The sequence below is a fragment of the Xyrauchen texanus genome, chromosome 7, assembly GCF_025860055.1.
Source record: "Xyrauchen texanus isolate HMW12.3.18 chromosome 7, RBS_HiC_50CHRs, whole genome shotgun sequence".
Taxonomy (NCBI): domain Eukaryota; kingdom Metazoa; phylum Chordata; class Actinopteri; order Cypriniformes; family Catostomidae; genus Xyrauchen; species Xyrauchen texanus.
In genome coordinates, this window is record NC_068282.1 from 37,893,104 (window position 1) to 38,181,461 (window position 288,358).

Below are 288,358 nucleotides of genomic sequence, written 5' to 3' on the forward strand. Positions count from 1 at the left end.
GTACACTTTGAGCAAAGTAGTAAGAGGGACATTATGGAGTCACTTGTGTTGGAGCAGTTCCTGCGAGTGTTATACCCTGAGGTGAGGACTTGGGTAAAGGAAAGAGATCCTGACACCGCTGCAGAAGCTGCAACATTGGTTGAGGCCTACATTGCTGCACGAAAGGGACCTGGAACCACTGGATATGCTGGCATCCTCCACTCTTCGAAGGGTAAGTCTGATGGGTTTGGGGTGGGTTCAAACTCTCAAAGTGGCCCTAAAATCTTTAAGCTCATTCATTCTAAACCCCCATTAGCCACAATGCCCCAGACAACAGTTAAGGGAGAGATTGTTGTATGTTATAACTGTGGTGAGCCAGGTCATACTAGGCCCTTTTGCCCACTCAAAAAGCCTAAGACAACTGGTCTTTGTTATATGCCGCGGCCAGAACAGTTAAGAACACAGACCGATCGGGAGCCAGTCATCACTGTACTGTTAAATGGTAAACCCCTTCCAGCATTGGTGGACACAGGTTGTTCCCATACTCTGGTACAGGCCCAATATATACCCAGAGATTCCTGGAGTGAAGGAGATACGGTAACAGTTTGTTGTTTGCATGGGGATAGCACTGAGTTACCTACTGCTGAGGTTTCTATTGAGGTCTGTAATCAGTCATATCTGATGAATGTGGGTGTTGCTACCAAGCTGCCCTATCCTGTACTGTTAGGTACTGACTTCCCTGTACTAGCGGAATTGGTGCAAGAGACTGTATGGTGTGGTGTTGTCACGAGAGCCCAAGCAAAGCAGCTTACTCAGGTTCCACAGCCCCAAGAAATAACATCAAACACACTGCGAGAAATGCCCTTCAGCTCGGAGACTAGTTTAGGTGAGTCACGGCCTACAGAGTAGGAAAGGCTGCAGAAACGCAGGGAGTGGGTTGAGGGGTTGTTGGAAACTTCAGAGGAAGCTGAAGAAGGGGCAGAAGAACCCGAACTCACTGAAGCAGACTTAGTTGTCCCAGGTAATCTAGCCCAACTTCAGCGTGAGGACTCAACCTTGACTGAATGTTTAAACCAGGCTGAGGAGACTGAGGGTGTTGTGTCTTTGCTCGGTGAGACTTTTGTGGTACAAAATAGTATTTTGTACCGACAGAGTAAGGATGATGGACTGCAGCTGGTAGTACCTAAGGCATACAGGAAGGAGGTATTAGAACTTGGGCAGTCTATTCCCTGGTCAGGTCACTTGGCTTTTATGAAGACATTAATGCAAATTGCAAAAAGATTTTACTGGCCAAAGATGTACAGTGAGGTTAAGGAGTTCTGTAAATCTTGTCCAGAATGCCAGCTCACTACTGGCCATACTCCTGCCTACGCACCCCTTATACCACTTCCTGTAGTTGACACTCCTTTTAAGCGAATAGGAGTTGACGTAGTTGGGCCTGTGGAAAAGAGTCAGAGAGGGAACAGATTTATCTTGGTTATTTGAGATTACGCTACCAGGTACCCTGAGGCATATCCATTACGAGAGGTCACAGCTAAGCAAATAGCCACTGTACTCCTACGATTTTTCTCTCAGGTTGGCATACCTCAGGAAGTGCTTACAGATCAGGGTTCAAACTTCATGAGCCACACCCTACAAAAAGTATATCAATTGCTGGGCAAAAAGAGAGTACGAACCACCCCTTACCATCCTCAGACTGATGGTCTTGTTGAACGTTTCAACCAGACCTTGAAAACCATGCTGAAGAAATATGTTTCTGACACTGGCAAGGACTGGGACAAGTGGCTTCCATTCCTCCTGTTTGCATATAGGGAGGTGCCTCATGCATCTACAGGGTTCTCGCTATTTGAACTGCTGTATGCTCACCATGTCAGAGGGCCTCTGGATGTATTGAGGGAGAGTTGGGAGGCCACTGATAAACCAGATAAGAAAAACATTCTCTCTTACATACTGAAGATGAGGGAGCATCTGCAGAAGACAACAGCCCTTGCACGAGAAAATCTCCTGCAGTCTCAAAAACGACAAAAAGGGTGGTACGACCGAACAGCCAGATCCCGTACATTTGAGCCAGGTGAGAAGGTCTTGTTGTTGTTACCAACGAGTGAGCATAAACTGCTGGCTAAGTGGCAGGGCCCCTACCAAATAAAGCGAAAAGTGGGTCCTGTGACATATGAGATAGAGATCCTATCCAGGACCCAGCCCTTGCAAATCTTCCATGTTAACATGTTGAAGAAGTGGTATGCTCGTTCAACACAACCAGAATCTACGTCTGAGGAAGTACCGGGAACCACAAATGCTTTGTTCGTGAGATCCGTGGAGGGAGAGGAGGAAATAGAGGAACAATACCTGCCTGGTCGTCAGGGGAACAGTCAGCTGAACTTTGAGCACCTGGAAGATGGTCAAAAGCTGGAACTTTTACAATGCATCCCAGCCCAACTCTTTATGGAGACACCTGGCAGAACAAACGTTATCCACCATCACATTACTCTCAAAGATTCCAAACCCATTCGTCAGCCAATATACCGGGTCCCAGAAAGACTTCTACCAGTTATGAAGGAGGAGTTGGAGACCATGCAGAGCCTTGGTGTTATTGAACCTTCAACCAGTGAATGGAGCAATCCCATTGTCCTAGTGCCTAAGAAGGATGGCAGTCTTAGATTCTGTCTGGATTTCCGTAAGCTCAATAGTGTGAGCAAATTTGACCCGTATCCCATGCCAAGAGTGGATGAGGTAGTGGAGAGTCTTGGAAGAGCGAAGTATCTCACCACACTTGACCTCTGCAAGGGATATTGGCAGGTTCCATTAAGTTCAGAGAGCAAGGAGGTGACCGCATTTAAAACACCCTTTGGACATTTTCAGTTCCGTGTCCTTCCATTTGGGCTTCACGGAGCTCCGGCTACTTTCCAAAGGATGATGGACCAGATCCTCCGGGGAACTGAGAAGTTTGCTGCTGCATACTTAGATGACATAATCATCTATAGCCAAACTTGGCAGGAGCATATGGGTCATCTGAAGGACGTGCTACTGAGAATTAAGAATGCTGGTCTAACCATCCGCGCAGACAAATGTACCCTAGCCAGGACTGAGACACAATACCTAGGGTATGTGCTGGGTCATGGAGTAATACGTCCACAGGTGGGGAAAGTGGAGGCCATCAAGAATGCAGAACGGCCAGTGACCAAGAAACAGGTCCGTTCTTTCCTTGGACTTGTGGTACAGGCGTTTTATCCCAAACTTCTCTGAACGAGCTGTTACCCTAACTGATTTAACTAAAAAAGACAAGCCAAATAAAGTTAACTGGACTCAGGACTGTGAGAGGGCTTTCCAGGACCTAAAGGATTCCTTATGCACAGAGCCTGTTTTACAGACTCCCGACTTTGAAAAGACTTTCACTGTGCAGACCGATGCTTCTGAGCATGGTATTTGGGCTGTACTGCTTCAAGAAGGTCAAGGTCAGCTCCAACCAATTGCCTACATCAGCAGGAAGCTCCTTCCCCGTGAATCCAGGTATTCCACAGTAGAGAAGGAGTGTCTGGCAATTAAATGGGCATTGGACGCTTTACGATACTACCTGGTGGGACGCAAATTCACACTTGAGACTGATCACAGAGCATTGGCCTGGTTGGGCCGTATGAGAGACACCAATGCTCGTATCACGAGATGGTTTTTAGCCATCCAGCCATTTGACTTTGAAATTTTGTACAAAGCTGGATCACAAAATTGTACAGCAGATTATCTCTCTAGGACACCTCAGGTGTCTGAGGAAGGGGGGAGAAGTGTCACCGGTTAATCTGGTGACTCTATAAACTTGGACTTACAAACATACACCCATTTCACGGATACTGTGCATTGCCGGCAATATTTACATCTGTGTACACATCAGTGGCGGCTGCTGGTCTTTCAAAGAGGGGAAGCTCATTTTCGGCCTACATTATAAACTTATTTACCCTATTTTTTGCACTAAATCAATCTTAGGTGTTGATCTGCCCTGCTGTTTAATTCAAATTTTTTCCTCGTAAGGAAGACTTTCAAATGGCTTCGCCAAAATCAGGTCGACAATATTAGCACCGTCTGCCATCATGCGCAGTTTCACCCGTATGACGCTAGCCTAGCCTACTGTATGAATGAATGAATGAACGAACGAATGAACGAACGCTCTAAAACAAAATATATTAAACTTGGTAAAACTGAAACAAGGAATGTGGTGTATAATTGTGTGAAATGTATTATGCAAATTGACTAGCAATTTCACCAAACAAATATAAAGAAATAGGTTGCAGCAGTTTGTCTTTCGACTACACTTGAGAAATCCGCGATGGGACTGAGCGCGAAATAGCTTCAGTGACTTCTTATAGTACAGATTCGCTGTCAATCAAAAGGAGATGCAGTCTTTCGACAGATCCACCAATCATCACGCGGAAGCCTGGAGTCCGGGCCAGCCCACTCCTCATTCACCCCAGAGACGCTGAGTGTCCGTGGGCGGGACATAATCGCAGCATTTATCCAATGACCGTCTATTTTCGGAGCACTGAAAAAAACTGTTCAGAGCAGCCCCATTGAAGTCAATGGACGCTCGGCTTCAACAGGGAAATGCACTGACGCTACGGGAATGTATGAGAAGTAAATCGAGTCAGCCGACCTGCTATATGTAATGCAGCTGTTTCTGAACGAACTCGTCTTCGAGATGAACGTGTTCTAACGCGTTTTTAGTCAATAAATTGTTTACACAATAGTACATATTTGACCATTATTTTTTTGACATTATAGGGGAAGCTAAGCTTCCCTTGCAGTCTTAAAGAAATCCCCACTGGTACACATCAGGAACGTGTTATGGATCTTTTGCTTTGTTCAGTCCAAAGTTTGTCACTGCTGTGTTTTGTTAAAGTTTGCAACTTTTTATAGTTTTTCTTAAAGTTTGTCATTATTTTCCTGTTTGTCATATAATTTGTTGTTAAACTCTTTTTCTGTTAATGGTTGTTGTTTTAGCTGTTTGGAAGGTTTAAGTGTTGTGTTGGGTGTTTATATTATTTAAATTGATTGTTACAAACGTTTTAGTTTTGTACCGCGGGTTGGTATGCCCTATAGGCGGGGCTTCAGCCTATAAATAAGCTTGCTGGCTTAAAGGATAGCAGTTTTTGATTGTGAACTTGTATAGTAAGCAGTGTTGCGAACGTTGGGCCATTTGGTTTAGCCAAAATTAGCACATTGTTGCTGTTTTCTTTTCGTTTTGTACAGTTTTTATTTATTTTTGTTTCTCCTGCACTGTAAATATTTTAGCACTCTCCAATAAAACACCATTTTGGATTTTGCAAAAATATATATATATGGGAGTGGTGGTGGTGTAGTGGCTAAAGCACAGGGCTGTTAATCAGAAGGTCACAGGTTCTAACCCCACGGCCACCACCATTGTGTCCTTGTCCAAGGCACTTAACTCCAGGTTGTTCCGGGGGGATTGTCCCTGTAATGATTGCACTGTAAGTCGCTTTGGATAAAAGCGTCTGCCAAATGCATAAATGTAAATGTAAATGTACAGCACGTCATTTCCTTTTTTTCCACTCCAACTGGTTGGCCTTCCTACAGTTACAATAGTGTTTTTAAAATTTATTTATTTTTTTTACCAAAATTGATTTGGAAACCTGCATGTTCTTTAGTGTGTGTGTGTGTGTGTGTGTGTGTGTGTGTGTATATAATGTTTGTATTTTTCTGTTATTTATATTTCAGTGATCTGACATCTTGTTTCGATGACAGTTACTGTACTTTGAAATGTGGAATTAAAACGCCAAATGGAAATTTGTCTGGTTTGATCAATCATTATTCTTGATAAACTGCATGCTATATATATATATATATATATATATATATATATATATATATATATATATATATATATATAATATATATATATATATAATATATATATATATATATATATATATAAATAAATATATATATATATATATATATATATATATATATATATATATATATATATATATATATATATATATATATATATATATATATATACAAGCGGCGGCAGATCGCTCGAAAAAAGCGTTTGCCTCCGACAGTCCGCCTTCGATATAACGGCGGCGGAGCCGCTTTTAAAAACGGCGGTGCGCCGTCAAACGTGTTTGCGATATCGCCATTCTGCCACTTCTACTGCCACCGGCGCACCGCCAGCGGCCCGCCGACTTATTGCTATCTGGGAGAGTTGCTTGACTGTAGTTTAACAACTTAAAATTATGAGTAGCGTGTAGCTTGTCAAATTACAATTTCAAAGTAGCTTCCTCAACACTGCCAGATACTCAGGTGATATTTCACCCCACGCTTCCTGTAGCACTTGCCATAGATGTGACTGTCTTGTCACACATTTCTCACGCACCAACTAATCCCACAAAAAGCTCTTTTCCAAGTTATCTGTTGTCCAATGTCTGTGCTTCTTTTTTTCTGTTTTCTGTTTTTTTCTTTGCATTTTGTCCCATAAGGCCTGCACCCCTGAGTCTTCTCTTTACTGTTGTACATGAAACTGGTGTTGAGCGGGTAGAATTCAATGAAGCTTTCAGCTGAGGACATATGAGGCATATATTTCTCAAACTAGAGACTCTGATGTACTTATCCTCTTGATTAGTTGTACATCTGGCCTTCCACATCTCTTTCTGCCCTTGTTAGAGCCAGTTATCCTTTGACTTTGAAGACTGTAGTGTACACCTTTGTATGAAATCTTCAGTTTTTTGGCAATTTCAAGCATTGTATAGCCTTAATTCCTCACAATAATGATTTATTTTATGCCATTGCCATTCTATTGCATACTGTGAGAACTCAAAAACAAACAAAGACAATGTTAAGCTTCATTTAACGAACCAAATAGCTTTCAACTGTGTTTGATATAATGGCAAGTGATTTCTAGTACTAAATTAGCAATTTAGCATGATTACTCAATGTAGTATGGGTAGCATGGTCATGTGTCTGTCTGCGGGAGAGGGAGAGCAGTAAGGCTCCTCATCTGGGTTGTGATTACTCTTAACTCCCATCTCTCTTACATCATTGCTCTCATGCTTTCTGCCCCCCCCCCGCACCCCTGAGTCTTCTCTTTACTGTTGTACATGAAACTGGTGTTGAGCTGGTAGAATTCAATGAAGCTTTCAGCTGAGGACATATGAGGCATATATTTCTCAAACTAGAGACTCTGATGTACTTATCCTCTTCATTAGTTGTACATCTGGCCATCCACATCTCTTTCTGCCCTTGTTAGAGCCAGTTATCCTTTGACTTTGAAGACTGTAGTGTACACCTTTGTATGAAATCTTTGTATGAAATCTTAGCATGGTCATGTGTCTGTCTGCGGGAGAGGGAGAGCGGTAAGGCTCCTCATCTGGGTTGTGATTACTCTACTCTTAACTATAAGAGTAATATATATATAATATATATATATTTAAGCAATATCACACGAGCAAGGGTGCGATATGGCCCTACATCAGCACTGAGTGCCGTAGGAAATCACAGCAGTGCTGATTTACGGACATATAGCACGATTGGGAGTGTGATATTGGTTATATACAACAATTCAATGGACATGTTAATTTTTAAAAATGGGGAAAAACCGAGTACGTCATGAAAACGGATTTGTGCATGGAACTACTTTATTAAGCGGTTTATCAGGTTGTGCCATTGCTGGTTCAAAAAAGCCTCCGTTAGTAATTTAAAAATGTCAATTCAGAAATAGTATCATGGCTTGTGCTGTTTCTATCAAGTTATTGGATAAACAAGGATGGATGTGCATGTGTGTGTGTGTGTGTGTGTGTGTGTGTGTGTGTGTGTGTGTGTGTGTGTGTGTGAGAGAGAGATAGAGAAAGAGAGAGACATGGAGTGTGTGTGATCACCTGTTGCCACACCCAAGCTGAGATGATGTCAGCTTTCTGGAGATCAGCTTTCTCAGTAGAAAAATAGCCATCCAAGCGGGGGATATTCCTCTCCATTCCGCGGTAGCCAGTGTGCAAAAGTCTTTCACTAAAAAGAAAAACTGAAATATCACATGGTCCTAAGTATTCAGACCCTTTGTTCAGTATTTAGTAGAAGCACCCTTTTGATCTAATACAGCCATGAGTCTTTTTGGGAAAGATGCAACAAGTTTTTCACATCTGGATTTGGGTATCCTCTGCCATTCCTCCTTGCAGATCCTCTCCAGTTCTGTCAGGTTGGATGGTAAACGTTGGTGGACAGCCATTTTCAGGTCTCTCCAGAGATGCTCAATTGGGTTTAAGTCAGGGCTCTGGCTGGGCCATTCAAGAACAGTCACGGAGTTGTTGTGAAGCCACTCCTTCCTTATTTTAGCGGTGTGCTTAGGGTCATTGGCTTGTTGGAAGGTGAACCTTAGGCCCAGTCTGAGGTCCAGAGCACTCTGGAGAAGGTTTTCGTCCAGGATATCCCTGTACTTGGCCGCATTCATCTTTCCCTCGATTGCAACCAGTCGTCCTGTCCCTGCAGTTGAAAAACACCCCCACAGCATGATGCTGCCACCACCATGCTTCACTGTTGAGACTGTATTGGACAGGTGATGAGCAGTGCCTGGTTTTCTCCACACATACCGCTTAGAATTAAGGCCAAAAAGTTCTATCTTGGTCTCATCAGACCAGAGAATCTTATTTATCACCATCTTGGAGTCCTTCAGGTGTTATTTAGCAAACTCCATGTGGGCTTTCATGTGTCTTGCACTGAGGAGAGGCTTCCGTCGGGCCACTCTGCCATAAAGCCCTGACTGGTGGATGGCTGCAGTGATGGTTGACTTACTACAACTTTCTCCCATCTCCCGACTGCATCTCTGGAGCTCAGCCACAGTGATCTTTGGGTTCTTCTTTACCTCTCTCACCAAGGCTCTTCTCCCCCGATAGCTCAGTTTGGACGGACGGCCAGCTCTAGGAAGGGTTCTGGTCGTCCCAAACGTCTTCCATTTAAGGATTATGGAGGCCACTCTGCTCTTATGAACCTTAAGGGCAGCAGAATTTTTTTTGTAACCTTGGCCAGATCTGTGCCTTGCCACAATTCTGTCTCAGAGCTCTTCAGGCAGTTCCATTGACCTCATGATTCTCATTTGCTCTGACATGCACTGTGAGCTGTAAGGTCTTATATAGACAGGTGTGTGGCTTTCCTAATCAAGTCCAATCAGTATAATCAAACACAGCTGGACTCAATTGAAGGTGTAGAACCATCTCAAGGATGATCAGAAGAAATGGACAGCACCTGAGTTAAATATATGAGTGTCACAGCAAAGGGTCTGAATACTTAGGACCATGTGATATTTCAGTTTTTCTTTTTTAATAAATGTGCAAAAGTGTCAACAATTCTGTGTTTTTCTGTCAATATGGGGTGCTGTGTGTACAATAATGAGGAAAAAAAAATGAACTTAAATGATTTTAGTAAATGGCTGCAATATAACAAAGAGTGAAAAATGTAAGGGGGTCTGAATACTTTCTGTACCCACTGTATATATAAACAGAATTTTTTGGAACTGAATATTGTCAGGTGAATATTTATTCTTGAATTTTATTGATTAAATATTGTGTGAAATGTTTTTAATTGAAATAATAACATCTTAAATGTACAACCATATGAAACTGCATCCCCCAAAAATACAAGCACTGTTATTGCAATGCAGTGCTAAAAATGTCGGTGCGTGTAGAAGCAGAGGTTACTCTGGGTCCACACTATGTATGCTGTGTATATGTTACGTGATATGTAAACAATGTCTTGTATGTAGTGTTTCTCTATATTAAATCAAATGTAATGTATAATGTTAGTTTAGCACTAGGACCTGTAAGAGAGATGAAATTACAATAAAGTTGACTTAAAGATAATGCTTTTATTTTTCAGTTAGTGCAATTCAGTGCTTAGCTGCCTCAAGCAACCCCGTAGATAGTTTATTAATAATATAATAATAATAATAATAATAACATTTATATAAATGTAACTTGGTATATATATAGTATATAGTAGGTACTATATAGTATATCATACTAAAGTGCCATATTAATTCTGTCTTAATTAAAAAAAAAAAAAAAAGAATAAAAAAGAGCAAGGACAAGGAGCAAGATTTAAAATGGCATGAGATATGAATGAAAACACTACAAAAGACTGCCCTAGGGGAACATGAATATTCAATTTTTCTATTTTGTTTTTTTTAAGTACATAAAACTTTGAAATGTTTTCACAAAATCACAAATAATAAATTAATAGAGGGATTATAATTGTTTCCACTTACGTGGGTTAATGTTATATTTAACCAACAGAAGTTCCATGTTTACAATGGCAGAAATGTGGGGGTTCAAACTGTTTTTGTAAAAAAGCATATCTTGTAAGATAATTGGAGGAATATTATCGATTTTTACCAACAGTCAGTTATGCACATCCACCCAAAATGTACTATGAAAAAAGGTGTTTACATTGGGAAAAAAAAGTATTTCAGAAAAGATAGAGCCATATGGATCCATCTTAAACTGATATCTTTTTTTGTAAATGCTAAATGGGAAGGTGAAGGATAAATTCTTTGCTGAAACTAACATCTCCAAGGCAATAATACTCAAGAAACCCAACAATGATACACATAAACTCATTTAATTAAGTTTGTAATTGCAATTATTATCTATTAGGACCACATGACAAATATTCAAATGTAGCAGAAAAGAAACAGATCTGGATAAAGAAACCAGTGGGCTCAGCCCTTTTCACAACCTTTAAGTGTAGTTCTTACACTACTACATTTATTATTAAATCATTGTAAGATAAAAAATGCCCATCATCATCATCATCCAATAACTCTTAAACAAAAACATATTCTCTTGACATACCAATCACTTTTTAAAAATAGGCTTTCTATTAATAACTATATTATTCCAAAGAGAGGAAACCAACTAATTTCTAGCTCTGAAATAGTAATATCATCTTCCAAATGCACTTTAAATCACTATCTATATATTTTAAGAAGGAGAAGAAAAATATCTCAGGATACCTTGATTTATATAGATTACCATGGAAGAAGCAGAGCCAACATGATTTAACAAAAACCTCTAATATACATTCAGGATACCAAATGAGAATTATCATAAATGTAACCTCATAATTCAGATTGCTGCAAAATTACATAATTTCTCCTTTGAATCTCACAATAATAATCTATATTTAATCTACTTTATTGTGACAAAGCATACATTTAGGCATTTTATGTTTGTGAGTAAATAAGTGGGAATAAGTGTAAGATGTAAGTTTAACTGCCCACTGTTTGGCATGTATTTGGCAATTATGTATAATGCATTTATAAATGAACAGTTAGTCATTAAATATCCCCTTTATAAATGCTTAGGAAACCTTAACGTATAGTGTTACTTTGCATCAGCAAATGTATTACTTAAATAATAAGAGAAAAGGCCTCTTTTGTGTTTCATCAACATTCTGAATATCTATTGATGTTTTGCAGAGCTCATGGGCTTGTACACCTTATATAGTGCTGAGTGAAGAGAAGAGGGTAGGATAAGATATATTATGACTATCTAAGATGAGAGTGGGAGAGTAGAAGAAGAGATGGGGAGTTTATATCATCTGTCACCTGAGGTTTCTCTGAAGGCTTCCAGAGAAGCTTTTGTGATGATGGAATTCCATTGCTCTTACACTGGCTATAAATAGGTTTAAAAGGAAACATCAACAGCCACCAGAGACAAAGCATTTAACAATTTATATGCCTTGTGTAATCACTCAGATTACAAAAGTTTAAATTATATAATGTTAATGATAGTGATTTAAACCTTTGCAATGATTTGAAGTTCTCTTAACACTGCATTGTTCCCTGTGTAACTTTTTTAACTGTATTCATCCACTTACTCACAGTGTTGAAATTATATCTAATAGCTGTGCTCTATCAACAGTGGCATATTTTCAACATTGAAAATGGCATCATCAATAATGACGCCATGCATTTACCAATGCAAGAGCAGAGGATCATGTTTCCTTCTGTTTCCAGAGATGGTACACAGTCAAACATCTCCTCCTCGCCTTCTCATGCCTTTCCTTTTAAAGTCACAAACCTTCCCCTCAATCTGTGCTAATCTGCTCATCAGCTTTAAGTGCTGCTCCTAACAATATTAGAACATGACATTTTTCTCAAGCTTTTATCAGTGCATTTACAAATTGCAGAGTAATGCAATGATATCAGTCCTGCAATTTATGGAATCACAGTGTAAATGTTCTTTCAAGTTCCCCTTTATATTGTATTCATACTGATCTCGTACTGTAGGTCAAAGGTTCTTTAGCTAAAACCAGTCTGTGCTTATCGAAATTCCAACTACTGCCCCGAGTGGCCGAAGCAGGATGTGTTTTTGAATGAATGGGCACCTCTGGCCTTCAGTTTCATGTGCTTGCAGGTCTTCACCAAAGGACTGTAAGGGGGGAAAGTTGTTTCAGAGTTCTCATCCATTTGTCTCGCTCTCAATTTCTTTTTTCACATTCCTTTTTGGCTTTTTATTGTAAAGGATAGTGAGAGACAAAAATGAAAATTAGGGAGAGAGAGAGGAGGGTATGGGATGGGAACATGGCTTAAGTTTAGTTCGAACCTGCATCCTATTTCTCTCATTTTCAAATCAATCAGCTCTGTTTTCTTGTGCCAAGCATTGAGACAGCTGGGCAGTGAGTAAAAGAGAGAGAATGGGACACATAATTTGGTGGTGGGATGTAGAAGGTGTCAAATGTGTTATAGTGAGAGTGGGGCTGAAGTAGAGTTTGGGGTAGCTGGAGAGGGAGGGGCAGAAGGGAACAAGCTACAAATAGCCACAGATGAGCATGCCCTGTGCTCACTTCTGTTTGTGTACTGTTTGTGTGCATTTGTTTGGTTTGGTCTGTCTTTCTTGTGTTCCACCATGAGCCACTCTCTCGCCTCATCCTCAGCCTCTTCATACCGCCGAACATTCGGTGGTCCCGGCTACATGACGGCACCCATGTCCCGTGCCATGTTTGGCCGAGCCTCCACCGGGGGGTCTGGCAGCTCTCGGATCAGCTCCAGAGTCTATGAGGTCACCAAATCTGCTGCTTCCTCTCCAGGAGTTTCAAGTTACAGAGCATCCTCCTCCAGTATGCCGAACTTATGTGCAGGCTTTACCCGCTCATACGGCGGGATGGGTGAGACGCTGGACTTCAGCCTGGCTGACGCACTCAACCAGGAGTTTTTGCATACACGTACCAATGAGAAAGTGGAGCTGCAGCACCTGAATGATCGCTTTGCCAACTACATTGAGAAGGTTCGCATGCTGGAGCAGCAGAACCAGACACTGGTGGTCGAGGTGGAGCGGTTAAGGGGGCGGGAGCCCACACGCATCGCTGACCTGTATGAGGACGAGATGAGGGAGCTGAGGAGAGAGATTGAAGTGGTGACCAACCAGAGATCACGTGCAGAGGTGGATCGGGACAACCTGGCTGATGACCTGCAGAAACTGAAACTCAGGTAAGATCGGGATAGTAAAAAATAAGAGATTAATGGAAGGATAAGAGACGTGGCTAAATGAAAATTTTGCCTTTTTTACTTTGTTGTTAAAGCTGACAACCCTCTCTTAATATGTGTGGTTTTGAAACACACAGTACTTTAAATATCAATCCAGAGTCTTTCAGAGCCAACAGGGTAACACATATGATCTCTCCCTGTCATAATTATCTCACAAACACTCAGCAGAGATAACACAATCTGAAAATAACACAAAAATTCAGTTTACCCATAACACCACGTGGACTATGTAAAGAATATTTTCAATTTGCCATAGTTTAAGAAGCATGTGTGTGTTCATGCATGTTTCATGGATTTAGAATGTCAGTGTATTTACATCTTCAAGTTATTTCCTCAGTTGATGAAAGTTTAAAAGATTCAAGAGTTCAAGCAATATTCTGTGTCCAATACAAATTAAGGTCAATTGATGGCATTTGTGGCATACTGCATTTTTTATTTATTTTATTTTTAAATAGACTCAACCCTTGTTTATTAAAAAAAAAAAAAAAAAAAAAAAAAGCACAAATCATGGTTACAATAAGGCACTTACAATGAAAGAATACAGACTGTTTCAAAAGTATAGCCACAAAATGTACAGTATGTGTTAACATGATTATAGTGTAACAAAATTGCTTACTAACCTATCTGTGTACTGTACTAACTGTATATGGTTGAACGACAATAAAAATCACTTGACTTGACTTGACTGTGTTAAGTTATATCCAATATTACAACTTCGTTGTCATTATGGCATAACACGGTAAACACTGTATAAATCTCTGATTTTATCACACTAAAAAACATGTTAACATTGTTAATATTTACGTCTTGTGGCTATACTTTTGAAATAGTGTGTATTTTAACATTTATTGACTAGTAAATTATTTTGCTCCCAAATAGAATATCATGTGTAATCATGCAAAACAATGTTTATCAAGTAAAAATGATATGCACATTTAGAAAAACAGATTTAAAGGATGAGAATATGAATGTAATTGCCCTGATCTCTATTTGATGTGGGTGTTTACATCTGGAAGATGTATTTTGAACCTTGCTTGCTCATCTGCAATAGGTCTATAAGACTTTTCTCGGGTGTCAATAAGACATTCAACAGATGTCTTTGAGACCTTCATTATTTTGAATGTTTGTAAATCTGATTTTTAAAAGATGTTTAGCAGATTGTGATGCTTTCCAGATAAAAAGATCAAAAACAGAATCTTGAAGATGCATGTGTGCTCAGTGTTGGTGTAACATGCTACTGTAATATGATTACATTTCCGGGAACACAGTAAAGTATCACGTTACTTAAAAAAATTAAGTCATCTGATTACAGTTACAGACGTGAATAGAATTACGTTAGTTGTATTACACATTTATTGCTAAGAACAATAATATTAATTAAGTAGAATGTATTTTAAAATGCATTACGTTCCTATGTTAGTACATATGTGTGTTGCTGTGTCAGCTAATAAGCAAGCACTCTAACAAACCACCAAAACCAAAAAATGTAAAAATTCTAAATCAGACATTGAGTGGTTATTAAAGGATTAAAAAGTGGTCAGTCTCTTTTATAGTGGATGCTTTTGTATTCCAAAACACATTGTTTACAATAGCCTAGCCTTACTTCTTAATCAGGAGTTAGTCAGTCTAAAAGCTTTGGCCGCCCTCCACTGTCCGATGAGAAAAGTGTGTGTGTGTGTGAGCATCTGAGTTTGTTGCACACCCTCTGTCTATAAAAGGAGAGGAAAGAGGTTGGATTTAATAAACATGACTTGCATATCAAGTGTCTTTTCTTTCTCATTTTCACACTCTCCAGACTTCAGGAGGAGATTGCACAGAGGGAGGAGGCAGATAACAGTCTGGCCTCATTCAGAGCTGTGAGTCCCCTACATCTAAACCTTTAAGAACATACAAACCAGAGCAACCCATTTTTTTAGGCCTCTCTTGACTTGTTTGATTTGTTTAGAAGCAATTAAAACATGGCATAGTTTCAATTGGTATCACATCCACTCACAGGATGTAGATGCTGCGACTTTGGCCCGTCTGGATCTGGAAAGACGTATTGAGACACTACAGGAGGAGATCGCCTTCCTCAAGAAGATCCACGAGGAGGTCAGCCCATCCTCCCATAATAATATTCCTTTATTTTATCTTTGGATTTTCTATGTGTTAAGTGGCAACACACACAAACCATACAGAAGCTGACATTAGCTTGTTTCTTGCATTTGCTGTGCTAAGAGAGTGAATCTCAGGGCTCAATTATAGAGCTGCATATGTTTCTGGAGATTACACAGCTACTCTAAAATACAGCATGACAGGCTTATGTTACAAGGCCAGTTGTGTGTGTGTGTGTGGATGTTTGAGATTAGTCCTGCCTGTAGTATTATCAGCCATACTTTTTTGTTAAAACAAGCACAAATACATACACAAAAGCGTTTCCTTTCTCTGTGCATAGGAAATCCGTGAGTTACAGACACAGATGCAAGAGACCCAAGTCCAGGTCCAGATGGACATGTCTAAACCAGACCTGACTGCTGCCCTGAGAGACATCCGTGCCCAGTATGAGGGTATTGCTGCAAAGAATATTGCAGAGGCCGAGGAGTGGTACAAGTCAAAGGTGAGAGAGAGGTGTGTCCAATGTTCAAAATGAACACTTGGTAACCTTATAAGGAAGTGCAAAATATTACATGGTTTAATCGAATTTTAAGAGCAATACTCTGACACACGCTGATGTAAGTGACATGCACAATTCAAACCAAACAGTTCACTAATAAAACATCTATCTTGACTTTCGCGGCTCCAACTTTTACTTTAAAATTAACATTGTAGGTTAATCAAGTGTAAAATTCCATGTAGAGAAATAAGATGTTATTGTTACCCAATGCATCAATATTAACTAAAGTGATTTGAAGACATTTTGAGAGATACCAAAAATGTTTGTCAATGTGGCAGCATGAGGAATATTCCTTGCATTAATCTGTCCTTATGAAAATATGAGGAACAAAGTCAAAATGGGTCTCAATTCTTTTGTTAGAGCTACTAGACTTGATTGAAGCATGCTTGCTCATCTAGATGTTTTGTATGTTGGTTTCAAACACTAAGTTCAAAACCCCTTTAATTAGTATAATTTTTGTGTATTCCACCCTCCAAAATAAAATTTCCCAATAGTCATATTTATTTTAGCTCTTGGTTTAAAACACAAACATACGTAGAAAACCACATTTCTATACATTCAGGCAAGGGTCAACTATATTATGAAGGTAGATTTTTTCTGAAAGGTTTAAATATGTAAGCCTTTTAAATATGTTTTCACAAGTGTTTTAAAGGTAAGAAATATAATTGTATACATTTCTTACCTTTAAAGGGGATCTATTATGCAAAATTCACTTTTACATGGTGTTTGTACATAAATGTGAGTTGGCAGTGTGTACACAACCACCCTACAATTATAAAAGTCCACCCACTCCTCTTTCTTATATTTCTATTAATCAAAAACAGTGTGTCAAAATGAACAGTTTTCGTTTCTGCTCTAAAGTGACGTCACTTTAGTGCAGGCCTCGCCAATGACTGGTGACGGACTCCACCCAATTATCATAGATCCTCCAGAGTGAGCTACACACAGTCCGCCATTTGTTTTCTGTGCTGGAGCAGATACAGTGAGAAGAATAATGTCTCAGTTTCGTAAGCATCATAAGTGTTCTGTTGTTGGCTGTAAAAGTTAACATAAGAGTCTTCATGAACTCCCGGCATCAGAGCCACTGAAGACACAGTGGACAAGTTTTGATTTTGAAGGAAATATGCCCCAAAACATACAAAAATGTGTTTGTTTGTGCAAATCATTTTACACCGGACTGCTTTGTGAATGAGTGTCAATATAAAGCAGGATTTTCAAAAAAATTGATTCTCAAGCATGGATCAGTAGTTTATAGTTTATTTGCACATATAACATTTAAAATACTACTTTACAAATCCATTAACGGAAAACAACAGAAAGAAAAAACATACTGTGCGGGAGAGAGTGAGAAGACCATGAGGTCTTATAAAACCACCTCCCCAAAATCTCATTAAATGGACATAAAATTACATGATCAAGCAAGACAATACAATCAATACATCAATCATTTTAATATAACAAATTAACAAGATAAACTTAATTATATGTTAACATTTTTTTCAGCTCTCTTTTAAAAGAGTTTAGAGTGATTTTAGTCTTTAAAACGGGGTCTAAATGATTCCAGAGGGAAGGCCCTCTGTATTTCAGTGTAGATTGATTAGCTGTAGTTCTACAAAAAGGAAGATAAAAATCTTTACAACGCCTTGTGGAATAGGCATGAACATCAGAAGAATAAATGAAAAAATTATTAAAAGCTCTGGGCATAACATTTGTCATATTCACATACTTATACATAAAAATATTTATGCAATAGATGTTAACATTAAATATTGTCAAGATGTTATATTTTATGAATAGCAGAACAGATGATGACAATCTATTTGAATTACTCATAATTCTCAAGAATTTCTTTTGTATTAATAAAATCTTATTTAAATATGTTTTGCATGTTGCGCCCCAAATAATATTACAGTACAGAATGTGGGGATAGATTAAACTGTAATATAATGTTTTCATACATGAAATATCAATTAAAGAGCGAACTCTACTCAATATACCAACAGATTTCATTATTTTTCTGCAAACATGTTGAATATGATATTTCCAGGTTAGTTTTTGGTTGACAATGACACCTAAAAAATTTGTTTGGTTCACTTGGCTAATTTTTAAACCATCAATTGATACCTCTATGTCCTGGCAATCTCCATTGTTTTTTTCACTAAAAATCATAAAATTAGTTTTTTGTATATAGTACCAACTGTGCATGTTCCAGCTTTATATACTGAAGATGTAAGTATCGCTCTTTATATTTTGTGAATGTTTGCAAATCGCCATTACGAATGTGCTTGTTAGCTGATTCCATGGCTAATACAGCTAAAGTTACCATTGTCTCTGACTGTATTCACGGAGACCAGAGCTATGTCGTTATTTTTTAGCTTACTGTCTGTATAATTCATAACCGCAACTTTATTATGCACAATACAGTGAGGTGATTGTATTATTGAAAACTATGTACATTTTCTGTGAACATAATCAGATCAGAATCAGCTTTATTGCCAAGTATGCTTACACATACAAGGAATTTGTCTAGGTGACAGGAGCTTCCTGTCTACAACAATACAAACAATACCAAAAACAGCAGCAAGACATAGGTAATTAAAAACAGAAAAGAACACAAAATAAATAATTATACATATACGTACATACACTCACCTTCATACATACCCACATACACACACGTAGTACAAATCTAATACAATCTGTTATATAAAGAACAAAAAACTGTATATTATGTACAGAGCAATGTAAGTAATGGCAGAAGTGGATATGTTGGATAATATAAATTAAAATAAAAATTAAGAGAGTTGTACTAAAAGTATAATGTTTACTTGTAAAGGCCAGCACATCTGCACAACATATCAGTACCACGAATGACGTTTGTTGCCAGACTGTCTCACCACAGCTGTATAGTGTCAATTAACCATTCAGAAACGTCCTGGTTCATTCTCACACTTGTGACTTCTGCAGGAGTCTCTCCTTCATCATTGTCCGACTCTGGTTCATACATATATGGCAGAACTCCGGAATTTACGCTGTCAGTCATATGGTTCTGATTTGTTGTTGCTATAGTAAATGTAGTATGCTGTAGTGACCGTCATCGGCGAGCCTCTTCTTTTTATATAAACTTTTTTTTGGCAGTTTCTGTGAAACCTGCTAAACAAACATTAGCTACATATATATGTACATTTGTAACTAAATAGCAATAACTTTTGTATTTTGTCACTTGTGAAAAATCCACCTTAAGTAATCTGAGGCAGAGAACAGACCTTTTTTTTTTTTTTCAGCGCAGTTCACAAGCTGTAAAGACACAGCCCTCTTCCTGAAAGGGGGTGGGGAGCAGCAACTCATTTGCATTTAAAGAGACACACAAGAAAACCGTGTGTTTTTATTCCCCCCAAAAAGGGACATTAAGAACACAGTATAATATGATCCGTGGGGTATTTTGAGCTGAAACTTCACATACACATTCTGGGGACACCTGGTACTTATATTACATCTTGTAAATAGGGGCATAATAGGTTTCCTTTAAAACACAAGTGACAACATGCCCTGACTTCAATGAAAAATACATTTGTCCTAAATACATATTTAAACCTTTCGGCAAAATCGACCTAATATATATATATATATCGTGAAGGAGTGAACAAAATGGCTGAATAAAAACACATTTATTCACACACGATGCATTTTCCCGGACAATTAATTACGCGTTTGAAAAAGTCATCTTTCAAAAGTTTTTCCCCCCCTGTTTCATTAGTTAAAATAAATTAAAAATAACTTTCGAAGTTTGAAATCAAGGTTTCTTGCTTCATTGTTTAGGCTTAACCCTAACCCTGCTTAACGAAAATTACCTTTTAGTACCACCTAGCGTCCAACCATCGGTAATACCGGTGTTCGTCTGTTTTCATACCGCTCAAAATGAAGAGAACCTGCTGATCTTTGGCATCTGTACTTTCATTACCAGGTGTCAGACCTGAACCAATCAGTGAGCAAGAATAATGATGCCCTGAAGCAAGCGAAGCTGGAGACCATGGAGTACAGACACCAGATCCAGTCCTACACCTGTGAGATCGACTCCCTCAAGGGCACTGTGCGTTTATCCTTTGTAGCTCTCTGGTGTGCATACAGCTGTTTTCCCTTCTGTTTGTTTTCATCTTTTTTCTCTCTCTCCCTCTGAAGAACGAGTCTCTCATGAGGCAGATGAGAGATATGGAGGATCGTAACGGTCGAGAGGCTGGTGCTTTCCAGGATACTATCACTAGACTGGAGGCTGAGATCGCAAACATGAAGGATGAGATGGCACGTCACCTGAGAGAATATCAGGACCTTCTCAATGTTAAGATGGCCCTGGATGTGGAGATCGCCACCTACAGGAAGCTGCTAGAAGGAGAGGAAAGCAGGTACAAGTTTGACAGATCTGCTTTTACTGTTTTTACATTTCCAGTCATTTCAAGAGTATGTGATTAAAACTTTCCTGTGTTTTTACGGATGGATTATTGTTATTTCATGTCTTTCTTCCTCTCTCATCTTAAAGGATTGTGATGCCCATGCAAGCCTACTCCACTATAAGCTTTAGAGGTAAAACCTGAATCACTTGAAGTGGTGTGGATGTGTGTATTAGGAGTGGCCACAGGGAGGCGTTTTGCAAAGTTTAGCAGTAATCTGATTAGTTTTAGCTGAAAATTTGTTCAATTTTGTAACTTTTCTATGAGTGACATAAACAGTGAATTTACTGTATGTTAAGTATTGTGTATGTCTTATTCTTTCCAACAGAGACGAGTCCAGAGCACCACCAGAGAGCCTCTGAAATGCACTCAAAGAAAACCGTCCTGATCAAGACCATTGAGACATGTGATGGAGAGGTGTGACTGAGACACACACACACACACACACACATTCTTATGAAGACTCTCCATAGACATAATGATTTTTATGGTGTACGAACAATAGATTCTATCCCCTGAACCTCACAAAAAACGTTCTGTATTTCTACATTTTCCAAAAAAATAAATTATCGTTTTGTATGGTTATGTGATTTGAATTATGAGGACCCCTCCCTACGTATGTTCCTCATTTATTCCCCTTCATACAAATTATCAACCCCCTCTTTAGGATGATTTAGAATAACTTTGCATTCGTCATCATAATGTTTAAAGGAAAAATTCTGTCAATTTACTCACACTTAACCGTCCTTCTATTGTGGAAGCTGGATCCCAACACAAAAAAATAAATAAAAGAGGTATCTCCCAATTGTGACTTTATAACTCTCAATTGCAAGATATAGTTTGAATTACCCTTTATTATTTTTTTTATTCCATTGCAAGATCAATGCACCATAATCTATAATAATCTCAGTCCATCTTTACAAAAGAATATCAGTTGATTGTGACTCAATTTAAAGCCCAAAAAAGGACCAAAAAGTAGAAAATTATTTGAGAACGTGGATTGGCCCAAGTTGGAAAACCAGCTAATCAGAAAACTTCTCTGAATTTGCATGATAAGGTTTTGCTGACATATCTTTGGTGCTCAGGTTTAGGTGAGAGGGCGTGTTCTAATTCTGTGGCTAAATCTGGTGAAAGTTTCAATTTACGAATAAAATAAGGTCTGTGGTAAACATTACTTGGACATTTTGTTCAACAACATAAATTACACACTTTCATACCTCAAACTTGAATTTTGAAAACATATTGAATTGCATCCGTTTTTTAAAGAACACAAGGTGGCTTCAAAATTCAGGGTTGATGTATGAAAGTGTGTATTTTATGTTCTAGAACAAAACATCCACATATCGTCAAGTAATGTTTACCACAGACCTTATTTTACTCATAAGTTGAAAACACCCCATTATAAAAACACATCAATTCTGAGGGAACCCATGGTGAATTAGTCTTCCGGATTCGCCAACAAATTGACATCACAGCTGAACAGCTCTATTGCATGAATGATGTATCAGTCTCAACCGTTTTTAAATCACATTACTACTCCCTACAGGTGGTGAGCGAATCTACACAGCACCAGCAGGACATCATGTAAACCTCAGACAAGGAGCAGCAAACTAAAGAAACAAACCAGGACAAAAATAAAAGATTTAAGACAGTTCATCATATTCTGTACTTTTCCATTTTCACAGATCTTAATGGTAATACGAGCACATCTGCATGAGTGAGAGGAGAAAGGTGCCACTTTTTTTTCAAATCTGTATTTTTAGTAAGCGCATTTGTTTACATCATTGCATACATGCAAGGTAGTTTATCCTTTCTTAAAATTTTAGATTAGCAAAAGAAGATGGATGGAAGGAAAGATGAGGTTTGGAAGGGAAGAAAGACCAGAGTCAAAAAGCTAAATAGGCAAAAATGAAATGATTAACTGTGTCAAGCATAATAAAGAATAAACTCAAGACACCTAAACTGACGCCTTCTATTAATGTATGTTGTGTGTCTGCTCACCTGAACATGACTATGAAAATGCAAAGACAAAAATAGAAAGATGACTCATAGATCACAAGAGACGCAGTGAATTAACATAGTTTACCATAATAACCAGGCCCATTCTAACACATGCTGTTGTAATGTGTCAAAAGAAAAAGAAAAACTGTTAATGTCAGATTGTCAAAGGTTTCATTGCTTGAGGACTTTTGTCTTTAAGACCACACTTTTATCAGACAGGAAACTAAAAAGAAAACATGACTCTGCATTTAAAACAAACAAACAAACAAACAAACAAACAAACTAATAAATACAACCAACCATTCAACTGCCAGGGTTCAGAATCCCTTGAAAAACAATCGATTAGAAACAAAGCAACGTCAAATAAATATAAGAGGCCATGTTGGAATGTATATACTAAATGTGCCTTTTATGAACATAACATGGATGTTTCTGCTTTGCAGAAATGTACTACTAGAATAAAGTGGAATAAAGAAGAAAAAAAGCAAGACAGAATGGCAGACACGGTTCTTTTCTTTTGTTTGTTTGAAGACAGATGTGAGTATGCAATGTGGAAAAGAAACAGGACCGTTATGTCATGCAGTTTTCTGCAAAAAATTACGGGGGTCTTTGTAAAAGGAAGTTAGCTCCTTTGAGAAACTGGCTCATCAGTCGTGTCCTCCAGTGCACAAATGTTCACTTGCATGGCACTGCAAACTATTATAATACACAGCAGTAACTGAACAGTCGTGGTGAAGTCCCTGTAGGTGAGCTTGCCACAAAAGTGGACAAATCTCTGGTTTTACACCATCATTCGGTGTCATTTTATTTAATATGTTTACCCTCCAAAACATTTGTGTTCTCCCTGAGTATCATCTTCGCTCCTTTTCAACAGCTCCGTTTCATAACCAGACGTTCAGCTCCGCATCCCAGAGTTGACCAGTTGGCTCTGATCAGCAGTAATATGGCTCTTTACTCTACAGCCTTTCTGAAACAAGGCTAAGGAGTTTTATTCTCCTGAGAGAATTTCTTACTGGTGTCTCAAACAAGGCACCTCTGCTCACTGGTATTTGGTACAGTCCTGGACTAGAATGTGGGATCTCAAAGTACACAGAGTGGTAGAATCCACAGATTTTACAATGGGAGTTGGGGACGGCTGACTTTAAAATGACAGTCAACCATACAGAACAAGATTCAGACAAGATTCAGCACCAACTGATGTATTCAGTGAGCAATATTGCGAAACACTGATGAAAGGTTAACACTATTTCACCATACAGACATTAGAAAATAATTTAAAATATTGGAGCCCAGATTAACTTTTCACAAATGACCCCATAATATTTTCAATATGATGTGAACACAATGCCACAGCTCAGGCACATGTTCAGGTTTGATTGTGTTTGAAATATTGTGGATGTGTGAGAATGATGTGGAGAGAAAGCAGCTCTTTAATACAACCATAGTCCTGGAGTGATGCACCCAGTTTTTAGTTGCATCCATTCTCTGTGAAGAGCTTAAAAAATTTTTTTTCAGTTCTGTTTTGTTTTTGTGAGGAGCTGCTCAAAGTCAGAGACCCAAACCTCTATATGCATCGGACTGAGTGAATCCAGGTCAGGACAGCACCAGAGTAGCAAGATGTGTGTGTGTGTGTGATGTTTATATATCTGTTTGTGTGCGAGTATGCATGTGTGGTCAGACCCGAACATGCGGTCCGGCCCCAGATGTGAGGGGCACAGTAGACCCACAGTCATAGTCCATATCCACACTTGTGTGACCCATCATTAACCCGCCCACTGGATAAGCATGCCCATCCACATGCCTTTCCCGAAAACTCTGGATGTAGCTCTGGAAGAGAGAGAAAGAGAGATAAATACACTTCAGAAACAAACAGACCAGGCTAGCATGAATAGGATTGTGTGTGTTGTTGTTTTTTCTTCACATTTGTGGGACACCAAAGCCCCAAAGAGCATCATAAAGAGAATTAATAAATATTGTTTTATTTCACATGTAAAACATTTACATTGTTAAAGGTTAAAGTTATTAAATAGTACAATTGGGTTATTTTAACAAAACCTGTAAAATAAAAATAATAATAATAATAATAAAAATAATAATTTGCATAAAGAAAATGAAGCCTACATTTAGAACCATTAAGATTCTTTGCATTGTGACATTATTTTCAGGACAATGTATCCCCTGATTCTCCAATTACTGTAACACGTCCAGATATTGAACTTTTACTATTCCCATTGTTTTCAATGATGGTTTTCATTACCATAACACAGTACTTTTTTAACAGTATTATTGTTAAACAGTGACACCCCCCCCCCCCAATTAAAATCAGCAAAAATGAAAAGGTAGTGCCAAGAGTTAATTTAAATTCATGACCTTTTTTTTTCATGCATATATTGTACGTAACTGTCATGAAAAGAATGTGACATAAAAAAAAGGATCCATTTGTTAACATTAATGCATTAGCTATTAAAAATAATTAACAATATTTTTAAACAGCATTGATTAATTGTGGTTCATGTTAATTGATTAAAAACTAGAGCTGTTAAAATTAACACATTAACGCGTGCAATAAATTAAAGTTCAACATAAATTTTTCTTAATCGTGATTAACGCATTTACCTTTAATAAAGCATAACTAAAAAGCAGAAACATTGGCTGGAAGGCGGAACCTTTGCAATGTGTCACTACACTGACAGACACACCACCAACACATGCACAACCGTGATTCAGTGTCAGTGATCAACTGGTGGGGAAAGGAGCTCTTAACACAATTTGTTGTATAAAATGTGATAGAAAGCTGGAATTTTTTTCAGTCTAAGTATAGTGCCATTTAATTAGCACAGACGCACTTCAAGTCTAAACTAAATCACAATAATGCAGAAAGATAATTTTTTTTCTAAAAGCGCTTTTCATGTGGAGTTCAAAACAGCACTTGACACTGGTTTTGATAACCCGAGGCGAAACGTGAACACGGTTTCACAATTGTAGCAAAGCAGATAGCCACAGTCTGTCGGCTGATTTATATTGTGGAGGATGATAGTTTAAGAGATTTAATGCCCATTGCAATGAATCCTCTACCTTTAGGGAGAGTTTAATGTTACTTTAATTAGTAGTATTTTAGTGAATTTCTATCTTTATAATGTGGAAGGCTTTGTTTGGAAAATGTTAATAAAGCATTGTATTGTTGCATATTATTTAGTTTTCTTTCCTAAAAAGAAAAAAAAAAAATGTTGACAGGAAAAGAAGTATAAATAGAGTCAAATTTCCGCACTTTCAAAATCTACAATTAAATGTGATTAACTAGGAAAAATTATGCGATTAAAACTTTTAATCGACTGACAGGACTGATAAAAACACAATTGTTCATGTTAGTTCAATTTGCATTAATTAATGTTAACTTGAACAGCTTAAATGTTAAAAAATATATTAGTAAATGTAGAAATTAACCTTAATCAAGATTAACAAATTCTGTAAAAGTATTGTTAATTGCTATTCATGTTAACAAATAATTTAACTAATGTAAATAAATGAAACCTTATTGTAAAGCGTTACCAAAAAATTGTAATGTCCCTAAAAATAGGCTTTATATTCTATATGCAAAATATAATTTCTGATTTGTTTCTTTTGATTTTGGAGTAAAATCAGACCAAGACATTTTCGTGGGAGGTTTCACGAGAACCAACCAATTAGCTTAATTTAAATGTGCTTTAAGCGATTTAAGCTGTTCTTCTTCCACTAAACCTTTGAATTAGCCACACCCCTCTTTCCAAAACCCACAGATACCAAATGAGCTTTATTGAGACGACATTATGCAGAAACAGTTGTAAAAAACAACAGCAGTAAAATAGCGCCCTCAACTGACAACTGTAATTAGCAACATGGCATAAAAATGGTATATAAGCCTCACTATGAGAAGTCGAAAATCTGCTGCCCGTGGACACATTTCTGTTTGCTGTTTACAGAGTCTAGAGCCGTCACAGAGACCGATGAGATATCTCAGCACACTTATTTAATTAATATCTTTAATTTTTTGCATACCTTTTCATAAAACAAATTGCTTACAGCACCTTTAAGAACAACCAAATTCCATGCTGCCCTAAAAAGGCAAATTGCAATCATCCACTGAAACTAACATAAAACGCTTTAAAGGTTACTCGGTTTTATAGCGTACTTTTTAGTTACTACCATTTTCACACTTTGTTTTTTCTGAATCGGAGTATACAGTGCATCCGGAATGTATTCACAGCGCTTCACTTTTTCCACATTTTGTTATGTTACAGCCTTATTCCAAAATTGATTAAATTCATTATTTTCCTCAAAATTCTACAAACAATACACCATAATGTCAACATGAAAGAAGTTTGTTTGAAATCTTTGCAAATGTATTAAAAAAAAAATAAATAAAAAAATCACATGTACATAAGTATTCACAGCCTTTGCCATGACACTCAAAATTGAGCTCAAACCAAGCCATGAAGTCCAAGGAATTGTCTGTAGACCTCCAAGACAGGATTGTATCAAGGCACAGATCTGGGGAAGGGTACAGAAACATTTCTGCAGCATTGAAGGTCCCAATAAGCACATTGGCCTCCATCATCCGTAAATGGAAGAAGTTTTGAACCACCAGGACTCTTCCTAGAGCTTGCCTCCTGGCCAAACTGAGCGATCGGGGGAGAAGTGCTGACCAAGAACCCGATGGTCACTCTGACAGAGCTCCAGCATTTCTCTGTGGAGAGAGGAGAACCTTCCAGAAGAACAACCATCTCTTCAGCACTCCACCAATCAGGCCTGTATGGTACAGTGGCCAGACAGAAGCCACTTCTGAGTAAAAGGCACATGACAGCCCACCTGGAGTTTGCTAAAAGGCACCTGAAGGACTCTCAGACCATGAGAAACAAAATTCTCTGGTCTGATGAAACAAAGATTGAAATCTTTGGCCTGAATGGCAAGCGTCATGTCTGGAGGAAACAGGCACCGCTCATCACCTGGCCAATACCATCCCTACAGTGAAGCATGGTGGTGGCAGCATCATGCTGTGGGGATGTTTTTCAGTGGCAGGAACTGGGAAACTAGTCAGGATCGAGGGAAAGATGAATGCAGCAATGTCCAGAGACATCCTTGATGAAAACCTGCTCCAGAGCGCTCTGAACCTCAGACTGGGGTGAAGGTTCATCTTCCAACAGGACAACAACCCTAACCACACAGCCAAGATAACAAAGGAGTGGCTATAGGAAAACTCTGTGAATGTCCTTGAGTGGCCCATCCAGAGCCCAGACTTGAACCCGATTGAACATCTCTGCAGAGATCTGAAAATGGCTGTGCACTGATGCTCCCCATCCAACCTGATGGAGCTTGAGAGGTCCTGCACAGAAGAATGGGAGAAACTGCCCAAAAATAGGTGTGCCAAGCTTGTATCATCATACACAAAAAGACTTGAGGCTGTAATTGGTGCCAAAGGTGCTTCAACAAAGTATTGAGCAAAGGCTGTGAATACTTATGTAGATGTACATAAGTATTCACTTTTCAAATTTTTTTTGTTTTTAATTTTTAATACATTTTACAAGATTCCAAGCCACCTACTTTCACGTTGTCATTATGGGGTATTGTTTGTAGAATTTTTAGGAAAATAATGAATTTAATCCATTTTGGCATAAGGTTGCAACATAACAAAATGTGGAAAAAGTGAAGTGCTGTGAATTCTTTCCGGATGCACTGTAGTTGAGCCAAACCCATCTTTCACTGAACAGATCATAATCTAAACATCATAACTCGAATGTGTAGTTACTGTGTTTTACATTTGCACAGCAGAGTGGTCCTCTCAAGCAAGTGTGTACAAGTTTGTACAAGTATGCGTGTGTGGGATGGTTTTTAATAAGACTCACAGGAGAAAGGACATCTCCATCAAAGCGGCGTATAGGGTTTGGTTTCCTGCGGTAGGCGGGCTCTGGATGCAGGGGTTTGGCAGCGTGTGTGTGTGAGTGCTGTGGCTGCTTTCGCTTTTTCTTCCTGCTGCTCTCTCTCCTCTCCTCCTTCTGATGAATGCGTATGAGCTGCACTCGTCGCTGCTGACGACTTATCATCACTGAAAGGAAGAGTGTACTGTAGCAACCATACTGTATGTTCCTTAAAACTACATAACAGAATATAAACAGAAAAAAAACATCACATTCTTTTCTCCCCAATTTGGAATTCCCACTACTTAGTAGGTCCTCGTGGTTATTCGCCTCAATCCGGGTGGCGGAGGACAAGTCTCAGTTGTCTCCGCTTCTGACAGTCAATCTGTGCATCTTATCACATGGCTCATTGTGCATGACACCGTGGAGACTCCGCATGTGGAGGCTCATGCTACTCTCTGCGATCCACGCACAACTTACCACATGCCCCATTGAGAGAGAGAACAACTAATCGTGACCACAAGAAGGTTACCCCATGAGACTATACCCTCCCTAGTAACCAGGCCAATTTGGATGCTTAGGAGACCTGGCTGGAATCATTCAGCACATCCTGGATTCGAACACGCGACTCCAGGGGTGGTAGTCAGCGTCAATACTCTCCGAGCTACCCAGGCCCCCTGAACATCACAATAAATTACACACCCTCATGTCACTTCAAACCTGTCCTTGTCTCCCATGGAACACAAAAGAAGCTTAGCAGAATGTCCTGTGTGATCTTTTCCATACAATAAAAGTGAATGGGGACAGATGCTGTCAAGCACCGCAAATGACAAAAAAGCAATACCAAAGTTGTCCATATTATTAGTGCTTAATATTTTAAATCTTCTAAAGCCATTCAATAGCTTTGTGTGATGAAAACACTGACAATTTAAGTTACTATTCACAGGAAATCTTGCCTTCATCTCTTAAATTTAATTTGCACTTCTGCATACTTCTTCCTGCCGTGTCTGGGTTACAGTGAAAAGCGAGAACCGAGCATAACGCATCTTGATACACCATATTTGAATATATTCATGAACACAATGAGATCTGACAGATGTGGCAAAGGACAACATTTGTCAGTTAATAGCGACTTAAATTTCACCGTTCCTCATAAAATGCTATTGTATGACTTAGGGCTGGGCGATAGGGGCAAAAATATTATCAAAATATTATTTTTCATATCATTTGATATCAATATTTATTACAATATACATTCACATTTGCAATTTTTTTTGTAAAATTTCCAAGTTGGCAGAAAAAAATTAATTGTCTATACAAAACTCCATTAGGGTCCCAGAGACAGCCAAAGCAGTGGTGTCTTAGGGATATTGTACCAAAATATAAAAATATTTGATAGTTTATCAATCAAGTACAGTTGGATACAAATGTTAAAAGATCTTCTGTTTCTTTTGAAGCATAATGACAGAATATAATTTTTCCATTCAAATTATTTTTGTATTTGTTACATTCACATAGCAAGTATGGGAGCATAGAAGCCCATGTGACTGAGGAATGATACTGTATAAGGGGTTCAGGGGTATCCCCTGAGAGAAAATACAGAAAATGTAAAAGGTCTGAATGGACCATTTTTATAATTTCATTAAAGTGAGAAAGACTAGGCATCAAACTAGTAATGTTATTTCCTTGTCTTTCCTTTCTGTTTAATCAGATCAATTTCACAAAATTAGAACAGCAATCTATTTGTTTAATATTAAAGGCTCATAACATACTTATTACTAAAGATACATTTAGAAGGAAAAACGTTATGGTCTAAAGGCGCTCTGGAATCACATAAACTTATGCGGCACCTCAAGTCTACTCACATGTGCTCAATAGAGATGATGAGAAGGCACAACCGTCGCCATGATGCCTTTCGGTGACTATAGCCTAATAGTTTTAGTGACACGCCTCTGATTGTCTAGATGTAAAATTATATATTTTTGCGATAAATATCAAGATTGTTTTATCGCCAAGCCCTAGTATGACTTCAGAAGACTTGGAATTTAGCCCACAAGTCATAAGAACAATGGTGCTTTTGGGTCATTTTTGGAGCTTGACAGTTTACATTGTTACATTATATGGAAAAGATTGCTTTGGAAAATCTGCTGAACTTCACCTTTTGTGCTTCACAAAAGAAAAAGTAATTGGGGTTTGAGATGAGATTTAGGGTAAGTAAATTATAACCGAATAACATTTTTGGGGGGTGAACTATTCCTTTACACTAAGTCAAGTTTTCCTCATTAAAAACGATTTACTCCTAAAGAAATGAATATTCATTTTAAAACATCTGTATAAAATCATAACCTCTCACATGAGATGAAGTATCTAGTCATATCAGTAACCTTCTAAATGTTTTTTTTCTTTCTTTTTTAAATATATGGAGATAAGCCCTTCATGGGTGCAGCCATATTAGGATCACATGACCAGCCGAATACTACTTGCTTAATCTCAGCATCAGTCCTGTTATTGGACACATTCATTCTGGCATTAAATTGATCATGGCTGTCTGTGAATAGTGAATTTGTCCAATTGCATCTAAAAACTGAAAATTCTTGATTTTGAATGATGCTGCATCAACAACGGTAAGTGTCAGTGTTAATTCAAGATGACACAAATATTTTGGTTTTCACTTTTAAGCAGTTCAGCACTGTGTAAACTACTTAATGAACACAAACACATTATGGTATTAGAGATTAAAACAAGAGACTGACTTGAAAAGACATACAGAACATGAGAGACACAGTGTTCCGATGCTCTGCATGACTGTTTCTATGACCATTAATCACAAAGGCCTGAAAGCATGCCGACAGACAGGAATCATTTGCCATGCTGCACACACATACGTAGAACCTATTCTCCCTCTCTTTTACACAAAATCCACAAGAACATTTAGTCTTTTTTCCCATCCAATACACTCTGTCCCTGACTCACCCTTCGTGTGGGAGTATCCCTCTGCTGTTACTCTCCACTGCACCAGCACACCCAGCAGGGCAAGAGCAGGCCAGGCTCCCAGGACCACCCACGTAGTCCAGCACACAGGCTCCCGGGGGGCCGTTTTAACCCGCTCGTAAATGTACCTCATCAGCGCGAAGAGCTCCACGAAATAATCGGTGGCCACGACAATCACGGCAGCTCCAAACACGGCTGTGGACAGCGTGGAGAAGCATCTCTGCCACTGCAAGGTGAGGACGGCAAACAGCATGCCCAGCCCCAGAAGCACGCCCAGGGGCAGCCACACCGAACGCGGGGGGTTGGACGACAGCTCCTCCATGCCTATCAGGGTCCCAATGCCCATCAGCAGGCCCAGAAGCAGCCCCACCATGAAGAGGCCCACGCTGCGTACCAACATAGTCACCAAGCCACAGAGGGTCCCGATGCCCAGGCCGATGCCCACACTGGCCTCTACGCTCAGCTGCGTGTCTAATACACGCTCCTTGTAACAGAGCAGGAAGATGATAACGGAACCAAACATCAGACCCGTGAGGAAGAGTACAGCCTTAAAACAACGGTAACCTGCCAAAGAGAGAAAGACATAGGTGCAGGTGAGAACAAAATGATGAAGGAATGAGAAGAGGGAGAAGAGAAAGAAGTGAAAAATTGTGTGGATGTATTTCCAATGTCTGTAACTCGGAGTGTATTTTCACAGCTCAAGAATAGCGCAGAAGGGTGATACCTCAATTCTGCACATTTCACCAGCAATTAAACACTTTCCATATATGTCAGCAATAAACATGTATTGTGACTCTGTGAAAACAGGATTACACCTTTATACCATTATACATCCATTCAACATCTTAAGGCTTTCTTAACTGGGTGATGAGAAGACTTTAAATGGGATGATTAAATGGGAGATATCATGAAAAACAGTATGTTCCTATGTACTCATTTCACATGCAAAGAGGTCAGCCAATAATTATAGAGATCATTAACATACAGAAGTCTTAAAGGTACAAAGACAGCTTGTTTAATTCAGAAAGAGGGTCATGTAAATCTATATTCTGACTGTTTGGTGCCAGAAAACTTGACTAACATTAAGTGGAATTGAGGGGAAAAAAGAAAATGCTACAAAAGATTCTCCTTTAACTCTGAGCCCAGTCTCAAGCGGGTACAGTTATACAAGCTATGACCTTATTTAGAACCTCATCAATATTGAGAAGTGAGCAAGAAAAAAAGTCAGACTAAGAACATGAGTGCATTAAAGCGAGAGAGAGAGAGAGAGAGAAATCTCAACAACCATCATAACCCTTTGACAAATAATCCTATTATGCATTTCTTTATCCTTTACAGACTTTTACATTTAAGTTGTTACAACAAAACATTGACATTGTATATTGGTAAAATACAAGTAACTAAACATGGAGACAAGACTCACCAAAGAAGCAATAGATGATTCCAAAGAGACAACACATAGAACAGACCACTGAAGGGACCACCTCATAACGACGCTCCCCACCATCATTACAGGAGTCAAATTGCTCTGGTCTAGCCTCTCTGGAAGGTAGGGCCAGCTTAAAGGCTAGGGTCTGCAGGGTGGACGTCATGGCAAGTATGCTGATGGAGCGAAAAGGTTACAGGGAGAAAGTGGTTGAGGGAAGTGGGAGGGGCTGGGAAATTAGGGCACGCATCCTGTCCACATGAATCTACCTGCAAGACAGAGCAGATTAAATTGTGTTATATGAGATGTAACTATTAAACACTGGTCAGAAAAGCTGCTGTAATTTCTTAGCCACTAAAAACACCAAACGGAATTGCAAAAAATATTTTTCCAAACGAGTTTCCCAAACACGGGCCGCTAAAACAGAGCAATGCTTTGAAAACACCACAGAGCGGATGTTAGGCCAGAAACATACATACTTTACGCAAGAAAGTATTTTACTTTTTTTATAATTTATTTTCTCTAGTTTGGAAAATGGATTGCAGTTTTGTTATGGTTGGTATGTGCTTTGCAATAAAAAAAAATACAACACGGTGCTGTTTGGAAATATTTGATTGAATATTTTAATGTTCATTTAAATTCAGATGATCACTGATGTCTTGTTGCTCGGTTTCCCTAACGGAAATAATTAGTGATGCAACAAAATTCTTAATTCTTGGCCGAAACAGAAAATTCTGGACACACAGGGCTAAAAACCTAAACCAACATTTTTTTATTTGGAATAGTTTTTCTATTATTTTTTCTTCTAAATTCGAAATGTTATTTGTGGTACACACAAACCACTTTTCTGTAACTACACATTTCATTATAAATAGAGTAGACAGAGAAGAATTACCTAAAAAAATGTGTAGCCTTTTAAGAAAACCTTTATTGTTAATTAATTCAGCATCAAAATTAACAGTGATTCCAGTGAAAATCTTAAGTGAATATGCAACATAAGCAATGATTTTTCTCCATGTGAGAGTAACAGTTTTCTGCCAAGATTTTCGGCCTTCTTTTCTCTTTTGCCCGAAAACAGCAATTTATAACATTTTTGGCAGAAAGGTTTTGGCAGCCTAAATTTTCATGCATCCCTAGAAATAATGAAAACAAATGTGTAATTTTAAAATAAGAATTTTAATGTTTTAGTTTCAATTTAATTACTTTGATTTTTTTTTTTTTTCATTTACATTTTATATATTTCTAATTATATTTTAGAATTTGAGATTATAATTTTTTTTATTATAAATTATAAATGAGAAAATAGTTTTTTAATTAGAATATAGAATTCTAATTTTGGTAATATTAAAGTGGAAATTTAGTTTCTGAGCCATGTTGGCAGCCCTAGAGGACTAGGTGTTCCAAAACATGTTCAGAGTATAGCAAAGTCCCTTTAAGACTGACTTTAACATACTTGCTCATAGGTCTGTGGTGATTATGAAATTATCATCTGATTATTGTGCACTTCAAATTCCAACAACATTTTAATGCCCAAATAAAATAATTTTAAGTGAATATATAATGCCATGAATGGAGCATTTGTGTGTCTCATTTTCCGATGTTATTGCTTTATCCAAGCAGTTCAGAGCATCGCATTGACACACAGTGTGGACTGCACTGAGGCCAGCTCCTGAAGTGTGTGAGAAGATTAACTGCTTCTGAAGCACTTAATAGTTAATGCACAGTTCACTAGTTTCACTTTAATTTAATGTTCGTGTAATGGAAAATATTCTTGGTCATTACATGTTCATATATGCAGTGCTTATGACACACAATGACAAAGAGGAGGCACTCGCTCTATTTCTGTGGAGATGATAAAATGAAGAAACATATTTTCAAATACACACAGAATATGAGAAATATGGACTCATGGGTTTAATCGGAGAGCCTTAAAATAACCTAAGAATGTGAAGAATTTAAGACAGAAATATAATATAATAATATTAGGTTGGCTGGGTTTCAAAATCAAAGTATATGTAGAATGGCCTAAAATTGAGCAAAAGCCACATTTTAAGTATATGGCAACATTTATATTTAAAATAAAAATATTCATGTCTTTAATAAAATGTTAAAACCTTAAAAGGAAATCATATATTTTATTATATGATTCCATGTTAAATATTAATAACTTACTTCCTAAAGGGATAGTTCTCCCATAAATGAAAATTCTATTATCATTTACTTACCCTCATTCCATTCCAGATGTGTATGACTTTTTCTTCTGCAGAAGATATCTCAAAGATATCTCTCAAATATTTCAGCTCTTTGAAGCTCCAAAAAGGAGATTAAGTAATCCATTAGTTGAATCAATGTCTTCTGATGTGATCCAGTTAGTTGTGTGAGAACAAACCAAAATGTAACTTTTTTTATTGTGCTGTTGCAGTCTCTAGGCACGATCATGATTTCAAGTTTGATTGTTTGATTCAAACTGTTGCTCTGCACTGAACAGTAAACATTAATGTTTGCTATAACGTCCCTAGTGGTAATGTGGAGAATGCAATTCGTACGTACTTTTAAGTCATGAAATGCAGTTTAAAACATTTCGGAATTAAATTATAAATGAAATTCAGCATATAGCAAGAAGCATCTGCATTCACATACTCGCATAGCATATGTTCATAGCACAGGATTTGGCTATACTCGTTGTGGACAGTTTTTCACTCTTCAGGGAAATGTAACTATAAATGGATTACTTTTAGTTATCTCTGCACATTATAGGCTGGGATAAATGAAAGCATTTTAAAATAAAATAAAATTGCACACATTGTAAAAAAAGTCTTTACTTTTAACGGTAAAAGACTGTAAAAATGCTACAGTAATAGTGGTTAATAAGTAGCTACTGTAAAATATAGGTAAATATAGTTTTTTTTAAATAAAGTATAGTATGCATATAGTAATGTGTTGTCTCCTTGAGCATCAATGTTTGCACCTTGTGTAATAGTTTTGTACAAGTACTTCAAAAGCTTGATATAGATACACACACACACACACACACACACACACACACACACACACACACACACACACACACACACACACACACACACACACACACACAGCCGTATGCAAAAGTTTAGGCATCCCTGACAATTTCCATGATTTTCATTTATAAATAATTGGGTGTTTGGATCAGCAATTTAATTTTGATCCATCAAATAACTGAAGGACACCGTAATATTTCAGTAGTGAAATGAGGTTTATTGGATGAACAGAAAATGTTCAATATGCATCAAAACGCCTAAACTTTTGCATAAGAATGTATATATTTTTTATATATAATTGTTTTAAAATATTGCCTTATTCTTTCTTTACTTTACCATTCTTTACTGCTTCAGACACAGACTACAAGAGTGCAAATTGAAAAAAGGGGCACAAAATACGGGACTTTTAAATAAAAAGCCTGAAATACACATGGGACTCTTATTTTGAAATATCTGCACTCCCAGTTGTGAGCTTACTGACAGCTGATTCGCTGATAAATTGAATCTGATTCAAACTGCTAACCTGAGCACCTGAGTTCAAACCCTCAGTTCTTTTTGGGTGATTCATGAAAAAGATCCGGTTCAAAAGAGTAATTTGTTCACAGCTCACTTGCACTGGGTTTGCTGTTGCGTGCGGTGCAGCGAGCTTGTCAGAAACAGAATGGGTGAAACATGGTGCGAGATACACTGGTTGTGTGCATTCTAAAAATATATTCAATAACTCACAAGATGATATCTGACGAAACCGCATATGAACATACACAACCCGACTGTTGCCAGTGGCGAATAGATTTTGAATGACAGTCACAATCAATTATTTTTGGTCGCTTTCGTGACCATTTTAGTCACAGTCTGGAGCCCTGGAGAACATAAATTATACCTTGCGAACGGGTATAAAAACAAATTAAATAACAAATAAACAGTATACAAACTGAGTATACGTGATGTAAAGTGAGTCGTGAAAACCAGACGTTGTGATGGAGCGATAAAGACTGAGCGATCATGAGCACTTTCAACTTCACTCCCTTCAATATGCTCACTTACGGAGTCAATCAATCAAACATACATGCTCTCAATATCTCATCAGTCATCTCAGCACTATTCTGTGAGGATCCCAATTTAAATCATATTAAGGTTGGTCACATTACCACTAATCACAGCAATTACATTTTAACCATAACGGCACTGCATCGTCACGCATTTGCGTAATAATTTGTAATTTGTGTTACAGCAAATTGCCAAAGACAGCAATCAAATCATTGATATTAATGATTGCTCACTGGAGCAGTTTTAGAGCTGGTAATGGACATATTATTCTTATTTATTTGAACATATCTCTTCGGTGTGTGACGCTCTCGTGGTTTTTACTTCTTACCAATATTTCACAATGACCTTTTGATATTGACAACAGAACTATTCATAATTGTTTCAAAACAAATAAATGTTAGTAATTTCACAATAAATTAATTTTAATGTAATTTTGGTAACTTTTGTTGGGCCTCATGTACTCAGATAAGAGACAAAGTCAGGCCTACACACAGTCATAAAGCCTGACTGCAGCCTGTAGGAACACTCAAAGCCTGATATCACAAAATGGCACCAAAATCAAACAAAGGGAGTCCAAAACAGACTACAGATCCTATCAAGACTTACTCACTTTACACATATGTGTGAAATTCTGAAGGATCGAACTTTCAACATACATTCTACCCGCATCCTCACGTGACTCAAGTAAGAAGTTTACATCTGGGGCAGAGATAGATTATTATTGTGTTCTATTCATTACATTTATGCATTTGGCAGACGCTTTTATCCAAAGTGACTTACTGTGCCCTTATTACAGGGACAATCCCCCGGATCAACCTGGAGTTAAGTGTCTTGCTCAAGGACACAATGGTGATTGCTGTGGGGATCGAACCGGCAACCTTCTGCTTACCAGTTCTGTGCTATCGCCCACTAAGTCACCTGCCTATTGCTGGTACAGTTTGCGGACTGCAGAGTCCGTTCATTGCTGCTAATAATACTCAAGGTATTAATGTAACTTACGGTTACCACGAATGAGATTTGCTGTGTTGTCGTCCAACCATGTTGGGCTGTTTGTGCATTTCTGCCATCGTGGGCGAGACCGGCATACTTTATCCATTAAAGAACCAACAACCGCGGCGGACGAATTATGAACCGTTCACCACATTTCTGAGTGATAATATTTTTTTTATTTGCCTTCTCACCCACGATCACTAAAACCGGCTATGGTGCTGTCACTCTGTTCTCTCTCTTGTACTAACTGCACACACACACACACACACACGACCCCTCACAAACATACCCACACACACATTTGGCAAGCAGATAACTTGGCGAAAGAGCCCAGCTTTGTCCCTATTATACCAGCATGCAACGTACTCTCCACGAGAGCCACTTCCACCCGTTTGTGCCCTCCTCCTCTCCTCTCACACACACACACACACCCCTCTCATGTATTATAGGCTAATTTGTTACCGTATCTAATCATGTTACTGTTTAGTTTGTAGTTGGAGATCAGAAGTTTATCTACTATTATTGATTATTACTGCATCATTAAACTTTTTATACTTTAAAGAGAAGTGTTTTGGTATTGTTCTGTGTCAAGGGCTGGCAAAGGATGTCAGTGCTCAGATTCAAGCCTTCATTGTTTACCTTTTGAATGTCGATGTTCTTTGGTTTGTCGACTTTCCTAAGAGAACAATCCTATATTGAGACTGCTATACTGTCTGGTTATTAGTCCCTGATTCCAGGGTGGTGCCCTGAGAATTTTAATCCTCATTAATATTCTATTGATTTTGATCATTGATGGTTATCTTTGATGATTGTTGATTTAAAGGATAATTAAGCTAATGTTGATTCTAATCAATATTCTACCGATTTAATAATTATATTTGATTGTTGATTTGAAGGATTAATAAGATAATGTTGATTCTAATCAATGTTCTATTGATTTGAATAATTAATAATTATTAATTATTGCTATAACCAAACCCGCTCCTGATCAAAGCGCCAAACACTTTATAAAAAGTGTTAACCATTCGTTAACATTAATAAATGCATTAGGTATCATGAACAAACAATGAACAATATATTTTAACAGCCTTTATTAATTGTAATGTTAGTTAATAAAATTACAATTGTTCATTGTTAGTTCAAAGTGCATTAACTAAAGTTAACCAATACAACTTTTGATTTTAAAAACGTAATAGTATGTTGTAACTAACATTAAAGCTAATTATTTTATGTTAACTACAGTAATTATGTTAAATAATGCTAACAATTTCCCTACTCAAAACAATTAATTATTTTGAGCATTAGGGTTACAGAAGAACCTTTATCTAAAACCCTCTCTTGTAGATGCCTATATCCAGCTCAGGAATAGAGTTTAACAGGTTCAGTATTACACTGACACAAATAAGACTCCACCCTTAATCCATTACAGAGCAGAGGTGAGATACTCCTTTTGGCCTCGGTCAAATTTTGAGGGAATTAAAAAAAAAAAAAAAGCTTTATTTTAAATAAACAAATTACAAACAAAAACTCTCACAAGGGAGAGGTACAACAAAGAAGGGCAAAAATCAAACTTAAAGATAAACAAAGACTAGACAAACCACCTGGCATCCCAAAAGGGGTACATCAAAGCACAAGACAGATCAACACAACAGACACAAACACAGAGAGGGGCAAAACAGGAATTAGGGAGTGGAGAGAAGAAAACAAGGGTGGAACCGGAGGCAGAGACCAAGGCAGGACAGACCAGACCATAGCAGAGCCGGCAGGACAGACCAAGGGAGGGAGGGTGGGGGAAACCAGGGGTAAGGCTTAAGGGGGCATAGTTCTGCAGCATAGGAGGATCCAGGACAGGGTTTGGGCTAGGTGCCCGAAGAGATGGGATGAGGCCAGGTTGATGGCCAAGAGCAGTACGTGCTGAGGATCTGAAGACCAGGGCAAGGGCAGAGCGGCAAAGGATAGGTCAGACCAGGCAGGGGTCCCAGAGGGCTAGACCGACTGGGCATTGGTGGATGCAGGGAGTTGGGAGAATTGGTCATTGGTGACCACAGGGAATTGTACGTGCTGAGCGGTGGCCGCTGGGGTCTGGACAGGCAGACCAGGGGAGGGATCAGGCTGGGCGACGGCCACTGAACGTGGGTGAAGCAGGTGAGTTGCAATCACAAAGCCTTGACCTCAATCTGAAAATTTGTGGGTTGAACTGAAAAAGCATATTTAAGCAAGGAGGCCTACAAACCTGACTCAAGTTACACAAGTTCTGTCTGGAGGAATGGGCCAAAATTCCAGCAACGTATTGTGGGAAGCTTGTGGAAGGCTACCCAAAACGTTTGACCCAATTAAACTAATTAAAGGCAATGCTACCAAGTGTATGTAAACTCTGACCCACTGGGAATGTGATGAAATAAAAGCTGAAATAAATAATTCTCACTACTATTATTCTGACATTTCACATTCTTAAAATAAAGCAGTGATCCTAACTGACCTAAGACAGGGAAAGTTTTCTACAATTAAATGTCAAGTATTTTGAAAAATCGAGTTTAAATGTATTTGGCTAAGGTGTATGTAAACTTCTGACTCCAACTGTAACAATAATGCTTTATTTCAGATTAACATTTTTATTGGCTGCTCCTCAAGCATGACACATAAAGCAAAACATTAATGTACAGAGTCCACCATTATCCCCCTTAAACCCCATTATTTCCCTTCCCCCCTTCCAATCACCAACCCCACACCCCAACAAACATCCCTGTGGCCAAAGCCAGAGTACACACGCAGATAAAAAAATAAAAATAAAATAAACATATATAAATATTATATTATTTTTTTATTTTATATATGTATATATTTACATTTACATTTATGCATTTGGTAGACGCTTTTATCCAAAGCGACTTACAGTGCACTTATTACAGGGACAATCCCCCCGGAGCAACCTGGAGTAAGTGCCTTGCTCAAGGGCCCAACAGTGGCATCTTGGTGGTGCTGGGGCTTGAACCCCCGACCATCTGGTCAGTAACCCTGAGCCTCAACCACTGAGCCACCACTGCCCCAGTTATATATATATATATATATAAAATAATATAAATAAACCCACACATTTAAAACTATAATCCCTCTCCACTGCCCCTCCCTGAGAGCCCTCTAAAAATGTAAATTAGCTGCACCAATTTTATCAAACAACCATCAGTTGCCTAGCCTTCTATACGACACCTCCAAAAATGCCGCCACCATGCCCATTTCTGTGCACCACTGCTGAAATAAGGGCGCTATAGCCGACTTCCATCCCCTAAGGATGACCTGTCTGCCGATCATAACACTGGCTAGGACCCAATTTTTTATGTACAGATCCCCTATATTAATGACCGCCCACTCGTCTAAAATACAGAGTCTGGGGCAAAATGACATTTCAGTGCCCAAAATGTCACATAAATCACTGAACCCTCAACCAAAAATCTTGGATCTTAATACACCACCAAAAAACATGGGTAGTGTCCCCATCTTCTGACTGGCATCGCCAGCAGGTGGGTAACTTTAACCCTCTGGGGTCGACGGACGCGCTGGCGCGTCCTGCTGGATATTTTCATCATTACAGCAGAAACAACTTAAAATACTCAGTCATTTTTGGGTATACAGATAAGTGCAAGACATCATTAGAGACTATAAAGGGTCTACTTTTGTGTACACTCACAATAACAACAAAATCTTGTGCTTTTGTAAAATAAAGAAAATAAAAAGGGTGAGCTTTCAGCAGTCTCTGTGTTCACGAGCATATTTCAGAAACACATCACAAAAATGAACTGAAACTCCGCAAATACTTATCACACAAACATGAAATATATGTCTAACGAAAGGTTAAGATTTCTACTTTTAAATAAAACAAACAATTCAAATGTAAAACAAATATTCTCCTTGAATGCAATCTGTTTGAAACAAAGCGATGTACAGTTTTTACTTGGATATCTAATTATCTGTAATGTGATCCCCCCCATCAGCAGAGCGCGCCATTCATACCCTAATGTGCTGAAACGATCAATGCAAATGGTACACACCCCCGACAGTGTTCAGAGGTTTGTTGTAAACACATTTCATTCATTTTTCTGCTCGTTTACAATGATACACAGGCGAGAAAGCTCCAGGATAGTATGGAAGAGTTAACATTTTCTGGGGGGGGACTACAATGAACGTTTGTATTTTGAAGAGAGACTTGATCCAGCCGAGGATACAATTTCGGACGAGTAAGTCATTTAGTTTTCATTAGCTGACATGCTATTTTATATAAACATGTACATATTTTACTAGTGGGACTGTTTCCAGACTTGCCAGCCAGGATTCAGAGTATTGACATATGAAATATGACTCCTAATAAGCAAGTTTTAGTTACATTTAAAGGCTGTTTCGGCTAAAGCATGTATTTAAATTGTATGCTGTATAATATAAATATGATATAAAATAATATGAATGTTTAGATTATATTTTATCTAGTGTTTATAATGCCTCATTATCCTCAACAAAGCTTGTGCTTGCAAATATGAGTTAGGGTTAAATTAGTAAAAGGCACTTTAAATATGCCCATATTAGAAAATCAGCATATTATAATGAAGGATCATGTGACACTGAAGACTGCTGTAATGATGCTGAAAATTCAGCTTTGATCACAAATTGCATTTTACAATATATTTAAATAGAAAACTGTTCTTTTAAATTGTAAAAAGAGTTAAGAATATCAATGTTGTTTCTGTATTTTGGATCAAATAAATCCAGTCACAGAGCATATTAATCTCCCTCACAATCCACTCTGTCCAGCAGAAAGGGGATGTATTAATACATAACTTTGGGTTCAGCCATATACTCGAAGCAACATTTAAATAAAATGTCTGAATTAAACACTCAACACTTTTGTCCATACCACGTGCAAATGCGAGATAACGGGGTGCAACTTCTCTGGTTAGTTTGATAGGAAGGCTTTGCAATAGAGAAATAGGGGCAAGAATTTCCTGTATAATACAAAACAAGGGAGGGCCTCTCTCAGGTGGAAGCGATCAATGAGCCAAATTTATGAGACAGAATGCATAATAATATAACAAAATCTTGGGTAGGCCTAGCCCACCATTGTCAATCGGCCTATGCAACTTACTGAAATGTAATCTGGGACATTTACCATTCCAAATGAAGGACTTTGCTATTCCATCAAATTGCTTAAAATAAGAGAGGGGGACATATTTTGGGAGAGATTGTAGCAGATAGTTTTGGAATACAATTCATTGTAATAACATTAACCTTCCCAATCATAGATAAATGTAACCTGCCCACATCGCTCGAAAAACGTTTTATTAAAAGGGTCAAAATTAACCCAAAGTAAATCATACAAATTTGCTTGGAATAAAACACCCAAATATTTAACGCCATGTTTGGGCCACTGGAAGGCACCCGGCTGAAAAGCTCTATGAGTTGCGCAAATGTCCCGATCTAAGGGGGAGAGATTGAAACAGCACCCAGCACGAACTTGAGACTCCAGGGGTGGTAGACAGCGTCTTTACTCGCTGAGCTACCCAGGCCCCCACAATAATGCTTTATTAACCTTTTGCAAAGCATTCCACACAAATGGTGCAGAAATGTTACACATTCTAAAAATATCACACTTTATTTTTATAATCCTAAATAATAATTATACAATAAAAAAATTTGCCATTTTCAAAAGCTTTTATGCACCCTTGAAGGGCAATGTGGGAAGGTAACGCCACTCGAAGGGTTGCTCGAAACAAAAGAAAATACTTTTTTTTTTTTCATGAAGGGCAGTTCCACAACAATGCTAGTGAAGGGTACCTTTATACAGTAATGCCATGCTCCCATCAGAGTGCCCACATCAAGTGCTTTGTCCTTCAGAGTGAGAAAGGCATAAGGATGATCACTTGCCCAATGTTGAGTTTACATTAATTTGTATAAACAGAGCTAAATGGTACTGTCTCTATATAGGAGTTCAACAAGCGTTATGAGAGAGGAGTTTCTCAGTGCTGTGTGTAATTAAAATGAATGTTTCTTTTTACTTTTTGATTAACAACTGAATATAAAGAACAGAGAGGATATTAAGACACATTATTCAGTGGAAATAGAGTGTCTTTTCTTTAAATGGACACACATTACACGGAAGAACTGTTCCATCTAGTTCTAAACTTAAGCACTTTTCAACAAAACAAAGTGATTTTCCAGGTATTGCAGTACATGCATTTCTAAAAGCTTAATCAAAGCACCTTAAGCATTTCAAGGACCTTGTGCAAACCCTGTAAACAGTGTAGAAGTGGGTCATACCATTTATGATCACACGGACAGAAAACACATTCATTTGACAAGTCAAATGCATCACTGTGTCTTTTTCATAAATGTTTTGTTTAATAAAAAGACATGTATTTTAGATATATGATAATCACATGTCCCACACAGTGATCACATTGTCAAAGTGTTGGGAATATTCACACATCATTTTCATAAAAACATGATATCAGTTACAAAAATAAAACATAGAAGATAACAAAACATCACGGTTGTTTAAGCCAATGAGCATTAAGCTGCGTCATCGGAAAGTTGTTTCCCGTCATGCTTGTAGTTTGCGCGGCTGGGAGAAAGCAACTGCACCACTTGTCTCCAAAGACTGTGGCTGCCTCACTCTCATTACAGTATTTTTGACATACACAGCAGCCAGTCGGACAGATTTCTATGCATCTTGCTCAGGCCTGTGATCACCTGTGATGGGTTCTGTGTAGAACTTTCTCATCTTAAATGAGCAAATGTTGCCTAATGTTGCAAATTCAAATTATAGAGTTTTTCGTCAATGTGGTTTAGTTTACGATGTTTCTAAATTATACATACATGTATTGTCCCATCCCTAACAACAACAACAACAACTCACTCAGAAGAGCCTGTTTTTTGCAGGTAACAAGCTAGAAAATGAACATTGCTGATAGAAATCACACACACACACACACACACACTTAAAAATATAAGAAACTCATTATTAAAAACAATGACATTTTATTAAGTAAACAAACAACACTGAACAACATCTGTATTCTTCCGTCGAACTGTGGTTGACAGTGAATGAGATTTAATCCGCTGTGATTTGTCATCTTATTAGGAAATAGACCACACCCTCTCTCTACCAGTCATGTTAATATGTCCTGACCTCTGGAGTGTCATGCCTCGCCTGTTCTTCACCATGAAGCGGATGCTTCTAAACACAGAAACCTAAACTGACACAGCAGTTAGGGTTCTCTGGCTTCAATTTATTCCATTGTTTCTGTTAGGCTTTTTCTCTTATGCTCTTCCTCCCTTCCTGCTCTTCTGTAAATCTCTCTCTCTCTCTCTGCAGCCTTTTACCTTAATATGCACTTCTTTCTATTTAAAGAAGCTTAACTTTACCTCTTCAGTCTCTGGAGGAATTTTAATGGATATGTCAATTTAAAATGCTTCACAGCATAGATCTTACTCCTGTACATCTGTTTCTCACCTAAATGCACTGCAAACTGCCACCACATCATACACTGTTGTGTTTATTTGTCCTCTAAAGCAACAACATAATCAGATTACTCACAAACAATATATATGATTCATCGGTTGCTGGTCCAACATTAACCCTCCCCATGCACATAAGAAACAGGTATGAACATGCACAATGTCACATGTTGTTCAAACACCCATCCAATTTACCTTAAAACACACACACGCACAACCCTTCACTAACATATGGAGAAACATATATTAATATGGGTGAAAGCTCAGCACTCAATGAGATTAAATAGGTTGGCATAAGGTTTTGCTTTGTATCAACAATCCCCACCCCTCAGAACCAATCAATCAATCATCAATGTACTACTATGTCCTATAAGTGTCATCTTTCATCTCTTGCCCTTTTGCTCTCCCCTTTGGCTTTTTATTTTGTATGTTATGATGGTAAATTTACTTTGAAATATTATATTATATTTACATTCATCAATAAAGGTGAAATGTGTATTTTTTGTTAAAACACTCCTTTTCCAACTTAATGTTCTAGACATCTATAAGTAAGCCATTTGTAATTAGAATATCCCTAAATGTGTAAAAGCCAAAACATACAGTTAAGTGAACGCAGATGTGAGCTCTTGGCCACTGCATTGCAAACACGCAGTCCAGCTGAATATACTTAAGGTATGTTCTTGCGTTACCATGGCTAAAACGAACCTCAGTGCTCAAGGGTGTGATAGTTACCTTTGATGTAACGTCTGTGCTATTAAATATTATTCAGTTAAATTGCTACAAATATATTGTATTTGACCTAACTTGCTCAGCAATATTCTCTTCAAACTGTTGCTCTGCCATCAGATTTTTTGTTAAAAATGAACAAAATTTAATAAAGCAAGTACACCAACAATCCATCTTCCAAATCATATTTTTGCATATGTTTATGTCATGTCCGTAAAGAAAAGATCTGGATACTACAGTGCATGTATGCCTATATTTGCCATTTTCCACCGAAATTGCAATTGTTCTCTTACCCAGCCTGTGCTCCACTGGTTCATGGACAGAGCAACATGGAGCCTGTCGTTTACTGGCCATGCTTTTCCACTGACCAGAGTGCCTATGGCTTACAGTGTAATGGGTTACAGTCTACATGTTAGTGTCTCGTGACAAACATGGCGCATCACAGTACAGTTTTTAATATTTTTTTGAGGACATATTAATGCAATCCATCGTTATTACATTGCTCAACAAGATTGTCAGAGACATGTACACTAAAGACAACAGGTCTTACATTATAATACATTATATTGCATGAACTATGGCTTAACTTGCCAAGTTCTGTAAACTGTTACATTGGAATCATTATTAACATTGGAGTAGCAGATGGTTGTATTTGGATTTTTGCCATAGCACATAATGTTATTGACTGAGAATCCTACCATTTTATTTAACAGATAGCCACGATCTTTCAAACTTGGTGAGTAGCTGGTCAAAAATTACCATACATATAAAAATAAAACAATGCACAAAATAAGATGACAACAGTGTAAGAAAATATAACAAATCTGGCAAATATAACACTTATAGTAAACACGATTTACTGTTTATCATGAGCATTACTGGCTGAATTCAATGCCCCGTTTAGTTAGCAGACTGGTCAGTGTCGGAGTCCAAAACATTGTTGTGCCATCCACTGTCGCTTTTGCTTATGTCCTTCTTATGGTCCCTGTACTTAAGTATTTTTCTATTTGTTTACGATTTGGTCAATTGTTCGATTGAAGGAGGCATACATCATTTTGTGCTGTATCTTCATTCTTATAGAGAATGTTTTCCTTTGTGATCTCTCTAGTTTATCTCGGATCTTCATAAACACAATAGAGTATTTTCTCTTCCTTTCATTATTTATTTATTTTTGAGGGGATGGGTGAGTTTTGTTGTCATTTGTGACATTCACTCTAATAAGATGATCACCTGGATAACCATGGTTACTCTTCAATCCATCAGAATCATCCGTAGAGTGGAGGAGAAGCCCAACTCGCGTCATTTTCAAAACAATGTTCCTCCGCAAGTAACCAAACCAAGAGTTTTATTCTTCAATAGCTAGAGGGCCAAAAGTTACATAATGTAGCTTTAAAAGAGAAAACTCACTGTAGAGGCGGACAGTACACACTGATCTTGTTATAGCACCCCTTGTGGCAACATTGAGAATGCAACGTATCCTTGTTGTCTGACCGACTAACATTTTGGAACGCAACTACGCACAAAGTCAAGCTTGTGTAGCTAGAAGTGCCTGCGTTCATGTACTTTTTTGGTCTTAACACTTCAGTGGTACTGTCAACAGGGCTGAGAAATAAAATAAAATTTTTCACTGAAATATCAAAACAATTAAAATTATAGGCACAGTCAAGACACAATTGCCAAAGACCACCACCTAAGTGGCCATTCACTCCGAACACATAAAATTTTTCTATGCAAGAATGCATGACAGACAGGTTTTTTTTAAATGCTTTACTTATCCGAAGGATATTGTAAACATAATAATGTACATGACAATACAATAATGTCCTTTTCTTTTTTTAACAATTGTGGCAGGGCGGAGGGCGGTGCTGGGTCGTGATTCTACATACCCGATCCCTTATCAGGCTAATCCAGCCTCCGAGAGGGATAAAGGCAGAAGATGGTGCGGGAGAGAGAGATCGTTTACGGGCATGTCCGTCATTTGTGTGTTTGTGTCTTTTGTTTCAGTTTATCATTAAAACTATTATTTATATTGCCAAGCTGGTTCTCGCTGCCTCCTTTCCATTGAACCGCGTTACACTGGTGCCGAAACCCGGGAAGGAGGAGGGATGCCCGCCGCAGATTCCTCGACACTTCCGTCCACCCGGGGATCGCCGCTGCCATCAGCCGGGGGATGGAATAGACCGACAGCCCGGACGCGGTGAAGGCCGCTGTCCGAGAGGTGAGTGGGGAATGGACTGCCCGACCGCCCGGAGCGATGGAGCCACTGCCAGGGGTGGAGAAGAGCCCTGCCATCCCCCAGAAACACGGAGGGGTCGATAGAAGACTGCCGTCCACAAGGAGAGGAGGGAAGTGACTCCCCGACTGCTGAGGAGTGTCCCCCACGAGTCGCCGGGAACACGGAAGGGCGTTCTATCCGCTGGGGGTCATGGGTCTCCGGTCTCTCTTCTCCAGATCATGTACTTTATCTTTGAGGTTGGATACGTCTTTTTCCAAACTGGTGATTACCGAGCGGGCTTCCCTCAGATCATCCTCAGTGGCGCTAACCCACCTCTTGACCTCCACCATTTGCTCGGAGATTGTTGACATAGATACGGGATCATTTAGACTGAATGCCATTGGTCATCTTGTCAAATTGCTTGCTAATCTCATTTTTACTGGCTTTAATCTCATTCCAAAGAGTTTGCAAAGTCATTTCATCATCAGGGTTATCAGCCATATTAGCTGATGAGCTCACCATGCTAGCTTTGGGAAGGGTACTGGTTGATCGGGTTTTTCTGTCCTTTTTGATGCAAATTATAATCAGCCATAAATTGTAACTTTTTTAAAGAGTGTTTCTTGGCTGAAAGTGTTATGGTTAGCAAAGGTTGATGTAGGATTACAGGCAAGTGTTATAATTTGCAAGAGGAGCACAATAACGCATGTCTAACCTCTCCACTTGCATCACATGACTCCGCTACAAACGTCTTTGACAGTGGTGCCACATCTTGCTTTTTCAGCATCTTGTGCGGGAGTGATGAATTTTTCAGATGCCGTGTCAATTTAAAAGGAAATTCAGCCTTTAAAACCTACACCGTTTAATTTGTTTCACTGTGTCCGTTTTTACCACAAGAATCCGATCGGTTTGAACAGCCCATAAGTAACAGTCAGTGCTTGGCACACATCCAAAATGTGTGTGTTTTTTAAATTATCTTAAATTAGCTGAATTTCGATCAACCAATTGTGTTAGTTTAGGGTAGGTGCTATCTGTTTATCCAACCAGTTTATTTTTAGGAAACTGTCTGAAAACGGTAAATATTTTCCCCAGTTCCATTTGGTGACACTGATGGTGCATAACTTACAAAAAAATACAAAAAAAGTGTATATTCTGAATAAATAACCAGTTGAAGAGCACACAACTTTTTCATATGCTGTTTAAAAAGGCTGTGCTGCATATGTGTGGCTCTCTTATTTCACCAAGTACATTGGGGTGTGCGATATTGACAAAAAATGATATCGATATTTTCTGGGATTTTGCCGATAACGATAAACGGACGATATTTTGCATCCTTCAAAAAAAAAATTGTAGAAGGTTTATATTGTACTAGTTTCCTCTTACAACATATTAATAGCATAACATGATAATATTGATTGTTGATATTATTAATTGAAACAACATATTGAAGGAAACGAGATCTTTATTATTTTAAACTGAATCATTCAAGTAAGAACAATACAAAACACTGCTCTGCTGAAAGGTTAACTGTGCAGCATAACAGCAAGAAGCAAAAATATGACATTGTAATAAAAGTCACCAAATGCAAACTTCTTTCAAACACAGCACAAAAAAAAAAAAAAAAAAAAAGTTATTGCATTGTAAACAAATTACACCTTTCTGTAAATTTTTGCAAGTCAAAGATGAAAAAAGAAAAAAAAAAGCCCAGGCAGTGTGTATGTCTTCAAAAGTTGTTTAAAACCATCTCTCTCAACCACTTGAATTCGTACCATGTCTTTTGCGATGTAATTTAATTGGTGACAGTGTTTGTTATATCTTGCCATCTGTCACTTTTTTTTGTCGTAAGGAACTTTTTTGTTAAACTATTTGGCCAAAGTTTGTTGAGTGTGTGTTTTTGTTTTTACCCTGTCAGTTGACTTGTGAAGCTTTTCATATTCCTCATATTCAGTGCGGTGGGTAGTTTGAAGATGGTGAAACAGGTTGGTCGTCATGCTGCTTTTGACTAACCGATTTTTGGCACAGTTTGCAGATTGCCGTCTTTTGATTAGCATCTAAACTTTCAAAACCAAACCAACTCCATGCTATTGATGACGGATAACATCTAGCAATTTAACAAGCGTGGGTTGCAAGATTGTTGATGTTTGATGATCTTCTCCTCTTGCCGTTTCTTCGCTCATTATTAACTTCTGTCATACACACTTGTCCGTTAATAATGATCCTATGTGCAACATCACAATCTGAATGTGCACGTGCAGTAGTATATACTATTTTGCTGCAGCACGCAGTAAATTCGTGGACATTTAATACGGCTTTTTTAATGGTTTTTGAAAATGACTGATACTCGATAATGTGATTTCGTATTTCATTAAAACCACAATTGCGATATTATCGTAGACGATATATATTGCATACCCCTACAAGTACATCAAGGTCTTTTTCATTCTAGTCATCTCTCTCCACAGATTCACAAATGAATTCCCCCATCCTTCACTTTTCCTTGCATCACTATAATCGTTCTGATTCTGACTGAAACATAGTCCAGGCTTTACTGTTCAGACAGGGCACCTCAGAGGCAGCCTACAAGGTTAGCCTAAAAAAAGCACAACGCCAAGCAGGGAGACCAGAGGCTGTTCTGTTTGAATGGAGGAGATGCCTTAAGGCCTGTTCACACCAAATCCATGATGAATCTGCCTGACTAACTGCCGTTATAGGATCTATTCACACAAAGACCAAAACCAATACAATGAAAATCACCCATGTACAGTAGGAGGCTCTGTTCTACAAACATATTTATTCTGGTTACGGCACAGACCTTTCATCATGTCAATGCATGACATTATAAATTCCTTAACAGCATTAAATATTTTATTTACCTAATTTGGCACCACTGTTTCAATGTGCTATTTCAATGTTTTGAGACATTGAGGAATATAGAATCTATGTTTTCTGAACAAGTGCAACAAGCATACATTACATTACAGCGGAAACAACATAAAATTCTCCCTGTCATTTTGGGGCATACAGATAAGTCTAAGACATCATTAGAGACTATAAAGGGTCTTCTTTTATGTGTGTACACTCACAATAACAACAAAACCTTGTGCTTTTGTAAAATAAAGAAAATAAAAAGGGTGTGCTTACAGCAGTGTTCGCGAACATGCGTATATCTGAAACACGTCACAAAAATGAACTGAAACTCAGCAAATACTTATCACACAAACATGAAACATATGTCTAAAGAAAGCTTAAAATGTCTACTTTTAAATAAAACAATTCAAATCTAAAACAAATATTCTCCTGCAATGTAATCTGTATGAAACAAAGCACTGTAGTTTCTCCTGCCTCAGCTAATTATCCCTAATGTGATCACACCCATGGGCAGAGGGCGCTAAAATCTATGCAGATGGTTTATTTTTTTTTCCCATGTTCCTCAGTGCCGGCACTGGAGGATTCCACAGTTAGAACAGCTTTGTTCTACAGTATATCATCAGCCTATAAAAGGTGAAATAAAAACAATAAGGATTTGCTTTATCTAAATCTTTCATCATTGACAATATTCAACCATATTTTTATCCTAACTTCAATGTATATTTTGTTATTTTAATTAGTGAAGTGTTCATAAAGGGCAAGCAAAGAAATAAGGCCCCATCAGCACTACATTGTGTCTCCAACTCCATATCTTGTGAATAATAATAATAAACCTTATTTCTCATTAAACCTCACCTGGTGAATATATATGCTATAAAAGGCATAATTTGGTAAATACTTAAATATACAACATTGTAACGGGCATTGTAAGTGTAATTTCAAAATAAAAGTCTATGTCCCTGCTTTGGACATGTTTATAGTTAAAAGTCCAGCATTTTGCACCAAATTCTACTCCATCTGGGATTTTATTCATTTGGGACTCTTGCAGCCTCTATGTCTGTACCTGTCATATTAAGAAAAGACCATTTCTTTTTTTTAAACTATCGGCCGATTAATCAGCAAAATACACTATTTATTGACCTCAACTTTAATACTAAGACAGAGAGAGGGTGAAAAATCATCTTGTAAAACTAAATTATGACCATTTATATTTTGGTACAAGAAACCTTGACTAACATTCAAAGTGGACTCTCATAAGTGGGAAAAACAAAATGCTACAAAAATGTTGAATACGGCTCCTTTAAAAGATCAAAAGTTCTGATTTCCACCAAATTCCAGACATTCATGGATGAATAACTAGAGGAGCAGTCATTTGTTTGTACGTGTTTGATGATGTACTGAATGAGTGGCACTATGTGAATGGTATTTGATTGCAGAAACAAATCCAGCACCACCTGCTACACTGCCCACAATCTGTCCCATCTTACCCAGCACCAGGGCCCTTTCTGTGGGCTATGATCTCTCACGACTCTCTTAGTCACCCACACCCAACACTTCATAACATCAATGAAGTAACCCACCTACAGTATCGCCAGTGTGTGTTGGCTAGAGACTATATTGTGCATATGTGTGTGTGATTCAGGCAGTCGTGTTTGGAAAGCAGTCAGTTCCTGAATCATTTGATTGATGGGTTGAACAACATTATAAAATCGGTTTTATTTGTTTCCCAAATTCTGTGTTTTCCCAATTAATTTTTTTATGAATTTCTTGTTTGAAGTTAAATTAAATTGTATCACCAAATGAAAAATCTAATGAAAAACAAAATAATTGCAAATACCTTTACATTATTACTAATCAAATGAAGTACTTTATTTGATAGAAATCCTCATACAGATCCTCACAGCTAAGCCCAAAACGCAATATTAGTTTTTTTTTTGTCAAATACAGTGCTGCAGAGCAGAGTATCACCGTCTTAATGAAAGCATTGATGAAAACTTTTATTCAGTATGATAGCATTCTTACTTGTGAGATTTTGCTTAAATATAATGTAATTATTTAATTATTAATATGAATTACTACACTGAATATGACATTTTACTTCACATTGTATATTTGTATATGTATATTTCTTGTCCTGTGCCAAATAGCACCCCAAGCCCTTTCAACCCTCCGCCGAGTCTGGACTTTTGCTTCATTTGTCATGATTTCTTCTCCAGCATGGAAACTCCAATGTGCTATGATTGTTCAGGAGTATCAGTAGAAGGGACTGTTGGGTAGTATACTGCTAGGAGTTAGCATCGATGCAGGCTCAGCCAAAGTGCGTACGGAGGCTGCATAGAAGGCGCTCGCGAGCACAATTCTGAGTGCTAAAATGTCAAATGGGACACCTTACAGTCTTGTGGACTTCGTGAGGCAGTGCAAATGTAGGCCATGAGTCCTTAAGTCCACATCAAATTTGGAACAGGTCTTTGGTCACAATTTCTTCAATTTCACGCACGTAGTTATACGGAGGTTTTATTTTGGCGGAGAGCCGAATTAATTAATTTGAATTTGTATATTTGTGATGGACAGCTTCACACCTCCAGATAAGCAGTTAGCTATATGGCTTAAATATGCTTATTAAACCACAAAAGGCTGCAGTTGAATTATAGAAATATTTAGTCTGCATGTGCTGTGCACTTCCAAGCTTAATCTATTATATACAGAGTGCATGTGATGCGTATACTTATGAGACGTTATTATCGGTGTATAGGAAGCCGGCTTCATACATTTCCTGTGAAGTGTGCAGCACATTCAGACTGTGCATTTATTTAATTACATCTCAGCCTTTTATGGTTTAATCACCACACTAGGACATATCATGATTTTAATTTGATTAATTGAGCATTAATGCATTCAATTGATTCCAAATATCTAAAATTCCATGGCATTCTGCATTTAATAGTTAATTCCATTTTTAGGACTGGATTCCGCAATTCCGTCTCAAGTTTTCCGCATCATGCAAATCAACATGTACATCATCTGATCTCAAGTTTCCAGCCTGATGCTTCACCGCTCAACAAGATCAGTGTGCATAATTCTGTTCCTGTCACTGGTCCAGATTTCAGCCTTTGTAGCAATGTTTTCCATTTATCTTATCCAACTCCCACAGTTGTTTCTCTTCTTTGCCAATTCTTTTTTTTCCAGTTCTGTCCATGAAATGTATACTTCCCTGACTAATGTTCTCTCCCCTGTTTTGTCCCAGTACATGCTGTTTTAGTGTGTTGTGAGATGTTGGAAAGCATGTACAAACTTCAATCACATCATTAAACAAATGCCAAAAATACACCACACCCCACTTTATCTCTCTCCACACAAACTAACACACATTATCTATGTCTCAATTCATTCAAAACACACATGCTGTACAAACTCTCTTTAGCACTGATCATGCAAATATTATCACAATGATAATTCTCCACAAGCAGAATTTTATGAATCGGAAGGTGCATAGGCCAAAATAGCCTGCAATCTTGGCTAAATCATGCCTGGGTTGTTTTTCCCTCATCCCATTGCAGTTTGGACTATGCCAAACACCCGGTGTGGTGTTATAGAATTCCACTCCGGAAAAGATCAGTGTGAATGTGAACATGTGCGTGTGTGTGTGTGAACGTGAAACACAGCCAGCGGAAGAAAGCTGGGCAGAGAATTGAGAGGGAGGAATACCGTACTTACAGAGAGAAAAAAAATGAGTGATGAAATGCAATGAGCAAAACAAGAGAGAGATTGATTGGATTGATATGAGGGAGGGTGAACAGAGTGAGTGTGTGTGTGTGGGACAGAAATGGGACCTTTTCTTGCATAACTTCTTTGTAATGGGTCAGTCACGCTCCTCTCATTCTGTTCATGCATCCTGTGCAGTAACTGCTGACGTAAGGTGAAAGGAACCTACAGGCTGGTAGTGCAGAGAATTAGAAATGAACCACTTTTCATAATACTTAAAGTTAAACAAAATGTACTAAAATGCAAAACCTGGACCACAAAATCGTATTTCCTCTAAATAAAAAATAAAAAAATAAACCTCTTCTATTCTAACTCTGGGCCTCCCAAGGTGACAAGTCACCAGTGAGGTCATACTGTTGACATCACATGGGTGAGTGTACAGGAAACACACTGCATAAAACAACAAAAATAACATTAAAGAAAAAGCTGGAAAAAGTTGCCAGAATCTCTCACAGCAACAAGCCACTGTGACTTCACATAACAAATAAGTATTTCTCCTACATGAACTCTGAAAACAAAAAAACTGTTTTAAGTGTGCAGTAACAATTCGATAACACTTTAAAATAAATTTTACATTTGATAACATGAACCAACAATGAAAATTACTTTTACAGCATTAATTAATCTTGGTTAATGTTAAAGGTGCACTCATTTTGGTGTTTGTGTCATCTTGGACTTACATTGCCACCTAATGGCATGGATGCAGCATCATTAAAACACAACAGCTTTTAGTTACTGATGCCATTGTAGAAATTCACTATCCACTGTCATCCATGATTACGTTAATCCATGAGTGCAGTTACTGAGATTAAGAGAGTACTATTTGGCCAGTCATGTGATAATAACATAGCTGCCCCCATGAGGGGACCTTCTATAAGGCTGAAATGACTTGAGTCTTCATCACATGTGAATGCTCATGATTTTTATACACCAGTTTCAAAATAAAAATATATTTTTTTCATAGTAAATCTTTTTTAATAATGAAATTTTTTATTATTATTAGTGCACCTTTAATTTCAACATATACCAACGTTTTAAAATTCAAATGTTGTAAGTGTTAACATCAGTTAATGCTCTATGAACGAACACGAACTAACAATAAATAATTGTATTTTTAATAACTAGCATTAACAAAAGATGAATACTGTAAAAAATATATTGTTCAATGTTAAAAAATGTTTTACCTTATAATAAAGTGCTACCGATGATTCCGTTTCGACTCTGCAGACGACTTATAGAAAGAAACTAGTCTACCTACCTAGAGGCTGGAGACCTATCACTCCAAATTGCCATCAAACTGTCATCAGTAGAGTAAAAAGGAAATGTGTTTCTATTGAAATTTGGTTTGATTCAGGCTCATTTTGTGTCAAGTTTTTTTATGCACATTTTGGGATATCATATAAAAACTGCAGATGGAAACACCAAGATGCGAATAAAATCTCCAAAATGTGTATACAAAATGTATATATTCCCTTGATAAGAAGAAATGCAAATAAACAATGATGAAAATACATGTACCGAATAAACTCGTATTGAATTTATAGGAATAAAAAGATATGCATCAAAAAGTTAATGTGACTGAAAACTAATTCATAACTGGACTAACCAGCAGGACATTAATCATCACATCTGAAATATTGCTCTGGATATCCTGTTTGCAGATTTTGTAGACCAAATAAGTTGAAAACAAACTTGAACTGTAAGGTAGAGCAGGTTTATTGACACTTGAGAAAAATCTTTTAGATCCGCACAGTCATAAATTAAATACACAACTTGGATGGAAATATAGCTGGTGAGATCAGGTCAATATAAAACAACAAAGACTTGCAGCAAACATTAGTTTTTTTCTGGGATTGCCAGGTATGATGATAATGGTATTAAGCAAATGGCACAATGAACATATCTGTGTTTTTACAGCTGATGTGTGGTCGCCCATAAAGAGTTTGACATGCTTCAGACATTCAGTTTGGTAGGTAATAGGGGTGGGCGATATACCGGTAGAAATTTTGGATTATCGCCTATATCATGTTAACACAAAATTGCCACAAGAGAAATGTGTACAGCACATAACGCATATGCATTACACACACTGTTGGATAAATGGAGGAAGGCGGAGTGACTGCTCATTCCTCAAATTAATTGGAATCAGAAGATGAGAGAAGATTATGAAGGAGTCTTCTGTGGAAATGATTTGGCTATAGAAAATGTGATACCAAGCAGAAAACAGCGATTTGCAAGGTTTGTACATTGTGCAAGTTGATATACAATATGTACAGTCAGGTCCATAAATATTGGGACATCGACACAATTCTAATCTTTTTGGCTCTATACACCACCACAATGGATTTGAAATTAAACGAACAAGATGCGCTTTAACTGCAGACTTTCAGCTTTAATTTGAGGGTATTTACATCCAAATCAGGTGAACGGTGTAGGAATTACAACAGTTTGTATATGTGCCTCCCACTTTTTAAGGGACCAAATGTAATGGGACAGATTAACAATCATAAATCAAACTTTCACTTTTTAATACTTGGTTGCATATCCTTTGCAGTCAATTACAGCCTGAAGTCTGGAACGCATAGACATCACCATACGCTGGGTTTCATCCCTGGTGATGCTCTGCCAGGCCTCTACTGCAACGGTCTTCAGTTCCTGCTTGTTCTTGGGGCATTTTCCCTTCAGTTTTGTCTTCAGCAAGTGAAATGCATGCTCAATCGGATTCAGGTCAGGTGATTGACTTGGCCATTGCATAACATGCCACTTCTTTCCCTTAAAAAACGCTTTGGTTGCTTTCGCAGTATGCTTCGGGTCATTGTCCATCTGTACTGTGAAGCGCCGTCCAATGAGTTCTGAAGCATTTGGCTGAATATGAGCAGATAATATTGCCCGAAACACTTCAGAATTCATCCTGCTGCTTTTGTCAGCAGTCACATCATCAATAAATACAAGAGAACCAGTTCCATTGGCAGCCATACATGCCCACACCATGACACTACACCATGACACGTGACATGCTTCACTGATGAGGTGGTATGCTTTGGATCATGAGCGGTTCCTTTCCTTCTCCATACGCTTTTCTTCCCATCACTCTACTACAAGTTGATCTTTGTCTCATCTGTCCATATGATGTTGTTCCAGAACTGTGAAGGCTTTTTTAGATGTTGTTTGGCAAACTCTAATCTGGCCTTCCTGTTTTTAGGCTCACCAATGGTTTACATCTTGTGGTGAACCCTCTGTATTCACTCTGGTGAAGTCTTCTCTTGATTGTTGACTTTGACACACATACACCTACCTCCTGGAGAGTGTTCTTGAGCTGGCCAACTGTTGTGAAGGGTGTTTTCTTCACTAGGGAAAGAATTCTTCGGTCATCCACCACAGTTGTTTTCCGTGGTCTTCCGGGTCTTTTGGTGTTGCTGAGCTCACCGGTGCGTTCTTTCTTTTTAAGAATGTTCCAAACAGTTGATTTGGCCACACCTAATGTTTTTGCTATCTCTCTGATGGGTTTGTTTAGATTTTTCAGCCTAATGATGTGCCTGATAGTGACAGCTCTTTGGATCTCATATTGAGAGTTGACAGCAACAGATTCCAAATGCAAATAGCACACTTGAAATTAACTCTGGACCTTTTATCTGCTCCTTGTAAATGGGATAATGAGGGAATAACACACACCTGGCCATGGAACAGCTGAGCAGCCAATTGTCCCATTACTTTTGGTCCCTTAAAAAGTGGGAGGCACATATGCAAACTGTTGTAATTCCTACACCGTTCACCTGATTTGGATGTAAATACCCTCAAATTAAAGCTGAAAGTCTGCAGATAAAACGCATCTTGTTCATTTCATTTCAAATCCATTGTGGTGGTGTATAGAGCCAAAAAGATTAGAATTGTGTCGGTGTCCCAATATTTATGGACCTGACTGTAAATAGCCATGTGTGTGTGTCTATCAGTGGTCTGGGCTTCATGTGAGACTGAGAGAAATTACAAAACACATGGTCTTTCACTGACAAATACACATGTCATTAGATGAAAATCATGTCTAGTACGCAAGAAAATGTCACTGAATCCGCTTCTGAGACCCGAAGTTTCGCTTGAGCGACCATAAAGGCAAATTTAATGAGATTTTTCCTGCGCTCCAAACATGCTTAGCTGTGTTTTGTCCGTGTGTTGCATGGACACGCAATCTGAAACACGCAAGTGAGCTTGAGAATTGAAGGCATCCCAGTCCTGTCATTTGTGCTCCAGTGACAGAAAAAGTGCAGATCACGCTACTCATTCTGGTTTCTCTCAATGTCATATGGGTTTTTACAATACATATCAAAACCGTTTCTAAAATTCAGTTAGAATTATGTTTGATATCAGGACACAAACCATCCATACCATATTTTCCTTCAGATATTTTATATTTTCATATATATTACTAAAAATACTGAGAACCTAATTAAGTGTTTATTTATGGATAATTGTATGTTATTTTCTTTGTTGCATTGCTTTGAGAAGATGTTAAGTTTCTTGAGGAAATTTAATAATAATGAGATTAGAGCACATCCTCAGATTGATATGTGGCATTTTTTTTTTTTTTTTTTTTACTTTGTCAACTTGCAAATAAAGTGAAAATGATATAAGATTAAGTAGTTTTCATTTATAAAGTATTTAATTCACTGACTGAAATATTTAAAATTACACAACATAATATCTAATTAGGGCTTATATAGAAAACAATTTAGATTTTTCTGGAAAGAATGTGAACTATATTGTGATGTATATCATTAACGTGATATAAAATGAATCATATCATGATATAAGAAATTGGTCATATCACCCACCCCTAGAAGGTACTTCATTTTTAAAAGAAACAGAAAACTATGATGACTCATATTAATTTTATATCTGCCCCTGAAATTGTCAAGAGACAATCCTAAAAGAATCCAGATCATTCCAGGCCAACAGTAAGGGTGAAGTTACAGATGGGACACCGAAGAAATCTACCTGAAACAAGATAAAAAACAAAAAGCAAAGAGGCTTTCCTCAGATTACCACACCAGATTTCACTACCATGCTTGGCTCAGAACAAGAGCTAAACAAAAGCTTTTGTACTACTGTTGAACACAAAAGGAGGTTTGGCATTTCTCAGACCACTGAATATCACAGCCAGATTGGGAAGGTTTTTAAAATAAACAGACTTGATCAGGGTTGACAGGCCTTAGATGGGGAGGCTACCAGTATCACAGTAATAATAATAAAAAAAAAAAAAACGTGACGCAGCGCAATTAATATAAAGAAATGCAGATGTCTCCAGAAGCACTTTTTGTTATTAACAATTTTTATTGATTCTAATGATAGGTTAAATAAACATGACAGGATATACAGAACCAAACTAAATTAACTTAAACCCTTCCCTCTGAACAATCCCACCCCCTCCACCCAACACAAACACACATCTTAGTGGTCTGATAGTAAATTAATAAATTACACATAAATAAACAATAAGTCAGCAGAACATAATTAGAAACAAAAAAATACAAACAAACAAAAAACAATAAGAATTTGTTAGGTGTGTAAATATTAGCCAAAATCAACCTTTGCCCCTGCTAAAACTATAAAGATAAATAGTGGATACTATTATATCTGTTATATAAAATACTGAAGCAATTAGACTGATCGGGTATCAGTCCAACGAGCCCATTTGTTACGGTCAAGCGCCAAAAATGGCTTAAAAGAACCATAAAACACCATTAAAGCAGTTCATATGACTGATGCATTTTATTCAAAGCCACTTGAAGATGTTTAATAAGTAAATATATAGTATGCATCGCAGTGAATGGTGCTGCTCTGTTGACACAAACTCATGCACAGGCTGATGATGCACTAGTGGTTATTTTTAGCCTTCACAAAGGACTACTCAAGAACAGCATCTCAGATGTAGATGCTCAATAGTTCGGTTCACATATAATATGCATTTAGAATGGCAACGGAGGAGCATTTTACCAGAATTTTAATAAGAAGCCAATTAAACTACAGTGAATTTGCCTACAAACAAACACACACGCAATAATGTACAGATATTCTAAACGGATTATGCAAAAAAAAAAAACACTGTCTAACAAAATCCTTATTATCTATTCTCAATTTGGCCAGGAAAATCAGTGCAAAAGCAACCTTCCATTGATGTAAGAGCTTCTTGAATTCCTTTAATCGATCACGTTTCTCTACTGTCGAATTTGCAAAGTCCGGGAAAAAGAAAATATTGTGGTTATTCAAAGAAAGCTTTCCTTTACGCCACGCCACGCCACGCCACGCCACGCCTCGCCTCGCCTCGCCTCGCCTCGCGTAACACAAGATCTTAATAGTGTGATCTCAGAAATTTGGGGCCTGTCTCTCTTAGTGGATCTCTGAGCTAAGCCTTGTATTCTCTTCAAAATGAAATATGGTGTCTACTCTGACTATGGTTCATAAAGTTATTTCTGAGTAAATGTTTAGAATGAACATACTATGGACATTAGTTCCAGAGATGCCTCATCCAATAAAGGTAATTGTTTTAGAAACAAATGTTAGAAACAGTGACACAACATGTCCGATACCAGTTCAACAAGTGTTTGTGTGCATTTAACATGTGGCTTGTGTTGAGTGAATGAGCAGGATTATGACATCATTCCCCTCCACCCTTATTATATGCCTTTTGTCTTTTCTATTTCAGAGACTCAACACCTCTCAGTTTTTCCTGATCTCTCTTCTATTGTGCCCATTGCTTTGTGCCTCCACCTAACTACCTGTTACTGCACTACAACACACACACACACACACACACACACACACACACACACACACACACACACACACACACACACACACACATTATATCTGTTCTGCAATTCAATACAACTGTTACTAACTTGAAGGGTTGTTGAATTCATCATTATTTGTGACTTCTCCAAACAAAAGGCCATTCTGCTGTTTGAGTGCATGAACGTCTATGAAAGTCTGTGTTCATGTCTGAGCAGATCCAAAGAATATAGTACACATAAGTTGTTTGTCAGTTTTTCTGCTGAACTTAGATTGCTATCTGACTTCCTAAATAACTCATATTTATCCTGAAATCAGCGGTTTAAATCATAAGTCTACAAGGTATACTATTTGTCAAAGTTGATACTTCAAAAGGAAATCTAGTAATTCTGCCTTGAGGTGATTTGAGATGAAACAAAAGGATTCCCTGTACAGAAGTGAGGAAAAGAGAATTAGACCTAATGGACTAGAGGTCAGCAGGACAGTGGATTGTCATCCTAAAATGCATCTGGGGAAAATAAATAGCTTTTTTCTGTGTCCATGGATGTTGAGCCAGTGTAAACCCAACATCCGTATCTGTAGTTTAGGCCAACAACATGCATTAACATTATGATGGTACAAACCACTGGAACTGTATACTGACAACATGTTTCATCAAATGCATCTGATTTTAAATAATAACAGTTGGTTTGCAAGATAAAAACACCATTCCACAGGTTGAAATGGCACATGTAATGATACTACCTCACTTAAGTGCGACAACTAATTCAATGGTCATACTGACAAAAAGTATCAATAAGAATTAACCATTTGTCAAGATTATTTACAGTTTAAGTCAGAAGTTTACATACACAAACTTAACTGTGCCTTTAAGCAGCTTGGAAAATTCCAGAAAATGATGTCAAGCCTGCAGACAATTTGCCAAATAGATTCTGATAGGAGGTGTACTGAATTGGATGTGTACCGGTGGATATATTTTAAGGCCTACCTCCAAGTGCCTCTTTGCTTGACATCATGGGAAAATCAAAAGAAATCAGCTAAGACCTCAAAAAAAAAAAAAAGAAAAATATTATAATAATTGTGGACTTTCACAAGTCTGGTTCATCCTTGGGAGCAATTTCCAAATGCCTGAAAGTACCATGTTCATCTGCAAATACAATAGTATGCAAGTATAAACACCATGGGACCACACAATAATCGTACCGCTCAGGAAGGAGACGCATTCGGTCTATAGAGATGAACTTAGTTTGGTGCAAAAAGTGTACATCAATCCCAGAACAACAGCAAAAGGATCTTATGAAGATGTATCTACACTCACCTAAAGGATTATTAGGAACACCATACTAATACTGTGTTTGACCCCCTTTCGCCTTCAGAACTGCCTTAGTTCTATGTGGCATTGGTTCAACAAGGTGCTGAAAGCATTCTTTAGAAATGTTGGCCCATATTGATAGGATAGCATCTTGCAGTTGATGGAGATTTGTGGGATGCACATCCAGGGCACGAAGCTCCCGTTCCACCACATCCCAAAGATGCTCTATTGGCTTGAGATCTGGTGACTGTGGGGGCCATTTTAGTACAGTGAACTCATTCTCATGTTCAAGAAAACAATTTGAAATGATTCGAGCTTTGTGACATGGTGCATTATCCTGCTGGAAGTAGCCATCAGAGGATGGGAACATGGTGGCCATAAAGGGATGGACATGGTCAGAAACAATGCTCAGGTAGGCCGTGGCATTTTAACGATGCCCAATTGGCACTAAGGGGCCTCAAGTGTGCCAAGAAAACATCCCCCACACCATTACACCACCACCACCAGCCTGCACAGTGGTAACAAGGCATGATGGATCCATGTTCTCATTCTGTTTACGCCAAATTCTGACTCTACCATCTGAATGTCTCAACAGAAATCGAGACTCATCAGACCAGGCAACATTTTTCCAGTCTTCAACTGTCCAATTTTGGTGAGCTCTTGCAAATTGTAGCCTCTTTTTCCTATTTGTAGTGGAGATGAGTGGTACCCGGTGGGGTCTTCTGCTGTTGTAGCCCATCCTCCTCAAGGTTGTGCGTGTTGTGGCTTCACAAATGCTTTGCTGCATACCTCGGTTGCAACGAGTGGTTATTTCAGGCAAAGTTGCTCTTCTATCAGCTTGAATCAGTTGGCCCATTCTCCTCTGATCTCTAGCATAAACAAGGCATTTTCGCCCACAGGACTGCCGCATACTGGATGTTTTTCCCTTTTCACACCATTGTTTGTAAACCCTAGAAATGGTTGTGCGTGAAAATCCCAGTAACTGAGCAGATTGTGAAATACTCAGACCGGCCCGTCTGGCACCAACAACCATGCCACGCTCAAAATTGCTTAAATCACCTTTCTTTCTCATTCTGACATTCAGTTTGGAGTTCAGGAGATTGTCTTGACCAGGACCACACCCCTAAATGCATTGAAGCAACTGCCATGTGATTGGTTGATTAGATAATTGCATTAATGAGAAATTGAACAGGTGTTCCTAATAATCCTTTAGGTGAGTGTATATCCACAGTAAAACAAGTCCTATATCGATATAACCTGAAAGGCTGCTCAGCAAGAAAGAAGACACTGCTCCAAAACTGCAATAAATGTGTACATGGGGACAAAGATCTTACTTTTTGGAGAAATGTCCTCTGGTCTATTGAAATATAAATCGAACGGTTTGGCCATATTGACCATCATTATGTTTGAAGGAAAAAGGATGAGGCTTGCAAGCCGAAGAACACCATTCCAACCGTTAAGCATGGGGTGGCAGCATCATGTTGTGGGGGTGCTTTGCTGCAGGAGGGACTGGTGCACTTCACAAAATAGATGGCATCATGAGGAAGGAAAATTATGTAGATATATTGAGCAACTTCTCAAGACATCAGCCAGGAAGTTAAAGCTTGGTCGCAAATGGGTCTTCCAAATGGACAATGACTCCATGCATACCTCCAAAGTTGTGGCAAAATAGCTTAATGACAACAAAGTCAAGGTATTGGAGTGGCCATCACAAAGCCCTGACCTAAATCTGAATTATGGGTAGAATTGAAATAAAGTGTGCAAGCAAGGACCCCTACAAACCTAACTCGTTACACCAGTTCTGTCTGGAGGAATGAGCCAAAATTCCAGCAACTTATTGTGAGAAGCTTGTGAAAGGCTACCCAAAACGTTTGCTAAAGTTAAACAATTTAAAGGCAATGCTACCAAATACTAGCAGTGTATGTAAAATTCCGACCCACTGGGAATGTGATGAAAGAAATAAAATAAATCATTGTCTCTACAATTATTCTGACATTTCACATTCTTAAAATAAAGTAGTGATCCTAATTGACCTAAAACATAGAATGTTTTCTATGATTAAATATCAGGAATTGCGAAAAAGTTCAAATGTAAAATAAAAAAAATAAAGTTTAAAAGTATTTGGCTAAGATGTATGTAAACTTCTGACTTCAAATGTATGTGAACGCCTGACAGCAATTCATAGCATAATCAATAAATAATATACTGTACCAGATAGGGGCTCAATCATAGGCTCCTATTCATCATTAAATACTCAAATGCTCACAGCTCTGACTGGTCTGTTTCCAGAAATCCAAGAGCTCATGATTGCTCTGCTAAATGCTATGTAATCTCAACAGGTTTCCAGCTATGATGATTGAACTCTAATTTGATGTGTGTGCTGACATCCAGGACAAATGATGGGAATTGGCCTTGGGGCTGTGCCATTGCTGTTCTACTGTACCATTACAATTGATGGGTGACGTGTGCCAATACCAAGTGTTCTTAGGGACTGACCATGCAGGACACAAGTAGTGCACTACTGGTCACCAGCTCCTTTAAGCAACAGCCTAAACATAAAAACAAAGCCACGCCAATGCAAAGAGTACAGAGTTTATCAACACTCTTTGGCTGAACTTTATTCAATCGTTATCACTGGTTCCACGTGTTTGAAATTAGTTATTAAAACGATGTGTAGAAAAAAACCTAGTTGAATTGGGTAAACCCAACAACATTAGACGCATAAATGTAACTCAAATAAATCTCTTTTATTTCTTTATGCACTAGTGAATGTTAGCAGGCTAAATACACACTGGTTTGAAGCACTACAGAGTGTAATTTAGTAACCTTGCTATGGTTAGCACAGCAATTGCTCAACAATGCGAGCAATCAATTTGATGTGTGACATACCACTCCTCGTTGTTAGCTCAAGTCTTCACCATAATGGTAACCCCCAAAACTCTAACATAACAGAAATCTTGTAAATCTTAATAAAAAAAAAAAAAAAAAAAAAAACACACACTAACAAGTTTCCTGCTTTATATTAATCTTGCACAAAAACACTTAATTTTAACATTTACTCTTCCTGAGTCCCATACAAAGCACGCTGGAAATGGAAATCCCTGCCCAAATTCATCAATGCTAAATAACACTTAAAAAATATGAATGTAGTCCCAACTCAAATGGATTATGTAAACTTCCATTATACAAATTGAAACGGATAGCACGCAGAGAAATCAAGTTGTGGCAAAGTGCTCTAGAAATTGGATTTTTAATTGAATAAATTGAACAAACAGCAAGAATATTTGTATTGGATCACAATATCATCACCACATCGAGTGAGAGCGAGAAACAAAAGGTACAAAAAAATAAAAAAAATCTGGTGTGTATTATTGTCAATGGAAGACTTCCTGACATTTGTTTTAGCATATTTTTATTGCATATGCTCACTCGAGTAAGTGTGCACAATGATGGGATAAGGTCATACAAAGAGACTCTGGAGAGGACATAGTGGGAAGTTTATGAAGACAATCTTAGAGTGCTACAGTGAGGAAAATAAGTATTTGAACACCCTGCTATTTTGCAAGTTCTCCCACTTGGAAATCATGGAGGGGTCTGAAATTGTCATCGTAGGTGCATGTCCACTGTGAGAGACATAATCTAAAAAAAATAATCCAGAAATCACAATGTATGATTTTTTAACTATTTATTTGTATGATACAGCTGCAAATAAGTATTTGAACACCTGTCTATCAGCTAGAATTCTGACCCTCAAAGACCTGTTAGTCTGCCTTTAAAATGTCCACCTCCACTCCATTTATTATCCTAAATTAGATGCACCTGTTTGAGGTCGTTAGCTGCATAAAGACACCTGTCCACCCCATACAATCAGTAAGAATCCAACTACTAACATGGCCAAGACCAAAGAGCTGTCCAAAGACACTAGAGACAAAATTGTACACCTCCACAAGGCTGGAAAGGGCTACGGGAAATTGCCAAGCAGCTTGGTGAAAAAAGGTCCACTGTTGGAGCAATCATTAGAAAATGGAAGAAGCTAAACATGACTGTCAATCTCCCTCGGACTGGGGCTCCATGCAAGATCTCACCTCGTGGGGTCTCAATGATCCTAAGAAAGGTGAGAAATCAGCCCAGAACTACACGGGAGGAGCTGGTCAATGACCTGAAAAGAGCTGGGACCACCGTTTCCAAGGTTACTGTTGGTAATACACTAAGACGTCATGGTTTGAAATCATGCATGGCACGGAAGGTTCCCCTGCTTAAACCAGCACATGTCAAGGCCCGTCTTAAGTTTGCCAATGACCATTTGGATGATCCAGAGGAGTCATGGGAGAAAGTCATGTGGTCAGATGAGACCAAAATAGAACTTTTTGGTCATAATTCCACTAACCGTGTTTGGAGGAAGAAGAATGATGAGTACCATCCCAAGAACACCATCCCTACTGTGAAGCATGGGGGTGGTAGCATCATGCTTTGGGGGTGTTTTTCTGCACATGGGACAGGGCTGACTGCACTGTATTAAGGAGAGGATGACCGGGGCCATGTATTGCGAGATTTTGGGGAACAACCTCCTTCCCTCAGTTAGAGCATTGAAGATGGGTCGAGGCTGGGTCTTCCAACATGACAATGACCCGAAGCACACAGCCAGGATAACCAAGGAGTGGCTCTGTAAGAAGCATATCAAGGTTCTGGCGTGGCCTAGCCAGTCTCCAGACCTAAACCCAATAGAGAATCTTTGGAGGGAGCTCAAACTCCGTGTTTCTCAGCGACAGCCCAGAAACCTGACTGATCTAGAGAAGATCTGTGTGGAGGAGTGGGCCAAAATCCCTCCTGCAGTCTGTGCAAACCTGGTGAAAAACTACAGGAAACGTTTGACCTCTGTAATTGCAAACAAAGGCTACTGTACCAAATATTAACATTGATTTTCTCAGGTGTTCAAATACTTATTTGCAGCTGTATCATACAAATAAATAGTTAAAAAATCATACATTGTGATTTCTGGATTTTTTTTTTAAGATTATGTCTCTCACAGTGGACATGCACCTACGATGACAATTTCAGACCCCTCCATGATTTCTAAGTGGGAGAACTTGCAAAATAGCAGGGTGTTCAAATACTTATTTTCCTCACTGTATGTATCAAGTCACTGATAATTATGTCTGATTCATCTTTTGTTAGCAAAAGGAGGTTATGGTCAACTGAAGCCCTGATTTATATCTGAATCAGACTGTGGGTCTTTGAGAACATGACGTAAATCTCCCACTCCCTTACCAAGCACTCTACACATTCTTTGGAGCAAAAAATATATATAGATGGTAAAAAGTACTTGTTATTGTCACATGTTAATATAACCTCATGAATTCGATCTCATAATACAAATATAACTCTCGCATACAATACAAACAAACACACAAAGCGTGTACATGAGCCTGTAGCAAACAAGTTTGTTTGTGCGTGTCGGTTTGTGTATATGTGGCAAGTCATGTCTTGCATGTCCAAGTCCTACTGTTGCATGTAAACAGAATGGTCATGATCACTTTCACCAGCAGGAGGTTTAAACACACAGCTCTGGTCGAAAAAACAAACAAACAAAAAAAAAACGTATCATCAGTTTCTCTGGATTTACTATACAGGTATGTGTTTGAGTAACATTTATAGAATACAATTAAAATATAAAGTACTGACAAAATCTCTCCCAAATAAAAATATTGCAATGTAAAGCTTTTATTTGCAGAAAATGACAACTGGTAAAAATAACAAAATGGATGCAGTGTTTTCAGACCTCGAATAATGCAAAGAAAACAAGTTCATATTCATTTTTATACAACACAATACTAATGTTTTAACTTAGGAAGAGTTCGGAAATCAATATTTTATGGAATAACCCTGATTTTCAAATCACAGCTTTCAAGCGTCTTGGCATGCTCTCTACCAGTCTTTCACATCACTTTTGGGTGACTTGATGCCCCTCCTGGTGCATCCTGGTCTTGATCCAGTGGTCCTCCATCCACACCTCGATTGACCTGGCTGTGCGGCATGGAGCATTGTCCTGCTGGAAAACCCAATCCTCAGAGTTGGGGAACATTGTCAGAGCAGAAGGAAGGACGTTTTCTTCCAGGATAACCTTGTACCTGGCTTGCTGCATGTGTCCTTCACAAAGATGAATCTGCCGGATTCCAGCCTTGCTGAATCACACCCAGATCATCACCGATACTCCGGTGGAGAATTGGAGATTATCTGGCGGTGCTTTAGCAAGGCTTGAATTGGGCAGATTTGTCTTTGTGACACTATTTTTATTTGGAATTTGGGAGAAATTATGTCATTACTTCATAGAATAAAACTAAAATGTTAATTTTACTCAAACACATACCTATAAATAGTAAATACAGAGAAACTGATAATCTTGCAGTAGTCTCTTTATATTTTCCAGAGCTGTATCTCGTAGGTTGTCGCTTGTGAATGAAACAATTAACATAAATACATAGACAGACCAGTTACAGAGAAACATACGAGTGCCATCGCATATAATCTTGTAAATGCTCCATAAAATCTCATCATTTGAGTGCAGACGAGAGACATCGTGAGCAAAATAGGCCACGATATCGAGATGTATATGTTCGCATTCATAACACACACAGACACAAATTCCCCCGTATGCTACTGGTACAGATAGTATGTTCGTATATTTTGAATACACTGCAGTGCCAGTATAGTTAAATCAGCCCCTCAGGATGGCATCATTATAATCAACAAAGAGTCCAGACGTGGCCGTATGTGCTCACCCTGATCGCGTTTCAGCATCCTGCAACTCTCCCAGATCCCAGTTCTGCGAGTCGGCTTCGCTCATCCGGTTGTCTTTTCTCTGGCTAGTCACATTCCAGTCCTGTCGCTCCAATCTAGCACACTTACATGAGCTCTATTCGGATTAAAGCACTTGCTTGTCCTGAAAACAAGCTCACGACTCCCGGTCGGCTTTTCGTTGATAGTTGTTGCTGCCAATGCAAAGTCCACGCGACGCTTATTGCATTGCGCTATTAAACAAGTCCTGACGCGCCACTGTTAAAACACAAAAATGACATTAGTCATGTTATTTGACAGCGAATGCAGTTAGGGTGCAAGTCGCTGACCAAAAGTATCCCGAAACACTCATATAAGTACGATTGTTAGCAACTCACTGGGTCTGGGGCGGACCGTATTGGCCCGAGCAGGCGGGGTCATGTAGAGATGTAGGGCAAGCGACTGCTACTAGTGGAGATTCGTGTATTTGAATGGACACTAGGCAGAAATGCAAATCCGTGTAATTTATTTCGATTAATGGAAGTCACTAAATCTAAATGATTTAGGCAAAATCTCGCCAAGCAGATAAAAAAATAAATAAAAAAAACCATCCATTTAATATTTGCATAATCCGTTATAGCGTTCCAATTGTTGACCTCATTGAACAAACAACTGTTCGCTTCTGTGTAGTGGACTGCGTTGATCCACGAGAAGAAATTCGAGTGCAAAACAACAGCGACGACATAAAAGTGCCCCCAAAATCTAAGTAGTCTGCTTGGTTGTTTTATTAAGAATTTTCTAAACAAATTTCATGTAATACTATTATATGTGAGACCACTGACAGTCGTTAATCTAAACCATTAATTATCTAAACATTTCAGCACATTCCAAAAGACGGAGGAAAATAGTGAAGTGACGTGAGCAACCTGAATTAGGCCTACATTTTTAAAAAGAGAGGTATGTGTTATTTAATTGTTTATGTTATTAGGAAAAATGTATATTCATCATAGTAAGTGGAGTGATTTAACCCCCAACTTTATTAATTTCTAAACAGCCCTTGAAAGTTATTTTGAATCTATAAAATAAAAAAGCCCGAAAAACAGTTTTTGTTAAATTAATTGAATAAATGTTAGTCACCCTTTAGTTTAGTTTATATATATATATATATATATATATTTTTTTTTTGTGTGTGTGTGTGTGTGTGTGTGTGTGTGTGTGTGTGTGTGTGTGTGTGTTTTAATTTGTATTTGTACTGTTTGTGTCAAATGTCTGAAAACATGTTGAATTGATTTTTATTTTTTAAATCCATTTATAATAATATGAATATATGTACAATTGCCACCTAGTGGATGCAAAGATAATTGCACTTAAGAGATGCAGAGGGAAGGGGAACAAACTTTGGCAAATGGCTTTGCATGCATGATTTTTTTTTTTTTTGGAAGTAAACATTTGATATATGATTGTGACAAATGTTCAGTGGTTTAGCAGTAAATAAAACCCAATACATTTTAGGTGTCAACTTGGTCGACTCTACTGTAAATCATGCAAATATACAAAAAGCCAAATGGTAAAGAAAGTTTGATTAGTTAAATTAATTACTAAATTCAGCTAGCAATGCAACTAAAGTGACTTACAGGATTCTCATTGGGGCAGTGGTTTGCTTAAGGTCTAAATGACAAAGTATTTTTTTTTTTCTAGGGCATAAAATAAAAATGTCTAAATCAAACATTGAGACAAAAAAGAATGTAATTAAAAGATGTAATTCTTTTTTTTATTCTTATTTCTTTTTTATTTTGCAATTGTAGTTTGGATAAAATTTTCGTTTTTCTTTAAAAACAAAAAGCAGTGAAACAATTTTGGTTGTAAATCTTATTATATTTTAAAAACCTTCGTCCACCAAATCAAAGTCAGCTGGTGTAACCCATATATATATACTGAACCAACATGCAAGTAGTCATTCTGTTGTCATGTGACAAAAATCCCATAAAACGGAGAAGACCCCATTGGACCCACACAACTGTGTAAAGTTTTTAACAAAATATAAGATATTTTGACATTTTCATGAAAAGGCACATTTTGTTAAAGTCTAATCAAGTAACCAAACTTGATAGTCGTGACTCAAAATATTCATGATCTTTGTAGAAATACTTTTTAATTCTTAATATACTTAATACTTGTTAATACCTTTTATGTGCTATAATAATATTAGCATTTTTTATAAAAGGTATTGATATTTTTTAAGTCACAGCTATGTTTTTGTAGAAAATACAACAACAAAAAATAAATACAAAAAATTTTACGTAACCAACATTCTTTCAGATCTGTCTATGGTGTATTAAAGGGGTAGTTCACCCCAAAATTAAAATATTGTTTAATAATTTACTCACTCTCATGCCATCCCAGATGTGTATGACTTTCTTTCTTCTGCTGAACAAAAAAAAAAAAAAAAAGATTTTTAGAAGAATATTTCAGCTCTGTAGGTCCTCACAATGCAAGTGAATGGGTACCGAATTTTTAAAGCTCCAAAAAGGACATAAAGGCAGCATAAAAATCCATATATTCAGAAGCGATATGATAGGTGTGGGTGAAAAAAAAGATCAACATTTAAGTCTTTTCTTGCTATAATTTCTCCTCCCTGCCCAGTAGGTCCGATATGAGAGTGTGAATCACCCAAAACAAAAGTAGAAGAATGTGAAAGTGGAGATATATAGAAAAGAAAAATACTTAATATTGATATATTTCACATTTATCATATTGCCTCTGAAGGTATGGATTTAACCACTGGAGTCATGTGGATTACTTTAATGCTGCCTTTATATGCTGTTCGTTCTGGCCACCATTCATTTGGATTGTATTGAACAACAGAGCTTCAATTTTTCAAAATATTTGTTTGTGTTCAGCTGAAGAAACAAAGTCATTCACATCTGGGATGGCATGAGGATGAGTAAATGATGAGATCATTTTACTTTTTGGGTGAAATATTGCTTTAAGTAAATTTGTTTCGTCACTGACACACAAATCCAAGTCATTTCCATCATTCTCCACATGGTGGCACCATAGTCCTGCAACAACACCGATCAGAAATTGATCCAAGAGTGAAAACACATTGAGTTTTAAAATTTACATATCACATGCATGCATATATCACTGAGACAACATTACAATATTTAACATGAGGAACATTTTTATTTTTGTGATTTAGTGATGTAGCTTATATATGTAATAGACTGTAACTATAGGCTATTGGTGTATTAACCTAACAGATCACTGATTACATAAAGCTTTTTATCTACAGATAGCAACACAAAGTTGAGATAAATTCGCCGACCATCTTTTCTTTTCGGCGTTGATCTGAATCAGGAAAGAACAGACATTTGCAAGTGACATGTAAATTTTGTGCAAATTAAACCCGCCCTGAGAGAAACAGCAAAACCCCCTTCCTTGTAATCTCGTTTATAATGCCTGGTAGATTCCAAAACGATTACCACTTACGGTCGTGGATGATTCTTTTAAAATAAGTATTTATAAGATCTCAGAAGTAAATATAAATGTCCATCTAAAGCTTTGGAGGCCCAAACAACATCATGACAAACCATCATACCACGCCCCGGTCAATATTAGACGACAGGTGCGTGGAGAGAGACCAGCACCTTTACAGCAGCAAGAAAATGAGAGGGGGCATGCTTTTTGTCGACTATAAAAGCCCGACTCCCGCCGGACTGATTCACAGGACCTCCAGGTACGGAAAGGCGCACGTTTGGGGACCCTCCATCGTGGCTTTGGGACTGCAACGGTGAGCCAGACAGGTAACTAACCAAAGAGCCTTAAGGGGTTTTCTTAGACTCTACAGCAATGCATTAAGGGGGGAGTGTAATTTTACTTTTGTTAAACGAGTGCTATTGACATTGTGCAGAATAAAGAATGTAAATAATAAAAATTTATTTTAAAACTTTCTTACTCGCAGGCTTGGGTGTGAAGGGACAGGGAACTGAAACATGAGGGGAATGAAAGTCTATCGGATTTAAGTTTTACTACAGCATTTTTTGGAGATTACCACCGTGCACACGGCTGAACTTGGATGGATAAAACTGCACTTGCTCAACGTTGAGCCACACGCACAATACATGTGGATTCAGTTTTGTTCGTTCGGCTCGCGTTAAGCAAGAGCAGAACTTCTTCAGGCGCCGAAGTTCTGGAGCATCTTTGGAATTTGAAGCATCCTGAGCACAGCTGGAATTGTTTTATGAATAGAAAATAAAAGCGTCAACCCATACTTTATAACACTTGGAAGAGAAAGCATGTAGTGTATATTGTTTTTGAAAGAAATCATTAAAAATGTGTGTTGATCATTGTGATAAAACACTGTGAGAACTTGGGGTTTTGAATGAGAAATAAGAGCCGAAACCACATGGAGCTCATAAATTTGCAGACCAATGCAAATGTTAGCAACTGCTCAGCCTTCTGAAATAATCACGATGATTTACAACGTCACCTGTTGTCCCACACAATGTTTATGAGATAAAAGTGATCCACTTCCTCTATTCTGAGCTGGTTTTAAATTACTTCAGCACTTCTTGTTGTCTGTTGCAATAATTTACAATAATGATTTAAATTAATGTAATATCAAAGCAAAATAAAATTCTTAATAACTTCTCATTGTTTGAGTTATCACATTCACAGCAACTGGCATATGTTTGCTATGGGAATTTAGGAGTCAATGGAGTGTTTGGTGCAGAGGGGGTAATGGGTAATCTCTAATAGGTAACAGGTAAAACATTAACTAGATGAGCCTGACTCTACCTTCCCTCTCCATCAGCATGACCATCTGCTCCTGGCTGTTTCACATCAATCCACAATGAGTCACCCTAAACTCCATATCTCTCTCAAGTGAAATGCATTCAAATAAATCCTCTTCTGGATAATACAAACACATAAAGTTATTCAAAGTCTGTAGCTTTTCTCAGGTCAGCAGCACACCTTTGTAGCACAACTCCTGATGTATTTGCAGGTGTCAGGTTTATGTAATAAATCTAAAGTCTCTCATCATCCAGATGTAGCCTATTAACTGTTATGGTGTAAGACACCATAAATGCTTTAAACCTGGGTGACTGACCGCAATGAATACCTTTTTCTTTTTTTTTTCACAAGTGTTGCTTGTAGGCCCATTACAAAGCTGACAGACTATACCGAGACTATCACAAATACTACAAAAGCAGTTAAACTGAAAGGGAAACGTAATCGTTTGCAGCAGATGTTAAATCAGAGGGCTGTTATTAGATCAGAATTGTATGTTCTGCTCTGATGATGGTGAAGGTTATTGCTACTAAAGAGGCTCCAGAGGCCATGTGTTTCAGCCAAAGATCTTTAAAATTTCACTAATGAAATATGCAAGTGCCTTGAGGCTGTCTCACAGCCTGTGATTGGTCATAGATGTATCTTCAACATCACCAATTAGTCTCTTAGCAATATTGAAGTCAACTATCAATATGCCTTAAGCAATTAAGAGGACTCTTTTGTTTGGAATATGTATCAACTCAAAGCGACAAACAATACACACCTACACAACACATTAATGCACACACAAACTAAAAAGTGTCAAAGTAAAAATTTTCATAATTTTAAATAATATTTTTGACTTGAAATTCATTTTATATTTACAGTGGCCACTTATACAGCATTTAAACACTTGAGTCAAGCAAAAAATTTATTAATGGGTTATTTTTTATAATAATAATAATTATTATTATTATTTATTCAGGCAATTTAATGTCTCAGGGACTTTTTTTACTGATTTTAACTTTTTTTTATTATTTTGTTTTATGAAAATCACATAAAAAATTTGCCATGCCTTCATTTAGTTTTTGGTTCTTTTAAAATGCCTTTATAGATTTTATAGTTTGAAACTTGTCTCACTTTGAAAGTGCATCATAAAAATATAAAAATATTAAGATTTAAACTATGATTTAGAGTTTAATCAACACAAACCATTTCAATAATTATTGTGTGAAAATGACCTCACATCATTACAGCTGTCCCACAACTGTGGCGTCATTTCCACCACACCACAATTTGCCCCTAATAAAGTGTTTTCAAAAGTTAGTGTATTTGTTTATAAAGGAGACAATAGTGTCAATAAAGAGCATGTTTGAGATGAAATATGATATGTGATATTTGAAGAAAACAATGAAATTCAAGGCAGGGGCGGACTTGGAAGAGAAATCGGTTCTGAATATTGCTGCCCTCTTCGGCATTTCGCGGTGCTGTTTTGTGACCTGTTGTGCATAATCGGCCCATTCTGCCCCGTTTCGCGGCTGGCCCTTCGGGAAAAGTCCCGGTTCTCCTGATGGCCAGTCCGCCCCCGCTTCAATGTAAATATCTCTTGTGAGCAGAGTATTTTTATTGCGTGTCATTTCCAATTTGCCATATTATGCAAAAAGTGTAAAAATATTATTTAATTGTGTCTATAAAATGCTAGCAATTAAATTAGCCTTAGCAAGATGATTTTTAGCTAGCATTTTATTGCAAGACATTAAAAATATGATTTCCATCACCGTCATTTGCACTTTAGAATTCTATTAAGCACAATACATAATTTGAGATGTGGTGGTAATGACACTGTGCTGGGAATTTTCATGACTTTTTTTTTTTTTTTTTTAACTTTTTTTAAACATAAATCTCATATGATGCATGTACATACCCTGTTAGACATTGTTAGCAGACAAATTAAATAAACTATTGATTTAAAAAAACTGAGAGCCTTAAATGCAAAATTTACACCTTATATACACACATGACAGAAACGCACACGCAGTAAAAAAAAAAAAAAAAAAAAAAAAAAAACACAAAATGCAAACAACACACACATAGTTCCAGAGGAGTCACACCATATTTATTGGTGATGCAGATGTCTGAGTTTGAGCTGTCAGGACCACATACAGTGTAGGATTAGTTTCCATGGTGGCAGTGAACTTGTGGCAGGTGGTTTTAGCCCTCAGCTTTGCACTACAACCAGAAAAAGGCAGCAGTTTTGTCACTGTCAATGAGAAAATCCCAAAGACACTGAGTAAAACACTGAATAAAAATACTATTACAACTTTAAAAGAAAGCATCTACTAATGCATAAAAGACATGCATAAACCCTATAAAAATTATATTGATAAACCCTATAAAAATAGCTAGTTTTTTTTGGGTGTGATTTTCTTGTATAGACTAGGTTTTTCTCTATTCCATTTATCCAATAAACAAATCTACACTGCAAACTCTTTGTCCTTTGCATTTACATAAGAGATGGAATCTTTAAAATAAATGCAAATTAGAAATTTGGCAGTGAAATTGGTGTAACTGTTGTGCTGTGTATCTGTATGGTAGATATTATTTTCAAGGTGTGTGTAGACTTCACCACCCTTGGCCACAGAGACGAATATAGAGCTAAGGACAGGTGACTGGTTAACAGCCCTGGAGATATGCGTCATTCAGAAAGGTCTTGTTTTTCAGAGCCTACCTGACAACATGAGGATGCTAATGCCATCTCACAGAGACACAGAAAGAAAAGGGGACAGAGAGTGTTACCATGGAACAGATGGATGAACAGTGTGTTTGACACACACACACACACACATGCACACGCACACACACACACACTTGCATACTAACTGACCCCGTCATTCGCACACATGGAATGACACACACACACACACACACACACAAACACTAATAAACATTCATCACACACAGGTATAGGGTGTAGCACATAGGCAGCAGAAGTGGGGGCAGATGTGTAAACAGTACCTGTTTGTTCTGTGTAATGCCTGAATGACCAGGGGAAGTGAGAAGCAGGTGATGGTCTTGTTGGAACACTAAGCTCCATATAGTATATTCAGGTTGTGTCAGACCTAGATTCTCTCCAGGAGTGGGTGGAGTGAATGAGTCTCATGGTAGAACCACCTATGGGTTAATGTTGAAAAAGTCTACTGAATATTGTACCAGAGTAGAAACACTCTTGTCTTAACCTGGTTCACAAGGCCATGACTGACTCACTGAACTACTTTGAATGGTTATCTGTGTGTGCAAGATAGTAGGCCGGCCTGTGATGTAAATTTACTAATTTTACTGTGAAATGAAGGCTGTAGTGATGCAGAGAGAGAGATGTGAACAGCCTGCAGCCTTCACTCTTCTGTCGCACAGCTTTAAAGGAGACAGACACCCATTAGAGCATTGAAAAACCCTTATTTCTTTTTTTTTTATTTTTAAATAAACACTTAATCACAACATATTATAATTGAAGTTCTGATGTTTCACCATTTTCAAATAATTAAGTACATTTCTCTTTGTTTTACTAAACCAAAGTCAATAGATATATAAATTACATATCATTATAAACATGCCTTACAAAATGCCTATAAAAACTAAACACAACATGTAAAAATACTAATGTATGAAAATAGCTAGGTGTATAAAAAATAGATGAAAACAAATGCCATTATAATATACAGTAATGCAATCAGTTCATCAACACATAAGAGAAACTGATAACATTACATACATTATTAAACTTTTGTATTATTTTCTTACTTTAGGTTGAATGTATCAACATCAATTATATTTTAAAGTACTTTATTAGCATAATTATTTTACATACAATGTCATCAAAGCATCAACACCCACACATAAAATAGTAACAATACAGAAAATAAAAATAAAAAGGCCTGTAACAGTGCCAGTTTTACACTTGAACATTTGCCCTAGAGGAAAATAGAGGTCACTAAGTGAATTTAAGACTCTTAGTTAGAAGATCTGTGATATCCTTGTCTAGTCATGAGATATCCTGTTTCCCTCATATTTATGTGTCTTGTTCTCATTGGTGGATTGCCTTGTTTACTCCTATCAGACTAGTCTTTTGATTGGATAATTTATTTTGTTTGTTGTTGTTAAAATGTTTTATTTCTCCATCACAAGACAAATAAACATAACATAAATTATGAACCCCTCCCCCCGAACATTCCACCCACTCCCCGCCCAACCCAAACAGACACTTCAGTGGTCACTTACAATTATAAAATAATTTTCTTTATATTATAAATATACTTTCAAAAAACTAAAATACACATTCAAATCAAGCTAAAAAATGAAAAATCCCTCTCCTCTGCCCCTCCCCAAAAACCTTCCAAAAAAAGCCAAATAGCCACCCCACTTCCTATTAAACAAATCCCATTTACCCAGCATTCTAAAAATCGTCTCCTCAAATGCTGCCACCCCGCCCATCTCTCTGCACCACTCCCGAAACGAGGGTGCCCCAGCCGTCTTCCAACCCCTAAGAATAATTCTTCTGCCAACCATAAATCTGGCTAGGACCCAACTTTTTAAGTGGCTATTCACAAATGTAATCACTTAAGATGCAGAATCTGGGGCAAAATGAAAATTGTGTGTTCAATCCATCACACAAAATCTCTGAACCCTCAACCAAAATTCTTGTATCTTAGCACATCCCCAAAATTTGACAGGGAGTAATACACTGATGCCTCATTAACTTTTCCAAAAGCAGTAATCACCACTTCTAGATTATTTGCCCCTTTAAGGGGTGTATGCTACTCCCCAAAATAGTACAGAGCAGGTGGTGTGGCTGTAAATACCTAAAGAACTGAGATCTGGGAATCCTGAAATGTTGGACCATATTTTCTAACGATCTCAAAACTCCACTCTCATATAGGTCACTGAGTGTAATAACGTCCCTCACAATCCACTCTCACAAGCAGAAAAGGGATTTATTAATATGTAATTTTGGGATTAGCCATATGCTTGAGGCAAAATTTCAATAAATGTAAGAATTAAACACTCTGGACGCTTTTGTCCATACCAAATGCAAATGCGAGATGACGGGTGTGATTTCACTTCTCTGGTTAGTTTAATAGAAAGGCTTTGCAATGGCAAAATATTTGCAAGAACTTCCTGTTCAATACCAAACCAGGGAGGGGCTCTCTCAGGTGGAAGTGACCAATGACTGAATGCATAATAATAAAACAAAATCTTGGGTAGGCCTTGCCCACCTTTGTCAACAGGTGATTTATTGAAATGTAATCTGGCATGCTTACTATTCCAAATGAAGGACTTTGCTATGCCATCAAATTGCTTAAAATTAGACAGGGGGACATCTACAAGGAGAGATTGTAGCAGGTAGTTGAATTTTGGAATATAATTAATTTTAATAACATTAAACTTATCAATCATAGATACATTTAATGAAGCCCACCTGCCCACATCACTCGAAATTCTTATTAAGGGGTCAAAATGCACTCTAACCATATCACACAAATTTACTTGGGAATAAATGCCCAAATATTTAATGCCCCTTTTGAAGCCAAAGCTTCGGATTTAGACCAATTGACTCTGTATCTGTATTAATGAATTAATAATTCTGTGGAGGCAAGGCTTAGATCTGGTGGTGTCAAAGACGAATAATAAAATATCATCTGCATAAAGCAAAAGCTTATGTGCTATATCTCCCACCATCATCCCTGGAAAATAATTTTCCCTTATCGCGGCTTCTAATGGTTCCAGGGCATGACAGAACAATAATGGGGAAAGATGGCAAGCCTGCCGGGTGCCCTGTCCAGAATAAAATAATCTGAAATTAATCCACTTTGTACCACCACTACCGGGTATCTATAAAGTAACTCTATAAAGACTTTCTAAAAAAAAGTCTTCCCGAACCTGTATATTTCCAAAATCTTAAAAAGATAATCCCATTCTACCATATCAAATGCCTTTTCAGCATCAAGTGAGATGGCAGGGACCGGAGTTTGCTCATTCTCCACTGACCACATTATATTGATTAGATGCCTGATGTTATCAGAAGAGCTGCGGCCCCGAATAAACCCCACCTGATCTATATGTATAACAGATGTCATAACTTTACTTAATCAGTTAGCCAATATTTTTGACCAAATTTTATCGTCTAGCTGGATCAGGGAAATTGGACATTAATTTTCATGGATGGCGGAAGCTTTCCAAAAACTTCTAACAAAAGAGGAGACAGTTCTGTACCATAAGATGACATCTTTGCTATCAGATTGCTCAAATCCAGTGTACAAAAACACAAAGAACATGTAGATTAATTCACAAAACTATCTCGAAGGGGTGTTCCTCCACAAAACAAGCAGCTAGCGGAACCTGCACAAAAAACTAATTCTGTTAAATTTCCTCAGGCAGTCAAACTAATGCTCAGTGAGATGGCTGTTCATGAGTTCAGCAGATGACCAAATCCTTCCAATGTCCTACAAAAAATACTACACAAAACAATCTCCAGCCAACAGCAGGCACAAGTACATAGAACGGGTAGACTGATCCACAACTGTCCCAAAGGAGTGTTTCTCCACAAAACAAACTCCAGCTGCTAGGCGGAACCAGCACAAAAAGAAACAAAACAGATGCCCAGTTTCCTCGGACAATCAAGTGTATGTTCAGTGAGACAAGCTACTTGGGGGACACACAAGAAACACACCATTACTTCCTCTGAACATTGATTTTATGAAAAACATTGCTTGTTGTGGGCATGTAAAGTTTTTTCCTTAGTATTTATTCTCAATTTGACCAGAAACATCAGTTATTGTTACGAATGCAGACAGTGAAGGCAGACGAGGAGAGCGGATCGAAGTGCAAGCTTTACTTTATTGAAACACAAAAACACAAAGGAAAACCCTCAATGGGGAAATAAACATAACACAGAAAATACAGGCAAGGAACACACACCGGGCTAACAACATTCAACGAAAGACAAGGACTGAACCAAAAACCAGGATATAAATACACAAGGACAGGATGATTACAAATGATAAACAGGTGTGAACAATGACACAAAATGGCAGTGATGATGACATCAGTGTAGTTCTTTAAACAATAGACTAGTGAGACAGTGGAGCTAAACACTGCATCCATAGGGTGTGGTGAACCTATGGAAAACAAAAGGGACAAAAATGGAAACCAAAAGGGCAACGGTAAAACAAGACAAGGTAACCTTATCAGTTATAAAGTGTTCTTCCAGTCGATGCAAGAGTTTCTTGAAGGAGTGCTATTAAAAAAAAATCCAGGCAGAACCAACACAAAAAGAAACAAAATGGCCAGCTTCCTCAGACAGTAGATTATATGCTCAGTGAGACGAGCTCACTCGGGGACACATGAGAAACATCGCTAGCTTACTCCATTGACTTTATGAAGGACAGTGCTTGCAGTGGGCATGCAAATTCTCTACAGCCATCCTTAGTATCTATTCTCAGTTTGGCCAGAAACATCAGAGCAAAAGCGATCTTCCATTGATGTAAGAGTTTCTTGCATTCCTTGAATCGATCATGTTTCTCTCTTGTCAAATTCGCAAAGTCTGGGATAAAGAGAATGCTGTGATTCTTCCAAGAAAGCTTTCCTTTACTCCTCGCCTCTTGCAACACGAGATATTTATTGGATGATCTCAGAAATTTGGCCAGAATTGATCGGGGCCTCTCTCCCTCAGCCGATCTGCAAGCCAGGACTCTGTGAGCTCACTCGATTTCCAGCTTATGGCCTGTTATGTCGAGCAGAATCGGGAAGAGCTCATCAAGGAATTTCAACATATCTCTGCCTTCTTCATGCTAAGGAATTCCAACAATTCGGACATTGTTTCACCGATTACAATTCTACAAATCCTCCAGTTATTCCAAAATGCTTTCCAAATCTACTTTGTTTGCTAGCGGATTAGCAGCTTATTCCCTCTCCGATGACTTCAGATAATCGATCTGTCTCTCGATGTTCCCAATTCTCGTAACCAACTCAGAGAATTTAATTTCCATTGCAATAATTGATCGATGTATTACAGCAATATCCTCTAATTCAGAACAACTTTAGTCAGCATCACAGACATGCTCACCAGTTGCCATTGAATTTCCCCCACTACACCATCCAAACCGAGTCCCTGAACTGTGAGCCTATTTGAGGTGTCAGCTTGAGCACGTCTTTTAATATCTCCAGAGCCTGAAGATTTTGAATTCTTTGCCATGTTGACTTCAAAGAACAGATATGTAGCAGGTTCTCACTGGTTTTAAAAATAATTAAAAACTAGCAAAGTGCACAGAGCTCGCAGTTCACACGTCCGCTCCTCGCATGGCGTCACACGACTCCCCTCATTGATTCACATTTTAGCAGTCTTGTTATTAGTTTAGTCTTGTCATTGGTTGTCTTTGTCATGTGTTTACCTTGTTAGTGTCTTTAAGCCCTCTTGTTTGCTATAGTCCCTTGTTGAGTATGGTTGGTCGTTTCCATCTCTAGTCTAGTCAAGTCGTTTGTTTTGTTTTGGATTAACATTTGGAAATGTTAGGGGTATAACAGTTATGTCCCGGACCAGATATGGAGAAAGAAAACCAGGAGTCGAGAAATTCAATTAAAGAATCAAAATTTACTGAAGAATAGTTTGCAGTGAAATTGGTAGAGCCAGCGGCAAAGTCTCACGAGGAGATCGAAAACCAACTCGAAAACGTACCTTACACAAAATCTTACATCAATTATACCATTTGCAAGGACGTACATTCAATTATTTTACTCCTGATTGGCTAAAAGAACATAAAGTCACAACATATAGATAGTTAAATGGCCTATCAACATTAATCAGCGCACTTGTCGTCCGCGCCCGAGATTTACGCCTGAAGTGACCTCGCAGATGGTCGCGGGCGTCTTCGAGTCGGCCTGGTGTGCATCCCTGGTTCAAAACCTAGGTAGAAGGTCAAACGCACACACAAAACACTGACTGAACGACAGTTCTTCTCTGGGCACAAGAGAGCCAGAGCACACATTATCAGGCCATTTGAACCAAAACAGAGAGATAAAATATTCACTCCTCGGGCAGAGGAGAGGGTTGAAATAACATACATTTCTTCCCTAAAGAAATAATAAGAGAAAATCACACTTCTACTATTCAGGTATTATTACATAGGACTTTAAACCATATAATTAGTCATGGAAAGGTAACAATCAAACACAGAATACATCTGGAACACATGTTTAACGCATTCCCCTGACCCCCTCCCTGAGAGGCTGGAGAGCGTCACAAATAAGCTTATCCCCCAAAAGACCTTCAGCCGACGTGCAGGACAGAGAGACTCTGGAATGTTCCTAAAAGAGACTAATTAACATTCAACACACATATGATTCAAAGTATATTTCAATTATGCATAAGAAAATAGAATTGATTATGTGATCATGCATATAGTTAATTCATCACTTTATTAACCCTCTGGGGTCTGAGAGTGTTTTGGGCCCTGGAGAAGTTTTGACATGCCTTGACATTTGTGCTTTTTTCAGTTGCTTAAAAACATATTAATGGCTAAAGTCTGATAACAATGTATTCAGCACAAACTGGGCTACAATAATATGTGAGCAACATGTATGTACAGGTTTGTATTTTTGAGAAAATAATGTTTATGCATGGTTTTTGAAAAAACGAAAATTTTAAGTCACTGAAATAAGGCCATATAACACATACTAAACATTTGACTTTTGAGAACTGGATCTTGTAGCCTAGAGTTTTGCTACAAAATGATGTGAAAATCATCCTGATCACTCATTCATACAAAACAATATAGTCATTTAACTTTTGTGTGACAATTTTAGAGCTGAATGGTAATATGCGAGGAGGCGTGAACGATCACGAATATTGATGAGATTCACACCTGAGGACACTCCTCTGGGCCCATCAATGAGGATTGTGACAAAGAGAATTAATGTGAGGAGACTTAATGATCAAAATCAGGTTTTAAGTTAAAAGAAGTAATCTGACTATATATTTTCTTTACATAAAGACTTTACTTAATTTTAGACCTACACTACCATTAAAAGAAGTCTCTTCTGCTCACCAAGACTGCATTTATTTGATCCAAAATACATATGATAATATGCTGATTTTCTAATATGGGCATATTTAAAGTGCATTTTAACCTGAACAGATATTTGCAAGCACAAGCTTTGTTGATGATAACAAGTCAGCATAAACACATTAAAATATAATCTAACGTTCATATTATTTTTATATCATATTACATATCATATTTATATCATACAGCATACAATGTAAATAACAACATTTACATGTAACTAAAACTTGCCTATTAGGACATGTCAAATGTCAAACTTTGAATCCTGTCTGGAAACAGTCCCACTAGTAAAATATGTACATGTTTATATAAAATAGCATGTCAGCTAATGAAAACTAAACGACTTACTCGTTTGAAATTGTATCCTCTGCTGGAACAAATCTCTCTTCAAAATACAAATGTCCACCTCTTCGTCTGAGAAAAATGTTAACTCTTCCTTAATAGCCAAGAGTTTGATCGCCTGTGTATAGTTACAAGCACGCAGAAAAGTTTAGTTGTGTTTGTTTACAACCTCGCAGTCCGGGGCGTGTACTTTTCCCTTGATCGTCTCAGCACATTAGCGTATGAATGGCGTGCTCTGCTGGTGGGTGGGATCACATTACAGATAATGAGATGGACCGGTAAAAACTGTACATCGCTTTGTTTCAAACAGATTGCATTGCAGGAGAATATTTGTTTTAAATTTGAATTGTTTTATTTAAAAGTAGACATTTTAAGCTTTCTTTAGACATATGTTTCATGTTTGTGTGAGAAGAATTTGCGGAGTTTAAGTTAATTTTAGTGACGTGTTTCTGAAATATGATCATGAACACAGAGACTGCTGAAAGCTTACCCTTTTTATTTTATTTATTTAAAAAAACAACACAAGGTTTTGATGTTAATATGAGTGTACACAAAAAAAGAAGACCCTCTATAGTTTATAATCATGTATTGATTGTATTTATATGACCATAAATGATGGAGTATTTTAAGTCTATGTTACTGCTATGTGAAAAAAACAGCAAAACGCGCCGTGGCGTTTGCTCGACCCTAGAGGGTTAAAGAAGTTAAGCAACAGAATACAAATAGATATTGATATAAAAGGATATATATATATATATATATATATATATATATATATATATATATATATATATATATATATATATATATATATATACTGTATATATATATATAGATATATATATATATATATATATATATATATATATATATGTATTGATATATCTGAAGAGCCAAGGGATTTTGACCCTCACCCTTCAGTCCCCGTTTTAGACCAATGTGGGGTCCAGTACGCCACGTCTGGTCTACCAAGTGAGGTCACTACGGAAGGTGGAGTGGTAACGCATGCTTCCCTGACGGGTCACACTTGTCTCTTCAGCCTCATTCGTGGACATGTTGGATACTAAAAATTCCCAGTCCCCACGCGAAGGCTCTCCCACCTTCCACTCACAACAGGGCATGGATGTTATCCTTCTTAAGTTTCTCTTCCAAGCGTGTCGTCAGTTTCCTCAGTCGGTTCTCCTCCTCGGAAGGGTTCAAGTTACTGCAAGCAGACCTGCATACATAAGAAAAACAGAAACGAACACACATCCACACACACAGACAGAGGACACCCACTCCCAAAAGAGCTCCAAAAGCATATAACTCATATTTAACAGCTCCCATGACCAAATCCTCTGACGCAGCCACAAACTCCTCCCAAGCCTCCTCCACATATTCCTCCACTGTTTCCGTCATGTCAGTAAATATTGCTCCTACCGAAAAAGCCAAAACCAATGCTACTGCTATAGCAGACGGAGGTTCGAATCAGTATACCATGGAGTGCCCTTAGATTTAAGCCATACAGAATTCAAATACTCATAACCTGCAAATGGATCATTAGTTTTTATCTGTTCCAGAAATGCAGTGATAAATTTCTGCCGAGCTGTTTGCCCCTTCAACCGAGGAAAGTATTCAGTCTCCTGCTTCAACTCTGCAACACAAAGAGACAGCTCTGCTTCGTTAGCTTTCTTACTCTTATCAACTGGACGCCATGCAGGACCCATGGGGTGTGTCAACCTGTGTTTAGCACAGTCCTTTGATGGAGTCTTAGACTCTAGATCTCTGATTTCCTGTACTGAAGGAATTGGACTCAGAAATTGTCTAAATTGTTTTGCCCTGTCAAACCACTCATCTCCAATAGCTACATCGGACAACTGAGGCCACATCCTCACCTGAAATGATTTATAATTGTCCCACAACAGCTCCTCATACTTTAAAGGTACCAGACTAGTCTTTGCTCGAGTGTACATCGTTTCAATATTCAGTTTAAACACTTGCAAATGCATCCAGGCTGTCACATTATAAGCCATCGATGTAGGACTATAACATTTATCTTCAAGGTAATCATGCAAGTGATCCATGTTGAAAACAGTTTTGTTAGCAAGGTTCCTAGCAAACTCATACTGGTGTAACACATTAGAAAAACTAGCCCAAGTGTAACCTGACTTAACAAAAGAAGCATTACACACCTCCCAGGGTATCTCCATCATCTTCACACCGGCGAGCTTCTCAGAAATTTCTCTACATTTATCAACATCTCCAGGAGGAAACATCTTAACAAACCACTGTTGAATTTCTTTACCTAAACAACGCTCAACATGTGCAGTCTCCTTCCAAGGGTCATCGAATCTAGTGTACCTGGGCCAAGAGAGGGACAAAGCATTAATAGCAGGCAAACCATTTTTACTGCCATTCAGATCGAACTTGTCCGTGTCAGTTTTATCTATCCGTCCTAACCTATCACAGACTGCACCGTAAGCCCTATTAGTGTCCCATCGGATCATGTGGCATTTAGTTGGGACTAACACTCCCCATCTCATCAAATCCTTATCATTTATTGCTGTTTGATACTCATCAGACCCGGTTCTTCTCTAATCACAATATTGCTGTATATATAACTTTGGGCTATATCTTTAACGACTTTGTTGTAACCAAGTTCATTCTTAGCTTTGGGAAAATAGTATGACATGATGTGGCGAGGATCAGGAGCACTTGGGTATAACGGAAGTTTCACTGCTTTTCCACCTAAAATCATGTGGGAGTCATTCACATCTGCTACCTGACGCCTCCTTCGTTCTGCTCTACTCTCACCTTTTCTAGATTTTAACAAATATCGATTAACCATATCCATTCGTATAGAGCATGCACTCATGTTTTCATGAGCTATGTGGTCAGGGATCCAGCTCATTGAACTGAAATCTCCTTCAAACAGGTCAACGCCTCCACTCCTCATCCACCGACCTTTTTGCATAATGAGGGTAGTATTGGGATAATTTGGGGAGTGACCAAGCCAATAGGTCACTGTCTCATTTCCGTCCAGACGATAACAATGATCGTTTACCTATTGGTACATGGTCGGAATTAAATTTAGACCCTCAGTTGAATTTAGACATGGGTATTGTACCCATGATGGACGGTTATCGATCTCCTCGCAATCCCAATGAGTTGAAAACTCATGGAATCTCCCTGTCCAAATTGAAATTTGAATCCACATCAAAAATGATAAAGCGATCAGAATTAAAAATACCAACGAGAGCGGAAGTACCAATCGGATGAAAGCTTGTTTCACTTTCAGTCGTCTCTCACTACGCACTTCTTCTTGAAGAATTAGCAGCTTCAGTATGTCGTCGGATTCAGCCATCTGTAATGATAAAACATTTGTTCTAGAATTCTAGAATTTTAACATACACGACAGACATTTAATGATCCCGAGGTAGTAAGTTGTTACACTTTTCAAGTGGTTTTACCTGTGACCAATGTCTCCATACTGTACCCAAAACCCCCCCTGTCCAGTAGAACAGAGGTGTTAGTGGTCAATACCACCTGATAAGGCCCATCAAATTTCGGACCTAAGGGGAAACTATCTCCGCTGTAACATCACATTGTCACCTATTTCAGGCAAAGCAGGCATGTCTTTTTGCTCAACATTATCTCGATCTGCTTGTCGGTGTGCTAACACTAACCCGTGTGTCTCGCAGACTGTCATCCAAAGCTTTCAGATAATTTTGTAAAGCGTCTTTCAAAGGCCGGATGGTTCCTCATGTTGCAAGGGGCATCCCAGGGCAGCCGCATGTAGCGACCTGTCATTACCTCAAAAGGGCTGAGCTGTGTAGTTTTGTTAGGGCTGGCTCTCATGCTTAAAAAAATCGCTGGGACAGCTGCATGCCACCCTTTCCCCCACTCCAACAATCTCTTTGTCAATGAAGTTTTAAGTGTACGATTAGTGCGTTCAATAGATCCGCTAGATTGGGGCCTAAATGGAATGTGAAAGTGTTGCCTCACCCCCATCAATTTCATGACATTTTTCATCACCTTCCCAGTAAAATTTGTACCCTGATCTGAATCAATTTGTAAGGGCAAACCCCATCTTGGGAAAACTTCATTCAACATAATCTTGGCGGTTGTATCTGCGGTGCAGTTTCTCAGTGGAAATGCCTCAACCCATCTGGAAAACAGATCAACAATCATTAGAATGTATGTAAAACCTCCACTAGGGGCAGTGGACCTATGAAATCAATTTGGAGGTGTGTCCACGGCCCTTGAGGTCGAGGGGCATGTCCTAAGGGAATTTTCAGCTTAGAAGAAGAATTAACCTTAAGGCATACTAGACATCTCTTACAAAAATCATTGCAAGAAGCCCTCAGTCGGGGCCACCACCAGGTTTTGGAAATCATTGCATGTAGTTTTTCAGGACCTGCATGTGCCAAACCATGATACAAAGACATTAGTTCAGTTCTAGCAGAAACAGGACAAACAAAACGCTCATTAAATTTCCACAGTCCTTCTGCATTTTTCTGAGCTCCTAATTTTGTCCATTGTTCTATCTCTTCAGGGTCATCCTCATCTTAGAGTTTAAAAATGTCTCTGGGGGTCTCACTCTCCTGAGGAGCAAGAGCCATAACACTCACGCAAGTCTCAGTCTGTGTTGCAGCCTCTCTGGCAGCTGTGTCAGCAGCTCGGTTTCCTGTGGCCTCAGGAGAATTGTCCGTTGCATGTCCAGTGACTTTGATAACTGCTCCTGTTGCAGGAAGATCACAGGCATTCATAAGTTCTTTTACCTGCTATTGATGAGAGATCGGCAGACTGGCAGTGGTTCGAAATCCTCTGCGTCTCCACACAGGGCCGAAGTCATGAACAGCACCATATGCATAACGGCTGTCAGTGTAAACATTGACTCGTTTCCCCTGGCCATACTGCAATGCTCGTGTCAATGCGACCAGCTCGGCCACTTGAGCCCCTCCTCCTGAAAGAGAACCACAGTCAACAGTTTCACCATGTTCATTTACCCAGCCAGTGAAGCGTTTTCCCTGTTCATGAAAGCTGGAACCATCCACGAACAACTTCATGGCATCAGAAAGTGGTTCAGATTGAAGAGGGCTCTGGCTGTCCGTCTCGATCAGCCGGGCACAGTTGTGTGCAGTTCCTTCTTCTGGAAGTAAGGAGGCAGGGTTGATAGCAGTTTCAATGTCAATATTTATATCCACATTTTTACTCAAGAGAGTGGCCTCCCATTTAGCTCGTCTTTGATTAGAGATAGAGCCTAAACGAGTGTTTGTTAACAATTTCAGAATCTGGTGTCTAGTGTGCAGTATCACCTTCTGATGAGTCACAATGTCCTCTGTAATCTTTACAGCCCACTCTGCACAGTCGCATATCAACAGGCACGGATGCTGCCCTGCCATTGAAACAGGAATAGGAGCAGAATAATATCCTACCATCCCATAGGAGTTTCTTCCTGGAACCCTTTGACCCAGGGCCGCTGAATAGGATCGAGTTCCCACCCATGTCCATAGATGGAACGGCCTGCTGGCATCGGCATGACGTAATGCTGGGGAGGAAGCAAGAGTTTCTTTGATACTCACAAACGCCTCCTCCATCTCCTCAGTCCAGTCGATCAGCTCCGATCCAGGTTTTCCTCCTTTCAGCGCCTCTGTGAGTGGTTTAGAAAGTTCAGTGTATTCAGATTCATACTGGCGGCAATCATTCAAAAGACCCATTACTTGCCTTAGACCAGTGACCGTGTTTGGTTTTGGAAGTTCAATGATAGCTTTAACTCGTTCAGGAGTGATGCGTCTGCCGTGCACACCCACAATTTGCCCCAAATAAGTCACTTCAGGCAGTGCTAGCTGTGCTTTCTTCAAGTTCACTTTGAATCCCCCGTTTTGGAGGGCATTCAAAACAGTCTGTACAGCAGTCAAATGTTTGAACTTGGTTGGACTAGCAATTAAAATGTCATCCACATATTGTAGGACAACAGATCCGTCATATTCAAGTTGTTTTCTCACCGGATGCTAGTACCTGATGAAACAGTGTGGGTGAGTTGCAGAAACCTTGTGGCAAACGACTCCATGTCCATTGGCGACCCCTGCTGGTGAAAGCAAATCTGCCTTGGTCCTCCTTGGCTAGGGGACAAGTCCAAAAACCGTTAGAAATGTCTAAAGCAGTAAAAAGACAATGTTCAGATCCTATCTCATGTAGGATAGTTGCAGGGTTGGCCACCAGAGGGTGCATTTTATCAGACACTGAATTTAGAGAAGTGTAATCAATGGTCAAACGCCAGCTCCCATCTGGCTTTTTGACAGGCCACATGGGAGAGTTAGTGGGAGAGGCACAAGGAATCACAATCCCCGTTTGCATAATTCATCTACAACAGTGTCAGCCCCCTGTCGAGCTTCATTTTTCAAAGGATATTGTCTTTTGGCTTCATGCAAAGGACCTGGGATGCTCAGTGGCTGAATCTGTGCTAAACCACAATCATATTTATCTTTTGCCCATACATCAGGAAATTTGGAAATTATAAACTTCCACTCAGAGCGAGTTTCAGTTAACCTAGCAGGTTCAGCCACTGCACATCTCTGCTCATGGTGGGGGCCACTCTGAGATAAGCGAATTGTTTCATTGCAGCCAAGCACTAGCTTATCTTGAGAAAGCAAAACATCAGCTTCGAGTTCTTTCAGAATGTCAACACCGATTAGAGTCCCTACAGTATTTTCCCCTACCCAAAATTCAGTCCAATATACTTTTTCAGAGTTAGAAATGGTTAGAGGGACAGGAACAGATTTATGATATACATTTGTGCCATTTAGACCTTCTATATACAAAGTTTCAGAAGTGATCTCAAGATCGAGATCTGTAATTGATACAGTCACGCCCGTGTCAATCAAAATAAGGCATCCTTCACACTCATCATCGGCTAGCTGGAATACAAAATGAAATGTTAAGAAGATTGCTAGAGACTGATCACCTCAGACCACATTTTGACATAAATGCTCCTATACTTTTGCTGTTTCACGCCTGCGCTTATTTAGCCCAATCTGTTGCTTTAATGCATTCTCTCACAAAGGGGCCCAAATCTGCTCACAGCAGACCACATTCATTTTCATTGTTTTTTTTTTTTTTCAATGAAAGTGAATGGTGACTGAGACTGAACGCTCTTTGGCCTTGATCACTGATAAAGTGTCTCAGTGTTCCCTGCTATCAAAATAGAACTGCATTTGTTTTTCTGTCAGGCAAGCTGAGAGCACACACACACACACTTTTTCCCAGAAAATCTTATCACATTTCACAGTCTCATTTTTCACAGTATTTTCTGCTTTTTCACAAACAGCCTCGAAACCCTTACTCAAACTACACAGATCACAGCCGACTTCCTGCCCAATAATTTTTGCCACTCTATCACGCTGGGCAATCAAACTAGACCATCCGTCCATCATATTTGGAATTGCCTTTTCATGGCTTAAAGGTATACCACCCAGTTTACAAATCCATGAATAGGCAAACACGGATAGATATTTGGCCCTATCAGCGTCTTTTTTTTGTTCTGCAGCCAGTCAATCTGCTGCATGACTTTCCAATCAGAATCAAACCCCTGACTGACCATTTTCTTAATGAGCTGCGCACATTTCTTTGATTTGAGCTCGTCAGAGCAGAGCTGTTTACAGCGTGTGCCCTCCTCGTTTTGGTCAGAACTACTCAGAAAATTCCCTTTATCAGTCATTTTTCTTGGTCACAGTTGAAAATCACTACCGAAAAGATTTTAGCAGCAAATATTTTACGCAGATAAATTAACTATAGCAGCAACAATACTGGATTTCTACACAATACACCACAAAGTATTCTTCACAAACATCCTGGTCACATATACTGATCCATACCAATTCAGGTCATAATTTATTTATTTACTTGGGACCGCTCCTGATGCATCCCTGGCAAAACAATCCCTATTGTATTTTATTTTATACCTAATATCTGAATCCCTAACTGCCTGATTCACTAAGCTCGGGGTACCCCTATCTGAGGTGGAATAGATTGAGCAGGTTTACGGTGCCACTGGACCTCCCATCCAGGGACGCACTCTGCTGGGGTGGTGCTACACCAATGCCCACCTGGGCATCCCACAGAGCACGTTTCACTTGCGCTGTTTGCTGTTTTAACCCTTAACAGCTCTCTCAGTGACTTCTTATACTCTCAATAGTATAATTAAATTACTCTTCACACGCCTCGTCGGAGTGAAGCTCTCCCGCTCCCCTTCAAAATCTCTTCCAGTCAGACAGCCCTAACAATTAATAAAAGCTTCCTACCTTGTTAGCTGATTTGCCAGAGATGTCACCACGGAGTGATTGCCCGCAGAATCCTCCACCAAACTGTTAGGGGTATAACAGTTATGTCCCGGACCAGATATGGAGAAAGAAAACCAGGAGTCGAGAAATTCAATTAAAGAATCAAAATTTACTGAAGAATAGTTTGCAGTGAAAATGGTAGAGCCAGCGGCAAAGTCTCACGAGGAGATCGAAAACCAACTCGTACCTTACACAAAATCTTACATCAATTATACCATTTGCAAGGACGTACATTCCATTATTTTACTCCTGATTGGCTAAAAGAACATAAAGTCACAACATATAGATAGTTAAATGGCCTATCAACATTAATCAGCGCACTTGTCGCTCACGCCGAGATTTACGTCTGAAGTGATCTCGCAGATGGTCGTGAGCGTCTTCGAGTCGGCCTGGTGTGCATCCCTGGTTCAAAACCTAGGTAGAAGGTCAAACGCACACACAAAACACTGACTAATCGACAGTTCTTCTCTGGGCACAAGAGAGCCAGAGCACACATTATCAGGCCATTTGAACCAAAACAGAGAGATAAAATATTCACTCCTCGGGCAGAGGAGAGGGTTGAAATAACATACATTTCTTCCCTAAAGAAATAATAAGAGAAAATCACACTTCTACTATTCAGGTGTTATTACATAGGACTTTAAACCATATAATTAGTCATGGAAAGGTAACAATCAAACACAGAATACATCTGGAACACATGTTTAACGCATTCCCCTGACCCTCCCCTGAGAGGCTGGAGAGCGTCACAAATAAGCTTATCCCCAAAAGACCTTCAGCCGACGTGCAGGACAGAGAGACTCTGGAATGTTCCTAAAAGAGACTAATTAACATTCACACACATATGATTCAAAGTATATTTCAATTATGCATAAGAAAATAGAATTGATTATGTGATCATGCATATAGTTAATTCATCACTTTATTAAAGAAGTTAAGCAACAGAATACAGATAGATATTGATATAAAAGGAGATATATATATATATATATATATATATATATATATATATATATATATATATATATATATATATATATATATATGAAGAGCCAAGGGATTTTGACCCTCACCCTTCAGAAACTAGCATTGTAAATTAAACTGCACTTGGGTTCATACTTCTGCTACTTCGCCTCTGTCTGTTCCAGTCTTCAGCATGCCAGAATGTTACAGAATACTTGACCAAAGATGAACCCAGCAGGGGCACTTTTTCACCTACAGAAAGAGGATCGTCCCATAGAGGAATTTGTGGTGAAATTCTGTGGACTTTGCCACCGGGTGAGTTTCGAAGATACCTACCTGAAGCTGTTTTCCCAAGCAGGACTAAATGAGCCTATCTATTTATTGATGCCACCAGGGGGAATAGATTGGACTTTGCAAAAATATATTCTTATAACTTCACCCTGCTCCTGAGTGGTTCGACCTTCACTGTGGGAGTGACTGATGCGGAAATCAGCATTCCTCCTACTGTTACCACCAAGCCTGAGTTCCCCATCACGACCGCCAAGCCCGAGTTCCCCATCTTTGTTGTTACACTTGGGACACTTGCCCTAGCGGCCACTAGAGGTCGCTAGGTGAATTTAAGACTCTTAGTTTGATGTTCTGTTTTCCTTGTCTAGTCATGTGATATCCTGTTTCCCTCATGTTCATGTGTATTGTTCTCATTGGTTTATTGCCTTTGTTATCAGTCTAGTCTTTTCATTGTATCATGTTTTAGTAGTCTTGTTATTAGTTTAGTCTTGTCATGGGTTGTCTTTTTCATGTGTTTCCTTTGTCAGTGTATTTAAGCCCTCATGTTTGCTATAGACTGTTAACTCAGTTTCCATGTCAAGTCATTTATGTTTGTTTTGTTTTGGATTCATTTTTGGATACTAGCACTGTAAATAAAACAGCGCTTGGGTTTACACTTCAGCTACTTCATCTCTGTCTGTTCCTGTCTTCAGCCTGCCAGAATGTTACAGCCAGTAATGCTAATAATGATAATTATAATAAAAATTGCATATATAGTGTTGAGAGTGTATATACACTGAGGTTCAAAAGTCCACTTGTGAAAATGTTTCTTTATGCTAAATGTTTTCTAACTGGATGATTTTTTTTTTTTTTTCATTACAAATTATATTATCAGAATAACAATTTTGGTAAATATTTATTGAAACATTTACATTTCAGAATTTCTTAGTATTTGGTAAGTCCCTCTTCTGGACGCAAGCACTGTGCAAAACCTACTGATTCATGTTATTCCAACATGATTTGAGAATGTTCCAAATAAGGTCCTGTGTGCTTCAATGTGACAAGAAATGCTGACCTCTAATACAAAGGAGGTAATGACTATTTGGTTATGTGATAGTAACCTAGAAATATTACAGAATATAAAACATTTATAATTTTATGACATTAGGTTTCTTCTAAATATTTGTTTATTTCCAGGTTTAAATTAGCTTTGTAAACCATATATACTCTCTCAGAGGTTATTTGTGATTGGTAAGCTGAAGTGTAATGTTCATTTTTCAAATTCCTGGCAAAATTATGTAACAATGTTTCAGTAAACTGGAATGTGTTTGAAGAAAAAAGTTTACGAACTTTTCTAGGTAATAGACTAATTAAATTTTGTTTAGACTCTCAATAGTGCATTATGATCCTGAAGCTCCGAGAGGATAACACAACATGTTGGCTTATTCTGGATGGATGTTCCATTGTAATAAACAATAGAATTAAAACAGGATGTTAGAACTGATGTGGTACAATGGTATGCTTACATTTGTGGTAAATACCTTTAAGGTGAAATTGGCAATAATTGGTAAGCTACATTTCACATGGTAAAATCTTTGATTTACAAGGATTTTCGGAAACCTTATCACTAACTGTTTTGCCATTTCTGGAGGGGACCATGAATCTGTACTCAGGGGACATTGTGAGGGCATTCAGAGTGTGTTGGAAGGTATGGGCATTGTTTTTCGATGAGTCAGAGAATTGAAGCCCCCTTTAGTCAATAGCGGGACTTAAGCTCCCTTTTGACACATGCTGCTGAGCTGGCAGTCCCTCTGCATATTCTGCAGTATAGCTGCTTCAACAGCGGCTATATAAACACCCAACAGTGGACCGACCCCCAACGTTGATTACGCCAAATCTCTCCCACCTCAGCATGTGAGTATGGGTTGCAGTCCTGCTGCCAAACTCAATATCATATCAAACTTCATGAAAGACAAAAGTGGATTTTAATCGTGAGAATGGAAATACTGATGCTCCATTGCATTGAATGGAAACTAAGCAAAAGCCAGAGACAGATCACGGAACGTGATGAATAACAGGATATAGAGGCCTTGTGAATCTTTCCATGGACTGAAAAGTTACCAATTACTGGCACAGTACCATGGATAGTGTGTTTACTAAATGATTTTGCATGACAATATTGGAATTGAGTGCACGCAGTCATTTCAGCCACCACTGGATTCATGGGGCTCCTATTATCCATGATTGCAAACTATTGATATTCTCTGGCTCTTTTAGTGTAGTGCCAATGGGCCTCAGTGTGTGAGGTATCCTTTCTCCAGTAGCTGTGGACAGAAGGGTCTAATAGAACAAAGTACATTAATTTTAAGTGATTTACTACATAAATAAGCACATGTATAAAGTCTTTAAACATGGTGCTTACTGGGTGCTAAAAGTAACTGCTCGAAGTCATTGGTAAAGACAAATGTTTCTGATGTCAGAACTTGAGGTCCTTTAAGTGAGTGCAGGTGGTGCTGTATTGTTGACCTTTTTACTTAATGTTGCCCTGTAGCTGGAGAGAGCAGGCAGGCGGGCATCATGAATCAGCGAGAGCAGATGGAACAGCGGGGGCAGTGGAGAATCACTGTGTGGGAAGAGGAGAACTTCCAGGGCAAGCGCTGTGAGTTCATGCTGGAGTGCCCGAACATCCTGGAAAGGGATTTCCAAAAGATCCGCTCTATTAAGGTGGACAACGGACCGTAAGTGTCTGTGTGCGTGAACTCATTTTTTGTCTAGCTCATATTTTCTTTACTTTTATCAGTGTCTTACATGTATAAGTGTGTAAGCATGCGAGTGTGTGACTATAGGTTGTTGTTTTTTATAACTGAAAAAATGTAATAAATATGTACCTCAAACTGATTGACATTAAAGCGCCACGGATGGGTTCCGGAAGTAAAAATCCCATTCATTTTTTTCCATTGATTTTTAACAGTAACTTATAAACCTACGTGAGCTCCGGTGTTGTTTATCAGACTGTGTTATTTCAGCTTATTTCAGAACTACACAACCCATGATCCTGAAGAGAAAGATCCACCAATAAGATAATCACGGCAAATTATATCAGCAGCGACCGCCCAGACAAATAACATACTGTGAATAAGTCTCGCTACCCCAAAAATTAAAATTCTCTCATCATTTACTCATACAATCCATACTATGCAAGTGAATAGTGGCCAGAACTTCAAATAATTGCATATTAAAAGTAGCTCTTGGTTAAATCCAAATCTTCTCTTAGTGATATGATAGGTGTGGGCGAAAAAGAGATACATATTTAAGTCCTTTTTTCCTTAAATCTCCACCTTTGACCAGCCCCTACCAGTAGGTGGCGATATGCACAAAGAATGTTAATTGCAAAAAACAGAAGAATGTAAAAGTGAAAGTGGAGATTATAGTAAAAAATCTACTTAAATATTGATCTGTTTCTCACCCTCACCTATCATATCTCTCCAGATGATATGGATTTAACCACTGGAGTCTTATGGATTACTTTTATGCTGACGTATGTGATTTTTGGAGATTCAAAGTTCTGGCTACCATTTACTTGTATTTTATTGACCACAGAGCTGAGATATTCTTCTAAAAATCTTAATTTGTGTTCTAAAGAAGAAAGAAAGTCATAAACACCTGGTCTGGCATGAGGGTGAGTAAATTATGAGATAATTAATTGTTTTGGGTAAACTATCCCTTTAACTCTATAGTTGTATATATTTACAACATTTTTACTTCCATTACATAATTTGCAATGCTTAATGCCCTAATTTAAGATGTTACTGAAAGTACCCAGTCTTGTACCTTTGTCTTTTTGTTTGATTTTCTAATCCATTTTTGCTTCAAATCAAAGTAATTTGGTTCATGGCAACTTTATATTATGAAATCCCTATGGAAATAAATGTGAAAATATTTCTGGAACCAAGACCTTTGAAAAAATGTGCGGTCGCTGTTGCGCTCTGCCGGGTCAACAACTAGGTAGTAGGACCTTGATTTTGAGAATATTTATGACCATCTTTGTTTGGGAGATAACATCAACATTGCACCTTGCCTTTTCTCTGCAGCTGGGTTGGTTATGAGTACCCAGAGTATCAGGGCCAGCAGTTCATCCTGGAGAATGGAGATTACCCCTGCTACCAGGCCTGGAGCGGAAACAGCAGTTACCGCACTGAGCACCTGCTTTCCTTCAGACCCATCAAATGCGCTGTGAGTTTAATGGCTCATTTAGTTGAGTTTCATTCATAGAACAAACACAGTTAGAATGTATGCAGTGACAAACTATAACAAAAGTGATACTGATGCTGAACTGTACTGTGGAAACTTACATAATTGTGAATTTGAAATATACAGTACATTTCTATTATCATAATTATTTTTTTCTTTGATACAGTTTCTCAAAAGAGTTCTATTTACAGAATATCTGGGCAATGATAAGTAACCTTGGATTTTGTGTCCTCTTTCATCACCAGAAACACAGTGACAGTAAAATTACCATGTATGAGTGTCAGGACATGATGGGACACAAGTTTGAGATGTGCGATGACTACCCCTCACTTCAAGCCATGGGCTGGTGCAGTAAGGAGGTTCCTTCTATCAAAGTCAACTCTGGAGCGTAAGTCATCCTTCGTTTGTCTCTATATAAGTTACTTACATGTGTATTACTGCTCTCTGCAAACAGTCAGCAATCTCAACAATAATATGGGCTTCTTCTTGTCATCCTTGCACCTGCGACAGCTGGGTTGGCTACCAGTTTCCAGGTTACCGCGGATACCAGTATATCTTTGAGAGAGACAGACGTCAGGGAGAATACAGGAACTATAATGAGTTCGGCACCCAGGCTCACAGCAATCAGATCCAATCAATCCGCCGAATTCAGCACTAAGTCCGCCCCCACTCTTCTCCTATTGGCTACTGTGTATCAAGCGACAGTATGATATGACATGAGATAAAGTAGGCAATAAATACTTTTTCAAACTCCAGAAAAAAAGAGTCTGCTTGTCGCCATTCCTTTGATTTACAAAGCCGGTCCACAGGAAAGACTGGAGTGTTATCATTTTATAACAACTCGTGACTGACTTTGACGACAGCTCATAAGGCTATCCGAGCCTTTGTACTACTTATAAAGACTTACCATTTTGTAATCAGAGATTTTGAGAGTAGACATCTGTAGATTAGATTTTTAGGTTTTATAATGTCTTTATGTCAGGCATAGAATGAATATTGTTCTTGTCGGATTGTATTTTATTTTCAATAAACAAAAGCATGAGATGATGGCTGTTAGTGTTTCCACTGCTTGCTGTTGCAATGTTTTCCATATATGGTGTGCTTTGCTGCTCAAAAAGTGCTTTAATCATACTGAGACATCATTTTGGCTATTTTGTTAGAAACAGAAATAAAAAAAATCACATCTCTTCACTTAGTCAGATAGTAATATCACTTATAGGCACTTGTGTAGTTTTAGAGATTTTGAGTAAATAGTAATGTTGTAATTCATTGAGAGCTGTTCACTGTACTGACTTCTTTATATCACCTTGAGCAAGAGTAAAAAAAATAATTTCAAAAAATCATAAATATGTGGAGATCAAGCTAATTCTAACATAATATAATCTTTTCACCCGTTCCTAAACTTCCAGAATTCTCCATTTTATTTTATTTTTATCAAATTAACTTAACGTATGCATATAGTTTTACATACATCATAGAAAGGCACAATTGATGAATATGAAAATGTAATCCAGGGCTATTCAACTTTGTTAAGCTCAGGGGCCACAAAGCTGGATCCCTGTAGCTAATTGTTATTTATAAAACACATATGTTTATTTATGGTTTAGCCTATATATTTTAATAGTAATAATTTTTTCAAAAAGCCACTTTCTCCCACATTCATTGCAATATAGAAAATAGATATAGGCTATGATCAGTTGTCATCAACTAATTAACACCTTGAGTGTTCAACATCACATACACAGATGCGTTCAAAAACAAGAGTCCCAGTGAGGTGTCAAATATTTGTTCACCCTCTCGTTTTGCATTGAAGTGAAGCAGATCACTAAGCATCCGTGAAGGCGTCTCAACGCCGTTATTGCAGGATAAACCATGTATAGGATATATATATATATATATATATATATATATATATATATATATATATATATATATATATATATATATATATAGATATATATATATATATATATATAAATCATGTGAACTATAAAACGTGTTTGATGGAGATTCGCACTAACGAGAGACTCTCACTAACGAGAGACTCTCAAGAGAGATTGACAGCGCGAATGTTTGATTGACAGACCGTTGACTGTCCGCCTCTCTCGTGTAAAATCAGCTGTTAATATATTGTTTGTTTCATTCAATACATCATCTTGCAGTTTACTAACTATTTAAACTAACTGTGATTAAACAATACAGAGAACTACCGTCTTGAAATCGGACACCTCACTATTAATACACATTTGATAGGCTACTGATAAATATGTTTTTTGACGATGAAATCATATAACGGTCCGTAAAAGCGCTGATGTATATACAATTGACTGTTACATTGGCATCGAAACAACAGTGTTAAGCTCACAAGTTCCTAACCGATACAAAGCTCGAACTAATAATGTATTTTGATTGGCATTCAAATATCATGAGGCGGCAGTAGCCTATTTAAGATGATCATTGAGCGCTCTCTGCTGATCGCACTTGCACTTAGACCAGTGGATCTCAGAAGTTTATTGTTCACGCCCCCTTAGAAACAAGAAAAACAAATGTTTCAAGTAATTATTATTATTACTATTAAAAAAAAAAAAATGCTTAAAAATATATATCGCGAAAAAGTAGTATTTAAAACAATTTATTGAAATGCGTTTTGAAATGCAATGTTTTTTGCTGAACAATGAAAATAATAACAATAATAATAATAATCATAATAACACAAATCTGAATTAACTTTTTGTCACTAGGTCATTGTTCTGTTATTTTTTTAAATTTCTTTTTAATATTTTTGTTATTATGGATATGTATCCATAGTATACAAAATATATTAACATATTACAGTATACAACTAAAGCCTTCAAACGCTTTTTGGGCCTGCAAAGTTTCATCTTTAGATTTGTGAAACAGATAAAAATGTAAGTCTTTTCTTTCTTTCTTTTTTTTTTATTTTTTTTATATAAATCTAAATAAATAAACCTTCAAATATCCAATCTTTCACTTTCAAGTTCTTCTTCCTTTGTTTTTGTCAGTTTGCATGCATATCGCCACTTACTGTGCAGGGAGGAGAATTTATAGTAAAAAAAAGGACTTAAATATTGCTTCTGAAGACATGTATTTAACCACTGGAGTAGTGGATTACCTTTATGCTGCCTTTATGTGCTTGTTTGGACCTTTAAAGTTCTGGTCTCCATTTTACTTGCATTGTATATACATACAGAGTTGAAATTTTGTTCCATAAATCTTTGTTACTTTTCAGCATAAGAAATGAAAATCATACACATCTGGGATGGCATGAGGGTGAGTAAATGATTAGAGAATTTTCATTTTTGGGTTAACTATCACTCAGAAAAAGGCAATGCAAAACAATTTTTGCCCATTGGTTCTTGCGTGTCTTTTCACCATTTATTTGTTTATTTGTGAAAGTGAATGAGGTTTAAGAGTGGTGAAGCCACATACTTTGAAAACCACCACTGACCTTTTTTTTACAACACAGTATAGCCTATATGTTTAAAGATATATAAGCAGACTAAATACAATTTCATAGTCCATATGATTAAAATTTATTTAAATTAGCATTTAGGTAAAAATAAATAAATACATTTAAAAAAATGTTTCATCTTGCATGTTGCCACACGATGGCGCCCTGACTCTTTGCGTGGACAAGTTCTGTCGTTCTGAACTCACACATCTAATATGTCCACTTTATCACTGACAAAGGGCTGTGTACCACTTATCAAAGCAATGCCATCAAAGATTTTTTTTTTAAAAGATACCATTATTGTGGGGCTCATTGCCTATGACAACAATCTTGCTCTCAATGTCAACAAAAAAAAGAGAATGTTGCTGACTTCAGAAAGACCCAGACATTCTCTACCTTTGCACGTCATAGGTGTAGATTCATGGGAGTGCATAGCATCAATTACTTCTCATTGACCCTTAAAAGTGCTTCCAGTAAATATACCAGGCATTCGATATGGTGTCCTAAATTACCTCTGGTGCATACTTGTTATGGTCCTGTCACTCTTTCAGATTGGGTTTTGTCTGACAGGACTGTGGCATCACCGTCCCATGTCTGTCTTGTGTTTCGTTGTCTGTCTTTGTGTGAGCACATGGTTTTGGTTGTATTCCCTGCCGTGCGCTCTTCGTCTGTCTTGTTTCGTGTCTGGAGTATTGTGTCTGGATCCTGACTTCCTTTCTGGTTCAGTTTCGGTCTGTGATGGGATCCGAACACTCTTGCTCCATGTGTGTCTGTTATTGACGTGGGTTCATCACACTTATGTCACCTGGGCAGCATGCACTCACGTCAATAGATTATGTCTGTCTCTTGTGAACACGGGTGCGCCTTGTGCTCGCATTGCTCTGCACGCCCAGATACCGAGCTGTCTTCACATTGTACTGAGGTTTGGCCACTTCGGTCTGAGATTTTGGGTTTGTGTGTGGCCGAACTCTCACACAGGTGTCCTGTCTTGTTTATGTTGCCTGTTGTGTGCATCGTGTGGCGTTTACCTTGTGTTGCTACGCATTCTCTAGTCTTGTCTTGGCGATGTACGCTCATTCCATTCGGGGGTTTTCTTGTGAGGGCATGTGGCTTTGTTTTGTTTCTGTAGTGCCGTGTGTCTCTCTGTCTTACGTCATACCCCGCCACCCTGTTTGCCCATAATTAGTTTATTTGTCACACCTGACCTATCTTGTTAGCCCATTTGATTTCTCTCCCTATTTTAGTCTCCTTGTGTTTGCTGTCCAGTGCCAGTTCTTCTTGTTTCCAGTCTTGTGTGTTCGAGTCGGTCTATTTGTTGGTCTCATTCATGTCAGTCCTGTTTATCAGCCCTGTTCCTGTTCGGTCCATTCAGACCTGGTTCCCCTATTACTTCTTTCCCAGCCTGGATTACCTTTTTTCCCCTACGGAGTAGTTTGTGTTTGTTTTTGTTTTCATAAATTCCCTGTTTTTTACCTCTGCGTTTGGGTCCTGTCTATATTCCCTGAGTTTTCCCCAAACTGGTTCTCCTGTCCGCCAGCATGCAGAGTCTGTAAGGAGACTGCGCAGGGTACGGCAAGTCCATGTGGGGGTATACCCTTGAATTTTGAATCATTGTCCTCAGGTCTGGGATACGATCAGACCTGCCTAATAGATCTCTTTCTAAATTAAACTTTTAGATCTTGGGTCCCAGATCGGGATGAGGATGGAGGTTTTCTCGAGGCTGTCAGGCATGCTATGAAATGGGAGGCGTTTGTTTCAGCCTGTGCCTCAGTGGACACCTCAGACGAGCCCACTGCTGCTGACCACCAGGAGGTGGAGGCTGTCACTGCAGCAGTACTTCCCTCCATCCGGAAGAGGAGAGAGCCCACTCCTCAGTCTCTGACTGCACCAATGGCCACAGAGGCCATGTCCCTGCCGCAATCAGTGCCCATGGCCACAGAGGCCGTTCCCCTGCTGCTGCCAGCGCCAATGTCTGCCCCGGTCAATGATCCAGCAGCCACACCTGCCCCGGTCAACAAGCCCATGTCTGCCCCGGCCAACGAGCTAGGGCCCACGCCTGCCACAGTCAAAGTGCCAGCGCTCCCAGCCATGAAGGCCATTCCCCAGTCGCTGCTATAGCACTCCTGGCCACAGAGGCCGTTCCCCAGTCGCTGCCAGTGCTCCCAGTCACGAAGGCTGTACCCCTGCCAGTGCCCATGAACACGGAGGTCATTCCCCTGTCACTGCCTGTGCTCATAGCCACAAAAGCTGTTCCCCCATCACTGCCAGTGCCAGTGCTGAGACCGTTTCCCAGTCGTTGCCAGCGCTCCTGGCCACGGAGGCCGTTCCCCATTCGCTGCCAGAGCTCCCAACCAGGGAGGCCGTTCCCCAGTCGCTGCCAGAGCTCCCAACCAGAGAGGCCATTCCCCAGTCAATGCCAGTGCCCATGACCATGGAGGTTGTTCCCCTTTCACTGCCTGTGCTCACAGCCATGGAAGACATTTCCCTGTAGCAGCCCTTCCATGGCTCCAGCCCCTGAGCCACTCCCTCCTGAAACCTGTCTAGCGGCCGCCACCAAGTCCTCTGACCCTTGTCCAGTGGCCGCCGCTCAGTACCCTGTCCCCTCTGCTCACAGGCCCCAGGCCACCAGACCCCGCCTCTGCCCTTAGGCCTCCTCCCAGGCCACCAGACCTTGTCTCCGCACTGAGGTCTCCCCCCAGGCCGCCTGACCCCACCCCTTTCCTTAGGTTCCCTCCCTGGTTTTCCTCCCTTCCCTCAATTTCTGTTGTGTTTTATGTTTTATGTTAGTGCTGTTTTGTCTGTCTTATGTATTGTTTGATGTTCCTTTTTTGGGACGCCATTTTTCCCATGTTTGTCATGTGTTTCGTTGTCTGAATTTGTTTGAGCGCACAGTTTCTGTTGTATTCCCTGCCTTGTGCTCTTGGGTCTGTCTTGTTTCGTGTCTAGAGTGTCTGGGTCCTGACTGGGTTCGGGGTCCTGTCTGGGTTCGGTTTCGGTTGATGTCGGGATCTGTTCCGTGTTTGTCTGTTATTGAAGTGGGTGCATCGCGCTTATGTCATCTTGCCAGCATGCACTCACGTCAAAAGTTTATGTCTGTCTCTCGCAAACACGGGTGCGCATCATGCTCGTGTTGCATTGCATGTCCAGGTTGTGAGCTGTCTTCACGTTGTGCTGAGGTTCGGTCACTTCGGTCTGAGATTTCGGGAATGTGTGCGGCCGAACTCTAGCACAAGTGTCCTGTCTTTTTTTGTGGCCTGTTGCATGCTCGCATGCTGTTTGGCTCGCGATGTACGCTCAGGTTTTGTTTAGTGTGAGAATGCGTGGCATCACTTTGTATGGCATTGCTACCGATTCTCTCATCTTGTTTGTTGGTTGGCATGGGCGTATATTGCCTTATTGTCTTGCCAATATGCGCACATGCCATTCAGGTGTTTAGTCTTGTGAGAGCATGTAGCTTTGTTTTGTTTCTGTATCGCCGCGTGTCTCTCTGTCTTATGTCAAACCCCGCCTCCATGATTGCCCTTTATTAGTCACACATGCCCTGTCTCGGTCCATTTGGTCCTGATTTCCCTGTTACGTCACCCCAACCTGGATTACAATTTTTCCCCTATGGTGTTGTTTGTGTTTGTTTATGTTTGAATAAATTACCTCTGCGTTTGGGTCCTAAATGTTTCATGTTCTCTTCTGTTCCTGTGTTCTGAACAGAACCAGACGTTCCTCTTCTTCCCGGCTGCCAATAGCTCTCACTCTTTCCCACTCTTCTGTTAGTGCCACTGCTAGCTACCATGGCAACACGGCATAGGCATAGGCATAGACAATAATGTCCCCACATGAATCATTCCTTGTTGTGATTGTGTCAGTCTGTCATGCACTTTCCTATCAAAACCCAGTTAACAACGAGGAATGGAGGAATGGTGTTTGATCTGGAGAATACTGGTCTTTCCAATCAGTCAGTCTTCCGCCGGAGAATTTAGAATAGATATGGATGTCTTATTTTTTTCTTCACACACATTTCTCAGTTGCACTATGGCTCAGTAACTGTTTTATAACCATAAAAAACATCCTTAAGCTCTACCTCAGTAAAAAACAACACACATGTAACACACTGCCCTGCCCTGACTTGCCTCTAATATATGAGCTGAAGCCTGAAGATGCTGAGTGAGCTTGTGTTCAGGGCTTATATAATCATATCTCTCAGCTCTGAGACTTTATTCATAATTGCGACAGGTGGGTGGAACAAGCTTTAATCCCCATTGAGTTTCTTCACTGCGAGTGCATCAGAAACGTTATGCACATGGAAATTCTCACTTGAATAGGGGAAAGGGACAAAATGCACAGAATTTGGTGCAAAGTCCTTTAAAAAGAGAGCAGTGGATTACTTGCATTAGAGTCATTGCAAATCACTACCGATACTGTATGATCAATATTAACAAACATTTTCATTAAATAAATAGATTTTAAGGTATTGTTCACTCAAAAATGAGAATTCTCTCATATACTCACCTTCATACCTTCCCAGTTGTCAATGACTTTCTTTTTACTGACAAAGATTTTTAGAAGAATATCTCAGTTCTGTATGTCCATACAATGAAAGTGAATGGTGACCAGAACTTTGGAGGTCCAAAATGCTTATAAAGGCAGCATAAAAGTAAACCATATGACTCCAGAGGTTAAACCCATATCTTAAGAAGTGATATGATAGGTGCGGGCAAGAAAAAGTTAACTTTTAATGTCATTTTTTACAATAAATATCCACTTTCACTTTAATACCCTTCTTTTTTTTTTTTTGACAATTCACATTCTTTGTGCATATCACCAACTACTAGGCCAGGAGGAGAATTTATAGTAAAAAAAGACTTAAATATTGACCTCATCCACACCTATCATATCGCTTCTGAAGATATGGATTTTACCACTGGAGTGTGGATTAATTTTATGCTGCCTTCATGTGCTTTTTGGACCTTCAAAGTTCTGGCGACTGTTCACTTGCATTTTATGGACCTACAGAGCAGAGATATTCTTCTAAAAATCTGTATTTGTGTTCATCAGAAGAAGCAGAAGTCATAAACATCTGCAATGGCATGAGGGTGAGTAAACTGTGATAGAATTTTCATTTTTGGGTGAACTTTCACTTTAATTCAGTTATTCTTTTTAAGTTTTATGAAATCATCAAAGCTACATTGATGACTCCCCTTCTTTCACAATTTCCAAACATTGAGTGGGTGAGTTGTTTTTGTTCAAATTTTCATGAATGTTGTGTCAAAGGATGATAATTACAGTTGCAGAGAAAAGTAGAAATATACTGTTTTTAAATGTGTGTTTGGCACAGACACTTGTATCATAACAGTAGCTTATACGTGTTTTTTTAAAATATTTTTATAATTTTATTTTTTGTAAAATTAAGTCATACACAGGAAAGAAAGCAACACATCTCAGCCTCATTTAACTCCTCTTTACATGGCTTTAATCAGCTTTTTAATTTATGTGAAATTAAAAAAGCAAGATTATCAGAATAGTTTGAATAGATCCCGTTATACCACATATAATTTAACTGCAATGTAGATTTAAAAAATGGAATACATGCCTTGACCCATTTATTCTTTTCATAAATAGATGTATTATATCTTCTGTATGTAGCTGAGTGTCTCTGACATGCTAACTGCGTGGATAGGGAGAGTAGAATAATCTCATTGCCCAAATTAGCCCATACCATTGTAAAACAGTTAAAGGATGGGCAAGGAGGAGGCGAGAACCGGCTTGACGATATAAATCATAGTTTAATGGAAAACTTAAAAGACAACACAAACACACATGACGGACATGTCCGCTAATGATCTCTCTCTCACGCACGGCCCTCTGCAGTCAGCCTTTAAACCTCACGGAGGCATAATTAGCCTAATACGGGACCGGGTGTGTAGGATCACTACCTGGCCCCGCCCTCCGCCCTGCCACATTCCTCCCTCGTTCTCTCAGGCTGGGGAGCCCCCGGCCTGACGTACATCCCCCCCTCTTTCCCTGGGGGAGGGCGCGCCTTCCACGCTGACTGCCGGCAGGTCATCCCCATCTACCTGGACGAGGGAGGGGACAAGGGGAGGGAAACAGAAATGATTAAAATGGGAGGGTACTCCTGTAACAGTGTAGTACCCTCCCCAAAAAACTGTAAAATTTAAAAGAGGATAAAGGCCAACGCAGAGCGACAGTGAGAGAGAGAGAGGAGAGAGAGATGAAAAAAAAAACACTTACTCGCCAGTTCTCCGATACGCCGCAGCTTGTTCCTCGGCCACTCCTCCACCCTTTATCGGACGACAGCCGCGCCTCTCCGGGTGGATCTGAGGCAGTCCTCCAGCCCCTGGCGGACGGAACACCCCGCCGCGTTCTCGGGGACTAGAAGGGGTTTCCCCCGCCCCTGGCAGCGGTTCTCTCACTCCAGGCGGTCGGAAGTGAGCCCCTCCCTGCTCGCGGTCGGCGGTCTTAAACCCTGCCGTGTTTCAGCGGCCGGTAGGCGACTCCTCCGCCCCTGGCAGCGGCCCTGACCGCTCCAGGCGGTCGGCTAGGAGCCCCTCCTCCCCTCGCGGTCGGCGGCCATCGTCCTCGTTCAGGTGGCTGGGCCCCCGGCAGATGGCCGCGGCTGCTCCGTTGGGGTGGACGGTAGTGGTGAGAACTCTACTACGGCGTATCCCTCCTCCTTCCCGGGCTTCGGCACCAATGTAAAACAGTTAAAGGATGGGCAAGGAGGAGGCGAGAACCGGCTTGACGATATAAAACATAGTTTAATGGAAAACTTAAAAGACAACACAAACACACATGAAGGACATGTCCGCTAACGATCTGTCTTTCACGCACGGCCCTCTGCAGTCAGCCTTTAAACCTCACGGAGCCTAATACGGGACCGGGTGTGTAGGATCACGACCCGGCCCCGCCCTCCGCCCTGCCACAACCATTTAATCCACAGTACAGCAAACAGACATAAGCCCCCTTGCGCTAAAGCCCTCAGCCAGATATTAGAAAATGGAATTACTCGATCAGTTAATAATGAGAAAGGTACCATGGTAAACGTATTATCGCTCCTGCTGATGACAGAGAAAATTTAATAAACTGATAAATATTGGTTACCTGGGATGATATATGAATACCCAGCTATACACTCACCTAAAGGCTTATTAGGATCACCTGTTCAATTTCTCATTAATGCAATTATCTAATCAACCAATCACATGGCAGTTGCTTCAATGCATTTAGGGGTGTGGTCCTGGTCAAGACAATCTCCTGAACTCCAAACTGAATGTCAGAATGGGAAAGAAAGGTGATTTAAGCAATTTTGAGCGTGGCATGGTTGTTGGTGCCAGACGGGCCCGTCTGAGTATTTCACAATCTGCTCAGTTACTGGGATTTTCACGCACAACCATTTCTAGGGTTTACAAAGAATGGTGTGAAAATGAAAAAGCATCCAGTATGCGGCAGTCCTGTGGGTGAAAATGCCTTGTTGATGCTAGAGGTCAGAGGAAAATGGGCCGACTGATTCAAGCTGATAGAAGGCCCCTTTAGGCCCCTTAGTGCCAATTGGGCATCGTTTAAATGCCACGGCCTACCTGAGCATTGTTTCTGACCATGTCCATCCCTTTATGGCCACCATGTACCCATCCTCTGATGGCTACTTCCAGCAGGATAATGCACCATGTCACAAAGCTCGAATCATTTCAAATTGGTTTCTTGAACATGACAATGAGTTCACTGTACTAAAATGGCCCCCACAGTCACCAGATCTCAACCCAATAGAGCATCTTTGGGATGTGGTGGAACGGGAGCTTCGTGCCCTGGATGTGCATCCCACAAATCTCCATCAACTGCAAGAAGCTATCCTATCAATATGGGCCAACATTTTTAAAGAATGCTTTCAGCACCTTGTTGAATCAATGCCACGTAGAATTAAGGCAGTTCTGAAGGCGAAAGGGGGTCAAACACAGTATTAGTATGGTGTTCCTAATCATCCTTTAGGTGAGTGTATACAGGAGGGCATGATATATTATAGAGAATAATGTGCAATATAAATTAATTATAAAGTTAGGATGTTTGTATCTGTATGCTATGTCAGTGTTTTCATAGAGAGAGAGAAAGAGACTCAAAACCATCCTGACCTGAGCTGGTATACTGCTCTCTCTTTGTCATTGTGCTGTGTTTTTGCAAGAAGTATACACATGAAAGTTGGCATGTTTTTCCACATAAGTCTGACCCAATGAGCTGAATTCCAGACAAACGGCACTAGCAGCAAATATTCATGCCTTAAAAATGACTGCACAAAAGTAAAGTAAATAATGCAGTATTTGGTGTCTGTATTGTTGGGTATGTATAAGGTTTGGGTTAGGAGTGTATAATGTAATTACTACTCACATGTTTCTATAAGTCAGATGTGCAGTGCCTTTCACTTTACACCCAGAGGCGTTTCCAGCATTGAAGGACATCCGGGGCTTAGCCCAGACAATTTTATTTTCACACTAGCAACCACTTCTCTGTAGTTCAAAGCTGGTGAGAGGGTATTCTTTGAGTTCTGCTCTTGCTGGGCCTGTTTCTACAGTTCCTAAATCTTCCACTCTAGTTCTATCCTCAACATCCGCTCTCCTCCCTGAATCATCTGTGATGCAAAAGAACAGATACAGCACATAACTTATTGCAAATCAGCTTCAAACAACTAATTCATCAAGTGCTACATATTTCAAAGTGTAGACCAATACCATTGAAGAAAATGTATTGGGAAGAGCAGATCAGTGGGATTGCCCTAAGATCTATCATGATTATTGAATTTTCATGTACATTACAATAAAGTCATCACAAAAGAGTTATATTATAGTGAGTAAAGTGAAGTAAAAATATTTTTTTTATATAAATAATTTAAATTGTTTTACATAAATAGTCAAAATGATGTATAAGATCCTAAGTTAAAGCAATACATGAATGACTTTAGTCTAAGTTCATTGACACACCATGGCATCGAATTGTATATAATTCTCCATGTTCATCTGTCAAAATCCTTTCATTAGGATCATTGGGATAAGAAATGTTTCACTTTTAACTTTCTCTGAAGTAAAGTGACTGATTAATTGTTACCAGTTTCCATGCCTGATTCTGGCACATCTTTGCTACCCTCAAAGTGTATATTTACAACAAACTAATATCACAAAACAAGTCACACATACATTTTATGCTAATGCTTATTGGTTATCCTTAGAGAAAATATCACCTGATGAACAAGAAAATTATGCTTCAATCTGGACTCGATCTGCAGTTTCCAGCGTGAACGGCAGATGCCCTAACCACGAGGCTACAGGTTACAACATATGATATTAGTCAGTAGCAGACGTGTTGAGGTTTAGCCTACTGTGGGTGAAAGCCAGCCAGATGATGATCTTTAGACTTTAAGGACAAAAACAAATGCGAATTCTTACCCACTGACTTCTTTCGGAAATTTTAGAAGCCTCATTTGCTTCATTTTTGCTGTCTTTCCTGCTAACTGCTGTTAACTCGCCACTAAGTAAAGTAAGTTGATGTCAGCTCCTCCCCTACCTGCTGCATATTCAACAGAGAGGAAGAAACGGAGTCGCCCATAGGCTGCCGACAGCAAAGGAACTTATTCTATAGGCTAGATTATGCCTATGTCTATTTTTACAGGCTGTATGCAGTATGTGCAAAGCCAAAGCACAATGAAATAAGGCAACTTATGATTTCGGAGGTTTACATAGGCTATTGTCCGGTTTCATATTTGTCAGTCAACTTTTCAAAATACATTCGGGGCTACACTCAAAACATTCGGGGCTGAAGCCCCGGCAAAATCGGCTGCCGCCGCCTCTGTTTACATCCATTCAAATAAGTTTTTCATGTTGTATTGAACTTACACTGACACCTAGGGGCATGGAGGCAGCATCATTAAAATGCACAGTTTTCAGTTAAATATGCCCTTGTAGAAAATCACTAATCACAGTCAGGCAGTATTCAGCTGGTCATGTGATCCTAACATGGCAGCCTCCATGAGTGGACCCTCTCCATGTACATAAAATAGAACAGCTTTTACAAGGTTACTGAAACGATTGGGAGTCTAAATTTAATGTGAGTCATCATGATTATATATGATTCAAATTTTCAATTAATTAATTACTTATTAAAACTGAGTGTACCTTTAAATAAAATAACACAGTTTGTGTCTCTGCGTGTGCATGGCTGTAGTTCCAGCTTCGGCCATTTGAGGAGGCACTTCGGACATTCAGAAAGCATAGACTGCTTTTAGCAGACAAAAAAACATTGTCGTCCTTTCACCAGTTTTTAGTGACAACAACATTATAAGTTGTTGGGTATTATCCAGGGAGTTTGCAGTTGCTATAATGTTTTACAATTCAGAGGTCATAATCTGACCTTCTTTGACTCTGATTAGAACATGAACAAACATTTATGCCCTGATACCTGATGTCTGTTGGCCAAAGATTAACTATGAATATCCTCATGTGCTGTGCCAATTGATGTAGTATTTAATAGGTTTTTACTTTGAATTGTTCTGCTGAATTTTGAGCAACCCTGACAAGTTCAATACACTCAGAGAATTTGAGTTAATCGATTGCCTCAATGTAATGAATTAATATCATACTCACAATGGCAATGGAATTTATCATTGTAGTGAAGTTCAGAAATGTCAGAAACAAGCCTTTATTAGATCAATTAGTTGGCATATCAGTTTTTTCAATGATAGAATAAAAAGCTGATCCACTATATTAATAATATTCTAAACCCAGAACCAATCTGGGGTGCATTTCCCATACAACGACAAAACTCACTGCTTAACCACCATAGTATGGTGCATAGTTAGAGAAACTAATTAGCTAGTCACGACTGTTTTCCAAAACCCTAGTAACTATGTTGCACATTCATGAACTATGTTGGTTCAACAATGTGGAGTTGTCCAATGATATTACTTAAGGGGTGGAGTAATATCTTCTGCAGAGATCGAATGTATTTCAAATGATAACAGCTCATTTACATGGACAGAAAGCCATTTATTGTGAAAACACTGCTTAAGACACGAAATAGACATTTACATTAAATGCATTTTGTAAGTGGCGTACTCTTTACTACAGTATACAAGCGGTTTGGTCCGTAAACAGCTCCACAGCAATGTTATTTCCCTGCGATGCTTCTGTTATATTCTGTTCTCCGTTGTTACGCTATATTTTCAGATGCCCCTCTGTTGCTGGTGTGTTTGTTTTCATCCCGACCTCCTGCAATAGTGGGGTTTCTCTCTTACCTCCTGGGGGACTTGAGCACATACATTTGTACACTTTTCAAAAACCAATAAGAACGGCACTTTTATTCTTAACACAATAAAAGATATAGAATTAAATACATATGGAGTGAAAGATACAGACTGGGTCTGGCAAATTGGGATCTAGTGAAGCTGTGTGGTGCTGCATGGAAACAAACATACGATTTTGAACTTGCTTTTCTGTGACAGAGAAGTTAAAACCCTTCACAGTCTGAATTTAAATACAAAATATAATATCCCATTTGATGACCAAAAATACTATCATTTTTTTAACATGTGTTTTGATTTAGTTCTTTTCTAATTCACTGGGAATTCATCCAGTGTTTTAACATGAGGCAATGAGCACAGAATAGGTGATACTTTTGACTTAGTGCATCACAGTAGCATTGGAGTGCCAGATCAAATGTAAGCAATTGTTGTGTGAATCATGTCATGCAATATCATTACTTCATAATCAACTACCAGAAGAATGTCAATCAATTATATACTGTACTGTAAGTGTGTTTAAGAATCCTATGTATGGAATGAAATACAAACCTTTATTGTTTTACAGTGGTGATGACACCATCACATACACTACAACAATCAAGTAACTAAAGCTGGCTATGTAAAGATTTTCTCAGTACACAAGATAATAGCCATGATAATATAAGCCAAACATGACACAAAACAATTCTCAAGAGAAGCCTTAATTCTCTTTTTTCACAAGCCATAGCATGAAAACTATGAGAAAAAAAAACAGCATGAAAGCAGCCTATTTCATTAACAGATGAATACAATAATTTGATAATCAAATTAAGCTATGCCCTATTACTGTCACAAATCATTGATGAAACACTCACATTTAGCTAGTTAATTTAGATGATTATTAGCCATCAATGTGTTTCTATCCATTCTACAGGTGAATCAATAGCAGGTGTATTAATGACTCTCCTACCAAATACAGTATCTATGTGGTATCAAATGCTAATCAGCTTTATAAAGAATCCTACTTGAGCACAAAAGGCGACGCAGAAGACAGGTAGTGTATAAATTGCCTACATAAGGACAAATTTCTCACCACTTGACTTTCTCTCTGATGACGACATCATAAGAAAATTCTTGATTCCAAGGACCAAAATCCTTGAATTACTTCAGGTTGTGAAACCACACCTTCAGAGGGCAACAAGAAGAAACTACACCTTAAGAACATCAGTGCAGTTCTTAGCTGCACTTTATTATTGCGCTGTAGGAGGTTTTATGAAGGTGGTTGGTGATGGCCTGTGGCTCAGCAAATCTTTGGTCAGCAAGGCTGTGAAAGCTGTAACAAATTTGCTGTTACAGCTTATGAACACCACACTGACTTTCCCCAAAACTCCTAAAAAAATCCAGTCACAACATTGCTGTCACGTCAATTTTTCAACTTCCTGAGGAGGAAGAGGGGGTCATGATGGTGCAGTACAGATAACTTTTTATATCAGTGAAAACCATTAACATGCATATTGTGTTCTTTTACCTATATAGCCATATGTGAAATTTCTCTTTGGAGTATGTAACAAAGATATTCGCTGTACATTTGAATATTACAACAAAGATATTTGTTGTACATTGTTCAGTATCAATGTACAACAAAACAAATATTAACATATAGGGCTAATACCTCTATTGATTCTAAATTGTTATTATTTACAGGTCCCTTAATGTACCTGCTATCTATGTTTTAGATCAGGGGTCCCCAAACTTTTTTCTATGAGGGCCACATCATTTTTCCTTTCTATAATGGAGGGCCGTAGTCTAACAGAATATGGCATGGGCCGGAGTGATTTATTGTGGAGATTTTATTATGATTTTAAATGGATTTACAGTATTATGCCTCCTAATGCTAGATTAATTTATTATTTATGCACCATACATATCAAGTGATATATAGCCTATTAAAAGAGAATTATTACTATCGTAATGACATTTTTTCATATTCATTGCTATTGAAATCAAATTATTTACTTACTCATGCGTATTAGGCTAATCAGTGTGAACTATGTCCCCTTGACGCGCCAACCATACTAGGAGCTCCGTCAGTCGTGATGCTGGCCAGCTTAGACCAGTCTAGATCCAACTCTTCTATCGTTTGGCACACTTTACCAAAAATATCCTCCCCTGTCGTAGTACCTTTGAGACTTTTTAGGGCTGCCAGCTCCTCGGACACTTCAAAGTTTGAGCTAACTCCGCGAAGAAAAATGAGCAGCTGTGCCGTGTCCTGCACGTCATTACTTTCATCCAGCGCTAATGCAAAAAAATCTAATTCTTTCACTTTTTCCTTCAGCTGGGCATATACATTATACCCCAGTTCTTCAATTCGTCTGGTGATTGTACTTGCGGACAGACTCGCCGCATTTAAGACGTCTTTCTTATCGGGGCACACCTCCTCCGCAACAGCATTCATACATTTCTTTACGAACTCACTATCACTGAATGGCCTACCGCAGGTTGCAATCAGTTTAGCTACCTGAAAGCTAGCTCGAATGGATGACTGGTTCAACTGGGTTTGCCGTACAAACGTATTTTGCTGAGCAGATAGTCCACTTTTTAGCTTCGACACTTTGTCTGCTCTCATTTGGCCTTGTAATCTCGCATACTTGTCTCTGTGGTGGGATTCATAGTGTCGGCGCAGATTGTATTCTTTGAACACGGAGACTGTTTCTTGACAGATGAGGCAAACAGCAATTTCTTTGCATTGAACAAAAAAATAATCACTTCTCCACTTTTGGTTAAATACCCTGCATTCTGAATCAACTTTTCTCTTTCCCAACCGTTTGGCCATTTTGTTGTCACTTTAAATTTTCTTGCTGGATCGCGTGCACCCGCTTGATCACGATGGAACGTTAATCCGGGTGAATCTAACAAATAATTTGGCTACTTTAATAATTATAACTAAGGGAAATTTTATTTTGAAAGCCAATATGTATTATCAAACACAAATATGATATGATTAAAACGTATTTAAAATTAAATTGTACAAATATTTCTCTGCATGGCATTGTTCAGAGGGCCGGTCCAAATGTGGGGGCGGGCCGTAGTTTGGGGACGGCATTCACTAAAGTACAGGGGTTTCAGTACAGCGACGCACAAGGGGCGTGGCCATGACGTAAAACAAATTTCAGGTCAGCGCACATGCGCATTATAGTGCCTTCTTTCCGCGGGCGTTTCATATTTTCATCGCGGGCTTTTCATAACAGCGACAGCAAACTGATGGAACAGCCATGGAGAATCTAAGACAAAATAGGGAAATCGGTAAATGTTTTTGTTGTTTTACTATGATACAGAGGCAGATGATTTTGTAAAAGATGCGGTAGCATTTTAATGTAAAGAACGAGTAACGATAAATAATTTTTGTTACCGTTTGCAATATAAGTGCATATGAACTATGCAAATTTTGAATTAGGAGAACGCCTACACTACCACGTCACATTTTTACGCTGTACTGAAACCCCTGGAAATAAGTGACTGCCGTTTGGGGACCCCTGTTTTAGATAGTTAACATTAATTACCCACTGAGAAGGACTAGTCTGATTCAATCCGAATGTGTTCTCAGACAAGTTTGCCCATTTAAACAAAAGGAAGCATTGGAAACAGTACTCTTCTAAAAAGTCTTCTAAAACTTCCCTTGTTGACTTTATACAGTTTTTAGATACAGTTCTTACATTTACATTACATTTACATTTATTCATTTGGCAGATGCTTTTATCCAAAGTGACTTACAAAAGATGAAATCATAAGCGAATCATCGTAAGGAGACATTTGTATGAAAAGTGCCATATAACAAAGTTGTATAGCATCAGAATAGCATTCAAAACAGATTTAAGTGCAACAACAATTTCTTGAAAATTTTTCAGTTACTGGTTAAGTGTTCTTGGAAAAGATGCCATTTTTTGAAGACAGAGAGTGAGTCAGCTTCACGGATGGAGTTGAGAAGTTCATTCCACCAGCGTGGTATGATGAAACTGAGAGTCCGGGAAAGTGTTTTGGTGCCTCTTTGTGTTGGTACAACAAGGCGACGTTCCTTAGCCGACCACAGGCTTCTGGCAGGAGTGTAGATCTGCATAAAATATTTTAGGTATGCTGGAGCAGACCCAGTGACTGTTTTGTATGCCAGCATCAGAGCCTTGAATTTAATACGTGCATCAACCGGCAGCCAGTAGAGAAAGACAAAGAGTGGTGTAACATGCACTCTCTTTGGTTAATTAAAGACCAGACGTGCTGCTGCATTCTGGATCATTTGCAGAGGTCTAATTGCACATGCAGGAAGGCCTGCAATGCGAGAGTTACAGTAGTCCAGTCTAGTTATGACAAGTGACTGAACAAGCAGTTGTGTGGCATGTTCAGAGAGTAATGGTCTTATTTTCCTGATATTGTAGAGCGTAAATCTTGTCTTCAGAAGTGGTGAGACTGCACTCAAAACATTTGGAGTGAGGTTTACTTAAATAAAATAAAAATGGCCATGCAGAAGTTGCTATTAAATTTAACAGACCCTGTTTTCAAGTAAAGGATACACACAATTCATGGTGGCTTAAATTAGAACTTAACCTGTAACACTGAATTAAGCCATGCTTTTAAAAGTGTACCTGCATTTCTATGCTTTTTTTCAACATACTCATTATTGTACCACATAACACACAAATGCCTTCCACAGGGAAGATTAATGCGTGTTTTGTATTGTTTTTGCAGGGTTGGGAGGGTTACATTTAAAATGTATTCCACTACAGATTACAGAATACATGCTATGAAATGTGTAACATATTCTGTTAGATTACTCAAGGTCAGTAAAATAATCTAAATACTTTGGATTACTTCTTCAGCACTGGTAGATTTTTAAACTTATTTTGACTTTAAAAAATCTGCCAGTACAGTAAGGAAAAATACATAGGTTAAAAATACATTATCTGAAAAAATGCCTTAACATCGTATGCAGTGTTGTTTCTAAAACAAGATAAAACAAACAGATTTTGTTTTCAGATATTTTAATTTTGCATAAATTGCAAAATTCTCATCAAGAATGAGATTTTTGCCCAAATATCAAAGATCTTACAAGAGAAACAACAATTATGATCTAACATGGATATTCTTGATAAAATAAATATATGGTTGTGCCTGGTAACAGGTCAATGTAAAATGGTGAGAAAAAAACATTTTAGCTTAGCATAAATATTAATGTTTACATGACTCAAGGTTTGTTTCCATTTCTGCTGGTCCAAACTTACTTCAAATGTACTTCTCTCTGTGTGTGAATGTTACACAGTTTAAGACAATTTTTCACCACTGTTCAAATGCTCTTTTAATCTTATAATTTATATGGATATATGGCTTCCAATTTAATAGACTATATATTAAATGGAACAAATGACAATAAAATGCGTACCAATCTCTCCAGTATTGTATTATTGAATGTAACTGTATTCTGATTGCTAATGATTTAAACTGTAACTGTAGTGTATTGCAGTTACTAATATTTTATTAGTCCTAAGTTCCCTGGGTCTTATGTTCCTAAGTTCCCAGGGTCCTATGTTCCCCATCTCTATATAGCACATGATGGGAACCTGAAAAATGTGCTCCTCAGCTCTGTATTTGATTAATATGACATGACAACATAAAAACTTTTGAAAGTTTACTTAACTATCATATTGCATTAGAAAGGGGCACACACTTTTTGCGTTTGCGGGTCAAACATTTTTATTCACCACAAAACAATTATTTTTACCCAATATAGTGTTTTACCTCATAACTAACTTGTTATCAATTCATAACCACAAAATCTATATTAACTTTTTTATTTTATGGTGCAAAGGCCACATTTACCTTGCTGTTGAAAATCTCATCAACCAAAATTACACAAAATTGGTTAAAATCTGTCCAACAGAAAACATTGTTTTTTAATAGTATGGCATGCAGCAATAAAACGTAGTTTTGTGGATCAAACCAAACCCAAACAAGAGTGTCATCCACAAAACCATCTAGACTCTTTAATATTCTCTGCTGGGTCAGATCTGACCCAGAACACCACAGATGTAACCATTTTTTTAAAGACCTTCAAAATTGGTTGTGTTGTGTTTAGCTGTTTTGAAGTTTGTTCCAATAATTAAAAAAAAGTGGACAACATTTATTAAATGTTTTAACTTGAAATGGGTCAAGGATTTATACATAATGATGCATTGAAAAGATAACTAACAATCATAAATAATATTTACTTTTAAGCTAGAGCATAAATTTTTACTTGTTTGAATTGATTACATGTAGAATTTACTAAATATTTTCAAGTTCACACTTAAACTAACTTATTCAATGTTGAACATACTTAATATTTTCTGCTATATTTGCAAAATCATTTTTTTAGTGTAATCATAAAATATTGGGTTAATGTAACTACATTGCTTTAAGTACATGGCACATCAGGGTTAGCAATATCAGAGGTTTTCTGCTATTAAAATATAATAAACAGATACAAAATATATATTTTTCAAAGAAACATAACATTTTTAGGTAAAAAGGTATATGAATGTATTAGGGAAAGTGTATATCTTATAGGCCGTTTAATTGGTCACCCTTTCTTTTAACTTCACATTTTTAAACACTTTTTTGACTAATTTTAAATAGTTAAGCGGTGTGACAAATGCACTTTTAAAAAGTCAAATATTCCATGATGTTATATTTTGAACCAATTGTCAATAATGCTAAAATAATGCTGTTTAAAATATCCAGTTACCCATAAATGTATGGAAATAGAAACATGATTGGAAGTAAAAGCATCTCTCTCTCTCGCTCTCTCTCTCTCTCTCTCTCTCTCAATTCAATTTCAATTTCAAATTTGCTTTATTAGCATGACTGTGTAACACAATGTTGCCAAAGCATCAACATATTATATATAACTAATAAAACAAACAAACAAACAAACAAAACTTATATGTATAAATCATGTCACATGTAGCATTGTAAATAGATGGATAAATAAATATACACACACTGCATAAATAAATACATTGGGTCACTCTAGAGAATTAGCTGTCTCTGGCGTTGTGAATAGCTAGCACATATTTAGCCGCTAGTGCAGCTGTATTATCATCTTCTCCGAGTAAGAAGGACATTTTTTCAGTGTCACTCAGTTCATAGAATGATGGGATCAAGGCTTCAAATTTGGGCCGAAACGTTCCTCTTATATTGTTATATTTAGAGCAAAAGAGCAGAAAGTGTTCCTCATCCTCTATGTGCTGTAGATCACAGTGTCTACAGATCCTCTGCTCTCTCTCTCTGTCCATGTTTGTCTACGTCTTCCTCTCTCTATCTCTAGGTCATGGTCACTTAATCTGTATTTGGAGAGGATTTGTCTTTCTTTAAAATGTTTAATAAATAGATAACTGGCCAATTTAGTGGTTCTATTGAGGGTTGAGTAACATTGGAGTTTATTCTGGAGGTCAAAATGTGCTTTTAATGATTTATCATGAGTGTCTTTTAGATTTGTGTGGATTACTTTAACAATAATTTTGGGGCTGTAGCTGTGGTCAATAGGGAGTATAGTCTGATGAACGAGTTGAAGAGCGAGTGTGTTCAGAGGATGAGGTTCTGCTGAGGATTCATTGGCGAGGAGGGCTTTATATTGCACTGACTCTGGATCAGACTGATGGAGGTGATGCCAGAACTGAACACATCTCTTCTGGATCTCGATGTTCAGCGGGTACAGGCCTAGCTCGGCCCTGCTGGCGGCAGTGGATGTGTTTCTGTGGACCCCTAAAATATTTTTGGCAATTTCCAATTGTAATTTTTCTACTGGTGTTTTATCCCAATTTTTTAAATTTAGTACTGGTCCCCAAATTTCACATCCATATAAAATAATTGGTTTTATTATTGAATTATATAATTTGATCCAGGTTTTAATGGGTAATTTTAAGTGTCCGCATTGTGACTTTATAGCATAGAAAGCCCTCCGTGCCTTTTCACTCAGAGTTTTGACAGCCAGACCGAAGTGTCCCGAGGCGCTGATGTCGATACCCAGATAGCTATAGCTCGTGCTGTGCTGCAGGACCTGGCCTTTATACAGGTGTTTGTGTGCCTGAGATCGGGCCTTCTTCTGGAACACCATGACTCTGGTTTTGTCCAGGTTGACTGTCAGGGCCCAGTCTTGACAGTACTGTTCCAGCAAGGACAGGCTCTGCTGAAGGCCCTCAGGTTTGCGGGACAGCAGGACTAGATCATCCGCGTACAGCAGACATCTGACCTCTGACCCCTGACCCCTGGCCTGTGTGTGGTGTAGAGTGAGACCGGGTACAGTCGAGCTCTCCAGCGCTGATGCCAGATCATTGATGTAGATCAGGGGTGCCCAAACTTTTTTCTATGAAGGGCCAAAAATCAAACTTGATTGAGGGCCGTGGGCCAAAAGTAAATTTTGCATCATAAATCAAACTGTATAACATTAAAGTTGCTATGGGTTTATTTATTTCATAATATTTAAAATAAATATAAAACAACTTTAATCTGATTAACTAATGCAGTTTTATTTGTAAAGTTTTGCATTTTAATGAACTTATTACAATAAAACCAACAATCCCCAAGTGTTCAATGTACAATACAGTTCAATGCCAAATACACAAGCAATAATAAAAACCATGTGGTTGCAATGTCATTGACATAATGAGAGATATGAAGCTGGTCCTTATTTTTCAGAAGTTTTTCAAGATTGGGCTGTAGCTGACTTACAGACAAAGACAAGATATTATGTAGGTGAGAGTCAGTTATTTTGCTTATGAGTTTACTCTTGTTCAAGTTCATCAGACTGAAAGTCTGCTCGCAGAGGTAGGTACTGCCAAACAGAGACAGCATCACTTGTGCCTGCTTACATATCTTTGAGTACCTGTTTGCTGGGACACATTTGTAGAAGTCTGTCAAGGGAAGGGATGTGAACTTGTGTTTCAGTTCTGAATCACACTGAAGCTCAATTAGTTCCATCTGAAGATCATCTCTGACTGCATCCACACTGATGGTGAAGGGTTGAGCAAACAACTCAAAGTCAGCAGTGTTGTGTCTGAAGTCCTCAAAGCGACTGTCAAACTCCTGGATAAGGTTGCTGAGAACAGCATCACACTCATGGACCTTCTCTTTCACCATGCCTACCTCTCCAAGACAGGGAAAATGGGCTAAATTTCCTTCATGTGGGATGAGAAACAGAAAGAACAGTGTGATACTGGGACAGGCATGTAAAACAGAGGGAGAAAAAATAGAATAAATAACTGAAAAAAGAAGGAAATTATTATTTCATGACAATTTAAGAAACTAGCAAATTTTAAGCAAATTTTATCAGCTTGATGTACAACAAAAATACAAACGCTGACATGACTGAATATAAATGTAAACTCCACATATATTTCTAAATATAATTAAAAATAATATAATTAAAATTGCACAAAATATCCTGAATATTATAACTGTAAATGTTACTGTTACCTGCTGAGAGATGTCTTCTGAGCAGCAGCAGTTTTTGTTTGAAGGCTCTGACGTGATCAAAAAGCTGGGTGATAATCTGGTCCTTTCCCTGGAGCTGAACATTCAAAATATTGAGCATCTCAGTTACATCCACAAGGAAAGCCAGGTCAGAGAGCCATTTCTTATCAGTAGGCACTTGAATATTACCATAATTGCTTTCCTGAAAAACTCTGATCTCATCACGCAGATCAAAAAATCTCCTGAGAACTTTTCCACGGCTGAGCCATCTGACCTCCTGGTGGTACAACACATCACCATATTGCGCATCCATCTCATCCATCAGTGTCTTGAACTGTCGGTGAGAAAGCGCCTTGGAGCGTATATTGTTGACAATTTTGACGACGTCACGCATCACATCCACAAGCCCGACAGATTTAGCACATAGTTGTTCTTGATGTAAAATGCAGTGGTACCTAACAACTTTTCCTCCACATTCCCTGACTTTCTGAGACACAAATGTAGCAAGGCCAGATTTCCTCCCTACCATAACAGCTCCGTCAGTTGTAATGCCGGCCATCTTCTCCCACTTTAATTCATTTTTTTCCAACACTCTCTCAACAGCAAAAAAGAGATCTTCTCCTTTAGTAGTACCAGAAAGGGTCTCAATGCCAGCCAGCTCTTGTGTCACATCAAAAGTATAATTTACTCCACGCAAAAATACCAACAGCTGTGCGGAATCGGATATGTCGGTGCTCTCGTCGCAGGCTATTGAATAGGCAGAGAACGCACTTGCCTTTGTCTTGATTTGCTCGCCGATGTCTTGAGCCATGTCCTCTATGCGTCGGGTAACAGTATTTCTTGACAGGCTAATTTGTGAGAACATTCGTACCTGAGAAGGACAAACTGCTTCTGCAGCCACAGCAAGACATTCCTTGATGAACTCTCCAGTAGCGAAGGCTCTTCCACTTTTAGCAATTAGAGCGGAAATCTGATAGCTGGCCCGTGTGCTGCTTTCTTGTGCTGATGAGGGACGTAGCAGCGCGCTCTGTTCATATCGAAGTTCAGCAAGCAGCTCGTTAGCCTTCTGTTTTCGCGCCTCGCCGCTGTGCTTTGAGAAAGCTGCAGAATGTTTTGTTTCATAATGACGACGGATATTGTACTCTTTTAAAACAGCAACAGACTGTTTGCAAACTAGACATACTGCCTTTGATTTGACCTCCGTGAATAAAAACTCATCTTGCCAATTTTTTTAAAATTTCTCTTGTCTGTGTGCCACTGCCTTGATTTCTCCATTATTGCGTTTAATTTGTTGACGTTAATTGACGTCAAGTGTCGCAAAGCACGCGGTGCTGCACCTTGAATTGCGCATTTACAGGAAAAAAATCTAATTCATTTACATTTAATTTAAACATTTAATTTCAGTTTACTCTGTTGTAGTTCAACAATAAAACAAACAAAAATGTTATGTCAAATTAGAAATGACGATCTGTGTCGAAGGTATCACCCCCCCCCCCATCTCCCCCCTCTCCCCGGACGGTATGGTGGGCCAAATCAAAGGTTACCACAGGCCAACTTTGGCCCGCGGGCCCTAGTTTGGGCATCTCTGATGTAGATGTTGAATAGAGTCGGACTCAGACTGCAGCCCTGCCTCACTCCACGGCCCTGCTGGAAGAACGCGCTTCTGTGGTTACTGATTTTCACATCTTTTTTCTGATTTTGATCTTTATTCTCTCTCTCAAATTCAAATTCAAATTCAAATGAGCTTTACTGGCATGACTTGTACAGTATTGCCAAAGCATTGGCCAAAAAAGCATTTGTTCATTACGTAATGAACAAATAATCAATAAAATTAATCAGTGAACAAATAAATGAATACATTTATATATATATATTAAAAAAAAAACCCTAGTTTTGTCCACTGGCTGACTCTCGTAGTTTGTGGCAGGCTGTTACATACTTTGCTGCTGTTATGATTGAGCTGGAGTTTTCTCCCAAAATATAATTTAATTTATCTGAATTTGGTAATGCCATAAAATTTGGTTCTAGTTGTTGGAATCTAGTGAAATAGTCCGATCTAATGCTGTGATAGTGATCACAGTGTATGAGGAAGTGTTCTTCTGTCTCCACCTCTCTCTGAGAGCACAGAGAACACAGTCTCTGCTCTCTCGGCTGCCACCTCTGCCGGTGCCGTCCTCTCTCTACAGCCAGACAGTGGGCACTCAGCCTGTATCTGGTCAGGGTCTTTCTCACTTTATGCTCTTTTACACAGCTCAGGTATTCTGCTGGTTTATAATCTCTTTTCAGGTTTAAATAGAGTTCCATCTTTTTTTGTGATTTAATAGCATCTTTCCAATAGGTAATGTAATTCATTTTTTGTAATTTTATAATTTGGTTGGGCCAGATAGTGCTGTGCTGGTCTGGCTGTAGTTTGAGCATCAGCTGTGAGAGTGCGCTCCGGGGCCGGTTCTGCTCCTGGCACCGCAGGGCTTCGGCCTGGTAAGAGCTCGGATCACTGCGCTTCAGGTGCTGGTAGAATTTCACAGCTCTTTTTTGGATATTGATCAATAGGGGGTATTGTCCTAATTCAGCTCTGCAAGAGTTGTTTGGTGTCGCGCTGTTTACTTTTAGGATGCTTTTACAAATTTGGGCGTGCAGAGTTTCGATTGCCTCTTGTTCCCATTTTGAAAAATCTTGGGTTTTTAGAGGTCCCCATATTTCGCTGCCATACAGAGCAATGGGTTCAATTATTGCTTGTAGGATTTTTAGCCAGGTTTGAATTGGAATTTCATGTCGAATAGTATTTTTGATCATGTAGAAGACCCTCATTGCTTTTGCCTTCAGTTCATTCACAGCCAGATTAAAGTTCCCTGTCGAACTCAGTTTTAGCCCCAGATATGTGTATTCGTGGGTGTGTTGGAGGACTTGGTTTCCTGCTCTAAAGATGTATTTATTTTCCCTACACCTGGATCTATTTTGAAAAATCATTATTTTAGTTTTTGCGAGGTTAATTTTGAGAGCCCATGTTTGACTGAATGTCTCTACGACATCGAGGAGCTGCTGTAGTCCCTCTTTTGTTTTTGACAGAATGACTAGATCATCTGCAAAGAGGAGACATTTAACTTCTGATTGCGTCAGGGTTGGGCCGGGGGCAGTGGACTTATTTAAGGCTTTGGCTAATTCGTTTATATATATGTTAAATAGAGTGGGGCTCAATGGGCAACCTTGTCTGACTCCTCGTTGTTGGGAGAAAAATTCTGTTCGCTTATTTCCTATTTTTACAGCACATGTATTGTTTTTATACATGGTGCTTATCAAATCAAATGTTTTCCCTCCAATCCCATTTTCCAGTAGTTTTAGGAAGAGTCCTTCGTGCCAGATCGAGTCGAAAGCCTTCTCAAAGTCAATAAAGCAAGAGAAGACTTTGGATTTATTTTGGTATACATGTTTATCAATGATCGTGTGAAGAGTGTAAATGTCGTCCGACGTTCTGTGTTTGGGCAGAAATCCAATTTGACTTTTGTCCAGAATTTTGTGGGTTTTGAGAAAGTTCTGCAATCTTATGTTAATAATCGAACAGAATATTTTCCCCAGGTTGCTACTGACACATATGCCTCTGTAATTGTTTGGCTCATATTTGTCTCCTTGTTTAAATATTGGTGTAATTAGGCCTTGGTTCCAGGTGTCGGGGAAATATCCTACTTTCAAAACAAAGTTGAAAAATTTGGTTATTGCGGTTTTGAATTTGTCGTTGGTGTATTTGATCATTTCGTTTAATAGTCCATCAATGCCACATGCCTCTCTCTCTCTCTCTCTCTCTCTCTCTCTCTCTCTCTCTCTCTCTCTCTCTCTCTCTCTCTCCACCTATCTTGTATTTGTTTATTTTTATTCTAAACTCAGAAATAAACTCTTTTATATTCAGGTTATCTGGGGATCTTCACGGAATAGCTGGTCCGACCTAAGGAGTGACAATCATCTATGATAAAAATAGAACACGTATAGAAATATTGTGAATTGTCAAATGCTGCTGCTACTGCTGGCGTTTCCACGGCAACCGCATTCCTACGGCTGCATCCATCTGTGGTTGCAACGAATCCAATAGACACATGTAAACTTACATAAACCGCATATTTTACAAGTGAGAGCTTCACATTTAAGATTCATTCAGGAATACATTTGCCTAATTCGTGTTTGCTGATGCATTTCGTGAAGTGCCCATCTCCTTACGGCTGTACGGCTCCCATAGCCAGTTAAAATGCATGTCTGCAACCTCATCTGCTTCACGGTCAAGAACATTGATTGAATAGGAGGGGCATCTATGCGGAGATGAGCAGTACACATTAATAACAACAGGCGAAGTTTATAGGCCTTCGTTCACATACACTCTATTGTATATAGCCAATACGCCAGCTGAATAGCATTTTTTTCCGTTTAGTTTCATATTTAGTGACAGCGGTAAACATGCTGCGTTGTGCGAGATATCCTTAGTACAGCATCTCTATATTATCTTTTCTCTGCCCACGCGTGATAATGATCATACCCCTTTTCTATTAAAGCTGTCGCCATGGAGACGGCGCGGAATGCGCATGTAGAATTCCTATGGCCCCACACGCGGCGGGCTCTGCAGCCGTTCGTCACAATGATTCTTCTATCAGACTGCACCAAAATCCAGCCAATCAAATGAGCTAACTCCTTGACCACGTGCTTTATTCACAAATTCTGGGGGTTCTCTCGTTTCAAACCACCTGCTTCTTGCTCCCTCCGTGACTCATGCACCCCTGAGGCCCTTTTCACACTGTCAAGACGTGTCTCTCGAGGACTACCTGTGCCGATAGGAGAAAGTGAACAATGTCAGTATATGAGCTTATAAAACGTGTTTCAGATAATCACTACCTATCTAGAACACGTCATCTCTCTCGCTTTCTCTCTCTCTCTCTCTTTTATCGGAATGGACCATTTTATTAGCCCTCCTGGGGGCATATTACAATTGCATAAACCTATATAGGCTATTTATTTTGTATCCAGATTGCTTTCGAATTCTGTTGCAAATCTTTCTAATTAAACCGTTTTAAATTGATTGTTTACTTATGTAATCGAATTAAACATTTAAGTGAAGTCTGTTTTTCCAATATGTTTTCAGCCTGTTGTTTGAACTGGAAGACCAAGTAGAATATTGATTTTTAATTTACTGTAACCTTTGAAACGTGGTGTATGTGAGAGACGTCTCCTGGTCTGTCAGGTAAAGTTCAAGGTCCCCATATATTTCATGGAGATAGATAGACTTACTTGATTGTTTACATAGATAACTCATGTCTATGTAGGCCTATCTATGTAGATACATAACCCATGTCAATAGGCCTATGTGATAGGTATGTGATACACAGGCCTAACGAAAGTTAGTCCTATAAACAGAAGAATTAATACAATTAAACTGGTAATCAGTTATCTAATTTTTACTATACAAATATATTTTGTACAGCAATACAATACATAACCTGAAAAGCCTATGTTAACTTTACCAGTTGATCCAGGGAATGAATTTGTGTTAATTCTCATCTAAATAATTCTCTTGATCAAGCATATAAAGTAATTTGCCTGCCTGAGACACTAAGACACTAATTACTAAGACACTCAGCGAACAGTTTTGCTTGTGGTGTTTCATGGTTTAAAATGATCTCCCTTAAAGCATTTGAAAGCAACTACAAATAATTGTAATTAATTCAAAGTATGTGGTCTTTATCTACTTGCAACTTTATGCCTTGCCTGCGTCTGGAAGTGTCAGCAAAACCTTGATAATTTCTGCTTTGATGGAAAAAAGAAGAAGAAAAAGAAGAAAAAAGAACACTTTAATCACGAACCGATGCATCGCTTGTCCTTCCTCTCTCATCACCAAAACTATAAAGAAGCGGCAAAGACTCTGTAAGTATTTGTAATCATATATTTTCAAATATACATTATAAAACATTACGTTTTATACTGACAATTGGCACATATTACCGTAGAGAATCGTTTTGTTGTAAAACAGTACATTCAGCGTTCAGATAGATAGCATCAGACGCCACAAGAGGAAAGAGTCTGTTGCAGGTCAGCACCCTGGACAGCGCATCGTCTGTGGCAACATCGCTTCTGAAACTAATAGAAAAAAGACCCCAACACTGACGCACAAGCTAATATTTACATCTCTCAATGTAGCCCGGCACCAGATAGCGTTATATATATTTTGTCTTTCTCAAAAAACAAAAACAAAACACAATGATGAGACGATTAGAACACTTTAAGCATGCATTAAGTAAACTATGACGAAACTCCAGATCGCTCGCGTGACATTCAGGTCATGAAGGTTGTATTATATACATGTAATAACGAGAACCCCCTCTCGTGGAGGTGAGGCAAATCCCCTTGCCCTTTGCCATAAACCAGCAATAGAGTGCAACACTTTTTACACCTTCATCCGTCGGGTCATACATTCATTTCACCCTTTAAGGAAAGGCGTGGAGAGGTATCAGAGAGCTTCTCTCTCCTTTCTAAAATAAACCAAAGTTAGCGGTCGAGGTTATTATTCCACCTTCCGTTCGTGTCATTCGAGCCTCCCTCGTTCTTGAGGTCTTGGAAAACCTCGGTGAAGAAATGCGGATCGGAGTTGATCTGCAGCATTTTGACACTCATTTTATCAATGATCCGCAGGGAGCGCTCCCAGAACACCTCCTTGTTGGTCTCCACAAGGAAGGGCTTGAGCGGGTATGAGATCTCGTTGCCCATGTAAGAGTAGGCGAGGTACAGGCAGGTGAGAAAGGTGGCCTGCAGCTCATACTCGCTGGAGATATCCTCGGTCACCGCCTCCCGACAAAGCAGATAGACAAACACCAAGTTGGCAGGAGTGATAAAACCCTGATCTTGCCAACCTTGGATGAGCAGCGATCGGTCAACGTTTCGGAACCACAGGATGATCTCATTGGGGCTCAGCTCTTTGAGTTTGTAGCACCTCCTGCACATGAACTCACTCAGGCAGCGAAGGAGCTCGCCAGTAGAGGCTTGGACGATGACTCGTCTGGGGGAGATGATCGAGCGACTACTCGGCTGCCTTTGTACCGAGAGGAGCTGTTTTCCGTTCTGGGACGCATTCTGGGTTTGATTGGGTCGAAGGCTTTTATCTGGTACGGTAGGAACTGGCACGGCAAGTGGACCAGGCTTCGTCTTGCGCTCGGAGCCTGACTGAGACTTCTTGAGATTTTCGGTGTTCAGCTGGTCCACGGGGTTACTGATCTGAGATACTGGTGGGTTCGGGTTCACTTTCTTGGCGTTCTTCTTCTTGGCCGAGGCAGCGACCAATCGCTTCCAAGTCAGTGCCGAAATGAGCACCGAATGGCGCTTTAGACTCTTCTCCGTCTTGCCGCTAGCTCCGTGCCCCCCATCCGTCTTCTCATCCAGAATCCCACCTTTTCTGGACGTGGGAGAAATAGAGAGCACCGTGCCCATCTTTTCCTCTGACGACCAACACCCACCGGCCCTTCGGAATGCTCTGTCTCGCCTTTCGTTCCGTTGACTGCCTCGGAGAGGTGCGACTTGAGAGTCACAGGTTCACGTCCATTTATGTTTCGCTTGACCACTGGGTATTCAGTGGGGGAAACAGCTGTTGAGTTAAATATGTTATCGTAGCTAATAATCGAAGCTTGCCTCAGTTACACACGCGCACTCCGCCACTCCTTCTGCATCCCACTGCGCGCGCAGCCTCAGACAGCGGGAGCAATGGGCAGGACTTGTAATGTGTAGCCAGGCAAAAAAAAAAAAGCAACTAAAGGGACAGACCTGTAAACCGAGATAAGCCTCCCTTATCTGCCAATCCTGAAGCGATGTGAAAGGATTGGTGGCTGTTCTCACCAACCAGAGGACCTTGAAAAACATTTGCCCACATCTTATAGCCTACTGTATGAGTGTGTGTATGTGTGTATATGGGTTAGACGGTCTCTTTCTATTTTTATCAAGGGGTTTGGGGGGTATTTCTGGATTTTTCCAATGCAGGCGTACAACGGGGCTAAAGCAAATGTTATAAAAGGCACTTTTGTTTTTCTTTTTCCCCGATCAATAAACAATAACAAAAACTACCACAGTACTTTCCTTAACACCTGTTTGCACACTATACACTGCAAAATATTCCCGATCCTTGAGATCATTGTGTGCAGTTTATAAAGTTTGATTAGGAGGTGAATTGATCTAATCCTTAATATATCTTTTTAAACATGTATTTTATGTTGAATTTTCATATTATATAGCTAATAAGAATCCCCATTTATTTTGAGACAAAATACTTAATTTTTTGTTTTGTTCAAGATGATTAAATAATAATAAAAATAATAACAACTTTCCAATTAATGAAAGGAGCATTTGGGGTTAAAAAAAAAAACACTGTTGCAGCGCCTACAGGCTCCAGTAAAACACATTACTGTACACATTAATAATATATTAATTTGTTACAAAAAAAGCATCTTGCTGTCATAAAAGTATTTGCCTCATTTGATACATTTTTCCCATTAACTATTGTCCCTATATTTACACAAAATCACTGTAACCCACCCAGGGGCCTTTTTTACCCTAAACGTGAGGGACTTTTACCCCAAGTGTGAGGTAAAAGGCTCCCTTGCCACCTTTATAAGTAAAAATAAAACATTCAATCAACACAACTTTCTGTCATTATTTCTTGCCACACAAATTATGTTGCTCCTTCTAGTTTCAATCAAAAGACATTTATTTTTAAAATCTTGATACACATAAAATAAAAGCACATTTTTCTTTAGGTGTGACTTTAGTCCAATTGTACCCTACATCCTACATGATTATCATTATATTAAATTCAATGCTTTTTATACAGTTTTTATACCCTAACCCTTAACCTACCCCTAAACCTAACCCTCACAAAAACATGTTCATATCAGTAGATTTAAAGGAATATTCCAAATTCAATACAAGTTATACTCAATTGATAGCATTTGTGGCATAATATTAATTAACACAAATATTAATTTTGACTTTAATATAATAATAACTGCAATAATGATGATTTCAAAAACTTTACAGCACAGATAATACATGGGTTTTAACAGAAGAATTATGCTTTTATAAAATTATAAGATTACATTTTTTGCATTTTAACCCTCCAAAAATTGGCCCCATTCAATTCCATTATAAGTGCTTCTCTGCAACTTCGATTTTTGCTTCTTCTTTTTTTGGAGAGAATAAAAGGGATGTGGCAATCAACATTATTCAAAAAATGCAGTTGATTGAGCTTAACTTGTTTGAAACCGGAATATTAATTTAAAGCAAACCATGTTGTATCTGATTTATGAGGCTTTTTCGAATAAGGGTCACATAAAATGTCTCCTCAAATTAAATTTGTCTTGTTCTACTATGCTAGAGATGATATTTAAAAACAATTGGCAAAACAAATAGCTAATATAATTTGTAACCTTATGTAAAGTGCAAAAGAATATTAGGTGGAGAAGGACACAGAGAGGACAGCAAAGACCCATAACACCACTTTCTAGGTTTTGTCAGATAACGACAGAGTGGGTCGATTATATATATATATATATATATATATATATATATATATATATATAGACAAGGAACAAAAACAATGAATTGTACTTCATACTCATATTTCAAATCAAACAATTTCAATGATTTACATCACCCAACCTTTCTTTCATAGATAACAAACCACAACTAAAGGGTAATTTACTGTAAACCCCTTGGGTACAGGTGCATTGCTATCAGTAGCCTCAGACATTTTTTGCAGAATTGAAGGGCCATACTTATACATACTTTTACTACACCTTGTGGAGATTCTTTTGTAGACAAGCATAAGATAAATCATAAATTCGTATAATGTCAACAATGTGATTAAACCCACTATTATATATACAAAAGCATGTTTCTCTTGTTGTTATGTACTATTTACAACAAATATATAATTAATTAATAGTATGTGCACTTTGTGCAGGAAAATGTAAAATACACTAAACAAAGTTTGAACCTGCAATTGTGCCTTAAAGATCTATTTCGACTTGATTTAACCCATACAAATTACATTCATTGGTGTTATCTAATTTGTCAGGAAATTTTTGTTAGATTACATAACATTGTTAAATGTAATAAAAGTTAAAGTGATAGCTCACCCAAAAATGAAAATTCTCTCATTATTTACTCACCCTAATGTTTACAGAAACGATATCATATCATATCATATCATATCATATCATATCATATCATATCATATCATATCATATCATATCATATCATATCATATCATATCATATCGCTTCTGAAGACATGGATTTAACCACTGGAGTCATATAGATAACATTTATGCTGCATTAATGTGATTTTTGGAGCCTCAAATGTCTGGTCACCATTCACTTACATTGTAAGGACCAACAGAGCTAAGATATTCTTCTCAAAATCTTTGTGTTCTGTAAAAGAAAGAAATTAATACATATTTGGGATGGCATGAGGGTGGGTAAATGATGAGAGAATTTTCAGTTTTGGGTGAACTATCCCTTACATTTAGATCTTACAGCATGAAGCACATTTTCAGATTATACAATCTAAATGACTCCATCATTTTGAGTAATAATTTTGAGCTTTATCATTAAAGTTAAAAGGAAAGCAGTTAAATTATTATATCAGCTATTTAAATGATTACATCTGGACAAAAGTTTGGAGTAGAATAATTATATCATTGGAAAGCTGAGATTTTCCTTTTATTTACTTCAGAACATAAACTAAAATATGTCTCTGGGTCAAAGTGACTCAAAATGACTAGCAAGTCATAAATGTTCCAAATTAGTTGTATATTGAATGCATCCTCAGCTTTGAGGGGCAACTATCAGTCAGTGATTCAGCACCTTGGACAGTACTGACTAAAGTTATTTTCAAGAGAAGAAAATGGCCACAGAGCCTGAATATGTCAAGCATGTTATTTAGAGAATGTTTTTGTTTCAGGTTTCATACTCAGTCTAATTTCAGATGACAGAAATGTTTGTCTTCTAAAGAGTATCCAGAGAAAATTATATCTCCCTCAAGGCATTTCACTATTGCAATGAACCAGCAGGTGGCAGTATGCCATATATTTATTTTCTAAAAGTAGCCAGACAAGCCCTGACTCCCACCTGATTTACAGATATTTCTTAGTACTAACCAGTGGAGCAAGAGGATGGTAAGCACCTGTTTTCACAAATCACTGCTTTTTTCTGTGCAGAGGATGCTCCTACGCACAGGAAAGAATACAAATGTGCTCTCCAAGAGTTTTTTTTAGTCCTTTAACCCTTTGAGTGGACTTCATAGACAGAGGCTGACATCTTTTTTCACAGAACATTTCTGGCACTGAACCACACAGCACCAGTGAAACTGACACAGACAGTTCTCCTCATAGTCTATAGTGTAGTCAGCAAATCCTTTACCACAGCACAGGCTGTCACAGCCTCCCGGCCCTGTCTCTGTGCTATTACACACACGGCCCTGTGTACCTTCTGTACCAGTCCTCTGATTGGCCTGGCAGAAGTCAGGCGACTCAGCTGAATAGATGAGAACGTTAGCATCCAGATGTGGGTTATCAGGATTGATGGGAAAAAGTGATTTACCATCATTTCCTCCCATCACACGGATGGCCGCATGGAAGCTCTGCATGAGGTGGTCACCAACCTGACGGAAGAGAGGCATCTTCCTCCAACAGCTGCTGAGAGTGCAGGAACCAGAAAGACCATGACATTTACACTCCGTCCGCATCTGTATTCGTATGGCCTGTATATGTGCACAAACACACGCACACACACACACACACACACACACATAGATGAAGAAAAGAGAGAAAATCAAGAAAAGGATGTGCTTCACAAGAATCTGTCCTTTCTCATTTCTTATTACTTTTATTTGTTCATCCCTCCCTCAATCCATTCAGACTCTTTATTTAAGAGTGGAGGAGTTTGCTCAGACATCCAGTCATGCTCAGATATCAATTAAATGATAATTAATGAGTGAACATTTCCCCTATCTTCTTTTAATTAAAATGATTTGAAAGTCACATAAGCAACTGAAGAATTATTTTTTTTATAATCCACGCTCCTGTTATCAGTATACAAGAATACACAGCTAAAATACACCGCCTGTCTGCTATCTAAGGAAAAATGCTACATTGTGGTATACATACATACAGTACACTCACTCATGCACACACTCCACAATTGCAGGAATGTTGACTGCTAAAAATATCTGTTTCTGTGTGTGTGTTTAGGTGTTGTACAAGAGATGAGTAAAAAGTGTCGAAGTATCTAATTTACGTCTGAAATAAAAAGCTCTTTGGAGACCAATGAAAGTCCAAACACTCCAAAATCCAAATGTATATGACATTTATATGAAAATAGTCTCTGATTGCCTCAAAGGTGCTACAATATCTAGACAGCACTAAAAGAGAAAAATGGAGAATTTGATATTTTATCCTCCTGAGATCCCGTGTCCACATGTATGGACATTACATTTAGGCTTTGCAATAGTCTATAAATAATTGTATTTCATTTAAACTGACACATTGAGTTCTTCAGACTCTAGGCTCTCATTAAAGGGTTAAAATTGAGATGTACCGAGTCTTGTGACAAAAAAAATGCAGCCGATCTCAGCTGAGATTGTCTTTTGGAGAAACGGCAACAAAACTACATCTGGTAAGAAACCTCATTGAGATTTTACATTAAAACCTGTTTGAGTCAAAAGAGTCTCTAGTTTCATTCAGTATGCCATTTTAAAAATGTTATCAATCTATTGCGAAATGGCATGCTGTTAAACACAATGACCACATATTTGGACATATATTCACTGTGCATTATCACTTTAAGAATGAATGGATGCATCGAAAAGCAGCTTTCAGAAGCTGTATTTGGAGTTAGGATTAAAATAAGGTGCATTTCAAACTGTTCTGAGACCAGTGCAGACAGACAGCACACTGGAGGTTAAGTCATTTACTAATTAGGGAGCAAGGGCGCAAGGTAGCCTCCTATAGATTTCCTACGCAGTCAAGTGCATTTACTCCTAACATCTGGTCAAAAGTTTAGTTTCAGACTGCAGATGATGTTTGGACCACTCAATATGTTTGGTAGACATGGGACAATGGTTATCAGTGCATGGACTGTACGAACCATAGATTGTATTCCCTAACCGTACCCCTAAACCTAACCCTTCAAAAAATAGTTTAGTATGTTTTTTAAGCGATTTGAGTTATGGGGACACTAGAAATGTCTTATAAACCACATTTATAGCATAATACCCCTGTAATTACCCGTTTATAACCAAAAAATGTCCTTGTATACAACCCAAATCCACCCCACCATACACAATGTGAAAACATTTTCACAACAGAATTGCTACCTTCATGTTGGTGACACCACTTGATGTTAATTAGGTGGACAAAAGTTTTTTTTTAAGAAATAATTATAAAGTATTATTCCAAAGTTATGCCAAGATTTCATTTTCAAGAATGATAAGCTTTAAATTAATTTTCTTTTATTGTCCCGAGACATTTACACTACTTCGACATTTTTTACTTTAGGCACCAGAAAAAAATATCAAAATGTCTTTGAATTCAGAATTTGAAAACACTGAAATCATGTTAATCAAAGTAGTCAAGTAATTGTTTCTTGTGAATTGCCTTTGTTATGTATTTTTAAATAACAATGGATACCGACAAAAATGAGCATCACATCGTTGACCCATATACAAAATGTAGTGTGTGCCAGGACTGATTCAGGGACTATTTCTATAGTACAATTTCTATAGGTCGGATTTCAAGCTTTCCTGAGTGAGGATACTTGGTATTTACTGTTGCTGTGGTCAGATTTGGAAAATCATTCTGTTGTATATTTAGGTTATTTTATGAGCAATTTTAGTTGACCAAGCAGGTCTAAAAATAAAAGGATTTTGGATGAAGTGTTTGTGATTTCTGCAGTTGGCAAATGTGAAGAGTCAGAATGAATAATATATTTTTTTAACGTACCAGCCGTCCTGCCTCGTTGTTGTGCAGATCAATGAGAGTCTTAATGTCACTCTTGCCTTTTCGCTGCCTGATGTCCATGAACTGACGGGACTTCTCATAGCCAAAGTCTACATCATCTCCACAGCCCCCCCAATCCCAGTTCCTGTCTCGGCCAGGATAAACCTGATTGGGCACCTCCTCAGCTTGGGAATCATGGTAATTTTCAGAGGAACTCTGAAGGGTCACACAGCCGCACTGTGGCAGCTTTCCCTGGCTGCAGGCTTGTGTTACAGCATGCAGCACCCCAGCAGCAGTGATGGCATACACAAATGCAGTTTCCCGGATATCTAGGGAACAATTCATAGAACCATATTTTATACAGTCTGCATCTAAAACCTTACATACACAAACGAACAATGTGTAGAGATAAACTCATGTTATGTGTGATTATAATTTCTATCCGATCTCTTGTTTCAGTGTGATTCCATCCTCCCACTTCTCAGATCACCTAAATATCTAAGGAATTGCAACATAAACAATAACTCATTTAGCAGATTCACATTCCTCACACATCTCCGCTGTCCAGACCTGCCTAAATACACCTTGAACTGCCAAAAGAGCATTTCTTTTCTCTGTTAAAATATTCCTCCAAGATGCACTCACTCTTGGTGTCAAATTAACATGAAAACAAGTCCAACGGACAAAAGCTGAGCTTTGGCATGTCATTTGGGTATAAAAAGATGTAATAATGACAGAGGAAATCTGTTATCAGTAAGAAGCCTCATCTTAAGTCTCATTCAGACACAAACTCATTCACTCTGAGGTCCAAAGCCAACAGCAAAAGCACAAGCAACGACATACAACAATCATGCCATCTAATGGCCATGCAAACAACTACATGCTTTTGATGAGGAAGTACTTACCTACGAAATTATTTCCTACCTATTCTTACCTATGAGATTCTTACCTACCTATAAAAACATCCAACAGCCCATATCCAGTGAATCCCAACCAGAGTATTATTGTCGGAAAGAACTAAGCATGCCTTTAAAATTCAACAGAACTCCCATCTTGCCATGACTGAAAGACCCAGCCAAAGAAACAAAAATAAACTGTCTTTCTAGGAATAAAGGCAGATCTGATTACTGATTACTGGGAAAATGAGTCTGCCTTTTGCCTAAAATCCATCTTCAACCTATTGGGGTTTATGTAATGATGTTCTGGGTGATGATGACTCATTGAGGAAAAAAAAATAGGAATTGCTATTATGCAAATAACAGAAAATAGAAGGTAATTAAATCTCTCACTCTGTAACGTGTTGCTGAACAGGTCAGATTTAATCAGCTGTATGAATGAATGCATACATTTAATCTTCAATAAATATGTACAACTTTGAAAATGGATAAATGTTGAGGACTTTTTGTGTTGAAACTCACCTTGCTGCAAGATTTTAGCTAAGCTTCTGCTCTGGCTAGTGCAGTTCCAACGACGATTCAGAAACTGATGTTGGCATTCCCGTATGCCCTGCATGGCACCTTTTGCCACTTCCTGAATTAACTCAGGCTGAGACTGGCATAGGTCAGCATGTCTGCCTACCAAAGGTCTAGCCCTACGGCATATGCTGTTGGGGTCCATCACTAAAGGGTTGCCATCCACCCTGTGGTGCCAGAGAAACAGGTGCACATACACAAGTACAGTAAATACAGACTGAGTGAAGACACGTACACACATCCACATAAAAGACTTAGATCCAATATTTAACACCTAAACCCCTTTTCAGACTAAGTAACTTTTAGATATTATTGAACGTTTTATTTTTGGAAGTGTATGGTTCAGAAAAGCGGGCAGGTCAAGACAACCCCTTAATTAATCCATTCTGCAATCTACAAACATCTTTAATGCAAGTTTTATTTTTCAAGGCTGAATGAAACAATTTCCAGTTCTAAATACATTAAATGTGCCATGGTGAGATTTACTTTGTGATAACAAATGCATAGCCTTAAAAATGAAAATTCTCATCATTTACTTGCTTTCATGCCCTAGATGTGGATGACTTTCTTTCTTCTGCTATACACGAACAGCGATTTTTAGAAGAGTAATTCATCTCTGTAGGTTCAAACAATACAAGTGAATGGTGACCAGACCTTTGAAGCTCCAAAAATCACATAAAGGCAGCATTAAATGCAATAGTTTTTGGTGAGATGTAGATCGATATTTCAATCCTTTTTTACTATAAATCACCATTTTCACTTTCAGAACGTGAAAGTGAACGTGAAATGGAAGATTTATAGTATATAAAAAAAGGAATATTCATTTGTTTCTAATCCATGCCTATTATATTGCTCCTGAAGACATAGATTTAACCACTGGAGTATGGATTACTTAAATGCTGCCTTTATGTGATTTTTGGAGCTTCAAATGTTCTTTTATATATCTTCTTAGATATTCTTCTAAAAATCAATGTTTGAGTTCTGCAGAAGAAAGAAAGTCATATACATCTGGGATGACTTGAGGTTGAGTAAGTGATTAGAGAATTTTCATTTTGTGGTGAACTATCCCTTTAAAACCAATCTGTGGATTCTCTCTCTCTCTCTCTCTCTCTCTCTCTCTCTCTCTCTCTCTCTCTCTCTCTCTCTCTCTCGCTCTCTCTCTCTACCTCTCATTCCTTCATCCCAATGTAAACCTTTCACAAATAATCCACCCTCTTAAAATTGAGAACCAGTTATTTTGCATCTTGCATTGTTTGTCTGTTGTTATTTAAAAATGCCTGTTGAACCCGAATGCAAAGTCATAAATTCTTACATTTGTTGCAGCAAGATGCAATCACTTTTATTGGCCTAAGAGTTGTTCTCTAATTACCTCAGAACAATATTTTGAGTTCCAATGGAAACGAGCTTCACTCGTTTATGCCTTCCAGCCCATGCCGCATTAGAGAATTTACCCAGCAAAATCAGACTGACAGGATTAATAAATGTAAAAAATAAATATAAAGCAACTTACTTTGGAAGCAAAGGTATGAAGGTCGTATTAAGCACAATAAGAACCAAGAAAAGGAGTTTTTGCGTGGAGAGCATCATTCAGGCATTTAGATCCAAAATGATGGGCTGCGGTCGAAACAGGTCAAATCTTGAAAGTGACCCACCGCATTGTCGGCGAACCTTGGAATTGGTGTAATCCAGCAATTATTGAGAACAGCATGAAAGTGCTTTAAATGCACCGCCGAATAGCCTAAACTTGACTGAAACTGTAATGAGGATTAAAATGCGCGAAAAGTGCACGTAAGCGTAGACAGATGAATCATCTCTGCTTTTATCCAGGCATTTCATTCTTGCTTATTCCATTTCTTTGGTGGATTAAAACAATTGGCATCACATAAACATGTTCAGCCTCGTCTGCGAACCCTCACGCGCAAGTCACTTCGAAACAGCGCGTCTTTCGTGTCTTATTAAAATCTTGGTTTGGGCGCATTCCACCACTGTTGACGTAATGTCATAAAAATCCTTGTCAAGTCAAAAAGTTCAGGAGTTTGTGAACAAACGGTGCAGAAACCCTACCTCAGTCATTTAGTTTATTTCAGACCCTAAAGCCCTTATTTGATTTGGGAACTGAAATTAATCCCATGGATTTGTGTCAACCAGAAAACTCGTCTCGTTTTGTTTTCGTTGTATTTAGCGGTTTCATAAGGCCTTAAACTTAAATTAGTGTTATGATGTCCAGCTGTCGTTTTTGATATGTTTTTCATGAAGTTTTCCCCTGCCTTTATTGATCTTGGCAATCCTCTTGGCCCTACGGCTACATCAGTATCTTTGCGCGTTAGAAGCCAAACAGAATGATATAAACCATTGCCAAATCTCAGTCATTCTCATCAAATATCAGGAGCAAAGAATTCAAATGTACTCTAATGCGTCGTCTTCTTTTTATAATCTTGTTTTTAATATAATTTTTTTAAATAATATTAATAATAATACAACTCTCAGTCTCAGTAAAATTTTGGGATAGATTGGGAAGCCTTTTTAGAACTTCTGCAAGTGTTTTGGAGCTTAAAACTGGCAGCTCTAATTGAAATTGTCAGATTGTTAGCTTAAGCATAATTGTTATTGTTATGTGTTTGAAGGTACACTAGAGACAAAGTAGAGACGTTTTTCCCTTGAAAAAGGATAGCTAAAACTGTGCACAGACATACAAAATTATTAAATAAATAATAAACAAATAAATAATACATTAAAAATAAGACTTTCAATGAAAATAGATTAGATCTGCAAAACAGGATTCAAAATCATAAAAAACTGTATTCATAAGCTCAATAAGAGTGATTTGGTAATTTGGGTTTAGCTATGGATTTTTTTATTTGAAATATACAGAGGAAATAAAACACTTATTTGACATCTGATTTTGTCAGGTTTACCCAATTCAACTAAGTTTTTTCTACACAAAGTGTTTGTGTTGAGATTACATTAGCAATTTCAAATTAAGAAAACTTTTTTTTGTTTTGTTTACATTAATCATTCAGTAACAGGGCAACAAATTATATTGTACAGTTTAAATTTTTCATATTTTTATGAATTTTCACAAAATTGATTTAATTAATTTAATTATGACCTATAAGTCTTCTACACAAAATATTAGGGTTATCAGACATTTGCCCTTGCTCAGTCTCAGGAAGGAAACCCACAATATAAGCTTCTATGTTGCTATGGCTTGTCAGAGTCCTGCAAATAACAGTGGGTGTGTTGATGAAACAGAAGCTTCTACAATCATGTGATATGGGCTTTCCAAGGGAGGCGGTGGCATAGTGAAATTATTTGGTAAACTCTGCCATACATTCCTTGCGTTTATCCCAGAAACAGTAAACAGCCTCAGTGTTCAGATGAAAACTGTGAGCTGTGAATAGACAATGCCTGGCTCAGGGCCCCCCACACTATGATGGCTTACAGTGAATACCACAACTGTGAGCCTGGACAATCATCTCTGTCCACTCTGAAAGGTCTCGGACCTTCAAATCTACCACTATTGTTTCACTGATTACAAGTCAGGTTTTTTGATTGAACTAGTAGACTTTAGGAAAAAGAAGTTTCATATTGTAGGTGTTATTCTTTGTCCATTCATCTAGATATTTATTTTAAATGATCTATATCTTGTAAAAGTGACACTTAAAATTATATGTAAAATTATCATATGCAAAGTTCTGTCAAGTTCAACATTAACAATTCCATTTGCTCTCTTAAAGTGAATGAAAATTCAAACAAATTTCAAAAATGAAAATTCAGTCATTGTTTACTCACCCCTGTGTTGTTATAACCCTATACGACTTTCTTTCTTTTTCTTAATACAAAGGGTGAACGTGTGAAACAATATTGTGCTCAGTGATGACATAAAATTACAATTTATAGTGACTGCCTTTTCAAGTTTCAAAAGAATGCAAAAGTATAATTCAGAAGTCTAATAAATTATTCCATGAGTCTCATGAACGTTATGAAAGAATACAATGAAGCTAGATGAGAAACAACCCAAAATGCAGTGTATTATTTAGTGAAAATGTTCACTGACAATAGATCTCGTTTTCATGATAGGCCACAAAAGCAACAGTTCACGCAACCCCCTTGCGACATTGGGGCGTTCAAAATTTGTTTTGTTTATCTAAAAACAGGTCCTCCACAGCAGTAGCAACAACAGAGTAAAACACAGCTGCACACAAAACAGAGAACAGAAATTACTAAACATATCTGAAGAGTTTGTAGTCAAAGAATTTATGCATTTCTATGCCCAGCCTTATTTTACTTTTGTTTTTTGGAAAGTTTTTGGACCGGTGCCAGTTCACAGTGGACATAGTTACCTGCGCAATGATGAAAATAGAAAACAAGCAATCGATAGAATGTACCATAGCTCACCACTGCTGGTTAGGACAAAAACTATGATTACCATAGAAAAAATACCTTTTTCAGGACATGGTGTGACTGTGGCTGCCTGTAGCCTCCTCTGTGTTTCTGTTTGATTTCCGAATAAAGAAACATAAAAAAAAAGGTCGGTCATAGAAATGCATAGATTCTTCAACTACAAACTCTTCATACATGTTTGTAAGTTCTGTTCTCTGTTTTGTGGGCAGCTGTGTTGTGTTCTGTTGTCGATATCGCTGTGGAGGGCCTGTTTTAGATAAACAAAATGTGTTTTTGCTTGAACAGCCCAATGTTGCTGTGTGAACTATTGCTCTCGTGCCCTGTCAGTGAACATTTTCTCTAATTAATACATTAGATTTTGGTTTGTTTCTCACCAAATCTTATCGTATGCTTTCATAACAATCATGAGTATCACAGAAATATTTTTTGTTTTAGAATTCTGATTATATTTTTGCATTCTTTTGAAGCTTGAAGAGGTAGTCACCATAAACTACCATTTTATGACATCACTGAGCACAAAAATATTTCACAATTGCCCTTTGTGTTAACAAAAAGAAAGAAAGTCAAATAGGGTTATAACAACATATGGGGTGAGTAAACAATGACTACATTTTCATTTTGGTGTGAACAATTCCTTTAACATGTTAATGTGTTGAAATTACAGTTTGAGATGCATATTTATACATATTTAAAAATGGCACTCAAATGTAATTTTGTTGAATGTAAGTTTAAAATCACTTGAAAGCAATCTGGGTCCATTTTGGTCTACCATTCAATAAAGTACTGACATCTAGTGGGAAAATACAACAACTACATTGACTGCAACAATTTTCACTGGTGAACTGTTTTTTTCTTTCTTCTGTTTATCTAGAATAAGTCACAGGGATCTGTATTATTATCAAATCTAACATTTCCAAAATCCCTTAGTGTATAGGTTTTCCATGCTAAAGGCACTTTAAATTGCTTATAATTATCCCTAACTTCACACTTTGCTTCCTCTGCAACAAGTAAACCACAAAGCCATCATCAGAATATTCATTGTGTCATAACCACCACATTAAAAGATACTAAATGTATTCTCTGTAACAACCGTGGACCTGCAGGACACCATAACAAAGCTCTTAGATGTCCACTTACCTCTTCAAAAGCAGCTGCAGGCAAACAGAAAGAGAAAACAGATGTAATGCTCCAGGGGAGAACAGAATGACAGAAAGAACAGAGCTGTGATTTTCTGAATATAGCACCATATGTGTGTGAACTTTTAAAGCTGAGTGTAGTATGGCAATTTGCTTGTGTTTAGCTGATTTATGGTAATGATTTGTGTGCGTACAAAGCATGGCATGACTGTGATTGTGTACAGTATTCTTGAGCTAAAGAAGATACTAGGCATTTGGCTCACACCACAGAGAACATCATTGTGAATAGGAAGCTTGCTGTCAAATGCTTTGGAAGATAATATGAAAATTCATTGACCTGACGTAATGGTTTCTCACCTTAATGATTTAGCATACATGACCAGGAAAAGTTTGTTTCTTAGTGTTTTACCACTTTGTGCCCCCTTCATGCACCCACACACAGCAAAAAAGCCAGTGTACATTTAACTCAATTTGAGTCAAATTTAACACTCTTGAAATGTATATATGACTCCCTCCATTTTGGAGTTAAAATAACACCTTTGAAAGTGTCAAATATGTACATTACTCACAGAGTACATTTTAACACTGAGAGAGTTTATTCATACACCCAAAAGAAGTGTATGTATAACCATTCAAAGTGTTACCTTCCCCCACTAGTGTTCAAATATACACCCTTGTAGGGATAAATACACACCTGCAATGTGCTAATATATTGAAAATTACACCCCCTCCCCCATATTATTTATTTGTGTGTGTTATAGTAACAACTATGACAAATATATGTAGAAAAAAGTTAGTTTTATTTAATAAAAGTCAAATTTGTATGCTTCCCGAGAGAAAACTCTTTTCAGAGATAAAAGCAATGTATTCAACAATTAGCAATTTGCAAACATCTGAATCCATTAACTTCTGTTCTGACAAATCAGAAATTAGTACAAGTATATAAGACAGTATATAAAAATTGCACAATATCAAATATAAAAAAAAAAACATTAAACATGTTTTTAACTAATAGCTAATGTTGTCTGAAAAAGGACAGCTTATCCACTCTTAACAGAGAAAAACATTCTCAAACATTCTTTTCTTACATGGTAAGCATGAACATGCCCTTATAAAAGCAACAATACTATTCTTTTACAAATAAAAGCAGTCAAGTGTCCATTCAACTGGACTGAATTTGTAAATACATTTTACATTAAAAAAAAAAAAATAAAATGTTTTTTAGCTTGTCTGCTCTCCAACAAATAAGAAATTGGTGCATGAAGATTAAAGATCTTCATGCACAAAACAATGCATTGGAACAATATACAAATATGGTTCTTCAAAACCATATGATGCTTGCAAATCAAATGGCCTGAATAAAGGAAGATCCTCTACTCTTGACAGACCAAAAACATTCTGTTCTCTGACATGGTAAGCATGAAGGTGCTCAACAAAACCAACAGTTTCAAAGTCTTTAGTCACCAAACAGTTTTGGTCATCTATTAGAACGATTTCAGTAATTTTACTGAAAACTGGTAGGTCATTCTTCATTTTATTGCAAATCAGTAGGTCATGATGATATTCAGTTCCAGAATGTCTTAACCATGAAGCTACTGTGATGTCACCATTCCAAAAATGTGGATACTTTTCAAGAATAATGTCACGGTAAGGCAAATCCTCAACCTGCAGAATTTTCAAGGGCCCATATTCAACATTTCTAACAGGCATGCTTTCCCAGTTATAAGCAATTGCATACTGGTGTTTTAACGCAAGAGACTTTGTGATGTTTTTGAAGTTTTTTATACTGTTTTTAAAAAACTTGTGTTTAGCCTCGAAGCGCATTGCCCATACATGTACTAACGGACCAATCTTGCGTATGCAGCGTGGATAATGTAACATGTAGTGGTGCTTTGGAATCAAATTCTTGAGTGGATATAACTCTTTGAAGAGACTATGATGATCTACAATAAGGTGTTTGAGATAGTAGGTCATACCTTCTGTTACTAGAGGAGAAAACACTATGTTAATGATCTGCAATAACAAAAGTAGTAAGTGCCAGTGTTTGTTTCCCTCATCAACAATGTCTCCAAATATCAGAGGAATATTACGAATTAAACAGAATGTCTGAATGGCATTCAGTCCAATACCATTCCCCGCCTGCTCTAGATTTACCCTATTAGGCCGATTTTTTCTTTCCAAGTAGCCATAATTGAAAGAATAAATTCTGTTATAAATCTCTTGTCTCGATATAATGCCAGAGAGATATTCAAGAAGTAACTTTATCTCATATTGTCCAACACCCTCAAGGATATCATGCATTATATCTGGAGCGTAATTGTCACAAATATGAAAATATTGCAAGTCATTGAGCAGACATGTGCGTTTAACACCGAAAGATGCAGTGATGGTAGGATCAGCTAACAAATCTGCATAGTGTTGTTCTTGTAAAGCTTTGTTTCGTAATATAATATTAGTGTTATCCTCACTGAAAACTGACTGCAATGTTTTCTTGTCTACTAAACAGAACCGACAGAAGTAATGGGCACTGAAAGATTCCATGAATCCAAGAAGTGTGTGCATCCCCAAGTTATCCCCTGTAACCTGGGCAATTGTGCCAAACAATGGCTCTTTGGAGAAAGGAACTTGAATTCCTGAACTTTTAAGGACTTTCAAATCTTCAACAAGGGGCCGCAAAATTGCGTCAAATCCGTAATTCTTAATATCTTGTGCATGGAATAATGACAGTAAATGAATATTCATTAAACTTGAATTCATCTTTGGTGGAAAGTTCCTGAGAATAAAGTAAATGGCTCCGATTTTGTGGATGCCTTGCTTAGAGCCCAGGGGATTAGCAGATTCAAATTCATCATAAAATAACTGTATCTGAAGTGCATTTTGTTTTTTACTGAATAGTGGGTGGCTTTTATAATAACTTCCATCACAAAAATCTTTATAGACAGTGCTAATCTCACTTGGATTTGACATATGTTTACTTATCTCTGAATTCCTAAATATAAAATGCAAAGTGTCTAACAGGGGAATGTTAGACACTTTGGGAATGTAAATGAATTTGTCAGTTACAGGGACTTGATCATATGTGCGTGTCACCCGGTTCAATCTACTATCAAATCTTACCCCTAACTTTATCTCTGTAGGGTCAACAACAGCCCATTTCGCTTTGAAATATTTTTTCCATTTGTATTCTGTACTCAGGTTTGTGAACGGATTATCAAGGTTATTAAAACAGTCATCTATTTTGGATGCTGTTGAAAAATCATCTGCAGGAAGTAATTTCATCACATTATTTTTGATATTTGAATGTATTTCACGGACCAGTTCTTCCATATCCGATACTAAAGATGTTACAACATTGGTTGCTACTCCACTATTTTGCAATCTAGCGATAATGGATGCACACATTTCTTGAGTTTCAGTCACGTTCCCTTTATCATTAGGTGATGATGCTCTTAGTTCAATGTGATCATTTAAATCTGACTGGTCAATAGCTCCACCAGTTTGATTTTCAGTCACGGCTTGGTCTAGAACGTCATGTCTATTAGTCAAGTGTTTTCGAAATCCTGCATAGGTCAGGAAGCTGTGCTTACAATTGTTCTGTGCACATTTCAAGTTCAATTTTTTCCCAGGATAGTAAGCATGAATGAGTTTTAGGTGATGAATAAGGTCATTAATAGTTGAATGCACCAGTTTGCAAACAAAACAGCGAAACATTTCAGTGCCAGGCAGTTGAACTAGTTCAAAAGTTTGGATCGTAGGTCCTTAACCCTTGGGGTTTCACGAACTCTGCCAATATCAATCTAGTAGATTGTTGTCTGGATGAACGTATACATGGCATTTAAGCAGTGGGGGTATGACACACTAAAGACAAAATATGCTTTAAAAAGTTCATCAAAAGCAGCAAGGGAAGACTTTGCCTGGCATGGGATGAGTTGTCCATCCAACACAATATAGAAATTGTGGATGTTGTTCTTTGCCGAGCCAACTGCAAGGAGATGTGGTTGAAGACCCTCAGTCTTCTCAATGTGTTCAGTTAGACTGCGGCAAGACTGAAATAAGAGAAAAAAAACTTAGTAAAGAAGAAGTAATCCAACTCATGCTGCATAATGGCTTACTAGTGCTTGCATGCAAACCTTGTGAAACTGCACGATATAGTCCATAGCCTCCTGGATGCTTATCTTGATGGATTTGTTCCTACCACCAGCTGAAGGTGGCAAAAGGTAGCCCAGGAGTAAAATAGAGGACATGTCGCTGTCCCATCCTGCAAAAAAAGCATGAATAAAGGAAGGTAGATCAACAGCAAATAGCAACATTCCAAGAAACAGACAAAAAAAATTACATAATCTTTACAAGTAACAAAAAAATCCTTTACCTTGCCATTCAGGCTCATTGTTTTGTCCATTGCCCTGAGCAGCTGCAAGCAGGCTGTTGAGATGCAAGTTGGAAGTAAGGGTTTTTGCCTTTGAGATGACCTTGGGCTTTAGACCGTCCCATTGTTCAAGAAGTCTGGAAGCTGTTTCTGTGCCAAATTTGATGTTAAAGTCTTGAAGTACCTGTAAAAAATACAAATCAACATTATAAACATTACTGATCCTATACACTATGCCCTTCCCATATAATAATTTTTTTTCTCTTCACATTATGCTATTAACTATATCTTACCAATCCTTTAGTATCAAGAAATCATGGAAAAACTGAAAGCACCATGTTGGACTTTATTGCATCATGGGTAAGCTGCTGCCGATTCTTGAATGTTACTTTCATCTTCTCAAAAATCTGGTCCTTGTCTGTACAATGATTCATAAAAGATATTGCTTCCTCGCATTGGTCACCCTCCAACTGCTGCTCCAAGTGGTTCCAAGTGGCTGTATGAGCTGTGGGACCTCCACTGCCCACAGTTCCTGATGTTCCACTTGACCTGGCATCCTGTTTGCTGTGGTGTTTGCTTTGCCGTGAGACCGTTTTCAGCCGCCAGGATATGTATCCTTGATTGCTCTTGGGGTCATAGAAATGTTCCTTTACAAAAAACAAAAAGATTGTAGATCAATCCAAACATTTAACAAATCTGAACTTTTCATTATACTAGGCATTAGTGTGCAAATGCTTGTACAAAATATAATAGACTTAGCAACAGTGACAAGAGTCTTGGCTGTTTGCTCAAAGCCTGAAATATTCTTAAACATTCCAATTTTAAGTCTTCCATTAAGTATTTTAGCACAATGAGAAAAGTATTTCAGTACTTACATATCCAGTTGTTGAGTATGGATCCTTCAGTGATGGGAATAGTGTTACATTTCCCAAAGCACAACGAATTTTTGTTTCTTTGGAAGGGACGCGTCTTTGAGAAGAACATGTGGGAGTAGTTACAACATTAAATTATTCAGTAAAATTACAGAAATGTAATTGTTAGATATAACTGTGGCTTACCCTTCTTTGTCAGTTACGTATGCAACTACAATATTGACTAAGTGTCGCCGTGTTGAGTCTTTGAGTTTGCCATGTTCTTTATATTCAGCCAAAATCGCAGGTCCTCCTGCCTTTTCCTCCATAATTCCATTGACAAACTATAATCAAAAGAAATATGTGTTGTAATGCCTCATAATAATTTTTTTTGAATATCTATAATGCAAAACAACCCAGCTGGTAAATTATGAATTTTAACAGAATCACCTGTTTTGCCTCAAAAGTCTCGTCAAATCGAGGTCTCTTGGAGCTTGGTCCAGCACTGTCATCAGTCTCAGAAGACAGTGATAGTGTGTCAGTTTGTGAGCTACAAGAGGAATCGAGGACTGGGCATTCTGGAAGTACAAATAAGACACTTTAAACCACATTTAAACATGTTAAATGAGCTGCATGCAAATTATTAAGAAATTAAAATCACAGTTGGTCCTTAGCCAAATTTCCAAAAGTTAGAAGTGGTAGATTATAGTATAATATTTTTAATATAACCAAATTATATTATTTATAAAATTATAAACAATTATAAAACTCAATTTGTTATAACTCTGCACTATAGTGATGCACACTCCACTTATCTATTCTTTTTAAAATGGCTAATACTGCTTAAGGACATTTTCCCAAAACTGAAAATTCTTAAATAAAAATAAACTTAAATTACTTACTATCATATTGTTTCATACCTAAGAGGTATGGCAGAGGGAAATATTTTCAGCATATAACAACTTAAAATTCTGTATTTTCCTCACATAATGCCATCCTGTAGCTTTGAAATACTATGAATATAACTGGATTTGTGGATACTATGTTAACTGGATACTTCATGGAAGACATTGAATGTAAAAGTGCAGCAATCCAAACTCCACAGACAAATAACAGATTTGGACTGACATGAGAGTGCAAATATATATTTATTTGTAAAGTATTCCTTTAATGAATTTAATCAAGTGTGCTAGGGAAGTATTTGTATATCACAGATACAACACTTGCCTGAATCTTGGTCAACAATTCTCTAAAGTATATCGTGTGATCTCTCCTGCAGCAGGTCAGTGAATACATCCTCATCTACCTCCACACCAGTGTCATCTTGTAAAATGAGATCCTTCTCATGGATTGAAAATTTCTTCTTGACTTTATGGTGGACAAGAGATATGGAGATCCAGCCAATACATTACAGCGCATTCAAACTCAACACAGCAATGATAACCACTTTAGCTAATAGTGAAGATTTAATTGAAGAATTTACCCTCTGTCATCAAACTGTTGTAATCTGCTCCGTCAATTTTAACCAATTTCTTCTTTCCTCCATATACTCCTTAGAAGTGCATTGCGTTACTAGAGAATAATAATAAATAAAGAAAACACTTTTCACTAAAACTCACATTTCAACTGAAGTTTTGACGTGTTTTACCGTTTTAAGTAATGTTTCACATGGTGTCCTCAGGACTTATTCCACGACGAAATATATTTTTTGTTTGCTGTAGCCAGCTGTTTGCCGCCCATTTTGAACACTTTTTAGAATAAACAAAAAAAAAAAAATGGCAACTCGTATCGCAACAGAATAGACAATGCAGGTGGTTCGAGATGTGTTTGAAAACGTTTAACTTAAAACTTTAAGGACGCTTTCTGTGTCGACGACGACCGATCTCATTTCGCGCATGCCGCGGGAAAAGGATCTTCTCGGCTAAAAGACCGCCACAAAAGTTTTTTTGTGCCACAAAGTCTTTAAATACATATATTTACAAAACGCCTGTGGCTAGAGGACTAATGGGAAATACTGGTTTGTAAAATACATACACCGTAATTACTTTATTATTTATTAACATTGATTAGGTATCTAATCTAACGAACTTTAGCGTACGTTTGCAGTCCATGTGCAACATATTTTGTGCCATACATCTCTAATATAGCGATAATACAATTACATGATACAATTTATGAAAACTATTATTGTATATATACGTATTATTTGATATTTGAAGCCAATTCACATAGGTTTGTACTTGAGATACACGTGGAGAAGTTAAACATTATTTAGAAAAAGAAAAAAAGATGTAAAAACTGTCTGGATGAGTTTATTGGTTCCAAAAGAGAGTGCAAATGAGGTAGAATCATCTCTTGGGTGGAGTACTATGGAGTATTTTTGGAACAATCCTCACACACACTCAGCCACACCTCCTTTAAAATGTTCAGTTGTCAGTGGGTTTAGTGCAGTCTGAGCTGTAACCTTCACATCCCACTACAGTGTTTGAGGTAGGTTACATAGCAATATGTGTTACATTTAAACCAACGGAAAGATTGCATTTTACTAAAGATACATTACTAATGTGTGTAGACTGCATTTTCTCTTTTGGTTTGTTTTTTAGCTGTATACCATGTGATGTCTGGGTGCTCTTGCAAAGCATAGATTTTGAATTTAGGGAAGGATGACACCCCGACTGGGGCAATCCTATCAGGTCATCACTGCCTTACCATCTCAAGTCACTGGAAAGGCAGAAACTGGAAAGGCAGAAATTAGTGTGTGTGTGTGTGTGTGTGTGTGTGTGTGTATGTGTGAGTGTGTATTTATCACTTTGTGGGGACCAAATGTCCCCATAAGGATAGTAAAACCCGAAATTTTTGACCTTGTGGGGACATTTTGTCGGTCCCCATGAGGAAAACAGCTTATAAATCATACTAAATTATGTTTTTTGAAAATGTAAAAATGCAGAAAGTTTTCTGTGAGGGTTAGGTTTAGGGGTAGGGTTAGGTTTAGGGGATAGAATATAAAGTTTGTATGGTATAAAAACCATTATGTCTATGGAAAGTCCCCATAAAACATGGAAACACAACATGTGTGTGTGTGTGTGTGTGTGTGTGTGTGTGTGTGTGTGTGTGTGTGTGTGTGTGTGAAATAAATGGTTAAATAGTTAATAGTTCCCTGTGTGTTTTTCACAGAGGTGTAGTAGTTATACTTAAAATCTGAGTCACATAATAAAACAAATAATCTTAACCAAAGTTTGGAAATGTTTCACCATAAATGCATCACAAATGATGTGCGCTAGTGCCCCACCACATGCAGCTGGTGCCCTTTTTATTTTGTTCGCCTCTGCCTCACAGAGTCCACCACTAGTTAGTTCACCCAAAAATTTACATTCTCTCTCATCATTTACTCACCGTCATGCCATCTTGATGTGTATTACTTTGTTCTTCTGCAGAACACAAACAATGATTTTTAGAAGAATAATTCAGCTCTGTAGGTCTGTACAATTCAAGTGAATGGTGATCAGGCCTTTGAAGCTCCAAAAAGTAGATAAAGTCAGCATAAACAATCTATCATACTCCAATGTCTTCTGAAGCAACCCAGTTCGTTTTGGTTGAGAACAGACCTCCTTTTTCACTGTACATCTTGACAATGGTCTCCTTGGCAATTATGATTTCAAGCTCGATTACACTTCCTACTGTGCCATCTAGCGCTCTGGTCATGCGCCAAGCATTAGGAAGTGTAATCAAGCTTGAAATCATGATAGTGCCTAGAGACTGCAATGGCCAGATGTACAGAGAAAATTTGTTACATTTTGGTTTGTTCTCACCTAAAATCGATTGGATTGCTTCAGAAGACATGGATTAAACCATTGGAGTCGTATGGATTACTTTTATGCATAAAAGGCCTGATCACCATTCACTTGCATTGTGTGGACCTACAGAGCTGATATATTCTTCTAAAAAATCTTTGTTCATGTTCAGCAAAAGAAGGACACATCTGCTATGTCATGAGGGTGAGTAACCTTTTTTAAATCGGATATTTTGTTGTTTGTCTGATATTTTGTTTAGGTCAGCTGGAGAAACCCTAAGAAAACTTCTTGATAATTTTGACTCAGACTTCTTTTTAAGTTGTGTAGATTCATGTGTAGGCTATTCAAGGTGCAAGGAAAGCATTTTAATACCTTTTACTTGATTGTTACACCACTTAAAGAATATTTAAAGGACTTTTATAGAAAATTATTTTCAAAAATGTATGAAAAAATCATAAACCCAAAGATTACATTTCTATGAAAGTAACTCATGTGTTATAAACCACCTTTGTGAATTTGTATTTATTAATGTATTTTTGTCATTTTGTAAAACCATTTCAATTGATATTACAGTCTCAAACAGAATGATCGTCTGACAAAGAAAGACCATAAACTACCATAGTCAAAAGTGGTTTCCTCGCAAAATCCTAGGGCAAACGACCAAATTCGTTTTACCCTTAAATTATAGCTGGCGTTAATGATAGGTTTCAATGTCCCAAATTGCGATCTTGCAGATGGTGCCTCCTCTGTGCATGCCTCTGTCGAATTGCAGTAATCAGAGCTTGAGAATTTGCATTGATTGACGTCTGGTTAGAGGGTGGAGTCCGAGGCGATGACACGTCAGAAGACAACAGAAACGGGTCTTCGTAGGTGTGAGGAGAGAGAAAGCGACGTTATTGACGGAGTTACTCAGCATCTCCTTAAAGTGCTGTCCCAGCTAAGGAGTGAACAATACACCACCGAAAGCATGAGGATTTCAATGTTGATGTCTCTCATCAGGCCGACTGCGCCGATTATTCTGGGCATCTCTCTGGGATTCTCTCTGAGTCTCTTGAGCGGCACCTGGGTGGATGAGTCCTGCGACTCTGACTCCGACGAGATGCTCATAGCGCAGCCTGGGAGTTTGAAGGGGGCCCGTAAACCTAGTTCGGTATTCTCTGGCACCACTAGTAACAACGGAAACCTCGAAAAGGATTTTGAGCCCAAAATAGTGCCATACAATAAGCCTGCCCAACAAGGACCTCCAAAAAAAGTGTTCAGGTAGGTGTAGGATATAATGACTGAATCTAAACCTAGCCCATACAAAAAGGAGTCTGTACATCAAGCATGCACGAGAGATTGTCAGTGCTTAGCAAAACATACGACTTAAGGATTCAAACAAAACTTATTTCTTATTAAAAAAAAAAAACACAGACACACACACACACGCGCACGCACGCACACAAGCATCCCAAGTAGAAAGGATTTAGCTATTCTTGCTGCTGCTATTAAAACTATTAAAAACAATCAGGTTTTTTTCACACTTGCAAAGATAGGCACGAGCCCTGTTACAACTGGTTCTGCTGCGCACGTGAATTTACTATAGGAGTAGAGCTCGTGGGTCAGGATCTTATTGCTCCTTGTGCTCTCGAGCCGTATTATGTCATCAGGGCACATTAAGCCTGGCTTCAATCACGGATCAGCGGTTCAGTAATCTGAACTACAGTGCCTACTGAGTTGTAAGTGACCATAACAAGACAAACGGCGTCCTTAATGAACACACGACACGCATAAACAATTATTGTTTCTTATATACCAAGTGTTGCTACTTATTTATTTGACTCTTTTACCCATGATAATCATAGTTTCTGACTAAATGTCATAGCTAATAAAATTATGGTTTTTCCTCAATCGATTTGGCTCATTTTTTTAAACATTCTCTAAACAGTAAGTGCAATTGATACAACTGTTTTATGGGTCATCACAACTCTATTGCATGTCTGCAAAACGTAGTAACTCACCCAAAACATGCCACCATTTTTTTTTTTTTTTTTTTTTTTGTTGTCTTCATGTGAGCTGTAGCTACTGGTCAATATGTTTAGATGTTTATTTCACCATGGAAGTCAACCCTGGAAATGTTTGTTATATACAAATGTCATTTTTGTTGACACTGCTTACTTTACTATACAAGAATTGTACTATACAATATAGTGTATCACACTGAGCTTTTTATACACCAAATATAACAGTAAGTAAAAGTTTACTGGTAAAAGTCAATACTGTACAATACTGTAGTACACAGAAAAAGGATATTATGCACATTGACAGTACATTTATTTTCGTAGCAATGTGTTACATCTAAACACATTTAAATGTCCATTTTACACATTTATTACATGTAAAGTTATATATAGTGAACAGAAAATTGCCACAAAATGACATCCATGCAAAAATACATAAATAATGCAACAATGAAAAACATTCCATGTCATAGATATTTATGGAATTTACATGTATGTTTGACAGATTATGATAATTTAATGGATCGTTTTTTATGTGATGGCTCACATGATGTAAGAAGCTGTGAAGACTATGACAATTTCACTGAGAATCAACTCATCAGTTTTGATCAGCAACTCAAGTGCATTTATTGTGCCAATTGTGGACAATTGCTCTTTTGTACACATATGCCAAAACACATGCAATTTGCTTAATTTAAATTAATACAATATTCAAATCTGGTGTGAACAATTCTCAATCAAGAATTGAGCCAAAGTGATTGAGAAAAACTGTAATAGGCTGTAATTAAACCATATTAAATCATTCAAACTGTATAAGAAGCTTTTTAAACTTTTTCTTATTTATTTATCTTTATTTACAGTGGCTGTTGTTAATGCCAAGTTACTGTAGCAGCAACCAAACAACATTAAACAATAAACAAATAGAAAAATGTTCAAGCAAGTTCAATGTTTAGTATGGTATTCACTGCTTGACCATAGACTAGTGTAGAGGACAATGTAGACCACTGATAGAAGTACAAAACTGTATAACAATTGCATTTTGAGACGAAAACTAAGGGTGACATGAGAAAAATAAATTGAACATTTTAAATGTGAAATATGCACATTTTAAATATACTGTAAATATTATACACTAATGAGCCAAAACAATATGACCATTCACTGGTGAAGTGAATAAAATTGATCATCAACTGGGTACTGGGTAGACTAGATGGTTTGCAAACGATCAGTTATCGTAACATGTTGAATGCAGGACAAATGGACAGGGACCTGAGCGACTTTGACAAGGGCAAAATTGTTATGGCCAGAAGACAGGGTCAGAGCACCTCTGAAACAAAAAGGCTTCTGGGGTGCTCCCAGTCAGCAGTGGTGAATACCTAACGACAGTGGTCTGAGGAGGGACAAACCGATGCACGAGGGCAACAAAGGATATCCCGTCTAATCCGATTGGACAGAACTGTGTACTGTGGCACAAGTCAGAGAAAATGTTAATGATGGTTACCTGAGGAATGTGTCACAACACACAGTGCATCCCACCCTACTGTGTAGGGGAGAACGGGGTAATGTGAGACATCGGGTAATGTGAGACACCCCCTGTATCTAGGCAACGGAAAACATTTGTGGTCAAGTGACCATTGTTTTTTCAAGCCCCTCCCATTTCCCCATGGCCATTAAGGAGAGGACCTTATGGTGCTGTGGTAAGCATGTTTTTTTCACAAAAATATTTTTTTTGCATGTAAAAGTAAATTTTCTTGCTGTCAACTTAATCAACTGTTGTGCCAAAGCAAATTGATTCAGGTAGAAAAACTTATAACATACATGTTGATAAACTACCAACATACAAAACCATGTGATTATGCTAGCTGAAGATTAGCCTGAATTGCTAAGAGAGATCATTTTTTCTAAAATGTAGCGGTGGGGTAAAGTGAGACATGAGGCACAAGTTAAGTTTAGTCTTAAACATATTTTAATGTAATATTACATTACATATGTTTTATTTTTAATATCATAAACATTGTAGAAAAGACATCATGCCAAGGCAATACACCAGGAAGACAACCTGGGGCAAAACACCCCTCGAGGAGATGGAGAGTGCAGACGCTGAGGTCAAGGAAGGAAAGAAGTCTATAAGAGCCATCAAGCCTCCTAAGATTCATAAAGAAAAAAGAGAAAGGGGAAGTAAAATCAGTAGCCTGGGGTGCAGTAGCTGAGGCAAAGAGAATATTCACAGATGAGATGGAGGAGGAGCTTGCCAAACACTTGAAACAACTAGCTGATCAGTTCAATGGCCTTCCTCCAGTTATGTGCCGTCAACTGGCATTTGAATACGCAGAGATAAACAATATCCCTGTCCCTGCCAATTGCTGCGTAGATCAGTCAGACTGCCCACTATGACCCCTGTCCACCATCGAAAGCGCCTACAATGGGCACGCGAGTACCGTAACTGAACCTTGGAGCACTAGAAGAAGGTTGCCTGGTCCAATGAGTCCCGTTTTATTTACATCACATAGATGTCTGTATATGTGTGTGCCATTTACCTGGTGATGAGATGGCGCCAGGATGCACTTTGGAAAGACGTCAAGCCGGTAGAGGAATTGTGATGCTCTGGGCAATGTTCTGCTGGGAAACCCAGAGTCCAGCCTTTCATGTGGACATCAGTTTGACACGTGCCACCTACCTAAACATTGTTGAAGACCTGGTACTCCCCTTCGGCAATGGTATTCCCTGATGGCAGTGGTCTCTTTCAGCAAGATAATGTGCCCTGCCTCACTGCACACGTTGTTCGGGAATGGTTTGAGGAACATTATGATGAGTTCAAGGTGCTTCCCTGTCCTCCAAATTCCACAGATCTCAAACTGTTTAAGCATCTGTGGGATGTGCTGGACCAAGAAGTCTGATCCATGATCTGCTGCTAATATCTTGATGCCAGATACCACAGGACACCTTCAGAGGTCTGTTTTGGCAGCACACAGAAGACCAACAGCATATTTGGCACATGGTCATAATGTTTTTGCTCATCGGTGTGTGTAAAAATGCATAATTAAAACAATTATTATTATTATTATTATTATTATTATTGTTCTGTTTTGTAACATTGTAAGTGTATTGACAAAAGTGGTCATTTGCAATTGTTATCTCAAGGATCTATTTCTAATTGACATTCTAATTTGTCAGCTTGATATAGTCAGATTAAATAACATTTTAAACGTGCATAAAAGAAGTCAATTAAGATGTTACCACATGAAGCACTTGATAGAATTTTATAAATTTCTGACATTCTGGATGTTTTATTTCTTTTAGCTATCAGAAGATATGAGCTTATGTTTTAAAATACCATAGAGTAGCATTATGTTGATATTATTTTATTGATTTATTTATAAAATCATGTCGATGTTTAAAATAATGATCAAAACATATTTTCTACAATAACCTATAAACACACCACAAGCATAATCCAATTTAAATGTACAATTTTTAAAGGAATATTCCTGGCTCAATTCAAGTGAAGCTCAATAGACAGCATTTGTGGCATATTGTTTATTACCACAAAAAATTATTTCGACTCATCCCTCAAAACAAAACAAAAAAAATCGAGGTTACAGTGAGGCACTACAATGCCAATTTTGGAAGGATTAAAGGCAGAAATGCAAAGCTTATCATTTTATGAAAGTACATTAATTCTTCTGTTAAATCTCAGGTATTATTTGAGCTGTAAATCAACATTGTTACTGTCGTTTTAAGGTTTTAGGGTTTGTTGACATTGCATTGTCAAAATTGGCTACAGTTTTACACAGAAAAGGTTAGTAAGTGATTTTATCACACTAAAATCATGTTAACATGCATATTGTTTATGTCTTGTGGCTATACTTTTGAAAAGGTGAGTATTTTAACATTTACGGATTGGCCCCCATTCAATTCCATAGTAATTGCCTCACTGGAACACAGATCTTTGCTTTTATTAAAGAAGGGGCAAGTCAAAATTATTTATTGTGGGTAATCAATATTATGCCACAAATGCAGTCGATTGAGTTTAACTGGTATTGAACCCAGAGTAGCCATTTAAGTATGTTACCAGTGAACATTATTGTTACTTTTACTCTAGGTGTAATATGAATACAAAAATAACTGTACTCATATTAACATGTTACAGATAATAGGTATGAACTGCACATGCTTGCAGATGTGTGTGGTATGTTATGAATTGTTGGAGTGGTTAATTTGATTTATGCAATCCTAGCTTTTGACTTGCAAGTCCAACTCTTTGCTGTTTCTTTACTCATTTTCTCTTAGAGCCATGTATGCCAGCACAGAGCTTGGAATTCGTGAGCGTCTCTTTATTTCAGTATTTACCTCTAAAACCACTCTGAACACATTAGCTGTGGCTATCAACCGGACCCTCAACCACCATCTGGATGGCCGACTCAACTTCTTTACAGGCACTCGCAATCGTAAGCTTCCACATGGAATGATTGTGGTTTCCCATGGTGATGAACGTCCAGTCCTAAACATGTTCCACTCTGTCCAATATCATCTAGAACACCACATTGCTGAGTATGATTGGTTCTACTTTGTTCAGGATGACACCTACACCCAGCCCGATAGACTTAAGACCTTAGTGAGCCATCTGAGCATGGACCTTAAACTTTACATGGGCCACCCAGGAGAGTTCAGTGGAGGTAAAACACAGGGGAGGTATTGCCAAAGTGGACCAGGTTTTCTATTGTCCCGTGCAGTACTTCTGAAGCTCCAGCCTTTCTTGGAGCAATGTAGGACTGACATCGTAAGTGTCAGACCTGATGAGTGGCTCGGTCGCTGTATCATTGATTATGCTGGCATCAGCTGTGTGAAGGAATATGAGGTAAGCAGTATTAATTAGTAGGAACTTTATGACTTACAGTTTATTCAGTATTTGAGTGAGCATTAAAGCTGATGTTTGTAATTTCTGCGACACTAGCACCACCGACTGGAACTGCAAAAAATAAACTATGATTTCAAAAACAGCTTTCTGAATATGCCCCTCATCTGCTGTTGATCGAACAAACAAATAGCCCCACCCCCAACTAACTCCAATGGTTGAGTAGCATTCTTGGGGCAGGTCTAAGCAGGTTGCTCAAAACAAACAGGAATATTTATAGTGCCACAGAGACACAGTGTTTACAGTTTTTTTTTTTAAATTTACCTATAAATTGCTTACTTATAGTTGTCACAGCATATTAAGCTGGGATAGGAAAAATTATTTTAACACTGAAAAAGTTACATACTTCAGCTTTAAGTGCAAAAGATGGGTTATTTTAAATCCAGCACCCTAAACTAACTTATTTTAACTACTGTAAATCTCTCTCTAGTAGAAAGTGGTGATAACACTGTTGGCTGAACAGCTGTACTGTTCACTGAATTTTTTACAGGGTAATTTCTGCATCTGAGTTGGTCCTTCCTGTATCACTAATGCAGTTACATTTCTCAGATCATGAGATTCCAATTAGCCAAAAGCTAATATATTGTCTATCACAGGGCAAATGTGGCTGAGAGAGTTGTGTGCTGAATTAAGCTAAAGAAAGAGAGGGGATTGAGGTTCTTATTGCCTGAACTATGTACAGATCTGTTTCCGTTTTGATGGGAAACCACATTGCCCAAGAGTCCATGCTTTATTGAGAGGGTGCCCTATTTCATATTGAAGGGCTCAATGCAACAGGGAGGCTAAATTATCAATAGTTGACAGTATTTTTCAATTCGAAGGCAGGTACACTTACGCACACACACACACACACACACACACACACACACACACACACACACACACACACACACACACACACACACACACACACACACACACACACAACTGGAGTTGATTTGACCGCCATAGGAAATTAATGGGAAACACTAAAAAACAGATTTTTGTGTTTTTGCATATTTAATTATATAAAATTAAAAAAAACTGCACAGTGCAGAAAAAACATCAAGAGTGCAACACACACACAAACACACACACACACACACACACGTTGGTGCAGCTATCCTTATGAGGACTCTCCATAGACATAATGATTTTGATACTTTTATATAGATTCCTTACCTCCACAAAAACATTTTTACATTTTCAACAAAACATAGTTTAGTATGTTTTTTAAGCGATTTGAGTTATGGGGACACTAGAAATGTCCTTAAAACCATGTTTATAGCATAATGCCCTTGTAATTACCAGTTTATAACCTAAAAATTATGTCCTCATAATCTATAAACAATCTCCTCTTCAACCAGGGATGAATAAGTAGCTCTTTGCAGCCACCTATTGTTTAGACTTGGAATTTCATGTGGTTTTCATATATTTGTATAAAATGGATACCAGTTTGATTCTTGAGACTTTAAGCTTTCAAACGGTATATGATTTATGAGGATTGGTTCAGTATTTGAGAAAATATTCATTAAAAATGCACAACTCTAGTCCTTTTACATGATTGAAGTTAGAGTTGTTATATTTCTTTCATCGCAATTAAAAAAATTACATTCATTGACTGGGAACAACTGTATGTGATTCAATAATGAACAAGGCATAAGGGCTAGAGAAACCAGAATCCCTTGCTTCATTAGGTGAGCTATCAGTCTCATGCAGGGACAAGATCTCATTAAATTAGGTTTAGGACAGCCCCTTTAATAAAGTTTGCTGACCTTTTGGACATTGACGTAAAAGCATTGACCTGAACATAAAACATTAGTATTTCAAACAGATGTTGTTGGGATCCATGAAGGAAGTGTGCTTCCAGAAACAAGGATTACTTTACTGGAATGATGTACTTGTACTCTGCTGAGCCACAGAATATATGACTTCCTTTTCTCAGCAGGCCAGCTGCAGACCCACTGAGATTTGTTAAGTTGATTAGCATGATTACGACAAGACATTAAACAGCATTACAGCACATTGCAGGGGTCTACTGACCACAGCTGACCAGAATTAGCCAAGTGTTGAAACAATAAGGATCACATTATTTTTATAGTGCCAAATGTTATTATTTTTTAGGAAAACACAAGATATATATATATATATATATATATATATATATATATATATATATATATATATATATATATATATATATATGATCATCCATCCATCCATCCATCTATATATATATAGATGGATGGATGGATGGATGGATGGATGGATGGATGGATGGATTGATTGATTGATACATTTATTTTTAACTAATTTCAATTTTGGTTTAACTTAGGGGCTGAATTATAATTATTTTGCAATGGAAAATAATATGGACCCTAACAGAATGGGAGATTATGGATTCCAGAATGCTCTCACCGTTCATCCTGTGACCAGTGCAGAACTTATGTACCGTCTGCACAAACATTTTACGGAAATAGAGCTGCAGAGGACCTATGAAGAAATTGAGAAACTGCAGGTTAGAGTGTACACACCTCTTGCTGAACATGATAGCTGAACATGTTTATCCTTTTTTAATAAGAGGGATCATAAAAGCTGCATTTTATTTTTTATGATTAATTGAGTAAACATGTTCCCTCAATTGAAACGAGTAATGGTGTCTCCAAAACATATGCACTTAAGTTCAGTTAACTTATATTAATTAACTTATATTAACATATAGAATGAATTAAACTATATAAGTTGAGGTAACTAGATGCAAGTAGACTTAACTCAGATTTTCTATTTAAATATTGTATTTTCTACTGTTGTTAATAATGTTTATTGAATTGATTCAATTTAAGATTAAACATAGCACAGCTCAAATAAAGCTCATAACTGATTCTAGTTCAGTCAATAAATAAACTTAATTCTTAAAAGAAATATAGAAATTTAACTCCACATGCACAAAGTTAATTGGAGACAACAGGGTCCAACTTGACCAAACGGAACAATTATCACACTAATGGTGACATAAAACAAAACATATACACTGGTGGCCAAAAGTTTGGAATAATGTACAAATTTTGCTATTTCGGAAGGAAATTGGTACTTTATTTCACCAAAGTGGCATTCAACTGATCACAGAGTATAGTCAGGACATTACTAATGTAAAAAAAAACAGCAACATCACTATTTGAATAAAAATATATTTGTTTTTTTATTAAATCTAGACAGGCCCCATTTCCATCAGCTTCAAGATTTCATACAAAGGTGTGCACTACTGGCTTCTTCAAAGACAAAAGACAACTGGCTCTAACAAGGGCAGAAAGAGATGTGGAAGGCCAGATGTACAACTAAACAAGAGGATAAGTACATCAGAGTCTCTAGTTTGAGAAAAAGATGCCTCACATGTCCTCAGCTGACAGCTTCATTGAATTCTACCTGCTCAAAACCAGTATCATGTACAACAGTAAAGAGAAGACTCAGGGGTGCAGGCCTTATGGCAAGAATTACAAAGAAAAATACACTTTTGAAACAGAAAAACAAAAAGGAAAGGTTTGAGTGGGCAGAGAAACACAGACATTGGACAACAGATAATTGGAAAGGAGTGTTATGGATCTTAACCCCACTGAGCTTTTGTGGTATCAGCTAGACTGTGAGGTGCATGAGAAGTGCCAGACAAGACAACCACATCTATGGCAAGTGCTATAGGAAGTGTGGGGTGAAATATCACCTGAGTATCTGGACAAACTGATAGCTAGAATGCCAAGGATCTGCAAAGCTGTCATTGCTGCACGAGGAGCAGCCATGTGATAATGATAACGCTCTGAAAAATTGTTCAAATTGTAATAGTAATTTTTCATGTTATTAATGTCCTGACTATACATTGTGATAAGTTGAAAGCCACTTTGGTGAATAAAAGTAACAATATTTTTCCATAAGATCTAAATCTGTTCATTATTTTAAACTTTTGACTGCCAGTTCACTGTAAACTCTAAAGTTGTGAACTTATTTTTTTCTTAAAAATCGATAGATTTAAGATTTGAAGAGTTAATAACTCAAACTACTGAGTACAAAATTGAGCCTACAGGGAATACCCACAATCCCTTGCTGCTTGACTTATGTTTCCTTGGTCAGAGGGAACACATTGCGGAATTTAAACAATTGTTATTAAGAATTCATAGATGTTTTTAGCTCTTTTTAGTATTAATTATGCTTTGTTGCAAATAGTTGTATGGCGTAATGTCACCATGTGAGTGATCTGTGTCTCTTTGGTCAAGTTGGACCCTGGTCACACTATCTCAGATCTTTTTGTGCATGTGCTGCTGAAGCGCATATATGCATTTCTGTAAATAATTATTTAATAACTGACTTAGAATCAGTTATCATCTTTAATTGAGCTGTGCTGTTGTTTGATCTAAAATTGAATCAATTAAAATGTACAACAGTAGAAACAACAATATTTAAATCTGAATAAAGTCTACTTAACTCAACTTAAATATTGAAGTTCACTCTACTTGAAAGCCAAGTTAATTGAACTTAAATACTCAAGTTTTCTGTGACCTCATTACTTAATGGAATTGAGGGAATGAGTTTACTCAATCAAATGAGTGCAATTAACTTCTTAGGGTTTTCAGTGTGTATTTGCAACAAAACAACATAAATAATACTACAAAATAGCTAAAAACTATTTAAATGCCCCATAACTTCCCTTTGACCAAGGAAACATAATTCAATAATTCAAGCACAAAGAATTATTGGTATTTCCCACATCCTTATTTTGTACTCAGAAGTTTGAATTATTACCACTGGATTTTTAATATAAATAATTTCAATAAACTTAAATATTTGAGTCATGAGCCCAAAACCTAACATTTCAAGAAAGACTAAATTAAGAAATCTTGAAATTTCCAGTGATGAAAAGTTTGGGTTTACTGTGCTGCCCTGATGAAGCTGTAAATTTTTAACAGGATAATTTGTGTAAATATACACAAATATATTGCTCTTATGCAGCTTTTTTAGGGCAGTACTAAATAAAAAATGCTAACCATCTACAGATTCTGCAACGGATGTGTAAAAGCGGTATGGAAACTTAAGATCACAATTGTATACAACTACTTTTGTATTATGCAACATTGCACTTACTATAAGACATCAAAATAACCATCTTCATTAGTACATTTTCATTTTCAGTTTCAGTTTTATTTTATGTAATTGGATTTGTATAGTGGTAACTATAACTTTTTATAACATTTCATACACCTTTCTTTTCTCCCGTAGTCAGAGATAAAGAATGTCAGTGAAGTAGCAGTGGATGGAAACAAGAGTGATCTGTGGCCCATTGGCATCACTCCTCCCTTTGAACCCAAGAGCCGCTTTGAGGTATTGCGTTGGGACTACTTCACCGAAAAGCATCTGTTCTCCTGCGTGGATGGCGCCCCCAGGTGTCAGCTCAATGGCGCTGATCGTGACGATGTAGCTGATGTCATCGGGGTTGCTGTTGCAGAGCTCAACAAGAAATACACCCCTGTTGTTCAGCTGAGCGCTCCACAGCTGGTGAACGGTTACCGACGCTTTGACCATACACGTGGTATGGAGTATACCCTGGACCTGCAGTTCCAGGCCACGACTGAGTCTGGTCACCAAAAACCCATTGCCCGGCGTGTACATCTTGTGCGACCCCTCAGCCAGGTAGAGATTATACCTATGCCTTACGTCACTGAGGCTACACGGGTACACATCCTCCTACCTCTTGCCAGTTTTGAGTCCCATGTAGCGCTGCATTTCTTAGATCACTGCTCCTCCAACCTGTTAGAGATGGGTGAGAATGCAGTTCTTAACTTTCTGTTCACCTACGAACCTGCTGAGGCCCAGAAAGTGAGTAAAAATGATGTCTTTTCAGAGGTCAAAATGAAGGTCGCTACACTTGAGCGCAGATATCCAAGCATTAAGGTGTCATGGATAAGCATAAAGACAGAGAGTCCTGGTGTCCTGCGGATCCTGGACATTGTTTCTAGGAAGCACCCGGTGGACACACTCTTCCTCCTGGTCACACCTGACACCGTAATCAACTCAGAGTTCTTGAATCGCTGCCGCATGAATGCCATTAGTGGCAGACAGGCTTTCTTTCCCATCCACTTCCAAGATTTTGATCCCCGTGTAGCTTATCCTGAACAGACACCTCCTGCCTCACCAGACCTTGTCAGGGAAGCGGGTCATTTTGACCACTACACTTTTGTGGAGGCATGCTTCTACAACTCTGACTACATGACATCGCGCACACGGATGCCTGGGGATCTACCTGAGAATGAGGAGTTGCTGGAGAGCTTGGACCTTTATGATGTGTTTGTGCAGTACTCGGGACTGCACGTCTTCCGTGCTGTCGAGCCTGCTTTGCATCAGGCATATCGCAACCGGACTTGTGATCCACGGCTAAATGAGGTTGCGTTCCACCGATGTCTGCGGAGCACATTGGAGGGGCAAGGGTCACGTTCCCAGCTGGCCATGCTATTATTTGAACAAGAGCAAGGCAATAGCACCTGAGGAGCTTCGTAAGTAGCAACAGTGAGGTAACTCTTAACTGTAGCATGGCTAAATGCTACCAGTACAACTTCTCAACATCTAGAAAGTAGCTCTCTAGTTAAAGATGTCTGATTAGCCAAGAGCTGTGTTTGACTATTATGTTTTCGGAGATCTGTATCTTGCTGTATCCATAGAGAAATGGTCTCCAAAGTATTCTGAGACCATGACATATTGTCTATATCTATAGTTGCATATCTTCCATGAGCAACTGACTTAGTTAACTGGTAATGCACTAAAGAAATCTTACTTTCACCTCTCTTCTCATCTGTACTGTACTTTTTGGAGCAATTTTTTAACTTTTGTATTGCCGCTCCTGTAATTTTGCTGCACCTCAAGGATGAAGTGCTTTTTGGGGTTGTATTCCTCAATTGTAAATGTAATGCATCTAAAAGACTGTTAGAGTTTGTGGCGGAGCTGGAACAGTGAATGTGAATCGAATTATAGTGAAAGCATTTGTTTTGCATCTTTTATTGTAGCAGCAGCTAAGAAAACAAAGGATAATGAATGTTTACAACAAAACTGGACAATTCAGAAAGGGCAAATGTATAGAAGTATTTCCAAAATTTCTTATGCATTATTCCAGTTTTCTGAATCCACCCATGTTGGAAATGCCTTCGAGTCTTTCAACCACACTTCCTTTTCCGGTTAGATGTGGATGACTATGGCAACCTTGAAATTCATCTCGTCTATGCAACCAACCTATAAAATGAACCAAAAACCACTTCTATGTTTTGCACAAAAGTATGAATATATATAATGCAATATGATTTCACTGGTGCTTTGTTTATTTGTTTGGTTTTCTATTCTTTATCAAAAACATGTTTATGAGTAGAGTACCTAGAGTAGAGTTTATGTGTTGAGCTCTGCTGAACTGACATGCTGTAATGAGATTATAGAGTTAGGGCATTGCACTGCAGATGTTTACTTTTGTGCACCGTGCTGCTGCTAACACAAACTGTTACAGATAAAGAGCCTTAGAGGCTCAAATTATATTTTTGTTGAAAATCTGTCAATTTATGTGAGGGTACATTTTCATCTATTATTATTATAATTATTATGTATGATCACAACCAATCCACAACTTCTGTTATGCATGCAATGCATTAGTGTATCATGTGATATTCAGATAAAAACAACTTGTGTTTACCAAATACTTTCACAGTCTTGAATTGCATGATTTAATATGACAACGCTTCCCTTAAATGTCCACCATTGTTGATCCACCAGACTGTGCCTGAGTTGGTGTTGATTAAGAAACATGATACAGTAGTTGTTGTTGTTCAAGTATTGTATTATGCCCACTAGGTGGCAGTAAAAGCTGATTTTTTTTCTTTTTTCTACTTGCAACACAGCCCTCCTGAACAAAGTTAATCAGTGGAAATTATCCATACTCAATCAGAAGGCTCCAATTTATGAACAGCCACCAATTAATTATTCAAGACATGCAATTATATATATTAAATAATAATAATAATAATAAACTCATGGCAGTTTTTAGGTTATTCTCTTTCAGTTGCAGTGAATATTTTAGCTGTTTTCTAGTCCATTCCAGACTGAATTTTCTCAGTAAAATTTGTGACCAGGTGAAAATTATGGTAAAGGATATTTAGCAAATGTTTCTACAATTTTCAGTTTTTCTTCTGGTATTAGAATATGCTTATAATTTACTACAATATAAAATATATTTCACTTTTAAATGTTAATACAAAATAGATTATTTAACAGTGTTTTTTATTTTCTTTGTAATTTTTATCTGTTTTTCAGTGAACAGCACACTCCAGTGTGTTTTCCATGTTTCAAACCTAGAGACAGACTGTTCCATTATAAGGACTACAGCACAATGGAAAAGTTACATAAGACTGAACAGAACATAACATAACACCTACTCACAGAGAGAGACAAGTGGCATATTTTAGCTGTTCTCCTGCCGCAAAGACTCATTACATTCTTAAGAACTGTAAAAAGGTAAAATGGTGAAAGCACTGTACATTACCACTGGAAGAAACCTGTTGTAATGTACTTTAACTGCACTTAATTGCATTTGCTTCAACTCTCTATTTGTCCTTATAACTTTCATTCAGTTCCCATTTTAAAAGACATTGAAAAGGGAAAGTTGGAATTGGATTTGTGAGGCAAAGTCCTTTCTCTCTCAAAATCCTTACCATGTCCATCCAGACCAAAAAAATAAAAAATAAAAATAATATACAAATTAAATAAAAATCCAATGCAACAAAAGCACATGTGAAACACATTGTGTTATTTTCCTCTGCTGCTGACTTGGAACAATGAAAACAGTTTGCGTTGATATGGTGTGACTGGTTTGACATGAGGTCCTGGATTCGATTTTGGCTTTAGCTTTTATTTGTGGAAAAAAATCTATATATATATATTTCAGGTGTATGGGCTCCATTCAGGATCCCAATTCAAGTTCAGTGATATGAAAAAAATAAATAAATAAAAGCATAGAGGATGATGCATCCCTTAGCAAGTAAAGTCCTGCTGTACAACTGGTTGCGCATTGTGATGATTTGGTAGTATTGAGGTTGGATGTGCACTGTGTGGCTGAGCCATTTTTACATCATTAGCTGCCTGTTGACAAATAAAAATCACATGATATGGATTTTTGGATACATCAATTATAAGGTACAAGGTGCATAAACCTTAAAAAAATTAAGTTCAGCAAGTCATTGTTTCAGTTTCTTTGACTCACCTTAACTTTGACTTCTTCAAATCTGACTGTAGCTATAGTTCCAGGAGCCAGCTGTGCTCTCAGGTTCTGTTCTCGAAGGTTCTTTGTTCTCTGGATCTGCTCTTGGATCAAGTTCCGTTGGTTCTGATGTTTCTGGCTTGTCTTTGGTTTCAGTAGACGTTTTATTTTGTATTTAACCACCTAGAAAAATATTCAAGATTAAAATGAGTATGAAAGTACAAGAGAGGGTAAATGGTCTGTTTATGCATAACATGCCATAGACTTTTTATATCAACATCAGTATTTTTGGTTAAAATGTATATGAATGTATTATAAGGGTAATTGTCAATTTTAAGTCCAGCAATTGTCACTGGTTAAATCTTAACTTGTACTTAACTTTAAATGGTCCTGACAAAAGTACAAATATTCCATGTAGTATTTCATTACAGTGTTGTGTACAATGGACTAGATGTAATGTGGATTACATAATTAGATTACAAAAGTACTTGGTATTATATTACTTTTTAAATGTGCATAATCAGTTGCAGTTCATTTTTATGGATTACATGATTACATAACAATTGTATTAATATTTAAATACTTGTAAATTCAGATTTATCAAAACATAAAATAAGTAATACAAACGTAATCAGATTAAATAGATTACGAAAAAAGTGTAATCTAATTGATTAATTTTCTGATTACAATTTTAATTGTGTAATTTGTAATCTGTACCAGATTACATTTCAGAAATAATCAACCCAACACTGTAAATTAATATGAGGTTATAAAATCTGCATACATAATAATTGTCAGGACCGGATTAACCATACGGGCAATTGGGCACATCCCCAGGGGTACCACGTCCAGGGGGGCACCAAACAACTGACTCAAATGTTTATTTTTCCTCTCCTTTAAGACAAGCAATGATTTACTAATGTATTTCTATCCGTGGTCTTATCTACCTTTTCATTAGTATGTTCTAAATTCCATGAATGTTCCTCCACCTTGCAGTATGTTTTTTTTTTTTTTTTACATGCGGTATCAGCAGACATCCAATCTAGTCTATTAAACTTGCGCATCAGCATTGCATTTTCATGGACAAGACAGTTTTTAGCTTCATTTTCAGTTCAAAACCTAGTGCTGTTCCTCCCTGTATGCAAACTAAGCAAGTTGATTAGGGCCTCCGAACTGCCATGGGGCCCTCACACTTTAACTTTATTTGATATTTTCCTATTTTTTACTTTTCTGAAAATAAAAACAAATTGTACAAATTATTTTGCGTTTTAAATTCTGAAAATGAGTACCCTTGCCTCTAGAAAGAAAGAAACTAAAGAGTTCACCAATGATCGAGTTGTTGACATATCAGGCTTGAATTTTTGAGCTGATCAGAAATCAGAATCATTGAGTGCAAGAGAAAAGATGGAGAAACTTCAACTCAGTGGATGTGCAAAAAGGAAAATAAAAATTAATGCAAAATGCAAGCTCCCTACACATTTTGTCCATAAAATTAGGTCTTTTTCTTCAATAAAACAAATAAAAAAGGAGCTGAGGACAACAATGACTCAAAAAAGACTATCTGCTCTTTTTTTTATTTGGTTTGCAAAATCAAAAGCTAGAAAGAAACCTACATTTGGGCAGTTGGTTGTGGTTTGCTTGGAACTTGCACGTTTTCAGTTATTCAATGTCATTTTGCAATTGTTCATATTTAGTTCAGTTCTAATTATGGTTATATTTTGTAAAAATATTTAAAAAAAATATTTTGTTAAAACAGATGATTATTAAAGGGGTCATGACATGGGTTTTTGTATTGTATTATTATGTTCCCTTGGGTGCAATTATAGTATTAATATATTTTTTTTTAAGAAAAACTTTTAAAATCTAGTGATTTATGACCTTTTCCCACCCTGTTTCTCATCCTCTGATTCAAACAGTCTGTTTTGGGGGCGTTTTCCATTTAAGACTTCAGTGTTAACGCCCACTGTTATGATTGGCTAACGTCAGTGCCTATGTATCAATTATTGACGCCCCCAGCCAGAACAATATGCAAGTAAACTAAGTAAAAACACTGTGATTATTCATAATGAATGAAATTGCGCTTTAAAAAGTAGTTTAAAGTTTAAAATAGATTACTTACAGTTTGCGTCGTCGTTGTTCCCAGAATAGTCGGCACGGACTTATCTTTGAGCAACAGTTTTCTGGCAAAGCCAGCATCATATTGAGATTTGTTCTCAAAACAGTCATCCTTAAAATGTACAGAACAAACGCTTAAGTTAACACTGCCGTGACTGGGACGTCCGCAAAAAATAAACTGCATCCATTTTTCCCTGACGTCTGGATCTTTCGGCAGCTTATTCAGAGGTTTTGTTTGACCACAGCCAGGAACAGCACATCTGTGTGGCATCGTAATTTTCCTGTGCACAAGTAGTCTCTGTCAGAGCTCGCTGTCCATCGACTGAACACTTGTGAGGCGCACGGCGATACTGAAATGAGCGTAGTTGTCTTGCGCTTAAAGCGTAGTTATCTTGTGCTGGAGGCGGTCATATGCAAATGCTGGTACGTCACTTCTAACCGTCACGTCACTTCTAACCATGAATCCAGAACGAGCTGTATTTTGAGCTTGATTAAATAAATGATTCGTTTAGAATGGGGAGGACGTCTTAAAATATTAAACTTGCAGGACGTTTTAATGATACAAAGACCTCTTATATACCAAAAGATCAAGGCAAATTTGGTTTCTCATGTCATGACCCCTTTAAGTTATAGCTGTAACAGTTGGGTTCACTATTCCAAAATGTACTATATTTTGCTACATACTTGTTCAGATTTATATCTCATTTTAGAACAGATAGTTATATTTGTAACAGTTGGGTTAACAAATTATTATCAGAGTACACTATAAAAAGTGGTAACCTGAATTTGTAAGTTAAAGTTCATTAATATTTTGAGTAAAAAAATATATTGATAAAACCAGTTAATTTAAATGTTACCACATGGATCACATTTGTATACAGTGCATTTGGTACTACCATTCTTAGAGGAATTATTTAGGACAGAAGTGTAGTTGAATTAGTGGGGAGGGGGGCACTCTAGGTGTCAGTGCCCGGGGCACCAAAGATTCTTAATCCGACCCTGATAATTATAGAAGAATGATCAAATTGCTGTTTATAGTATTTTTAGAGGGAGCATTGAATGTCACACAGCAGGACATGTCACCATCCCAAAAGTATTTAATGTCAATTACCCACATGAACATGTATATGTGCTTGTCTGGTGTTCCTCCACAAAGAAGGGAAATACCTCATAGATATAGTCAAGTATTTCCAGTATAGTAAGAATACTGGCTCCAATAAAGAGCCCCATTTGTCCACCGATGTCTCCTGGAAATTAAAAAAAAAAAAAGAGGTGGTATAAAAGCGAGAGTGAAGTCTTAGTTGTTTGCCTAATATTTCCAATCATTTTCTATCATTCCTATCATTAGTAAACCATGGTACGTTTTTGAAAAGGTGGATATGTCACGCTATATGAATAGTTGTAGAATGAATGGTTGCAGTGTGTGGTGATTACAAAGGTACCTAAAAGTCCAGCGATGTCGTACGCTTTCTTCTGTTCTATTGTCTCATAGCTAAGGGCCTCAAAGAAAATATCCAAGATGAGAAAGTTGTCTCTGGAAGTTCAGAAGATGTAACAATTAATTTATTTTATAATTCTTTATAAACATGTTCAATTCCCTGTAGGCCAATAGAATGGAATGAGCCCATTATTATTTGTATAATGGAAATAAAAGGATTAGCACCAAACAGGTTAAGGAAAATAATTAGTGGAAACCTCAGAATGTAATTTTAATGCAGTCTATTAAAATGTACCCCCCTTTTTTGAGATAGTGAATGGAGGACCACAATTACATTTTTCATCCCATTATATAACTGCAAGAATAGAGCCTGGTGTTAGGACAATATGAATTTTGTTATAATTATTAGAAAAGAATTTAGGAGAGAAGCATATTTTTTAATTGTGTTGTGCAGGTTTACAGAAGCATAATTTTGTTTATTTGGATACACAAGTGCAGAGTTTATTTTCTCTTTGGTCTGTAGGTATGTAATAATAATGTTCAAATATGATCAAATATGTTCAACAACAAAAAAAAGTCAAAGCTGACCCTGATTCTGTGTGTATGCATTTATGCATGAGATTTACCTTATGTATTCCTCAGACTTTTGGTATTTGCGAGAAAGGTAGCGAGCAGAGCCCCTGCTGGGGATTTTGACCATGGAGAGCTCTTTTCCATACCGAGTCATATTACATGGTGTCTCACAGGGACATGAATCACCTGTGCTCTTCTGGAGTAAAGCTAGAGAGGTGTACAGAATATATGGGTGTCTTAGAGGAAAGTACAGAAATTACGTAGAATGTCTCAGCTCTGTAGGTCCATAAAATGCAAGTGAATGGGTACCAAAATTGTAAAGCTCTAAAATGCACCTAAAGGCAGCCTAAAAATAATAGATCTTATGGATTACTTTTATGGTGCCTTAATGTCCTATTGGAGCTTCAAAATGTTGGTACCCATTCACTTGCATTTGATGGACCAACAGGGCTGAGATATACTTCTAAAAAAATGTGTTTTTGTTCAGCAGAAGAAAGAAAGTCATGCACATCTAGAATGGCATGAGGGTGAGTAAATGATGAGAGAATTTAAATTTTTTGTGAACTATCCCTTAACCTAGCATCTTAAAATTTAGGGTGAATGGACTTAAGTAATGTGTTTAGGACAGTTCTTAGGTGATCTTACCTAACGCCTTGTCAACACACTTGATTTTATTGGGAGTGCAGATATCAGCATCACCTGTAGAGATACTTGACTTGTGAAAATTGAACTATCAAATCAGTATGATGACTTGTAGATTATTTACTAAAATCTGCTCCAAAAAATGATGGGATACATCTGAAAGTCTTCTGTGAACACCTGACAATGTGACTGCGTAAGTGTTTTACAGATGATCTCTGTGGTTGTGGTATGACAAGTACCAACATGGCACATTTGTTCATACTGGTACAGACAGTTTTTAGGACAACACTCACACATACAACTACAACACGCACCTGGTAAATGCACCATCCTACAGTTGCACTCTCTCTGCACCTGTGTGCTCTCACAGTGCAGTCTGCAAGCGCTTATGCTGTAGGTGTCGTATCCTGGGATCACAGGCTCAGACGAAGCCCGACAGTTTCCCCATGGCTGTGGCAAGTATGTTAGCTAGAAAGACAGAGATTTTGAAAAAGTCTGAGTGTGTCAACACTTGACATGATTTTCAAAAATGAAATGCTTAGCACTTGCAGTCTAAACAATAAAAATAATGATTGGCGACGGAAAAAAATCCAGGCCTAAACACATACCGTTCTTTTAATTTTATACCTGTCAGCATTGGAAATTCCTACATTTTGTAAATTAGGTTGTAATTCATAAGTTCTGAAATTTCAGCAGATATGTAGAACAGCTTTCTGGTATTCAGAACTACAACAGCTTTTGATAAATATAGCAAACATGGTGGACTCAGGTTGGACATCAAAAACATTCACAAGTGCCTCGTGACCAAATGTGAAAAAAATATCAAATCTGCTCCGTTAACACCATATTTTTTTGCAGAGGTGAAGATTATCAGTGAACAAAGACTTATATTTTGATCTGTTCATTACACAAAGCTATCCTATATCTTCAGAAGACTTGGAATGTAGCACAGAAGTCATCAGGACTACATATTATGGCGCTTTTGATAGTTAAAAAATGTATTACTATATGTTGAAATTAACATTAAATTAACATTAATCAAGACTAATCAATTATGTAAAAGTACTATTCATTGTTAATTCATGTTTTCTAATGTTGTTAAGTAATGTTAACAAATTGAACCTGCTATACCAAATAATAATAATAATAATAACAGCAAAGGGGTTTGAAACAACATGAGGGTAAATAATGACAGGATTTAATTTTTGTGTGAACTGTTCCTTTAAACTTACCCTCTGTTCCTGACAGGAAACAAATGTCTGGAATCCTGGAGAGACCCCAAAGCCCAACTGGTGGATGTACGGGGGTTCATCCTGACTATGGATCTGAACACGAATACCTGCCTCCAGTGTCGTCTCATCTGAGAGGTAAGAATGGACAGATCACAGTTATCTTGCGTAGTGGGATAAAAATGACATCTGACAGAGATTGCATTTGCTTGTAATCAGAGGTTGCGCCAAAATAATATTATTAATTATATAATCAAATTTCACTATTCTTTATTCAGCTCTGATATCCTGATTTCCCAGATATGCATAGAGACATATGTAATTCCAAATACATTTGATATTGTCACGATAGAGCCAATATCAACATTCATTTTCAGTCATTTAAAATGGCAAAGACTGTTTTACATACAGTATGAGCATCTTACATCAAAAAGTAACCCAGCTAACAAATATACAGTAGTTTGATCTTCATGCTTTAACAATGATAATTTAGGCCTATATTATACACCAATCACCCACAACATTAAAACCACCTGCCTAATATTGTGTAGGTCCCCCTCATGCCGTCAAAACAGCGCCAACACACATCTCAGAACAGCATTCTGAGATGCTATTCTTCTCACCACAATTGTACAAAGCAGTTATCTGAGTTACCATAGACTTTGTCAGTTTGAACTAGTCTGGCCAATCTCTGTTGACCTCTCTCATCAACAAGGCATTTCCATCCGCAGAACTGCCCCCCATTTGGATAAAGTGCATAAAATTATTTAGATACGGGTCAGGAGCTTCAGTTAATATTCACATCGACCATCATAATGGAGAAACAATTTAAGCTCAGTGATTTGGACCGTGGCAAACACCTTGCCAAACACCTTGTTGATGAGAGAGATCAATAGAGAATGGCCAGATTGGTTCAAACTTACAAAGTCTACTTTAACTCAGATAACCTCTGTACAATTGTTGTGAGAAGAATAGTATCTCAGAATGCTATTCTGAGATGCGGGATGGTGCTGTTTTGGCAGCACAAGCACATACCTACACAATATTAGGCAGGTGGTTTTAATGTTGTGGCAGATCGGTGTAGGTTTAAATATTTTTTTGTATCATTTCTTTTCTTTTATCTGTCAATATGATGGTCAGCATTTTGAATTATCCATCAATGCTTTAAGATTCGCTGAATGTATGAATTTTCGGCAAATGTAATCACTGCTTGTACTGTTGAAGGTAATAGTTTCACGTGAATCTTAAAGTTGGATTTTTTTCCCTCATTAATTTTTTTCCTCTTTACTCCAAAAGAATTGTAATTTTGAAACAAAATGATAACCACATACATGAGACGAACCTTATAAAAGCTGTTTTAAATGGAGAGAGTCCCCACATGGGTGCAACCATGTTGGGACCACATGGCCAGCCAAATACTACTTGCTCAATCTCAGTAACTGCTTTGTTATTGAACACTCTGACTCATAGATTACATTAATCATGGCTGACTTTGAATAGTGATTATCTGCAATGACATTGGTAACAGAAAACTATTGAACATGAACGATGCTGTACCATGCCACTAGGTGTCAGTGTAAGACCAAAAAGACTGCCATATTGACCAGCACAGCATACACAAAAATTTAGTGTTTTTTTTTTTTTTGGACTTACACTGACACCTAGTGGTGTGGATGCAGCATCATTCAAACGCAATAGTTTTCAGTTACCAATGCCATTATAGAAATTCACTATTCAAGGTCAGCCATAACAATAAATTAGAAAAAGGTTCCAATACCAGGGCAGTTACTGTGATTAAGCGAGTAGTATGTGGCTGGTCATGTTATCTTAACATGGCAACCCCCATGAGGGGACCCTCTTCATGTAGAATAAAAAAGCTTTTATGAGTCTTCATCTCATGCGAGTGCCAATGATGTTATATATACAGTATGTTTTAAAATTCTTTAGGAATAAAACTTTTTAAATGAGGAATAAATGACTGAGTGCACCTTTAATTTGCTGTTACTGTAATGTGTTTACAAGGAGCCATTCATTAAATTTCACTCACTGGTTTCTCTCCAAATGGGCAGATACTCATCTTGCTCAATATCCAGCATCAATTCCAGACCGTTTCCTGTGCCGCCCTGCCTCACTCGCTTGGGTGAAGTCTTATTGCCATTAAATGTGTAACATTTTCCATACCGTGTATAAACCTGTAGACCACAGACACAACCATGTATTAGAAGAGAATGCTTTTCCTTCTTCAGGATCATTTGAGTCTCTTGAAATAGCTTTCATGTTTCACAAAATACTGTAGATGTTTCTCACTTAAACACACAAGACATACTGTAAATAATGTAATATCTATCCAGAATAACAGCATTTTTTGGCAATGACATGCTGACTAGCCATGCATAAAACAATACCTCTGGATCTGAAAAGGTCATACTCACTTTTTGACTGTTTAACAGCCCCTTGGAAATATACACCCCCCTTAAAAAGAACTCAAAAGTAAAATATTGCTCTGCTTTACTATGTACAATAGTAGTCTTCATTTAAGTTATAATTATATTAAGTCACACTAGACAAAGAAGGGTTTATAAAAACAAATGTTGAATATTGGCTTGTTGAAGCCTTACCTGGAAGTTTAAAAAGTTTAAGTTTGAAGGTTATGTAGGCCTATTTGAGCAGTTTGAATAGAGATATATGAGGTTATTCAAGCCTTGTTTACTTTGAATATTTAGACAGACAGACTGACTGACTGACTGACAGACAGACAGACAGACAGACTGACTGACTGAGAGACTGACTGACTGACAGACAGACAGACAGACTCTATCCCCTAACCCTACCCCTAACCCTCACAAAAAACATTCTGCATTTTTAAATTTTCATAAACAGCATTTAGTATGTTTTTTAAGAGATTTGAATTATGGGGACACTAGAAATGTCCTCATAAACGTCTAGGTTACGGATGTAACCTCCCTTCCCTGATGGAGGGATACTCCATCAGGGAACTACTCATAGTATCTCCATCAGGGAAATACTCATAGTATTTCCTCGCCTTTCTACCCGTATGTTCGGGGGCGGGGTATGCAAATACTATCTGCCAACTTCTGATTGGCCTTTTTTCATAGATCAGAGGTATATTCGGTGCTCAAGAGAGACCCCTAGTGTCGCTTCTCGAACACAACGTCGAAGAGAGCGACAGACGGGGAACCACATTTATAGCATAATACCCTTGTAATTACCAGTTTGTAAATAAAATTTCCTGATAAACCACACTGTTCAAGTCTCTTCAGCCATCTCAAAATTTTCACTAAGGGTAGGATAGGAGATTACAGTCCATCATCAAAACCCACCCCATATAACAATACCTCCACCAATCTCCAAAATATCCCTTTTAGACTCTTGTTTATGATTAGTGTGATGGGTTGAGGGTCAAAAAATTATCTCTTAAAATTATTGTTAATACAACTCCAACTCACCATTTTACAACACCCCCACCGATTTTTCATTTAAACCCTCAGGAAATTTAGTTCAAAGGTGTTCTATCCACCACCACTCAACAGAGTTACGTTGTATCGTCGCCTACATAAAATTGGATTGAAGTATACTTTATACTTGTAACGTATAGGGCCTGTTCCCCATGTTCAATACAATTTTCATAAAGTATCATGGAATGGCTTGTTTTTCTTATATTATAGATATGCTGTTTGATCCTATCTTAAAGTTGCTTCCCTGTTTCGCCCACATACAATCTACCACATTACCTACATTTAAGAACATACACAATATTCTTATAAATGTATATATAAATTCTACTACTCTATATGAATCTAAACCACAATCAATTATAATCGGTCATGCACATGGGATCATATAAGGAACCGCCCACAACTCTGGTGGCTTATGTATTTTGGGAAGAATATAGAATTGATCTGACCTTGGCATGGATGGATGGATGGATGGATGGATGGAAGGATGGATAAATCAGCACTGTATAGATAAACATCTGTCCTCTATACAGAGATACTCTCTTGAGACATGTGTTTACATGTGACCCATGTTTGTGCAATTACCCATGCATGAATGTCAGTGACCTTTGTTTGAGTGTAACATATGTTTGTGTGTGACCTGTGTCTGGCCAGATAATTATGTGCATCTGTAGTAATCCACTATGAGACAGAGTGGATTAAAGCTCAGGACCTAGTAAAGACTGCAGAAAGACAGAATATTGACCAACATTAATTTTCTATCCTTGCCTCACCCTGTTCTTTGAGGGACAAAGAGAGATATTATGCTTATTCAGTGGTCAGATCTAGAGCTGAGTATTTGCCAGTTCTTGACATCTCCTTTTCTTTGACAAGCTCCTTACAGCTGATTTACTCCCATTGGTTTCATTAAGCACAGGTCCTCCCTAGGGGTTATTTAAAGGACAGAAAAGAGAAGCTCGCCCCAAGGTTTAATGTAAAGGTTAGGAAAAGTTGTCTGTATTGAAAAAAAAGAAAAAATCCTAATACAAATGATAACCTGACTATTGTATTCTTATTTAAAAAAGAAGAAAAAAATATATACTGTAGACTACTGTATATAAAAGTTAGTTCCTGTCCAAATTTACGTTACTGGACAATAACATCCTGTTGGCTGTCATATTTAAGTAATATCATACAAGCAAGAGTGCTATATGGCCCTGCGTAGGTTATCACAACAGTAGAGGTCGACCGATTAATCGGCCGGCCGATTAATCGGCCGATTTTTTGCATTTTTTACATAATTGGCATCGGCCAATATCCACGCATATCAAGCCGATTATTAGGCAGGCGCATCTGTGGGCAGCCTAGTGTTGTTGTGGAACACGTGTTTGACGCACACTGCCCCTAGAGTCATTTTCCAGCAGAGTGAGCAGACCTCATCCAGTGCCTAAGGAAGGAGCTAAGTTCCTTGGAGAAAACAGTAAGGGTTAAATTTGTATAACTTCTTTAGATTTAATTAAAAACCTTTGATGTGTTACTGCCAACTTCAAGAAAAAACGTGACAACGCGATAGTTGACATGACGTTCGTCTACTTTGGATATTGATAGCGTAGTTGAATTTGCATTATCACAGCAGAAGGGTTGCTATCATGTCACAATAAGTAAGCAAGAATTTTGCAATTACAGACAGTGAATCTGAGACTTTTATTTGTTCTGTTTGTGTGTCTTATATTTGAGAGGGTTTGTCACTCAATGCAGATAAATGAGTAATAAAAATATACCAACGCGCTATAGGCTATTGAAGGACTGGCTTTGGTAAGCTCCGACGTTATCGGTTCTGCTGTCGGTACTGGAGAAATTAAGAAAATACATTCTTTATTGCTATAAAGAGAAAGTTATTTTATCTCGCCAGCCATTTCTATGTATAATAATATGAAACCATTTGTCTGTGATGCAATTTAGCTATTCGCAGTCAGAGAGAGAGAGCGAGAGAGAGAGAGAGAGAGAGAGAGAGAGAGAGAGAACTCGCTCACGCGGTGCCACAGCGAGCACAACACGAGCCCTGCTAAATGAGTGACAGAACTAAACATTCAGACATAGCCTGGTTTAGATCTGTGATTATTAGTCTGATTTTATTTTAGATTTCGCATTCCAATGATTATAAAAAGAATATTTATACATAAGCCGCATTCTGTCTAGCACAACTTCCTTCCCTTCACAGCGGTGCACTGACATTCCTCCCTAAAACTCAAACTTAACGTCAGAATCAGCACGTTCGGTGATTGTTGTAAAATGGTACTGTTGCTAAATTGCGGGACGCGTTTAATAATAAAAAGAGCGCAAGAGATACCGTTCCCAAGGCAGCGCGCGCTCCAAAACACACCGCAAAGTGACGAGCAAACGATAGGCTACTTTGAGTTTCATGCGTCTAAATGATCAACTATACACAAAAATATGTGAGAATTCACTTAAACACTGATTATGTCTTAAATGGACGTAGTTATGGAAATAGTTGGGGAGAAAATATGCTGCATCAGGAGCCTATTAGATCTGAACTCGGTCTTAAAGGGGAAGCTGTCTATTAAACGTGACGATTGAGCCATTACTGCGAATCAAACAACAAAAGGCAAAGAGAAAATCACTTACGGCTCTTGAATGAATAACTTCTGCATTAATAAGCATTAATCTATCTATGATAAACTATGCCGTGTTATTTTACAATTGATTACTTTATTAGATTTCTTTTTAGACCACACCTGAACAGTAATGTTAGTAGACCTTCCTGAAATTAAATCACTGTGCCTATATAACGTTTATATTTGTGTAATATATATATATATATATATATATATATATATATATATATATATATATATATATATATATATATATATATATATATATATATATATATAACAAAAAGAACCTTTAAGTATACCGTTAAAGTACCGGATCAATAAGCAGTATCGGTAAGAGTAGTAATACCATTAAAACCTTAACGATACCCATCCCTAGTTATGCCTGTGCTTCTCTTGGATGCTCTGAATATTGGATTACGTGTCTGGATTGCCCCTTAATTAAAGCTGCATTTGGATCTCAACCTTCGTGTCTCGCAGCAGTTCAGTAACACCTGCTTTGTTTATTTAATATATTTGTTATACATTATTTATACAATATGTTTTTACATTATACATTTTTAATTTTAAGTGTACAAGTGCAGATTGGTCAAGTGTTCAATAAATGTATTTGTTGAGAAATGTTGTCTATCTTAAGTAATTATTTGTGTTACATTTTATCTTTCAAATAAAAGGTTCAAATAAGAGGTTAAAAACAAGCACATATCGGCCAAATAAATCGGCAGCATTAATCGGCCATCGGCCGACCCGGATTTCAAAAGATCGGCATCGGCCTGAAAAAACCAATATCGGTCGACCTCTACACAGCAGTGCTGATGTAGGGCCATATAGCACGATTGCGAGTGTGATATTGCTTATATACAACAGTTTAATGAACAAGTACATTTTAAAAAATTAGGAAAAACCAAGTAAGGTCGTAAAAACGCATTTGTGCCTGGAACTACTTTATTACACTACGGATCAGAATCTGCTGTTGCTAGTTCAAAACAAATGATGTGTCCAAACCTAGTAATTAGTAATTCAAAAAGTTCACTTCAGAAATAGTATCACGGCTTGTGCTGTTTCTAACAAGTTATTGGATGAGCAAGGATGGATTGATGGGTGTGTGCGTGTTTATGTGTCTTCGTCTGTGTGTGTGTGTGTGTGTGTGTGTGTGTGTGTGTGTGTGTTCGTGTTAGAGAGAGAGGGAGAGACGGAGCGTGTATTATCACCTGTTGCCACTCCCAAGCAGATATGCTGTCAGCGTTCTGAAGGTAAGCTTTCTCGGTGGAAAAATAGCGTCCAAGCAGGGGTATTTCTCCCTATTTCGTGGTAGCCACGCAAGAGTCGATCACTATAGAAACAGCGATCTCCTCCGCCATTTTTAAACAATGTGTATCCAATGTGGAAACTCTGTAATTTGTGTCTCTTAGCTGCAATGAGCCTTTATCCTGAAATTGTTCATTTAAAGCCGTTTAAAACAATGTCCTAGCTTAAGTAATGTAGTGGTAATACCAGCGATCACGGAGTGCTGTTCTATGTAAACGATGATTAACTGATTGGAACGTCTGAGTGCTGATCCTGTCAGACCATCAGTGCTCATGGAACATCTCGTCCAATCAGATTTGAGGACCGGAACTAACTGTTGCATATTAAATCAATATCACATTTCATTTGATACTTGAACAAGACTCTTGTACATGTGTTATAGCTTAAATAATGAGAATTTTCACTCTCTTTAGGCATGTGATATATTGTTGTATACCAAAGTTAAGCCTGCAAAGCTGCAGAAGTGTGGTTATAAAAAACAACATGCCTCATGTCTGATTTTAGTAACACAGAGATGAATCTGAGATGGATATTTCATTAATGTAATCTGCTATCTGGACAGAGGTTGTGAAAATGTATTCCAGTGAGAAGAATTCCAAGGCTGGAATAAGACGGGGAGAAACTGAGACAGATTAAGTATGCCTATATGTAAGATTCAGAAAGAAAGAAAGACCGCGACAGAGACTCTGTGTGTTGTTACATTAATTCTTTCTGACAGTATATTTGTGTGTAGACAGTGTAATCGTTATTTGTGCCTGTGGCAATACTTGTTACTGTTACTGAGCATTTTCCTTTTGGTTGTGTGGGAGGGTGCTGTAGATGATAGATAAATAAATAAATAAATATATATATATATATATATATATATATATATATATATATATATCATCTCACTACACATCACAACAAATACATTCCTCACTTTTATCTAAGACGTCTCTTCAGAAACACAAGTTAATACCACTTTGCAACTTTATACAGCACGATCTTAACACAACCAACAACTTACTTCAACACAAACATAACCTTACCTTCCTCTGATGAAAAGACCAACATGGTGGTCTAAGCTGGTATTTTGATAGTTAGTACTATTTATACATTTAATTAGAAAATATAATCATGATGTTTTGTTTATTACAGTGATACCAAGGTTGATATATATATATGTAAATAACACATATTTAATGAAAGTATTGTGACAGTATAAATCTTGCTTCTCAGTTCATTTGTAAAAAAAATAAATAAAAAATAAGCAAGGGGCCTAGGCAGTTTTGAGGGGGGTTGTGATTTATGAAACAGGATGGCAGAAGTGTACACAGGAGACATATGGATTCTGTGTGCCTGGATTTGTGCATTACCCATGGGGCAACACTGCTGCCAGTAAGCTTACCTCAGGCGTTCTTTTGTGTGTGTGTGGTTTTTTTTTTTTAATTTTTTTTTTTGGATTTTCCATGCTTTTAATGAATACATCACTTTCATTAACACATTTTTATTTTATTCTGCCATTTCGACTGTAAGATCATTTGGTTTTGCCAGTCACTGGATTATCTCTGATTGTTTGAGATCTCTAGATGTATAATCCTTTATCCTTTTAGTAAATAAAATATTCATATATATATATATATATATATATATATATATATATATATATATATATATATATATGTATAATGCTGAGTTTATGCTGTATTAATGGTAAATCGGAATTCATTAAAATAATGAATGTGTGTGTATATATATATATATATATTAATTATTTTAATGAATTCCGATTTACCATTAATACAGCATAAACCAACATAAACACTTGTTGGATGAGTGGAACCTTTGCAATGTGTCAGCCTGGAGTCATTACACTGACGTGGACACCACAAAAACACAGCAATGACAGTGATGGGGAAAGGAGCTCTTCATGCTATTTGTTGTACAAAACAAGCATAGATGTAAATTATGACAGAAATCAAGTATTTTTCAGCCTAAGTAAGGCACATTTTAATTACCACAAAAGCACGGCAAGTCTTAACCAACACCAAAATGTAGAATGAAATGTTTTATGTCTGCTTTTCATGTGGAATTAAAAGAGCTGTTTGACACTAGCAATGACACCCTGATGCAAATCATGAATGTGGCTTTACAATTGCTTATACAAAGAGGATAGCCACATTCTTCTGACTGATTAGTATTGTGGAGGATGAGAGTTTAAGAGATTTAATGCCCATTGCAATGAATATACAACCCATTTGGAAACTTGTTCTTTTAATATGTCAAGCTCCCACTTACAAGAATGTTACTAGAATTGGTGCCGTTTTAGTGCATTTCTATCTTTATACTGTGGAAGATTGGAAAATGTTAATAAAGCATTATATTGTTACATATTGTTTTGTTTTTTGATAAGAAGGAAATAAATGCATTTTGACAAGAAAGAAGTACGACCTATTTTTAGTAAAATTTCAGCACTTTTCAAATCAGCCATTAATCACAATTAACTATGAAAATTATGCAATTAATTGAAATGAAATACTTTAATTGACTTTAATATATATTTAAATATCTATCTATCTATCTATCTATCTATCTATCTATCTATCTATCTATCTATCTATCTATCTATCTATCTATCTATCTATCTATCTATATATAGCTTGTAGTACCACCTGTTTACTCCAGAGGGCAGTAAGTGAAACTTCGGCTGTATGAGCAATGCGCAGTTTATCCAGTGAAGAAAAAACTTCAGTAGGCAAAACAACACAAACATGCGTTACGTTCTTGGGTTTAAAACACTTGAAGGACCACAAATCCGAACTAAGGGATCACAAGATGTCTTTAAAGATTAAGTGTTAAACTATATTTAACTTGACACAGTGACCTAAACATTTTATGTTTATGAAGCAACTCACTCGAGACGCTACACAAGCATGTCTGACGCTTGTTGAAATTGACCAGTCTTTAAACAAGCCCTCATAATAAATCTCCAACTGATTGACAAATTCACTTGTGAAATGGATTGCTGTGAACTGTATGCCAATGATTGGCTTATGGTCAATAATATGGTAGTAAACAATACATTGTATTCTAAAGCCGTTTTTTGTTCGTTTGTATATATATATATATATATATATATATATATCATTTTTTAATATTTAAAGATAACTATGTATAATTATTTCATCATTATATATTGAATAATTTTTATATGAGGGCCTTTCTCAACAAAAATTTGTATTAATGCGATTATTCGCGATTAATTAATCGAGATACTATGTAATTAATTTGATTAAAACATTTAAAACTGTAATGTATATATACTATTGCCTGGAAAAGTCCTGTCATGACTTTTATGAAAGAACATGGCAATTGAAATGACAATTTCATATAGCACTGCAAACACGTACTCCTGAAACAGATACATAAGCACACATACACATATTCACAAGCATGCAGTCTTGCAGCCTTGCCCTGGGTTTTCTGCTCCAGTGATCTGAACAACTGTAATGAAAAGGTAGTTCCTTTCCACATTCTCTAAAACCCTCCACAGACCACCAACCGCATGAGTGCCCACACGTTTTGAGCTATGTAATTATCCGCAACATAAAAGCATCTTTCTTTCCCTTTTTATCCTTCACACAACATAGGCTACTGCAGGGCCGGACTGGGACACAATTTCAGGCCGGGAAATCCTTCACCCATCCAGGCCATCGTATGCACCCAAATAAATTTTAGAAACACATTTTTCCCCCTAAATTACATTTATTTCACAGTATGACCATAACATAAAAACATAAACAACCAACCTAGAGTAAAGCAGTCCTAATATCAAATGGGTCTGCACATAACGTCCTGTGCACTGCAATTACAACTGCAATAAATAATGTTATGAGATTGATGTTTTAAATAAATGTTTGAATATAAAAAAAAAATGCAATACTTAAACATTAAACTAAACCGCCAATAGGTGGCGGCAAGTGACCGTCTTAATTAGTGAGTCATTCGTACAAAAGATTCGTTGAATCATTCAGTAACAAAACACCGCACTGCTGTAGCTTTCCTTTGGAACTATTTTAGTCGGTGAAATAGAACAAAAACAGTTAATATGGTTTGTGTCTAAAATGTAAGTAACTTAATAATAAATATTAAATACGCTACTTGTTTATTGAACAATAAATTCAATGTAACATTTTCAATCGTGATAATATTCAGCAAAACAGCTCCCTTAGTTGTGTTATGTTGAACTAAATCATATGTTATAAATAAAAAAAACAACAATTAGAATTTTTACCTCAGTACATTTCTTCTGTGAGTTTTCTGTGTGCGCTCATTTGTTTTGATTTCTCCATGAATGTAACGTTAGACGGGTGCTGCTCGCATTTTCTGTTTAACCGTTTGTCTGAGGCGTAAAGTCGAATCGTAGCCTTGCCAGTCAAGACTAACAGATTAATGATTTTTTTTTTATTATTGTTATTAATATTAATAATAATGTTATTGAATGACGAATTCAAAAATGATCACTGGTAAAGGTAGTAATATAAAATAACAATTAAAAAAAAAAAAAAACGTAGTCGCCAGGCCAGCGGGAATTGTCCCGGTGCTCCCGATGGCCAGTCTGGGCCTGGGCTACTGTATGTGTATCAAGATTCCAGAGGCGGCCAATAAAACACATTAAACAGACATAATTTTCCTTGTGCAATTAAAATGTAGATTTGTGAGTGCTCATGGCCATGCTGTAGGTTTGTGGTGTTATTTTATGAGAGTGTGGAGACTGTATGTGCTGCCGGTGTGTTATGTTTGCATGGTTTATGTCCCCACTGGAAGATGTTCAATGAGAACGTTTCTGTAGATCTAACAAGGACTATGTAATTAAATATTTTTTAATGAATCAACACCATTAGGCTAAAAGCTTGAACATCTCTCTGGTGGAAAAGCTGCAGAGGGAGGCAATGCAACCTGGACTGGGGGTAAGTAACCTTGAGATTCTGTCTCAAAGGCAGGCAAACTCATGTAGGTCATTTTTGTTCCATGAACAAATGTAATTTCCCTCACATCTCAAATCACCTCTTATTTTGTCATCTGGGTGAAAATGGTGATGGAAATTGCATTTAAAAAACATTTGGAATAAAAAGACAAACTCTTTTGTCTCGCTAAGGCTCAATTTATGGCTAGCATTTAATGTATCCTAAATACAATTAATTACTATTCTCACAAATTTGGCATACTTTGATTAAATTACATTGATTGATTGAAAATTGTGTTTGTAAGAGATATTTATCTTGATTTTTTGTTTTCTTTACACATGTCTTATACTTAATCTTAAGAATGCTCTTCACCAACACATTTGTCTCCTTGGTAACAAGTACACTTACTAAAAAAAAACTAGCAAAACTAGGGGCACAAATATTTGTCGGTTAAAATGATGCCACAAATGAGGTCAGTGTTAAATTTTTGCAAAAAAAATATTGACATTTTTTATTTTAGAGATTAACATTGTTCTGATGTTATGATTTTTTATTTTTATTTTTATTTTTATTTTTAAGATGGAAAGGATGGGTTTTAGGTAACAATAAAAAGTTGTATGTATAAAAGGCATTTGAAATGTAGCAAAAACAAATGCTGGATTCATGGTAAAAGAATCCAACAGGTTTAATGTGAAGTTAATAGAACGAACAGAAAACAATTTGAAATAAGTTTAAAAATGCTTTAATAAAAATTAAACCCTGGGACATCAGATGTGCTTGTAGTTGAAGAAGCAGACTCATATATTTAATTATATTCTGTAACTTTTTTTTGTCCGTCTCTTTCTTCTGCACAAGCTTCAATACTACTCTAGCTACTCTTGGAACTTGGCAGTACCATACTGCGGATATTGTTGACTTTTATATGACAAATTTTCTAATTTGTAAATCACTTTGTATAAAAATGTCTGCTAAATGACTAAATTTAGTCAATTAAAAAATGTATGTCTATTAGCCCCTATCCTATTCTGTCCTGTTCTACTGTGATCTCATAACAGGACCAATTTTCCTAAATAGCTAGACTAAATATCCTGTGTTTTAACAACAGAGAAGAATAGGATAGCTAGGAAAACATTAATAACATGTTAATAACAAAGTAATTACTTAGTAACAAGGGGCGTAACGATACATCGGGCTGGATCTATACATCGATCCAATAACCAACAATCAAATGTTATCGATACAACGCGTACATTTTGATATCGATTTTTTTTAATGATGTACCTTTATATTAATACTCTCATATCAGCCACGTCCTTAAGCATTTCTGTCAGGCAATGAAGCAACCTTATTACATTAATTTCACTTTATGACTGCTAAATACGCTTTTGATGTGGGACAATGATTTGCGCTCTGCTATCAGTGAGAGAGCGTCAACCAGACGCTCCTTAAAATGCGAGCTCACCTGACAAATGCTGAGCGGCTCACATACGTGATTAATCCGGGCTTCCATCAATATTGTTATGACCCATTTTAAATTTATATGAGAATTTGCTATTTTAAAGTAACACGGACCAGTTCAACCATCATGTGAAACATCATGACAATGCCGACTTTCTGAACAGCACTAATGAGGGAAAGAGAAATCACCTGCTGCCCAGAACTAGCATCAGTTATAAAACAATACACATCTATATATTAACACCCTTACATTTATCCCAGTTAAATGTAACAGAAATGTTAATTCGGATAGTTGGAAACAAGTCAGTGTACTTTGTACTTCGTATTGGATTAAACTGAAAAATAAGCTGTAATCAAACAATTGATGACCACTTATGACTTTATGTTTTATATTATTATCTGTATAATTCAACATCTGAAGTACCTTATTTTGTTGTGGATGTCCCAATGTGGATACTAAATTGGCAATTTTCAGAGAGCTCAATAAAATATTCAAATAAAATTTTGGTTGCATTTGAGAGCAAAAAAAACATTTTAATTTATTGTGTAAAATCGGCACATAATGTCTGAATATCGATCGCAGGGCCCTGAATTGAATCAAAAGAAGAGAATCCATATAAGATCGTATAGTGATGAAACATCCGATTTACACCCATATTAGTAACTAAGTAATTAGTTGTAAAATTGTGGGAGGTATTGCAGTTTGATGAGTGTTTTGCCTCTCAAGCTTCCCCCCTGAACATGGGTTCACTTTTGAGGTTATAAGTGAAGTCATAAAGACAAACAGAAATATACTTTGCACAGTGCATCATAAAAGTTAGTATTATTTTCTGTATGAAGTTGTTTCTTTAAAGTAAACTCTAAAACACCATTAATCAATTGCAGTACACTGCAGCACAAGCCTTCTGGCCCCATTCTGCCTGACTGGGTCAGTATATATCCTGTCCATCACACACATAATCTGTAAAGTTTGTATGTGTCAATGTATCTATACAAGTGTGTGTATGTGTGTTTGCACACACAAGGTAAACAGACATTGACCTGTTTCATTTTCCTCCAGAGTGTATATTTGAAGCTGAAGGTTATATGGAATCTAACCATCACTCTCTCTACATCACGCAGGGGATAATCAATCCACAACATCACACTTAATGATCGCTTGATTGATCCCCCACTGAGGTTGGAACTTCTCTGTCTCTCTGGCAACCTAGCTACTTTTAGCATGGCTTATGCTTGCCTTACATGCAGAATGTGCTTTATACATTATAACACAGCTTTAGTAATCCTCCTACTTATTGAAGCTCTAGTCAAATTCGTGTGATTAATATATTCATAATAACAGTTAGTGTTTAAACCCACCAGAGAACCTATGCAGCTTTTAAAATTGTATAAGTGCTTATATTAAGTTTATGTGCTAGCACCTATACTAATCCAGCCACCTTGAAAGATTGGGAGTACAACATGTTGTTGATCTTTGTATGACAAATTGCTTGCTATGTTCCTCGTTTGTAAGTCGCTTTGGATAACAGTGTCTGCTAAATGACTAAATGTAAATGTAAAAGTTTACCTTCTATTAATTATAAAAGAAGTTCTCATTCTCAGTTTGCCAATCAGCAATGGTAAGTACTGACCATTTTAGTTAATATTTATCTGTATAAATAAGATGCTAACTAAACCTATAAATTGTTTTCATTTGGACGTGCAAGATTAAAAATAAAATTAAATTACATACAGTATGTTGCATCTCAGAGCAGTCAGTCTGTCATCTCCCTCATCACTTGAAGTGAATAAGGAATTAACTGTGCTGTGAACTTGTCATGTGGAAAATTGTGGAGTAAAATGTCCAGTAGGGCTATACACACAAACAGCATATGCTTTTGTGTTTATCAACAATGATGAAATTGAGAAAATAAAATTGAGAATTTAAGAATTGGCCATAACCAACAGGTTATTGAACTTGAATCACTGGATGAGGAATATACTGAATCGCATTTCATTGGCTCCATTTTGAAAACTTTGGGATACATTAGAGCATACATAAGAAAGTATTCTTCTGCCATGGGTGATAAAATGAAGGGCATTATGAAATATAATATAAGAAAATTATTTTTTTTACGTTTTATTAAAATCACATAATTACATGAATTTCATTAAATGAAAGTCTGTCCATTTTAATTCTATTTTTTTTATTCAAATTTAAATTACAATTCAGCACCCTGTTTGCTACCTCAATTAAAATTCAGAAATTAAAAAGGAATTTAAAGGAATAGTCCCAGTTCAATACAAGTTAAATATATAGTTCACCCAAAATGAAAATTCTCTGATCATTTACTCACTCTCATGCCATTCCAGATGTATATGACTCTCTTTTTTCTGCTGAACACAAATGGAGATTTCTAGAAGAATATTTCAGCTCTGTAGGTCCTCACAATGCAAGTGAATGGGAAGAATTTTGAATCTTTACATTTCATAACGGAACAGTAATCCATAAGACTCCAGTAGATAGTTGTATATTCAGAAGTGATATGACAGGTGTGGGTAAGAAAAAGGTCAATAATTAAGTGCTTTGTACTTTCAGTCTCCTCTTATGGATTACTTATGCTGCCTTTATGTGCTTTTATGAGCTTCAAAATGTTGGTACCCATTCACTTGCATTGTGAGGACCTAAAGAGCTGAGATATTGTTTAAATCTCTGTGTTTGTTCAGCAGAAGAAAGAAAGAAAGTCATACACATCTTGCATGGCTGGAGGGTGACTAAATTATGAGAGAATTAAAATTTTGGGGTGAACAATTCCTTTAAGCTCAATTGACAGAATTTGTGGCATAATGTTGATAACCACAAAAAATCATTTAGATTTTTGCCTCCTTTTCTGGGTTTGAGTGAGGCACTTACAATGGAAGCAGGGGCGAAAATTTCATCAAAATGTCGGGGGGGGACAATAAACATAACAATTCTCAAGAGCAATTTTTGAAGGGTTTTTTTGTTGTTGCCCCGTTTGCATTTGTATTATTTTATTTCTTAAACAATTATTTTAAGAATATATCATTATATTATTTACAATACACATATTTTAATGATATTTTGGGGGTGGACAACCCTCAGATGGGGGTCCTGACCCCCCCCCCCCCCCCGCGATTTCCGCCTATGAATGGAAGTATACAAGTCCAATCTGTAAATGGAAAATACTTGCTGTTTTAAAAGTATAGCCACAAGGCATAAACAATATGTGTGTTATGATTTTTTTTTTTGTATGATAAAATTACTTACTAACCTTTTCTGTGTAAACACGGTGTACAAATGTCATTGACATGATGATGTTACACAGAAAACCATAAACCCTAAAGTTTTAACATAATAATTAATGTAAGTACTTTTGTAAAATGATAGGCTTCACATTTCTGCCTTAAAACTCCTTCAGAAATTGGCCCCACTGACTTCCATAGTAAGTGCCTCATAATTACATTTAATTTTGCTTTATTTAAAGAAAATGAGGGATGAGTGAAATCTTTAAAAAGAGGACTTTTTTTATTTATTTTTTGCTATTTAACATTACACCACAAATGCTGTCAAATTAGCTTAACTCGTATTGAACCCATAATATTTCTTTACAAGGCATTCTTGATCAAATTCTGACCCTTAAAGTGTCATTATGGCGAATTCTAAATGACAGTCAATAAAAAAGCAACAAACAACAACATACTGTGACTTTTTAAGAGCAAATTCTAAAACAATCAAACATTCTTATCAACATCCCATGAATACTTGAGTAATTGCTATTGAGTGTCAAGCATGTTTGTGAGTGTGCATACAGTATAGTACATTTCACGATGGGTTCGAAATGTGTTCCTGTCCTTTAGCAGAATGTTTTTCAGAAAGTATATTCTCATCTTGCCTTGGGCAGTGTAAGACATTCAAACTCAGAGGCAGATGTTGCATTAGAGCTGGAGGCCTAGGCTTTGGCAAATTTTTAATTCAAAAACAGGTGCTGACAAACAAGGGTGTATGCACCAATTCTTTTTTTTTTTTTTTTTTTTGAGGGGGCACCAGTGGCAGTCATGGGTCAGTTGGTGCCCTACGTAAGATAAGACATGACAAGAGAAAAAAGCTTTTAACAGCTTAGTAATTATGTCTATAATATATTGTGGTACGGTTTTCATTTTGCATACAAGAGGCAACGGGATCACACTGAAAGTCAGCATGTTGCTTCCAAATGTTCCAGTACCCTGACATCGGCCACACTATGCCGAGTTACTGACAAGGTTAGAGCAGGTCCTCCCTATATGCAAACTATGCATGTTGCTTAGGGCCACCGATCCTTAAGGGGCCACTGTGCGGTCGAATATGTTATATTCCTGGTATTTAATTTCATACAAATATAACATCACAGTAAGAATTGTTATATAACATGTGAATAAATCTAATGTAAAATAAGTAGTTGGGACTACTAATAATAATTATTATAATTAATTATTTCATTTCTGATTTTGACACTCATCAGGAGCAGAACAAAGCACCAAGTATGTGACACTAGAGAGCAAGAATAAAGTATATACTTTTATTGTATTTAAAATTCTTAATTCATCTTTATATTATCATTAGAAAGCTCATACTGGAAGTGATTAATTTTGCATAATCAGTCACAAGGATAATTCTGAGGTTCTAAATTTTCCTATTACAGTCCACTGATGGTTAGTTTTAGGTTTAGGGTTTGGGTTTTGGGGTAGCATTAATAAAAGATGCATTCCTCTTCATTGTATGAAGTAATTTACAGCTAAAAACAACATGCTTTACAACTCGCTTTTGGTGCCCCTCTGTGGACATTTCACCTGGTAACTAGAGCTCACACATGCTCTTATGTTCTAAAACATTTTCCGCTTTGGCTACTGGGAGCAGTGTTTCGAATTTGGGTAAGACCGAAATTCGAGTGATTGCATGTCCACCTGGCCCCTGAAGTGGAAATGGTAAACAGATCAGTAAGGGTAAACAAATTTGGCTTGCTGTCCATTAAGGAGGGGCTCGAGCATGAGGGGCTTGGTCCCCACTTCCGGACTACTTAACTAAAGTTAGTTAAGGTTAATAATCAAGGTGGCGTAGGAGTGGTGGATGGATGCCAGAAGAATCGTTATGGAAGTAAGGTAAGCAGCTGATTATATGTGCTTGCATTATGATTGACAGGACTAGCTTCCTCCCGAACCTTTGTTTATAACTCAGTTTAGCTAACAAAAAAAAAAGAGGAAAAGCTTGAAAGGTTATGTACCCTGAAATATATCAGATTCTGCCGAATTACTGATAAGCACCATCGCCCATCAGACTTTTTTGCATCAATTCAAACCCCTTCATCTTTTCCTGTGGGGCTTCTGATAGCACATTGCATGAGTGATCTCTGGAACACAGGTTCTTGTCTCATGGAAACCAGGAAGTAATGATATTCACATAAACAATGGTGCGGGTGATGCAGAGGTTGCAATTTTACTCTAAAATTATATTTTACTCCACTGACTGTTAGGTTTTGGGTTTGGCTTGGGTAAAAGTATCAGGTTAAATAAATATGCATTCCTATTATATAATTTACAACTAAAAATACAACTTGCTTTTGGTGCCACCATGTGGACATTTCACCTCAACAATGCTTCCAGCTTCGGCCACTGGGGGCAGTGGTTCAACTTTTGATAAGCACAGAGTGATTTTAGCAGCATTACTTTTGGACTCCTTTCACCAAATTCACAGTTTGATCAGTCTGGCTGAGGTGACAGTAGAAGTCTCGCAGTAAAAATATAAGGGATTTACAGAACAAAAAGTAAAATTTCACATCTGGTTCAGGGGCGTGTCTAGGGGGAGGCTGGGGGAGGCAGTGCCTCCCCTAGGATAAGCTCTGCCTCCCTTGAGAATTTGAGAAATAATCTGTCCATCTGTTGTTTTGAGTGTAGCCCCGAATGTATTTTGAACAGTTGACTGACAAATATGAAACCGGACAAAAGCCTATGTAAACCCCCGAAATCATAAGTTGCCTTATTTCATTGTGCTTTGGCTTTGCACATACTGCATACAGCCTGTAAAAATAGACATAGGCATAATCTAGCCTATAGAATAAGTTCCTTTGCTGTCGGTAACCTATGGGCGACTCCGTTTCTTCCTCTCTGTTGAATATGCAGCAGGTAGAGGAGGAGCTTGCACAGTCGTTGACATGAACTAACGTTACTTAGTGGCTAGTTAACGGCAATTAGCAGGAAAGACAGCAAAAATTAAGCAAATGAGGCTTTGGGGATTTTTTCGAAAGCAGTCAGTGGGTAAGAATTCACATTTGTTTTTGTCCTTAGTCTTAAGATCATCATCTAGCTGGCTTTCACCCACAGTAGGCTAAACCTCAAGAGTTGTAGGCTCTAACCTCCTTGTTAAGATTGACGCAGCTTTGTAGCTCCGAGTTAACGCAGTCGCCTCTCACACCGAAGACCGCGGTTCGAACCCCGTTCGGAGCGTACTTTTCTTGTTTATCAGGTGTTGTTTTCGCTAAGGATAACTAATAAGCATTAACATAAAATGTATGTGTGACTTGTTTTGTGATATTAGTTTGTAGGAAATATACACTTTGATTTGGTTAAATGGTTTTGTAGATTGTAGCAAAGATAAGCAACAGACTGAGGAGCAGCAGCAGCAGCTGTGCCAGAATCAGGCATGGAAACTGGTAACAATTAACAAGTCACTTTATCTTAGAGAAAGTTAAAAGTGAAACATTGTTTATCTCAATGATCCTAATGAAAGGATTTTGACAGATGAATTATTCTCATAGAGATGGTGATAATTATATACAGTTCGATGCCATAGTGTGTCAATGAACTTAGACTAAAGTCATTCATGTATTGCTTTAACTTAGGATCTTATACATTATTTTGACTATGTCAAAAAATATAAATTATTTATATTCAATATTTTTTTTACGTCACTTTACTCACTATATAACTCTTTTGTGATGACTTTATGTTAATGTACATGAAAATTCAAGAATCATGATAGATATTAGGGCAATCCCACTGATCTGCTCTTACCAATACATTTTCTTCAATGGTATTGGTCCACAATTTGACATATGTAGCACTTGATGAATTAGTTGTTTGAAGCTGATTTGCAATAAGTTATGTGCTGTATCTGTTCTTTTGCATCACAGATGATTCAGGGAGGAGAGAGGATGTTGAGGATAGTACTAGAGTGGAAGATTTAGGAACTGTAGAAACAGGCCCAGCCAGAGCAAAGCTCAAAGAATACCCTCTCACCAGCTTTGGACTACAGGGAAGTGGTTGCTAGTGTGAAAATAAAATTGTCTGGGCTAAGCCCCGGATGTCCTTCAATGCTGGAAACGCCTCTGCATCTGATGATAAATTACAATTTGAAAGTGGATTGTTTTGTGCATATTTTTCCATCGCTAGCAGATGAGTGAGGTCTGACACAACAAAAATCCAGTTTAAGCCCTATAGTATAATAGGGGCCCTGTGCCTATTTCTGGGTTCCTGGCTTAGAAAAAGATATGCACTAAAACAGATTGTGTGTAGTATAGCTTAATTTTGCGCCGATTTTTTCAATTGTTTATGTTGCCCCCCCAAACAAGCCAAATGCCCCCCCAAACATGATATCCTGGTAATTTGATATTGTTTCATGTTAATGGGGATTCATCTGATTGAGCAGGATCTCTTGTTAAATAGGTAAATACACACAAACATTGTATCTGCATTTTCAGCAAACAAATTATGTCATGGGTTGTAAGTACTTATACTGGGCCTACGACGACTCCCAAAATATGACTGTGCATGTAAGTATATTTGAGTTTGAGTTTATTTATACAGAAAAAAAAGAGTTTTAAAAGGCAAAAACTATGTTTTCCCATTTTCACTGGGTTCCTGTCCTACAGGAAGAATATTACCACAATAAATTAATGTGCAAAATTTAAACTGATGACCATGTTTTTGATTAGCGTTACAATCCAGTAATTGGTTGTAACAAAAGAACTCTTTGTATTTGACAATAATTTACAAGTTTAGAGATGAGTAGTAGATTTCTGAAGTATTTTAATATGTAGCCGATAAAATTTTAATATTTTAACAAAGTGTTAGCATTAGCACGTAGGACAAAAAGTTACAGACATCTGAAAAAAAGTGTTACAACAAACCCCAGACACTCCTATCCATAGAAAATAACTTAAAAGAGAGCTTTGAAATCCAATGTCTTTTTCAAAACTCCAAACATTAAAACTGTCTGAATTTGTTTTGATCTAAAAATGATTTCCTTCAGCAATTTAAAGCCTGTCTGAACAAGAACATCTCCTCCCATATCAGGAAACAGATCAAAGCATCCAGTGACAATGTAAAATCTTTTGTTTGTGCCGTGCATAATGCGTCTGCTTGGTGACAGGTCATTTCTGTGTAATTATGACAGCTGTGGTTGGTTACAGCCATTTGGGTGACAGAGGATGTCAGCATGCTACAGCACCCGAACTGCCATATCTGTGATATAAGGGGTATTTACACTGCTATCTTCGAGGGGAAAAATAGGCAATAAATAAACAGACAGGAGCATAAAAAGAGAAAGTAATGGCTCAGAAACACAGTGAGAAAGTAAGATAGAGTAAACATTTTGCAGGGAATTATTATATTAAGGCAAACCTGCTTTAACACTTAGTTGATTCCTTACTCTTAGTCACAAACATACCAGTGCAGTTAGGCTTATCACACTAAAGAAATGTGGATAGAGCAAAGATAATTAGTAAAAGGTGTCTGTTGAGTCAAAAAAACTGAATTCCAATCAGTTTGTAGTTTAATCCTAAAAAGCTGTGTATCAAATATGATACACAATGTTTGACGGCTCCTGTTTCACTGATGAGCCAAACATCTTTTCACATGTTTATGGCACCATCTAGTGGTTATTTGTGAAAAAAGTGGTTTCAATGTTTATATAGATCTATTTAAGATGGTGGCAGACTCACGTGTAGGGATAAATGACAGCTTATTTTAATAAAGTAAAAATGACAGTAATGATTATATTGTTACTGATATTTCAAAATGAGTATTTGCTGAATATAAGCAACTTCTGCATGGTTAAAATTTTGAATATAATTTTATTGAAAACCCTACTTTGAAATCCATGTATTAAATATGATACAACAGGCTTTTGAGGCTTATCTCTCAATCACCATTACATTACATTCATGCCCACCAAAAAAATACAAATAAATACATTCACAGAGCTTTGAAAATTTTGACATATACATTTTCTGAGATATATTTATTGTGTGAACTAATATTTCTGTGTATTTTCATATATGCAGCCTGTTCTGTCATTATTTTACACTGCAAGATGGGCAGCTGTGGCTCAGGTGGTAGAGTGGTCAGCTGCCAATTGCAGGGTTGGCGGTTTGATTCCTGGCCCACACGACTCCACATGCCAAAGTGTCCTTGGGCAAGACACTGAACCCCAAGTTGCTCCCAATGGCAGGCTAGCACCTTGCATGAGTGTGTGTGTGTGTGTGTGTGAATGGATGATTGGAACATAGTGTAAAGCGCTTTGGTAACGTCTACGGTTAAAAAAATCACTATATAAGTGCAGAGCATTTACAAGCTATTATGATGTCATCTTACCATAAATTCCTGAGACTCAGCCAAAAACGTTTATCTGTTACCTTTTTTTTATATAGTGTTCCCTATCTGTCACTCACTCTACGTGTGTCAATGTAGTGACATTAGGGGTCGCACTTGGGGCCCCAAATACCTCAGATCTTTGAGAAAAGGCCAATGAGAATTGGCGAGTGGAATTTGCATGCCACTCCCCTGGACTTACGGGTATAAAAGGAGCTGGCTCGCAACCACTTATTCCGATTTTTTCTTCGGAGCCGAGCGGTTGATTCAGCAGACAGCTGTACTTTTCTGCCGGTCCATTCACCTCGAAAGAAGCGATTTGCTGTTGGATATACAACACATTTCCGCGGCTTTCTCTCCTTCCTGCAGCGGTTTATATATTCCTGCAAAAAGAGTATATTTCTTCTAATAGAGCAAACACATTGACGTGAACTTCTTTCTAAAGACACGTCTTTTTAAAGATGCCCTTCCTTCTTTGTGTAGCTTCTGGGTGAGGTCATTATCTCGCCACCTCTGATGGCCATGATCGCTGCCTCGCGTGTCTGGGCCGTAATCACGTTGAGGAAGTGTTCATGGATTGTTCACGTCGCGGCTTTCTTTCTTCCTGGGGAAAGACATTTCAGCCGTCCCCCGTCTCAGACCTATTGCCAACGGGTGTGAGGCCGAAAGGCCCAAAAGACCCTTCTCCTCAGTCGCTGACCTGCCCCACACAGGGTACGTGGAGCAAGATAAGTGATTCGAGGTTCCCCTCGATGTGGCGTTTCTTGCTCTCCCCACCACGAGGCTGCACCCCCAGGTACGTCAGACATGATTTTCCTTCGGCCTGTCTCTGTCCCCTCGCGTCTACACAAAGGTCATGGAGGCAGCTCTTGCCCCATTAAGGGAAGTGGGCATCCGCAAACTCAACTACCTCCACATCTGGCTGATTGTAGCACACTCTCAAGAGTTGCACACAGGGACCTGGTGCTCATGCACCTCAGCCGTCTAGGGCTTTGGGTGAACAGGAGGTTGAACCCTCCTTGGCCATGCCTCTTTCCTTCATGGGACATCTCCATGGTCCTTCTGGGCCTTCGGAGAGCCCCGTTCGAGCCCCTAGATTCAGTTTAGTTGAAAGCCGTCTCATTGAAGACCACCCTCCTGACCATGCTCACTTCCATCAAGAGGGTCAGGGACCTGCAGGCATTCTCTGTCAGCGATACTTGCCTGGAGTTCGATCCGGAAGACTCTCACATAATCTTGAGACCCCGACCAGGCTCTGTGCCCAAGGTACCCACGATCCCCTTAAGGGATCAGGTGATGAGCCTGCAAGCACTGCCCCAGGAAGGAGGCAGACCCAGCCTAGTCATTGCTGTGTTGTTTAGGCAATCTGAGCAGCCCTACAAGGAGTGTTGCATCCTTGTGGACACTGGCCAATGGCACCTCTCTAACAGACATCTGCAGAGCAGTGGGCTCGGCAACATCCAATACCGTTGCGAAATTTTACAATCTCCGGGTTGAGCCAGTTTCGTCTCGTGTTTTGTCAGGTACGAACACATAAGTTTGAGAATACGGGACAGCTGGCCGGGTGTATTGCTTGCATATAGGTCATTGCATATATGTGTTGTAGTTTAAGGTCACTTAAACTACAACACATAAAGACTGTATCACCTAGATATCCTATAGAGACTGTGTCTGTTCCCCGAACTACCAAACACAATACCCTCACTAAATCATTTAGAAAAAATTTGATTAAGGTCAAACTTGAGCAAAACAAACAAATTAAAAATACACATCATATAAAAATAGGGCTACTAAACATTAGATCTCTTTCTACCAAAGCACTAATTGTCAATGAAATGATTACAGATCATAGATTGGATGCGCTCTGTTTGACTGAAACCTGGCTTAAACCGGATGAATATATTAGTTTAAATGAATCTACTCCCTCAGGTTATTGTTATAAACATGTGCCTCGTCTGAAGGGTCGAGGAGGAGGTGTTGCTACAATTTACAGTGAAGTTTTTAAGTGTTACCCAGAGGACAGGATATAAATGTAAGTCTTTTGAACTGATAATGCTTAATGTGACACCGTAAAATACAAATATAAATAAAAAATCTCTGTTGTCCTTTACCCTTGCTACAGTGTATAGATCACCCGGGCCTCATTCTGATTTCCTTAGTGAATTTGCTAATTTTTTATCAGATCTTGTAGTTACTGTAGATAGAGCCTTATTTGTTGGTGACTTCAACATTCACATAGATAATGAAAATGATACATTGGGATTAGCATTTATCGATATTCTCAACTCTCTTGGAGTCAGACAAAATGTAACAGGACCAACTCATCGCCATAATCATATGCTAGATTTAATTCTTTCATATGGAGTTGATGTTGATAATATAGAAATTCTGCAGCAGAGCGACGACATCTCGGATCATTACCTCATCTCTTGTAAGCTGCAATCAGCTAATGATACTCAATTTGCACCATGCTATCGTTCAGGTAGAACTATTCTTTCGACCACTAAAGATAGCTTCACTAATACTCTTCCAGATCTATCTCATATACTCAATAAACCCCAAAGCCCAGAAGAACTTGATTAAATAACAAAATTTTTTAATGCAGTCTTCTCTAGCACCCTTGACGTTGTCACCCCACTTCGATTAAAGAAAATTAAAGAAATAAGCCCTGCACCATGGTACAATGATCACACTCATACTCTCAAGAGAGCAGCTTGGAAAATGGAGCGCATGTGGAAAAATACAAAATTAGAAGTATTTCAGGGTGCATGGAAGGATAGTGTCTTTAGCTACAAACACGCACTCAAAGCTGCCAGGTCAGCATATTTTAGTAAACTCATAGAAAATAACCACAACAATCCTAGATGTTTATTCAGTACTGTGGCTAAATTGGTTAGGAATAAAGCCTCAACCGAACCAGATATTACGTCACAGCTCAAGAGTAATGACTTCATGAATTTCTTTACAGATAAAATTGAAATAATCAGAAATAAAATTGGAATTATGCAATCATCTGTCATAGCACCTCAGAAAACAGTGTCTAATAATTTTCCTCATGTGCAACTTCAATCCTTCGCTATCATAGGTCATGAAGAGCTAACAAAACTTATCGAAACATCAAAAGCCACAACTTGTTTGTTAGATCCTATACTGCCCTGCAAAAGCAAAAGACCTTAACTCACTAGAGTTTGAAACTGAGAAAAATGACTTTAAAGTTTCTGTTTTGTCCAGACAAAAGTATTATAGGTAGGACTCCCAAAATTTCACAACTAGTTGCTATACAGAAGAAATGTTTGTATGCAAAAAATCTTGAGCTCAAAATTGACCTTTGACCCTTGTTTGGCAGTTAATGTACTCTGCCTTTGTATCATGTGCCAAAAATCAGGAGTCATGCAAAGGCAAAAGGCCGTAACTGACATATAATCAATATTTACTTGCTGTTCACCATACTTACATCCATTATAAGAACACCTAACCAAGGTCGAGTCCTCATGGTATTTGTTTTAAATTATATAGAAGACCTTTGGTTGTTCCTATTTAGTGATATAATGATCAGGATAGTGCGGCAACACTAACACAGTTAAACAGTATAACAGATAATTTGCAGTACAGTATGTACAGTATGAATAAATACAATACATATTTTCACAATAAAGATAATTTAATTATAATTGAATACAAAGGTATATGTATTTAAATGCAAGATATAGAGTAATAATTAATTAAACATTAGACCAATACATTAGAGATTAGAGACTGCTCATTCCAAGTTTTTTACTGCTCCAAATAAAATCTTACTGAAAGCTAATTTTTTGAGATATCAACCTAAAATTTGGAACACAACTTGTCCATAGGTATATATGACAAAGCATTCTTGAAATACAACCATTTAAGTTTGGATGGTGATTTTCATGTCTATGCGAAAAAAGGGGGAGGGGTGACAGTTAAAGGGTTAAACTTTGAAGTCCAAACTGCTCAAGATGCTCAGTCAACGAACTTGACTTGGATTACTACTTTTTAATTCTGAGATAATATAGACAGAGTATACCGAAAAAAAGTTGGAATTACTTTTACTATTTAGGTTAGCCTACTTTGTACGGACGTTAGCGATAACCAGCTGTAAAATCTGACGTGAACACCTGCAAGAAGGAAATATGGCTCAAACACGTATGGATTGTTGTGGATACAGCAGATGACGTGCATTGCTATGGATTATATCTTCTATGGATTATATCGGATTGCATGGAAAGGTAGGATGCCTCTGTATTTAATATTTGGTTTTCAGCATCTGATGTGAGGCGAGTGTCAGCGTCAACGTTAGCGCTAATTTACGTGACACCGATTAAATTTAGCTAGCTCCGGGCTGTCACTGACATTGAGAGATCTGAACCATCGCCCTATCACATCGCTATCACAGAGTAATAATACAAACAAGCAGTCGGCAGTCTACACTTTATTTCAAAGATGTGTAGTGTGTATGTTACGCGGTTTGGTGACAATAAAAGAGCGGTAATCTTTGACAGTATGACAAAGCCAGAGTACAGTAACGTCACAGCGGCACCGTAACATCTCTCTTGATGCCAGGCGAAACAAAGTCAGAACACCTTAAACTCAACTTCAGCGTGCCGGAACAAAGCTAAGAGCCGTAACAACTGTTACGGCGTTCTGCTGTGGTTTCTCGTATGGTTTTGGATGTTACGGTTGTCATAGCCCTTTAATTTCTCGTTAAAACAATCAAATTGACTCACGATATTTATTCACATGATAAAGGAGGTCTTGAATACCCCAAAAATGACATTAACTCATTTTTGACCAAACATGATGTTACGGCGTTTTGCCTTTGTAGGGCAGTATACCAACTAAGCTCTTAAAAGAGGTATCTCCTGTAATATCAGAACCTCTTCTTAATATCATTAACTCCTCGCTATGCTTAGGACATGTCCCAAGAAACTTTAAAATGGCAATTATCAAACCACTTATTAAGAAGCCACAACTTGATCCTGGAGAACTTGCTAATTATAGACCGATTTCAAATCTCCCGTTTATGTCAAAAATACTAGAAAAGGTAATATCCTCCCAAATATGTTCATTTCTACAGAAAAATAGTATATATGAAGAATTTCAATCAGGATTTAGGCCTCATCACAGTACAGAGACTGCACTTATCAGAGTTACAAATGACTGATCATCTGATCGCGGCTGCATTTCTCTTCTAGTGCTGTTAGATCTTAGTGCTGCATTCGACACGATAGATCACAACATTCTCTTGAATAGGCTGGAGAATTATGTTGGAATTTGTGGAGTTGCATTAGCATGGTTTAGGTCATATTTAGCAGACCGCTACCACTTTGTCTATGTAAATGAGGAATTGTCAAACCAAACAAAAGTAAAATATGGAGTGCCACAGGGATCAGTTTTAGGGCCTCTGCTTTTCTCCATGTATATGCTTCCCCTGGGAGATATTATCAGGAATTGTGGAATAAGTTTCCACTGCTATGCTGACGATACACAACTTTATATTTCTTCAAAACCTGATGAGATTTCACAATTCTCAAAATTAGCAGAGTGTATCAATGAAATAAAAGATTGGATGGCCAGAAATGTCCTTCTACTCAATTCTGACAAAACAGAGGTTCTAATTATTGGATCAAAAAACTCTAAAAATAAGCCACTGCAATATAATTTGACTCTAGATGGATGTACTGTTACATCATCTTCAACAGCGAAGAACTTAGGTGTTATATTTGATACCAAGCTGTCCTTTGAAAAGCATTCTTCCACCTAAGAAATATTGCTAAGAAAATATTGAATATCGGTTGCTGATGCCGAAAAACTAATTCATGCGTTCATGACCTCAAGACTAGATTATTGTAATGCATTACTGGGAGGATGTCCAGCAAGATCAATAAATAAACTTCAACTGGTTCAAAATGCAGCAGCCAGAGTGCTAACGAGACCCAAGAAATATGATCATATTAGCCCCATTTTATCATCGTTACATTGGCTACCTGTTAAATTCCGTATTAATTTTAAAATTCTGTTAACTACGTACAAAGCTTTGAATGGTCTAGCTCTGCAGTACTTAAGTGACCTTCTACCACGCTATATTCCAACACGTTCATAAAGATCGCAAAATTCTGGCCTGTTAATAGTTCCTAGAATATCAAAATCCACTAAAGGAGGAAGATCCTTTTCATATTTGGCACCTAAACTATGGAATAGTCTTCCAAACACTGTTCGAGATGCAGACACACTCTCTCAGTTTAAGTCTAGACTAAAGACTCATCTATTTAGCAAGGCATACACCTAATTTATCCTCCAACCCACAATTAGGCTGCTTTAGTTGGGTCTGCCGGAACCAGACACCAGAAACATTGAGCATGATGTATAACTCTGCAATAAATTGAATGCTTACATCTTTTTATTTGTTTCCCTGTCTCAACCTCGGGACTCCTATCCTGAGGTCACCAGAACCGGCTGGATCCAGCACCATTCCTGCTTCATGTTGGACTCCACTGTTACATGTCGCAGAATGATGACGACTAAATGCAGCCGGTGTCAGCCAAACATCACTTCAGTCTATTATGATGGATTTCAGAGGATGAAATTATGCCAACTCCGCCTGCATCACCTCTGTCTATTGATGGACTACGATCTTGAAATGGAATGCTTAGACTAACTATTGCCAACAAAAGCTTCATCAGCCAATTAACAAGGACAATTGCATCTATGTGAACTTCTGCAATTAATCAAGATGGACTTCAAAGAATTTGGTCATTAATCTTACAGTTCAAACACAATCGATGTTTAATAATTTTAAACCATGATTTTACATATACATAATTAATATTTACATTTCATAATGTTAGCTAGAGGGGAACTGGCCCCCACAGTGAATCTAGTTTCTCCCAAGGTTATTTTTCTCCATTAATCTACATCTTATGGAGTTTTGTGTTCCTTGCCACAGTCGCCTACAGCTTGCTCACTGGGGTTATTAATACAACTATCATTTAATTATTCTTAAACACTATTAAAAATCGTATTTTATCTAAATTACACAATGATGATTCATAGACATTACAGTCTTATCGTCTGTTAATGCTGATATTCTGTAAAGCTGCTTTGAAACGATGTGTGTTGTGAAAGGCGCTATACAAATAAAATTGACTTGACTTGAATATAGTGCCTTTCCCCTACGTGAGGCGAAGATGTGCGCTTCTTCTCCCATGTGAGTTCACGAACCTGTGAACCCTGGATGCCCTTCCTCCCTAGCCCTGTGGCTCATGAATTAGGTGGAGGAATTTGCAGCCGGACCTAGTACGTGTGCTAATATGCCCTTTACTGGGGTAGGTGCTCCACAGGTATTGGTTACTCTGGTAACCCCCTGTGATGTATTTTCCGTGGTAAGGTCTCCCTGTTGGCAGACCAGAGTCTCCCTTGGGCAAAGCTCTTTCTTCCCCCGGTCGCTGTGTTTAGAGCTCCTCCCCTTTCGAGGCAGGACCTACCACCGTGCCTCTTCCATGTGCAGCTGGTGAGCCCACATAACATATTGCCACATGTTTCCTCCCCTTTGGGCAGGATGTGGTTTCCGCGGGGTCTTTTCCCCCTGAAAGAACAGGAAAGGAAAATAACACCTTCCCTGGTGCATATATTGAGTGTTAAATGGCCCCAGCTGAATAACAAAATACTGTGTGGAGAGAAAACATAGAGAGAAAGGAGGCTGGCGCGGCCTCCTCCCATACTAGAACCCCCCCCACCACTCCAGGGATATGGGGAACTATACAATGTTTTTTGGGGTGTAGGGGGAGGATACGTGCAGTCCGAGTATATCTGCTATTATGCACACAGTAGCCTGCTTGCATGTGCATTGGCAGCTCAAGTAACACAGTTCAGCTAGTTGTGGCATTTGTATAAAGACCCATAGTGTCACTACATCGACACAATGTCGAGTGAGTGACAGATAGGGAACGTTTCGGTTACTGTCATAACCCGTTCCCTGATGGAGGTACCGAGACGTTGTATCCCCCTTGCCACAACGCTGTACTACCCGCTGAAATGTCCGGGACCCTGTCTCTGCTCCTCAGAACAAAACCTGAAAGAGTGGTTCGAGGCAGCTCATTTTATTACACTTGGAAAATTCCAAATTCCACTAGCCAATTCTCACTGGCCTTTTCGCAAATATCTGAGGTGTTTGGGCTCCCAAGAGCGACCCCTAGTGTCACTACATGGAGGTAATGACAGTAATCGAGACATTTGGTGTATACAATACATATGATTAAACATTATTTTTTTTTATTACATATTTTATCCATTTTGTATTTGATGTGCTGAGCTGAAATGTGATACATTTCAATCCATAGACCAAGGAGAGGAAGTTGCCATGGATAACTCCTCTCTGAAAAGCCCAGGGAGTCCTCTGATAATACCCAAAGATTTATCACTGTAGCATGTATGGGCTAAGAAAAACGTACAAAAAAATATTCCTACACAAAAATGAATTGATGGAGGATAATGACCTTTAAAGCTTAATGTATCAACTTTTGATACATAAAACTTTTGATACATTTTTAACAATTTCTTTTTATAGTTTGTCTTATGATACTACAAACAGTTTAGTGTAAAAAGAAAGAGCATTTTCCTACAATTCTTTTATTTAATTACAGGGTTAAATCTGACAAAATCTGTGATTGGACAAGTGTTGGGTGTAATATGATTACCTAACACTAACCCTGATTAGTTTTTTAATTGGAACCTGATGGGTGTAAAGAGTAGCATGTCTAGTTTCATTTGAGATGCTGCTTTAAAACATTTCTTAATTTTCCGTTCAACATGTTTGTCAGACATTGGACAATAGTAATCAGTACATAGATTCAGAATGTATAATGTATCATTTTATTTTAACTTGGATGGTTGTGATTGGATGATGCTGGCCATTACTTTGAATCAGAATTATGCAAATTTCTGATGTAATGTCTGTAACATCCCAAAAACATGAATAACCAAAACTCCTGGAAATTAATAAACAATTTTACTTTCTATAGCTTGGTATTGTAACGCTTGAGCAGAGAGGCAGACGAGGAGATGCGGATCCAAATGCAGTTAAGAATTTATTAAATAAACAAGTAAACACAAAGGAACAACCCTCAATGGGGAAATAAAACATAAAACTGAAAACTAAACACGATGAACACAAACAGAGAACTCAGGCAGGGAACACATACCAGGCTAACAACATACCTCCATTAACAAACAACGACTGACAGAGACTGAACAAACAGACAGGGTTTAAATACATAAATGTGGGACAAAGGGGCCAATGAACAAACAGGACTCAAACAACATAACAAGGAGATTAACAGAAACCAAAGGCAAATTAACAAGGGCAGGTGAAAACAATGAACAGTGAACACGAGGGAAAACAAGACTGTGGAGCTACAAATGGGACAAAAGTGAAAACTAAGGAGTACAAAAGTGACAAAAATGGTAAACAAAAGGGCAACAGTGGAACAAGACAGGGTATACATAACAGGTATTAATTTAAATTTTTTACACATGTGGATTTAAATTTTTAGGAAATCCAATTGCAGGGTTCCCACTCTTTTCAAAGCACATCATGTTCCACACGGTTGCAATATTTAAACAAAAACACACAAGAGGTCATTAAAATTGTGGTTATTAGAGAGTTGTTTTAACAAAATTCCATATTCGACAGTTTCATTCAATTTCATCCACAAAATGGTGTCTAATCAAATTTAAACAAAACTATAATCAAATGAAAATACAATTATTAATAATTTTTTTTTAATTATTTTTATCAAATTAATTTCTTTCTACAAAGTCCTCACAGCATAATCCGAAACAACACTGAAGATATTTATATAAAATAAAGTGCAGCACAACAGAACATCACAGATGTGAGATATTGCCTTAATACATGTTTATTATTATTATTATTTAATAACATTAAACATCCCCATTTCATGTGTTCATTTAAAACGAGCAGTTATTTTGGTGTTTCTGTGCGTTGGCTACATGACTAAGTGTGATTATTAAACCCCAAAAAGCTTTGATTTCATTACAATAAACATATAGTCTGTATGTGCTGCACGCTTCAGAGCGCTCTGCTACAAACACACACACACACACACACACACACAGCACATGTGACGCTCATGATGAGGGGATTTCAGCGTACGAGCAGCCGCTTCACACATTCATTTTGAAGCATGCAGCAAATGCAGATTATATATTTATTTAATTAAATCGCAGCCTTTGTGGTTTAATAATCACACCTGGACATATCGAGATTAACATTTCTTTATTTAATCATGCATTCAAAAATTCACTTTTGTCACAAATATGTCATATTCATTGACATTTCACATTTTATAGCTAATGCAACTTTTGAATTCAGCAATCCGTGTTTTCCACATTGCGGAATCGTAGGGCCCTACATGTAAGCAGACTCTTAATCTACACACTGAGGTGTAAAGGCTGCATCATCCCTACGCTGCTACCACCTCGGGTGTAAATTCATTATCAAAAATTTTTAAATCTGCGTCTGACCGCCGTCGTTATCTAAAGTTTACAACTCAAATGTGTTTGTTGTTAACCCTCAGCAGTGTTGGAAGGAAAACATTCTGCACTATATCAGTACTTAAAAATATTATAAAAACCTTGTCAGAATCAGTTTTATTATACAAAAATATTTTCCAGGACAAATCATTATTTTCCAGGACATTTAGGTATTTTTCTCATTTTCCATGACTGGAAAACCGCATTGCAAAATTCCATGTTTTCCAGGATTTCCAGGATGCGTGGGAACCCTGAATTGGTGTAAATTATTATTATTTTTGCTTGTTTATTAGGTGCTACAAGCTACAGATCAAAAGGGAGATTTTATAGACATTATTTAGAATTTGTTGAGAAAAAAAAAAAGTGTTTTAGAAATGTGATTACTTTTTCAATAAAATAGCCAGTAAAGTAAGATGATTAAAATCTTTTAGTAATTTGTTGTGGATTACATGTTTGAGTAACCTACCCAACACTGGATTTGATTTATTGTGATTTTCATATATGTGATTGGATGTTTTTATTGTACTTTAATAAATCATGTTCCACAATAAAGCAATATTAATAATAAGCCAATTTTATGTACAGCCTTGATCATGATGGTAACATATCTTTTCAGATATTTTTGATGTTGGTAGCTTTGGAGAACAACAAATTAGCTTGTTTGTGTGATATTTATCAAACAAGTTTTGATATCTGTCATTACAGAGTATTTTCTAGTGTGTGATTTAAATGCTTGCACAAGCTTCATCAAACAAGCAATCAGAATTGAGAAGCATAAAATGTGTTCTTTCAGGCAGTTAGTGAGTGCATTCAGATTGTTTACACAAAGAATATCAATACATCATATGGGATGACACATAAAAAATAGCTTTAAATAAATCTATTGCTCACGTGTTCGCACTTGTTAGTTTCTGTCAATATTCAATGCAAATGTCAATGTGCCAAAGAATGTCTTGAACTTGTTTTACAGAATTAAATCTCTGTACACTTGAGAGCATTGAAGATGATTAGATGCTAATGAGATACCATTTGAAAGTAAATTAGAAGCCTGGTGATTTTCTTTAATCACGAGCAGCATTAGATAGGAATGTGAATAGTAGCCTATTATAAACCATCTAAAGGCAGTAGTTGAGTTAATCAGCTTCATCTCTTGAACTACGCCTTAGTATCTATCTATCCATCTCTTCCTCTAACACTGTCTTGATGCCCTCAATTTGCATGTTGCTGAGTAATCAGAAATGTTGTATTCATACTAAACCAACTTCAAACATGTAATTGATTTTAGTGCAAGCCCAGAATGTAATCACTAAATCCTGTAACTTTACCAAGTTTGGCTTTGAAGTTGCAAGGAATAAAGAAAATCATCCAGCAGACATCATAATGAAAGTCGAACACAGAGAAAAAAGATAGTAGTGGGAATTTACTGTTGCCTTATAATAACCTAAACAAGAGACACTCATAAAACACATTTTGAGAATTCAGCTCTAAAGGAAAATGTATTATATAGTTCTGTGTATTTTTGTTATGACATATTTCCACTACCACACTCAAAATGGGATGAAATGACAATGACCACTTTGAGAGCTCAATTATGTTTCTATTAAAGCTATACTGCAGGCATTTTTCAAAACTGACCTGTGTTTAACCTCCCATGGATTTATATTTTATTGGTCTTTATTGCTCCATCTCTCTAGATCAGTTTCTATTTATCATTTCTCTCTCAAGCATAAATCTCTCTTTCTGAAGAGACAGCCCATTGCAACCAAAATTGTTTGTAATGGCTATTGGGAGATAGCCTGTGGGTGTTTGCTCATGTATGAGAAACTAAAAATCTTCCTAAGAGAATATGTCTTTAGTGTAATTTTTATGTACGCGTTTTGCTTGTTTGCTGATGTAGTTTACTGTACAACAGTTATAATGATATAATGAAAACATATTGTGCAGAGCTACACTGAAAAGAATTAATTCTAAACATAATTAATTATTCAATATAATTTTTTTAATTGAAGGTGATGTGCGTAATGTTATATAACACTTATAAATCTCCTTCCCTAGCTTAATATGCAGAGACATCTATAAGTTAGCCATTTATAGGTTCACAGAAAAACAATGTTTGTAATTTTAACAGAGAAAAAAAAAATGCAACATTCGTAAACTGTTAATTAGTTAATTCTGTTGCTCTCTCCACGTTGTGTCGGAGAAGCGACACTAGGGGTCTCTCTTGAGCACCGAAATATGCCTCTGACTTATGAAAAAAGGCCAATGAGGAGTTGGCAGACAGTATTTGCATACCCCGCCCCTGGACATAAGGGTATTTAAGCGGGGCATATACGGGAGTTCATTCAGAAAATTTCTTCGGAGCCGATGGTCGTGCATGCAGTCTGCTGCGGGTCACACACCAGTTCCCGTTATTCCTCTGACGCACTGCATGCTGTTGGATTCGACGGCGCATAACAGCGGTTCCCCTTCTGCCGCTCTCTCCACGTTGTGTAAGAGAAGCGACACTAGGGGTCTTTCTTGAGCGCCGATATATACCTCTGTTCTATGAAAAAAGGCCAATGAGAAGTTGGCATATGGTATTTGCATATCCCGCCCCCGCCCCCGGACATACAGGTATTTCAGCGGGGCGAATACGGGAGTTCATTCAGAAAATTTCTTGGAGCCGATGGTCGTGCATGCAGTCTGCTGCGAGTTACAAACCAAGTTCCTATTTAAATCCAGGCATGCTTGCCTGCTTCCCCCGAGCTTGGGATTAGTGCGGTCCGCTTAATGGCCTACCGTCCGGTCCCTCGAGCTCCCCGGCATTGGATGATGACATCACGCTGCATCGGAGAGCGTAACAGCGGCGTCGGATGCGGATAACTCGCCTGGGCCACCACCTTTGGGTCTGCCGCCCACACTGAGCCTGATGCACGGAGGTCTGCTATGCTTCCCCGGGCTTAATTGGTTCCACGGGCATGTGCGCCGCTCACAGCCGCAACCACCCCCCCCCCCCGGTTCCTTCCCGGATGTGCATGACGAGCTGAGCAAGCCCAGCTTCCTCGCTCCTCCGCTCTCGCTACCCTTTTAAATTTGTCCCAGACCGCTCCCCCCTGCACACCATGGCCCACTCCTGCAAGTCCACCGGGCCAAGGCACTTCAAAATCTGCACTTGGGTAGTCCTGTTCTTGACGTGCTGCAGGAACTGCACTCAAACAGCCGATGGCCGCCCCCATGGTCCAGAAACGCAACGCATGGACAGGACCTGGTCGCAGTACAAGAGGCAGACAAAGCAATCTTTCTCCAAATGCCCCCCGTCTACCAGCTCCTTCCATTCGGCAACACCACTTGACGACTCCACCCAGCAGTCCTCAGAGGTGAAGAAACAGACGGAGGCTATTTCACACATCTTGCCCTGCCGCAAACCTGCCGCCAGGGGCCATGCCCTGTCTGCTCGCTGAGGGCGTCCTCCTGCGGCTTTCAAGAAAGAAAGAAAGTGGTGCTCTGCCTCAACTAACAAAGAGAGTGGGCCCAGCTCTCAGCCCCAGCGTCGAGCTCCCCGCAGAAGTTGGACGCCCCTCGTCTCACGGACCCCCTCGAGGACCCGGAAGGCTCACAGGCGCTCCTGTGATGACCAACCCAGAGACCGAGACGGTAGCTCCAGAGCTGGTAAGACCGCTCCATTCCCCGGTGGAGGGCCGGGAGGAGAATCTTTTGTTAAATTCATTACATTCTATAGAGCTATTTCCTTTTGTCTCTGGGTCACCTGGCCCGCAAATGCCGTTCTCATGGCACTTTGCTTCCAGGTCTCAACAGTCCCGGTTCCTGAATGCGGTGTCCCCGCCCTCAGACCCACGACTGTTCCCCGGCCAGCTGGTTCAGGCGAGTCCAGAGGACGCCAACACCAGACCTCCTCCTCAGTCACCCCCTGCCGGGTGCGCGGAGCAAGGTAAGTGCTTTGAGTCTATTCTCAGCACCAGAGCCTCGGGCCGCTTCACTGCCTCCTGACACCGCATTACCTGTTCCGCACCGCTTCGAAGCCCAGCCAGGTACGTCCAAAATACTCGTCCCCTTGGTGCCCCTAGCACCGAGTTTAGAGGCATGGCTCTCACTGCCCAACACGTCACGCTGGCTGCACTGGACCATTCGACTCAGTTACGCAATTCAGTTTGCCAGGCCTCCGCCCCCCTTTGTGGGCGTCCATTTTTCTGCAGTACACGGCGAACATGCCCAGTCCCTGCGCGAAGAAATTGCCTCTCTTCTAATCAAGAACGCGATAGAGCCTGTCCCTCCAACCAAAATGAAGAAGGGTCTCTACAGCCCTTACTTCGTTGTACCCAAGACCGATCGATCTTGGACCTGCGAGTTTTCAACCGGGCTCTGTCCAAACTCCCGTTCAAAATGCTCACCCAGAAACAAAATTCTGGCTGGTATCTAGATTGGTTCGCAGCGGTAGACCTGAAGGACGCATACTTTCACGTCTCGATCCTGCCACGACGCCGACCCGTTCTACGGTTCGCGTTCGACGGTCCGCGTTCGCCGGTCGGGCGTATCAGTACGAAAGTCCTCCCCTTCGGCCTGTCTCTGTCCCCTCATCCTGACCCGAGAGTTACTATGCGCACACAGAGACCGAGTACTTAGGCACTTTAGCCGTTTGGGGCTTCAGGTCAACTGGGAAAAGAGTGAGCTCGCCCCGGTTCAGAGCATCTCTTCTCTCAGCATAGGAGTTAGACTCAGTCTCAATGTCAGCACGTCTCTCCAACGAGCGTGCACAGTCGGTGCTGAAATGCCTCGCTTCCCTCAAGCCAGGCACTGTGGTCCCTTTTTACGTTTCACAAAGGCTCCTGGGGCATATAGCATCCTCCGCGGTGGCCATGCCGCTGGGGTAGATGCATATGAGACCACCTCTGCACTGGCCTCAGACTCGAGTCCCGAGACAAGCATGGTGCCGCGGCACGCACTGTGTGAGAATCACCACCGCCTGCCACCAAACCTTCAAACCCTGGACAGACCTCTGCTTTCTACGGGCAGGAGTACCCTTGCAGCAGGTGTCCTGACGCATCCTGGTCATGACCGATGCCTCCAGATCGGGTTGGTGCGCCGTGTGCTCCCACCACATGTCACGACTCTCCCGTCCTCTCCTCCTTTGGAGCCAGCAGTGTATCAAATCGCTGTGTGCCACTCACATCCCCGGCAACCTCAATGTGATAGCGGACGCGCTGTCATGACAACGCTTGCCCAGCAGAGAGTGGAGGCTTCACCCCCAGTCGGTCCATCTGATTTGGGAACGGTTTGGCAAGACCCAGGTAGACCTGTTTGCCTCCCAAGAAACCTCTCACTGACCGCTCTGGTATGCCCGAACAGATGCTCCCCTCAGATGCAGATGCATTGCCACACAGCTGGCCAACGGGGCTGCACAAGTATACATTCCCCCTAGTGAGCCTTCTTGCACAGGTGCTGTGCAAGGTCAGGGAGGACGAGGAGCAAGTCACCTTAGTGGCCCCCTATTGGCCCACTCGTACTTGGTTCTCAGATCTCACACTTGCCGTGAAGCTCTATGCGAGAAACATAAAGAGAAAAGAGGCCCAGCCTGGCTTGGCAAGCATCACCTTGTTCCCCTCACTAGGGTAACCAGAAGGATTCTGATTACTTTAATGAGGCATTGGGGAAGGGTACGTGCAGCTTGATACAGCTGGTTGCGTTTGCATGTAAGAATACCTGCCCGCTTCTGTATCAGTAGTTCACATACATGGCTCAGCGCATGGCATGATTTAAGTGGGACCCCTAGTGTCGCTTCTCCGACACAACGTGGAGAGAGCGACAGAAGGGGAACGTCTAGGTTACGTATGTAACCTCTGTTCCCCGATGGAGGGAACGAGACGTTGTGTCCTCCCCGCCATGTCGCTGAACCAAGCCACTGTTGTGGCCGGACCATTTCCGGCTCCTCAGAAAAATCCTGAATGAACTCCCGTATTTGCCCCGCTTATATACCCGTATGTCCGGGGGCGGGGTATGCAAATACTGTCTGCTAACTCCTCATTGGCCTTTATTCATAAGTCAGAGGCATATTTCGGCGTTCAAGAGAGACCCCTAGTGTCGCTTCTCTGACACAACGTCTCGTTCCCTCCATCGGGGAACAGAGGTTACATACGTAACTAGACGTTACCTTACCATGTTATTTAACTTAAACTCTGGTGCATTTTTGGGCTGCCGCCAGCAATTTTTCACACTCATATTTAAACGCTCACCATTAACACATACTTTTGTCAAATTGCAAAAAATTGGTCTTAGTTTTTCAGAGAACTGCCCAAATAAATAAAAAAACTAAACCCCTCCAATTATTCATTAATAATATTGTATGTGTTTATAATCTTGTGATAAACAGAATTATATATATATATATATATATATATATATATATATATATATATATATATATATATATATATATTGTCCTAACTTTGTAAACATGTAAGTCTGGTTCTGTTCACTCAACCTCATTTTTTTATTTTGTTCGACTAGGACGCAGAAAGCACTAGAAAATAATTTTTTTCTGTCTCACATTCCATCACAATATACAGATCTGAAATGTAGGTGGCGCTCTAATGCATTTTAGCCCTTTCAGATGTGCTGATGTTACATTCAGTCTAATTTTTAGTTCAAGCACCACCCTTGTTGTTTCATTGAATATCTTAGCCTCTGAGTGGACTAGAAGCTCAATATAGGTGTCATTAGAAAGCTGAGATCTTCCACTTTGTGATGATATTGTATCATCAATAGTCAAAAACATATTTTATGAAGAATTGTTTTGCATGCTTTTCCTTCTGGATGGCATATTTTGTTCAAACTGTGGTATTTGGGCAACAAAATTATCTGTACAGTCACATTCCTGAGAATGAGAGCTTTCATTTTGATAAATGACTTAAAATATTTCTAACCCATTGCCTCTAGGGGCACTAATTTGTGACGCAAATGTTTTGAGGCCTTGTTTTTTTATTTTAAGTAACATAAATACAGAAGTAATGGTTATATATGAAAAGTTAAAATTGCTTTCAAATGATACCTCATATGCCTGACATATGTATATGGAGATATTAATGTTTTAAGCATAAACAAACTTTTAAGAGGGTCCATAGAATTTAAAGGGTTTTAACAAACAGTGTATGTAATTTTATGGCACAATATTGTACAAAATAACAAATAAAAAAACATGTTTTTTTAAGTCAAATATATAATTTACCTTACAGTTAACAGTGAAAATTTACATTATGTTTAACAAGAAAATATGTGTACTTTTACAGTGAACTATTAAACTGTCAAAAAATGTTTGGTGAAAAGAATAATTGGGAATACCCAAAAGAACCTTTGTGACCAAACACTTTTGATTCTATTTTATGATAATATTTATGTTTCTTCTTCTTCTTTTTTTTTTTTTTTTTGTATCAGTTATGAACACTGGGTTATTTATGTTACATTTTATTAAGTATAAAATATTCAGGCACCAAAAAGAAATGCCTACAACCACTGCAGCTTAGTCAGCTGTGACTCTGTGGTGCTATCAGAAGGCTAGTCTGTAGTCCTTAGTCTGTTTGAGCATCCCTAACAGCCAGAATATACAGTTGCAACATTGGTTAAACCAATGAAGTTTGGGCATGACTATCTATTTGGTTGACCAATAGCAGAAGGGGGAAGTTTTCAGGAAACCTGTTTGAAAACAATCATTATGCAGTAATGTTTGGTGATGCTTGTGGCATTGCTGTGACATTCACGTTTGGTATGTAAGTAGGACAGCGACACAAGGAGTCAGAACACCAATCAACCTCTACGTAAGTGTTTTGCTTCTACTTTGCTTGATACTGCCTATGAGAATCAATAGAAGAATGGAGTGCTCAGTGTGCATAACAAATGTACTGTATAGATTATATGCCAGGGAGTGAATCATCACCTTCTGATAATAACAGGGAAACAAGCACCTGTCTTTAATTTCCCACACATGCACTGTACTCTCAACAAATTCATATATCCCCTAGATCATTAATATCATGGAGGATGAGGGTTTAAGAGATTTAATGTAAATTGCCATGAAAACACAATCTGATGGAACTAGTTCTTTCAATAAATCAACCTTCCACTTACACTACATTTTGGGAATTGTTTAATGTTACTTGAATTGGTGTTATTTTAGTGCATTTCTATCTTAATACGGTTGTTTGGAAGATGTTAATTAATATTACTGTCACAAAACTTTTCTAAGAAAGGAAATAAATGCATTGTAACAGGAAAATAAGCGTATATAAAGAATCGAATTTTAGCCCTTCCAAAATCTTAAAAATTTCAGCTTAAAAAAACCATGTGATTAATATTAATATAAAATCTTGAGATGTACTACTATTACTCTGGTTACTTGCAATTCCATATGGAAGGAGGTGGTGTGAAAACACTTTTCTGATGTATTCAGAAGTGTAAATCTAGCAAAATAAATAAAATATATATATTTTTTAATATTGAGTGTAAATGTATAACATTATGCTTTGTGTTGTGTCACTGTTGAGTTGAGTTTAAAAGAAAATGTGTTACCACATTTGTGATGGGGTTTTGATTACAACTGCTGAGAGAGAGACAATATATGTGTCTTAATCCACTGCTCTCTATTTTTTTCTCTTCCGGAAAGTCATTCAAATGTAATATAGATGTTTTTTTTTTTTGCTCTTGGAGCAAATGGGTTAGTGAAAATAATTTTTGCTGTGGTCTCCCATTAACCGATGTCGAAGTGTACCCTGCAATCGTTTACTTCCACATTCCAAACCCAGAGTGTGAAAATAGTCAATCATATTTGGATATCAGAAACGTTAGCCGACTTGTCACCTGTCACAAGAAAATGTGCAAATATATAATTTGTCCACTTTTTACATGTTCATACTTACTAGCACAAGCTTTAAGATATAGCCTAGTAAATTATCGATTCTTACTCCTGTGACACAAAATGTACTGGTAGTTGAGGGTAAGTCAACTGATTGTTATTTCAATACAATAGTCCAGGGCCTTTACAAGCTCAGATTTGTAAGTTTAACTGTCCATCTAATTTTATTGAAATCTTATTATAGGCCCACAATTTATTTTAACCACACAAAGTGGTTTGGCAATTCTAAATCAGACATTAAACTACTTTAGCTGAGTATTAGTATTTTGTCAGCATTATAGTTAACTAACCTTAAATAAGTTAGGTCTACATCACTTGCAGTAATCTATCTAATTTATTTACCTTAAATATTTTTAAAACATTGCCAAATAACAAATAGCCCATTCAAATTTGTCTGAAGAAAAAGTAGCTATGTAGTAGTGTACTTGAAGTTGGGCCACTGAGAGTTACAGTCTGTTGAGGCTTACTGTTGTAATGCATCGACCAAGCAGTCCTAGCCAAATAAACACCATATCATACTGTTGGTGATGATACTGTTGGTAGGAGATGTATTGCCACCTGATACAGAACCCATCGCAGATGAAGAAGGTAGGTCAGATTCCAGAGGAGAGTCATGTTCAGGGACTACTACAGAAACAATGCTTTTTGACATGTTAGATCAAGACGTGACCAATGGTGAGGATCCTCTGTAGCACAGGAAGGATATGAGCAAGAAGGATGTAATTGCAAACATTGCTACAATGCAAAATAGTGAATGCTGAAGACCATCTTCTCTGTGTGAATTGATAATTTTGTAGAAATCTGTTGAGTATTACATCTGCATGACTGTATGTGAATTGAAATAAATAAATATGTAAGTAAACGATGTCTGCATGGCCCTGTGTGTAGCTGACACTATTGGGAAGCTCCTCCCAGGAGGGCAGATCTCTGATGCCCTTTAAAATCATGGCAATTTATTGGCAGATGGCGCTTGGTGCTCCACTCCTGATATGTGCATCATCACGAGCATACAAACTCACAGAGCCACTTCATAAGAATTGATCTCTTCAGGGTCGCAATTATATCTCTCAGAATCTTTGCAACGTTGTTGAAACTGCACACCTTAACGGTGGATGGATTATTTTTACCTCCCTGCTTGTGCTCCAATGAACACAATAGACTTTATCACTTCCACATTTGAAATGATATTGCATTGTGATTATGTTGTTTTATTGACTATAAAGCACATAAAACAGCATTTTGCTTAACAACATATGTTTCAAGATGGTATTTTGCAAATGTTTTCCACCTTGTGAGCGTTATATCCCTCTGTCTGATGCACAAGAGTGCTGCTTTGTATGCCTGGTCCAAGCTCACATGGAAGCGGTGATCGGTGAGACTAATGGCATTCACTGTGAGCGCATGAACTCAAGACGCTTCACTCCCAACTAGCCATCTATTTGAAAGATGAGATCGGTCACCGTCCCTCCCACCATACTCCTTCTACGGCTCTGGAGGGAATGCATGAGGGAGGTGTGCGAGCCGGGATGTAGAGCGCAAAGAATTTAAGGAAGATTTGTCGCTGTTGCAAGCCTTGCATACCACTCTGTCTCCATTTCAAGCATCTTCGTCCGTTGAATTTGCCCGTGATGCGATCATGTGATCAAGATAGTTCACAGCATCTGAAGGTGAGGCCTGGTCTAACCCAGTTAATGAGTTTGTTTATATTCCCTGCAGGGAGGAAAACCATATGAAAGTCTCTGAGACTGAGCTGACACAGGTTCTCTTGCGGGCGGTCAAGAAGCTCCAGCTTGAGTGAGCCAACTCAGAGATAGCCCAAGCGCTATTGGCTTGACGAACAGTTCTTACCGTGTCAGAATGACTCCGCCTCCCGCCATCCAGTATAATTTTTCCTGAGCTGCACGACAAGCTGGTCAAAACTTGTGTCTGCCAAATGATAAATGTACATGTAAATGGTTTGGTTATGACTGTTACCTAGGTTCCCTGAATGGAGGGTAAAGGATGCTAAAATCAATAAATGTAACTTTTTTTTCTTATTTTCAGCTTTTTTTAAACAATGTTTATCCTAATAAATGCTATGTGAGAGTCATTCAAAAGCAAAACATCACATTTACATTACATTTATGCATTTGGCAGATGCTTTTATCGAAAGCAACTTACAGTGCACTTATTACAGGGACAATCCCCCTGGAGCAACCTGGAGTTAAATGCCTTGCTCAAGGACACAATGGTGGTGGCTGTGGGGCTCGAACCAGTATCCTTCTGATTACCAAATTACCAGTTATGTGCTTAGACCACTACACCACCACCACTCCAACATCACAGAACGGATAAACATCCTCAGCTAAATCAAAAACCAACAGAAAAGAGCATTAAAGCCAGATAAAAAAACAGTCCAAGATTTCCCTTTTGTGACATAAATCAGAAGAAATGATAACATCTTTCTGTGCTCTAGCCAACACATAACATAATGCCCAAATATATTATTTAGTGTTTTGGAAGATCATAATACGTTAAAAAAATGCACACACAGGTCATTTTGCGCTTGTAATTTAAAGCGACCCACAGCCATGCTGATATATGGAACAACAGCCCTATGATGTAGGGCCCTATGAAAACATGGACGGAATTGCATGTCATGAAATTTGACATATTGTGAATTAAATTAAGAGGAGACCCTATTATGCTTTTTTGGATTTTACCTTTCCTTTAGTGTGTAACAGCTCTTTGTGCATGTAAAAGGTCTGCAAAGTTAAAAAGCACAAAGTCCTTGCAAAAGGGAGTTATTCTCTTCCACAGACAACACTGCTCAAGAAATACTGTACATTTATTTTCCCCGCACTTCATGCTCTGGCCAAAACACTCTGATTTACCTCCTGTCTCTTTAAAGTCCACTTTCCGAAAAGCCCAGTCTGCTCTGATTGGTCAGCTGGCCTACTCTGTTGTGATTGGTCAACCATGTAGAGCGTGTGTCGGAAAACACCCCTTACCATAACCGAGTTTCAGCTCCCGTGTCTTCCTGAGCAGGTGTAAACACTACTGTAACTATGGTAACAGTGGCATCGGTTTTTGCCGTACTAGCTCTAGCTCGATAATGAATGAAATAATGAAAGTTTGGAAGAACAAGCTGATCAAGTGTGACTTGAGCAGGACGTTTCACAGTGATAAGTTTTAATTGAGTAGCTTTCTTACAAGTACAAGTTGATTATTGTGAACCTAACAACGCTTCAAGTAAAAGACACATAGTGCATCTAAGTTGCTTAAATGGGTGTATCCAAACTTTTTTAACCCAAGATATGGACAGAGAACAGAGGCTTACTCCTGGTTGGACAGTACCAGGGGTATTAGAGAGTTAGTCAGCAAGTTAGCCTTGGATTACCGTGGATAGCGGCCGTAAAATTACAGCTTTTAATTAGATAATTATATAAGACTCTTGAGATTGACCATTTTGTAACACAGTTTTAGGTAAAAGCCGGCCCACAGCTGAAAAGTAAACCCTTACCAAAATATTATATAGCAACTTCCGTTGATTGCAGATGTAAAATGATAGTTTGTTTACTACCCCTTAGTAAATCTTAAGACAATCTGTTCTTCACGAATCATAACAGTTCTGTATTCCATACAAAACATTCATATCGAACACTACTGTCAAGGTGTAAAGTGAAAAAATATATATTTTTAAAATACTACAAACGTAGTTCATACTGTACATCACTATGCTGCTGTATGGCCACAGAAAGCTTGAAATAAAGTGCCCAAGTCAATGTATATTGTGGTTACGGCCCTGCGAATCAAAATCCACACTAAAATTTGAAAGCCAGAATGAGAGCAGAATGATACAAATTGTGCAGCATCCAAATGCTGTTGGACTGTACAAAGGCACTCTTGGACAACCAGGACTGGAGCTAACTGTTGTATAATACCCCAAACATTTTTAAACCATGTGCATTTGTACTCTGCATCTGTGAATATTATTTTGCATTTTTTATAACTTTTGAAACTGTTATTCTGCAATGTTGAATCATGAATAAGTGGTCTGGTCTGTTAAAGGTACACTCATTTATTTTTTGCAAATTGTTAAACTTTCAAACAGAAAAAAAGTTATAGAATAATAGTAGAATAATATATTTTGAAAAATATGTTCAAAACACTCACTTGAATTGAAGACTCTAGTGTCATATCAGTCTTAATAGCTGCTTTATTCTACATATGCTGCTGGGCACGTTCATGGGCATTGCTGAATATTACTCGATTTGTCACATGCTTCACCTCATGAAATAAATCAATCATAAATTACTTCAAATAGTGCATGACATAAGTAACCGTTTTTGCATGATGCTGCATCTACGCTGCTAGGTGTCAGCAAACATAACAACAATTTAAAGTGTACTTTAAAATAGGCTACAGTAACAATGAATGATATTTGTGATTACTGTGTCTTGTTTTAAATAAGCCTAAATCTATCGTAATAAACGCATGTTGCAAACAAACATTTCAAAGGTGTTGGACAGCCTAACATTGCGTTGTATGTTCTATTTTTCCACTGATGTTGATTTAAAACCTGAATAAGAATATTTTCCAAAAAATTCCAATATTGTTTTTGATGTGCAACATCTGCGTAATCTGCTAACATATAATAAATAAATAATTTGAAAAACATCTGTGTCCCTTTAAGGTGTGTTGTCAGTTTATGGTGAACTGATGTATTTGCAGTATGAGAATGAGTGAGTGATTATTTAAATCCAGTGAGTGATGAGACAGACCCATCCATTGCTATCCCAGCATCAGAGAGCTCTGATGAATGTTTTTCATGAGTTTTACCAATCTTTGCCATTCTATTGTGTAAAATCAAGCATGCAAAATAATACTGAGCTGAAAGATGGAGGGAAAAGGGAGAACTGTTCCACTGACCTCCACTGGGCTTGCTTATTCTTTTTCTCCCAAGGTCATTGTGTGATCATTATTTACAGAAATGATTACTGCTGACTTCCTTGTATGCCATAAATAGTAATTACATTTATCTCTGACAACCGAGATGATGCTACCTCCACATCTGAATCTCTGGCCACTTAAAACATTCAAACTAATCTTATTTGAATGGAAATGCAAATGAGAACTGTTTCCTGAGATACACCCTATAAGCAAACTGGTTTACATATATTTCATTTTGGCTATATAATTATAATATATCATTATAAAGCATGTAATTATTGTTGAGTGCATGAAAAGTAGTGGGGGAAATTGTCCGAAGTTTTCACCTCTCTCCTAGTAAAAGGGGCAATTACAGAGATTTTATTACTGATAGACACGAATACAGGAGTATTTCAGTACTCATGAGTAGCTATTTCAGAAGCTGAAACAACTTCTCTATGATAATTGTTAATGTACTGTGGATATCAAAATCTCGTGGTCAAGGAAAAATTAAAGGAACCAGAGAAACTTAAGCCAAAAGACTGAGACTATTGATCAAAACCAAAAGACTGAGTCTACTTTGAAAATCTGTTTGATTTAAACCTGGAAAAACACATGAATGTATTAAAAGTGACTGAAGTTTCAAAAAATATTCTTGCTACCATTGAAGCACACAAGATGCTCTATGGAACATTTACAAATCCAACATGATCACACAGGAAATCTACATGTTGCTTCCAAAGGCTGTCGGATCAATTCTACTGAATTTAAATGTTATTCTCAGCTTCAGCTAACGGGGACATTGCTTCGAATATCGGTAACAAAGCACAGACCGATTTCAGAAGAAGAAATTTCAACCTACAGTCACCGAATTCACTGTGTGTGTCCATGTTTACATGCACTTAAGAACATTTTAAATTCAAAGATTTTTGCAGAAAGCGCAGTTCTGAAGACAGAAGTCTTTCTTTGATGCCATTTTGTCATTTACACAAGAGGAACGTGGAAATGACGTTGCTGTGGATAAAGCTGCTTATTGACTTATACAATGCATGTAAACCGGAATGCTGCTTTCTTGCTATAACCTGCTTTCTCACAGTAAACCGCTTTCTGGTGTCCATGTAAACATAGTCAGTGTGATCAGTCTGCAACATGGCTTAGCACAAAATTTGGATTCCATGCCAGCTTTTTGACCGCTGTCCAACTGCTTTATCCTAAGCGATGTACAACTTGTCAGGGCAATTTTTGTGGGAGAACCATAAAAAAATCTATTATGCTCTATTGAATATTTATCTGAAAAGGGTTTGCATGGTTAACGGAGTATCTATTACTCATTTAATGGGGGCTCGGGGAATGAGCACCCACAAGAATGGCCAAGCACCCACAGAAAAGCAAAAGATATTACCTACTAATTTTCTCCATAGGCATTTCCAAAAATATTTTATATAAATTTCTCAGCCTTGACTATTGAATATTAATTAACGATATTAAAACAGTTGATTTGAAGCAAATACTTTTTTTTATCTGAAAAAAGCTTTGGTAATTGGGATCTTCCTGATTGGTTGATCTCAATAGAATTTGTCTACATTTTGTTGAAAATGGGCAGTTTGCAATAAAAACAAAATTACAATTCTTATAATTTAATAAAAAAATGTTTATAGTTAATGTGCATTTATTGCGTGTGGGTATTGTTAGGGCACCCACCAACAGAAACAGAAACAAATTTACACATGGTCAGGAGTAGGTGTAAAATGTATTCTTACCAAAGTACATTTTAAAAAAAGATGTAAAATTTCAGCAGGTCCTTAATGCAGGCAAAATCACACAACTCCACTCCCTAATCCACTCTCACCTACAGGAAAAAAACATTGCTCTGAATGCACTGAATCTACTCTGCACCGCTTCAAAGTCCCTTAAAGGCAAGTCAGGTCACTCTCCAGACATGTTATAACACCTCCAGGCAGCTATTTTTTAGTCATGCAGGTACAGCTCTTATCTATTTGGGGAATGGTAGAAAGACTGAAATTTCAAAAACTGTTGGACAAGATTACTTTCAAATGACATATTTCAAATAATAAACAAAATAAAAAATTGACAACAATGGTATCAGAAATTGTGCTTCTTTGACTCAAATCATGTAATGTGCATGCGTTCGAGTAAACTGACACGTGATGCCTCTGTTAAAAAGATTATTGACTCTTTAAAATGTAAATTTGGATTTGAATTCGTATTGCTGCCATTTGGATTTCTCCTATTCATATAAAACCCCCCTCTCACCCTTGTAATGTTTTTGACTGCTCTCATGCCATGAACACAGACAAGTGGAGCTGAAACAGTGAAGTGTGCTTTTACCGTTATATAGAATATCAGCACTCTTGGAATGCCACTTGGCCAATCAGATTAAAGGACTGGAACTAACTATTGTATAATGATATTTAATTTAAATTTTAATATTAAATGCACACTGAATTAAATATGTAAGATCAGAAAGATCTGCTAGTGACTAGTATAAAACACTGTTTAAATCAGCGTTTCTCAACGGGGGCGTTTGGACAGTGTTGGGGGGCGGTGTGAACGAGGCAGCAGAGAGGGGGGCGCTCAGGCACAAATGGGGGGGCGTTACTCAGAGGTACTCAACAGGCGGCCTGCGCAAAAATCTTTTCAGCTCTTCTCCTTAGCCTATGTCTTCGTCTTGCTCGGATTACTGCTGCCACTTCACCAGGAGGATATGCCAGGAGAGCCGCTTCCCTAAGTTACACATGCTTTTAAGAGGCGGTGAATTTTCAGCGCAAAATAGAGGCGCGCTTTCACCGGCTTTTTCTGTACATAACACGGAATACATAATTAGGCGCATAATTAGTGCTCAGGGCTCACACTAATGACCGTAATTAATTAAAAAAAGTGGCTGTTTTTGACATCGTTTTTTCTTCGGTTCAGTTCAGGTGGCCGAGCTGTTGTCGTCTTTGTTCGTCATTTGAAATCAAATGACCGTTTGTAGGGTATTCAAATTTGAAGCCTAGTATATATTGCCTAATTGAGTGCGCGAACGACCGCTGCTTTTTCATTGGCCATTAAGGTTAGTTACGTTATTGTTCACGTGATTGGTTCATCTTAAAAAAAATTGTGTGTGAGCCTGAATTTGTTTGAATTTCTAAATACATTTGCAATACCTTTCAAACAATCCATGTGTTTTTGCATTTTTTTCCAAACACAATATTACTCAACTTGAGGCTTTTACATGTAGTTTAAATACAATAAGAAACTTCTGTTTCAGTTTTTTTTTTTTTTTTGATCAAAAACTCTTACTTCAGGTATCAGTGTTGCAATTGTTTGGCTGTAATAGTATTTCTGAAGTGTTTTTGTTTTTTTTAGGGGGCGTTAAGAGGATCATGAAGAGGTCAGGGGGGCGTTTGTTCAAAAAAGGTTGAGAACCACTGGTTTAAATCAAATGTAAGAAACCCTCGACCATAACAAACATGAATAAAATTAAAGCGATTCAATCTCTCTGCTAAATAAAAGCACACAACATTTTGACTTTTACCTCAGTGGAAAATTTACCATTAGATTTGTATTATTATTATTATTATTATTTCATTTGTTTACATGTGACAAACTTTAAAAAACAGTATCATGGCTGGTAAAAAAAAAACTAAACAAAAAAAAAACAGTTGTTGTTGATTACTATTTGAACACTGTTCACCAAAAGCATACAAATTTGTAACAGATCTGGAGAGTAGGTTGGTTTTCCACAACAGGAAATGTACTTTAGCTCTGCTGAATGCTTTTGGGAGAATACTTGTTTCTTAAGGTTAAGTTACAGTTAATCATACGCACAAAACTGCAGTAATGTGCCCAAAACCATGTAACAAAAGAGAGCACAGACAACCATATGAAAGCAGTTCAAACTTATAATTCATGGGACATAATGAACAATTAATATACTGTATAATACTGTATAAGAGAGTCAAGGAGGGAACAGAGAATAGAAAATTAGTATATTAGCTATATGGGGTGGGCTCAGAGAACTGATATCCTTAATTAAAGTCTTATAAGGTCTATATTACAGAACATCTCTCTGATCTAACCCTCTTTAGACTGCTAGGAGGAGCCCTGAGAGTAAACTACTGACTGAAATCCCATAAAAAAAACTGAAGAGCATTACATTATCCTGACAAGACAAAAATAAAAAGGTAGGAGGGGAAGCCTTCTTTGGAGAGTTCAGCATGGGTCTCCTCAAGGGCTAATGCAGGAATCATGTCGCTTGTCCATCTCCTGAATTTTTAATCCATTCCCTGGCCAAAATAAGACTCTGCATCATTTGGGACAGACTATGATGCAACAGGAAGAGAAAGGAATGGAGAGAATGTGGAGAGAATTGTGGCAGGTCTGAGAGAATGCTCAAATTGAGATGTTAAAAAAACTGCTTTGTTCTGTTGTCTGTTACCCCTTTTGTGGTGTGTATGACACAGAGAGATAGAGCTCAGATTTCTCAATCCACACAAACATTTTAGCTTTTATCCATCTCTCATAAAGTTTAATACTGGAGGTATTGTGCTTAAAATAATCAAATAAAGAAGTAACTGCAAAGAGAAAGTTTTTCCAAACAACAAATTCAACCAAAACCCTTGACAGCAAACTTCAACTTGCACTACTCACCACGCTGAAATCTTCGGCTGAGCAGTTCTGCCCACTGAAGTTGCAGCTCTTCAGCATATCCTCCATCTGGTGGCCAGTCCGTTGGAAAATATCTAACATGTCAGGGGGGGGATACTGGAGCTCACTTGGCCGGTGTCCTTTACGACTCTTGGGTGGCAGGCCGGTGAGGTTAGCCAAGTGGTAGATATCTGCATCTGTGAGGGCAGAGAAGCGGAATCGGTTGACATTACAGAGCGTGACTGCTGGAAAGGTGAGTTCACGGCGGGTCTCTTCCCTCAGTGCCGTCAGGTGTGGACGCTCTAAATAGGTTGCTGCGCTCCATGTCGCTTGGTACAGGAAGAGACTGAGGGACATCAACAGGGCCAGTGCCCAGAGCGTCTGTCTCAAACCCATGCGCCCGGAATCCGATGTACCCAACACCCGAGCCAGACCATGTAATGAAGAGGAGCTTGCGAAGGATGCCAGATCAGCCATGCCCCCTCTTTGTCGCTGAAGGCCGTCATCTAGCATGCTGGTCCCACCTGCTTCTGTTGGGGCCCCTTTGGTTTCGTCCCCCTCAGCAAACGTAATTTTGCAGACAAATTCGATGGGCATGTGGGTTACCAGGGCTGCCCGTGGAGAGCCCTTTACAAATTGCTCTGATCTCTCCTGCTGATCTTTCCTGGAGGCTTTACTCTTTTCCTTTACCTCTGCTATTATATCTCAGTGGATGTATTAGAAAATTTTGATGATAGCAATGTTTCGTCTTTTATATTCTCTCCCAGACCTAGATGTGTCCTTTCCTATTTATAAGAAATGTTGCTCTTCAGTTTCAACTCTGATCTTTTTCTTTATCAGCCCCAATTCCTCACTTCATTTCTGTTTCACTCTTTCAGTACTATTCCTTTCTGCTCAATTTCTAGTCTGTTCTTATTCTCTCTCTGACTATCTTCTCTTTCCCAGAACTCTGTCTCTCCTAACTCCACACTGTACTTTTTTCCTCAGATGCTCTTTCTTGTCTGTCTCTTCTTCTCGTCCATTCTTTGCTTCCACTTTCTCCTTCTTTTCCCCTTGGTCTGAGCTGTGGTCCAATGCTGCTGTTGGAGGAGTAGAGTGCAGATGGTGAGAGGAGGAGGAGGAAATGCTTTGTTCAGTGTGTCAGTGCCCCAGGATGTGCCAGAGAGTCCAGAGAGAGTTGAGGCATGTGCTGGAGCTGAGAGAGACAGATACTCATGTGAGTTCCACAGCTCTCCTCAGCTGCTTGCTTTTGGCTGACGTAGCTGCAGCCCGAATTCCCCTCGCACGAGAGAGAGAAAGAGAGAGAGAGAGCGAGAGAGAGTTGATAGGAAAGAAAGGGAGTAAGGATGCTGCCCTCCTTACATGCCCTACAAGAGAGAGGAGGGGAGGAGAGAGAAGTAGAAGGAGAGATATTTAATATTACATGAAAGGAGAAGGCAGGGGTTATTTCCCCTCAGTGGAGAAGACCCCCCCACACACACACACACACACACACACACACCATCACACACTAGAGCTTTTATTTCTCTCACAGCAGCAGGTTGTTACATGCACTTACAGAGGTCGCTCACTGTCTCCACCACTGCCACATGCACTCTTTCTCTTTACTCACTCACTCTTATCCTTTCTCTCTCTTTCTTTTTACTCTTCATCTCTCATTTGCCCTGCAGGTGTGATCAAATGCATGTGACTATGTATGGTCTATATGGACAACAGTGTCTAAGACCAAACATTCTAAGACCAAAATGAAAATCTGGGATTTTTATTATTATTTTAACCTGGAAATTAACAGAATACTTTATGAGTTTTAAAAAAACATTTCCTAGCATCCATCCAGTCAGGTTTCATAGCATCCATTTCCTAGCATCCCATTTCTGCATTAGCAACTTGAACGGGAGACTGTGTAAGGCCGGTTCAGAACTCACAGGTCCTAGATTGCACGCAATCCACCGCCTTTCTTTGCTACGATGAAGTATGGGCTGTAGAACCCTTCACCCATCTCGGCTGGAAGGACAGGCTCTATTGCGCCCTTGCAAAGAAGGGTTGCTATCTCCGCATGCAGAGTGGTGGCGTTCTCGCCCTGCACTGAAGTGAAGTGGACGCCACTGAACCGGGGCGGGTGCCTGGCGAACTGAATCGCATAGCCAAGTCAGATGGTCCTGGCCAGCCACTGCGATGGGTTGAACAAATCATCCAGTCGCGAGCGCTCAGGGGAGGGTGGAGGGTTCCAGTCCAACCCGATAATCGTGGCGGCCTGGTCAAGCATGGTGGTCAGCTCTGCGTCAGCCTCAGATTGGGCGAGCAGACCCGAAGGTGGCAGCCCAGTCAAGTCCTCAGCATCCAACATCGCCAGTGTGCTCTCCAATGCAGCAATTGAAGACTCATCCTGCTCGCAGGCCCTGAAAGAAATGTCAAGCTGGCCATGAGGCGGGCTGGTCTCATTTCAAAACCGGACGGGCGCAAATGAGCATGCTGGGGAACGGGAGGTCCGGGGGGAATTACCCGGCGAGACCGCGTGCATTGAACTCCCCAAATCACCTCCAGTGCCAGCCGGGCCAGCCTCATACCCGTGGGTAGAAGGTGCAGCGCGGGGGCGGCTAGAGTGGCTTTCCCACTTTGGAAGAAGGAAAGCCACTACCACAACGTTGCCATGGTCATAATCTTGCAATTATAACATGAACCACCCACAAACGCTGCCTCTGTGTGATCGTTGCACAGACACATGAGGCAGTGCCTGTGGCTATTGAAGGCAGAGAGATAACAACCACGTCCAGGAATCACACAAAGACGGAAAGGCATCTTTATAAAGACACGTCTTTAAAAAGACATTCAACATCAATGTGTGTGCTCTAATAGAGAAAATATACTCTTTAGTAGGAATATACACACTTTTAGCACTGTCGAAGCGCACAAGGGTGAAATCTGCACTCGTTGTGCAGAAGGAGAGAAAGTCACTGTAAATTCACCATATATGCAACAGCATATGCTTCTAAAGAGGTGAATGGAACAGCAGTAGTGTTCAGCTCGCTGATAGTACAACTGCTTGGCTCCAAAGAAAATATCTGAATGAGAGTGGGCATTCCCTCTCCTTTTATACCCATGTGTCTGGGGGAGTGGCATGCAAATTCCACTTGCCAATTCTCATTGGCCTTTTCTCAAAAGAATAGAGGTGTTCGCTCAAGAGGGACCCCTAGTGTCACTACATCGACACTTCAAGTGAGTGACAGAAGGGGAACTACCGTTACCGTGTCCAATGTTCTTCCAGAAAAAGAATATGTTCATTGAACACATATTGACATTAGCAGGGCATGTTTTAGCCAAACTGTAAATGGGGTAAGATGTTACTATGGATCTTGCCATTTAACTAGTGTACCTATCTCTTCTTTTATCATGAACAGTTTATTTAAATCTATGTGTAATGGTAGCCAGATGCTGGGTAGCTTTACAGTGTGTAAATCTCACTCCCCTGGGCTCAAGAGGTGCATTAGTGGCTGACACTAGGAGCTGTAGCATTTAGCCTCCTCATTATCGCGCCTGCCTTCCATGCTAGAGACCCCAGTTTGAATCCTGCTCAGAGCGGGTTGAGCAGGACCAGTCATATATGCATGCATTAAAACATGATTAATGAAAAACAAAAAAGGAAAAGAAACATTCACTAATATCAAACCATTATTTGTAGCTGATAAATTGTTTATATTTTTGACATGTAGAATTTCTGAGCATAGAAGTCTCAAAAAATATTCTAAACAACATACAAAACCACAGCTATCACTACATCTGCATTTTTTGTATGTATTTACATGTGTGAGCGATGTCTTGCCAAGTTGCATACTGTAGTTTATTCCAATCTCTAAATGTTTCTTTTGTGTTGCTTTTGTGTAAGAGAGTAACAATGTGTGACTAATGGCAGTGTTAATGAAGACCGAAAGCATTGTAACGAGTGTGGGGCGACTCCTGAAGATCAATCTCCCTCCCTGCCGCAAAAGAGAGAGACTGATAGACCATTGATTAGGCAGATGTGTGAACAAGTGATTAAGGATCAGTGGGACCACACACACACACACACCTATGCTTAGCTGCATATCCTTGGTTCCTTTGGAAATAGTCTTTAATCATAAGCACAATATACATGTTCTTTATCATTGTTTGAACTGAAGCACATTAGATAACCTACATAACACAAGGATAAATGCTGTTTTTTCAGTACAATAAATTAAAAGTCCTTTAAACTCAAGGCTGCCTACAGAAACAGAGTGTGCCCTGCTTGGATGCTTTTTGTGATTTAAGTGTGTACTACTCTGATCAAAATAGTTCTTTCAAACAAGGTCAACTCCATGACATTTGGTTACATCTATCCTCTGAAAGAAAATCCTTTGGAAAGTGTCTAACATGTATTATGTACAGTTTTGTAATACAAAAATCTATCTGGCTTTTCCATTGAGAAGATTCATCCAATTCAACAGAGAAAACAGAAGAAATTCTGAGGTCACCGGGGTGCTGTTTGGTGATCATATGTCTTTAAAAAGCAAGTCTGAGTTTTGAACAGAATTGGTTATGTTATCATAAAGTAATTTGGTCTGGCAGTGTTTCATTCAAGAAAAACAATGAGGTGGGTCTCAGAGGTGAATTGTTCTTTGACTTGGAACATAAAAACAACTCAGTCAACAGAATTAAAACTCGTTGACATAAAAACAAGCCTTGTATAGCCATGTAATCCCTTATCTACTCTGGATACTTAATCAGTCGAGAAGTTCCAAAGCCTCAGTCATGACAGATCTGAAGACAGAATATTTATCTCATATTTATTAAAACATCTAAGAGCATCATAAAGAGAAAAGAAGTGGTCTGTCATTTGTCCTCACTTTGTGGGGAATGTTACACGATGCACCATGGCATTGAAAAATGCTATGACATGTAGCAAAATCTTGACATGCCAGGAGAATAACTTTGACTCTCACCAAACAGCTCATGAATTATTAATCTCACCCCAGGTGACAACACCAACAGAGATCCAATCACCCCACTCCAAACAAACATACTTTCATATACACTCATGTACAGCTTGAGAAATATTTAAGGTGAAAGTAAGTGCTGCTGGAGTTCTCTGATGAGCTTCCATGATAGCGCCCCACTTCTCAATTTTTTCCACGCATCAGCCGCTCTAAGGCACTCCGAGTGACAGAGAAGTTTTAAATGCCTCTCACACATGATTTAATCTGCGATGACTGTCCCTGAGTGCCAGTTCTCAAAAATATTTGGTACATTCATTGTGAGTGGGTGCCTTAGCTTTTGTCTATGATCTCCTCTTTGTCCTCCTTGTACCTGTACATCCTGTCACAAAAGAAAACAGATAGTACATTTTAATGACCAGCATTATTACGGGGATTATAATTTTTTGACATCGGATTTATAATACTTTGAGGTGAATGAAGTTGCCAGGGGTTAAATTATCACAAAACATGCCCATGGTTACAACCCAGATAGCACGTCTCCACACCTCCAAAATGTCCTATTTAAGAGCGTTTCATCTGTGTGGCAGCGGGGGCGTGGTCAAGCGCCCGTCCGGGAGAGAAAAGCGGTAAGGGCGCCCACACCTGAGCTAAAATGATGACTAACACCTGTGTCTAATTTCAGTAACATGAGGAGAGCGGCATAAAAGGGCAGCAGTGACAGAGCATGGGAGCAGAGAACCCGACCAAGGAAAACCCTACAACACTGTCACTATATGACGAGAGAAATAAAAAGCTTACCCCTTAAGCTGACACCTGTTTCCGTCTCTTCATTTGGCGGCTGTCACATTGGTGCCGAAACCCGGGACATTTTTTCTTTTGTGTTATGGAGCAAGGTTGTCCCATAGTGTCCTCCCAGCTGGCGGAAATCCTCCAGTCCTCGCTACTCTCCATCAAGGCCACCAACAATCCCTGCTTGAGCTCCGGCAGGATCAAGATCGGCGGTTCTTCGAGATCATGCGGGCTCAGGCAGAGGACCGACTTGCTATCCGGAGCCTCCTCAGCCAGGAGGCTGCGCCGGCCCCAGCCGCGACCCCGGACATTCACGCTACGCTGCCCCTGCCCACGTTACAGAAGATGGGGGTAGCAGATGATCCTGAGGCCTTCATCGATTTGTTTGAGAAGACGGCTGAAATCTGGAGCTGGCCGCCCGAACAGTGGGCAGCCCATCTATTTCCTCTCCTGTCCGGGGAAGCACAACTCGCGGCACAGCAACTGCCGGCGACTAACCTCCTGGCGTACTCTGACCTAAAGAAGGCCATTTTGCAACGGGTTGGTCGGAGCCCGGAGGAGAATCGCCAGCTCTTCCGGAGCATGAAGCTTGAGAAGTCCGACCGCCCGTTTGCGTTTGCTCAACGGATCCGGGACGCCTGTCGGCGGTGGCTGCTCGCGGGGGACTGCGACGTCGAGGGAGTCATCGATCAGGTGGTACTGGAGCAATTCGCGCAACGACTGCCCAGGAGAACGGCGGAATGGGTCCAGTGCCACCACCCGGCGTCGCTGGAGGCAGCTGTTCAGCTCGCTTAGGACCACTTGGCGGCGATACCGAGGGCGGATGAGCCCTCCCCCTCTCTCTCTCTTTCCCCTTCCCCTGTGTCGTCCCCTGCTTCTCCCCCCCCTGCTCCCTCTCGCTCTGCTCTCTCCCCAGGGCCCGTTCCTGCCCCCCGCAGGCGTGGAGGATACACCAGGCCAACTTCCCGGCCGTGGGAGAACCCGCCTAACCCTTCCCCGTCCTTCAGCCGCTCTCCTCCTCAGGTGGTGGCGCCCGCCAGCACGGGTGCGGCCGTGGCGCCTGGGCCGGTCTGCTGGAGGTGCGGAGACCCGGACCACTTCCGGGATCAGTGTCTGCTGATGGAGGTGGGGACGGTGGTGCGGGTCTCCGATGTCCCGCAGGCTGCCCCGGTCGGGCTGGAGCGTACGGGTCCCGGTAAGGATCCAGGGGGGTACATACCAAGCATTGATGGATACCGGCTGTAATCAGACCACCATCCACCAACGCTTGGTTCAACCCGGGGCTTTGGGCACAGCTAAACGGGTGAGGGTGAGGTGTGTGCATGGGGATATTCACAAGTACCCCCTGGTGACTTTAGCGATCAAATTCCGGGGAGAAAAACATAGTGTGGAGGCAGCAGTTAGTTCCCGCCTCACCCATCCGCTAATCTTGGGTACTGATTGACCGAATTTTAGAAGTGTATTAGAGGGAGTTTGTGCGGATGGGTCCGGCATGAAAATGAAGAGGTGTGTGATGTGCGATGCTTTGGCGGGGGAGGCGGAGCTGGGGCCGTCCTCGGCTGCTCCGAGTGACGAGGCAAGGGGCGAGGGGGTCGCCCCTCCTCTCAGGGAGTTCCCTGAGGGGGACTTTCCCTTGGAGCAGTCGCGGGATGAAACCCTTAAGCACGCTTTTGACCAAGTGAGAGTAATCGATGGTCAACAACTCCGGCCGGGTATCGCCATTTCATATCCGTATTTTTCAGTCATTAAAGATCGGTTGTACAGAGTGACGCAGGACGCTCAAACAAAGGAGGAAGTGACTCAATTATTGATTCCACGGAGCCGCCGGGAAATGGTTTTCCAGGCGGCTCACTATAATCCTATGGCCGGTCACCTAGGGGAAAGAAAGACACTTCTCCGTCTAATAGCCCGTTTCTATTGGCCGGGCATTGGCGGTGATGTCCGCAGGTGGTGTGCGGCGTGCCGTGAATGTCAGTTGGTAAACCCACAGGCCACCCCAAAAGCGCCTTTGCGCCCCCTTCCATTGATCGAGGTCCCCTTCGAAAGAATTGGAATGGACCTTGTCGGGCCATTAGAACGGACAGCACGCGGACATCGCTTTGTGTTAGTCCTAGTGGATTACGCAACGCGATATCCGGAAGCAGTGCCCCTGAGCAACATCTCTGCACGTAGTGTTGCAGGGGCACTCTTCAAAATAATCTCCGGTGGGGATTCCGAAAGAAATCCTCACCGATCAGGGCACAACGTTTATGTCACGCATCACTTCAGCGAGCTTTACGAACTATTGGGCATTAAGTCGATTCAGCACTAGCGTTTACCATCCGCAGACTGATGGCCTAGTGGAGCGATTTAATAAAACACTAAAAAATATGATTCGTAAGTTCGGTACACGAAGACGCTAGGAATTGGGATAGGTGGCTCGACCCCTGTTATTTGCAGTACGGGAGGTCCCACAAGCCTCCACGGGGTTCTCACCATTCGAGCTGCTGTACGGGCGACGCCCACGCGGGTCCTCGACGTCATCCGCGAAGCTTGGGAGGAGGGACCTTCTAATAGTAAAACGAAATTCAATACGTTCTTGATCTTCGAGCAAAACTCCACACACTGGGGAAATTAACACAAGAGAATTTGCTCCAGGCTCAAGAACGCCAACGCCGGCTGTATGACAGGGGTGCCCAGCTACGGAATTCGCACCGGGAGATAAAGTACTTGTATTACTCCCAACATCGAAGCTCGAAATTACTCGCCAAGTGGCAAGGACCCTTTGAGGTCACCACGACCAGTAGGGGATCTCGATTATGAGGTTAAACGTACCGATAGAGGGGGCGCGCGTCAAATATATCACCTCAACCTCCTGAAATTGTGGAGAGAAGAGGCGGCCTCCGTGATGTTGGCAACGGTAGTTCCGGAGAGGGCGGAGCTCGGGCCGGAGGTAAACAAAGCCCGCAATCTCAACACCCCGGTTCCGTGTGGCGACCACCTCTCACCGCGCCAACTCGCAGAGGTTTCCGAATTACAAAAGGAGTTTCGGACGTGTTCTCTCCTCTACCGGGCTGCACAAACATCATACATCACCATATCGAGACTGAGGCGGGCGTGGTGGTTCGTTGCCGCCCCTATCGCTTGCCCGAACATAAAAAGAAAGTAGTTCGAGAAGAATTGGACACGATGCTTGAGATGGGAGTAATAGAAGAATCCCACAGCGATTGGTCCAGCCCGGTCGTCCTTGTTCCCAAGAGCGATGGGTCTGTACGTTTCTGTGTGGATTATAGGAAAGTCAACGCGGTGTCTAAATTTGACGCGTACCCAATGCCCCGTGTTGATGAACTGCTCGATCGGTTAGGTACGGCTCGATTTTATTCGACCTTGGATCTAACGAAGGGTTATTGGCAGATCCCCTTGACACCAATTTCCCGTGAAAAACGGCCTTCACCACGCCGTTCGGATTACACCAATTCGTGACGCTTCCTTTCGGTTTGTTCGGGGCACCAGCCACGTTTCAGCGCCTCATGGATCGGATCCTCAGACCGCATACTGCATACGCCGCTGCCTATCTAGACGATATCATCATTTATAGCAATGATTGGCAGCGGCACATGCAACATCTGAGGGCCGTCCTGAGATCGCTGCGGCGGGCGGGCTCACGGCAAACCCAAAAAGTGCTTGCGGTTGGGCGTGTGGAGGTACGGTATCTGGGGTTCCACTTGGGTCATGGCCAGGTGCGTCCCCAAATTGACAAGACCGCGGCGATTGCGACTTGCCCTAGACCCAAGACCAAAAAGGGGGTGAGGCAGTTCCTGGGGCTGGCTGGCTATTACAGAAGATTTGTGCCTAATTATTCGGATGTCACCAGCCCGCTGACTGACCTCACTAAAAAGGGGCTCCAGATCCGGTCCAATGGTCAGAGCAGTGCCAACAGGCGTTTATACAGATTAAAGCTGCACTTTGTGGGGGCCGCTTTTGCATGCACCTGACTTCTCTCTCCCTTTTGTTTTGCAGACGGACGCTTCAGACAGGGGCTGGGGGCGTACTCTCGCAGGTGGTGGAGGGAGAGGAACGCCGGTGCTGTACATTAGCCGGAAGCTCTCTTTGAGGGAAACTAAGTACAGCACCGTAGAGAAGGAGTGTCTGGCCATCAAGTGGGCGGTCCTCACCCTCCGATACTACCTGCTGGGGCGGGCCTTCACCCTCTGCTCGGATCACGCCCCACTCCAGTGGCTCCACCGCATGAAGGATACTAACGCCCGGATCACCCGTTGGTATCTGGCTCTCCAGCCCTTTAAATTCAAGGTGGTCCACAGACCGGGGTGCAAATGGCTGCCGCTGACTTCCTCTCCAGAAATGGGGGAGTGGTAGGCAGGCCGGATGACGCCCGGCCTGAGTCGGGCGGTGGGGGTATGTGGCAGCGGGGCGTGGTCAAGCGCCCATCCGGAGAGAAAGCGGTAAGGGCTCCACACCTGAGCTAAAATGATGACTAACACCTGTGTCTAATTTCAGTAACATGAGGAGAGCGGCATAAAAGGGCAGCAGTGACAGAGCATGGGAGCAGAGAACCCGACCAAGGAAAACCCTACAACACTGTCACTATATGACGAGAGAAATAAAAAGCTTACCCCTTAAGCTGACACCTGTTTCCGTCTCTTCCTTTGGCGGCTGTCACAATCTGGAACGTATTATATTCTGATTAACATCTGCTAAACATCTTAAAACGTTCAGATTTACAAACATTTTAAATTAAATATCTCAAAGACATCTGCTGAATGTCTTATTGACATCAGAGAGGAACTTATGTATTGATGTATTTATTACAGCTAAACAAATAACCTAAAAAAATATGTCTTTCAGATGAAAACACACACATCAAATAGATGTCTGGGTGATGTATATGTGCTATCAGGAAACCTACTGTTTTTTAATAAACTAAGAATATACACTCACTGAGCAATTTTTAGGAACACTGTGATCCTAATAAAGTGCCCGATATGGTCTTCTGCTGTTGTAGCCCTTCCGCTTCAAGGTTTGACGTGTTATGCATTCTTAGATGCTATTCTGCTCACTGCAATTTTACAGAGAGGTTATCTAAGTTACCGTAGCCTTTCTGTCTGTCTGACCATTCTCCGTTGACCTCTCTCATCAACAAGGTGTTTCCGTCTGCAGAACTGCCACTCAATGTTTTTGTGCTTTTCATTTCTGAAATTATGCATTCTTGTTTCCTTTCTTTGCTTCCTTTCCTTGTGTTCTATCTCCTCTTTCCTATAGGAAATGAGGAAAAGATGCAAGGAACGGAAATGAGAAAACAAAGCAAGACAGATTTGTAAATTGGACTGTCATGCTCACTCTGGTATAACTTCAAAGTGCTGTCTCTGCGCAGCTGCATTACCTGTAATATGCACTGTTGAAGTAAGTGACAATTATTATTTATCTAAAATGCAAAGGTGAAACATGAATTAAAACTGTTGTGCCGGATGTGAAGGGGGGTGAGAATGAATATGTGCGTCAGGAGCTTCTGCCAAAAAGTCTTCCAAATAGGATGCTCCTTGGCTTCCTCTTTCAAGCATCCCCGGGAAGCTTCCTCCATTCTCGATCCTCACAATGCATTTAGAGAATTGATACTTCATTCACGATGGTGGACTTTGATTGGTTTCTGGGTTATGGGCTGGAGGACGGAGTAGAGAGGAAACAAGAATTAATTTAAGAACTGAAAAGCACCCTATGTAGATAGTGGTAAGCTAAGCTAGTTGGCTAACCGGGAACTAGACCAGTTAATATGACCATTTACATCTTTGGTTGTATAATACTGTACGATTTGTAACATATAGTTTAGACGTAAATAAGACAATCGTAGAGTTTCTAATCAGGCACCGAATAGTGTTCTAAGTTCTTTCAGCAATAGAATTGCTTTAGGTTCTTGTAGGACAGGCTTCTGTGGGAGGATATAAATTGCACTGTACCAGCCTAAATGAACCCTTGAAATATCATTAGTGACAGCTAGGTAGGGTATGCTCAAATCAAGTCCAAGGTTAAAGGGGGAATGAGTACTGTCGATTATTTGCTCCATCAAAAGCAAGGCTATATTAACATTATCATATTATAGCATCATTTGATTGAGATTTTCATTTATTTGTTTAGCTTTTTGTCTGAAGTGCTGGGGAGAAATCACAGTCAATAGCAGAAGTCAAAAGTGCGACAAATTTCTTAGAATTTAATGAAATTACTAATGTAATTCACCCTATTTGAAACCATTTTGCACATCAGCACAACCACTGTGACATCTACCATCTCATCTCTAATCTGAATGTGACATGTGATCCCATTCTTTGCTCTCTTTTTGCTTTGCTTTTTTGTCTTAAGAACAGTGAGATGAGTCAGAGGAAAAGAGCATCATGAAAGAGATTCGCGGGAGAGGAACTAAGGAAGAGGAAGTGGATTATGAAGAGAATGAATGAGTATTGAGAAAAGTAGAATTATGTTTCCTGCTGTGTACAGAGGGTTAAAGTAGATTGATCTATTAAAGTATGATTTACAAACCATATACATAGACCATGGTGCAGCTAGACAGATGTCTTTGGTGTCAGAAAGAACTTGACTTACTTTTTGCATCATCTAAAGTATTTTGAGGGGGGATGTAATCACTTTGATCAACTGAGACAGCTCACACAGTAAATGCAGCAAGCTGTTGTCTATTCTTTGATCAGTGAATGTGCAATTCCTGTGTAAGAAAATTCTTGTGTCTCAAGGGAGAGAATTTGAGTTACTATCAATCACACCTGAGATGTACAACAAAGCAGCTATGGGGAGCTTCCTCTGAAACTCTGGATTTGTACATGTACCTGTTACGTAGAACTGTGTGAGATAGAAGACATCAGATGCAGTAAGATGAAGGATGCCAACAACATGTTGGTCTCCCTGAATACTAGTATAGGCAGCCTCAGTGCAGAGTGTACTGCATGTGCACTCTAAGAGGAGCTAATTAATCTAGAGGTGTTTGAAAGTGTTTGGGGTGAATTCACTGAACAGTTGCCCCACTTTTGTGTGTGTTATTTTTGAAAAAAAAAAAAATCCTGTGCCTTATTCCCTAACCTACTGTAATGCAACTTAACCAGGTGCTAGATCCACTGAAATACATTTACATTTATGCATTTGGCAGACGCTTTTATCCAAAGCGACTTACAGTGCACTTATTACAGGGACAATCCCCCCAGAGCAACCTGGAGTTAAGTGCCTTGCTCAAGGGCCCAACAGTGGCATCTTGGTGGTGCTGGGGCTTGAACCCCTGACCTTCTGGTCAGTAACCCTGAGCCTCAACCACTGAGCCACCACTGCCCCGAAATAGTGCTGCAAAGTGAGTCTTAAAACAAAGTTACTGTCATTAATTTTCAACACAAACATGCCTAATTCATATGTAGCACCATTTGCCTGATGCAATTAATGACGCACTATGGGGTCTTTCGCAGCAAACACATTCTTGCATCTTTCAGTCCTGTTTTTCAATGTAAATATGCGCTTGTTGACCATTGTGCCATTTCTTGCTTTTTTGTCAGTCTTGCACAGGTACAGCATGTTTTTAAATGCTATGTCAGGTTAAAAAGAAAGTAAACTTGTAAAAAGCACATTGGAACACCTGTGTTCTATTTTGATCATTGCTCTTTGTCTAGCTTTTTAGCACAAGTACATGCACAGTCAGAATGACCTTTACTGTTGCCCACAGAATTCAGGCAGTAAACAAACTTTTATTAGAAATGATTTGTGAGTTTATTTACATTTTCTGTTGATCATGACAGCAGTAATTCATCAAACAATGATAAATTATATTTAATAGCATTGTAACTGCTCTTGTGTCCATATCGTCATGGGTACTGTTGTAACCTCCGTTCCCTGATAGAGGGAATGAGACGTTGTGTCGATTGTAGTGACACGAGGGGTCTTTCTTGAGAGCCTCACGTACCTCTGGATTTGAGAAAAGGCCAATGAAAAATTGGCAGACAGAATTTGCATGTCCCACAAAGCCCCCAGACATACGGGTATAAAGGGAAGCGGACGTGCATCAATCAGTCAGGTTTTTGCACTGAGGAGCCGATAATAAGGTTCGGACGTTTACAGTGGTAGGTCTAGTGTCATGGCAAGGGGAACACAACGTCTTGTTCCCTCACCATCACTTTCCCCTTCTGTCACTCACTCGACATTGTGTCGATTGTAGTGTCACAAGGGGTCCCATTTAAAAACAGCAAGCACTAAACCATGTTAGGTGAACTGCTGACACAGGTGCAAGCAAGCTATCGCGTCCTAGAAGCAAACTGTATCGGGCGCACGTAACCCTCCCAAACGCCCCAAAAAAAGTGTCATAGCCAGTTCTTAGGATCCCAGCACCCCTGAGAGGGGAACAAGTGACATGACTATCTTAACACTATAAAACACGTCAGGGAAGGCATTCTTTTCCGATCCTATTCTTTCAGGGGGAAAAGACACTGTGGAGACCACACCCTGCCCAGGCTGCGAGGTGGTAACATGTGGACAACACGTCATATGGGTTGTCAAGCCACACGTGGAAGTGCCGCAGTATTAGGTCCTATATATAAAGTATATATACACTTGCGGCCAAAAGTTTGGAATTATGTACAGATGTTGCTGTTTCAGAAGAAAATTGGTACCTTAATTCACCAAAGTGGCATTCAACTGATCACAAAATATAGTCAGGACATTACTGTCAAAAACAGCACCATCACTATTCGAAAAAAGTCAATTTTGATCAAATCTAGACAGGCCCAATTTACAGCAGCCATCAGTCCAACACCTTATCCTTGAGTAATCATGATAAATTGCTAATTTTGTACTAGAAACACAGTTGAAAGCTATTTGGTTTGTTAAATGAAGCTTAACATTGTCTTTGTGTTTGTTTTTGAGTTGCCACAATACGCAATAGACTGGCATGTCTTTAAGTAAGTATTAGGTTAAAAATTGCCAAAAAAGAAACAGCTTTCTCTAGAAACTCATCATTCAATCACTGTTTTGAGTAATGAAGGCTGTACAATGCTTGACATTGCAAAAAAAAAAAACTGAAGATTTCATACAAAGTTGTACACTAAGTCACAAGAACAGCAAGAGGTGTGGAAGACCAGTTGTGCAACTAAACAAGTTAAGAATTTTTTTTTCTGTTATTTTTGGTTGTTTTTACAATGAAAGAAAACATTCTGTACAATTAATTATATAGAGTATTGTGTCTAAGCAGCTCTGCATTTACTCTCTTTATAACGGACAAAGGTAATTCTATATGACATCCATTTAATAACGTAGACATTAAACATGAGCTGTTGAGTTCAATTCCATTTTATTAAAAGCACTGCTTGGATAAAAACAGAACAAAAAGCATTGGTGAACACATATGTCTTCTGAGAGAGTAGAACCTCCCCTATTCAGGAGTGAATATAGGGGTAGTTTCGATTTACATCAATGAACCGTACTAAAGGGAATGCTATCAGCCGGCATAATTCATATTATACACACTTAAAACAATATTCTATTATGACTGCCTCAGTCAGAGTCATGGAAAACAACCTGTCTGTCTAATTTGAGAATCAATTTCGTTCTTTCCATACACAGCAGAATGAGGGTTGATCACCCATGCCACTCCAAAACTGAGGTGTTTCATATTTATGCAAATGCTTTCTGTTTATCGGACTGCCTCAGGCACCATGTCTAAATGAGAAGATGAATGCCATTATTGATGCTCGCTGTGCAGGAAAAAATAAAGAGGTGTGGAAAAAACACATGAATATATTAACTGGAAAACATTTTGTGGACCAATTTAGCTCTAAACATACTTCTAGGCTGTCAGTGTGTGAGGGCACAGCGAAATATAATGAGATGTTTTATTTTCTAAAATTAGGCATTTTTCTACAGTTTTTGTCTAAAAAAAAAAAAGTCATACATTTTTGTTATCTTTTAAAGATTTTTTGTCCATTAAATATTTCCTCATCCTTTCGCATTTCTACTACAGATAACCCAGAAGGATTGTTGACTGAACATGACATATGTAAATATTGTGCAGTTTTGTGCTCGCACTCATCAAAATATAGTCTGATTTTGTTTGCAGCTTCCCATGCAATCGTATCTGTGTCTGTGGAACCCCCATCTTCTGTATGAGAAAGAAAGATGACTTGGCTACATAAAGCCAGTTTTGTACAAGCATTTTCAGGGCAGTCTTGGAGCTTTTCCCCCGTGGATTTTGTCAGATAAAATGTATTCCCCTTGCCCATCTATCTGTCTACTTTCACTACTAAACTTAATTTGTGTGGACGCAACAGCCATATGAGGGTACTTGACTTTGGTCAAGGTTGATGATAAAACTGTAATTTACAGTGGTCTATTAAATAAAAATATTTTCTGGCTATGGAAGAACTTATGCAAGAACTGTAAAGCCTTGTATTGTGTGAAAATCTGTTTGTAGTATTCTAAGCGATGATATCTCAGAGAGAGCGAGAGAGCTACAGAAAACATTATCCTGAATATTAATTTTTTTCAAGGTTTATTATCCTAAAAATGTGTTTAACTGAACCTTTTCACAAACACTATCTACCTATCTGTTCATCTAGTAATTTTGAAATATAACAAAGAGCAGTTTGTATAATCTTGATTTAAGAAGCAGTCTTCTCAAATGGCTTATGAGTCTAGATGTAATATTCCGCACATATTTCTTCACAAATTCAGTTGCATCTCAGAAAAACCATCAATAAGATCAAATATGTACTGTTGAATGGTTAAACCTTAACAACATAGGTCTTTAGAGACATAGGACCTTATTCCAACCCCTTGACCTTATCCATTTCTTGGGAGTTATACTCCCAACTTTTTAGTATTCCTCTACCTTTCTCTTATGAAGTGTGTAACTATTAAAATGCTAAAATGACAAAAAAAAAAAAAATGTTTTACAGTTGCTTATTTATGACAAATGTATAGGGTTTTTAGTGACCATAGATATCATAGTGTTGAAATATACAGTATATTTGAGCTTCCATAAATCATATTTTTATTAATTTATAGTTAATAGTTTACTATGACATGATATCTATTTCTTTGTTTATTACAAGACAAATGAGTTCTATATTTATACAAATGAGTTTGACTACTATATCATATTGATTTTCTGTGCAACGATGGTAAATATACATGCCGTCTCGGTTACTATCGTAACCTCCATTCCCAAGTGGACAAAAATTGTAAAAACAATATGTAACCACTGCTTTATGCAGCATAATGAGTTAGTAGCTTACAGCTAGCGGTTGTGTTATTGTTTTGGTCAGTTTGTGTTGTGTTTAAAATGATGTCACGGCAGTAGAGGTGGCACAACTATGACGATCATAATCCCACCCACGTTGATGCGGCACTAAACTGCAGTGGAAACTATGAAACAGTGCCAGCTCAGAAAAGAATAGAGTTAAGGCTAGTCGAACCGTAACATGCAGTGGAAAAGTGCCATTACCTTGCTCCAGGTACAGGAGGGGCTTTTTGACCATCCTCTTAGCTTGTCACAACTGCCTGGCCGTGGGTGTGCAAAGGTGGGGGGCCCGCGCTCGTTTGGTCCAGGCTGCAGGTGATCGGTTTCCGGATGCCGTGATAGTGGCAGTTGTAAACACTGCTGTGTGACTCAAGGAGAGAGGAACCCGCTCTTTTTTTTTTTTATGTGGGTACCGCAGCCGTTTCAGCAGTGAGCATGACCACTAGTGATTGACTTGATTTGCAATTGACATTGTTATTTTGCCAAAGAAGTACAACATATGAACAGTATAAGACTATTGACATTTTGGTGTATTACTGAAATTGAGTCTTTTTAGACTCAATAAGTGCCTGAGTAATTACATGTGTGTAGCTTATATTTATGTGAAGAAAGCTTAATATGTGTTCAACAGCGAGATACATCTCATAAAATTTCAGTGTGGAAGTAATGAATACTGTTCTAGTTGTTGCATTATCTAAAATAAAACATCAAAATATATCATACATTTCTATTATTTTCTAATTGTCTTGAAAATGCTTTGAAGATTTTACACTTTTATCTGGGTATTTTGAATATTAATTTCTGATACTTTGTAAGTAAGTATATTTAATGAGCCAAGGTATGTAATAATATTTTACAAAACAAAAACATGCATTTAAGGGTTTGCAGTCACTCATATGAATAAGAATCACCTTCAGAACTATGCACTGCACTTTTACCTGTTTACCTGTCTTTAAACACTTATGTTTGCATATTAGTGTAAATATTCAATATCTCAAGAAGAAGTGTGAAGAAAGTTTTAAAACAAATTGTAAATAATCGGATAATAAGCATGGACGACATTGGCATGAATACTTAATAGCCTACTGGTAAATCCGCCTCTTCAATAAAGCTGTTGTTAGCACTGCCAGGACCCAAGGGAAGCAATAGATGGCAATGCAGGACATCAAGGCACACACCTGCACACTTACAGGCACCCAGGTACAACTTCTCAAATCTTTATGACAATACATTCCCATCACTCTAAGATACTACAGTATAGTGTGCAGTAAATTGTAAGTTATTATGAGAGACATCTGTCTATTCCATATCACAAAGTCAATGCACCGAATGGTCATGATGAGGCAAGCTTATGTGCAGAGAGACAAAGACACAGTTTCCTGATCTGTGACCTGTGTAAAACTTCTGTGGGTGTGATTCTGGCTAAAAGCCCCCATATATTCCCAGCATCCTCTCTTGTAATGACTTTGACACAGGGCTCAGATATGCAAAGCGGACCTTGCATAACACAAGCATAAGCACTTCATCTCCGTCATACACCGATAAAGACAAACCACGTAGAGAAATTGTGATATCTGGACAATAAACAACATGTTGGTCCACTTCAATAGTACTACAATGGTTACAGAAGCAAGTAAATCAAACAATGTTCAGTTAAGCATACAAATGTTAATCAAAAACTAAAATATATCCATTTACTTTTATTTACATTTATACATTTACCAAATGCTTTTATACAAAGCGACTTTATGGTGAGGAAAACATTAGCATAGAGAGGTGCTGTAAAACAAAATTCCAAAACTGCTCATAGAAGTACAGGCTAGAGCAGAGATCTTAAAACAATAGTGAAAGTATAGTTTTAAGAGTTTCAAAAAAGTGCATTAATAGGACTGAGTCAAGCACTTGCGTCTCTAGATGTATCTCTTATATCTGATGTGTCACTTGTATCTTCTCAAACAAGTCTCTGTTATACCCTAGCATTATTTTTCCATAAATGTTTTTGTTGATTATTTTATAATCAACAACTTTAAATCAATGGTTTTAAATTTGATAACTTCATTCCCAATGCTTCATGGGATTGTAGTTCATTCCATTATTAAAGACATTGGGCTCTATTTTCGTGAGCGTCTTACTCAAATTTCATTAGAGCACTAATTCTAAGTGCACTTTACGTGCCAACACAAAGCGCAAATGGGCATGGGTGGGAGTGTTAGCGCAACTGTGGGTGTAGGTGCACAAAATGAGGGCATTTCAATACCACTTCTTAACTTAGCACAAAGTAACTCAGCACAAAATCCAAATTCAAATTCAGTTCCTTCATTTGCAGTTTGGAGATTTCACCAGCAAGTGGAAATAAAGTTCATGTCCAAATTCTGAAAATAGAAAACATCAAATAATGTCCTTGATGATCGCTGTTGAAGCCATTTGTTGAGATATGTGTTGAATTTATTTTTTCAATTATTATTATTATTTTTATTGTTATGTTTAAGTCATTACAAAAGGGGCCGGTGGAAGAATCATTGTTTTGATTATATTTTAATTTTTTTGGTGTAATTTAAATAAAAAAATATTTTTGGTTTTATTCTTATAAAATAATTTTCAACAAAAGTTTCAATAAAATTATAAAATGTTTCTAAATCAGTGTCGACCGGTAGAAGTGACGTGCATGCAGATGCAATCACTGTTAATACTAGCCATGATTTGTAAATGAAAAATGATTAATAATACATTCTCTCTAATTTAACGGAGCCTACATCCATATCTGGAACCACATTTCCATGCATATAAAAGGAATGTATCCCATTTAAGGACAAACTAAGTAAAGTAAATTCATATTTTGATTGTTTCAGTCAATTTACACTACCAACCAGGGGAAGAGAAATAAAAATTGGCCCTGGATTTTACATAGAAACTGGCCCAAAAGTTGTTGGGTGCAGGGGCGGAGCCAGGGGTTGCCAGGCAGGGGCAAGCGATCAGTCTGTAGTGGCACAGAAATGTTCGTACAACAATTTGTTATCATCGGACTATGGGGGTCATTGTTTATATCGCTGGTGCGTGACAGGGAAAGGACCGTAAAATATAATGAGATGGTGCAGGAGAAGAACCTCCATTGGCCCGATTAATGCCTTGTGCACTTGATTTCCTTGTGCCTAGTGAAGGGTGAGGGTCAAAATCCCTTGGCTCTTCAGATATATCAATACATATATATATATATATATATATATATATATATATATATATATATATCCTTTTATATCAATATCTATCTGTATTCTGTTGCTTAACTTCTTTAATAAAGTGATGAATTAACTATATGCATGATCACATAATCAATTCTATTTTCTTATGCATAATTGAAATATACTTTGAATCATATGTGTGTTGAATGTTAATTAGTCTCTTTTAGGAACATTCCAGAGTCTCTCTGTCCTGCACGTCGGCTGAAGGTCTTTTGGGGGATAAGCCTATTTGTGACGCTCTCCAGCCTCTCAGGGGAGGGGGTCAGGGGGAATGCGTTAAACATGTGTTCCAGATGTATTCTGTGTTTGATTGTTACCTTTCCATGACTAATTATATGGTTTAAAGTCCTATGTAATAACACCTGAATAGTAGAAGTGTGATTTTCTCTTATTATTTCTTTAGGGAAGAAATGTATGTTATTTCAACCCTCTCCTCTGCCCGAGGAGTGAATATTTTATCTCTCTGTTTTGGTTTAAATGGCCTGATAATGTGTGCTCTAGCTGTCTTGTGCCCAGAGAAGGACTGTCTTTCGTCAGTGTTTTGTGGGTGCGTTTGACCTTCTACCTAGGTTTTGAACCAGGGATGCACACCAGGCCGACTCGAAGACGCCCCGCGACCATCTGCGAGGTCACTTCAGACGTAAATCTCGGGCGCGGACGACAAGTGCGCTGATTAATGTTGATAGGCCATTTAACTATCTATATGTTGTGACTTTATGTTCTTTTAGCCAATCAGGAGTAAAATAATGGAATGTACGTCCTTGCAAATGGTATAATTGATGTAAGATTTTGTGTAAGGTACGAGTTAGCTTTCGATCTCCTCGTGAGACTTTGGCGTTGGCTCTACCAATTTCACTGCAAACTATTCTTGAGTAAATTTTGATTCTTTAATTGAATTTCTCGACTCCTGGTTTTCTTTCTCCATATCTGGTCCGGGTCACAACTGTTATACCCCTAACAGTTTGGTGGAGGATTCGGCGGGCAATCACTCCGTGGTGACATCTCTGGCAAATCAGCAAACAAGGTAGGAAGCTTTTATTAATTGTTAGGGCTGTCTGACTGGAAGAGATTTTGAAGGGGAGCGGGAGAGCTTCACTCCGACGAGGCGTGTGAAGAGTAATTTAATTATACTATTGAGAGTATAAGAAGTCGCTGAGAGAGCTGTTAAGGGTTAAAACAGCAAACAGCGCAAGTGAAACGTGCTTTGTGGGGTGCCCAGGTGGGCATTGGTGTAGCACCACCCCGGCAGAGTGCGTCCCTGGACGGGAGGTCCAGTGGCACCGTAAACCTGCTCAATCTCTTCCACCTCAGATAGGGGTACCCCGAGCTTAGTGAATCAGGCAGTTAGGGATTCAGATATTAGGTATAAAATAAAATAAAATACAATAGGGATTGTTTTGCCAGGGATGCATCAGGAGCAGTCCCAAGTAAATAAGTAAATTGTGACCCGAATTGGTATGGATCAGTATATGTGACCAGGATGTTTGTGAAGGATACTTTGTGGTGTATTGGTAGAAATCCAGTATTGTTGCTGCTATAGTTAATTTATCCGCGTAAAATATTTGCTGCTAAAATCTTTTCGGTAGTGATTTTCAACTGTGACCAAGAAAAATGTCTGATAAAGGGAATTTTCTGAGTAGTTCTGACCAAAACGAGGAGGGCACACGCTGTAAACAGCTCTGCTCTGACGAGCTCAAATCAAAGAAATGTGCACAGCTCATTAAGAAAATGGTCAGTCAGGGGTTTGATTCTGATTGGAAAGTCATGCAGCAGATTGACTGGCTGCAGAACAAAAAAGACGCTGATAGGGCCAAATATCTATCCGTGTTTGCCTATTCATGGATTTGTAAACTGGGTGGTATACCGTTAAACCATGAAAAGGCAATTCCAAATATGATGGACGGATGGTCTAGTTTGATTGCCCAGCGTGATAGAGTGGCAAAAATTATTGGGCAGGAAGCTGGCTGTGATCTGCGTAGTTTGAGTAAGGGTTTCGAGGCTGTTTGTGAAAAAGCAGAAAATGCTGTGAAAGATGAGACAGTTCTCCGTCCTCCCTTGGCCCCCACCTCCTCTTCTCAGACTGCACAGGCAGCGGCTGCTTTCAGTGCTGGTGAGCAGACTGATAATCAGAACGATGGGCCATATGCTGAGGCGCGCAGATTGTTGAATGTGGCTGTTTCGTGCCCCCCACCTTATAACATTTCAGAAATTCCTGCCATGCACACAAAGCAGATTAAGCAGAAACCGGGGGTCGGAAATCTGAACTTGTCCCCCAGAGAAATGTCTAATCCCATTGAGATGGCATTCGCCGCCCTAATCCGACATCAGGATTGGGGAGGATTGAATGCTGAGATGGGGGCTGGCTGTGAGGATGGTCAATGGGTCAGGCTCACGGCTGCTGAGAAAAACAATTTGCTTGCAGGGTTGGAACCTTTTAAGTTGTATAACCCAAACAAAATTCTATGGGACAGGCTAGAGGCCGTTGCTAGGCAACAGAATCTGGGGATGGCAGATATACAGTCTTTGGTTGAGGGTTTGGTTCCCACCAGCAAATTAAGGGCGGTTCAGATTGCTCCTTTCCACCCCCAAGTCCCCACAGATTGGCCTGAGTTTTGTGAAGCTTACTCAGATTACAAGATACGCGTGAAAGATATTTTGGGTCGGGGGTCTTTTCCCTGGACCAGTGTAACACAGATTAAACAGAGGGCTGGCGAAAACCCCTTAGAATACATTGAGCGCTTTCGCATAGCATATGAAACGTACTGTGCTGCAAACAACAATATAGAAGATCTTGATTCTGCCATAGTGATAGAATCCGCTACAGGCGGATTGAACAAACAATACCGAGACATGTTGTTGAACAGTGCCATTGACATCAGATATTGGGAGGATTTGCTTCGTTGGTGCTCTGTAAGCTGGAGCCGTTTGCAAACACGTGATGATGATGTTAATGTGGGTAAAGTATCTGCTGTGTCAGTTGAAGTGGAAATGAGTCCCCGCAATAACATAATCTGTTATAATTGTGATGAGAGAGGTCATACCTCTAGAGATTGTACCAAGCCTGTCGCTAGATGCAGAAATTGTAACAGAGGGCCACATTGCTAGACATTGTTGAAGTGGTAAACAAAAAAATCACAGAAATGAGAAAAAGGAAGGTCCTAAAAATGATGTTTCTGTCAACAGTGATGCTCCGAAGCTTAACTCTCTGACTACAGCTGAACTCAAAAAGCTGAGGCAGCTGATAGGTGACGAATAGGGGTCAGCGGCCTCTGGTTCATGTAATTATGCAGACACCCGCCCATTCATACATGCATTGTTAGGAGGCCAGCAATGCCTTATTTTGATTGACACGGGCGCGACTATATCAATTACAGATCTCAATCTTGAGATCACTTCTGAAACTTTGTATATAGAAGGTCTAAATGGCACAAATGTATATCATAAATCTGTTCCTGTCCCTCTAACCATTTCTAACTCTGAAAAAGTATATTGGACTGAATTTTGGGTAGGGAGAAATTCTGTAGGGACTCTAATCGGTGTTGACATTCTGAAAGAACTCGAAGCTGATGTTTTGCTTTCTCAAGATAAGCTAGTGCTTGGCTGCAATGAAACAATTCGCTTATCTCAGAGTGGCCCCCACCATGAGCAGAGATGTGCAGTGGCTGAACCTGCTATTCTAACTGAAACTCACCCTGAGTGGAAGTTTATAATTTCCAAATTTCCTGATGTATGGGCAAAAGATAAATATGATTGTGGTTTAGCACAGATTCAGCCACTGAGCATCCCAGGTCCTTTGCATGAAGCCAAAAGACAATATCCTTTGAAAAATGAAGCTCGACAGGGGGCTGACATTGTTGTTGATGAACTATGCAAACGGGGGATTGTGATTCCCTGCTTCTCTCCCACTAACTCTCCCATGTGGCCTGTCAAAAAGCCGGATGGGAGCTGGCGTTTGACCATTGATTACACTTCTCTGAATTCAGTGTCTGATAAAATGCACCCTCTGGTGGCCAACCCCGCAACTATCCTACATGAGATAGGATCTGAACATTGTTTTTTTACTGCTTTAGACATTTCTAATGGTTTTTGGACTTGTCCCCTAGCCAAGGAGGACCAAGGCAGATTTGCTTTCACCAGCAGGGGTCGCCAATGGACATGGAGTCGTTTGCCACAAGGTTTCTGCAACTCACCCACACTGTTTCATCAGGTACTAGCATCCTTCATCGATCCGGTAAGAAAACAAATTGAATATGACGGATCTGTTGTCCTACAATATGTGGATGACATTTTAATTGCTAGTCCAACCAAGTTCAAACATTTGACTGCTGTACAGACTGTTTTGAATGCCCTCCAAAAGGGGGGATTCAAAGTGAACTTGAAGAAAGCACAGCTAGCACTGCCTGAAGTGACTTATTTGGGGCAAATTGTGGGTGTGCACGGCAGACGCATCACTCCTGAATGAGTTAAAGCTATCATTGAACTTCCAAAACCAAACACGGTCACTGGTCTAAGGCAAGTAATGGGTCTTATGAATTATTGCCGCCAGTATGTTTCTGAATACACTGAACTTTCTAAACCACTCACAGAGGTGCTGAAAGGAGGAAAACCTGGATCGGAGCTGATCGACTGGACTGAGGAGATGGAGGAGGCGTTTGTGAGTATCAAAGAAACTCTTGCTTCCTCCTCAGCATTACGTCATGCCGATGCCAGCAGGCCGTTCCATCTATGGACATGGGTGGGAACTCTATCCTATTCAGCGGCCCTGGGTCAAAGGGTTCCAGGAAGAAACTCCTATGGGATGGTAGGATATTATTCTGCTCCTATTCCTGTTTCAATGGCAGGACAGCATTACAGAGGACATTGTGACTCATCAGAAGGTGATACTGCACACTAGACACCAGATTCTGAAACTGTTAACAAACACTCGTTTAGGCTCTATCTCTAATCAAAGACGAGCTAAATGGGAGGCCACTCTCTTGAGTAAAAATGTGGATATAAATATTGACGTTGAAACTGCTATCTTTTGTAAGAGATGTCTAGTATGCCTTAAGGTTAATTCTTCTTCTAAGCTGAAAATTCCCTTAGGACATGCCCCTCGACCTCAAGGGCCATGGACACACCTCCAAATTGATTTCATAGGTCCACTGCCCCCTAGTGGAGGTTTTACATACATTCTAATGATTGTTGATCTGTTTTCCAGATGGGTTGAGGCATTTCCACTGAGAAACTGCACCGCAGATGCAAAAATGAAGTTTTCCCAAGATGGGGTTTGCCCTTACAAATTGATTCAGATCAGGGTACACATTTTACTGGGAAGGTGATGAAAAATGTCATGAAATTGATGGGGGTGAGGCAACACTTTCACATTCCATTTAGGCCCCAATCTAGCGGATCTATTGAACGCACTAATCGTACACTTAAAACTTCATTGAGAAAGAGATTGTTGGAGTGGGGGAAAGGGTGGCATGCAGCTGTCCCAGCGATTTTGTTAAGCATGAGAGCCAGCCCTAACAAGACTACACAGCTCAGCCCTTTTGAGGTAATGACAGGTCGCTACATGCGGCTGCCCTGGGATGCCCCCTTGCAACGTGAGGGACCATCCGGGCCTTTGAAAGACGCTTTACAAAATTATCTGAAAGCTTTGGATGACAGTCTGCGAGACACACAGGTTAGTGTTAGCACACGACAAGCAGATCGAGATAATGTTGAGCAAAAAGACATGCCTGCTTTGCCTGAAATAGGTGACAATGTGATGTTACAGCGGGAGATAGTTTCCCCTTTAGGTCCGAAATTTGATGGGCCTTATCAGGTGGTATTGACCACTAACACCTCTGTTCTACTGGACAGGGGGGTTTTGGGTAGAGTATGGAGACATTGGTCACAGGTGAAACCACTTGAAAAGTGTAACAACTTACTACCTCGGGATCATTAAATGTCTGTCGTGTATGTTAAAATTCTAGAATTCTAGAACAAATGTTTTATCATTACAGATGGCTGAATCCGACGACATACTGAAGCTGCTAATTCTTCAAGAAGAAGTGCGTAGTGAGAGACGACTGAAAGTGAAACGAGCTTTCATCCGATTGGTACTTCCGCTCTCGTTGGTATTTTTAATTCTGATCGCTTCATAATTTTTGATGTGGATTCAAATTTCAATTTGGACAGGGAGATTCCATGCGTTTTCAACTCATTGGGATTGTGAGGAGATCGATAACCGTCCATCATGGGTACAATACCCATGTCTAAATTCAACTGAGGGTCTAAATTTAATTCCGACCATGTACCAAAAGGTAAATGATCGTTGTTATCGTCTGGACGGAAATGAGACAGTGACCTATTGGCTTGGTCACTCCCCAAATTATCCCGATACTACCCTCATTATGCAAAAAGGTCGGTGGATGGGGAGTGGGTGTCCTCTGTCTGTGTGTGTGGATGTGTGTTCGTTTCTGTTTTTCTTATGTATGCAGGTCTGCTGCAGTAACTTGAACCCTTCCGAGGAGGAGAACCGACTGAGAAAACTGACGACACGCTTGGAAGAGAAACTTAAGAAGGATAACATCCAGGCCCTGTTGTGTGGGGACTGGGAATTTTTAGTATCCAGCATGTCCGCAATGAGGCGAAGAGACAAGTGTGACCCATCAGGGAAGCATGCGTTACCACTCCACCTTCCGTAGGGACCTCACTTGGTAGACCAGACGTGGCGGTATTGGACCCCACATTGGTCTAAAACGGGGGACTGAAGGGTGAGGGTCAAAATCCCTTGGCTCTTCAGATATATCAATACATATATATATATATATCCTTTTATATCAATATCTATCTGTATTCTGTTGCTTAACTTCTTTAATAAAGTGATGAATTAACTATATGCATGATCACATAATCAATTCTATTTTCTTATGCATAATTGAAATATACTTTGAATCATATGTGTGTTGAATGTTAATTAGTCTCTTTTAGGAACATTCCAGAGTCTCTCTGTCCTGCACGTCGGCTGAAGGTCTTTTGGGGGATAAGCTTATTTGTGACGCTCTCCAGCCTCTCAGGGGAGGGGGTCAGGGGGAATGCTTTAATCATGTGTTCCAGATGTATTCTGTGTTTGATTGTTACCTTTCCATGACTAATTATATGGTTTAAAGTCCTATGTAATAACACCTGAATAGTAGAAGTGTGATTTTCTCTTATTATTTCTTTAGGGAAGAAATGTATGTTATTTCAACCCTCTCCTCTGCCCGAGGAGTGAATATTTTATCTCTCTGTTTTGGTTTAAATAGCCTGATAATGTGTGCTCTAGCTGTCTTGTGCCCAGAGAAGGACTGTCGTTCATCAGTGTTTTGTGTGTGCGTTTGACCTTCTACCTAGGTTTTGAACCAGGGATGCACACCAGGCCGACTCGAAGACGCCCCGCGACCATCTGCGAGGTCACTTCAGACGTAAATCTCGGGTGCGGACGACAAGTGCGCTGATTAATGTTGATAGGCCATTTAACTATCTATATGTTGTGACTTTATGTTCTTTTAGCCAATCAGGAGTAAAATAATGGAATGTACGTCCTTGCAAATGGTATAACTGATGTAAGATTTTGTGTAAGGTACGAGTTAGCTTTCGATCTCCTCGTGAGACTTTGTCGTTGGCTCTACCAATTTCACTGCAAACTATTCTTCAGTAAATTTTGATTCTTTAATTGAATTTCTCGACTCCTGGTTTTCTTTCTCCATATCTGGTCCGGGTCACAACTGTTATACCCCTAACACTAGACACATGCTTGCACAAAAATACCAAAACTTTGTCGATCCCATTGACTTTGCACTTATGACTTAAAGCATTGTGATTTATTAGCTTCAATTGAAAGTTTATACTGTTGTGGTTCACCTCAGAGCTGGTTGGTTTGGTTCATGGCGTTGAGTTCTTTTGTGAAGTACTTTATGAAATCCCTATGGAAAACCTATGCTAAATAATGAGAATAACATGTCTGAGAAAATCATGCTAAGACAGAAAAGAGACAGGTAAGAATCAGATACTCTTCATCTAATATGTTTAACCTCTTCTCTCTCTTTCTCTGTTTCCATAGTTTCTGTTAGAAGGCTGCACTTTAGCACTGGGTCATTGACTAAAACAGACACCCTGTTTTCACAGCACGCTGTTCTGACTGTTAAACAGTGACTGTGGGGAGAACACCATTGATTTTCTGTCACAGAAACACACAAACAGCATCATCTCAATGCCCTGATGACTGATGGACACTCTCAAGTGCCCAAAGGCTGGTGTGCAGAATCAAACACCTGTACAAACACACAGACACAAGGATACACAGAAATGCACGTGTATTACTGCTCAATCATTTGGTGTCCCACTATTATGATTTCTGATTTACCATTTTCTCTTGTTACTGCAAACTGTGTCGAGAGAAAGATTCCTTTGTCTACTGAAAACCTCTAAAACACCAAACATATGATAATTTGACATTTTATGCTTGCGATGCAAACTGATCTATATTGACATTTGCCATGAAATGTTACACAAATATGGGCACAACCAGGTCATCTATATCAATGAGTCTGTAGATTCAATTAATAATTTTTTTTTCATGAATAAGACTGATCACGTTCGATGATAACGTGTAGCTTTATGCCACTCAAAATAAATTAAAGGTAATATCTTGCAATCACCTTCATAAATTGCCAATGGGCAAAGGCAATGTGCCAAGACACTTTAATTTAATTATTCTGAAGATCATACTTATGTTTTAGTAGACAACTTGAAAAACAAATTGTTGTTTAAGCTGAAAAGTAGTTGTTGGAAAAAATTCTTAAATTCAGGGTGGAGGAACACATATTTATTTGTCAAAAAAATATATCCAGTAGTGTACAATAGTCTGGGACCACTTGTGAAAATACTTGTTTTGTATTATTTTCCATTTAATAGAACATTTTACAAATTATATCATCATTATGATTTGAGTGTAATTTTTATTTGAAAAATGTACGTAAATTATAGAAAGTCTTAGTACGTGGTATGTCCCACTTTTGCTTTAATGACAGCATGCACTCAAGCTAGTATGTACTCAAAACCTGATGATCCATGTTTTCCCAGCAAGGAAATCTGACCTTTTGTACAATGAAGTTTACATGGTCAGTGTCATGAATTTGCTTAGTGACTTGAAATAATGCATCTTCATTTTACGTCATAATTTTTCATTGTTTATAATGTTTCAAAATTTGTTTTCTTTTTCTGTTTAAAAGAAAATAGTAGTCTCTCTTGGACCCCAATATTGATATTTCAATAAAGTGGACATCGTCTATGACCTTTGCTTCTGATATCCTATTAAATGATTTGGATAAATGTCAGGCTTTTCAAAACAGTTACCGGTACATTTTGATATCAATATATATTTGTTCAGTGCTGAGCTGTCTTATAGCAATATTTAATAAGGATTTATCATTTAGAGAAATTACATTTCTGCTCATCATTTTGGTTGCTCACCCACAAAGCACAACACAAATGTTTTTTTCTGTGTCTGGTTAACATTCCTCCACACCTTCACAAACATTCAAAATGGCACTAAAGATACTGGGGAGAAACATGTTGTACTCACTGTCATTTTTTATTTTTTTTTTTTACTACAAGAACTTTGAGGTGTTTGATTTCTGCTCTAAAACCACTCTATCATGCAAAATATTTGTGGCCTTTTTTTTTACCTTCTTAGGAAGTTTGAGAATGAAAGTTCCTTAAAATGACCTTGAAGCAAAGCAAACCAAGTAGTTTTGAGAATTTCATTTTTAAATAGAAAAAAAGTACATAATCATGTCACAATTAGCATAAAATTGCACTAAGAAAACAGGCGTTTAGTGGAATTAGTGATTATGATTGCAGTGGGATTGCAGGCCAAACATCAGGGGCTAATTACAGAGAGAAACGAGGAGTCCTACAGGACTGCACAACAGGAGAGGTTCACAAACCATTTAGCGATAACAACAAAAATCACAATATGCAGATCAGAAGAAGATTACATTAATTAAAAGTGATGAAAGGGTTTTGATGTGTTAAGTACTGGAAAGAAACTCAGCAGTTCACATGGGTTTTGTTGTGAGGCAGAACTGACCATTGTATGGACCGAATGATTTAAGATGAGTACCTAATTTCAAAAATAAATACATTCATAAATTCATTTTTAAAAATAAATCTTTGCAAAACATTCTATTTTTTTTTATGAGGGGGCACCAGTGGCAACCTTGGCTTATTTACTGGCCTAGGCGAAAGATAATCTGTGAAACCGGATCTACGTGGTGGCCGGGGGGGGGCACCGGCCCCCCCTGAAATTCGATTGGCCACCCCAGGTGCCCCCCCTATAAGATGTCTTGTGACTGGTTCATTTTACGGCCAATCAGTTTATAGACTCTACTGAAGTTCGTGATTCAAATAAGTTTTTTTTTTTTTTTTAAAGCTTAATAAAGTCATCTTTATTGTCAAAAAAAAGGATACAAATCACAAGTGACTTATCAAAATATACATAACAATTTTCTCAAATAACTACTGTCTACAATTGCCGTAAATTGTTTCGACATACTTTTTTTTTTATTTATTTTTTTTTATTATCCTTCAACAACACAAACAAACAAGGTACATCAACAAATCTCTGAATATAACCTCAATTGTTCAGCCATAGGTTGAGCATAGCTAGTACAACAGAAAACACACTATGAACAAACCAATAATTAAATAGAAAAAAACAAAAATAAATAAAATGAAAAAATAAATAGGTACTTTTTAAATTAATTTAAACATATCCAAAACAGAAATCAGTTTAAGGGCTTTCTGATTTTTAACAAATTTTAAAGATTTGCACAAGAGTTTAACCTCATTCATCCAGTGATTAAAGTTGGGTTTAGATTTAAACCATCTGCATTTATGAATGAAAAACTTTCCAAAACATAACAAGAAATTAATAACAAAATCACAATCTTTGTTTTCCAGACAAACACCAAACCTAATTAACTTCCACATGAGAGGTGGGAGTTCAACCCTAGACCTTAACCAATTCTGCACCTCACTCCAAAAGGGTTGCACCAGATCACAATCAAAGAAGACATGCTCTAGATTTTCAATATTTGTTTCACAAAAAACACAATTATTCACATCGAAATTAAATTTCAATCTTAAAAATTCTTTAGTAGGATAAATCTCATTTAAAATTTTGAAGTTCACCTCCTTAGCTTTAGGAGGGAGAGGAAAAGACAAATCATTTTTCCAAAATTTTTTTATTTCAACCTTATCAAAATCTTTAAGCAGGTACTCCCGTCTGGGTTTGGGTAATAAGCCTGTAAAAATAAATTCTAATGACTCTATTTGTACATTTTTTATCACAAAAATCATAACCTTCTAAGGAGAGCTGTCTCAGTTCTGGGGAGATTTTGGAGTACAACATGTCTTCTTTAACCATTAATCTTAATGGAATTGGTATAGCTCTAATCATTCTATTAAAAATATTAACGGTACACGGTACTTGGAATTTCTCACAAAACTCTCTATACAGTAACAAATTTCCATTATCATCCAAGAAATGGGCAATAGCCCAAATCCCTTTAGCTATCCATTCTTCAAGATATACAGATTTTCTGCCAAATTTTATATATCTACTATTCCAAACTGGAGTGTTGTGAGGAGTGAAGTTATGTTTGAACAATAGTTTCCAATAGAGCAGCACTTGCTGATGGAAGGCTGAAAGTTTAACTGGTAACGAGGTGCACTCAAAGTCACAACATAACAGAAAGTGTATTCCCCCCAGTTTGTTAAAGTTAGCATTGGAGACAATAAACCAAAAGGAGTGGCTATTTTGAATGAAGGATTTTAACCATTTCAATTTCAAAACACCATTCATAATGTCAAAATCGATAGCATTCACCCCACCGTCTTCATATTTTTTAATCATGTCCTCCTTTCTAATGTACTGACACTTATTTCTCCAAATAAATTTAAAATTCACCTTATTTATTAATTTAATCATTCGTGTCGATATGGGCAAGGAGAAGGCTGGATAGATGAGTCTGGACAAACTATCCATTTTAGATAAAAGAACCCTTCCAAAAAGTGTAAGATCCCTCTGCAGCCATCTATTCAATATGGACTTACATTTATCTGTTATTCAACACATTTTTATTCTCCATAACATCTTTATCTTTAGAAATAATAATCCCCAAATATTTAACTTCCCTTTTAATTTGTATATTAGATAATGACTGCAAAGGAAACTCATGCACTGTTAACATTACACATTTGTTTAGGTTTAAATGTAGCCCCGAAGCTTTAGAAAACTGGTTAATAGAATGTAAAGCTAATGAAATTTGATATTCATTCTTTAGAAACAATGTTGTATCGTCAGCAAACTGACTTATAAGTATATGTCTATCCAACACTGAAAGACCTTCAATACCATTATTTTTAATCAATATAGATAATAACTCTGCAACCATTATAAATAATAATGTGAGCTTGCCAGTCACCACCGAAACAGAAGAATCCAGCTGTTTTAGTTGAGGTCTGCCTTCTTTCTTTTTAGACTGTTTTCCTCTCTTTCTGCTACTGTTTTTATTGTTTCTAAACTAAAGACTGTTCTTTAATATATTAGCAGAGCACAATGTAATGGTTCCATATTTTATTTTTAAACTGTGGTGTTTTCATTTGAACTGTTACAGTGCTAAAACTTTAACTCTGTGTTACTCAGCTTTTTTGTAAATTAATCTGAAAGAAATGTTGAATGAAACACTATGATGTTTTGGCCAAACCATTTGAATTATTACAGTGGGGGGATTTGTTTTTTATTATTATTATTATTTGAAAGAGATTGTGAATAAAACTACTATATATTGTAATGGCCAAACTAATTAATAGTTGACATCGTTTCTGCTTCTGGGTTTTTAAAATTGCTCATTATTCAAATTGCTTTTATTTTATAAACTTGTTAGTTTTATGAAAACACTAAAAATAATAAACACTGGCTCTCAAATGTAACTTAATGGATATATACAGGGATGACAAAAAACTAAATTAATAAAAAATGTGCTTTATTACTACATTTGTTTACAAGTAACTTTATTCAAGTTAAAAAAATAAGGATTTACGTAATATACTGTAGAATTTAGCTTTTTTTGGTCACTGGCGGCCACCCCGTTTGGAGGCAGTGCCCCAGCATGGCCCCCCCACTGAAAATGCTCTAGACACGCCCCTGCTGTGAAAGTCACATTTGTGTTGTGGCCCAATTTTTTTTTAGCATGCAAAGGCAGTCTGGTTCAAAACCAAATGCAATACATTATTTATAATTAAGCAAAACAAGGCAAAATTTTACTGAACTTGACAATTTGTGATTAACATGCATTTTTGTTGTATGAGCTGCAACATTTTGATAATAACAGTATAGATTGATCTGACCAAATTTAGACATGCAAATAGCGGAGCCAGATGTTTTTCACAGTGGTGGCCTCAGTGATCACCGCTGGCCACCCCTAGTTCCACCCCTGAAATGGGAAATTTCTGTCAAAGCATTTTTTATTGTTTTTCTTTAAACCCACAATAATTGTGTAAATATCAGAGTTTTTTCACACACACACACACAAAAAACACGTTGGTGCTGCTATCCATATGAGGATACCACTCTCCATAGACATAATGATTTTTATACTGTATGAACAATAGATTCTATTCCCTATCCCTAATCCTAAACTCAACCCTCACAAAAATAAATCTGCATTTTTTACATCGTTTAGTATGTTTTTTAAATGATTTGAACTATGAGGACACTAGAAATGTCCTCATAAACCACATTTATAACATAATACTCTTGTAATTACCAGTTTGTAACCTAATAAATGACCTTGTAAACCACCCAAACCCACTCACACACACACACACACACACACACACACACACACAATAAATAAAAATACACAAGTTTAATTTAAAGTCCACTTGGGTCAAAATGTGGTCATCTGGTTGACTGTATATTTTTTGCAGTTAAGAAATGTTTCAATAAAAGCTAATGCCTCAATATGAGTTCCTGCCTGTTTGGGAATGTTATTGACTGGTTTGGGTCAGTTTGCTCACCATCAGCACTATTTTAAGCCGACACAGCATTCATAACTGGCAATGAATAGCTTTTCTCCATGATTGAATGGTGGTTCATTATGCATCATTAAAAATATGCTCTGCATGCATAGCAGAGCACTATCTTTCAAGAGTGTTTTTGATTTTCTGCTGGTCACCTCACAACACAGGTCAAAGTTCATTACAACCACTGTACTCTAACATTCAATATAAAAAATTCAGTTTCAACCTCCTCAGCAATATTTATTCCATTTGTTTCTCAGGTATCAGTTTTCAAACAACATAAAACTTGTACAAAATGTGTTTATTTAACATGAAGTGTTAATATATTTTGCAGTACAAGTGTGCTAATTCTTTCATGTTACACTACATAAAACCACATTTTATAAAGTATCTTTGTTACCTTCTATTAAGGACGTGTAGATATTTTTTCTTTAACTATTAATCCTATGTTAATGCCCATGATTATTTTAAAGTTCATTGCTCCAATGAGCTAAATGCGAGTAAACTCATAAGCAGTAGAAAAACACGATAACATTTTAAAGTTCTAGCATAGCTAAAATTATATTTTTAAGCCATTGGCACAGAGTGAATACTAAACTTTAGAGTATTCACTCAGTGAGCACTTTATTAGGAGCACTATGGTCCTAATAAATTGCCCGATAGTGGACTGTTGTTGTAGCCCATCCACCTCATGGTTTAATGTGTGAGTGATTATCTGAGTTACCATAGCCTTTCTGTCAGCTCAAACCAATCTGGCCATTAACTAGGCATTTCTGTCCACAGAACAACTTTTTTATGCATTGCACTGTTGCCACATGATTGGCTGATTTACTATGTACCAAGGATTTTGGCCCTGTAAAGCCTACTTTATACAATTACGTGAACGCAGACTCTTCTAGCTACATTGCTCGATTTTGTGTGATGTTGCGTTCGAAATGGGTCAGACTCAACACAAGTACCTGCTACATTCTCAACATTGCCGCAAAGGGCCATTATTAGTGTAAAATGTCTGTTTTGCAGAGAGTTTTCCCTCCAAACTACTGAAATGGTGAAGCAACGATTTATAGAGAATATTACTGAGCAAGCAGGGGCATAGATTCCAGGGGGGATCTGGGGAGGTAACCCCACTAATAATTAAAACAAGCAAGTACAACCCCAATATTTATATCACGCTGACCACTGTTTCCATATATCGCGTTGCATAATCCACCAGGACGAATATCTGTGTGCTGATTGCGCTAATGTCCTGACAAGGTCAATGGCAATTCTTTCGAAGTGGACCTCAATTAGCAGTAGAGGGTGCAATGGTGCTTTTGGGGTGCCCGGTGAATTCACCGACTGACCTGGCCAAAAAAACCAAGACATTATTTGGTTGTGTTTTTTCCTGCCTTAAATGGCCAGCCATCTGATTATTATGAGCCGTCTGGAAAAGAGGCTCCCATCGGTTCTTTGGTACAAATAACTGGGTTGTATTTTCTTTTGTTTGTGTCTCCCTGCATCACTCGATACAACCAATCATTAATAACTGAAAAATATGGATATCTGAGCTCAACGTTAGAGCTGTTGACCATCGATTACTCTAACTTGGTCAAACACGTGTCTGAGGGACTCGTCACATGACTGCTCTAGAGGGAAATCCCCCTCAGGGAACTCCTTCAGGGCGGGGACTCCTTCCCTTGTGTCATAATGATGCCGAGCAGATGTAGACGGCCCTGGCACTGCCTCTCCTGTCATAGCATCGCACATTACACACTGAAACATTATTTCACAGGACCCATCCTCACATATTTCCTTTAATAAATTCTTAAAATCAGGCCAATTCATCCTCAAAATTAGTGGATGGGTGAGGTGGGATTTAATCACGGCATCTACTTTATGCTTTCTCCTCCTGAATAGTATCTCAATAGTAATCACCAGATACATGTGAATATTCCCCTGCACACACCGTACTCTCACCCATCTATTTGTGCCCAATGCCCCGTCTTGTAGCAAGTGTTGGTGGATAGAGGTTTGTGAACAGCCAGAATCCACCAAAGCTTGATATGTATCCCCCTGGGTACTCACCGGTATTTGATACACCACTCGGCCATGCCACGGGGAAGCTGGGAGATAAACTGTTCCAGTACCACCTGATCCACAATGTCTTGAGTGCTGCGGGGTTCCACCCGCCAGCAACCATTTCCAGTAGACGTCACGGAGCTCCTCAGTCGGTCCTCGGCTTGAGCTTGAAGCCGGTGTTGTAAATGCTGTTCTTGCTCCAGCCGCAGCTTGACGAGGGCTTGGTGCTGGTTCTGCTGGATGCTGGCGAGGGTTTTATTCACTTCGCCCAGTGGTGACAATTCCATAACATATCCTCGATCGCTTCCCGGGTTTCGGCACCAGTGTAACACAGTATTGTTTTACAAGCTTGGACGACAGTTTGCCAACACACGAATGGGTTCCCAAGTGATTCTATTTAATTATTTGTGTGTCCTCTCATATGAAAGGTGCACTCAGTAACTTTTGTCTTTGTGTCATCTTGGACTTACACTGACACCTAGCGGATCGGATGCAGCACCATTTCAAATTAATAGTTTTCAGTATCAAAAGCCATTGCAGAAATGTTGTATTCACAATCTGCCATGATTACTTTAATCAATGAATGAAATTGTCAAATAACATAACGGTTACTGAGATTAAGCAATAGTATCAGGCTGGTCATGTAATTCTAACATGGCAGCAACCATGTGCGGACCCTCTCCTTGTAGAATAAAACATTTATAATGTTTTTTTTATAAGATTACTTACATGACTGGATTCATTTTAATGTGAGTGATTAATCATGATTTCCTACATACAGTATATTGCAAAATTACAATTCAGGTCTTTAGGATTTAAATTTTTTTAATGAGGAAAAAATTACTGAGGGCACATTTTATAATGGAAGGTCAGATGAAGTACCTCACAGACAAGGGAATATCTGCAATATATGCACGTAAACATGATAATACCAATGCTGACATCACAGCTGGGCAATCCAGCATTGTATTCGGATCACTCAAATTGCTTGTGGGCACAAAAAGTAGAGAGACATGCTCCAAACAGCAGTGTATCATGAGTGACTTATTGAAATGGCAATGGACACGGTGCACACCGTTGTGCAATGGTAAGATGGCGTTTTCTTAGTTCAATTACCAGGGTTGTTGTCTTCAAAGTCTTTGTGTACATTAACCCATTTTAATCCAAAATTTTCTTTAGTTCAGTGGGCACATGTTGTTTACATCTTGGATAGCTCAATGACACAAACTGCATGCCTGTTGTATTTTTAAATGAAAGCGTTTTATGTGTGTACTGTGAACATGATTTACATGAACCACAGCAATCTAAATAATTAAGCAATAGACCCTATAAAGATTATATGTACAAAGATATGGTATTTGTCATTATTTGAATTATCTCTCAAGCCAATCTTGAATGAAACTGCATGGCAAATGGATGATTTCACGCTAATTTTTAATTGTAACCCCTACAAGTGACATTGAACAAAACTAACTGTGATTTGTCACTTTTCATGTCAGTCAGACAGCTTCTTCCCATCTAAGAGGACAGTTCTTAGCCAATTGAAGATGCTATAGAGCCTAGACTTTTTCCATAGTCAAAAGTCTGGCTATGCAAGACTAATGTACAGTAGGCTGAAACATCATTGTACATCATTGTACACCATTGTTCACCAGGTCATACACTAATTTGGCACTGAAATTCAAGATACACTGGGGGTGTCTCAGTAGTGGTCATTGTCTGAAAAGCAGAGACCTGCACTTCTACCGTAATCACATATCCACCCAGTTATGTAGTGGACCTCACAAAAGACACCAAAGAATGTGGTGATTTTTTTATCTCACGTCACAATGCAGTGTTTATACTACACGCTTTTAGGCCCGATTTTCACTCCCTGACAATTTTGTGGAGGTCACCGGCAAAAGCCCGAAATCATAGGCAAATCGGAGCTTGCTCCCGTGAGCAGAGAACGTAATATATTAATTATCAAAGACGCGATCTGAGAGAAGCGCTGACGTGTCGCCGATGTCAGCGAGACATTAGCATGTTAAATATCTGGACCTGTCTGCGATTCCAAACAGCGCAATGTGAAATATGTTTTGACTGAATACAACTGCAGTGTTGTCCTACAGCCAATGAGAGAGCAAGAAACGGGGCACAGGATGCAGCATGGCTGCGGTATCAAGAAAGCCTTAATGGACCCAAGAAATGGAGACAAATGTTTGGAATATTGACAGGAGAACCAATGCCCATTATGTTTCTTCTGAACTGTACCACAACAGGGTGCAGAAAGAGAAGAGTTGGAGAGAAATTGGCAATTCTTTTGGACAGCCAGGTCAGCAAATTTTTCAGTAAAAAGTACTTTTTCATATTGTAACCAATAAAATATATGATGCCTTTAGGCGAATAAAAACATACACATCAGATTCTGAAATGCACAACATATGATTATGCATTTGTTTTCGTATCTTGTATCACTTCTCACGTGTACTCTGTTGTGAAACGTAATTTGGAGTCCAGACAGAGTCGCCGGGGATTTGTCAATATGGAATTTGAAAACTCTACGACTTCAATGACAAGACAGACAGTTGTGTAATATGAATAGTCCCACAATCCTCTGTGATAGTGATGTCTTCCAGTGGCAGTGCTGGGATGCTTTACAGTGGGAAAGGAACTGGATTTTACATTAACGCATTTGCCAGACACTTTTATCCAAAGCGACTTACAGAGCCCTTATTACAGGGACAATCCCCCCAGAGCAACCTGGAGTTAAGTGCCTTGCTCAAGGACACAATGGTGCTGGCTGTGGGGATCGAACCAGCAACCTTCTGATTAACAGTTAGCCCACTACGCCACCACCACTCCTGTGGTGGTGGCCACAACAGCCTTGAACATGAAGAACTGAGGAATGCTGATCTCCTCTAGCACAAATTGAAACATGCAGATGAAGCCTTGATGTTGGCACAAATGTTCCTTAATTTGGAACACGCAGATGCATGGAACTTGAAGGTAGGTTTTGCTTGCAAGAGCTTAAATGTGTCGCTGGTGTTTCTATTGATGCCTCCCTGGTATGAAGCTTTAGAACTTTGTTGTAACTGTTGTTTCTTGCCTCTTAGAGCTGTCTGTTAGATTTTGTCTGTTAGTGTCTCTCTGGATGGGACACAGTTTGATCGATATGTTTCTACCTCCTACTTTGCCAACTGGAGACTCAGAACAGGGTGTGTCTGTTGAAAGGGTACTTTTATCTCCTATAGGAGATTGTAATTTGGAGCCTTTTTGTTCTAGTGTTTTGATTATTTGTTGAAATCAAAGGTGGCACGCATGGGTTGGCCTATCCTTCTTCTCAGAATTTACCTATACACACTTTCCAAAAAATTCCTAAATACTCTTGGTGATATGTATATCTATATATATAATATATATAATAGAGGTAGGTCAACATTTGTGAAGTATTGTTGTGAGCCAAAGGTGCTCGAAAGTCTGGACCCAGGGGGTACAATCCCCTGAGAAAACAAAAGAAGGTTCAGAAGAATCAACAAAATCTCTGAGAAAATCAACATAGCAGCTTTCTTGTAAAGACACCATATAAATCTAAATAAAATCCCAACTGAGTGTGAAAATTTTCATTGTTATCTTTCCACATCTGTTCTCTCTCCTCCTTCCTTCTCTTGTCCCTCTTAGCTCAGAATCACCTTAGACTAAAACATCTAAATTCTGTATGTACAAAAGTATCTCAACCTGTGTATACAAATAATGTAGCTACATGTTTTGTATCATACAAAAGTTTTCAGTTCAATGGTGTCTTTCCCACAGCAGCAGACTTAGTCAAAACACAAATTTTAGGATTTTGAGAAATTATGTCTCTGCTTTTGGGTTGTGTCTCCCAGTGTGTCTTCAAATGTAAATTAGCAGGGTGTTACCTCCTGAGTAACTGAATTCTATTTTGGTTCCAAATTCCTATTGTTTACTATTGGCCGATGATGTTTATTCTGGGAATCTCACAGGAAGTTCAGGGGGATTCTGCAGCCAGATGAACCCATGGTGTTGTGTGTTATAAACACCCAAACACCAAGTCTTATTATAAAAGTGAATGAGTATATTATACTGACTACAGATCTAAAGGTAATTTTTTTTTTTTTGACCAGCCATCAAGGCATACCTGAGTATTATTAGTAGCAAAACTTTCAAGGGATTGATCACTGTACAGAGATTCATGTAGCTGTATTTCAACAGGAGTTGATGCTTGTTTGATCTGCTTACCATTGTCACTTGGGCTCCTGAATCAAGCAGCATCTGAAAGGGGCACACCATTAATGGAACAAGAGACCATGCATCTCTTACCCATTAGTTGAGCTACTCTTCTGGTTTGGTTGAGATGGTAGGTTTGATTGTGAGAGGTTGGGCATATTGGCCTTTTCTCGAAGCTAATCACTGCTCAAGGTCACTATCTGCCCTTCTCCTGTGAACTCTTCCCATTTCCTGACTACTTCCATTTTAGGCAGCCAATGGCTCTATGTCCTTCCTGGTCACAACAAAACAGTGGGAACAGTTCATATTGTTTTTTGCACACAGTGGGATTGTACATCTGGGCTAGATTTTTTGGTCAATGAAGACACTTGTGCTGTCAGTTTTTTGATAGCATCACGGTTAATCTGTATCTCAGTGTCAATTGTGGTCTGTGCAGTTCGTCCGCTACTGACATGTTGAGCTGGGAAATCTCCACTTCAGAAGGTACTGCACTGTTTCTATGAAGCAGCTTATCCTTTATAACCAGACTACTTTCCTTTAATTTCATGAGACACAATTCAGAGGTCACCTCTATATAAACAGGCCACTTCCTTTGCTTCAAGTCTTCATCCTAGGACATCATCCTTTTGAGTTTTAATCAACTCCACTCTGGACTTCTGCTCCATAGATTTGAAGCCTAGGTGAGTAGAGAAAGAATACAAATCAGGAATCCTCTCATGTGAGTCTCCTATTTGCTCCACACACCTAGGTTATTATCAGGCTTTAAGACAACACATATAAACTGGAATACATTTTTTTTTCCTGTCTTTGAGATACTTTGCCATCCCCTGGTTTCCTCATCTCCTGCCGAGTTTTGGGACAGAAAGTCAACATCAATATTGTTCTTGTCTGGCCTGTACACATTAAAGTCAAAAGTGGCTAAGGGTGCAAGCCAGCAATGCCCTGTGGCATTAAGCTTAGCAGTGGTAAGTGCGTACATGAGTGGATTATTGTCAGAACATACTATGAATTTGGCTCTGTACAGTAAGTCATGGAATGTATCCACGATTGCCAATTTCAGCATAAGAAACTACCTGGTGAATGGGATATCTCTGTTTAGTTATTGTAACGAATAAGGTCGGAGTCAGACAAGGGATGAGGATCCAAATGCGGGTTTATTGATTAAAGGAAACAAACAAGCATGAATAAACAAAACTACCACGATGGGCAAATGAAAACAAAACACGAAAACACAGGAACTGGAACACGGGAACACAGGCATGGGAGCGAGCACAAACTACGTACAACAGCATTCAACGACAGACAAGGACTAAACCAAAAACCAGGATATAAATACAAAAACATGGGAAAAAGGGGCCAATGAACAAACAGAACACAAACTAGGTGACAAGGTGATTAACAGAAACCAAAGGCAAATTAACAAGGGCAGGTGGAAACAATGAACAGTGAACACGAGGGAAAACAAGACTATGGAGGTACAAGGGTGACAAAAGTGAAAACTAAGGAATAACAAAAGTGACAAAATTACAAACAAAGGGCAACAGTGAGACAAGACAGGGTAACGTTACATAGCCTGGGAGGTGGCCACAGGACAGAGGCCGGTTTGGATGGCCTGGGAGCTGGCCACAAGGCAAGGGCCGGTTCAGGGGACCTGGGAGGTGGCCATCGGACAGGGACAGGTCCAGGAGGCCTGGGAGGCAACCTCAGGACAGGGGCAGGTCCCGGAGGCGGAGCTGAGAGGGGCTCTGGAGACGAAGCTGTGGGAGGTTCTGGAGGCCCAGGAGGCGGAGCCAAGGGAGGCGGACCCATGGAAAGCTCTGGAGGAGCAGGAGGCAGAGCTGGGGGAGGCTCTGGGAGCTCAGGAGGCGGAGCTGAGGGAGGCTCTGGGGGCTCAGGAGGCGGAGCTGAGGGAGGCTCAGGAGGCGGAGCAGAGGAAGGCCTAGGAGGTGGAGCTGAGGATGGCTCAGGAGGTGGAGCCGTAGGCAGTTCTAGAGGCGGAGGCCTGGAAGGCTCCGGGGACGGAGCTGAGGAAGGCTCTGGAGGCGGAGCCGCAGGTGGCTCTGGAGGCGGAGCCGCAGGTGGCTCTGGAGGCGGAGCCGCAGGAGGCTCGGGGAGAAGAGCCCTAGGAGGCTCGGGAGGCGGAGCCGTAGGAGGCTCGGGAAGCTCTGAGGGCGGAGCCGTCGAAGGCTCGGGTGGCTAAAGAGGCGGAGCCCTGGAAGGCTCGAGAGGCTTGAGGGGCGGAGCCCTGGTAGGCTCGAGAGGCTTGAGGGGCGGAGCCCTGGTAGGCTCGAGAGGCTTGAGGGGCGGAGCCCCAGGAGGCTCGGGAGGAGGAGCTCTGGAAAGCTCGGGAGGCTTGAGAGACGGAGTCCTGGAAGACTCGAGAGACTTGAGAGGCGGAGCCCTGGGAGGCTCGAGAGGCTTGAGGGGCGGAGCCCAGGTAGGCTCGAGAGGCTTGAGAGGCAAAGCTCTGGGAAGCTCGGAGGGCGGAGCTCTGGAAAGCTCGGGAGGCTTGAGAGACGGAGTCCTGGAAGACTCGAGAGACTTGAGAGGCGGAGCCCTGGGAGGCTCGAGAGGCTTGAGGGGCGGAGCCCTGGTAGGCTCGAGAGGCTTGAGGGGTGGAGCTCTGGGAAGCTCGGAGGGCGGAGCTTTGGAAAGCTCGGGAGGCGGAGCTCTGGAAAGCTCAGGAAGCTCTGAAGGCGGGGCTCTGGAAAGCCCAGGAGGCGGAGCTCTGGAAAGCTCAGAAGGTGGAGCTCTGGAAAGCTCAGAAGGCGGAGCTCTGGAAAGCTCGGTAAACTCGGAAGGTGGGGCTCTGGAAAGCTCGGGAAACTCGGAAGGCGGAGCTCTGGAAAGCTCGGGAAACTCGGAAGGCGGAGCTCTGGAAAGCTCGGGAAACTCGGAAGGCGGAGCTCTGGAAAGCTCGGGAAACTCGGAAGGCGGAGCTCTGGAAAGCTCGGGAGGCGGAGCCCTGGAAGGCTCGAGAGGTGCTGGCTCTTGGACGGTCACGGCCACTGGCGCTGGCTCTTGGACGGTCACGGCCACTGGCGCTGGCTCAGGGACGGTCACGGCCACTGGCGCTGGCTCAGGGACGGTCACGGCCACTGGCGCTGGCTCAGGGACGGTCGAGGCCACTGGCGCTGGCTCAGGGACGGTCGAGGCCACTGGCGCTGGCTCAGGGACGGTCGAGGCCACTGGCGCTGGCTCAGGGACGGTCGAGGCCACTGGCGCTGGCTCAGGGACGGTCGAGGCCACTGGCGCTGGCTCAGGGACGGTCGAGGCCACTGGCGCTGGCTCAGGGACGGTCGAGGCCACTGGCGCTGGCTCAGGGACGGTCGAGGCCACTGGCGCTGGCTCAGGGACGGTCGAGGCCACTGGCGCTGGCTCAGGGACGGTCGAGAGCTCAGGCTCGCTCACAGTGACATGCGAGGGCTCTAGCTCGCTCACCGTGGCTGACGAGGACTCAGGCTCGCTCACAGTGACATGCGTGGGCTCTAGCTCGCTCACCGTGGTTGACGAGGACTCAGGCTCGCTGGCCAGGGCAGGCGTAGGCTCTGGCTTGCAGACCGGGGTAGGCGTGACAGGAGGAGCCCCGGACGGCTGAAGGGTCTCCCCAGTGGGTGGAGAGGTAGGGTCCTTCTCGGCGAAGCCCACGGTGTACGGCGAGCCGCAGACCAGTAAGGTCGCCTCTAGGAAGTCGTGGAGAGTCCAATCATGCGTAGCCGGCGGCAAACGCTCCCTGAGCGAAACGTGTAAGGTGTCCCTGAAGAAAACCACCAGGGCTGAGTCCGGGAACTTCGCCAGCGCGAGGAAGTCGCTGATGTGGTCTTCAACAGGGCGGTCCTCTTGTTTGAGGCTGAGCAACCGGTAGTTGGCCCGAATAACCGCTGGATCCATTGTGTGGTCTGTCGTTCTGTAACGAATGAGGTCGGAGTCAGACAAGGGATGAGGATCCAAATGCGGGTTTATTGATTAAAGGAAACAAACAAGCATGAATAAACAAAACTACCACGATGGGCAAATGAAAACAAAACACGAAAACACAGGAACTGGAACACGGGAACACAGGCATGGAATAAACAAAACTACCACGACGGGCAAATGAAAACAAAACACGAAAACACAGGAACTGGAACACGGGAACACAGGCATGGGAGCGAGCACAAACTACGTACAACAGCATTCAACGACAGACAAGGACTAAACCAAAAACCAGGATATAAATACAAAAACATGGGAAAAAGGGGCCAATGAACAAACAGAACACAAACTAGGTGACAAGGTGATTAACAGAAACCAAAGGCAAATTAACAAGGGCAGGTGGAAACAATGAACAGTGAACACGAGGGAAAACAAGACTATGGAGGTACAAGGGTGACAAAAGTGAAAACTAAGGAATAACAAAAGTGACAAAATTACAAACAAAGGGCAACAGTGAGACAAGACAGGGTAACCGTTACAGTTATCTACTGGGAAACACCACTGGCTATAGACCAGAATAATGCTCCTGATATAATACAGCACATAGCCCTGTTGGACTGACATCTACATGCAGACTCTAGGTTTTATAGGGAGTGCAAAGACCAGAACGGAAGTGCTAGTGAGACACTGAATGATCTGGTGAAATGCATCCAAGCTAGACTGATTCCACCTATCACCAAAGGGCTCAGACTCTTTCTGATATATATATATATATATATATATATATATATATATATATATATATATATATATATATGTCTTTATTTTTTTACCTCGCTGGGTTGGAGCATAACCTTTTGTGAGCTCGGTAAGGGATCTGTCAATCGTGGCATAGATTGCTATGAACCTACAGTTTATACCCACAGAAGCCCAGAAATGATCTCAAAGACTTAAGTTCTGTAGGCTGAGGCCAGGTAGTGACAGATTTAACCTTGTCTGGGTCAGTTGCAATGCCATCTTTAGAGACTATGTGTCTCTAAAGTACTTCTTTGAGCTTGTTTGAATTGGCATTTGTCCAATCAAATCTTTAGACTGACGTCCTCTAGTCTATCCAGTACTCAAAAAAGACTTGTCTCATGCTCTTCCAGTGACTTCACAAAGACGATCAGGTCATTCAGTTTCACCAGGACCTGGAGAAGGTTCATATCTACCACAGCTTTTTCAATCAATATTTAAAATATCGTCAGTGCCCAGTAATGCCTTGCAGCATTTGTTCCATGCTACTTCTGAGGTCTGGAACAGAAAATAGCTCTTGAAGATGCTTCTGCACATCAATGATATCTGCCAGGGTCAGTTATCATGAAATGCTCTCGAAACGGCCTAGTGTCTGACAACTGAATGTTGTGTTCCACTCCTTTTGCCAACCCCACATCCCACCCGTGTAGAGAGAACAGACCAGCTCTATTGGTTTCTGATGGAGTCCCTGTTTCCACCTCTCTGGAATGGAAGTGTCACTAAAATGAATTAAGATTGCAACAAACTTTTCAGAGAATGCCTTAGTCTTTGTGGCTGGGGTCACCAGGTCAGATATAATATAAGGATATAAGTTTCCAACAACTTTTCCCACTGGAATAATGGTTTCTCTCATGGATTCATTCTGTATCAGCACTGAAAAATGGTTGACACCCTCTGAAGAACTGGGTACTACCATAGTCTGCAGTAACTCTCAACTGGAAGTGCCCCTGTGGCAGACAAGCCTCTTGATCATCGGAAAGGAGGAAGCGGGAAAAAATACTTTTAATTAAACACAACACAACATCAAACTGATTTTCAGCATAACAAAACATTGACACACATACAGTGGCTGTGTGCATCTCTCTCTCTCTCTCTCTCTCTCTCTCTCTCTCTCTCTCTTCTATCTATCTCTCTATCTATCTATCTCTCTCTCTCTCTCTCTCTCTCTCTCTCTCTCTCTCTCTCTCTGGTGTCTCCGGCTCCTCCTTATCTCTCTCTCCCACTGATTGGGGCAACTCAGCACCAGGCGTGCATCCTCAGAGTCTGGCCATGCCATCCTCCTAGTCACAGCCACATTGGTGTTTGAGCTCTCCATCAACATCCGCAGTTAAAACATAAAATTACATATAAGTTACTTTCGGAGGAACATTGTATTGTTTTTTAAATCAGTTTTGGTACTGCTCTTCTGCACAGATTAATCTGATGGTTTTGGATATGTCCATTGTTGTTTGTGATAACCCTATAAGAGTGGATCTGACTAGCTACACCAAGAGTCACTTATAGTAAGAAGAAAGTTCTTCAAGATGTACATGCAGTAAATATGCTGTCTAAGCATATCTGCTGCCAGACCTTCTCATTATTGTTTTCGGATGTAAACACGCAAGGACGAATCTCATAAGCCTGAAATGTCTAGCCAAATTGAACCTGTCAGCTCTTAATGTAAAATAATTATTTGTAGGCTTACCGTATAGTGAATCGGGGTAAGGCAAGAATACAGATTTGTTTTCTGGCTCAGTAATAGGGTTTTGTTAATTCCAAGCAAAATTAAATGAGAAATCCTCCTTAGTGTACCTTTAAGATATAGAACACACCGGAAATATGTTTATGATTTGAATGTATGACAGTTTTATCAAAACAAACATGAAATAGCTTTTTATTAATCCGCCATCCTATTCTCCTCCATTGCCATTCGATGTAAACTATGTAAACACAGAGTTGTGCGCAACGTCAAAAACCCTGGCGGTCTAGCGCATGATCAATGAGTGAGAATGTTCCGCCTCTGACAACTGGCAGGGCCCAGCAAAATGTAAACCCCCGGGGCCCTGGAGTACCTTAATGTGGCCCTGAGAGTAAATGTATTTACATGTTGTAAAACTGCTAATTAATGTGTCCTGTGATGTTGATGGAGCTCAAATATGTTTGAGTTTAACTTGAATATCTTATGTAGGAGTTTCTAAAATTGTGGACAGGTACCCCATTGCACGTTAAAGGGTTAGTTCACCCAAAAATGAAAATCACCCTCAAGCCATCCTAGGTGTATATGGCTTTCTTCTTCAGCCAATATTAAAGAGTTCAGAGTTATATAAAAAAATATCCTGGCTCTTCCAAGCTTTATAATGGGAGTGAAAGGTACCATAGATTTTGAAGCCCGAAAAAAGCACATCCAAAAGTAAACTATACGGCTCCAGGGAGTTAATAAAGGCCTTCTGAAACGAAGTAATGCATTTTTGTAAGAAAAATATCCATATTTATTACATTATAAACTATAATCACTGGCTTCCGGTAACGGCCGTCCGTGCGTTTACAAGCGTTTCGAGTTCCGGCGTATGACGTAGGCATATCGTAAGCTCTGGTGAGATGTAATGAATGTGGAAGCACGCGTTTTTTACAGTAAAGGAAAATGGCGAAAAGCAATGAGTTGTTTTAGCTTTACTGTAGATTTGTATTAGTCTTAAAATGGAACATTCGTGCATCTATCCAGTAATTCCAACCATCCATTCATGGCAGCAAACAATCTCAGCCTCTGCTGCATTACCTCGCATTTCCTGCATGAGCACCACCACATCTCCCATACTCTCTGTCTTCCAGATTCTTTTGTTTGTGCCACTGCTGCAACCTTCTCCATCTTCTTGGTTGATGTTCTTGGTTGGTGTACTCCGGTTCAAACAAATAGAGCTGGGCAAAAAACTCAATCTCCTTTTCTCTTCTATAAAAAAACCTAGGACATTTTTCTTAAAAAAATCCTCATTGTTGTCTTCTAATTCGTGACCGCCGTTTTATTTTGCTCTATCCTCTGCGTTTCTGCATTTGTCACTTCTCACCAGAGCTTACGCTACTCCTACGTCATACGCCGAAACTCAACTCTCTTGTGAACACGCGTTCCTGATTTATGAGGAGGCATTTGCTCTTATTCTACAAATTTTCCCCTTTATGCTGTTCTCATTTATGAAAATGTTATTAAAGATAAAAATTATAGAACATTCATAAAAAACATGAATTCTCCCATCCTGTCTTCCTCTTTCCCAGCATCTGATGAGAACTGCAAACCTCTCCTAACACTGCCTGCACTCAGGATTTAATTTACCAACAGAAAATGTGCTCTTCTTTTGCTTAAAAGTTTTCTTGTCAGGAGAGATCACACGATGATCATAGTGACAGTTGTGCTCTTTAAACAGATTTAGATGCTTTAAAATTTCAAGTATTATTCCTCTGCTTCTCAATAATGCTTTAAGTGTACATTAAGTTTTAGTGAGGTCGAAAAGAACTTTGGGGTTGAAGATTATACTGAAGAGCAGTGTCATTATGTGTTTACATGAGTGCAGATTCTCTGGGCTTTTCACTGAACACATATTGCTGTTCACAGTCTGACTGCAACAGCAAGCACAAGTAAGAGGCTAAATGTTCAATATGCATGCATGACTATGGAGCAACGCACCAAGCTTACTGTACATATTATACATTCATTGCTCATTCAAATGGAAATAACTTGATGCTTACTGTGGATAGTGTGTATATTTGGTGCTAAATAATGTATTATTGTTTCGGTAGGTGTGTAAATTGGGAGATTGTTTTAAATAATTGATAAACCACAAGCGAAGGTCTCAGGAATGTCAGTAATTTGGGGATCGCTGTGCTATGCAAGCTATTAAATGAGCCATGCCGATTAACCTACTGCAATAGAAAAACTTTAAAAAAAATAGAAAGACTTTATTCCGTAAGGCCCTTGCACATCACTACACACTTGCTCGCTGCATCTCTTTCCTTAAGTGCTGTCACCACTTTGAAAAACACATTATTTTCTTGTCAGCAGACAGACGGACACAATTTATGTCTCTCCATCTACCTCCAACCGAGCCATTAGGAAGGACAGCAGTGGGCGAGGCAGGAACGACAGTTAATGCTCCATTTTAAATCTTTAAAAGCTTTGTGTTATGAAAGAGTCAAGTGAAGCCCATTGTTCTTACCTCCTGCTAATTCTTAAGAGTTACTGATAAAGTTATTTATTAGATAGGTAATACTTTTAATAAAGATTAAAACACAAAAGTGATGGATGACAATAAGTCTCTATATAACTGTGAGCATGCAAAGTTCAATGTTAAGGTGTGAGCATGCAGTGTTTAATTAGCCATATTGATTGACACAAAACACTTAATATTTATGCAAGCACATCTGCATGAAAGCACATTTGTGTGTGTGTGTGGGGGGTCAGGCAAAAGTGGTGGCTAAAGTGTCGGGACATGTCTCATTAGATTAAATGATAGCTTCATTTAAGTTAATTAAAACCCCTTCATAACAATGGCAAAAACCAATGTATGTGATCATTGCACATATAAAAGCACCTCACCTTTTCTGTGTCCGACAATGTTTCTCTGACACTCATGACGCACGTGATTGTTTGTTTTGTGTTAATAATGATGTCATCTTTTTAAATTAACAAAAGAACGTAAAAAAATTTTTAACGCTTCTGTGTGAGTCACCAGAAACACAGCGATGCATAGGACAATAGTCAAAGAAGACCATTTAGCACGTGTTTACATGCATAGATGGACGCAAAAATGCATTTGTTGTGAACAGACTCTTATTTACATGAAGTAGAAGTTTCAGTTTCCTCTCAAAAAAGTAGCCCTTGAGCAAGGCCCTTGACCCTATCTGCTCCAGGGGTGCTGTTTCATGGCTGACCCTGTGCTCTGACCCCAGCTTAGTTGGGATATGTGAAAACAACTGCATTTCATTGGCTCTGTACCTGTACTCTGCACAATGACAATAAAGATGAATCTTAATTATGAGATCAAGCTGTGATTATCCCTGTAAATATCCCTGTTTTTCTAAGTGAGAAGCCACTGCAAATTATTCAGTGAAATAGTAGAGTAGTGAATTGATTCAGACCTATTTTGCTAACCCCTCAGGCCAATTCACTTAAAAGACTCAAAAGAATTCTTCATTCTTGAATCAGGCATCACTAGTTCTGATTCTACACAGTAGACAGAAATACAGGACACACATCATAATCACTGATATTGTCAGTCAGAGAAATGTTTGTCAGATATGTTGAAGTGCTTATGGTATTTTGAAGGGACTCGACTGGCCTCAGGGTAAACTTGTTTGAGTCTGAGTCAAGACCGAGTCCAAATGCTTCACAATCCATGACAACTCCAAGACCATAAAAATGAAAAAGCAAGTCCGGTCTTGAATACTACAACACTGTATTGGGGCTTTTCCACTGCACGGTACAACTCGACTCAACTCGAATCTGCTCACTTTTTGGGGGTTTTCCACTGTGGGTAGTACCTGGTACCTTTTTTTAGTACCACCTTGGTCGAGGTTCCAAGCAAGCCAAGCAGATACTAAATGTGACGTCAAAATCCTGCCCATCACTGATTGGTCAGGGAGAATCGTCACTACCAGCATCACTGGATTTCCGACACATGACATCAACCTGCTAGTTTTAAAGTTAGCAACAGGGATAACAGTATCATTTGTTCACATGACTTTCGAATTGTGAAAAAAGAAATGGCTGTGCTCAAAACCACGCCATTGTCAATAAAGGAGGTGCAGATGCTCCACTCGTTAGCGATGAGCGAAATGAATAAGTCTCTCAGGAAATGTATCAGCTGTTGGCCGCACACAGCTACCACCGGACCTTCCAACAGTGTAGGGAAAATTAAAAAAAAAAATTAATAAAAGTGACTACAGAACCATCATGGAAAAGTGGAAGTGGTTCGACCAAATGGACGCTATCTAAACCGGCGAGCAATAGGAGGGAGAGTGCCCTGGACTGGCGTTGATCCACGATGGAGGATGGTACGTTTTGTTATGTTAACTCTATACTCTGCTTGAAAGCTTCACTTTATTTAGTTGACTAGCTGCTGGAAGATTGATTCTAAAACTTCCATGTCAATTTAACTGTTACACTTGTGTAAAATCACCATGCAACAACTGCTTTATGCAGCACAATGAGTGTGGCAGCGAGGGCGTGGCCAAGCACCCGTCCAGGGAAGAAAGCGGTAAGGGCGCTTGCACCTGAGCCAAATTATGTCTAATACCTGTCTCTAATTTCAGTACCAATGTAAGGGTGTTGAGATGGGCAAGGAGGAGGCGAGAACTGGCTTGTCAATATAAATAGTAATTTAATTATAATCTTAAAAGACAACAAACACACATATAATGGACATGTCCATAAACTAGCTCTCTCGTCTGGAGGTTCTGTGGCCGTCTTTATGCCGCTCTCCCCATGCTCACTGAAATTAGAGACAAGTGCCCTTACCACTTTCTCCCCTGGACAGGCGCTTGACCACACCCCGCTGCCACAATGAGTAAGTAGCTAACAGCTAGCGGTCGTGTTATTGTTTTGGTCAGTTTGTGTCGTGTTTAAGATGATGTCACGGCAGTAGAGGCAGCGCAACTATGACGATCAGCCTATAATCCCACCCACGTTGAGGTGGCACTAAATGGCAGTGGAAATGCAAGCTCAGAAATGTAAAGCGAGTAGAGTTGAGGTGAGTCAAACTGTAACATGCAGTGGAAAAGTGCCATATGTGACATAAAAAGCAAATAATGCCCTATGATCTCAATCAAAATTGTACCTTGACAGGAGCAGGAGATGTAACATTCCTGCTAATAATAGAATGTAACACAGTATTTAGGATTAGACCTGATGAATAAACAAACTGCCAGTGGGCCAGTCTGAAAGCTTCACTAATGTTTTCACTTTTGTGAAATGTCCTCAGATTACACAATGCCCTATTCAAATAAAGCTCCCATTAATAAGGGAAAAACAAATTGATGAAACAGGACTTTGTCTAAAATAATTGCACTCACTTTGTTTTTTAATTCAAATGATAGCGTTAGTTCCAGTTTACTGATTTGATATGGGCAGGCAGCATTCCAAGAGTGCTGATATTTCAACATGATCAAATGGAATGTTGGCATGTTACTACCGAACGTTCAAATACCTGACATCAACCCCTTATTCTGCCAAATTACTGACAAGCATCATCTCCCATCAGACACATTTGCATCAATTCAAATGTGTTTACATTTCATTGTGGTGCTTTTGTGGAGCCTCTGAGACACATGTTCTGGTACAGCTTGGAGTGTAATGCTTAAATACAGTATTTCACACAATGAAAATTAGGGTAGGGTTGGGCTCCACCTACACCTAAACCACCCATCCAATCCACAAACCAAATTTTAAAACCTTATTAATTTCACTTATTTCCAAATAACACACCTACTGTATATTTTTATTCTCAAAACACGAATAGATGAATAAAAATATTTCCTTGTACATGTATGTAGTCAAGACTACATAGATGGGAGGCTTTAATTAAAATTCAAACTGAGCCAAGGGAACTAAAAGCCTTACAACTCAGAACTCTGACAGGGACTATTTAAAGGGTGAGTTAAGCACTATGGACTAAAGTTATCTACACCAGAGAGAAGATTATCACACCTGACACACTCTGATCTCTAATCAAAGCCTGAGAGATTGTAAATATCCTGATAAAGGGATATACTCCTCCCAAATCCACACACCCCTGAAGTTGTCAGATAAAGTATGTTGAGAAATATTCTTAAAAGAAGGGTGGAAAAAGCTATCTCATCAAAACAGTTTGCAGAATCCAAATGAGTACTACTGTACTAAGCTAAATGCTAATGCATTCACTGGCTTAGGAAACAAGCTCATGTGAACTTAGTTTATTCAAAGAGAAAAGACGATGAAGAGTGCTGATGCCTCAAAACTAACTGGGTTGATGATCGTATTTGGTTCCAAAAGAAACTAAAGTGAGACTGCTAATGATCATCAAACACTATGTACATCTAAGTGCACAGATGCATCATGGGCATACCAAGTTCTCAAAGTTTATGCAGAAAATAGGTTTGTGAGTTATGGGTTTTTATTCATTAAGAGAACCTAGAGCATAAAGTGTAGTGTTTTTACCTCATAATGATGTTCATTAGATACACCTTTGTTCCTCGTGTGCATGTAAAATGTATGGAGATTATTTAACACCTGTCTTGCATGGCATACAATAATTTAAGACTTCTATTACTATTACATGCCTTCACAATATTTTTGCAGATTAAGTTTACCTTCAGCATGCATGAACTCCCATGTGAGTTTCAAAGATTGTAAGCATAAAATTGATTAGATCATCTATGTGAGCGTACACTTATGATGCATTTGGGCACTGAAGACACAAGTTTGTTAAGTTTAGAAAGTGGAATATTCCCCCATACATCCATTATGTAGGTTTTTAGCTGCACAATTGTATGGGGTCTTCATTGCCGGATGGTGTGATTAATAATGCATCACACATTCTCAATTGGAGACAGGTCAGGACTGCAGGCAGGCCAATCTAGCACCCACAATTTCTGCTTACACAGCCATGCACTTGTAATCTGGGCAGTATGTATTTTGAAGTTGACCTGCAAGAAAATGCAGGGACATCCCTGTAAAAGACAGTGCTGGATGTCAGTATATGTTGCTCCAAAATTTGTACATATCTGTTTGTATTCATGGTGTTCTCACAGATGTGCGAGTTACCCATGCCATGGGCACTGGCACATACCTTGCACAAAGAGACACTGGCTTTCTGATGCTAATAACAGCTTAAATGGTCTTTTTCCTCTTTGGCACGGATAACACAACGTCTGTGTTTTTCCAAAACTTTTTCAAATGTGGACTCTTCGGACCAAAAAATACCATCAAAGATGAGACTGAGCCCAGAGAAGTCGGCAGTGCTTCTGAACAGTCTTGATGTTGGGATTATGCTTTGCATAGTAAAGTCTTTACTTGCATCTGTGGATGTAGCGGCGAGTTGTTTACTAAAAGGTTTACTAAAGTTATCATGATTTCCATGACAAATTAATAAAAAGTTTTAAGACAGTGACATCTGAGGGATCAGAGATCACGCGCATTCAGAAGTGGTTTTCGTTTTGCACTTTACGCACCATATTTGACCAGATTCCTTGAATCTTTTAACTATATTGTGCACTGTAGAGGGTTAAATGCCCCAAATCCTTCCAATTTGTCTTTTGGGAACATTGTTCTCAAAGTGCTGGATTATTTGCTGAAGCAACTGTTAGCAAATTGATAAGTCTTGAATGGTCCTTGCTCTTGAAGGTCTAGGCTGGTTTTGGAGACTCCTTATACCAGTGGTTCTCGACTGGTTTTGCTTCGGGACCCAGATTTTACATTGGAAGTCAAGTAGCGACCCACTATAGAAAAAATGTCATCTGTATTTAATGTCACATTTTCTTTTATCTTGCATAGATTTGTTCATGGTTTTCAAATATAAGGGCATGCATCAAGTGAAGTTTTCTTTCCCCCCTTTTAAAAATTGAAGAGCATATTTATTTTATAGGTTATGAGCTCATTATTTTCCCGTTTGTTTCCTATATTCAAACATCATTCAAACAGAACATACATATTACAAAGGAGAAAAGGCTCCTCATTACCATGGTTAGGTCAGTGTAGCTAGTCTTAAATAATAGTAATAATAATAATAAATTATAGTAGCCTATTGATGAAAAAAAAAAAAACTAGCCAAAACACATTTTGAAACTTTAAATAAAACTGAATCTTTTTATATAAAAATGAGGTCTAATAGATTCTACCTATAGATTATTTCATATGAAACTATAACTTTTTGAAAAAATATAACTGTTGTAAAACTCATGTAAAAAATTTTAAGTTTGTAAAAGTGATGTTTTGATGTCTGTGATGCTTTAAACTAGAAAAGTTTGAAATGGGTCACATCAGTTTTAAGGTCTGGCCGCCACAATATTGAGGGAAGGTCGATGTTCTGACAATCTGTGCTACCTGCTCACGATGTGCTACCAGCAGTAAAAACAGTGATTGTAAAGTTAGAATATGGGTAGCATATGTCGGGAGACACGGGAGAACCTTTCAGTATGTACAACAACAGCATGAAATGTTTTAAAAACCAACGTAGCACATCTTGACAGGCAGATAATACCTATCAGCATGTGCTACCAGCATAACTATCAGATTGTGTGATATGGTGGGAGGCTGTAAAACCCTAAACCTAACTATGCGAATATAGATCATTAGCGCCAGCTGATAATTTTACACTCTCGCGAAAGCTTATCGGACTGCAAAAATATCGCAGTGCAAATGAGAAGCCTTTAGCTGAATGCAAGCTTATCGTTAAATCTCTTCATTATATATTATATTATCATTAAATAATCTCTATCACTTGGGCGGCTGCCAAAAAATCTTTGTTCTTTCACTGCTGTCCACGATCCATTTCGAATAGACCTGCGACCCACTTTTGTGTTGTGATCCACCAGTTGAGAAACACTGTATTATGGGACTTTTCCACTGCAACTCAACTCAACTCATCTCTGCTCACTTTTTTGGGGTTTTCCACAGTCGATAGTACCTGATACCTGATACTTTTTTTAGTACCACCTTGTTCGAGGTTCCAAGCGAGCCAAGCCGATACTAAATGTGATGTCAAAATCTTGCAGATCTCTGATTGGTCAGGGAGAATCGTCCACACCTCCTCATCTGATCCTTGTTGTGTGGATTGTCATCACCCTTTCCTCATGTGCTCTCCCTCTACATATTGTTCCTTCTACCCTCTTATGTCTGTTAGATCATTTGGTGAGTTTGGTTAGACAGTCATTCCTAGTCTGTTTCTCCAGTTGATGTCTTGTTTATTTTCTTGGTTTCATATTGGTTCTATTACATTTTTGGTTTGTATATTTATTTTTTAATAAAAGCTCTTTGTTTAGCATCCCAGCACTTGGGTCCAAATTTTTGCAAAATATTGTGATATCTATGAATTTTTGTCCAAAAAACATATGTGAACTTCCCCAACACAACTCTAATGTATGATGGAAGTGAAGTTAGGTCAGTTAAGCAGTTTAGAAAAGTTATATTGAGATTTAACAGCATAATACTTGTAGCTACCTTAAACTGTTTATCACACAGTTATAGCCTCTGTGTTTATTGTTATGTTAACATTTTCAATTGTGCAAGTCCTGATTAATCCTTTCTAACAATTAATTCTAATGAAAGAAAATGAAACATACAAAATTTATATATAAGCCTCTGAAATCAATCTCCGAAAACATTGTTGTTTTCTCAGGTGCAAAAATCACTAAATAATTCCACAAATTGACATCAGACTTTAGCACGCTCCAAGTAATCAAGGGTTTAGGGTGTTCCAGTTAAACCCATTGCATGTCTTCCACCAGTAGTGGACACTCACGCAACATAAGCAGTGACGTACATCTGAGTCCATAAGACGGAGTGAAGTTTGCAAGGGAAGGGGATACAGTTTTTAAATGGACGGTAGCCCTGAGCAGTGTATTCCTGAGTCAGGCATTATGCTATGTGCCACATAGTGACATAGCTATGTCAGGGAAGTAATGGCTGGACTGCAAACCTGTGGGACAGAGTAACTCCCTTTGGTGTGGAATTTGTGCTTTGTAGAACTTTAACATGCACAAACAGCTATATTACACACTAAAGGAAAGGTAAAATTCCAAAAAGCATAATAAGGGCTCTTTAAGCCTAATCCAGACACTAATTAGGCAACAATTAATTAATTAAACAACAAAATGATGTCACTGTGATGTCATCATAAGCAACAACTTAAAAAAAAAGTACATTGTTTAGCTGAGTTTTCAATGGCATCAAATGTAGGTGATTCTCTTTCACAATGTGGCCCCATTTTTCGGGCCACGCGTAAAACACTTATGCAGCATTAAGATGACAAGTCAGTTTACTCTATCAATCTTTTAAAGAGAAAATAAGGCTTTGACATCATGTATTTATACTTGCACTCCTCCTATAATGACATGAGAGATTTCAGAAGACATGACAAAATTTCTGGTAAGTGAACACAGTGATCAACGTTGCTCTCTGGTTTTTATGGTGCATAAAAAGTCCCTGATCAATGCTCTGATTAGTGAACTAGAGATCTGATTGAGATGCACACTATAATATTCATTAGGTGTGTTCAACTTCAACTGCAGCTTGCCTTACCGATCTGCAAGATTTACCGTAGCAGTCACGGGAGGAGATGAAAACGGAGCCGTCAAGCCGGACACATTCTGTTTCACGACGTGTGCTGAACCCACATTAGTCACGGAAGATCCCACAATGATGGCTTTGTTTATTACAGACCAGCGTCACTGGATTTCGGACATGTGACATCAACCCGCTAATTTTAAAGTTAGCAACCGCGTTAACAGTATCATTTGTTCACGTGACTTTTGAATTGTAAAAAAAGAAACCACGGCATGGTCAATAAACGAGTTGCAGACGGTCTACTCGTAAGCGATGAGCGAAACGAAAAAGTCTCTCAGGAAGTGTCTCAGATGTTGGCCGCACAACAGTACCACCGGACCTTCCAACCGTGTAGGGAAAATTAAAAAAACTTAAAAGTGACTACAGAACCATCAAGGAAAAGTGGAAGTGGTTTGACCAAATGGACTGTATCTAGACCGGCGAGCAATGGGCGGGAGAGTGCCCGGGACTCGGTCACTGGGTTGCTGGAGTCCACGATGTAGGATGGTATATTTTGTTATGTTAACTCTATACTCTGCTTGAAAGCTTCACTTTATTTAGTTCATCAGCTACTGGAAGCTTGCTTCAAATACAACCAGGCCAATTTAACTGTTACAATTGTGTAAAATCACCATGCAACAATGGCTTTATGCAGCACAATGAGTTAATAGCTAACAGCTAGCAGTTGTGTTATTGTTTTGGTCAGTTTGTGTCATGTTTAAGATGATGTCACAGCAGTAGAGGCGGTGCAACTATGACGATCATCCTATAATCCCACCCACATTGAGGGGCACTAAACTGCAGTGGAAATGCAAGCTCAGAAAAGTAAAGCGAGTAGAGTTGAGGCCAGTCGAACCGTAACGTGCAGTGGAAAATTGCCATTATACAGGATGCATTACTATGACACAATAGCCTCACCTGTTTAACATCTCCTGTTTCACATCGCCTTGTTATTTCAACTCATCCAAGTCTTAAAATGCTCCTGTATCAACTTTTTTGGAGCATGTTGTAATCATCTGATTTGAAATTACTGTACATGTTCGAAAAAAAACAACAACATTGACAAGGTAAAACATCATATTGTGTATAGTTGTGGTGCTTTCAATATAGCAATGGGTGAATAGTATTTACAAATCACCCCTTTTTGTTTTTATAAGCATTTTTCGGAATTGGGGTCAGTCACCATCCTGTTGACCTGTGACTTCCTATAGATGTAGGGAGGATGTTATACGGCTTCCACCCTCTAGGGGAAGCTGTAATTTCTTTTGTTCCAAATTGTGTTACTGAGCCTTTCATTAGAGTGTTGAAGCTGTTGCTATGCAACAGATTTGTTTTCTCTCTTGGAAGGTAAGAAGAGTGTTGATCTAATTAATTTCTTCATCAATACTGCCCATCCATGTTCTACAGTACAATTATTCACAGGTTAAAATATTTGTAGAAAGGTAGGTGTTGTTATTTGTGGCAGATGGGTGTTTTAATTATTATTATTTTTATTTTTTTTGAGTAATTCCATGTGGCTGATTTCATTTCATTATATCTAATCCTGTTTCTGAGACTCATTTAACAATTACATCTGTCTTTATTTTTGTATGTCAGACTATTTATCTTTGTTTGGTTTACTTTTATGTGTTTTAATAGTTTTTTTAACCATATTTAATTGTATATCATATCCAAATTACATGCTACCACTTTTATTTAAATTGTTTTATGGGAAATATTTTTCTTATTTGTGATGTTACAATTAATATGTGAACTAAACCGATTCGTGTTCCCTTTGGGAAGCCTGCTGTTCCCCTTTTGCCTGATGTAGAGAGAGGGAAAATAATAAAAGTGAGCTGCCCTGCTTCAAACACAGCAATGCCTGGTGTCCCCTCTCCTTTCTCACTTACACAACGCAGAGACTAAACTAGTGAAGAAGAGGGGGCCTATGGTGCAGACATCGCCGAACAAGGGTTACATATATATTCTTTTTCAAGTGTTTATACCACTCAGTGTGTAACGTCAGGTAGTGTGGTGTGATGGGACTCATTCCCCATTGCGTTTGTCTGAATATCGAGTAAACCGCAATCAAAAAGGAATGTCTCTGGTTACACATGTAACCTTGTAACATTACACATGTAATTCTGAGATGAAGAGAAAGAGATATTGCGAAAACTGGCCGCACTACTGCTTCAGTGTTTCGAGGTACGAGTGATGCGCTCTTGTCCCTCATTCAGAAAATTCTGAAGAAATTGTGATTCAGCACCCATTTCACCCACTTTCATGTGACATCACTGTATGATCGCGCCACCGTGTTTGTGACTAAAACTCCATATAGATTAAATTTGTTGCACTATGAGATGCGAAAAAAGTCAGTGACATTTTTGTCTCTATTTTACAAATCTTGAAAAGGTGATACTGCTTTTTAATTTCCAGAGCCAAAATGTAATTTTTCTTTCGATAAAGTTTATCTTTTAAGTAACTTAATTTCGGTAAAGTCAAGCAGCTATGAAGGAGAAGAGCAAGGATAAAAACACTTGTGGGTCTTTGCTCATTTATTCATACATGTCAGTTATCTGTACACATGTCAATTATATTTATAACATCCTCGATTTGGATACTATTAAACTGGAAATGTGCATAGGACGATGTTATTCATCCAGACTGTAAAGTTATGTGATATTTGTAACACGTGTAAAATATAAATCACAAATATAAATAAAAGTACTATAATGTGAATATATATTATATATTTCATGTGAATACTAATTGTAACAGATCACTAGCTCTCTACTAAAGGAGGAATTAGGGGCCAGGTGAACAATCCAACTTAAGCCTTTAATTTTTTATCCTTTTCAATATTACACAAACTGTTTCGTGTGGTGCTCTCTCGCTCTCACCTCGGAGATCTGGACTCGCTT

The 288,358-nt window shown here is 38.8% G+C and overlaps 9 protein-coding genes and 1 long non-coding RNA gene across 12 annotated transcripts; 4 read left to right on the plus strand and 6 right to left on the minus strand.

Annotated features, from left to right (window-relative positions):
* The first annotated feature begins 12,798 nt into the window (after positions 1 to 12,798).
* On the plus strand, positions 12,799 to 22,582 carry desmb (desmin b). Its single transcript, XM_052130334.1, has 9 exons — positions 12,799 to 13,462; positions 15,315 to 15,375; positions 15,515 to 15,610; positions 15,954 to 16,115; positions 20,137 to 20,262; positions 20,352 to 20,572; positions 20,707 to 20,750; positions 20,946 to 21,034; positions 22,164 to 22,582. Exons 1-9 carry the CDS (start codon positions 12,882 to 12,884, stop codon positions 22,203 to 22,205), a joined length of 1,422 nt encoding a protein of 473 aa, XP_051986294.1. The 5' UTR covers positions 12,799 to 12,881; the 3' UTR covers positions 22,206 to 22,582.
* Positions 22,583 to 22,779: 197 nt separating this feature from the next.
* On the minus strand, positions 22,780 to 70,459 carry tmem198b (transmembrane protein 198b). Of its 2 annotated transcripts, XM_052130337.1 has the most exons (6): positions 70,322 to 70,459; positions 69,929 to 70,202; positions 32,924 to 33,195; positions 31,483 to 32,064; positions 28,498 to 28,697; positions 22,780 to 24,445 (listed from the first exon to the last, which is right to left on the minus strand). In XM_052130337.1, exons 3-6 carry the CDS (start codon positions 33,090 to 33,092, stop codon positions 24,293 to 24,295), a joined length of 1,104 nt encoding a protein of 367 aa, XP_051986297.1. In that variant the 5' UTR covers positions 33,093 to 33,195; positions 69,929 to 70,202; positions 70,322 to 70,459; the 3' UTR covers positions 22,780 to 24,292. The 2 variants fall into 2 exon arrangements, with proteins under 2 accessions (XP_051986297.1, XP_051986295.1); XM_052130335.1 differs by having other exon boundaries at positions 69,929 to 70,351.
* A 2,946-nt stretch (positions 70,460 to 73,405) lies between these two features.
* On the plus strand, positions 73,406 to 74,579 carry LOC127647025 (uncharacterized). The gene is made up of 2 exons (XR_007970987.1): positions 73,406 to 73,729; positions 73,888 to 74,579. It is a non-coding gene; the product is annotated as an uncharacterized LOC127647025 (long non-coding RNA).
* Positions 74,580 to 96,517: 21,938 nt separating this feature from the next.
* cryba2a (crystallin, beta A2a) lies at positions 96,518 to 100,024 on the plus strand. The gene is made up of 5 exons (XM_052130606.1): positions 96,518 to 96,618; positions 97,256 to 97,442; positions 98,796 to 98,937; positions 99,201 to 99,343; positions 99,466 to 100,024. The coding sequence occupies exons 2-5, from the start codon at positions 97,282 to 97,284 to the stop codon at positions 99,611 to 99,613; spliced, it is 594 nt and encodes a 197-aa protein (XP_051986566.1). The 5' UTR covers positions 96,518 to 96,618; positions 97,256 to 97,281; the 3' UTR covers positions 99,614 to 100,024.
* A 22,282-nt stretch (positions 100,025 to 122,306) lies between these two features.
* LOC127647038 (general transcription factor II-I repeat domain-containing protein 2-like) lies at positions 122,307 to 124,658 on the minus strand. The gene is made up of 2 exons (XM_052131099.1): positions 123,195 to 124,658; positions 122,307 to 122,896 (listed from the first exon to the last, which is right to left on the minus strand). Exons 1-2 carry the CDS (start codon positions 124,054 to 124,056, stop codon positions 122,310 to 122,312), a joined length of 1,449 nt encoding a protein of 482 aa, XP_051987059.1. The 5' UTR covers positions 124,057 to 124,658; the 3' UTR covers positions 122,307 to 122,309.
* A 4,060-nt stretch (positions 124,659 to 128,718) lies between these two features.
* On the minus strand, positions 128,719 to 130,928 carry cdk5r2a (cyclin-dependent kinase 5, regulatory subunit 2a (p39)). Its single transcript, XM_052130905.1, has one exon. The coding sequence runs from the start codon at positions 130,644 to 130,646 to the stop codon at positions 129,711 to 129,713; it is 936 nt and encodes a 311-aa protein (XP_051986865.1). The 5' UTR covers positions 130,647 to 130,928; the 3' UTR covers positions 128,719 to 129,710.
* Positions 130,929 to 131,966: 1,038 nt separating this feature from the next.
* Positions 131,967 to 140,573, minus strand: wnt6a (wingless-type MMTV integration site family, member 6a). Its single transcript, XM_052130892.1, has 4 exons — positions 140,185 to 140,573; positions 138,621 to 138,841; positions 137,206 to 137,531; positions 131,967 to 134,966 (listed from the first exon to the last, which is right to left on the minus strand). The coding sequence occupies exons 1-4, from the start codon at positions 140,259 to 140,261 to the stop codon at positions 134,505 to 134,507; spliced, it is 1,086 nt and encodes a 361-aa protein (XP_051986852.1). The 5' UTR covers positions 140,262 to 140,573; the 3' UTR covers positions 131,967 to 134,504.
* A 7,438-nt stretch (positions 140,574 to 148,011) lies between these two features.
* LOC127646110 (uncharacterized) lies at positions 148,012 to 153,055 on the minus strand. Its single transcript, XM_052129564.1, has 7 exons — positions 153,037 to 153,055; positions 149,882 to 150,009; positions 149,639 to 149,775; positions 149,456 to 149,549; positions 148,584 to 148,764; positions 148,345 to 148,472; positions 148,012 to 148,260 (listed from the first exon to the last, which is right to left on the minus strand). The coding sequence occupies exons 1-7, from the start codon at positions 153,053 to 153,055 to the stop codon at positions 148,012 to 148,014; spliced, it is 936 nt and encodes a 311-aa protein (XP_051985524.1).
* Positions 153,056 to 154,109: 1,054 nt separating this feature from the next.
* On the plus strand, positions 154,110 to 167,823 carry chpfb (chondroitin polymerizing factor b). 2 transcript variants are annotated; one of them, XM_052130757.1, is made up of 4 exons: positions 154,110 to 154,482; positions 159,513 to 160,080; positions 162,452 to 162,634; positions 165,379 to 167,823. In XM_052130757.1, the coding sequence occupies exons 1-4, from the start codon at positions 154,190 to 154,192 to the stop codon at positions 166,639 to 166,641; spliced, it is 2,307 nt and encodes a 768-aa protein (XP_051986717.1). In that variant the 5' UTR covers positions 154,110 to 154,189; the 3' UTR covers positions 166,642 to 167,823. The 2 variants fall into 2 exon arrangements, with proteins under 2 accessions (XP_051986717.1, XP_051986718.1); XM_052130758.1 differs by lacking the exon at positions 162,452 to 162,634.
* Positions 167,824 to 169,161: 1,338 nt separating this feature from the next.
* asic4b (acid-sensing (proton-gated) ion channel family member 4b) lies at positions 169,162 to 228,443 on the minus strand. Its single transcript, XM_052130832.1, has 10 exons — positions 227,850 to 228,443; positions 177,432 to 177,576; positions 175,388 to 175,515; positions 174,470 to 174,623; positions 174,159 to 174,212; positions 173,567 to 173,720; positions 172,945 to 173,036; positions 172,670 to 172,749; positions 169,391 to 169,570; positions 169,162 to 169,269 (listed from the first exon to the last, which is right to left on the minus strand). Exons 1-10 carry the CDS (start codon positions 228,441 to 228,443, stop codon positions 169,162 to 169,164), a joined length of 1,689 nt encoding a protein of 562 aa, XP_051986792.1.
* Positions 228,444 to 288,358: the final 59,915 nt, after the last annotated feature.

Excerpts from the sequence above, each read along its gene's own strand:
- LOC127647038 (XM_052131099.1), bottom strand. The coding sequence starts at position 124,056 with ATGTTCTCACAAATTAGCCTGTCAAGAAATACTGTTACCCGACGCATA. Across the intron at positions 122,897-123,194 it reads CAGAAGACATCTCTCAGCAG|GAAATTTAGCCCATTTTCCC; the intron begins GTAACAGTAACA and ends TCCCACATGAAG.
- wnt6a (XM_052130892.1), bottom strand. The coding sequence starts at position 140,261 with ATGATGCTCTCCACGCAAAAACTCCTTTTCTTGGTTCTTATTGTGCTT. Across the intron at positions 138,842-140,184 it reads TTCATACCTTTGCTTCCAAA|GGTGGATGGCAACCCTTTAG; the intron begins GTAAGTTGCTTT and ends CTGGCACCACAG. Across the intron at positions 137,532-138,620 it reads AGCTAAAATCTTGCAGCAAG|ATATCCGGGAAACTGCATTT; the intron begins GTGAGTTTCAAC and ends ATTGTTCCCTAG.
- cryba2a (XM_052130606.1), top strand. The coding sequence starts at position 97,282 with ATGAATCAGCGAGAGCAGATGGAACAGCGGGGGCAGTGGAGAATCACT. Across the intron at positions 98,938-99,200 it reads TCAGACCCATCAAATGCGCT|AAACACAGTGACAGTAAAAT; the intron begins GTGAGTTTAATG and ends TTTCATCACCAG. Across the intron at positions 99,344-99,465 it reads ATCAAAGTCAACTCTGGAGC|CTGGGTTGGCTACCAGTTTC; the intron begins GTAAGTCATCCT and ends CACCTGCGACAG.
- cdk5r2a (XM_052130905.1), bottom strand. The coding sequence starts at position 130,646 with ATGGGCACGGTGCTCTCTATTTCTCCCACGTCCAGAAAAGGTGGGATT.
- LOC127646110 (XM_052129564.1), bottom strand. Across the intron at positions 148,473-148,583 it reads CAATGAGCCTGAATGGCAAG|GATGGGACAGCGACATGTCC; the intron begins GTAAAGGATTTT and ends CTTTTTTTGCAG. Across the intron at positions 148,261-148,344 it reads ATATCGTGCAGTTTCACAAG|TCTTGCCGCAGTCTAACTGA; the intron begins GTTTGCATGCAA and ends CTCTTATTTCAG.
- desmb (XM_052130334.1), top strand. The coding sequence starts at position 12,882 with ATGAGCCACTCTCTCGCCTCATCCTCAGCCTCTTCATACCGCCGAACA. Across the intron at positions 20,263-20,351 it reads TCGACTCCCTCAAGGGCACT|AACGAGTCTCTCATGAGGCA; the intron begins GTGCGTTTATCC and ends CTCCCTCTGAAG. Across the intron at positions 20,573-20,706 it reads CTAGAAGGAGAGGAAAGCAG|GATTGTGATGCCCATGCAAG; the intron begins GTACAAGTTTGA and ends CTCATCTTAAAG.
- asic4b (XM_052130832.1), bottom strand. The coding sequence starts at position 228,443 with ATGCCCATCGAATTTGTCTGCAAAATTACGTTTGCTGAGGGGGACGAA. Across the intron at positions 177,577-227,849 it reads CAGCCGAAGATTTCAGCGTG|GTTTATACACGGTATGGAAA; the intron begins GTGAGTAGTGCA and ends TGTGGTCTACAG. Across the intron at positions 174,213-174,469 it reads TAGGATGGTGCATTTACCAG|GTGATGCTGATATCTGCACT; the intron begins GTGCGTGTTGTA and ends GTATCTCTACAG.
- tmem198b (XM_052130337.1), bottom strand. The coding sequence starts at position 33,092 with ATGACGTCCACCCTGCAGACCCTAGCCTTTAAGCTGGCCCTACCTTCC. Across the intron at positions 32,065-32,923 it reads AATCATCTATTGCTTCTTTG|GTTACCGTTGTTTTAAGGCT; the intron begins GTGAGTCTTGTC and ends TCTCTTTGGCAG. Across the intron at positions 28,698-31,482 it reads GGGATACTCCCACACGAAGG|TGATGATAAGTCGTCAGCAG; the intron begins GTGAGTCAGGGA and ends TCTTCCTTTCAG.
- chpfb (XM_052130757.1), top strand. The coding sequence starts at position 154,190 with ATGAGGATTTCAATGTTGATGTCTCTCATCAGGCCGACTGCGCCGATT. Across the intron at positions 154,483-159,512 it reads CCTCCAAAAAAAGTGTTCAG|AGCCATGTATGCCAGCACAG; the intron begins GTAGGTGTAGGA and ends ATTTTCTCTTAG. Across the intron at positions 162,635-165,378 it reads AAGAAATTGAGAAACTGCAG|TCAGAGATAAAGAATGTCAG; the intron begins GTTAGAGTGTAC and ends TTTCTCCCGTAG.